Below are 288,358 nucleotides of genomic sequence, written 5' to 3'. Positions count from 1 at the left end.
TTGATATCAATAGCCTGCTATTGAGCCTTTACAGCAAAATAGAGTATTTTCAAGTTTAACCCCTATGATTATTTCCTCAGGTGCCTTACTATGTCTCAAATAAAGAACAGTACCCAGCATAGATACAAGCAGGAAAGGATATGCTTAAGCAGCCACCTGATGCTCTCTGAAGAGGTCACTGGATGGATGGATAGATATGGATATGGATGGATACAGAAAATCCATTGTTTGTTTTTTTTTGACAGTTAATAAGTTTTTGGCAGTCAATAGTTTTCACATTGAAGATGAACTTCTAAGAGCCACTGATGGGCATAATAAAACTTGAGGTGTTAGCCTGCTTATGTGCAGGGGCCAAAGGCTAATAGCTTCATGGTAGGAAGGACTTTGCTGTAGGAATAGACTGAATTCTGCCTGAAGACCATGTTTGGTTTCAAAACCTGCAAGAGCTCCTGTTCCACTTCATGTCTGTTGGGTGAGTCAAGTCACACAGCTGCCACAATGAATAAGTTAGAGAAGTACTTGCAGTGATCTGTGAGGGAGAAAATGATTGCAAGACACACTGAGATGCACAGGAGGATCTATGTGTTTCTGGTCCTTCTGCAGAGTAGGGACTTTCATCCCCCTCTAAATGGGCTCCAGGAGTCTGCACTGAGCACCTGGGTGACCCTATGCTGAGGAGGCAAAGTTATCTCACCAAAGAAGTACTCACATTTCCCTGAGACCCCAGGCCTCAGCATTCACTGCCATGGGCAGCAGTCTTGTCTGACATCCTGCTCTGCCTGAGTGGGATGAATTCACCTCTAGAGCATTTGGCTCTTGCTGGGTTTCAGCTGACCTGCTGGTCAGTTGGCTAAGGAAAGTACACCCACGCACCAGGGCATGTGACCCATCACCCTTTGTGGGGAATGCTGGCTGAGCTGTGAGAACTTTTCTACAGAGAGGGAGCCCACATCCCAGCCCTGCTCCTGCACAAAGGGAACTTAAACTGAGGAACTATGAGAAAACATCTCAAACCCCAGGAAAGAGTGACATGCCAGGTTCAATTCTCCTGCCCAAGCTTTCTTTGTGGACAACTTTAGGTCCCATCCTCAGGAACATCAACCTCATTGAGCATCCCAGTGCTCTTGTGTAGCACTCCAGGGGCTACTGGCCATACATCGCTTTCAGCTGAGCAGCCTGCTTGCTGCTATTCAAGAGGTTGCTCAAGCGACAAGCCAAATATGACAGGCCAAATAATCTTCTACTTAGATTTACTCAACAGAAGATTTAAAATCTGCACATTCAGAGTCCATCTCATCTGTTTCAGTGATCCACATGGCTGTAAAGGGAATTAGAAAGCCATCTTTTTTGGCCTAGGATTACCTGACTCATCCACAGCTGGGGTATGTCAAAACATGGATTCTTTGAGGAAAGAAAGATGTTTGCGGCTGGTTCAACAGGAATTTTCCATCAGCAGCATTTCCCTGTCAGAGTGAGCCCTGAGGTCACATTTCAGATGCATTCTTGACACTGAGAATCTCCTAAACTTCTGGGGACACTAGGTTTATCCTCCAGCTGTACTCATTGTTTCACTGCTGGTGTCAGAGAAACAGGTAGCAGCCAAGATGTACCTTTTTTCTCCCAGCTCATGAAACGCAGATATGGAGATGTGAAGTACAAGCCCACAAAAAGGGCCAACCATGCTTTGGAGGGTGATGGAGCTGATAAAAATGTTGCCTGTGCCAACAGAAGCATCCCTGAAGCACCCTTCATTCTCAGTTTTAATAAGTATAGTGATATTAATATTGCTTTCTTATAAAAAGCACTGAGGCCATAATCTAGAGTATAAAATATTAGCAAATTCTCTTTATAAGAAAAATATCTATGCTAGTTCTCTGAATAATATCTTGGGAGTTATTTTTTAAATGACCTTTGGATTTTTCTATCAGCTTTAGTTACATTGTACTCAGAATTATTTCTAGAATTCAAAAAGGCAGTGAAAATCCCTCATTTTCTAACACCAGTAAAAGAAACATTAATTTTGTGTACTAACAGTCACAAAGAATGTATGTATGGATATTCAAATGTGTAGATAAGTATATATATGTACAGATCATATATGTTTTAGAGCATAAAATTCTTTGCAATACACAGCCAAGATTGTTGCTAACTGTGAATAAAAGCTTAGAGGATAAGATTTGCTCTCCAGCAGCAGCAGATTTATGAAGGGCAGGGTGGTGCAGCTCTGTAGAAGAGTCTCCTCACAAGTGGATAGTGCTGAAAGATGCAGAGCCCAGGAAAGAAAGATTTAAATGCACAGAGTCTGTGTTTAAAGCCTTCTGTTGTAATCATGAAAGATGATAATCAAAGAACTACTATTATAAACTTCCTGCTGAACAAGTAAATGTATCCTTAGTAAAGGATCAATACAAAACATACAAGAATGTTTGCCATATCAAGTGAATAAATATTCAGAAGTCTCCAGCCTTCACTCTAATAAAAATTTTTAATTTGATGCTGCACACAACACTCTCAATGGGTTAAAAGCCTGGGCTTCATAGATGCCCTACCCCCCTGAGATTTGTCTAGACAAACCAACCACTTCCTTTCCTAAAGGATGTTCGTACCATGACAGGAAAAGCCATAAGGCCTTGGTCATCTCCTCTTGTGTAAAATCACACAGCAGGAGAGGGGTTGGGGGTTGGGGAACAGCCCCTGCACTTTTCCCCACCACCAGGTAAATACTGATGCTGGAGCTAGCCTCTGTAGAACCAGCTATAGAGTCCTACTCCATGTACGGCAACTAGCTAAACCCATCATTACAAGTCTTCATCAGCAGTGGTCCTTTCAAGATACCAAGTCAAAAAACTCCACAAGCTGCATTAAACCAATATTTCCCATAGCATAGGTCCCAGGTAAATCTTAACAAAGCTCCAGTTTTTGTAATGTTTTCTCCATAGAAGGCAATAATGGGTTTAAGGCTTCTTTCACATTTTTCACTTTCCAGCTTCTCTTTTGTGTGTTGTGCACCGTTTTTTATAGAATATAAGAAATTAATATCCCTTGTTCTGAGTGTTGCTACTACCCTCAATTAGCTATATCATCTTATAGTCAATGGGGACCAATATATGAGCTGAAGAAGTAGGTAAATCAAAAAAGATACAAAGTACATCCTGTAACAAGGGTTGAGTATGACAGTGAATAAGTAGTTATTGCTGTGAAAGGCAATGTCATGAAACAGCATCATTGTTATGAGTGCTGTTACGAGTGGTTTTGCACTTATTGCCTCTCATAGAAAAAACCTTTTCCTCTTTGGGACTCAAGAAAATCCCATTTCACACTCAGTGCCTCTGTAGAGGCTCTCAGCACTGCAGGCACTGAGGGGAACCCTCTCTACTACTGCAGCACCACCTCCAAGGATGCAGAGGCTGCAGAGCCTGTTACTGCTTCATCTGCTCATCTGCCTTTCCTCAGCTGCAGCATCCCTCATACCCACAAAAATCACTGATGAAGGAAAGGCACTGGTCTTTATAAATAGGAGTGAAAGAATTAGCTGGAAATCACTTGGAAGCACAGATTCAAAACTGAGATTACAAATGAGTTTAGTGATTCCTAATGACCAGGAAACATATAGCTGAATGAAGAAAAGACAGAACACCAAAGCCTCAGGTAATCTGCTAAAATCAAACAGGAAACAAAAGGCAGCACCCTTATCAACATAGCCCAAATAGAACAAGTCCGCCTTCAGGCAAGACTTCTACTTACACATTCTTCTCCTCTAAAAAGTATTCTGACTTCTCCTCTAATAAGTACTTCTGACTGATTAGAAGTAACTATGGCCTCAGCAGATCTAAGGTATCAGCTCTTATTCTGCTTGATGCTTCCTCAACACTTTTAGAGCAAAGGCTTTGCTTCCTTGTTCCCTTCCTCTGCCACACTGACCCTCAGTAGACTGCAGAACAATTCACATTTCTTTAAAATTAAATCAACAAGGGATTAAAAGTCCATGAGTGAGCAGTTCAGCTTCCTGGTGCCACTTTAGATGTTGCAGTACAAAATTCTGTTATCACTTAACTTCATTGATAAGCAATTTAACATGGCAGGAAAATCATTTGGTAACAAACCCAAAGAAATGGGCTTCCCTACCATGAATAAGTGAGCGGCTGAAGGTATCTGTCTCACCAAACCGGTGGCTTCGCTGTTCATTCTGATTAACTTTTGTGCCTGTGCCAAGGCTGAGTTGCTGGTTATGCTGTATGCTTGTTCTGTGAACAGTTTTAAGAGCCAAAGAGAGAGAGTTCAAAGACAGCCCAGCTGTTGCATGAATACACAACTCTGAGCATGGCACAGACCTAAGGACAACACATCCTATGAGTCTCCTTCCAAAATATTAGCTGCTCACAGAGCTGATTCTGCTTTCAGAAGTGTAGATGTGAATGCAAAACCACATGAGTATGCCAGGTCCTGCTGGTCACCAAGCAAGAGAGGGAAACTTTTTGCAGCAACCCTGAGTTCTCTCAATGGTTATAAAGGGGTTTCTTGCTGATGCAGTACTGGTTGCGTTCAAGCTTGTCCCTTATCTGAGCGATAATCTGTAATTATTCGAGAGTTTGGGGGCTGACTGAATCTTTTGGGGTCAGTGAAGGAAGGGTTTTCTGCAGCTTCTTCAGCATTAGTGAGCTGTGTAAACATCAGCACTTGATGTCTACCTAGGAGTGAAAGGTGGGAGGAAAGACCTTTTGCAGAGTCTAGATGGACATCCTTTTCAGACTCACAGGCAGGGATGAACAGGTCTGATTTGTTGCCCTTTCTTCTGTGTAGCTGCTTATAACCAAAACTACTCATGGAGAGAATAAATATTATGATTATATTTTCTTCTATTAATTAAAAATGAGAAACAGCAGTGAGTCATCCTCAGTCATGGGGACTAAAAAATGAATTGTTATTAAACCCAAAACCACTGTTTGTCACACAAACACCATTTGCATTCATCTCCTGCCTTCTCTCCAAAATACTTTGCAGGTTTTGTTGAAGACTTCTTTGCAACTAATAAGGATTTCACTCTTGCAGGATTATAACTTCATTGGAAGCCAAGGAAGCAGCAAGAAGTGAGGAACCTCTAAACAGAAAAGATTATGTTTTCATGAAAGAGAGACAAAGCAATTTCCAAGCTGGGAGATGCTGGTGAGCCAAGTATGTGCTGAGCACACAAATACTGCCAGCTTTCCAAGCTGGAGTTGCTCTTCATGGGTGAGAGCTAGGTCTTTGTTGAACACAAAAGTGTGTTGGGAAAGGCTGCATGGGCTCACCCTGTCCTTTGCCTGGGTACCAGGTTGCCACTCTGCACCCTATTGGTGCTTCTGGTGATAGTATGTGGTCAATGTCAAGCAAAGAACATCACCTATCAATTGACAACCAACACTTCAAGGCAGCCAGAGCTTGGGCTGAACAGACAGAGCTACAGAAGTCCTATCATCCTGCAACTCCAAGTCCGGCAGCAGCTCAGAGAGGGCAAAGAACTGGTTGTCTCCTGCCTTACTCAACACTGGAGCAAGGGACCTTTCAAGCAAGACATAATTCACATGGCTGGAAATGTGCTTAATGCTTTTAAACGACCAGCATTCACTGTTCCAAGGTATTAGTCTATACAAAATTAAACAATTCAAACTGAAACTGAAAACCTAGAAGCCATTGGATTTTTTTTTTTTTTGGGTTGCATTCAACTTTGGAGTTTTTGGTTGCATTAAACTTTGAAAACTTTGGAAATGAGCATGTGATTGTAGGGGACGGTGAAGGAGCTGGGTAAATATTTGTGGGCAGATGATGTGATCATTATGGACATGAAGGTTTTTGTGTTTCCCCTCAGAAAGTAGCTAGTCCTCTACAAGAACAAGATATGAACATACACTGAATACTAAATTGTTCCAGTAGGTCAATTTTCTTGCTCTTAAGCATCCCAAATACTATGAAGGAAAGGATAATACCAAAATTGAAATCTAGCAACAAATTCTCCCTCAAATCATCTCAGTTTTCCACTTGGGTTTTTAACGCCTCTTTGATGCCTAAAATTACCCTGGAAAGTGGATTGTAAAAATAGTTTTCTGGATGCTGTATCTCCACCAGTTTTTCATATTAGGACAAAGTAGTTCAAAAGCAAAATGCTTACTTGCCTACCTGTCACTTGGGGTTTTAGGTGTTTCTTTTCCTTTTTCCCCATTTGTTTATTCTTTTTTTTTTGTTTTTTGTTTCGTTTTGTTTTCTTAAGCATGCTGGTGTCTTCATGTTCTGTACTCCACCCAGGGTAATAAAAATTCTTATGGTGAGTTTTTACCTCAGAGCTATTTCTATAAATTGATTGCTCTCATGATCATTTGAACACCTCTACAGTCTCCTCAGCAGGCAATCAGAAGCTGCTGTCCTAAACATCAAGAAGTCATAAGCACCTCTAGTTATCATTGATTTTCACTGACCACTTCTTGCATGACAGTGATAATATTTTCTCTCTGAGCTGACTATGTCCAAAATCAGATTTAGTTTTAGTTACATGAACTTCAACATCTGCATTATAAGAGTGGAATTCAGACTGGCTTTATTATGTGTATGTGTCAGACATGATCACTTTGAGGTATTGTGGTTATTTTTTTCCATATCTCTCCCTAAAGTAACAGTATAAAACACCAACTACCATTCCAAATCATTTTGCACAATGGCATGTGTGTGGGCTTGAAGGCTAGTCATCAAAGCAGAGTGGGCTCAGGAGGCTCCATTTTAACAGTACCATATTAAGTCTATCAGAGGACACCATCAGCACATGGTGGGATAAGAAAATAAAATGTTGGGGGGTTACTGTATAAAAATAATAATAACAGCAACAACAGCAGTAATAATTAGTTATATATGATATAAAATTGCTATTATTTATTATTATTATTAATAATATATAATGTAAAAATAGCAATAGTTGTTGCTGTTATAGAAATGGTGGTATAAGCTATTTTTCCTCATCAGTCTCAAAGTACTTCTACAAGAGCAGGTGAGATGCTTCAACTCCAGGAAAATGTAAAGAGAAGGAAATGCATAATTGACAATAGAGTATCTGCTTTCCCAGCCTAGTATCTCTCTCATTGTGTCCACAACATGTGTAGCATTAAAAAATAAAAAGGAGGTAGAGATACTATATAGAACTTGCAGCTGCTTAAACCACAAAGTCATGGGAGGGAACGCCTTGCAGCAGAGCTGAACTGTATTAACAATTTAGCAATTATAATGTTGAGAGTGCACTAGAGGTAAGAGGTGCTAGGTGTGCGTATCATAACTGAAGGCAGTACTGGAGACATTTGGCCTACAGCATCTCATTAGGATTTAATGGCTGGTTTATGTATCACACTCTGCTCTAATGAGGTTACCATTAAGCGCTCTTACTGACACTGCTGAGAAGACAAACTTACAGCAAGCTGATGGAAATAACTTTTTCTTTTCTGTCAGATAGTAAGTTCAATGGAACCCAGCAGTTTTAGAGAAATAGGAATAGGTCCAAAGAGAAGCCGTATTTTGGGCAAAATTCCAGATACACTCGTCTAAAAGGGACATGTATGTGCCAGGTGTCTGGTCAAGACATTAATGACCTGAAACATAGGTTGCAAGTCCTGGGAAAGGCAGACCCTCCTGTTGCCCCAGTACAGATAGGTGGAGCTGGTCATGCTGGGGTGGGGTACGGCACTGGTGAGACATGAGCCTTGTATTGTCAGAGCCACAAACAGTCTAAACTGTGGCATTTCTGTCCATCTTTTTCAGAGGAACCATGGACATCAGGGAGTCTTGATACCGATTTAATATCCGGAAAAATAGCTGTAGCAGCTTTTGTTATTATTGGTGTTACAGCAGCACCTAGAGACCCATACTGGGACTGGGAATACTTTGCCCTGACAATGGGCAAAGAGGAACTGAATGAAGATCCCTGCAGCAAAGAGTTAGATAAAAACTGGGGGGGGGGGGGGGGGGGGGGGAGAAGGAGTTGAGGAGCAAACTAGAGAGCTTGTACCATAAGAAGTTTTTAATTTCTACGCACCAAAACAACAAGTTTCTTGTTCTTTGAGAGAATTCCATCATTAAAAGAGCTACAGATGAGGCTTTATGGAAAATAAATGTTATGATATACTAGTGTCTGTCAAAATCAGCTGGATTTTTGGAGTGTTGTTGCAAGGAGCTGGTAGCATGTTGTTCTGGATTATATCCAAGCTACTGTAAGAATAAATCACTTTTTTTGCCCATTACCTGAAATAAACAAACATTCACCAGAATATTTCACTTTTGCATAATTCAGGAAATGGATAGGAAACCCAAACAATGCTCATTTTCTAATACTGAGGTGTTTTTATTCATTATAAAGGCACATACCATGTTTTGTTTAATGGATTTTCAATGTTGGGACCGTAAAGTCTCATGTCCATAAAAGTAAACACAAAATTAGAAGATTATTTACAGACATCCATGAAAATATTTGTCTTATTTCTTGAAAATTAATCTGTGTATCCCACCTCTAGCAATAAAGCTTTCTGAGTGTTTATAGAAAAGAGAGAAAGAGCATTTTGCAGAGTGTTGATCAATTTTCATTAGAAAGAATATTTTTCCAATTGTCACAGTATGGCTTTATATGAGTCAGGAACCTAGCAGGACTTACTCAAAAGTGAATATATCTGCCTTTTGGTTTTTCTTTGCTGAAGAGTTTTCAAATGTAAGCCTTTCTGTTTTTATTGGCTATTTGCTGTGATACTTTACACATTTAGAGAGCTGCTCAGATGAGCTCTCAAAGACGTCACACAGCATCTCTTCCCATGCCATCCCACTGTCAAGACACAAAATGAGACAGGTGAGAGAGCATGCCTGTCTTTCTGCATGCTGGTGGGAGCTGTGGAGGAATCAGCAGGACCACTCAGCAGTGGTCAAAGACCACATGCTCATAGGTACAGATAAATGACTCCCCTCTGCCATGGTCCACTGAACTTCCTTTGGAGGCTTCTACTGAAGCCCCACTCTGTGCAAATGTGCAGGATACTTTCTCAGATCATCGCTCTGTTAGTACTAAACATAATTTTTTATAAACTCAGTGTAGAAACTTCCACTAACTTCAAGATATTTAAGATCTAGGTTCAGCTTCCTAGGTGGGCATAGTTTTTTCAGTTAGTGTGAGTTAGTCATGGAGGTACCTTGTACTCTTTACAATGCCTGACTTTGAACATGGTCCCAAATGCTAAAGTTTCAATTAAATTTTGTTTTTGTATATATAATAAGTGTGAGTTTTTCTTATTATTCGCTTTAAATTTGCTTGCCCTTTGTCTTTCAGCTTAGTTTTTTCCCTATTTACATTTTGCTGACTTATGTTTAGAATTTTAGCACATTACACTGCAGACTGAATGAGCTCTTCAGTTAGTAAATAGCACAAAGTATTGTGCAGAAGCATGTGCTAGCCTGTGTTTGAAATAGTCCTTAGAATTTTGGTTACCAATACCTCCTCCCTATTCTTTGTATTGCAGCAGGTATGCCAGACATGTAGAAGAATAATTATTAGCCTAAGGAAATCACTCCTGCAAACTGGCTGTTGTGCACATTGTTGGTCCCCTCACCAGTAAAAGCTGAAACTGGAAAAAAAATGAAAGCTTCACATGTCCACATTATCTTTTGTACTGAATAACCTGAGCCGTGGAAATAATACTGGGGAATGGGGACTTCTAGAATTTTGACTTCACACAAACCAGGAACCTCTTAATTGTTTGATTATCACAGTCATGGAATGACTAGGAGGACTAGGAAACAAATCCAGAATATTGCTTGGAGTCTTCAAAAGAATTTTGTGTTGTTTATGAGAAAACTGATACCAGGTGGGACAGCTGGAGAGAGATGGTAAAAAAAGCGTTAAAACAGATTATAGGAACAAATCTGAAAACAGCAGAAAAAGAATGGTTTGATAAAGACTGCATAAAAGCAACTGAGACTGACGTATAGCAAGGCTGTAGCCTTCAGAATCAGAAGTGAACTCTGTATGAGAAACAGTCTAAAGCCACAGGGACAGTCATGAGGCCAGCAGAATAAGGAGAAAGGCAATACTTTTTTGGATTAGGGAAAGAGATGCAACAGGATAGCAAGATTAGTAAAATAAACACATTTTATAAGGTTATCTATGCATGGAAGGGAGGATGTTAACCACATCTATGTCTGATAAAAAAGAAATAAGGAAACCTTTTCATTGTAAAAAACTCAATTATGGAAGAGTAAGGAGGAGTACTTTTATGTGTCCACTACAGGGAGATGGTTAACAGCGAATAAAAAGCTGTCCCCCAGACACATGGGCTATTTGCAGAAGGATTAAATTCTGAAGTGATTTAAGAGGCAATCAGGAGCTCAGGAACAACAAAACACCAGGTGCTGATAATGTTGCCACTGAATTATTAGGAATGGGAAAGAATATGACAATTCTTTTTCATGATTTGGAGGTTCAGTAAAGGATTTCAAGAGAATGAAAGCAGGCAGTCAGATTGCTATTTGCAAAACAGGAAACAAATCGGAAATAGCATCATCCTCATTTTCTCACTTACTACAGCAAATGGTACTTTGCCGCTGGTGTTTTTTCATCATTACATTGCTTTTACTGAGGATATGTATGAAACACATGTTCTGGGAAAGTATATCATCTATGAATCATCTGGTTTTATTTTGTTATTTCTGGAGATGAAAGCATGTTAAGATTATTAGAATGCCTGTATCATTTTCTTGTATTTTTAAGATCTTGTGTGAGCTGAAAAGGAAGCGTGTAGAAAACATGGTACAGTTAGCAGAATGGTGTAACTATGTGTTTGGAGTGCCAAATGTAGCATTGGCACATTTGGCAAAACACGGAATTACAACTGTCCATTTTGGAGACTTAGTGCAATACGCTGACATTGCTGCTAGTTTATGTCTTTCTGGAAGGGGTAGCACAGCTGCAGCAGAACTCCCAAAATATCCAGTTTTTGCAAACGTAAGTGCTGCTTTCGTATTCCTGTGATGGGGAATTTAAGACTTGAAGAACATTATAAGAATATTGAGACCAAAGTGAAATGAAGTTGAAATCAAATGCACAGTTGCATTTGGGTCAAATAAACAGGACAGGGAGAAATATGCCCTCAACAGAAAAGAAAGTACAAAATCTGTGCGAGATGCAAAGCAGCCCTACAGCCTTTAATACTATGATTTTACAGTAAGAGTTTTTTAAAACTTACATCATGATACAACTTTAAATCATGCCATTCACTGGACAGGATTATATATCACCTGTGTAAACCAAAAGAGGTTTTCTTCAGACATAATTTCATTTAAATATATTAAAATGCTACAAACCATCTATTTGTATGGAATTACACTGTATTTTCAACTATGTTTTATACCATGAATAAACAACGTTTTGAACCATTACTCCTTGGTCTTGCATTCAGTTTTAAGTCAATGCAGAGATATCCTTGTATAATGTTCAAGTAGCATTTGAAAGCGTCAGTTACTTAAAACTCACCCTGCAACCAGCCTTACAGCTAACTTTAAGGATTTGATATTTCTCTTTTCTGCTCATATTCCTGGTAGTAATCCAGAGTCCAAGTGCAATGGTGCAGTACAAGGTTGGCAGCTCTGGCTTAATGGAATAACCAGATCAGTATTATAAGGAGTGCAAATACATTTATTTTTTTCAGACTATAGGACTGATACCACAAACTGCACTGAAGATTGTTATCCTGCCTTTCTCAAGTGATTACAGCACATCCAGCATAAAACTATTAGCAAACACTGTGTACTGGAGCACTGAGCTCCCACCTGCCCCTACATTTGGATGGACTTAATATTCTCAGCTTGGCTGAGAGTTCAGAGAAGCTTTCCATTAGCGGAAACAAGGTAAGACAACAACAGACACAAAAGAGACTCTTTGATGAGTAACTGCCTAGAAAAAAAGCCCAGAAAGATGGAAAATATAATGAGTACCTACTTTTTCTAAAAGACAAAAACAAAAGCAAAAACTAACTCAATTTCTCAAAAATATTGTGAAATTGGTTATCACATGCCTTATTCCATCCTGAGGAAGCAGCTGCTTTATTCTCACAATATGTACCCAGTTCTATGGGGAGGCAGTCTGGTTTCTGAGTCCACTCCCACACCCCTGCAAGACCTGGCTCTACCTGATGCTGACCAGCCAAAGAAGGGAGAAGCAACTACCAGCCCCAGCCATTGCCTGTTATGCCATCTCCTGCTCTCCAGAAGCCTTAAGGCACTACAGAGATATCCCACTGTGTCCTTTCTAATACCTGCCCTGGTGGGGAGTAGCTTTGTGGGCAGGAGATGAAAATGGGAAGGGACCCTAACTACCAGTGAAAGTTACCCAGCACAAGTTGCAGAACATAGTTTTGATTACATGGGAGTCCTCGAGGCTGGAGTGAATTTACATCATTGCCTCCAGAGAAAGTGTTCCCGTGGAAGGACGAGACCAAGATTTCTCCCAGGGCTGGTGCTGGCACAAATTGCACCTAAAGGAAAGCCTGGACAAAGCATATAATCTGCCTTTGCTGAACCAGAAAGTTAATTTCTAGGGTCTCACTTGGTGCTCACGCTGGGCAGTTCCTGCAGGACCATCCTTTCCATCAAAGGGATGTTTGTCAGTGTATTTTTCTTGTGCAACATTTGTGGCATTTTTCATTAATACAGTGGATTTTAATTTCTTTTTAATCCTCTCCAGAATGCTGTATCAGAGGCAGCATGGGGTTTGCCGACTCCTGCTTTCACTGCTGCATTTCTGTTTTCTCAGGTGCTATAATAAACAAAATTCAGAACACACAGAGAACGGTATCACACTGCTCTACAGCCCCCAGACAGGAATCCAGAGAAGATAAGTCTCTTCAGTTAGAAAGGCCTGTTTCTGCTTACTATTTTCCCAAAGGCAATTCCAGGTTGGGATCAGAGAGGCATCTTTTGTAAACTGAGGCTGCTAGACAGTAGGATTTTAAGATTCTTTTGGGCAGCAAGCTGGGGAACATTTAGCTGTGGTGTGCTAGAGGAGGATCCTAGGATTTCATTTAAGACTGGAAGGATTAATCTGGTTTGTCCTTTCCTCTGAATCAGGTTTGCACATGCATTTCACAGGCTGGCTGTGCAGGAGCAACATTTCTGCCCTGTTGTTGTAGATGTTACATTTCAGTCTGATTTCCTATGTGGAAAAATGGGAGCTTTTATTGTGTTTTTCCTTTGGTGACATTAGGAGTTTGCTGCTGCCCAGAGCCCTCTGTGGTGAGGGAAGGGAGAGAAAAATTTACGCAGGCATTAGGAGGTAAGTGTGGGTGGGAAAACAGCTATCGAAGAATGCATCATGGGGCAGTGATGAAGTGATGAAAATGTAGCAAGTATGGAAAAAGTGGGTGAAATGCTTCTAAGGTATGGAAGATACGATCTCAGCCGGTGTCCCCATAGCTGTATTGGTGAAGATCAAAACTGCTGCGGCACTCCCAGAGTGCACTAAGCCTTGACAACCCAAAGGCAAGGGCCTGGCCAGCAACATCTGTACACTTTGCTGTACATGGAAATTCACTCCTGCTTTGTGGATAAAGAACTTCAAGGCTCCTGGGTCTCCTGATAGCAAAAAAGTCACATACTTTAAAATAATGTATATGGTGAGAGAAAGCGGACCAGACCCTGACGGATTCATTTTCTATATATGGAAAAGCCTACTGGCAGAAAACTGCAGCTAAGTAATTTTGTGAAGAAAATACATAATACAGTTGCCTAGAGGTTAAGAGAAAACACCAAGTGTATTATGGAGAAAAGAGGTCCAAGCATTTAGTGGTAACATGGTGGCTGGCAGTGTCATTTCATTTAATAGAATCTAAGAATGAGCTTTTTCTTGCAGAATTATTGTCTTATTTTTAAGTAAGGTAAATTATTTCTCCTGTTTCACATTGGTTTTCAGTCTGCTTATATGCAGCCTGAAACGCAAAAAACAAAGTAAAAAAAAAAAGTTAGCAGATGTGTCTTTTTTGGTCATTTTTTGGAGGGTGTGGTTTTTTGGTTTTTTTTTGGTCCCTAGCGGAAAATTCATTTTTTCAGTGAAAAAAAAACAAAAAAACAACAAACAAAAAACACACAACAAAACAGAAAGTTAGATTCTAGGCATATTTTTGGCTGAAAGCAGAAATATCTAAGTGTTTCTTTTGGGGAATAAAGAAATCAAAGCTGCAGGCAGTATTAAAAAAAACCCCAAAATACCCAAGCAAACAGAAAAACCCCAAACAAAACTAGAACCTGTCCTGCTGAAAGCTTGTTTTCACATCAAAATCAGTTTCAGAAGAAAGCTTTTGATCATCCTAAGTGCCGTTTGATAGCCCAGTCAGATGCTGCAGTGTCCCCATTACTGCTCCTGCTTGAGAGTAATTTGCCAGTGCTGGGGCTGCCCCATTGCCCTCCAAAACTTGTCAAATGCTCCACAGATCTGCAGATCCATGGCCAAGCTGTGGAGATCAGCTCTGCCTTTTTTACCATCTTGGGAAAGATGTTCCTAGATGTTAAGTCTTCTGAAGGCAGCTGTGGATCCACAGGATAAATCATACCCTCAGTCCTCCCCTGTACGAGGATTGCAGTTGGTTGAGCATCTCACATTCCTCAATAGGTCTCCACCATTTTTTCAGCTGAACAGTTTTGTTTAAGCATCAACTGAAAACCCAGTGAGTCTCAGCTGTTCAGCACTTCTTTCATCACCGGACGTTATGAGGAACCAGTCCTGGAACTTTTTTTCTCCATCCTTCAGTCATTTCACTCTATTTTGGTCTTTGGGCTTCTGTATGCTCTAGACAAAGGTCAATATAATGGTTTAAAAGATGCTTTATAAATGTGAAAAATGATTAGGCAATATATCTTAGACTGGATAAGTGATGGAGTTTGACATGGGATAGTCATGCTGTACAACCATAATAGCGATGGAAAGGTTTGCTGGCAGGTAAGGTGGCTCATGTTGCTCTGACAGTAGAGGAGACAGTTGAGTAAAGTCAGGTCTATTCCTCTGTCCACATCTGACTTCACCTTTCTCATCTCCTTGTTGACACAGAGATTTTTACTACAGGATTATCAGCAGGCATTTGTCACCCTCGTGAGAAAATAGAAGAGAAACCAAAAGAACCCCCCCAAAACACAAACAAAAGGCCAGGTCCATTTTTTCCTCTCAGGAAGAATGGATTCTCTATAGTAATTTACAGTACAGAACAAAGGTATCCCAAATTGATATCTATACATTGGCTTGAAAAATCCTTTGCAAGTTTATGGCAGTGTCTTTGGAAAATGTTACGTCACAGCTTTTCAGACATTACCTCTGAATGGCAGATCTGTCTACATTCCCCACCACTCGGTCAGGATATTCAGGGCTTCTGAGGAGGTTCTTTTATCTGACACTGTCTGCTTTCTTTCCAGGTCTCAGTGTTGGACAACAACCACCTTTGTGTGGTTTTACAGCTGAGAGAAAAGATTGCTTGGGTCATGATGCAATGACTTTTGAATAAACAACCACAAAACCAAATCAGACCACTGCAGTCTGTTCCTCAGGCTCAGCTCCATGAATAAGGAAGGTTTAATTCTGCTCTTTGGTGATGGTTTGTGGCTCAACAAGCGCGTTGCGGAATTACTTCATAAATGTGGGACTGCACCTTGACAGGAAAAAATGTTTTGGTAAAGGCCCAGTGATTCTCAAAAACTACCTCTGACACCATCTTTATCAAGAACCAATATAAAAATATTATTTTTAAGTTGGTTTTAATGTTAGAAATGACAGTGTACATGGAATATACAGAGTACAGACAAGTACACTGAAAGTTAGGCAAACCTTTTAAAAATTTATTATCAGATGGTTAATAGAATATGGAAAAACTTCTGTAATTCCCTTTTGCCTTGACTTGTCTCCCACTAGTGTACCATACAACTATGCATTTATCTCATCGAGTTATTGAAGAAGATCAGTCCTGAAAAGTCTTCTTACTGATGTCTGATTACCAGAAAATTCCTGCAGCTTTTGTAACAAGAAGAAAACCTTTTGGGGCTCAGCTGTAATAAAGGGAAGGAATGTAGCGCTGAAAAAGTTCAAGCAAAACACAGTCAAATGCACCTGCAGCTTAACCAACAGTTTGAGAGTATATTCTTGGGAGTATGTTGGAAAGTCAGTTGTCAGCAAACTTCAGAAAAAAGAAGAAAGAAATAACTTCATCAGAAATAAGAAAGAAATAAAGTTGCCAGGCAATGCTGAGTATTTAAAGGTTGTCAAAAGAAGTGGTAAATGCTCCATCCTCATCAGTGTTCAAGGCCAGGTTAGACAGCCTTGGGAGACATTGGTCTAGGGTGAGGTGTCCCTGCCAATGGCAGGGGGGGTGGAACTAGGTGATTTTAAAGTCCTTTTCAACCCTAGCTATTCTACGATTCTATGAATCAGCGACTTCTCCAAGTCCTCTGCTTTGCTACTTTGCTGTTATACCGTATACCTTAATTAAAAAAAAATGATGGCTGAGCTGCTTTGGAAAGCGGAGCTGGAGTCTCCTTCCAGCTTCAGTTATTTCTCAGAGCAATTGGTGCTTTATTAGACCATAGGCTATTTGTGCTAGATGGTTTCTCTACCTACTGTAAAGTTTGAAATTAAAGGAAAAAAAACGAAGGTGTGATCAACAAAATCTGCAGTCCTGTTGGCAGCACAGATAAGCAATGCTGAAGAAGGGACACACTGAATTCTGAGATTCAGATCTGAGGTTCCCCCAGAAAATTATACCCAGGGTGGTAAAAAATTTCAGAATGCCGATGACTGAAAAGCAGAGCCCAATACTATAATGAAAAGCCCATGATCTCACCTGAGGGACAGTATACTCATGTGGTTCCCTCTTGATCAACACACACACACCTGCCGCTTCGACATCACCCATGCACTGGGCAGGCTAAGTACTGCCTATGTACCTCAAACTGCAGGACCAGGACATGAAGGACTTATTTTGTGCAGTGTAACACTACTACTGAGCTCAAAAAATACATTCACACTGAGGTAAATTTATCTTTTTGCTTCATAAAAAGTACTGAATTAGCTTCTCTTCTCATAGTTATTCAGAGCAGCTCCTCAGGCTTTGCATAGCATTACAGCAATTTCAGAATAGGCTCATCTGCCTGCGGGAAACGTGATTTAATTGCCATGCTGAGTGCCATAGAAAGGGATATGAATTAGAAAGACTGCCTTCAGAGAACACGTGCTGCTTGGCCACCCTTGTTAGACCAGTTATGGCAATGGATTAAAAATGTAGTCCTCAAAATAATTAAAAAAAAAAAGTAAAAGCCACCCATAAACCTGTGGCATACCAAGAGGCTGATTTACTGGCTCTGGTACCTGTTTCTGAACAAAAGCTAGATTTAACAAGAAGACTCTCAGTTTCCATGCATTTATTCAAGTTTGTGAAGCCTTCAGGCAGTAATCTTTCTGATGTTGTGTACGTAGAAACATGGAAGAAGCCTCTGCTCCTGGATGGTTTGAATTTGTAAGCTTTTCCTAAATGAAGAACAAAGAAGACATGTTACCAGTGATGTGGCTGTATGGGCTTTTTTATTCATAAATCTGCATATATAATTCAAAGTAAGTTCCCATGGCAGATCTTTGTAACCTACTTATCATGAGGCCTGGAGGGAGCATCATGCTGTGTGTGAGGTTTGAGAGCAGTGAGGGGCTACACAGCACCTATTACTGGCTTGAAAGTGGTGTTTTAAGAGGTTAGAGGCTCCAAGAAAAGACTTTTGCATGTTCTAAAACAGATGGGAAAAGTTAGAGGAATGGAGTTTGAAAACTCCTCCTTGTGATCATGCTCTGCAAATACCACACATAGCTGTGAGCTGAGCTAAGGAGTTAAGGTCACTAGACAATGTAAGGCATTTTTCAACTAATTTAGTCATTCCCTTTGCTTCAAATTAACCTGAATTTTTAGAGGGAAGTACAGAGAAAGTAAAGAGAAATGTTTCTTATAGTGCTCACCATAAGGAATTCAAATATTTGCCTTCATTCTGGGTGGGTAAATGTGCCTTGGCAATAGATGCTATTATTGATCTTCGCTGCATAAATATAGCTAAACAGGAACCATGGGATCTGTGTGTAACAATCAGAACAAGCAAACAGACAAGAAATATAACAGGGTTTGCTTTTTTATAATTGATTTCTTAATAATCTATTTGGGCTGGGGAAGGAGGGAGTAGGTCTATATTTAAAAGTACCCAGATGTTGTAATTTGACTCATTTAAAAAAATAATAATAAGATTTTAAGAAGAAATAACAAGTTATGACCAAAAACTGTGTCTGTAAATTTATCCCCACCTCTGAGTTTCACCCCTTCTTCTGGTACAGCACTGCTGTGGGCTCTTCACTTATTTTTTGGGCAGGTCAGTCAAGATGAATGAGGAAGCCAGTGGGATAAGCTACTGCTCAGCCCAAGTAAGGATAGCCACACGTGGTCAATAGTCTTTTCCTCATACAGGCAATTTCTGATGGAAGGTGAAATGAGGCTGCATAAATAAATCAAAACTGCTTTCAGTCCATACAAAAAGTTAACGTTTGTATTTAAAAAATACAAGACCTCTGTTGGATATAGCTGAACTTTTCAAGCCTGTTGAGCAGTTCTTTGTGCTGGTTTTGGCTGGGGTAGATTTAATTTTCTTCATAGTGGCTAAGTTGAGGCTATGTTTTGGATTTGTGCTGGAAACAGTGTTGATAATTAAGGGATGTTTTTGTTATTGCTGAGCAGTGCTTACACAGAGCAAAGGCCTTTTCTGCTCCTCATACTGCCCTGGCAGTAAGTAGCCTATGGATGCACAAGACGCTGGAAGGAGACAGCCAGGACAGCTGATCCCAACTGACCAAAGGGTTATTCCATACCATATGACATCATGCTCAACAATAAAACTAGAGGGAATCTTGGCTGGGGGGCTGCTTCTCAGGGATTGGCTGGGCATCTGTTGCTTGGTGGTGAGCAATTGCATCACTTGTCTTTCATGGGGTTTATTTCTCTTTCTTTGTTATTTTTCTTTTAATTTGCATCACTTATCTTTCTTGGGTTTTATTTCTCTGTCTTTTTTATTTTTCTTTTAATTATACATTTTTATTCCTCTCCTCCTTCTTGTTGTTATTATTTTTATTATTGTTATTATTATTATGTTATTATCTTAGCCCATTAGTTTTCTGCTTTTTTCCGTTCCAGTTTTCTTTCCCTATCCTGCTGCGGGGATCAGGGAGGGGTGTGAGTGAGCAGCTGTGTAGTTGCTTAGTTGCCATCTGGGGTAAAATCACAACATTCTTTCATGCTAAATACATTGCTGAATGGTTATTACTGCAGTCTTCAACTGGTTCTGAAGCTTGCGTAATTCTTGCCAGACTGCTGGCTCTATAGGATATTCTGGTAATGTGTCTTGTTACAGGTGTAGTATGACAATGAAGTTAGGACAGAGGATGAAGATACATATCTCAATTACTAAAAGTAGTTGTATTTTCTGAGTCCCCTGTGCCAGAAATCTGTCCCAGATTAGATTTTGTGGAATACTAAGAAAAATGAGATGTGAGATGTAAGTACATTCTTCTGTATTATCTTGGCTACGCTTAAGCCTAATGGGCAACTATCAAGTTTACTATCTTGGAACACATACAACACATCTTTAAGTTTTCTGGTTTATATTTATGGATATTCTTATTCTGTTAATGACTCTTTTTTTCTAAATAAACTCATATTTCATTTGAGTGAAGCTCATACCTGTGTAGCAGATGCTTGGCTGTCTGAAACACTATATGAAGAAGTAATAACACAAATTCAGCTCCCTATTCAGAGACATTAACCTTTCATTATAAGCTGTAAATCCTGCCGAGAAGTCAGTGCATACTTAAAAGGAACTTCTTATATGAAACTGTCAATTTAGCTGGCCTCATAGGTGAAGATCTTTGTGCAAAACCAGCAGAAGTTATGACTGAAGTAATCACCAGCTTAAGTACCCTCATTTATTAAAGGATAGTGGAAAAGGTCCAAGAACTGCTCCAGCTGAAGTACCAAATTCCCTTGCTAACCACAGCATATGACTGAAATTGCACCTGTTAAACAGCCTTGCCTTTATGTTATAGAAAAATAGGCTGTGGTTTTACATTCAGGAGCCTCTAACAGTATGCAAAAAGCAACTGTGGCATGCCAGAACAGGATGGGGAGAAGAGTGAGATGACTTGGAGATTCCATATCCATCACAGGTGACCACTGCTCGGGGGGCCTGAAGCATGTGGATGACATGTTTGCCTTTGGAGAGGATGCCCTGGGGATGATGGGGATCCCTTGGTTCTGGGATTGTGTGTCATAACTAAATAGAGTAACACATGTAAGTATGACCTTTCCAGAAGTTGTAATTATGGACTACTTTTCAACCACAAGTACACCTGTCCACCTCCTCTCTTTTGAAGATATGGTGCTCAAGAAATGACAGCTCCAGCAGTATCATTACTTCTCTGGGAGTGGGGGATTGTATATTCGAAAAGCCTCAGAAAGGTAAGGGCTGCTTCCTCAAACATGATGTGTAAACTGAGCTGTTTCCACTGAGATCTTCCTTCAGAGTGTTCAGAGAAGCATAAGACATCCTTAATCTGCAAGAGAGGGCTGAGGAAAATAGAATTCTTGTAGGCAGCCAGGATGACTGTGCATAGCTCTTACTGTAGCCTGCAAAACCATCACCAACAGTTACCAGTTTTGAGAACCAGCATGCAAGTGAAGATAATAAGCAAAAATAAAATCAATGGCATTTCACTTATTCATTAGTAAAAGTTATGCACATAAGGTGACTAGCATGGCACACAGTTCATTTGCAGCTTAGTAGTGTCAGGATTTTTAAGACAAGATTTCTGAATCCTGATTTTCTAAAGGATTCAAATGGATTTGAATGAAAGCAGAAAGAGTGAAGCAAGCTGAAAACTATGCATTGACTTCACTTAGCACTATGATATATGTCTGTGATAATTAGTGATAAGTTCTGTGCCTACCCATATGGAAAATGAGAAAAAAAATAGCATTAATCATAATATAGTGGTGACTGTTTTCTGGAGAGTTTAAACTTAGGTATGCAATAAGTTTTCAAATTTTACAGTCTAATGCAAATATTTTTTTTTGCTAAGTGTATATTAAATCGGTATTAATATTTTGTGAAAAGATATTAGAGTAGGTCTGAAGGTAACATCAGCATTATTTCGTCTCCTTGCACACAAGAAAAAGAAAAAAATATATAAACTGATACCGTGAAATAAATAGACGTCAAAATAAGAATACAAGAGCTTTGCCACCAGTGTCACACTGAAGGTGGTTTTGCACAACTTTTAGGTCACCATTAGCGAGCAGCAATGGCAGCTTACAGACAAGATGTATAGATGCATGTTCAGCCAGCAGATTATAAGTTTTTAAGTTGGACGTAGAATGTGAGCTATTGTGTTTAGTAAGTGTCAAAGGACCCATATATTAGCAATTTCAGCCACTGAAATATCATGCAAAAATAAGTCCCATAACTTAATTGTATGTTTTACACGAAAGCAATTCCTTCTGGTTGGCTTTAAATCTGATGTTACATCACTGAATACTGAACTGTTGTATTGAAATAAATCATGGGCAAGCATTGCTTAATGATCTTCCCTTTACTACTCATGATCTTGCAGCTTGGTATTGTATCTTTCACTACCTTCTGTTCTCTAAACTGAAGAACTGCAACCTATTTAATCTTTATAGAAAAAGCAAAAGGAAAAGAAAAATACAAAGTGAGTACTTCATGAAGCCTCTGAATTTATCTCTGGTAAAACCACTTTAGAAGATTATGTCAGTTGAAGTGAGAAATTTAACAACCCAACCCAATGAATAATTCCAAATTTTCATTTGTAGCATTTTTAATTGCAAACAGAACTTATGAATACTGGCAGGACAGGAAAAACATTTCAAGCATCCACACGTTTTTCAAGATTGCCTTTCCTTCTGACTTTGAGGAACTTGAAGAATTTATTCACAATCATGCTGTCGTCAAGGTCATGAGATCTCAAACAACATTACGCATTAGAGACAGAGGCCAAATAAGACCCTTGCCCCCTCAGCATTTATGCAACAACTGAGAAGTGTAATGCTTCCTTATGAACGTCAATAGATATTAAAACTGAAAGTGATTGTCTGAACCAGCAAACTAACCCATCACTAAACTTTGTTAATAAAACTGACATGACTTTAAAATGCAGCAATGGATGAAAAAGGAAAAGGAGAAAAAAGAATACTCTAAGGTATTTGTTTCGATTTTATGCCAGGTATGTCTTTCTGGAGGAAGAACAGGCTTTAGAGCTTAATGGCTGTAACCCTCTCAAGTGCAAGAATCCAAGAGAAAGGGTCTTTACAAGGCAGTGAGTTGTCAGAGAGGGATAATGTTGCTCAGATACTGGAGGGTACCATAGGTTTTCCCTCAGACGCCTTTTAGGCTATGGATTGCATTAGGAGACAATTAGAGTCTTTTAAACAGAAAGATGAAATAAAGTTTCTTGTTTCAAGAAAAAAACGTTACCTAAAATTCTTCAAAGTTTAAATTAATCGTAGAAAGCTGAATGGCATTTGCTATTCCTAATACAAATCCTTTATTTCAAATAGATGTATTTAATATTAAGCTGAATTGAAAAGTTATTTTGATGACAAGTTATCTCATTTTGCAGAAAAAAATGAAAGCATTTGCTTGTTATTTTTCCTCCATTAGAAAGTCCTATTCAAATATAAAGACAAATATGAAGCTACAAGCTTTGCTCTTAAAAGTGCTGCTCTGTCACTACCTTTTTGATGCATGAACATGATAAAAGTCTTTGATGTAGCCTTGATGAGCTACAAATGTTCTTGGACTCATGCATGCAAAATGGATATATCTTCAAAGCAGAAACTCTTCCAGCTCCTTTTGTCTATAACAGATGAGAATCACTTAAAAAGAAAGAAAACAGCAGAATTTTTACTTGGGGGAAAGGAAAAATGTATAGAGTTGGAAAATTTATTTCACTATGTTTACTAGTCTGAGAAGCAGGTTCTACAATGATCTATTTGTAAGAAGCAAACCTCTTCTATTCCAGTGGTATTTGATTTCAAAGATATTTTTGTATGAAACTTACATACATTTTAAAAATGAAATATATTTTTTTATTGTTTCATGGAAGTCCCCAGTTGGGGAGCATGCTTCTATCTTTGCAGGAAGAGAAACATCCAGTAATTTGTACATGAAAGTGTAAATCAGGATCTGCAGTTATATTATTTGCTACTGATTTACTCTTGAACTATTTTGTAAATGAGTTCACACTTGTAAATACAAACATCAAGAAAATGTGTGGCTGGACTTTCCATCTGCGTTAACACCCAGCAAGGCTATTGACATCTACAGTGGACAACCTCAGCTAATGTATTATTAATAAAATACATCTCTCAATTGAAACAGCTGTAATTTTAGATTGTTTCTATAGCTGAAGCACTCAATCAACCATATAACTTCTGAAAACCTAACAGACCAGGGATTCTGGCATCACAGCTTCTGTGGAAAAAGGGTACAACAAGGAGATACAATTTTTCTTGATAAATTGCTTGAACACATTTGATGGAAATTTGACAACTGTCAAGACAGAGCAGATTTTGAGTCAACAGCTAAGATGAAACAATCTGCATTATGCAATGAGATGCTTAATAATGGTCATCCTTCAGTTAGGACAATCTAATCAGTGGAAGGAGACTGGGGTATAGAAGAAAGTCTTCTCAACCTCCCATGACTTAACTATTCACTAGAAATAAAACAACCCAAACGTGCTATGTAACACACCAAGAGATGCCAAAGGAACTGAGGGCAATGGACAACATTTTCAATAGATGAATGTCTAAGAATATCCTCACAGCAAGGCAACACAGACCTCCTTGTCAACAACCATTGAGATGATCTCTGGAGCCCAGCAGTGCGCTAAATCCATTACTCCCACTAAAGGGCATGCAATCATAATCAGTCCTGCAAGAACTTTCTCAAAATTTAAATGATCCACACGTTTCAGTTTCTGCTAAGCACTGCTGGCATCATGCTCCATGCTGAACAAATAACACTGTAAAGAGGACCTGCCAGTGTCCTTCTAAAACTAAGATAATTCAGTGTTTGTTCTGAGGTTTATAGAGAGGTTCTAACTTTTTCTCAGTAGGGCACATGGGGCCAATTTCAGATGATGGAAATGAATATGGCAATTAAATAGTTAAAAAAATATTGTGTAAGCCATTACAAAGTGAGCTGTGCTGTTTTTACAGCTGTCACTAGCTGGAGACAAATGCTTCACTTCCTTAAATGTGAGAGTAATTCCAGGATGCTGGAAGCTGATTTGCAATTCACCTGTCATTGCCACAGTGTGATTCAGATGAGGAAGCTGGGGTTCACTCTCAGAGCTGTACACAGTGTTCCAGAGCTGCTGATCTTGCAAATTTTCTGCCTGTCTGTGGATGCTTGTAAAGCTACTCTCAGCCTGCAAGAGCTCAGCCTGGAGCCATAAAAGAGTAATGTTTTGCTCCTGCACGAGTAAAGAGATATTCTAGGCACTTGAAAAGGTGCTGGTGGGCTACAACCTGGAGAAAAATGGAGCCCTTTTCTACCCTATTTTTTAGGAAAAAATATTTGGTGTCCTCTTAAAACGTGTAATTTTTTTTCAGCCTTTCTCTTTTTTTTTTTTCTTCTCTCCACTGCTTAGATGACATTCTCAGCCTTGCTGGTGAGCTTTCTCTTCTGGGCTGATCTAGAAAGCCATAGGAAAGATGCCAGTTGCCTGGTTTGAAACAGAGGCAGGTTGTTCTGGCTAGTCTTGCCAGAAGCGTCAGTGTACATATAATTAACTGTTTTTTTCATAGCTGGCAAAGAAAGCTGGAGGCTGATAAATGATTACTCTCTCACCTGCTGGCTGCATTTGAATGAGCAGAGTTGCAAGCACATGTTGCAACAGCCTTAACAAAAGAAGTGCTCTTACTCACCACTAAAGACTTTTCCAAATAACACAGTAAAAATGTGTGAATGTCTTTTCACTCAGCATCATGCTGGAGAACTGCTACATTTCCCCATATTCCACCAATGATGGTAATTCTTGCAGCTTAGTGGAGAACAGACACTAGCTGAAGTCTTTCAGCTACATTGGTTTCTGGTTACTGTTCCCATGTTTGTACAGGGTTTCTCTGTGCCTTTCTGGGCTGGGAGCACAGGAGCTCAACAGTCTGCCACTGCTTTCCTAGGAAAATGAGGTTTTTTAGTACTTCCCACCTGCAGAACCTTGCCTCCTGGACTCTGCATCCACAGGCAGTGGCCAAAGGCTATTACTATTATTTCCTGTATTGTTACAATGCCTAAAAATTCAAGGCAAGAATCAGGCCTGATTGTGGTGGGAGTTGAATAAGCACAGCTGGAAAGTCCTGCTCTGGAGGATTTATGGGCTCTTGTAGCAGTAATCCTGATTATAATAATTTACAGACTTACAGTATCAGAGCCTGTGGCAATTTAGCCTGTGGAAAATATAAGCATGGTGTGGAGCAACGCAAGAAAATGGCACAAAGGGATATTCAGATGGATCACTTGATTTATGTGCCAGAGTTTAGGAGACTAGTCTCACTTTATAGGCACCGGATAGTGGGGAAGATCCAAGAAGCAATTCATTGTACTTAAATTAGGGTCATGCACTGAATCACAACATGAAAAACTGTTGCCCTATCTCACCTGAAAAAAGAGCACTTCCAAGTTGGGTACAAATGGTTGGTGCCAAGTTTAGGCAGTTTTAACACCTCCACAAACACAATTCCACAAAAGGTGAACCGTGATGATAAGTTTGATCCCAAGCACATCAACGCTGCGTCATTCTGATGAAATGTGCAGTTTTATCAAAATTTAAATGTGTCGTGCAAGTAAGTCAGTTGTAATGAAAGGGCTTAAAAAGACTTACAAGTTTTAATTTTCGTTTTGTTATGTTGATCTTTTTCTTTACCTTATTGCTATATTAAATTCTCATTTTAAATTCATACTTAATGTTAAGGGCATACAATCAATTGCATTTGAATACAAGTAAGTTAAATTCATGAAAGTTCCTTAAAACTAACATGATAAAATGCTTCTGTGTTACTACAGCATTTTTAGAAATTATTATTCAACTATATAGATGCTGTTTGCCTACAAAAGATAGCCTAACCTATATACGATATACAGAGACCTTTATATAAAAAAAGATTTCTCTGTATGAGATATGATATATTACTTTAGCTTACTGTAAATTTTGCAGTGTCAGCATTTTCACCACGATTTAGAATTATTAAAAGGACAAGAAGAAAGAAAGGCCACAGCAAATCAGACTGAAGGTCTGGTCTGAACAGCTCAGTATCCTCTCTCTGACTGTCCCAGAGCAAGCGACTGAAGGAAAATACAGACATAGGTGAGCATGTGAGTATGCTGAATATGTTGACCACATTCAGGGGTCTCAGGACTTACAAACCCAATGTGATGCCTCTGTATTCAGTAGACCCTTAATTAGCTGCATTTTTCCTAGGCTTGTCCGGTCTCCCATGAGTCCATGCAAACTTTTAGCATCAAAACACTCTGCAGCCAGACCATCCACATCCCAAGCTCTGAGAAGTGTGTTTGGAATCTGCATCCTTTTGATTTTCTTTGATGCTCTTTGTTCTTTTACTGGGAGAAACAGCAAATAAACAGTCCCTGATTCACTTTCTCCTATGCTTTCGTGATTTTATGGATTTTGCAATTTTTGGGACACTGGAATTTTATCCTACAGAAATTTCTGTGAAGCAGACATCAACTTCTCAGTCATTTAGAGAGAAGATTGTAATTAGCAATAATGTCAGCCCCTTCAATAGATCATTCTTTAGTGGCTTTGGACACAGTCATACGGGTAGCCTATGAAGAAATATTTTTTCCTAGGTTCTCGGATTTTAAGATCAAGTGTTGCTTAGTGAACAACAGTAAAGCACAAAATAAGCAAATAAATAAATAAATTAGTAAAGGAGACTGTTATTTGATTTTCTTTTAAAATCAGCATAGGAAAATCCCATGCTTGCCAGTTTCGTATTGTTCACATAGTTCCTAAACATGATGGAGGGCTATGAAAATTCCCACTTTCTGCAGACAGAAGAAGTCTTACATTTGACTTGTGTTTATCAAGACTACGTTGTACCATGAAAGACAGAAGACTTGCAGCTTCTGAGGGTATTTTGGAGTCCAGACACTCCTTATTATAAAAAACAGAATAAGGGCTTTCCAGTGTAAAAAAAAATGAATACTTTCAGCTGGAGAAAGTGATGCATGTTCTAATAACACACAGACCATCTTCCATCAAAACACCTTTCTGTCATCTCTGATGGTTACTATTATGAATCCCACAATGTCTGAATATACTTTGAAAATATTTTCAAATGTTGTTCTCCAAATCCCACAAAATGATGGCAACTCCAAAGGTTTGCTGGTATTTTTGAAGCTGCACTGAGTAACACTCTGGTATTCCTCGTAAAGCAGGTGGGGAGACTGAAGACAAAAATGTTTTATTGGACTGTTGCTCCTCAGAAATACGATGCAGAAACGGAAAGAATTATGATCATGAACAGGGCAAGACAATTGGGGAAAATTTTGTGATTTATAATGAACAGAATCACTACCGAAAATTCAGTCTTCCATACTTCTTAGGAATATCATCTGTTATTGGCAAGGCTTCAAACAGGTATTGCATCACTATTTTCTGTTGACCAGTTTTATGTGTATCATCTACCATGATTTTGCATTTCCTTTTTGTTAATCAGCAAATCTGAAATTCTATGGATAATCAGCAAATGTCAGCTGAGGAGTGCTGGAAGAGCTTCACTGGTTAAAGATGCTCAGGTTTTGAGATAGGTAACCTACCAGGTAACAACAGCTGGGTTGCTGCAGGCTGTGATTGGATGTGGAAGGCAGTGGATGAACCTAGAGCTGAAGTGTTTGTATGAGAGGGGCTGCTGACTTTCTTCAGCTCCCAAGAAGCCTCACACTGCTCTGTGAGAGCCTCAAGGGAGCAAAAAATATGTGATGTGTTAGCTGGAGTAGCTTTGTCTCATTCTTTCAGAAGCCTGTGATGTACTATGTTGTTATTATAAATAGCAATGTGTGCTGCATCCAGCACGCTTATTATGCTTATTATTAATAACGGATGCTGCAGGATGATAATTCTAATGTGAAAGGAGAAATAAAGCAACAAGTTAAACAGCTGTGGAAATGTTCAGTACTTCTTCAGTGCTCCATTAATCCCAAAGCTCACTGCTGGATACTGGCTGTGAACCAGTGTGGCAGACGGTGAACAAAAGTGTCATTTAAAACCCACACACAGCAATATATTTCGCATCTACATTTTAAGCCTGCAATGTATCTCTGTGAATAACTACAACGAAAGGAGGTCACAATGATATTTAAAATAAAATGTGTGGACAGGGACTATAGTGATAGGACAAGGGGTAACGGGTTAAAACTTAAACGGGAAGTTTAGATTGGATACAAGAAGGAAATTCTTTACTGTGAGGGTGGTGAGGCGCTGGAATGGGTTGCCCAGGGAGGTTGTGAATGCTCAGTCCCTGGCAGTGTTCAAGACCAGGTTGGACGAGGCCTTGGGGGATATGATTTAGTGTGAGGTGTCCCTGCCCCTGGCAGGGGGGTTGGAACTGGATGATCTTAAGGTCCTTTCCAACTATAACTATTCTATGACTCTATGACATTGTTTAGAAATAAGTAAACTCTTTTTGGAATTTATTTTCCAAGCATTATGGAATTTATGTTACCTGATAGGACTAATATGAAATTTAACTGATCGTGTACTGAAAGTTCAAATGGAAATAAAGTATTGTCATTTGAGACTGATCTTGATGTGACCCAAAAAATCATACTTGTCTTACAGAAGGTGTAGTGCAAGGGAATGTTGTTCTAATGATTGTATAAAGGAAGAAAAAGGCACCAAAGACTAATTCTCCTACTCTGCACCCACTCTTTGCTACCATACTTGTTCTGCAGTCCTTGTGTTACTGATGCTTTCACTGTCAATCCCACTGCAGACATAGCAGTAAACTGGATTATTCTTCTCTTCCAGTAATTTTTAACATTTTCTAATTTTGTAGCATTATAAAATGTTCCATAGTAGAGGTGTGGATAACATTAGAATTTTCATGTACTTAGGTGAGTTTGTTTTCAAAATAGTAGAATTAAAATAATTGTTCTAGCTTCAACTAAAACTATACAGGAATCCAAAAAGAATGCAGTTGAATATTTTTGTATAAAAAGTAAACTAATGTCGAAACTTCAAATATTCTGTTTACACACATTTCTTAAAACAGGTTCTGATTTCATATTTCTAGGCTACACAAAGAAGCTGTCCCATGCCGTGTTGTCAGGTGCAGGCAGCAGCAAAGAAGTGCCAATGGAAAAATTCCCACTCTCTGACGAAACAGCCACCTGCTGATTTACACATAGTTTGCTCCTTTCAATTTTTTTATTTAACTCTGTGATATCTGAGACCTTTGCTTTTAACTGCTAAACTCCTTAAGCATGTCCCTTATCTACTTCTCAGAGCATTTGTCTCTTTTGAAAGATATACTTATCTAATATGCCATTTGTGACACCTGTTTATGTATCTTTAGGTTAAATATGGAATGCGAGTGCAGTGATTTATAACAAAGAAAAACCTTTTGCTGGAAAAATTATGGCCCTGGATTCCACCAGGATGAAAAATGATGAATGCAGGATTCCATGTCTCTCCTTTTACAACCATCTGGGCAGAAAACGAATAACCACTGTCAGCTCTTCAGATGGCTTACATGGAATACATGTGCTGGCTGAAGCAGAAGGTATGCAGATGGCCATAAAACATGGCATTATAGCCTGAATGATGAAGCAACAGACCAGGAGGCAGGAGGAAGCTCATTCAAGATGCTTGTCCCAGCTGCATAGCTTTAGTTGCCCTTGGAGATGACTCCCCCAAGCACGGTATAGGGTCGGGGCAGGCAGGTCTGTGCTGCTCTCACACATGCCATGTGCTGGGTGGATGAAGAACAGCACAGCATCAGAACAGTGATGGCAGCCCTGAACAGTTTAAAAGCGCCAGCATCATGTGGAGAACTACAAAAGGTCAAATCAAGATGTTTGGTCTTTTATTTTTTCTTTAACGGCTAGATATATTAACAAGACAAAACCCTGATGTCAGGTTTGATTGGCTGAGTGTACTTAAGGGCACATAGCCCACTCTGCTCTGCCAATCTAAGTTTTAGGTCCAGCTTTGTCCGTTGCTTCTGGCACTACTGCAGGATTTTCTTTTTGCCAGATACTTTACAGCTAATGGGTTATTTTAGATTTCATTGTTGCTGTGGTGTTGTTGTTTCTTTTTCCTACACAACTTAGCAGTATTCCTAAAAGAATAAGTTAGTATTAATAATAGCAGCACTGATGAATCTTCTAGTATGCAAAGCATCCACAATTAAAGCTCATTATTTCAGAGTGCTTTACAAGATAATACATTTAAAAAAAATCCTATTACAAGTTAAGCACCAAAATGCTAATTAAAAACAAATTAAACATCTTTACATGTTTAAAAGCTGTAAGAACTTTATATTTTGACTGAACTGTCAACAATAACCTTTTATTAGCAGCTCTGTGCACTACAAAACTGCCACTCACATAGGAAAGGGAGCAGACGCAGTATATCTCAAGCATATGGAAAACAATGTCACGAGTTGTAAAAGCAGAAAATCTGAATATGTTTTCATCAAATGTTTTGATAGCCATGAATTGATTGTAAACAAAGCATCAAACATCAGGATAAAATCTATACCCCAAGCACAATTAAATATCCCAAGCACAGTTTGTTCCAAATAGGACTGTGAAACAAGGACCCACATCACGGTGTTGAAGACTGTACTTTAAAAAAATTGCAGCATAAACCAGGTGTTTTACTAACAGAAAACACAGGTGGCCCCAGTGCAAAAGAGCGGATCCAAGCATATCTGGTCCAAAAGCTAACATCAACAGTGTGATTATTTACAGTGGGTAGCATGAGCACAGCCAAGTGAAACTTCTGCATTTTGCAAATCCTTTGCAGATGTTGCAAATCTGAGCTTTTTGTAGTTGAGTTTTTAAATGCATCCAACTACTTTGATCAAAGTGATCAAACCTGAGGATGAATGGCTCTAAACTTGCATCACTGCAATTATTTCTTGGGAAAACAAGATGCCATAGAAGAATGACCTGCTACAGCTGAAGCCTTCTACTTCTCTATGTCTATTTATGCCAGAAAAGAACTTTGTGTAAGTAAGTCACCACCTGGAAGATACAAGGCAGCATCCCGCTCTCCGTCTCTCTTCCTGTCCTCTGAAGTCCTGCTCCTGCAGACCTGCATTTAGTCATACCAGGAGGTTTACACCAGCATGTTCTCCCACCGCAGCAGGGGCAGTCCCTGGAGAAGACACTGAAGCACTGCCAGCGGGGCTCTGTGCAAGAAAGGCCATAATGGAGTGAGCAGAGATACCAGGACCCCACCAGAGACCTGAAGAACAAGGAGTAAGCAACTAAAACAACACCATCCATACTGCATGCAAAGACAACACTGTAGTGTGTATTTTTTTTGTGCTCAAGTACCCTTAGCAAAGGAAGCTCTTGAGGTCAAAACAGACATAAAATGAAGACGGAAGTACAAAATCAGAGACATGTGAATATAGGTGTACAGATACACCTGCATGTCTCTTATTTGTACACCTAAATGTCTCTTATTTGTCAAACACCACTTATTCAATGTGCCAGAGCATTATGATTCCCTTATCACAAATAGACACATAGTAGAGGGATGGTAAACCTAAGGTATATATATGAATCCTTTCTGGATTATGTAGTTCAGGTAAAAACTGAACCAAGTAAATCTGATCTTACAAAACTTTTTGTTTATTAGAGTTAAGACAAAAATGTAGTGTTTTGAGCAGACAGAATTATACAAACTTTTATAACAAAGCTAAAGTGATCCATTATTATTTGTGTTATGCAAAAAACCTACAAGGCTTTGCAAAATCTTTTTGGAGTTAAACCTAATACACAGAGTCAACCATTCTGCTTCAGAGGAAGAGAAAGGTCTCTTTTCTATTCCTGATGCAGGAGCCTGTAATGAAACAGAGCACATGTTTTTCTCCCTTTTGCTTCCAGCTATATCTGTAGTTCTTTCTTCTCTTATTTTGGTGGTTGGCAACAAAAGAATTTCTTTTCCCTTCTGTGCTTACTGAAGGTTCCTTCCTTACTTGCCCTCAACAGTGCTTGAACACTACTGTATGTTAGCAGAGCATAAGACAAACCATTAGGTATTAACTTCACAGAGTAAATCAGTGGCTAATTTACAAAGTAGAAACATGGGACAAATGAAGATGAATAACAAGCTCCCTGACCTGAAAGTCATCTAAAGCAGGGAGTCATCATGAAATGAAGCAGGCAACTTCTGTAAAATTTAAATCCTCTTTACTAGCTTCAACTTTCTGAAGGCACATGTTGCTCATCATGTGGCTGTTACTCAAAAGCCTGTTCTATAGATTACCCAGTGATTTTGACCTCCAGTGTAGTTGATAAAGCATTTCAAACCCATGTATATAAAGTACATTCATTAAACAAAACGGACACACAATAATTCTCTTCTGAACCATGCAAAGCATTGCTCTAGAGTCTTAGTTAGTGCCCTTTTTTATTCTGAAAATAATTAGATCTTCAGAGTGCAGTGCCACAAGACTTTGGTAAGGACAGCAGAATTACTCCTTTTCTGCTTTGTTACAGGACTACTGCGGCAGTACGTGGGTTCATAACAGAAGGCAATGAAATGAGGCATTACAGCAAGTGTTCTCCAGAGGCAGCTTAAAAAGCCTTCTCCTTGCATGAGCTAGACCATTCACAATCAATCGTTTGATTAAAAAAGTGTACCCAACATGAACCCATTGACCCATGTCAGTAAAAAAGAACTGAGAAGCCTTAGAAACTTCCCTTCTCTGAATCCAGGTCTATTGAAGTCAATAGGATTACACTGATTTCAACTGTCAGGTGCTCACATCCAGAACCTGCCAGGAGAATCCCATCCTACAGCCTGAAGAACTGAACTTTTCTTCAACTTCTCCAAATTTCTTATCTTGGATAACAATTGCAAACTTTTTAGACAGGGAGGACCAGGAGCTCCTTTGAACATTTTTATGAACATGAATATGTTTTACATTTTTCAGATGCAATTTGAGCCCTGTTCTCACAACAAGATAATTCCTTTCCTTTTGTTTGCATCTTGGCAGGGATGATAGGGACAGATGCTGTTATTCCTAATATAAAAAGGGGGGTTCAGGCACAGAGAGATTAAAGATAAATATTTATTAATTTGAATGTCCTGTTTGAAGCAGTAGGGTCTGAATTTCCAGAGAGCTTTGTGTTATTTAGAATTGTGTCCAAAATACTACAAATTGCAGGGGCTCCAGCTGCAGCTGTGATTTCTCTGTGCATTTATAAACTAGAGTTCCTAAGTCAAACAGCTGGAAAATGGGTAACAGAGAGACTGCCTGTGAAAACTGCGTTTTACCTGATCTGTTCAAGGACACACTAGACCTCAGTGGGCAAATCAGAAACAGGCTACAGTTTCTGGGGCAGTGTTCACTCTTGTATGGTGACACTTCTTCGTTTAGTACCCTGCCTGATCCTCTGCTCAGTGCCCATGACCTGGAACAAATTAATCAGGATTAATTCAAACAGAACCTAATTCATTCCTAAACCAGCCCCACACCAGGCAGCAGGTGAGGGTGTCTTGAGATTTAAAGCTACAATGATCAAGCACACTGCAGTTTCTAAAACTTGGTTTTTTTCTCCACATTTAGAATAGAATCACAGAATTTCTCTATGCTTTTTCAAAATGCTCACTATTAAAAAAAAAAGACAGAAAAAAAAACAAAAACCCAAACCAAAACAAATTAAAAACAAAACAAAACAAAAACACCAAAACCAAACAAACAAAAAACCAAATCACAATATCTGTTTAATATTAAGGAGTCGCAAGATGTGGGCGTGTCACCTTTTGCTTGTTTGTTGGAGCAAACTGAAGAAAATCCCCACATTTCATCATATTGATAAATGCTGGTCCCAGCAGGAACTTTCTGATTCACTGCTGCTTGAGCTAGCAAACCCTCAGTAATGCATCATCATCCTCCCTGAGGACCAGCTGTAGAGAGGGAAAGACATTCTGTGAGCATGTTACATAGAAATTTGCTAGGAGGAAGAAATTATGAGCCTGGGAAACTCTGGGCTTTATCCCAAGGAAAGGCAAACTTACTGGCACTACAGAGCCACATCTCATCCCTCTATCCACCCCTTCCCAGCTCTGGTTCTTGCCTCTTCTTCATTAGGCAGTTCTTCTGCACTAGCTGAGCTTTGGATGCTGAGATTGATGAATGAATGGGGGTAGAAAAGCCCCTCTTCTTAATTCTGCATCCGAAAGAAGCACAGTTGGCTGTGTGCTCCCCAGGAAAGGTTTTACATGGCTTCATTTACTTACTTATCTTCAGGTAAATGTATCTGGCAAGGTTTAGTCTGTACAAAACATGGGAGCAGGTATATCCCTATGTCTTCTTTTCCATATTTCAATTCTTTGCTCCAAGCAAGCAAAATAAACAAATTCCAAACCTAAAACACAATGCCAACATTTTTTAGGTAACCAGCATACTACATTTTATAACAACCTGCATCTTAAAAAATGAGTAGATTATGTTAGAAATTAAATTAAAATATTCAGTCAATGGTAGATGCTTAAAAAGAGAATTTCATTTAAAGTACTTAAATTCTAACAAAGTTATATAACTGAAAAAGGGACTTGTAGTGAGAAATACAGAGTAAGTTTAAAAATAAAGCTGGATTTGTAAGTAAAAGTTGTATTCAACTACTTTTTTCCATAAATAATGCAAATCCAGGTTTATGAAAATGATTCATAAATTCATGCTATATTTTGATTTCTGTTAACAAGAAAAACAGCTTTACAAAGAAATTCAGGAGCATTTTTTAACACTTTTAATGAAATTTTTTGTTCTTCTCTCCTGATGTGACATTTTGACAAGCAATTTGACTAACTTTGAAAGCTAAAAAAAAAGAAGCACAAATATGTAGGAGAAAGTTTACCTTTCCATTTCAGGAGTAAAAGTTTAGAAGCTGATTTTCAGGTCAGACCTTCAGGAATTATTCTTTTGCCTGGGTACCAAATCAGAAAAAATATATCTCTAAATAAGTGTCATGCCTGAAAAAATTCTTTACAATAAGGGTGGTAAAATACTGGAACAGGTTGCACAGAGCCGCGGTAGATGCACCATCCCTGGAGACATCAAGGCCAGACTGGATGTGGTTCTGTGCAACCTAATCTAGTTGAAGGTGTCCCTGCTCATTTCAGGGAAGTTGGACTGGATGACCTTTGAAGGTCCCTTCCAACCCAAGCTGTTCTATGACTATCATTCCCCGATCATTCCCTCAATTCTGTACCTTCATTTACCTTCATCCAATGAATACTTAAACATGTATAATTATACCTTTACTCACAAAGTACCTACATGTTTTTATCACATGACTAGGTCTTCTTGATATTTGATGTGAATGTTGATAAGGTTGATAAATTGCATCAGAATATTGTCTTGAAGCAGGGACCTCCCATTGCTATCCTAAAGAAAAGCCCCACTTCCTAAGACAGAAAATGAGCACGTAGTCAGAGGCAGCATTTATTTCTGGGGTAGTTGACAAACCTGTGACAATTTTGAATGGCACTGATTTCATTTGTACTAAGTCAAAAAGAAAGAGGCTGAACCCATATTGTTATATGGCATGGAACACTGTTCTGGGAAAGGTTTCTGTCCCCTTGGAGCCTGACTTACAGGAGTGGCTTCATGTCATTTTATCCTTCTGGAGAGCGAAAGAGGCTCAACAAAAAAATATAAAAATGCACTTTTATTAATAGGTGAATTTTGTACCTTTGGAAGGTCTTTTGCTACAGGGTAGAGATCAGCCTGAAATATTTGTCTGGCTGCCACCGGCACCATTTGTTTGATGAGACTAAATAATCAAAATGATAACACCAAAACAAATCAGATCAAAACCTTTTCTTTCACCAAAATTCTGACTTCCTCAGCAGCAAACTACTTGAGTGGATTAGAACAGCAACATCAGGGGTTAATAATATGTAGGGAGGCATCTGTATCCTTAACACAGTCTAGGCTGTGTTAGAGGTAGAAGGTACAAAACCCCACATGCGAAGAGGCAATTGACCTGTTGTGTCAATGTATTCATTAGACCAGCAGTCCCTGGAAAAGCTCCTTTCCCAAAGCACTGGCTTCAGCTGCTGCTTGCTGCTTCGGGGAATGCTGGCAGCCTATTTCATTTTTATCAATTAGCAATTAATTAGCAGTTTCTTACAGAAAACATCTGATAAACAAACATAAAGTAAGCTCATACAGAATTCCCTGAGGATGACATCCTGTGGAAAACACACTAGGAAAGAAAAGCTAGTGTAAAATCACCAAAAAATTGCACCTTTGTCAGCTGTTGGTTTCTATCTGACAAACACAATGATCTTTGAAAAGACAAAGGCAGCAATAGAATGGACCACATCCCTTCCTTGCACATGTTTGTAAAAATCCTTTCAAAGAACAGGAAGAACACCAGAGCTAGGTGCAGAGCAGAGCAGAGGAAAACTGACTATGTTAAGGGAAGCTTAAAAGACGCTTTTGCGTAAACTGCTTTAATGGCTGCTTGAAAGGTAAGTAAAATGCTTATTTAGGTTACTTATTAATCATGTCTCGTCCATTTACACCTCTGGGTCTGGCCTGAGCTTTAGTGGTAATTACGTTCCTTGAGGTATAAGAAAAAGCACAATACTGCTGATTTCATAACCCCATAATATCTTGCCTTGCCAAATAATACATGAGCAATGAGAAACATAAATCTTGCGCCAGAAATACAAAGATATAAGGATTATCTCTTCTAAGTAAAGGAGACTGTCCACAACCTTAGCTGCATGATCCTTCATTTCTGATGCAGTGATAAAGTTTCAGAATGCCAAATTCATTTGAAAGTTAAAGAAGAGATGATGGGACCAAGGACAATATTTTACTGCATGTAAGTGGATCTATAAGGGGAGCTGTGAGAACTGTGGCCAGTTGTCATCATTCTATTTTCTGAGCAAACACGGAAGTTTGGATAACACATTTTTCCTGTTGAAAACTCCCTTTTCACTAAGAGGGGATGGAGAGTATCTAATTAGGTCATATTTTTGTTGTTGTCGGTGCCCAACTGAAGCAAGAGCTGGGAGACGAGCTCCTGCTGTACATCCAGAAGTGGAGAGCTGGAACGCCACACCAGTGGCTTTGGGGTTTGATTTTGGAAAGCCCCTCAGAGGGTCCTGTGTTGTGTGAGGTGTGTACATCATCCCGTATACTTTGTCTGGATACAGCAGGTGTTGCACTTGTGGATGCAGGCTGAGTTACATAAGTCACCGTCAACACTAATGTTAGTGGCCTTGTACAGATTCAGCAGTTTCTTGGTATTGTGAGCTTAGTGGTTCCTGCAGACTCAACAGCCTCTGAAGCTTAGCACTTTGGGGAGATTTTCACATAGCACATTCTCAGCATGCACTTTTTCCCTCCTTGGCCTGCTGTTTTCTGGTGTCTCTTTCTTCACTCAGACTTACAGTCATGCATAGCAAAAGGGACTTCTAGGACATCCCCTTGTAGTAGTTTGTGCTTGCTGGAGATGGCTTTAGCCTTCCACAGAGTTTGCTTTTTTATAAACACAATAGTACAGTATCTGCAGGACTTGGTGGTGCTGTTTGAGGACAGCATGGTGTGCTGCAGGTGTGCTCTTGCACATCTGGGAGCAAATCCCAGCAAAGCACTTGGCTGCTGCTGGAGGCAGTGGGAGCTCCCTGCAAAGACAATGGCAATCCCTCTCTGAGAGAGGAGGGCAGGATCCTGCCAGCCCTAGAAAAACATGATTTCTGTTATATGATGTAGATGTTTCTGAAGTGCTCCTTTTACTGAAAGCTGCATGTCCCAGCTTTAGCAGTATTGCTGGCCTGCAGCTGACAGAGCAGGCCAAACCCCTAACAATTAGAAACCTCATGCAGCCAAGCCACTGGGCTTTATAATCATGAATCGTAAGTCAGCTGCTGCTTTGAAGAATCGTTTTGGACTGTCATTTGTGCCTGTGTGTTTTATCAGATTAATCTGCTGTTGCTGAATTCATCATTTCTCTCTTTTTAAAGGAATGGCTGTTAAAAGGCAGCACAGCTGTGAGTGCTCTGAAGGATCTAGCCATGCCAGTACCAAGGGGGAGTTTCAGAATAGTAAGTTAAAAATCCTTCTGCCACAGCAGAGTGAGGAATGATCCAATTTAACCAGGTGGATGATCAGGCAGTACATACAAAAGTCATTATCTGCATTCCAGGTGTCTGGGGAGATTAGTAATTCACTCAAGTGTGTCTCTGGTGGCTGAAGAGCACATCCAAATCCCCTGCTACTCTCATGACTGCACAGCTGGGAATGCATTCAGCAATATTAAGCAAAAGCTTCTGGATGATAGTAACAGGCACTTGTCAGTCTTGACTTGCATGGTTTGATGCTGAAACTCCAAGACACGCAAGTTTCAGGTTTATATTCCATACCGGTGCCTGGAACAGGATAGAAGAGGAATATAAAGCTCCTAAAAAATAAACTGTCATTCCAAACAGACACCGTGCAGTTAAGAAATTAGCTACCCAGATACCTCTCTGATGAAGGCTCTCCATGCACCCACAGCATCCCCAGTCAGACAGTCAATGGCTCAATGTCCAGCTGGAGACCAGTAACGAGTGGTGTCCCTCAGGGATCGGTGTTGGGACCGGTCTTGTTTAACATCTTCATCACTGACATGGACAGTGGGATTGAGTGCACCCTCAGCAAGTTTGCCGATGACACCAAGCTGTGTGGTTCGGTTGATACGCTGGAGGGAAGGAATGCCATCCAGAGGGACCTCGACATGCTTGTGAGGTGGGCTGATGACAACCTCATGAAGTTTAACCATGCCAAGTGCAAGGTCCTACACCTGGGTCGGAGCAATCCCAGGCACAGATACAGGTTGGGCAGAGAAGAGATTCAGAGCAGCCCTGCAGAGAAGGACTTGGAGGTGCTGGCTGATGAGAAAATGAACATGAGCCGGCCTCAGTGTGCGCTCGCAGCCCAGAAAGCCAACCGTATCCTGGGCTGCATCAAAAGGAGCGTGACCAGCAGGTTGAAGGAGGTGATCCTGCCCCTCTACTCTGCTCTTGTGAGACGTCACTTGGAGTATTGTGTGCAGTTCTGGTGTCCTCAACATAAGAAGAGCATGGAAGTGTTGGAACAAGTCCAGAGAAGGGCCACAAGGATGATCAGGGGACTGGAGCAACTCCCATATGAAGACAGGCTGAGAAAGTTGGGTCTGTTCAGCCTGGAGAAGAGAAGGTTGGATGGAGACCTCATAGCAGCCTTCCAGTATGTGAAGGGGGCCTATAGGGATGCTGGGGGGGGAGGGACTCTTCATTAGGGACTGTAGTGATAGGACAAGGGGTAACGGGTTAAAACTTAAACAGAGGAAGTTTATATTGGATATAAGGAGGAAATTCTTTCCCGTTAGGGTGGTGAGGCACTGGAATGGGTTGCCCAGGGAAGTTGTGAATGCTCCATCCCTGGCAGTGTTCAAGACCAGGTTGGACAAGGCCTTGGGTGATATGGTTTAGTGTGGGGTGTCCCTGCCCATGTCAGGGGGGTTGGAACTATATGATCTTAAGGTCCTTCCCAACCCTAACTGTTCTGTGATTCTATGATTCTATGATCTTGCAGCCAGTTCTAAGCACAGCTAATGTTATATCATTTAAGCCCCCTGTGGAATCAGATCTAGAAGGCACTGCCAGATGGCACCTCATACCCAGCCATCAGATCAGGCTCCTCTGAACCTGAACATACTTACTGTAAGATAGTGCGGCTCAGTAGCTAGAAAATTGACTTGTGTAGAGGGGCAAATGCAGTTCCTTCCTCTCAAAGAGTTTATATTATGTAAGCACATATCTTACACATTTTAATGAATAGCACTCTTGATCTCCAGTCCCAAGTTCCCTCTTATATGCTCTCACATTGACCCAATGGACCTTATATTTTCTGCACTGCAGGTAAGACCCAGTGGAAAGAGAAATAGTGCCCCACAGGGCACAGTCTGACCCAGACACTACTGTGCAGGGTGGAAAAAATGGGTCTGAACTGCCTCAGGCTGAAGTATAAATGACTGGCTGTTGTGCAGCAGAGGCAACAGTGGCATAAGATTTGTTAATGTTTATGATCAGCTCATTCAGTGGGGGATGGATGCTCTGCTGCCATCCTAGGCCGTCTGTCTTTTCCTGTGTATTTTACAGAGAACAAGTGCTTCTTCCAGTACTCTGGATGTCATCTAAATCCTGCAGTGAATCTTGCCTCCGTTTGTGTTTGTCTGCAAAGAACAACCATAGGTCTGAAATACACTGAATGAAATGGTGGGTAAATGTCCTCCTTTGAAAAGGTCATCCTGTTAGCAAAATTGCGCTCTGTGAATAAAAGATGCCTGAAGACAAAGTGATCTTCAGTCACTTTCTGGTAAGGAGAAGTACAAGTTAGCTGGGCTTTTTGATAGCAGTAGCTGAATTTTGCTCTCAGATCTGTATGATATTTCTGAGAATGGTGATCTACACAGCTGAGGATCAGCATCCCTCCTCATGGCCCATATTGGCGTCAATATATGTAAATCTTTTCAAGATTCAAGCTTTAATTTCACAATCACTTCAGAAAGAAAGCAAAGTCAGTATCCACTTCATACAGGAATCCCTAGCAGCAGTTACATTGATTATGATCTCCTGGATTTGAAAACCCACTCCATGCAATGAGATGACATTGTAAAGAAATAAACAGTGAGTTCCTTTATAAGCTGCTCTCGCTTCCTTGCCTGAATGAATGCTTCTAGCACACCTGGAGCCTTTGAGTTTACCTGATTATTATATGATGCTCTTAAACATTTCTAGTTGACTGTTCTAACTACTAGTAATTTGCTTTTAGAGAGTAAGTTCACCAGTTCAGGTGACCTTGAATCAGTCTTTTTCCTTCCAAACTCCAATCTTAGCATCTGAAGCAGTGATCATGCTACTATCACTGCTTTGGCTGTAGAGCTTAACTATATGCACTTGTATCACAGTTCTTTCACCTCTGGACCCAGTCCTGTCACAAATTCTGTGTGAACTGATGCTCCCATCTCTCTTGAGTCTTGCTGAAATCACGATAGTTGCTGAGGATGAGCAATAACCAAATTTCTTCATTGGAATATTTAATTGATAAAATTGTTAGTGGATGAATATCACTGGCTTTCCATACCCATCATTGAATATTAATGAATAAGGGAATATTAATTTTTTTATTTTAAACTAGGGCTAATAAAAAATTTTCTTTTTTTTTTTTTTTTTTTTTGTCATGGAGGGGAAAAAGACAATCTATGAGGATGTTCCACTTCAGAGAGCATCCAAAGGTACCTGGAAAGATTAGTGTTAAAAAGAGAAACTTCCTCTTGCTTTGGTTCTTTTACAAGCAAATCCTTAAATCTGTACTCAGAAAACTGTGACTGTTTTCACAAATCCCTTTGCAGAATAAGCTCCTGTGAGAAAGCTGTGCTGCACGATTGAATACCTGAGTAGCTGTACACATATACCTAAACCATATTTACTTACCTTTTCCTAATTTAGGTAGGAGCAAACAAAAGGGTCTCAATGGTTCTTAGCTTCAGTGTATTTTAGACTGGATTTGTAAAAAAATGCAATTTGGTAAAGAATTACAAACAGTGCCCACTCATTATCAACTTTTTCCCATCTATAACTGTTTGTGGATCTCAGTTTCAATTTTCTTTCATTATGGGAAACTCCGTTTCTTCCACCCATCCCTTTTTGGTATTACTTTTGTGAAATTATCATTTTAAAATACAATGTTCCTTCCCAGTTCCTATCATGAAAGTAACAAAAGAAATACGTATCCTTCTGCTGCCTGGAAAGTCCAGATTTGTCTTTTTATCGAGGACCTCTTTCAGATTTGTTAAGATTTTCAGGAAAAAGTGCATCAGCTTGTTTAACAGACCATTCTCATGGAACTCTTCTTTACTCTCATCCCACTGTTTCTGACTGATGTGACTATACAAATCTTCTCTTACTCAGAGCTCCAGAGCAGCTCTTTATATTGCAGTATTTTCTTATCCTGTTATGCTATATCAGCCTCCAGGCATTTGAAGTAATTAAAGGAAAAGATGTTTTGGAATAGCTGTTTTGGGGTATAGTGACTGTAAGCAGCTTGGCAAACATGCTGCTGCATCTTTATCACGGTCTAAACAGTCACAGTCACAGAAGTCACACTTTTCCTACTGTGACAAAGGAAGGCACCATGGAAAGAAAACTTCATCAAGGGGGCTGTGAAGATTAAAACAGCAAGAAATCAGTTTGTACTTATAAAAATGAACAATAATGAGAATAAAGGGAACTCTGAGCATGGTTACCTATGACATAAGCTTCTTACTTGGTATCACAAGAAGCAATAAGCATCATAAGCAAGGGGACCCATGAGTAAACACTCAGTCCTTCCCTCTCATAAGATATTTGAGTTCTGGTATCTTACTGCCATTTGGAGTCTTTCTGGAAGATTTCTTGTAGTAAAACCCATGTCTGGGAAATGGACAATTTTTGAAGGTGGGTAATAATTGTGTATTAATAGCAATTTACAGTAATGTAGAACAGTTACTTATTAACTATCTTGTTTGTTTTGTTTTGTTTTCCTGGAAGGATTTAGATTTCTCCATAGAGTAGAAAGACATCCCCAAGTTACAGATAAACGGGTACAAGAGGTAGTATTGGTAGTATCTAAAAAACTTTTATATATTCTTAAAAACTCTGAAACATATTCAAAAACGTATGATTAAAGATGGTCAGAAGGTAGGATCTTTTTTCCCTGTAAACTTTTGTCAAAAATCAGAAATCCAAAAATGTTTCCCTTTTCATTAACCCTGGAGTTAGAAACTAAGTGTGCTTCTCACCCAAAGGGAGATCAGGAAGCTGCAAACAGTTGCATATGATGGAGACTACGGCATTATCAAAGCCTACCAGTAAAGCTAGTCAAGGAGGGTGACTTCTAGTAAATAAAAAAAAAGCAGATGAGCCTTCAGAAAGTCTTCTAATACCACACAGTATCACAGTATGCTAGAGATTGGAAGGGACCTCGAAAGATCATCTAGTCCAATCCCCCTGCCGGAGCAGGAACACCTAGATAAGGTTACACAGGAATGTGTCCAGGCGGGTTTTGAATGTCTCCAGGGAAAGAGACTCCACAACCTCCCTGGGCAGCCTGTTCCAGTGTTCCGTCACCCTCACTGAGAAGAAGTTTCTTCTCATGTTTAAGTGGAACCTCTTGTGTTCCAGTTTGTACCCATTACCCCTTGTCCTATCATTGTTTGCCACTGAGTAGAGCCTGGCTCCATCCTCATGACACTACCCCTTTATATATTTATATACACTAATAAGGTCACCCCTCAGTGTCCTCCAAACTATAGAAACCGAGCTCCCTCAGTCTTTCCTCATAAGGGAGATGTTCCACTCCCCTAATCATCTTCGTTGCCCTTTGCTGGACTCCCTCCAGCAGCTCCCTGTCCTTCTTGAACTGAGGGGCCCAGAACTGGACACAATATTCCAGATGGGGTCTCACCAGGACAGAGTAGAGGGGAAGGAGGACCTCTCTCGACCTACTAACCACCGCCCTTCTAATACACCCCAGGATGCCATTGGCCTTCTTGGCCACAAGGGCACAGTGTTGGCTCATGGTCATCCTGTTGTCCACTAGGACCCCCAGGTCCCTCTCCCCTACACTGTTCTCTAACAGGTCGTTTCCCAACCTATACTGGAACCTGGGGAATATAGTATATATCAAGGAAAAATGATTAAATTGATCTGAATGAACTTCACATGTTGGTTAATGAAACTATCCATTTATACATGTTAGATCAGCTCAGCTGTAGCTTCAGAGACTGAAGATCCACAAAATACATCAGTGCTAATGTTCATACAATCATCACGGAACATTTTGCGTTTGAAGGGACCTTAAAGGGACACTGCCATAGGTAGGGACACCTTCCACTAGACCATATTAGCAGGTTTTTTTGCAGAAACATGCTTTATACTTGCAATATGTATTTTTCACTTGGAATTATCTATGTATCTACCTGCACAAAAGTGTAGCTAGTTTGCACACTAGCCTATCTGTGCAGAATTTAGGCATTAGTATTTGAAAACTGATCCTGTATCCTGCTCAAATCAGGAAATGGATTTTATATATTTACAAATATGCTGCTGAAAAGACTTCATTTGTCACAGCTAAGGAAAGAATATTTCTATCAGTAACAGTGGGAGGTCCAGCTACACTAAACTGCTGCCAGCAGGGTTCAGTGTTTTTTAAGTCCAAAATTGGGTATCCAAGCCTTGTAGTGATTTGAATCTGTTCCTAAGATATTGACTGGAGTCTTTTAACTACAGTACTTGTCAAAGTATTCTCTTATATTTTCTGCCAGTTTTACAGCTACCAACTCATTAAATGACCTGATAAAAAAGGCATTGATTTTTTTCTTGCAGACATTTAAATGGAGCAGAATCTTTTCATGCTTTGGTTCATGACATCCTGAATGGCGGAAAAAAGTTGTCATCCTATTACATTTCCCAGTAATTTCTTAGAATCTGGCTATCACTTGACCACCCTTATCAGAAAAAACAAGAGATGATTGCGGGCTTCTTTGATAAATGGGATCAATTTTCATGGTAAATCTGTAAAGTTCCTTTGGTTGCCAAACCTAATAAAAGCTCAAAAAGAAAAATATTTCTTCTAACTGTGGCCAACCAGCCATAAACACCTGAGATGAAGATGAAACATGTCCAGATAAAAAATGTTTTATGTACTTCCAGAGAGCTCAGTCTCAACTTGATCATTGTTAATCAAATTTTTACCCAGGAATATAACTTCTTGCTTCATAAGCAGGTACAGCAAAAGGTCAACCAATTAACACTACACTGAGTTTTGTTTCTTAGTCAAAAGTCATAGAGCATATAGGTGGGATTTTTGTATTTATCTTCCATATTTTCAATCACATTCTAGACACTGGATATGAAACTCCTGACTGTAAATAGAACAAGTAATGATCAGCAAGAACATGACCAGTGAGAAGTGCAGTGTTTGCAGGTTAAGGATCTCTAAAAGACAATGAAACTGATGGTAAATTCTGCTAATAACAATATGATGTAAATTGTTAAATCATCTCAAGCACACTTTTATAACCCTAAAGCTCTACTAATGCTTTTATACATTACAATAACGTATAGATATGGATATATAACAGGCATCAAAATACAAGGATTAGAAAACCCAAACTGAGTTCCCTGCCAACAGATCCTAAAGTAAGAAGAATAAGAATGATATTTGGAAAAGAACTTACAGTGCATAAAAGGGCAATACAGTTTTAAGATGCTGAAGCTGGCAGCAAAAGTCTTAAAATATTGTCCTTGCTAGTAGCCTTGTGCACAGATGATGGTCTTGCTCAGGATCTTCTTTAATTCACATAGATAGACATGAAATAGATCACAAGGCACAAAGTGGGATCTGCTGAACTGCTAAAGCTAAATTAACCCCTTCCTTGCAATGAATTTTTTTACAGTATGCCTGAAAATGGTAAGCAGAGGTATGAGGATTCAAAATGGAGCAATTCTTTCACTCCATTTCAGGAATAGTGTTAATCTAACAAAAAAAACCTGTATAAACTCATTAACTGTAAGAAAAGCATCTGACTCACTAGATGTTCACACAGAGAAATGTCTCTGATCAACTATTTACAACTTGCAAGCAGAAGTGGGCAGAAATGCTTATCTGTAATCTCTTTTTTTACTGAATTTCTATATTGACTGTAATGTGTATATACATCCCCATAACTCATTGAAATGAAGGCTCAGACCTCATGACTTACTTTCATGACAGTATAATCAGCAAGTGGCATGGAGGAGCACACAAAAGCATGATAAACTAGAACACAAAGAACACACTAGCATCTCCTTATCACAAACAAAATTCTTTAGGATTGTCTTAGGGACAAACTGTAACTTTTCCAGACACACTTCAACTACAGCAGGAACCATTAGCTGCATTTTTATCCTCTGTTGTACATGTATAAGACTGGAGCACCTGCTGAAATACTAAAATCCTTAACTTGTAACAAAAGGTCATGCAACGCATCCTCCCCTATTATATGAAAGAGTAGAAATATAAAAATCTCTTTCTGGCCCAGTCTATTACAAACTACATAAACCAGAACCAAGGCTGCACCATGCTAAAATAAGAGCTATAGTAGAGAACATCATTATAAATCTCAGCATTGCATTCTGCATTGCACATAGATCCTATTTGATTCAATGACATATAACCCCTCCTCCTTCTCTTAATTAGGATACGAGTTATTGCAGAACAGAAACACAAAACATGGGAAATAAAGACACCAGAAATATATGATTCAAAGACCATATATTTCCAGAATGTATTAATTATTTTCATTGTATTCCTGTCTTAGTTCTCCACAAATCTCTAGATTGTTTCTTTGAATACAGATAGCTACCTGACATAACAAGTTCAGTTAGCACAGGAAAGCACAAACTTTCACTCTCCTCTTTTTTCTTACTTTTCATGCCTTTCCTTCACACTTAGGTAGCTACCATTGTGAAATTGTTGAGGCAGCTCTGGGTATAAAATACATTATCTTGCTTTAACATACGCTTAGAAGTTCAGGTCTCTCACATTTGAACAACGCCTTTCCCTGTGGCAATTTGAATTAATTACTTCGTTCATTAGTCAGAACTAGAGGCTGCATTTCTGCCATATCCATTTCCTCCTACGGGACCTGTTTGCAAGGTCATATTGCCAAGGGAGGCTCTTCTGACTCTGACCGAGTCATTGCCTTGCAGTTTGCAGTGTGTTACACAGCAAATCTTTTTGTAAGACGCCTTTCCCCAGTAATTTCAGTGACTCTACATTAATTTTCCGTATCACTTAATTTCTTTTAACTCTGCAACCCGCAGTAGAACTGACAGTACTACTACCAGTAGCCCTGTCAGGTAGTAGCACTGCCACTAGGTAGCTGCCATTCTTAAAAATCTGTAATTGTTTGCAGAAGATGCTGGATTTGTAATTTCAGAGGCTGTGTTTGATTTCTCCACCTAACACATACACGATAGTAAGTATCTGACTAATATAGTAGTAATACTACAGTTTAGTATATAGCCTGAGATATTTTAACCTCAGTTGTGTACCCAGATACCACAGTTTTTCTGCACTTACAGAATATACATGCTCATAATAAACCTACATAATTGTGCTTATGCAATAGCATGCATGTCTGCAGTTTGAGAACAAAATGCACAACAAGTGAAATATATGGGCACCCTGTCTTTTGCGATAGAATTCAAGCAATGATTTAGACTGGTTTTGAAAGTCTAGAGGAAAATGTGAACAAAATCCATCCTACCTGAGTAAAAAGCCTTCTCTTACAGATACTAAAGAATTACACTGGAGCCTGTTAAAAGTGGGTACAAATGCATCCAGAATCAATGGTATTGAATCTAATTCAACATAGCAAGACTTAGGCAGTGTCTTGCTATACCTAATTTCTTCTTCTTGCACTATTTCCTCAGTGGTAACAATCTCTTTTAAAAATTGCAGTATGAATGGAGCAGAAGCTGTGTTATATCAGATCCTTCTTCGTAGCATTTCTGACAGCACATACAATGTTTCTAACAGAAATTACCACTGCTGCTCTAAGATCTACTTGATGTTTTGCAGTGTATCTTGATTATACAAGTACAGTCTAAGCATGCTTATATTTCTGAGGGTTTGATCTCCATGTGTCTAATCATAGCCTATGCTTCTTGCATTCTTGATTGGTAATCAACTTCGTTAAAGCAAAATTTGAGAAATTACAGGAAGCCTAGTTGTTGGATCAAGGAGAAGAGATAAAGAACTACTGTGAATATCTGATGAATGGAACAGCCTGTGGAACATGACAGACACATGAAGAAACAATTCACCCTCAGAAGGAAATCATAAGGAGGATAGTAATTCTGAGTCCAGAAATGAGATCAGAAAACCAGAAAGGCGAATATTTTGTCAGACATCAAAGCAGGAGTTAAAATATCCATGGTTCCTTAATAAGTTTAGAGTGTAATGTTTTTTGAAAGGTAAAACAAAATCTTTGGTTAAAATGTCTAATTACTGCAGACTCTTTGGAGGCAGAGACCTTACATTAGTCTGTGATATATGGCCCTTTTTACAGCTGGTTTATAATCTGGTCAGCCTCAAGTCTGAGCAGCAACAGTCATGTTAGATAATAATGACAATGCTATATTTAGTTTACAGTGAGGTGTCCCTGCCCATGGCAGGGGGGGTGGAACTAGATGATCTTAAGGTCCTTTCCAGCCCTAACTATTCTATGATTCTATGATTCTATATATCAGTCAATTTAAGGTCAGCTTGTGCTATGCTAAAGAGAGGCCAAGGGACAGTAAGCACGTCTTTTTGAAGACTGCAAACACTGTGGCAGGTAACATGTTAATTTTTTTTTAGGAGTGATGCGCATTTAGATGAACTGTGATGAAAAATACTGATTTTGAAAGTATCTCACACCCTTTCCATAAGATATGCATTTCATTCTAACAACTAGAGGAAAAGTAAAAGCAAATTAAATTACACGGAAAGACAATCAGCAAATTCATCCATATTAAACCCACCCTAAGTATGTCTGGGACTTTAAAATCAGCAAGCATTGGTCCTGCAGCATTGTGGGTGGACTGATGGTTCAAACCGACACCATCAATCCATCCCACAGCCCGACAGGCTCAACCTGCCTCCCCTCAGCAGCAGGACAGAGATGTGCTGGATGAGCTTCCAGAGCTTAGAGAGGCTCACACTTCACAGGTATTAGTGTCAGCTTGTGGCACCTGAAGACTCCCTCATGGCAATGCAGTCAAAATCTGAGCAAGAGACACCATGGCAGCATCCTACAGAAATATTGATGTTTGCATGGAACTTCCCTGTGACAATGTCAGCGGTCACCCAGCAGGATTTTAGAGCTGTGGAGAGGTCAAATCTGAACCAAAGCACGCTGAATTGTTAAGTAGCAATTTTAAAAAGAATGCATGGCAGAGTGACATTCTTCTGTGTGTATCAGCCAGTGAGTCACAGCCTTTATTTTCATCTCGTTTTATTGATTTTTCCAAAGATAGAACAGAGTAATTTGATATGTGAAAATTGCTCCACTGTAACTTTTATATTAAAACAAATAAAATACCCTGAGATATAAAATCAATTAAAAATGAATAAACTAACATGTAACAAACCAACATATAAAAAAGTATTTGCTCCTAGTTAATGTATATCAGGGGACTGGAGCACCTCCTGTATGAAGATAGGCTGAGAAAGTTGGGGCTGTTCAGCCTGGAGAAGTGAAGGCTCCATGGAGATCTCATAGCAGCCTTCCAGTATCTGAAGGGGGCCTATAGGGATGCTGGGGGGGGACGGACTCTTTGCTAGGGACTGTAGTGATAGGACAAGGGGTAACAGGTTAAAACTTAAACAGGGAAAGTTTAGATTGGATATAAGAAAAAAGTTCTTTACTGTAAGGGTGGTGAAGCACTGGAATGGATTGCCCAAAGAAGCTGTGAATGCTCCATCCCTGGCAGTGTTCAAGGCCAGGCTGTACATCGCCTTGGGTGGTATGGTTTAGTGTGAGGTGTCCCTGCCCATGGCAGGGGGATTGAAACTAGATGCTCTTAAGGTCCTTTCCAACCCCAACGATTCTATGGTTCTATGATTCTTTATATAAACTTGCAAATCAACAAAATAAATAAAATTTCCTGAGTGCTGAAAAAAATACTTCATCCTCTGAAATAAATGTTCAGGTATTTGCATATCATTAAAGAAGCCATTTACTTAGAAAACTCTTTCTAGAGTATTTTTTCTAGAAAACTAATTTCTAAGGAAGGAAGAAAAACATGGTCTAGATGCACCTGTACCTCAGAAGAGGACTACCAGTCAATCCGCTTTCAGATAACATTACTATCCAACACAGTATCTGGTATTGGAAGACGTGGAAGCAACAAAACCTGCTTAGTAAAAAGAAGCAAATCACTGTTAGCATCAGTTCAGGGTTGATATACTTTTTAATTTCTATAATTTAGGATTTGCTCATTTATGATCAATGTTATTGTTTGCATTAGGGAGTGAGTTTTGTCCTTTCACTGATTAAAGTATGTCAAGGAAAAAAGCAGAAGTCAGTAGCCCAGAAAAGTTGTGTCCTTCTTTTATGATTTAAACAGAAGCTTGAGAAATCAATCTGTTTTCCATTGCAATTGATGAGGCTGTTCTGATTTACAGCTCTTTGATGATCTGATCCTGAAAGCCAAAAAGAAATAGTTGAATACTGAGAAGTGGAAGAATGTAAGTAATTTTTGATGTGCTTTGCAGCAGTTTCATCCTCTTCAACCTGTTGATAAAATGTGACCAGATCTGCAGAAACAGAACCTGCATGTGGTGCTCCGGTCAACACCATCAAGTGTGTGCCAAGTTAATAGGGTCAGTTGTCAGGTGAATGCCTACACGAGCGAGACATGAGAGAAGTGACACACTGTAACTACATACAGCAAATGGAAGCTGAAAATGTTTAGTTTAAAATTAATGTAATATGAGAAATAAGGTATTTCAAAGACAAGCCTTTTTTTTTTTTTTTTTGGCTTGCCTGCTTTTTTCCTTCATCAAATCGATCACAATGAGCAGGACGATGCCATCATGGCACTGAGTTTCCCAACAAAGTGAAATGTAGTGAAGCTAAATTGTACATAAATATAAATACTATGTGCTTTTTCTAAATTAAGTTAGAAAACTTTTTCTTTGAGGAGCAACATCAATGTTCAAGTTGCACTTAAGTCTGAGATTTTACAACTGCCAAGGTACTGTTGTCAGAAATGTCAAAATTAATTAAACTGAAAGAGGGTACGCTGCAAAGTTACTCCAAAAGCAAAAGAGTCATTATTCTGGTGTTCCTTCTCAAAGTGTTCAGCTGCTTCCTGCCCTGTGCTGAGTGGAAATCCATTCTAGAAGCTGTAGACTAGTTTGCAAACCTGGGATAGCACATTAAATTAATATATTGAATATGTGACAAAAGGTATGCATCAGCAATGTGTCATTAATTGTCAATGCATCAGCAATGTCCGTGTCAATCGTCAGGTGTCAGTGTATCAGCAATGTCAATCAGCTAGATCCTCATCATCTATGATTAGTGAGACAAATGGAAGTGTCAGGAGAGGTCTGTACAGGTTTATTTCTCATATTATTGTGTTTACAGAATGCTTCAGTGATAAAAAGACAAGGACCAAATAAAGCATTACTAATTGTCTAGTAATTTTAAGTTTTATAAACATGTAATGAAAATGGCTTTCAGAAAATTTAGTTTTGAAGCAAAAATTACTAATCATTATTAAACAGACAAGCCTTGCAAGACAACTTTTGTAAACTGTAATTTATAGCAGACCAGATGATAACCAGTTAGAAAAAGGAGGAATGTTTTTCTACAGTCAGAGAAAATCGCGTGCCTTCAATAACAGAAGAAACACGTTTTGTCAAAGCACAAATTGTTCTGAGTTGGAGGAATGATGTTAACCAAATGAAAACGTCTTGAGAGAGAAGAGTAACTAGCATTTGTAGAGATGGAGTACATATGGCTTAAAGAAAAAATCAAAATGGCAGACACAATCTGTAGCTTTTACATAGTGAGCTGTGTGGGACCACAGGATGTAGTAATGTACATAAAATATTTAACCAGAGCTCTACTCCCAAACTGTACATCTCACAAACAAAGACACTTCTGCATAATTCTATTATGGTACTTTCCATAAAAGTGCATGACAACAATATTATATCCCAAAAGAATAAATTCATTGAGCAAGATTATATGACTGAACTTATCTGAAGGTTGTGAAGTCAGCTTTAGCCTGAAGTAAAATCAAAGAGGGATTCCCATCTAAGGTTTTACTAGTGGGGCAACATTCACAAACTACTTATTGAAAAGAAATTATAGGGTCCAGTTTCATTGAGTTGTATAAAAGCAAAACTTTGAACTACAACTCTAAATTCATCTTAGGGGAAAAAAGTGGGGGTTTCCCTCTTTATTTTCTTTTTTCTTTGTTGAATGGATTCTGAAAACAATTACAAAACTAAACTACTACATGTAGCATTTTTGCTGCATAGAAGTGGGTGTTACATAAACCTATGGCAGATTAGATAAATTCATACCACAAGAACTATGCTACAAATTATCAAATCCCTTTCTGCTCTACTCTATGTATTTAAAAATATGGGTGGATGGGAAAAGTTTCCAGTCCTTCAAAAGTGTATCCTACTATATACATTGCAGATTGAGCAGAACAGAGCCTATCATGACACATTTATTACAAAACTTTGAATACTTAATACTATCAAAATCTACAGATATGTTTAACCCGTATAGCTGAATAGGATTTGATTCCACATTAACATCCAGATGGGCAGAATTCAGTGCCACTAGCTGACTTCCAGATCTCAATCTCAAAGGTATTTGAAAAACCACAGAGAAGATTGTTTGGAGTTACCGCAATAAAAATTTTGGTAACAAGAAGATTAAAGGCAACATTATATTTCCTGTATTTCTCCTTTAAAGGATTTCTCTTTTAAAGTATTTTTCCTTAAATGTTTCAGGACTGAAGAATCAGAAATACAACACCAGTTCTCCACCGACAATGGTAGCAACAGATCCCCAGCTCCTACTGAGTCCATGTCCTATCTTCTGAGTGTCTCCATCCCCACACAATGCTACTTTTCTGTCTCCTACCCCCAAATCCTCAAGCTGTATTACATGCTCCACACCTACTGAGTAAGTGGCAGCATAGTTAGGATTAGTTCAAAGCTAGAGCTGCTCAATGGTCTGCTTCTCTTTGGTGTGTATACTGGACAGAACTTAAACATCCTTATCTTCAGTGGTATGACTACTTTAGATCTTGTCTGGCAGCCACTGATCTCCACCATTGTCGTTAGAATTTAACATTCTGGAATATTCTTCTCAGTGTCAATTTTGGTTGAAATGTTATATAAGATGAATAAACAGACTAACAAAGTGAGAGTACAATCAGTGAAACCTTGATCTTGGGGGAAACCAGGCAGAGAAGCTATACAAAACATGCCAGGGCATCTTGCTCTCTTTCCTGCTTCAAGTCACTTCCTCTGCTTGTAACTGCAGCTCACCATCAGAAGCCCTCTAACAAGCTAGAAGCACCTTTTGCTGTCCACCTGACTGGCTTATGCATCAGTAGTTTCCACATATTTATCCCATATGCAATACTTAGCCTTCAAATTAATACTTGGTTGATAAGGCAAGGACAGAGGCTGAGAGCTGGATAGCATTAGTTGTTATTTATAGATTGCTGATTGTGCAAAGCACTTCATCATCAACTGAATATCTAAGAGACATGATAAATCCCAAAGTTGGCTGAGGGCTGAACTCTTAAATGCTTTCTAGGATCAAAGTTCAGATGTCCAAGATGATTTACTGACGCCGCTCAGACGGGTCCTGGCCTCGCAGGGCGCTCTGTAATGGAGATAAAGAAAAGAGAGCGCCATCTGGAGGTAAAATTTCCAAAGCAAAAGAAAATAGAGTGACATTTACAGGTTGGTATAGGTGGGGCTTCTCCTTAATATTTTCTTGATTATGTTTTTTTTTTATTATTATTAACCTGAGATAGCAGTGTGTCCTGAATGTGAAAAATAAGTGGTAAATGAAGTTTGATGACAGCCTTTTGAAGGATAAAACGGAAACTGTAGTGGCAGGGGGCTCATTAGAAGACAGTAGCATGGAGAAAAGATCAGGAGTACTTGCGGAGAAGAAAGGGTGACATGTGAAATGAAATTATAAAAAAACAAACTAAAGGAAACTGAAAGTACCTAGATAGAACCAGGGCCATGAAAAGATCTCCGACCACAAAGCTACGTGCTCTGAATGTCTCCTTTGGTACCACAAGTCAGACTGCATGCCTTGTGCTAATGATGACAGTAAGAAGTAATAGGATTCTATGTAGCACATTACCACCAGATGGGTATTTAACTGCTTAACCTCAGGTACAAATTCCTATCAGGCACTAAAGAGAATTCTTTCTGTTAGGAGAAAGGGACTTTTGCTGCCAGAGCAGTTACATCCCTATTGATATATCAAAGCATTTTAGTGAAAAGCCAGTCTGTAAAAACATGACTCTGGGCCATGTCGTGCAATTCTACAGTGCCTTCAGGATCATGCTCAACTTCTGTTACTTCCTTTCTGAAATCACACAAAGCTGAAATCAATCAAAATCCTTGAGTTAAGCCTTTTAGTCTGCTGTTCAGCCTGTAAATGCTAGGAGGTGAATCAGCGCATAAAGCTGAGAAGAGAGAGAACACATACACCAAAGCAAAGAACGCTGAGCAACAACTTGATCTTAAACAAGCTCTAAAGAAAAAAAGACCATAAACTTACATGAGCCTGTTGTCAAAGGGTCTCTACACTTCAGCAAAGTTTATGCAAATGATACTGACTACCTACATCTTAGTTAATCAGAGGGGGTCCTATTTATCATGAATCAACAGCTTGTCAGGGGCTTCTTTATTATTTCATCAAAAAGTAGGTCTAAAATGGGTCAAATCATAGCTTAAACATATATGTATTTCCCTTTGAAAGTTGGAAGAGAAACTATACTAATTTTCTAGGATGCTTGTTAGGAACAAGCATTTAAAAGCAGATGAGAGGTGTCCCATCCATGATGTTTTGACTTGAGTAATCACTGTCAAATCCATTTGTTTGGAAAAATGCCTTATATACGTACATATATTTCAGTCTGACAGGTCTGAGTCATAGAATTCTTATGAGAAACACGATCCAGACATCATGAATTAACCTGAATAATACCCAAAATAATCAATGTAATCCCTGGTTTTATCCTCAGCTTGTCTGTGTTGAGGGTTGAAATATAAAACCAGCAGAAAACATTACCTCCATACGTCTGCTGCATGCTGTTGTTTGCTTTTCCATGCAGGCCCAAGTATTTCCCAGAGCAGCTTTAGAGCACAATTCTGCTGCAAAGGGCAACCAGCCCTCAGAAAAGCCATGCAGGAGCCTCTGTAGCCCTTACAAACAGAAATACCCTCAACAGTGCGTAGGGAACGTAAGGAAAGATGTGTACCACAGTCCTGTTCCCTTTAAGCACCTCATCTACCTTTCGTGGAATGTAATAGGTTGCAACCCAATTGCCTGATAGTCAAACACAGAAACAAACGCAGGCCAGTTTTCTGGTCACTTCACATCCTGGCTGTAAGCTAAGGGCAGATGATTCTGTCCATAAACCAGAATCTATTTATTTGGTTTCTCTCTGAAGTATAGAAATGTTACCCCAAAAAGGATATTTTTCACTGTTTGTAAGATACACTTGCATTTTCATCATTTCAAAAAGTGTCAGTTTTGTTTGTATATAGTCTTGGTACACTTTTAAAAGTTAGGTTCAACCTGTGAGTGTCCATGAAAACTATTCCAAGAAATGTAAGATCTAGATATGAAGCAGCCTTAGAAAAAATATTTTAGTAGTTTATACAGCAGGCAAAGGTAAAACCTGGATTTAGACTTACCAGTTCCCCACATTACCAGTGCTGTGCTAGCACTTCACAGTGCTGTCCTCTCTGAACACAGGTTATCCCCCCTAATTCACAGGTTATCCCCTTTGAACTGTGAAAAATACACCTGTGAAAAGTGAGTTTAACCTCAAAATCTTGCATGGTACACAGGATTTTACAGTGGATAATACTCAAAATGCTGAGACTGTCACAGCTATGTTTGTTAGAACAAAATATCAACCACCTGATTTTTACTGGAAACTGACAACAACCTGATTCTGCCATTCCTAATACAAGTATTTTATACGGTAGAATGATACTACTGAATTTAGGCATGCAAGTGGGCTCCTGGAAAGACGAGGCTAGATCTTCTGCAAAAACAGTGTTGTTTCAGTGACTGGGGCAAATAAAAAATCTTTCAGCCACAGTCACTAACAGTAGAGATGAGACTTGTAAGAAAGGAAGAGATTACAGACATATATCTGACGACATATATCTGATGATCTGATGTATCTTGGTGTTTAAAGAAGATGCACACTTCATATACTCTCCTAATTTCTGTACAGTGTTATTTTCTGTTCAGCATCATTTCTGTATTTTTTAGGAAGGCATTTCAACATACGTGCTGCATATGAGACTCCGGAGACCACTGAGCTGACGGTATGTGCCTGCTACTGAGGGCAAAGGAACAAATTACATGTTTCAAATATAATGATAAAAATAAAAGTCATTCTTACAGAGAAAGAGATTGATCAGAATTAGTTTTAACATAAACAGGAAAATAAAGTGAGCAAGAAGATGGGAAATGAATTCAAAATTAGCTAAAAGTCAGAGTTTATGAAAGATTGGTTGGAGATTGTTATGCTCCTGGGAATGTAACAAAATTAGATACTACAATGCTACTTACGGCAAATACAAGCCTGTAATACTTAAGATTCAGGTTCTATGGGTGGCTTTTTCAGAAGTGTGTGCTTTTTGGGTTCATCCTAAATGACAAGATCTAACAATCTTCAGGCAAAACACCAATGGATTTATGGTAATTAGCTTCCTAGAATCAGGTTTAATATATTTAATATATATTCTTAACTCTCTCACAATAATAGTGATAGGAAATTCCAGCCACGAAATCATCTCATATGTTCTGCAGCCATACCTTTTTTTATCATTAATATTGTAAAACTTTAATACAGGGGCTGCCAAAGGTGTTTGAAATACATATCCATTCTCTATCAAGAAATATGCTTTTAACCCCTGCTTTAGGTTATGCAATACTATGACCCAAAATGCTTAACTATTTCTATTTCCTTCAGCTCAGCTGTAAGAAATACAGTGTATTTCTGACTGCTAACAATTGTCACAGCATTGAAATGTAAAGGTTATAAATACTTCAAGAAGCTGATTTAGTCAAGTCAAAACACTCAGTTGCTTGGAATAGGTTTTTCATTTATTTGGGAAGCACTGCAGTAGATTGGGAGATAGTAGAGTCTCCATCGTAAAGAAACTTTAAAAACTGACTAGACAAATACCACAGAATCATCAATTGTGGGAATGAATTGGTAGGAATGTCATCTAGGTCAAGACCCTCTTCACAGGAAGTGTAATTTCCACTTTAGACCTGATTGTATAGGGTTTGATTTTGAAGATCTGCAAGGCTAGAAACTTCACAACCTCTTTGGCAACATGTTTGGGCATTTGAACACTTCTACAATGGAAAATTCTTCCTTACAGCCAGTGAGAACTTGTCTTACTGCAACTTGTGACAGTAGCCCTTTGTCTTTTTGTTGTGCCGATCTCAGAAAAGCCTAGTTTTGTCATCTCTGCAACTCACCTTTAGGTAGTTGAAGACAGATACTAGGTCCATCCATATTCTTCTCTTCTCCAGACTGAGCAAAAACAGGTCCCTCAGCTTATCCTCATAAATCATGTGCTCCACTCCCCAGACCATTTTAGATGTCCTCTGCTTGACTCTCCAATTTGTAACTCCCCTTCTCGTCAGTCCCACCTTACAGGAGGCAGATCTGGACGCAGCACTCTCGATGTGGCCTCAGAAGTACCTCCTAGCAATCAGCCTGTTCTTTGACCTGCTGGCTACAATCTTGCCGATGCAGCTCAGTAGGTGGTTTCATTTCTTGCAAGGGAACATTGCTGATTGGTGTTAAACTTGGTGTCCACCAAAGCACCTATTCCTGGCTGCTTTCTGTGTAGTTTGCACCCATCTGCATTATTCTGACTAGTATGGCATAATCTTTATATATATATAGTCATTAATTTATATGTGTGCATGCTTACATATATATATGAATAGTCTTTATATATATATAAATATAATATTTTACATATTTTTTAACATGCACACACACACACACACACATACACAGATTTTGACCCTATCCTTTTTTCTGGAGTTTATCACTTAGTTCACATTCTTGCTTTAATCTTTGGTGTAATACTGAACATAAAAGCAGATAAAATCTCCTTCTTTGTATACAGAAGTGGATAAACCTATTACAGCCTCAAGTGAATAAACTCTTTTCACCTGTTTTTACCCTTGAGTGTTGCTTTTGCTTTACAGCAGAATAACATTTAAAATGGGCCATTTATTACGTACATAGACCCCAGCCTCTTTAATTATATTTTAACTTTTATCAATATTTCCTTGAAAAACACTTTGTCCAGTAATAGATCCCTTTCTTAGCATTCGCTCCTTAACAGTTCTCACACCTTTGGAATACCTCAGAGGGTTTCAAATTCGGTAATCAACAGTAAGTAGCAAAATGACTTGCTCTCACGCAAAGCCTAGCTGAGTCACATCAAGTTTTTATCACTGGCAGCTTTCTCGGTGTTGAATGTCTTAAAAGTCATCAGCTTTTCTAAATTGTGCTGGCAGACTACTTTTTTCTTTTGTCTAACATGCAGTTCACCATTCTCAGGGAGCTGGATTTGAAAGGATAGCGAGGGAATGAGAAAATGATTCCAAGTCTTCTGAGTGTTTCTTCAGTCAGTGGTTTAGGAGATGTCTGTAACAGCAAATAGTGATAGCAGTTCTGAAGACAGCATTTTACTGCTGGGGCACAGTTTTGTTGGTTTTTTTTTTTAATTTAGTTTCACAAGAATTTGCTAGGTTTGGAGACAATTGAAATAAGGAGGATGATGAAAGATAAAGTTCTGGGAGGCATTTCCAAGGACCCTAGGGGATTGAGACCATTGCTGAAGTGTCCAAATACCTTATTGTCCAGCCGGTAACCCAGAACCATGCAGCCACTCGCTCACACCCCCTCTTCCTCCTCCCCATCACTGCGGGAACGGGGGAAGGAAAGAGGGGGAGTGAGGGAGCGGCTGCATGGTTCTGGGTTGCTGGCTGGGCTTAAACCATGACAGTTCTTTGACATGACAGTTCTTAAACATCTGCCCAGCTGAACTGGTGGACAGGCATGAGTCTACCAAGGGGAAGAAAGGGAGCGGACAAGAAAAGGTTAAGCAGCTCAGTGCATATCTTCCCATCTCCACTGGAACTGTCAAAATGAATTAATTTCACACTCGAGAGGCAGAACTGTGACATGAGAATCTGAAACATTTTTTACTCGGTGTCTCCTACTCTAGCAAGCACCTGCAAAAGTTCAAAAAATTACTGGCTTTCTCTTCCTGTCACAGCCTCACGTATTTGGACTGGTGAGTCAGAATGACGTGCTGTCCACTTAGCACCAGGTCTCTAATCCTACAGCTGACAGTAGGCTGTCACCTCCAGTTACATTATAGGATACGAATGTTTTGCTGGGATGTAGGGTTTTCCACTCTTAGTCTCCACGGAAGATTGTGACTAGATGACCGTCAGTTTCACTGCCAGCTTTCTGATTATTTTCTGCAGCAAAAAATAATACTGAAAGGAATCTGGAGAGAAGTCAGACAGCTCATCTCTCTGCCTAATCCATGATGGACACTGTCAAATAGCAGTAATTCATGATGAAAGTTGACAGTCATACACCACATATCAGCCACATCAGAGATCCTCTGGAAGCCATTTTATCTCTTTTGTGGCCTATGTGATTCATTTAATTTTGCCTGAAAAAAGGGGCAGGGAAAAGGAAGGAGATTATTATTTTGTCTGAAATTGTTGGGACACATCAGAGTACCACCCAGACCTATGAAGTCTGTGTCCTGCAGAGAAAAACATTTTGGACAGTGCTTTAGATCTTCCAGTAAGAAAGATTTGACACTTCCACAGGTAATCTATTCCTCTGCTTCATCCTGCTTAAAAAATTCTTCCTCATATCCATCCTTAAATCTTGGTTACTTAAAGTTAAGTCTGTGAGATCTTACTTCTTACTTACAGCAAGTAAGTGATCATAATCTGCTTTCTTTTTTGATGGTCTCTTTGGTCTTCCCTCAGTATCATTTAGACTTAACAGATTTCCTTAAGTCTTCTTAGCCCATGCTAGTTTGGCTGCTAATCACTCACAGTCTTTGCTGATCTGTTTGTATCCAACTGTTGTTTGATGGTTGAATACAGTTCTTCAGAAAGCAGAATCTGGCTCATTAAAGGTCCTCCTTGCTTTCTTTCTGGGAATGACATTTAAAAGCTAAGTGAACATGGAAACAAGGTAATTCCTTGCTATACTTAGCTTCCTAAAAAGGGCTAAGCAGTCTCTTATTGTTACAGAAAGGTTTGAATAATGTTTTCTTTAATGAATCTTACTGTAAGTTAAAACAGATCCTACAGATTTTAGGGGTCTCATTCAAAAGTTCAATACCTTCACCCAAATCCATTCACCAAGAATAAAAAAGCTACTTTAAAACATAGATCACCAACCAAAACTGCAAGCCAGGAACCCCTTTTACATATTCTCAGTAAAATGAAAAATGGCCATACACCTCTGAATATTTTAATGGAAAATTTTAGAAATCTAGGACTTTTCTGGCCACAAAACAAATTTCAAATTTAATTCTTTAAAACATTCAATACATACATTACATAATAATAATATATTATTTCAAAGACTTCTCATATGAATTATGCCTGGGAATTCATTTTCTTCATAGTACATTGCACCCTATGAAAAACCCTATTGCCTCCAAATCTCTGATAATTTTGCTCTGAATCAGAACTGATATTTAGAAACAGCATTTTCTCTAGACATCAGACATTAGCTGGGCTATAACAGCACTACTGTATGTTCGAGACACTGCATGCTCCTGCTTGCCTCCGGTTTTTCACAAAAAACTTTTTCTGTGAAGGTTGTTGCCCTAGCTAACTGCTCTTTAAGTTTACTCTTCCCCATTTTTTTTTTGCTGTATGCCTCAGGGTCTGCTTGGTTTAAACAAGGCTGGCCATTTTAACCTTTTATATTCAGTGTTTAATATTCCAGTGAGTGGAAAACATTCTTTCCTAGGGGCAAGGTGCATGAGACATGCTAGCTGCTGACAGGTTGCTGGCTGCAAGCCCGACCTGCTCCCATTCCTCTGGGCAGGACTGACAGCATCCTGCTGGTGCGGGAGGAAGCAATCCAAACCAAGCAGCTCCGCAGCACCTGCAGGAAGCACCTGATTGCCTCTATCTTGTGCCTGAGAGGCAGCATCTCTTGCTGAGCTCCTGCTGGCATTCCAAATGCAGACACTTTCCCCTCCCCCGGAGTGGGAATATAAGTCTAAATTCACAGCAAAAGGGGTGGTGTAGTATGCCACCTTGTTCCGCTTCAACCTGCATTTGGATCATGCTAGCACGAAAGTGTTACACTGTATTGATTCAGTGAGTGAATCTATCTTTTCACTATACTGATGGAAATTAGACAAAATCGCTTTGCAGTCATGACACCTAAATAAAACCACCATATGAAGCAGGCTGACTAACCCCAGAGAAATAACTCCCAAATCTCATCTGCAACAGTGAGGGACCCATCAGCACTGAGGAAGGAAGAAAGCAAGCTGGCAGAGATGCTTTGAAGAAGGAAAGCTGGCAAAGATGGTTTTCCAGCTGACCCATTCAGAGATGCTACGAGGAGCAAGATCATTATACAAATGTTTGTGGGGATTCCATTTTTCTGCAGACAAGTAGTGCAAAGACAGTTCAAATTCATTTGGTTTTGCAAATGCTTTGCTTGGAAACATGCTTATGGAGCAAATCAATTAAATGTTCATTTCCAGTCACCAGATTTACCCATTATGTCACAAACTGTCTGCATTACCCAGTGTTCTTCCCCAGTATAGTTCCTATAAGTGTAATAGAAAATCTTCCTAAATGGGCTGTACTGAAGTCATCTGGCAGGTTACAATAATTTAAATAGTGACAAGAAAGTATAGTATTTGTGAACCATAAAACACAAATGCTACATAGCTAATTTTGAGAGTCAGGGCATGAAGAGAGAGCCAGGAAGGGAGACAGCACATGCTGAAGACAGCTGACAGAGGTGCCAATTGCGTACATTTGGGTTTTCGAATGTAAGAGTTGGGAGATCTCTAAAGGCAAATACAGGCTGATTGAAGCATCCCTTGGTTCTCCTTAATTTAGGTGCACTCTCTCTAGTGGTTTCCATGCTAACTGCCAATAGCAGGACACAGAGTAGTTGTGCATCTGGAATCACAAATCATCTTCATGTAGAAAAATATATAGACTTGAGTCATGAACAAATAAACATCTCTCCCTTAATCTCTAACTTTCCCAAGAGTCTCTTGCATTGCTAACACAGTTTCTGTCTACTGCAAGTAGCTCCAAAACACATTAAGGGAAAAGAAGTACATAAGGAAAATTCAGAACAAGAGAATTCAAATGCAATGCCAAAGAGATGCTAGAGGCACCTTACAAAAAATGAAAGGTTTCCAATCTATGAGTGCCAAATTGAAAAAGAAAAAAATTTAAAAACCTCACCAAAATCTACAACATAGGAGCTGAAAGTAGAATCAGTGAAGGACCTTTAGGGTCCTGGAGCTAAACTCATCCAGGATCCTTACTGCATGTCCAGATTAGGAACTTCAGAATGGTGAGCCAAAGCAGATGAGAAGATAAACAGGGAGCCACCATATTCACTTTCTTCAGTGTGAAATAGCCTTTAACTCTCTAGTGGGAAAATACAGACAACCGGGATGATTTCTAAACCATTGACTGTCAGGAACCTTTTTAAGAGTTGCAGGGAAATGCACCCATGTACTCAAATTCCACACCCCAGCCTTTTGCTCTATGGAGTGGCCTTTGCTTCCAAGAGCATAAAACCTGGAGGAAGAAGGAGGTCCATGATGTCAGATTCCTAGGTAAGGTTCATGCATCTTTGTGAGAATTTTAAAACCCATGTCTGGCATCACTTTTATTCTCTGCTCAATCACTGCATCAGGAAGCAACTGAATTCCTAGAACACTAGGCACTGGATGGGAAAATCTGCATACTTGACAACGCTCTAAGTAATACATGATATTTTTAAATGTAGAAGTTATTTAACCAGTTTCAAAGCAATAATGAATACAGGAAGCAGAACCTAGAAAGAATCTGATATTTCAAGCAATTTGGTTTTTAGAGCTCTTGATGCATTCATCATCCAGCTACAGTCTGCTATAACTGCAGACAGCACTGCAATTAATGCTCAGACTTTGTGCTATTCAGATCCCAGATGTTTCATGAAAACATGGAATAGACCATTAGCAGCCAATGTGCAAAATGCTGTTTAAACAGATTGCTAAGCATTATCTAGAAGCTCCCTGGGAACAGCAAGGAGAATATGTCATTCTCCAGAGGCAGCAGAAAGCATCTTTAATAGCAATTTATGTGATGCAAAAATTGGCAGCACGGAGTAAGCGAGACTGCTTTTATAATCAGAAAAAGGATGTTCTCCCAAATTTGACAACAAATGAGGGAACAGGAAGGGGAAAAAGATAAATAATTGCAAGAAATTAATTTAGTTGTAAAAAGTAAGTGGCCTAGAGCTGAAGTTGTGTGCAGAACTACAGGCATTTCAAAACTTGTGCGTACATGCCCATTTGCAATAATGTCACAATGTTAGACTCCAATTTGTCGTATAAATACTCTACTTTTATGTCCTGCTAGAAAGGCAGTAACAATGAGAAGCAGTGAGGAAGATTTACTGAGCCCAGCAAAAACCCCTTGGAGAGTAGAGGAGTTCTCAGAAGTGACTGAGCAGGCTAAGACTGGGCAGCCTTCTGGATTGAGGCAGAAAGGGAGTAGGAAAGACTGGAAGCAGAAGGCCTGTAGAGAATCTGCACAAAAGTGCCAAAGTGACACAAAGAAAAAGATTTCCTCTGCGCTCAGCAAAGGCTGGGTGCAGCTTGCTGAACCTGTGACCTGTGAAGGACGCAACTTTCAGTGAGGAGATTTGTTTTCAAACTTTCTGTTTAATGTCTCACCCAGCACATCAGTATCTGCCTTACCTGAAGAGGAAGCTTTCCCTACTTACTCTACTCAAGGCTTTTGTGACCAGCAAAACACAGCTGTAGGGATTGGAAGCCTGTGGGATTATTTGGGCATTCATGATGCAAGAAAAAGTAGGACAGTTTCATCCCAATGTGTTGAAAAAGTCGTGTTGTGCCACATGTCAGATACAGCTGAAAGTCATCTGCTATTGAAAAATCAAGTCAGCAAAAAAGAAACAGCATTAACTGGGACTTTACAGAACTGCTGGGTAAGAAAACAAGCAACACAGGAGGCAGACTGTTCTTAATTTCAGCATCACCCTGGCCATGAGCATTGATAGACAAGGAGTGAGGGAGCAGCACAAAAAAAGGGAGAGCAGAGAGAGTTTATGTCTATCCAAGATGGAGCACACACATGTCCTGTTTGGTCAGCACGTAGGCAGGGAGAGCAGGTAGAAGTGACAGGAGTTTGCATCAATGAAACAGTCGCAATATCTGAACATTACCAAATCGATGTGCTCTTTCCAGGCACAAAATTTTGAGTGAAATTCTTTCAGAACCACCTGGAACAGTTGGCCTAAGGCATGGGTGAATAATGACCTAGCAAAGATAGTTTCAACACAAATATTTAAGGAAGAGCAATGGAATTGGGATATAAAATCATGGTTTGGATACAGAGTGAGCTATTAGCTCTATCTACAAAATCTTTCAGGTGCCATTAATGTGAAAAGCAAAATTGCACTGTTACTTGGGAGAGTACTAATACAATATGAGATTTCATAAATGGGCTTTTAAAAATCTATCAGGTAACTTGGCTTGCAGAATGTGTTAAAAGAATGCCAGAGGTATTGTTCAGAATTTGACCTTGCTGTTCAAGAGGGAATTTAGAAGTATAACATCTGCCATCAAAGTGGAGGCAAAGCAAAAGAAAGAAAGACTCAACAGAAGGGGGGAAAGGCTATAAATAAGCAAAGAATGACAATCCATAGCTAGAGAACTACTATGAAAAACAAGGAAAAAAAACTGAAATGGATTATTTATTCTGAAGTTGCTCTAACTTGAACAGCTTTTATATAAGCATAGATGATAGTAATAGAATAGAAATGACATGCCCTGTCACTGAAGCTAACAGAATGCCTACAAAGAGAAACTAGAGAAGACAGGAAGCTCAGGCAAAATTTACCACACAATCACTCCTATAAGCTAGTCTTAGTGATACTTTCAGTGTGTGTAACCAGCAAGAGAGAACTGTTTTGCCTTTAGCATGATCTAAATGTGTCTTGGAGAAAATAATTCTGTCTGAAGCAAGAAGTAAATATTGAGCACAATAGCCACTTCAGATGGACTTCCCTGCATGACAGGCCCCAGAAGTAAAATTCCAGGCAGCATCGTACATCATATCTATTAGAAATGATGAAAAAAGTGTTTTGATTTTAGCCTGAAGTCATGAAGAAATGGTGACTGATGAATTATGGTGTCTTCATTAGGGACTGTAGTGATAGGACAAGGGGTAACAGGTTAAAACTTAAACAGGGGAAGTTTATATTAGATATAAGGAGGAAGTCCTTTACTGTAAGGGTGGTGAGGCACTGGAATGGGTTGCCCAAGGAAGCTGTGAATGCTCCATCCCTGGCAGTGCTCAAGACCAGGTTGGAAGGAGCCTTGGGTGACATGGTGAAGTGTGAGGTGTTCCTGCCCTTGGCAGGGGGCTTGGAACTTGATGATCTTAAGTTCCTTTCCAACCCTAACTATTCTATGATTCTATATGCATAACATAGCAGAGCTTTCTGTTGTATTCTGTTCAGTTCCATTCCACTCTCTTCTTCTGTTCTATTCCATTCCATTTTATTGCGTTCCCTTCCCTGCACTCACAAGTTGTACAGAGGAGATCCTTATTTACCTGAAATGCCAAGGGAATGCCAAGGGAAAATCACTTTCAAAGACACAACTCAAAATGGTTATGGGTAGAAAGAGTATTTTATTTATTTCTAGGTAAAGTTATTTGATTTAGTTTAGCTGAGTTAATTTTAGTCTGGTTTAGTTTAGAGCCTTCAGTTTAGGTGGCAAATGCCTCCCTTGCAGCCTGAGAAAGGAAAGGCAGGGCAGGAGCGGTGCCGTGGTGGTGCGATAGCAGTGCAAGAACCCAACCAGAAAGGGCCAGGGAAGACCTGTCGAGGGGTGGTGCTCATCCTCCAGAGGACAGCAGCGAGTCCCGGGGCCACGCTGGGGCCGCCCTGGCAGAGCAGAAGGCTGCCTCCCCCCAGATGCGGGGCACGAAGGCCACCTGCGTGGAGCACTGGCAGCTGCCTTTGGGCTACCAATAACCCAAAGGAGCCCCATGGAGGAGCTGTGCTCGGCTGTGGAGGAGGCAAAAAACCCCGGGGACACTTGCTAGTCCACCTGGGGGCAAAAAAGCCTTCCCCCCCCCCAGCTGCAGGACACGAGGGACCACCTTCGTGGAGCATGAGCGCCAGGCGATAACAGAGCACCAGGACCAGAGGAGCCCTGACAAGTGGTCTTGCTCAGTGCTCAGAGGAAGGCAAAAATCCCCCGGGGACCAGTGCCAATCTGCCCTGGGGGAAAATTCCTTCCTGACCCCAGTGCTGGCGATCGGCTGCTCCCTGAGCACGTGAGCAAGACCTGCTCCCGGTCCACGGGCTGGTTATGCCTCTGAGGGGACAAGGGAACGCTGGCACTGCCTCTTCTGCCTCCACCTGGAGCCATCTCAGGGGCTTCCAACAACAGCAAAATGCCGCTGGCCTGATGAATCCTCGGAGCACGAATCCTTCCTGTGCTTGGCAGTGGGGGAGGGCACTGAGCCGCCTGTGCATCCTTTTTCTTCTGGCTGCTGCCACTCTCTCCCCAGGAGGTGAGGACGTCGAGCTCCCTGACAACCAAAGCACGATCCCTCGATGATGCTTTGAGCGTGCCCCCTCCAGAAGCTGGAACTGCAGCACAGAACCTCCTGCAGCTTCGCAGCTTCAAGTGTTCCTTCCGTTAGTCCCCCCCTCACCTAATTCCCTGGTGCCCAGGAGATGAGGATGGTGAGCTCCCCAGTGAATGAGGCAGGATTTCCATCCATCCATCCATGCATCCATCCATCCATGCGATGAGCTTTGAGCGTGGCCCCTCCAGGAGCTGGAACTGCAGCAGAGAACCTCCTGCAGCTTCGTGCAGCTTCAAGGGTTGCCCCCATCGACCCCCTCTCCCCTGCCAGGAATTCCCCCGGTGCCCCAGGGACTGCCTCTCAGATGCCCTCAGGCTGCCAGCTCTGTCCCGGTGGCAGCACCGGGCACTCTGGCAGCGGGACAGGGGAGGGCGCTGGACTCATACTGCCCCGGAGCATCGTGATGCTGCATGGCCGGGTGCTGGCACTATGACACAAGGGTGACGGGGCCCCTGCAGCCCTGCCCACCGCAGCCCTGCTGCTGCTGCTGCCCCTTCGCCCAGCATCCCTTGGAGAAAGGCCTTTGGGGTGCTGGCCCTGAGGAAGTGCCTGTGCCCAGGAGGCCCAGGGGATGTCCCTGCCCATGGTGGCCACACACTGGGCATCGCTGCGGGGTGTCCCTGTAAATAAATCTGTATGTTCATACCGTGTCCGTAAAGGCTTTTACACCACATACAGTCATTGGAGTGTAGCCATCCTAAAGGTGAAAGGAAAGGGGTTTGGGTTCCATCTGTATGAACTTTGCAGAAACGTAGAGAGCACGCAGCATTTCCTCACCATTCCTTCTCAAGACACCGATTGGCATTTGCTATTACACTGCCTATGGTGAGGTCTTGGAAAGTAATCTCTCATGCATTTGTTACACAGGGTAATGTTTGTAGCAGAGGGTGTTTAGATATTTGCTTGTGTTTGTTAACATTCATGTGTCTAGTTTGGGGGTTTACCTCTTGTCCTGCTGCTGGAATGCAACACCTCACTGACTGCTGCTTAATTCCATGTGCAAGGTCCTACAGCTGGGTCGGAGCAATCCCAGGCACAGCTACAGGCTGGGCAGAGAAGAGATTCAGAGCAGCCCTGCGGAGAAGGACTTGGGGTGCTGGTCAGTGAGAAAAGGAACATGAACTGGCTTCAGTGTGCGCTCCCAGCCCAGAAAGCCAACCGTATCCTGGGCTGCATCAAAAAGAGCGTGACCAGCAGGTTGAAGGAGGTGATCCTGCCCCTCTCCTGTGCTCTTGTGAGACCTCACCTGGAGTATTGTGTGCAGTTCTGGTGTCCTCAACATAAAAAGGACATGGAACTGTTGGAACAAGTCCAGAGGAGGGCCATGAGGATGATCAGGGGACTGGAGCACCTCCCCTATGAAGACAGGCTGAGAAAGTTGGGGCTGTTCAGCCTGGAGAAGAGAAGGCTGCATGAAGACCTCATAGCATCCTTCCAGTATCTGAAGGGGGCCTATAGGGATGCTGGGGAGGGACTCTTCATTAGGGACTGTAGTGATAGGACAAGGGGTGATGGGTTCAAACTTAAACAGGGGAAGTTTATATTAGATATAAGGAGGAAGTCCTTTACTGTAAGTAAGGGTGGTGAGGCACTGGAATGGGTTGCCCAAGGAAGTTGTGAATGCTCCATCCCTGGCAGTGCTCAAGACCAGGTTGGAGGAGGCCTTGGGTGACATGGTGAAGTGTGAGGTGTTCCTGCCCTTGGCAGGGGGTTGGAACTTGATGATCTTAAGTTCCTTTCCAACCCTATTCTATAATTCTATGAATATATTCTATTCCCAGTGAACTTGGTGTTACACTGGGCATAGGCTTCAGGAGAATCAGGACTGGAGGGACTGGGTGTAGAACCTTAGTTTGAGAACTGCAGTAAGTTGCAAGAATCATTACTGATACCATCCTCAATCCTATTCTTTTAATACATTAAAAAAAAAAAAAAGCATCATCACTTAATTCAACTAAATGAATTTTCATCCTGCATTAGCTCTCTATGAAGCTTCAAAAAGTTAATTTATTCTGGAGTATACACTTCTAAAGCAATACTGTATTGCAAAAATTGTAAGATTTCCGTGTCCTGGAAAAAATCTTTAAAGTAGGCTGACTGAAGCACTGGGAACTGTGCTTTTCTTGTGTTTTGGAGTTGTTTTTTTCAGTTTGGTTGGTTGGTTTGGCTTTTCTTCCCAAATACATACACATGAAATATTCCATAAATTCTGAAAATTTGAAAAGAAAAGAAGTCCTAGTGGAATATGTGCTACAGAACAACACCTACAAAATTGCTAAATTTTCTCAACCTAGTGTGAAGCAGGGTGAGGAGAACAGGATTTCCCTCCTCCCCAGTCTTCCTTCTCTATGTGTTATTTTGTCCAGTTCCTCATTTACTAGTCATATTCCTCACAATTTATGAAATGAGCAACTTCAATATGTTTGTTATCTTCTTCCAGTTACATAGCTAACTAGTTAGCTAGTAAAGCACATAGGCAGTTAGCGTGAACACTCACCAACAAGTAGGAAGATCTATCCACTTTCATATAAAAGACTTCAAATTTATTTGTCATCTGTTCCCATAAATAAGCAATATCAGTGCTCAAAAGTATAGCAAACCTCTGCTCAGCATTTCTGTATTCCTCTCTCCATTCTTCCCTACAGTAAAGGAACCTCAGAAGCTCTGCTCTTGAGCAAACATTCTCTGTAGAGTACACAAATCTATTTTTAGGTGATTAAATAAGCCCTGTTTTTCAGAGGTTATCTAGCCTTGATGTCAGTGAAAGTTTCACTTTCACCTTTTACTAAGGTATCCCAGCTAGACATTTTTCATTTTGCTCCACTAGGCTGATGGCTATATCCTTCTGGGGCACCTTGTATTTGAAGAACACCCTTCTTGTAACAGTTGCTGAATCATAAGATAATCTCCTGCCCTGAGTGTTGTGAACTCAGAGAAAAAATTCCATCCAAAAGAACATAGATATGGTCCCATTCCACAAACCTCCAATATTTGGATTTCTTTATTGTCTGAACTAAACACATTCTTACAGTGAAAGAATACATCTTGATATAATGGCCTTCCTCTGGGCAGATCTTGAGCAGCGTCATAATAGGTACAAAAAAGAAAAACAGAAATCAAATAAAATGTGTAGTCTACTCTCCTAAACATTACTGCATTCTCAACCTTGTCCTGAAAAAAATCAAAATATAGAGCAACAGCAGAAAAAAGAAGAGAGTCCCTCACCTTACACGAAAAGCTTTATTGAATCCTGAACAGCTGAAAGAATATCTCATGAACAATTTATAGGCTATACTAGAAAGTAAAATGAACTTACAGCAAAAAGTTCATCCCACTGAATGTCATGTGCATATTGTTGTTAAATGACATATAAGATACTGGTGATGTGTGACTGAAGTTATTTTGGGAAGAAGTCCTGTCTGACTTTCCCTTGGAAGGGATTTGAAACACCTTTAAATTAATTTGCTAGACCTTTAATAAGAATTTTGTCATCTGAAACATATTTCACACAACATCTGATACTCTTGCAGGGCACTTTAAATAGCAACACTGTTAAAAGAATGAAAATCACAAATGCTTTGGTTTTCATTATGGTTTAATAAATATGGAAATAATATTAGTGTTAAACACTTTGAATATTAAAAGTTACTGACCCTCAGTTTCCAAACCAGCTTCTAAAGACCAGATCTTGTTGAGACATGTGGTGAGCCAGTTTCCATGCATCAACAAAATTCATTAATCATCACCCAATACTGAAATCTGGCTGAGTAAATCACTAAGACAAATAATCTTCATGCCTGCAACCAGGTAGAAGCAAAGAAAGTTCACTGATATTGCATTCAGGTAGATAATGCTAACCTGCACAAAGATCAGGGTTGGCACTGGATTGCCATGTACTCAAACTCATCCCACCACATCCCAAATGTTGCCCTTGGAGTTCACCCTCATTAGAGTATGGAAATTTTAACTACTGAATTCGTACTACGTGCTCAAACCAGGACCAGCAGCTTTAACCAGATGTCTCTCAAATTTTCTTCTGTGATTTGCAGCTTCCTTTGAGTACCCAGCAATCACTGATCACATTTAACTTGTGTTCACAGTACAGCTGGTGAGACTTAACTAGATCAATAATATTGCTAGAATAATTATGTAGTTGTGTACATTGTATGCCTGAGTGGTGTGGACAGAGATGAGTCCCTGCTCTACTTGCTGCCTGCATTTGAATGATTTTCACATTCCTTTGTGAAACTTATTTACCCCTATGAGGTAAAGCACAACCCAGAACATAAGAGGACTGAAAATCAAGCCATATATTTATTTTTAGCACATGACAGCAAAAAATAACAGGTTTAAAAAGATTTCAGTTTTAATGCATTAAAACCACATCACACAGGAAGTTATGGCAGAAGATTTATTTTCCAATCGTAACTTATTGGCAGAGACATTTGTTACCTATGTACAGATTTCAGATTTTTCACTTACTGGTATCTGAAAAAAAAACTTGAAACTTTTTCCAAATTTCTTCCACAGCCAAGGTCCAGAACAGAAATAGAAAAGCTGTTGTGGGCCAAGACTAAACTGTACTGGCAGCCCTCTGATTGAAAACTTCCAATATTCTTGCTTCTCAATATACAGCAATAACTTAAAAGACTTTTTGGACTCCCAAAGGTGACAACTCCTGCATCTCTTCCCTTTCCAACTTTCTCCTCCCCACCCCCCCCACCCCCTCACCCCCCCCTGCTTTGGAATAACAGCATGTTCAAAAACCAGAACACCAGGGAGTATTTTAGACATGACCATCTGCAAAGGCTTCACGATGATACAAAGAACTAAGGAGAAGTTTGTACCTCAAAGCCATAAAATGTAACTAGAATGGGAACAGAAAAAGTTCCAGAGAAAATGAGGTTCCTCTAGGAGATCCTGTCACATTTTAATGCCTGGAAGCTGTAGAGCCAGACACCTCTCTGCACTGTCTCTATATCTGTTTCAATTGGCTGAAGAAGGACCAGCCTTACAGTTGTTTTTCAGAAATACAGGACCCATCTAGGATCTCTGCATCTGATTTCACTTATGTATCAAGAGAAAAGGAGATGCAATTAAGGTAGACCTCACAGGCACAGCTAGGACTGCCATACAAAGTGAATCATCAGGTTCAGATAAAGGTGAGCAGCATTTTTAAGCTCAGACATTTCCCTCATGACTTGTGTTCTGTGATTTGCAGCTCTGAGCGTCTGACCCTCAGTGACTACATTTAGTTTCTGTTAAAAGTTTGACTGGTGAGATTTAAAAGAGCAGCTGTTACAGGAAAACCAGTGTCAAAGACAGTCAATCAATAGCATTGCTGGAATAAATACATATTTGCCTTTGTGTGCATGTGTGAGGAGAATAACACTGAAAATTAGACAAAATTTTGTTATGTGAATCAACATGATAAGCATACATCTTGTCAGTAGCACTTTCCTACTAATTCCCTTTTCCAGGCCAGCATTTCTCCACAATGCATGCAATCTCCTACTTGTTCTGTCATCAGAACCCAAATTTAAGTCCTTTGAGATGCAAACAGTCTCATCCTACTGTCTTCAATATATGCTGTATATTTACAGATCTACTCATAATTATGCTCCACATTCCTTACAGAAAGGTTAGCTATAAAAGTAGTAGCTGATTTGCTCATGCTAATCAAACCCTCTAGAATAACATTAAGATGTTTTAATGGAACAGCTTGAAACTGAAAGAGATCTAGATTAGATATTAATAATAAATTCTTTACTATGAGGGTGATGTGGCCCTAGCACAGGGTGCCCAAAGAAGTTGTGGCTGCCTCATCCCTGGCAGGGTTCAAGGTTAGGTTGGATGGGGCTTTGAAGCAACCTGGTCTAGTGGAAGGTATCCCTGCCTATGGCAGTGGGGTTGGAACTGGATGGGCTTTAAGGTCCATTCCAGCCCAAATCATTCTGTGCTTCTATGATTCTATGCTGGATGAAATACTGAAAATCAGTCCCTATTTCACAGATTCCTTACGGACAGCGGTGTCAAGAAGAAGAAAAGACTACCAGAGAATACAGACATTCTCTGCACAAAACTATCTGAACTTTTCCTCTTCAGTGCAGCTGCACTGTCTCTTAGTATTGAATAAAGGTGGCTACCAATCTGAAATGAATTCTGCCATTCTCACCTTTATTTAAAGAGCTAAGAAAAAATCCATTAGATTTCTTCTCTAACATGTCCTTGTAATACTGATAATTAACTGTAAAGGCAGCTGAAACATTTCCCAGCTTTCCTATACTGCATGATATTGTGGTAAACTGTATAAAGCATCTCTCCCCACATTGCTCAAGTATAGGCATGTATATATAGTACTAAGACTCTGGCAGGCATTTTATTGATCAGATACGGTTCTGTCTCCCCCCAAAGTTTACGATGAATGCCTCCATCCTGCAAACATTTATGTACCCAAGTAACTCTACGTCAGTCACACCTCCTGTTGCTGTGGGAGAACTTTCACATCCAACATAAGGATATTCCTATACACCACTTGTTTGGAGGGGCAGAACTTCATTTTAGATACGTTGCACTGAGTGACAAACAAATGGTGATAACGAGAATGATTAAGACTGCACTTACTGTCGAGAGCTGGGGTTTAGTCTGTAACCCGTTAGAGTTACATTTTCCAGGCAATGTGACTTTTTAAAATAACATGCTGGTCAGACTTAGAGACATAATAAAAATTTCTGTATAGCAGAATAAAGATTTGAGGTAAAAGTCAACTTTTTTCACAGAACCAATATGAGTTTATAGTATTGCTTTAGTTTTACTCAAAACATATTTTGAGGGGATATGTAAATCCTGAATGATACATAGGCCCTGGACTATTCTTACAAAGATATGAAATTTTATCTGTATAAAAGTACACAGATGAGTATTGAGTATTAATGGACTTTTTACAAGGACACGTAGGGATAGGACAAGAGGTCATGGTTTTAAACTGAAAGAGGGGAGATTTAGATTAGATATTAGTAATAAATTCTTTACTGTGAGGGTGGTGAGACACTGGAACAGGATGCCCCATCCCTGGCAGTGTTCAAGGCCAATTGGATGGGGCTTTGAAGCAACCTGATGTAGCAGAAGGTGCCCCTGCCTGTGGCAGGGGGGTTGGAATTATGTGATCTTTAAGGTCCCTTTCAACCCAAACCATTCTGTGATTCTGCGATTCTGTGAAATGTATCTTTAAAGGTATCTTGTGTTATATCATGCAGTAGCTCTTTTTAATACTACTGCAACCTGTTAGAACTGAGGATCTAAGTAGTGCAGTATATCAGAGCCTGAGATTCCTGAATAGGTCACACATCGTGCCTCATTTTGAATATGTCTGTTCTGCTTTTCTGGTTTTACGCTTCCCCGTTCATCCAATATACTCACGCACCTTCCTGTAACAGCTTCCCTAATTTACATGTGTCTCTAATGGCACAGCATTGTTCTCTTCCACTTGGAATCCTTATTTATATTGTTCATATGCTTTCCAGCTGCTTGAGCATTTCTATACTTGTCCTGATGTTGCCTATCATGTTTGGAATGCACTTCTTCAACTGGCAATAGCTACATAAAGCTGTTTAGTTCCCATTCTTCAAACCCCTAATTCCAGAGTGACCTCTTCTTCTGAAAATTAGAAGTTACCCAGTTACAGATGCATGGCCTGAACAGCAGCTATACCCACTCCATGAATTTCCTTCTCACGGAGCTGGCATGTTTACAGGCAGGCAGGGCTAGGAAGCCTGCACTGCTGCTGATAGTGCTGTAACTATTCTCAGAGTTTTCAATCAAGTCGCTTCTAAGAGTGCAAAGTCATGATTACAAAGTTGTAGGCAAAAGAATTAAATATTCCCATGGAAGCCTTAAAGGGGCTGATCCAACTTGTGCTAAAGCTAATGGCAAGTTCCCATTCTTTTCACCCTGCACAGGGTTAAGCCAAATATATTACCATTTTTTAATGGTAACATATTACCATTAAAAATGTTGTCTTTTACTCCTTCCATTTTGTAATCCAATGAAGAATAAAGCCCTTACTCAAAAGCATTATTTATAATCCATTTACCAACAGGTACAGCATGCCTACATGGCTACAGCATGCCACGTAGTCTCTATGGGGTGCACCACTCCATGTAGGAAAGATACACAAACTGTGATAAGAAATAGTTTACTTCCAAGCAGCTCACAATTCAGGCATCTGCAAAAGACTGTGGAAATACCTCTGCTCAGTTCATGGAAAATTTATAGGTCCAGCTGGGAACTTGGATTTTTATTTCGAATTCTACACCTGATGAAAAAATGAGGACAGTGCCTGTTTCACAAGCATCATCCTTACGTGTAGTAACATTAAAAGTAGACAAAATATGTTTAGGAAAAAAAAGAAAAGATGGTGGAAATGAGACAAACTACACAAATGCACAACTTTCCATACAACATGGAAAAATGTTTTCCTTCATAACAGGATGAAATCACTGAAATCTTGGAACCAGGTTTTGACTTACTTTTCATGTACAAAGCATGACTATAATCTCACAATATAAAACAGTAACTCAACCACCTCTCTTGTGTGGAAGTCAGAGTGTTTTAATGACTCCTGAGCACAAACAGAAATAAAACCACCAAGGTATGGTTAATAATAATTTTCCAGTGGTTATTTATGGACCTGATCAGCATTTCAGACACATGCCAAAGAGTAACTACTCAGGCTTGCAGTCCCATGGGGCACAATGAAATTGCTCACAGCAGAACAAAGCAGAAAGTGTTGCTTCTGTGTGCAAGGTAATGGTTAACAAAACGGGAGTTTATAAAAAAACCACCCAAACCTTAGAAAAGCTATTTCCAGATCATGGGATGGCAGATTTACACTTCAGCAGCTGAACACTACTCAGTAAGAAAACAGAGCAACATAAAATCTGTTTTGAAATAAGTATAAAAACAGTCATTGAGAATGTGATGCTTTCCAATCATAGAATGAACAGTATTAGCCAGACAACACACAAAACCCTAAATGAGTGGACTATGGAAGGCACCACTGGCCTATCACCTGCCTTCACATAGTTCAGCTTCTTTCTGTATCTTTTAAAGCAATCTGTACTTGTTAGGTGACCCACTTACCCTCCACCACCTCCCTCCCCAGACCTCTGGAAAAGAAAATACTCCAGGCTATCAGATATGAAAAAAGCTCTCTGTTTTTCGTCTTTCAACTTACTGCTGCAGTGACGGGAAAGGTGATTTTCCTACTCTCATTAGGCTTCAGCTTAGGGTTTTGCTTCTCAGCAGTTCCCCTTTCACAAACATCTCAAGCACTTAGAACCAAGACTCATTTGAGCCCACCTAAGGGCAGCTGGAGTATGAGAGGGACAAGTCTGCAGCTGGTCCATAGGGGTACTGCTCTGTGCAGCTAATGAAAACCTTCTCTAAACCTTCCTGCCAGAGAAAGCTGTGAACAGTGAAGCAATTGTGGCATTATGAGAGCTCATAAAAGCAACTCCCACTGATCCTCCTTGCTGTCCTCACAAGAGTAAAGGGTGAAATCTGTAGTGAAAATTTAAATCTTAAGGAGATGATGATTTACATTAGCATTCATCATAAAGATGAGTGTCTCATCTTTAAGTTTCCCTCTCCCCCTGCCCCCAATATATCCTAAGGAGGACAAATTTCTTCGATGGTGCTATCTAGAGGCACTCTTTCAAAAAGCTGCTGGAAAAAGTGGCAAAGAGGTTCCTTCTTCTTGGTTACATGCCCAGCCCAGCGCTTCTTTCTCAGCACTAAGCTCCCTTGCTCCTCTCCTCTCTCCCTCCCTCTTCAGCATAGCCCGAGCTCTGTGAAAGCAGGAAGAAATGCAGACCACTGTGTTTGAATGCAGGTTCCTATGAAAAGGGCAAGCTGTAAAATTTGACTGTAGTCTATAAAAGAAAGCAGCAGGTAGAAGAAAAACACTTGAGAAACACTTCAATAAGAGCTAACTTCATTCAGAAGCAAGCCAGGCAACTTAAAAGCCAGTATCGAAGTTCCTTTTATTTGACGGCAGCGACGTCCTTCGCGCAGGAAGACAAAAGAAGCAAGCTATTCTTAGCCTGGTGGTGGTACCTTGTGAGCAAGTTTGTTTTGTTTGCCTCCTGACTCCATCTGCTGGGAAGACACCCTCCTACCTGCTGTCCGCGCTGCCTCGTTTGGCAGGAGCGCGGAGGTGAATCACCGTGCGTTCGCTCACTATTCCTACCTTACTGTGGCTCTCCGGGTGTTTAAATATTGGGCAGCTTGGAGCACTCACAGCAGAGAAGTCCTCCCCTGCAGCACTTCACACAGAATCACTCGACGCGCTCTTGCAGCGTGGGGGTGTTGGCTCAGTTGCTTCTGGATGCCCGCGTAGCAGGTATAGCAGGGGGCTGTTCTTCTGAGGAGACCACAGGTGATCGGAACAGGGTCTTCCTCGGCCTCTCCTTTTGTTTGAAACGCTTTTGGAGCAGAAACGGGAATTTAGATGACTTTGCCGTCCGGTAAATTCTGCGGCCATCCCTTGTTCGGCTCAGTGGACGGTAGGTAAATGGTTCACGCAAGCTGGGAGAGCAGCAGAGGAGACGGGGCAGAAGGGAGGATGCGGGGTGCATCCCCGGGGCGGGCAGGGCTCCCCGAGGTCCGGGGTCTCAGCTCCGCGCCCTCCACTCCTCCGGCTTTCTCCTTCGGAAAGGTGCCCGTCATGGGACCGCAACGCAGCCTCGGGTCAGAAAACTTCCCCGAGACTAGGGGGAGGAAGGTGACGGGAGGAAGAGGGTAAAGCGGAGCAGGACCCGGGACCACCGGCCCTCACCGGGGGACACCCGGGGCAGGGCTGTCAGCCGCCGCCCAGGGCTGTCAGCCGCCGCCCACGGGCTCCCCGGCGGGGGACGTGGTGCCGGCCCTGACGTCCCCTCTCCTCGGTGCGGCGGGAGCGGCACCCCCCTCGTCACTTCATCACCCGCGCCCCGCCCGCCGGAGCAGCGCCGGCTCCTGCGCGGCCGCCCCGCCGGTAGCAGGCGGCCGGGAGCCGCGGGAAAGGCGGAGGCGGGGGAGGCGCTGCCGCTGCCGCCGGGCGCTCTCCGTCCGCCCCGCACCGACGTCGGCGCGAAGCCCCGCCGGCGGCTGGGGGGAGCGGGGGGGCGTGCTCGTCGCGGATGAAAGGAGGCAGATGCTTCCCGAGGCGCAGCCCCGCCGGAGGGGCTCGGCCCTGGCCAGTGCCTGTCCGTGTGCCGGCTGAAGCGCTCGGCCACCCCGCCCCCTCCGGGACGCGGGCACCCACCGGCCGGGTGTTGCGGAGCGGACGGAGCCGTGCGCTCCTCCGGGGAGTGACCGGCCGTCCGCGCTGCGCCGCTTTGGGCCCCGAACCACCGCGGAGGTGGCCCGAGGTGACGGGAGGCCGGGAGAGCTGCCTCCCCAGCGCCGGGAGCGCTGCCACCGTAAGTCCCGGCAACTTCACCTCTTGTCCTTCCCAACCAGCTGCCCCGGGGAGGAAACCGACTGCGGGGGTCCGATCACCGGCGGGGAGAGGGGGGCAGACCCTGGCTGTCACTGCAGCCAAAAAAAGGGGGGGGGGGGGGGGGAGGCCTGGGGGAGAGGGTGTAGGAGCTCTGACTCGCAGCAGCGGCGTGTGTGCGGTGGCACCGGGGGAAGGGGCGGGGGCGCGGGAGGGAACGCAGCCTCCGCGGGGCTCCGCGGGAGCCGAGGGGGCTCCAGGTAACGGTGAATCCCGGAGTTCCCACCCCGGCTGGTGCGCTGCCGAGCGGGTCGCTGCCTGTACGGTTTAGATCAGAGACAGTGGCCGCTCTCCATCCTGGAAGTACGGGGCATTTAAACGACACCTGAGTCACTACTCCGTGCTTCTCATTCGTGTCAGATACTATTCCCGTGTTGTTTTTCCGTCTGCTGAAGCGATATCTGTACTTGTCATTTCACACTGCAAACATAAAACATTGGTAGGCATTGCCAGTGATGACGGTAGATTGATGTATGAGACTGTTTAGTGGATGTGTCCAAGTACAATATAAACACCTGCCAATTTTGTCTTTATATTGCTATATTAATTTCATTCTTGTGGGTTTTTTGACAATGTTAACGAAGTCGACAATTTGTAAAGAAAAGGAAAAAAATTCTTCTGGTTTTAGTTTCAGAATGTCAGTTGTAACCAAAATGATGAATGGAAAAATCATTCAGAAAAATAGTAAATAGAAAGATGTTTAAGACCTCTTGAAGTCAATATTGTCAATATCTAACAGATGCCTTCCAGCTACACTTTTATATACACTGGCTATCTCTTCATCTTCTTAAGAGTAATGCAGCGTGTAATATTCTTCCCAGGACTGTGCACTCTTCTTGTAGTAAGAGTTAAGTCGTCTGGCTAAAGGGAGTTTGGAATGAATTAATCAAGCCATTGTATTAAAATGCCTGTGTCTTTTTGTAGGCACTGAATGAAATAAAGCTCTTGCTTCTGCTTTTTTCCTCTTCAGTGTTTGTGGGATGGTATTCAGGTGGGGAACTTTGCATTTGGTCAGTGGGAAAGTCTCTACACTGCTCTGGGGCTGAACATACCAGGGCTGGTCAGGGTAACATTTCTCTGCTATCAACAGCTCAAACTGCAGGTGGTGTCGAGCTGAAGAGGGAATTTATTTCACTGTTCAGGATTCTAAACGTAATTGTCAAGTAGGTGAAATAAATACAGGAGAGCTAGTATTTCCTTTTAATTTCTTCATATGCCTTTGCTAAAGTTATTGCTCTGGTGCTTACCATAGTTATCATGAAATTATTCTGAATGAACCAAACCACTGTGTTTCAGTACCTACCAGCATGTAGTAAAGTATGCTAACTTTATAAATCTTGAGTAAATGTTGGCCCTCTTAAGATCAATGGCAAATTCCCAATTAACACCTCCAAGGACTGGGCTTCACCATAGGTCTTCATTATCATTTATGACAAGTGTCGGCCAACTTTGTTTAGAAAGTGACAATGTTTAAATTCAGTTAGTGATGGGGGGAGGGGAGGAATATTATCAGATTATGTTGCTTATGTCAAAGATGTTCACAAATAAACTGATAAATAGTTGCCTTATTGTGAAAATATCAGCAAACACTTGAGCTATGTTACAGATTAGTTCTCTGCAGCTCGTAAACTTTGATGGGAGGTGAAGGTACAGAAGTATCTTTTCTAAAAACCTTGTTGAAATATTACCAAATAATATATTCAGAAGAATTACCTTAACAAGCTGACTGAACCCAGCTTAGAAAACTTTTTTTTCTTCATGTCTACAGCAGAATGGGTTTGGAAACCATTTGAAGAAGTTGAGAATTTTCATTAAAGATGAAAACAGCATTCTACAGAGTGTTTGCTGAATTGTTTTTCTTCCAAATCAAAGTAGAACGGAACATTGCTTTAAAGCTAGCCAGTTAGTATTATACGTTAACTTTAAATCTGTATCGATGAGCCTATAAGAAGCTAAATGGGCACTTGCAAGTCTTGTTATCTGGTAACTGGGTAAACTCTTCTGTATTTTTTTTAAAAAGCATGCATAACAATACGGTTTTTGGAGAAAATTATTGAATCAATAATTGAGCTACACTTGCCCTGGGCTAGCAAGTACCATGAAATTCAGTTCTGAAAATGGCCATTGGTTCTATACATACTAAGCTGGTAAGCTCAGTTTTGTTTTGTTTCTGGTAATTGACATTTGAGTCCTAACTGTTGCCATTTAAGTCAGTATTGGAAGCCATATTAGTGCTAACATAGACCTTACCTGGGCCTTTCAGGGGCGATCCTGTCATGTGCTGAGCACTTTGAACTGCTGTATGTGTTAGAGTGGCATCCAGTCAGCCCCCTGAGTAGAACTACTCAACAGAGTAAAATTCACTGTGTTGAAAAATTTGCAATGTCAAGAGAGACTGAAGACACCTTGCCAAAGGCCACCAGATGATCTGGGTCTGAAACTTGAGTACTCTGTACTTAACAAGGGTACACCAGGCACCTTTTAATAGGTTTGAATGTTATTTCATAAAGGTACCCAGAAATGACTGACCAGCTCCTTAAGGTTGTATGTTATTTCTCTCGGATCTTGCTTACTTCTTTATGAATCTCAGTGTTTACTGGCAGTAGCCTGCCAAAGAACTGCACATAATTACATGTTTTTGTTCTGTGCTGGTTTTTGGTCTTACACCCACTTTGCATTTGACATTGCTTTTAGTTACTTCCCTACTTCGGAAGGAGTGGGTCTGGCTGCTAGAAGCCTCTGGTACATGAGTGCAACACCAATGGCAGTGGCCAGACATGACCCTGTGGCCCAGTCCTGAGAAGCAAAGAGCAGGTCTCTGTTGGCTGCCATGCCGTATGACAGACTTGCTGCGAGTACCTGAAATGACTACTTCAGGATGAGCCCTGGGATCTCTGCATGGCACTGTGCTTACAGGGGTGGTGTTCTGTATGGGAATTTGCTCCAGTGCGGATGCTGTAACAAGTGGTTCTAATGCAGAGAAAGCCTAGATGTAAACCTCCTAAAAGGTAGTTCTCATGCTTCTGAAGCAGGGGGAAACAACTATGAAAGACCACATACCTAAACAACACTGCTAATTTAAAAGTAGAATTTTGCTTGAAGGTCAGTAATACAGATATTAGAAATAGATACTTTGTGCTGAAGCTTTAGTTATTTTTGTAATAGTTTTTTCCATGCATAGCATTTGATAGTGGGATTTGGCAAGTGGAAAGAATCGAAAATCTATATGCAAGACTGTTTTGAAAACTGTCCTTCATATTGGATGAAATTTGAACTATGAAAGGGAGAGACACACTGAATTGCTCGTTTGGAGGAACTTATGATGATGGCAGAGATATTGGCCACATCTCAGTTAATAAGAGGTACTGCTATGAATTCTGGGCTTGCTGGGCTTAGCCCAAAAGTTACAACTGGAAAAGCCATGCCTCATGCTAAAGGTTGTATTTATAGGCATGTTTTAGCTGGACACCTTTTTAATCAAGATAATATCCACAAATGTTGGAGGAGTCTTAACTTCAGGTGATCAGTGAACAAACCAAAGACATGGTTGTGCCTCGCCAGTGAACCTGTGAGCCTTTCAGCTGGCTACATGTTTTTGAGGTGACCCTTGGTTAAGCATATGGATGCCCAGGATGGGGAGGACCTGGGGGTGGAAGTTACCCTCTGGTAGAGAGTTCCATTTGACTGCCTTTGCTGCTTTGTATGGATGTATGCAAAGACTTACCGTTAAACCAAGGAAGAACAAGAAATTTTGGTATTCAGCCATAAGGAGAAAGTGGAGTCATTGACTGTAGTTGATGGGGAATAGCACTGGGAATGAGAGTAGATTTATAGCACATCAGAGGTATGCTGCCATGTATTTTCCCATGGTTCTCAAAATGCCTTCTGAATTAGGATCATATGGTAGACAGATGAACTAGTACTGCTTTTAGTAAGTTGCATACTGAAGTGCTGTAGTCCCAAAAGGTGGGTTACTGCAAGGATCAGCTTAACCTCTGCACCAGAGACTCTGGGAACCTGCAGAGAGGAGCTTTCCTGCCTCCAGAGGGAGATGGATTAGTGATGCAGTATTGGTGTTCTTACTTTTACATACTGTACACAAACTGAAAAATGCAGTTCATGTAAATGCTTCTTATTTACTGCACCTCAACATGATTGCAGTGCTCCTGTTTTGTTTTTCATGGTAATCCTATGTGTTCAGTAAAGGTGATACAGAATGGCATCTAGTTTAAAACAGGCTTCTGGACCTTGACTTTTTTTGTCATTTACTTCAGTTATACTTATTAAAAAATCTGGCACAGATTTGGCAGAATTGGCTGTTCACACAGCAATTCTAGTAGTGTTTTTGGAAATAAGCATGTATTTCAGTTTCATGGGGCACCGTCTAGCAAATGATTTCCTGCTTGGTCATATCCAGCAGTGTATGTAAGAACCATATCACTTTGTCTGTGGTTATTGATGAATATTATTAACTATTAGCAAGAGTTAGATGAATAATACATTTGTTACATTTTGCAGTATTTTTGAATCTGTGGTTTCACTATATTTTACTCATGATAGGTCTAGCAGTATGTACTTTCAAGGAGTAGAAAGACATGCTGTGAGCTCGTTGCTGGCTTTGATACGTTAGCTGTAGTTTGTGACGTCTTCATTAGCTTAGGGTAAAGCACAGGTTAGAAAATCGCTACTATTCAAAAGCAGGTGTTTGAAAATGCCTTTCTCTTCCTGTATGTGAACAGAAAGGCATCAAAGTGCTACAGAGCGCTGAACTACCCCTCCACAGGTAGAAAAGCAGATTTTTGTTCTGTTAGCTTGTCACAGAAATTGGGCAGTTTTGCAGGCAAAGCGAGCAAGTGAGTTCACAGGCATATTTGGAGGTTGCCTGAGTCAAGATGAATTGTGTCTTGTCTTCAGAGTTGTCTTCTCAGAACTAAGCTGACAAAAATACCTCTTTCAAATACGGGAAATGTTTCTGAAAATACAGTGTTGCTATTATAAAGATGTCAGGGCTCCATGGTTAAGATTGTGCTGAGATATAAAAGAAAAAGAAACTAAACTTCTGTTTTACTTTTTTATTACTGACTAGAATGAGACTCCACATTTGGCACAGTGTCCCTTTAAAGGTCAACTGCATTTTCTGTGTGTGGGTTTTTTATGGGGAAATATTTACTTAAGTCTCAGTGCTCATATAAAAAAAGAAAAGCTGTAATCCGTGCCACTGTTTAGAGCTTGATGGAAGAGTGAGAAAGGTAATCAAAGACTGAATAAATTCACAGAGTGAATTAGCCACTTCTGTTTCTCTCAGGCAGTACTGAGGCATGTTCTAACATGAGAAGGCTCATGTGACTGTAACATTTCAGTGTGATGAATGCAGATAGATGACTCCATTTCTGTTAGTTGTAATTTCCCTCCAGCTGATACCAGTCATGAGTATTAACTGCTTAGAAAAATCACAGGTAGCTCTGCAGTTGTATTTCATTCATATTGTTTGTATCTGGACCTTCCCTGCAAGTAGTGTTTGCCGGAGCATTTATCTGTAGCAAATCATGCTGGTTTCATTTAAGTGATCTGTGGAGAAGTAATGTGAACCCCACAAGTGATTTTTCCTTTTAAGTTTACCCCCATTACGATGCAGTGCTATACTGATGATGCCCTACATTGCTTTCAGTACAGAATCAGTTTGTGTCTCACTTTCTGTTGCACAAAGCAACATTCTTCTGTGCAGAGTTGTCACCACATGATTTACTCCGACTTGTTTGTCTCTATCCATGTAGTCTTGGTTACCTGTAGCCTTAGTCTGTAGCCTGTGTTCTGTAGTCTTTGTTACCTGTAGTTGTGCAGCTGCTTCATCACCAGGCCCTTCTATTACACTGAGCTCCCTTTTCTTTGTTGATGGTGTATCTTTGCACGGACAAGTATGATTCCTCACAGAAGAGAATGAATGCTGTCCCATAAAGTTACAGCTCTTTATGTATTAAGGATTGTCATCTCTTATGCATTGGAGTACAGTGAACAACAAAAAATATTTGACCTTTAGAATTCGCCCTCTCCAAACTGTGCTAGCCACCTGAAACACCCTGTGGGCATGAACATTTCATAGTGTTAAACATGCTATATGCAATTTCCTCCAGCTTTAAATATTGAAGGACCGGAGAGGGAGGACACTTACATCTTCACTACTTTGATTTCTTAGAGAAACTTCCTAAATTTTTATTGGCTTTGGTAAAGAAAGGTATCTAGGACTGCTGAGTTTCCTCATGTGACTAGAAGTTGTTTTTTTTCCTGGTAAGAACTCTTCTTGTTCTCAACAGTCAGTCCAGCTCCTAATGGAATCCCTATTTTCTTTTGCCTCCACATGCCTATTCTCCAAACAGTACAGGAGAGGAATGGTAGTTTTGCTGCTGTTATTAGTATTTAGTAGTAGAGATGACCTTCTGGAAAGTTACTTTACAAAATGCCTAACTAACTAATAGACAGCACTGTCTTCCATTTGCATGTATTGTAGTAGGGAAAATTTCATTTATCGTCCAGTATTTAATTTTGCATACAGAAAGTATTGGTAGGACCAATCACTGATACTGGGTTTTAGTCAGTTTTACAGGTGTTTGAGCAGATTATTGAATCTTAACATTTTATATTGCAACTCTTCCAGAAACTCTGTTTCTGACGAAGATGGCAAACAGGATTAGTGTGATTCAAAAGCTGGTTTGGCTTGACCAGTTTAGAGCATCTCTGGGAAGTTTTTGGCTTGCTTCAGGCTGTTCAAGAACATCCATTGGTAAACTGAAAAGGTAACCCATAGACAGCTGATTATCTCCTGCTGACCATGCACAGTTATAGTGCTTGGAGTTTAACAAATCTTTTAAGCCATGTCCTTGAGAAAGACTTAGTGATGGGGAGCAACTGGGTATGAGGAGACTTCCTTTAACTTTCTGAGGGCCATTTCCCCTCCTACAGACTGCTCAAGGGCTTAAAAGAGTCAAGCCCTGCTCGCGTTATAGTATTTTCCTCTGTGTTCAAATGTTGCCAAGTACATTTTGGGTTGAAGCAGGATCGAATAATAAGTAATAATCATTGTTACCATATGTTCTCACAGAAAGCAGACCAAATATTTTCTACTCTGCTGATTTTTATTGCATTTTTTGTTTTTATTGCCTCATGGTGTTTGGTAGTATATGCTTCCTAAAGACTGGAGTAATTTCATCACTGAAAAGAAAATGTGTGTATGTCTGGCTTTTTAAGTGTTCAGACACCTGCTGACTTTATTGACAATCAATCAGATCTGCAGTGTTTTAAAGGAAATGTTTTTATCCCATGAAATGCCTAATGTAATCAGAAGTCATCACTGGAAAAACCTGTAGGTAGTCGCCGTATAGCTGTATTACATCTTTTCCACCTACTGTCCAAAATAATTTGCATTTGAGATGTACATGCAAACTAAAAATCCAAGCCCACTCCAGCATTTTGTCACTGCAAAGAGCTGTTTGGGTTTTCTGTGCAGTGATAGAAATGACACAAATCTTTGTATTTAAACTAATCCGTGGTGAAAACTGTAGCAGCCTCTCCTTTAATAAGAGGAAAAGAAGTGGGGCTTAATGGCCTGCGGAGTGTGAGAAATAAGTATGGTTAAGCCAGGAGGAGGTATGTGTGCACTGTACACAGAAAGGGACCTGTGGAGCATCCATTATTAACTGAAAGGATCTTCATACCCCTGCAAAATACTGGGACAGTGTTTTATTAGTATCAAAGCCTGTAATTTCTCTAATTAGCTAAACAACTTGCAACATATGATCAGAATATTACTTACTATAATGCAGGTCATCAAATATGTTACAGCCATGTACCACATCAAAGAATATGTTTGATAAGAGGTTTCTTGAAGTTTTAAATTATGATTTTCAACTCGTATGTAATTCCACATGGAGAATACATATGGGTATAACATTTAAAGATAGTTTTGCCAATTACTTCAGTGTAGAATTTTAAGTAAAGTATTTCAGAACTAATTTAGTGTTGAAAATGTTTCCTTTTTTTAGTGAAAAAGAAAACAATTGCAAGATTTATTTTTTTTAATTATAATTAAAATACTTTTGCAGCTCAAGAGCAGGATTTCAGTTTTATTGAAATTTTATTTTATGGATAGCAAAATACTATGTTAGTTCAAACAAATGCACCAGAGTATAGTAAGTTTCACCACAATGCACTTTTTCAAAAAGGAGCCCTTTCTCTGTAGTAAATATAATATAGAGACATGGCTGTACATATAAAAAAAAGAAAACTGTCACAATCTTCAGTCTGTTCAATTTATTCGGAAAATTTTAGCCAGATATTTTTTATGGTCAGTGAAAATCTCCTCTAGTGCAGAATATATTGTTTTGCTAATATCCTCAAGTTCTAGTTGTTCTTTTTCTTTGAGAGGTTCTTGCACTACCATACAGTGGAAAATGGACTTGATAGTAGATGGTTCCTAAGTCAGGACTGAACCTTCTACTATTTGTGTAAGAGCACACCCACACGTGTAACAGCCCTGACCTTCCTGAATCTTTGGTCTGCAATCACAGTTCTAAGGTAGTGCAAGCCAGTTAATGCTGCCTAACTGAGAGCAGATAGAACAAGACTAAAGCACAAAGGATGAGCAGGAAGAGGTATAAAAAGTGTGGGAAAATGGGAATGTGTTCAGATGTGGAAGGGAGATACTGAAACTGGAATTGTGAGTTAGTATTGAGAGCCAGTGGAGCTTGAAACAGGAAGCATTTGAGAAAGACAGGCTTGTTTGAGAAGGACAAGCTTGTTTGACATGTTAGATGCTGAGGCACAAACTGATATCTGAAAAGCAGTGATTTGTGCAAAGAGGCACTTGGGGCAGAATTTAGGGGCAGTAGGGGTGGGAGCTGGCAGGACACCAGGACAGTAGGAGGAAGATGTATTGGAAGAGACAGAATTTCCTCTCCCCTTTTTTCCCTTTTGTTCCTCATACAGAGAAAGACAAGAGGTGAGCAGCCGATGAACTTCTAGAAAGCTTAATTTATGCACAGGTATAGTTGATGGAACAATTTTTCTGCTGGACTGCAGGCAAAAATGGAGAAAGATTCTGTGTTTCTCATATTATTTTGTACAGACAGATGAGAACATTTATGGATATTAGTAAGAGAAAAGCTCTGAAGCTGACAGAAGAAAGGTGAATGGACAGTGGCAGTGATTTGAAGTATCTGGTTTCAGAAAGAGGAATTCTTGGTTCAGGGAAGAAATCTTGGAAAAGTTGAGGACTTACTGAGTCCTTTGGTGTGAGTGAATCAGTCAGCTGTAACTGATTATAAAAAGAATGCTCCTGCACAGGAGAGTGGGATGCTGGGAAACTCCTAATAGGAGGAGGTAAAAATGAAATAAAAGTATGTATGTTACTGAAGGACACTTGCACATTCTAGAATATCACTAGAATGGCTCAAAGCATAAGAGATAGAGAGCAGATGAGACGACACCTCAGAACTACTGTGAATGATAAAATGTGGGAGGTCAGCAGTCACTCATATACACAGCCCCAGAGAGAAGCATCAACCACAGTTCATGTTAGAAGAGAAGCATACTGCAGAGGCACAAACCAGCAAATTGTAGTATCATACAAGATATTTCATGCAATGAAAAATGAAAAGCAGGTGTTTGAGAAGATGAATGTTAAAGCAGACCGAGGACATCAAAGTCTTCAATGTGTACAGCTGAAGAATGTCTCTGGGGAAAGCAGCCAGCAGCAATGTTGCTATTGAAAGGAGATTTATAATGGTGAGACATGCAACTTTTGAGATAAATAAAGAAGAAATAGCCACAGAAATGAGCATCAGTATTGGGGTGCAATTTCTGGGACTGACTACACGAAAAAGTGGACCTGTGGCACAAAACAAGCCTAGTAGGATGCAAGACCATGTATTCTATGTGGATAAAAGTCAAAGGATATAATTAAGCAGCCAGCTAACTCTATAATAGTCACTCCTGTAGAGTTAATTTTGGATATAAAGTTTATTTATTATTTAAAATTGGGAAATATATTAATAGCAGTGAAAACTGGAAAAGGAGGTACCCTGGCAGGACAGTGTAAGGATAACCTTCTCTGTGTGTGTGAAGACAGAAGATGTCAACTGCTTGCTGCAAAATCCATCTGTAAGGCAGTACCAGAAATGCATACTGCACAGTGACAGCTATTTCCAGTTCAAGCCTCTTGGCAATGAAGACATGAATTCCAAAAGTGAAAAAGCCATGGGAAAGGGTGCAATTGATGATGGCAACAGAAAAAATAAAAATAGGGTATTCCATGTATGCCTAGACATTACAGATCTTTAAGGCAATGAATCAGGAACAAATCAACACAAGAACAATCATGCAGTGATACAGGAACAAAACAGCCCACTCATGCTAAATGACATCCCTTCTAAACCCTCTCTAACAAGCATATTCATTATGTTAGATGCACAATTTGGTACTGAAAAGTCAGATAGGACAAGGAGGCCAGCTAATTAATGCCTCCAAGACTTTATCCAGAAGGCAGCATTTCAAAAATGCCTGCTGCTAAATGATCTGCATAAGGTATATCTAACAAGAGAGGAATATCTCACCCTCTTACCGGAGTGAAAGCCACTGAAAACCAGCCAGTGTTAATCACATGATACTGGGGACATTTCTAAGTCACAGTCAGATCCAAATCGTTAGCAAGCAGATGAACGAGAACAGTTGAGCACTGGAACAGATTGCCCAGAGAGGCTGTGGTATTTCCATCCTTGCAGAAACTCAAAGCTAGTCTGGATATGACCTTGAATAACCAGATCTAGCTTTAAAGTTGGCCCTTCTTTGAGGAGAGGGTTGCTATCTCCAGAGGTCCATTCCAGCCCATTTTTTTAATATGATTCAAGGAAATGCTGTGGTCTGGAAAGGAGGCATCCAAGCATATGCAAAAATGGAAGAAAGGAAAAAGGGCTAAAACCACGAATTTCTCCGAAGGTGCTGAAAATCAGAGTAGGGATAGCAGCTTACCTGCTAAATAGTTTAAATTATGTCATTTCTGTAAGACCTTGAAGGAGGAAGAGATTCTATTGTACAGTCCAAGAATGGCCCAAGAATTTTAGATAATACGGACACGGTTTACCTTGAAATAAAATGAAATGTTCCTTGGGGAAATACCTCTACAGGATGTGCTGTACGAGGTAGGGATGCTGCACTAGTGGTGAACATGGTGACATTTATGAAAACACAACAATACACTGCATGCAGTCTTTTAAACATTTTTCCTTCCATGTCTTAGATTTTGCTTCCTCATCCTTCATATGTATGACACAGTGAGCTACTGAGAGCAGGTCGTGGGTTTTAGGAGTCTTTCTTTGTTTAATGAAAAAATTGCCAAGCCGTGAAAAGGAAATGCATTGGATCTCATCTGTGGAAACACAATAATTCTATCTCTCACCAAACAGCAGTAGTTTGAAGGTGAGTTAGTGGTCAGTGAAGCATTTGTATTGCAGTAATGAGCACTAAGGAAAAAGGAATGTAAAGAAATGAATAAATCTTGTCTGCCATGAAAGGTTTAATCTATGTGCAATAGTTGAAATCCTATAAATACCAGTGAGGAAATGAGGTATTGAATCCTTTTTTATTCAGTGAGCAAACCCTAACCCTAACCCTATCCCTCAAAAACCCGTGAAGAAGGATTCCAATGGAAAAAGAAGTCTGAGAACAAGTAAGTAAAAATTGCAGTACTTAACCCCAAGAAGGCTAAAGAAAGGTTACCCAAGTGGCTTCTAACTTCAGTCACCTTTATAATCTGGAGAGTCTTTAATCATCTGACTATATTACATGAGTTTGGTTTTATTAATGCAATTCCAAGAGACTCAATATGAGATAAGTGTACCAGTGATTTAAAACCACAGGAAAGTACCATATGTTTTTGCTTAAAAGGTCTTTTAACTTCATTGAAGACAGATGTTATGCTAAAAATTTCATCCATTAGTAAAATCAAAGGTGGAAAGTGAAAACAGTGCAGAAATTTAAGAGCCTGAGGCTGCAAATAAAAATTTCAGAAGGCTAAAGCTGATATACTTAAGATACTATTGAGAGTTAATATAAAAGTGATCTTGATCCTGCTGAATAATTAAAGCTCATCAATCCTAAAGGAGGTGGTGGTATGACAGCCAGGCTGTTAGCTTTCACGTTTAATGCTAGTCCATGAAGAACTCTCATTTTTCTCTGTGGTTCATTAGCATTTGCTGATAAAGAAGGTGCACCTCTGTTCTTCATCCTCTGCTTCCTTTTAAGGTTTGGTTTATTTTTTTTTTATAAGTAGATTGCACACACTGCAAGAGAAATGACATGGTGCTGGGGCAAGAGTTAGCTCCTGTAACTGGGAGCATTGACATCCTGTCAGTGAGACTGGAGTGTCAGGAGTGAGGTTTTCTGTGACAGGAACTAACGCAAGATGCAATCTGCTATTCAAAGTACTTAGAATATGGGATACTGTAAAATAGCAAAGATACTTGTTAAGCATGCTTATGAAACCTCTAGCATTACTCATAGGTTTTCATACCTGTTGTAAGGTGTGCGTAACACAAAATAATATGATACTGGTGAAATCCTGTTTGGTACTGTGACTTCCTCAAATTCTGCTGAATCCCAGAGCAATGTGATTATGTATGACAGAACTGCCAGTTAATAGTAAAAACAAGAGAGGAATGCACGTTTGGAAAGAGAGGAAAGCAGTTATTCATGCCTTTGTTTGAGAGAGAGATCTAGTAGAAAACTCTAACCCCTTTCTCCTCCTTGTTTAATTTGCACACTTATTCCTGAGCAGTTTCATCTTTCTTAATTCAGTTTGACATTCCAGCAAGGTATTATGTGAAATCCCTGAGTGAAAATGTGAAATCACCCTGAGTGAGGGTGGAAAGGGTGAGAAGGTGGCTTTGGTGTTCTTAAAAATTCGTGATTTAGGTTTTTTTGTTTAATTTTATTAAAGCAGTATTTCACAAACTCTTTTCCACAGTATCCTCATCCTAAATGAACTTAACTCTTTAGGCAAACATAGCAAGTAAGAAGCACTGCCACACAGACAGGAGGAATGTGGTACTTCTCAAAGTACTGTACAAGCTAACATGTGCCATGTGACTTTTCCCAAGAGGAGGAAGAAGAAAATCTATCGCATGGAGGTAGAATTAGGGTTTTCTGTAGCTATGAGATACATGTTTAAAACTATCTGTGTGCATGATGCAAATTCCTGTCTCTGGAACAAGGTCCATATCCCATCTGCTTATAGATCTTGTTTTTCCATCTTGCTTACAACACATCTGATTGGTTAATAATACAGAACTCTTCTCTTCTGAATTTTTCTTCTGATAATTTCTGCCTTTCTTGGGAAGAACTGTATTTCAGGGATTGGGAAACAGTGTCTAATGGGTATTTCCATAAACAAGTCGTAACAACTTAAAATCACTAGCCTGAGTTCAAACCTTTAACCAGTGGTTATGCAGACTGGAATCAGATCATCTGTCCTTTTACACCTGGAAGTAAAATGCTAAAATAGAATGAAAACGCATGACGTAAAATTTCTCTCTTCAGTATCTGATGAGGAGATCTTGGGTGCTCCCAGTACTGAGGCTGTGTGTGCTCCCTGTAATCCAGGGAAGTTAGATGCCAGCAACCTTTAAAGCTTTTTTCTGGCCAGCAGATGTGGGACAGGGATGTGCCTGTTGCAGTGATGCTTCTCTGAGACATGCCGGCTCTGGTACCTGTGGGGGGCCAGAAACGTGTTGTCAGGTGGATGCACCACTGAATGCAAACTACTGCATGCATCTTTGCTCTCCACTTGCTGCCTTAGGCTGCCTCAGTGCCACCTTCAGACAGGCATACATGTGCCCACTCTCAAGCCTGGCACAAATGTGATGCCTTGTCCCTCACTGTGCAGGCATGCTCTGAGATTTTTGTAACGGAAGTGTTCTTTAGGAGAGTCACAGGCATGAAAAGTCTGTGAGCATGGATGTAAAGACTGGGCTTGACTCGCTGGCACCCAAGTCTTGGTTGAGTAGAAGTTACTGTGCTGTGCTAATACAAGTGGAATGGTAAAAAATAACAGTTCCCACGGAGTGTGTAGTAGGCTCATTCCGGTATGGGTCAGTGGAAGAAACTGATGGATAAAAACCATTTCTGCACTGCTGCCACATCTGTTACTGCACCAAGTACTTTTTCCAGTTACAAAAAGGAGGATGCCCTTAGTAGGTTTTACAGCTACATAAACAAATTCTTGCTTGAAAACCATTGATTCGTATGAAATTGTCATTGTATTGTCAATGTAGTGAAGAGTGACCACAGGGAAAATGAAGATAGGCTCTAACGCAAAGAATTGCAGTCTGCTTATAAAGTCCCTTTGGTTTTTTTTTTGTCCATTAGTGAAAAAGAATTTATATAAATGTATAAATATAATCCAGGTTTGTTTCAAAGTCTTTTGACTGCTGGAATAGTATAATTGGTCCCAATGGTAAATGAAAATGTACCCATCTGCTTTGTTAGTCCTCTGACTAACAAACTGCACAAGAATTACGCGCTTTTCTGAAGGTTTGTGTTTAATCTTGGGGACTTTATCCTCTCATACCAATTCTTCGTTTTCTTCTCCTGATATTTTTCACTCTGCAATTGCAAGGTATGTTAGATATAACAAAAGTAGTTCCCTATGTGCTTGACAGTTTTCTACTAAAAAGCAGTATTTTAAATAAAAAGAACACCCAATTGCTGAAGCAGAATGTAGTGGCAGAACAATCTAGTAACAGGGCTCAGGTAATCTCACAAAACCAGGAAATATAAACTCAAAGCTGAAACCTCTTTTTTTTTTTTTTTTTTTTTTTCTGACCACATACCAAGCAGAGCCTAAATCACACTGATTTTCCTCTAAAGCATGATATTAATTCCATCACGTTTGCATTTGTGTATCTCTGCATTCATATGGATATATTGCAACTTTAAATTATTTCAGTAGGAAGCCTGGACAGTGAACAGATTGTTAAGATATGACCTTCTCTGCAGGAATATAGGCACCAGAAGGGGAAGAGTTAAGAGGAAAACACAAAGAACAAATGCTTATGAAACATGGCTACTGCTGCTGCTACTACTCTGAGAGAAAGAAGGATGCATAAGAAGGCTGGCAGAAAAGAAAAAAGACCCTGAGCTTTTGGGAAACCTTGAATTTAAAGAGCAAGAGAGCTGCTGGTGGTTGGGGTTTTTGGTTGGGTTGGTTGGTTAGCGGGTTTTCTTTTTTGTTTGTTTGTTTTTTTTTGGTTACCAGTTTGAGGGCGCTTTCCCGCAAAGCAGACTTTCATTTTCCCCTGTCTACTTATTTACCTCTTCAGGTCTTTTACCGGAGGATGAGGAGATGCCCAGTAGGTGGCATTCTTTTAACACAGTGCTAAACCAGCTGCTTTTTTTTTTTTTTTTTTTTTTTTTTTTTTTTTTTTTTATAAAAAGCATTTTTCTGCAGAATTAAAACTGTTTAGCACAGAATTGGCACATGCAGAAGTTACATCATTGCGAGGACTTTAATTAAAAGCTCTCAAATTTGGAAGCCCCAAGCTTCAAAAAGATCTGCATTTAGGAGTCTAAGAGAAAGGGAGAAAGTGTTTTTTCTCACTGGTTCAGAACAATTTTCTGATGGAGTTTACAACCAGCTCCAGCTTCACAGCACCTGCTGTGTCTCTAACAGCACCTGTTAGAGACCACCGATTCTGTGGTCTCTAACTTAAGGACTCTGGTCTAACTTGAGGACTCATTTTTGGACCACAGTGATTAGGACATCATGTTTACATTTGAGCAATACAGATTGTGACATCTTAGTGTCTGCATATAATTTGTCTCTGTTACATCTTGTTCATGCTTGAAATGTGCTCATTTTTTTCTTCATAAGAAATAATCCTGATGATATCTGGGGAAGTGGGTCTTTCTACAAACCCAGATGGTGCTTGCATGTAATTCATCTGTGAATGATGTCATTGGATGTAGTTTGAATAGGTACTTGCTTCAAGCTATTTGTGTTGAGCACAGGATACCAGCTTTCCATTCACTTAAACCAGTGCCCCATCTGGATGCACATAGGTAATTCACAGACTCACTGTAGGTGGAAAACAAATATGCTTGAAGTATTTGGTGGATCATCTGTTCTTCAGATTGAACAGCCGCCTCCTGGTCTGCCTGCAGGTTCACCTTCCTTGGAGGAGAAAAGTGGCAGAAGTCTGCTCCAGTTCACTGTGGCTGGAAACAGCCCCCAAAAAATCACAGCCGCTGTCTAATCATACAAGATCTGAAATAAACATACTTGGTAGCTGAGCAAGTCACACTAGTTCTAAAGCCCTCTTTGCACCAGCATAGGAGTAGCAGATATGCATCAAGTGGAACAGAGGCTGTGAGTTTTCAAAGCATTTTATGCAGTTGACTGCTCTGAAGTTTCTGAATTACTGTGGGGATAAAGATACCATACTATCCTTCATTTATCTGCAATGGATCATATTATATCTCCAAGTCCTAGTACCATAACAAGTCAATTATCCAGTTAATTTGCATCAGATTGTCAGCTCACTCTGGGAAGTAAAGTTTAAAAAAGTGAGAGTGAGGTTGAGATACTGACCTCTTTTCATTCCTTCTGTTATTCAAGTGAAAATATATTCTGAATGCATATTTCATCCCAAATTGTGTTGAGGATGTTGTTTTAAGGGCATACAGCTTTTTTAATACTCTCTATGCATGCTTGCTCAGTGTTATGCTTCTCACATACAGACCGATCAAAGAGTCCATCTGTATAACTTCTTCTGTTCTTGCCTACTCTGTCTGAGAGAATCTGCAATTACAGAGACAGAATTCCCCCAAATTGAAAGAATATTTCCAGGGCTATGAAAATCCCTTTTACAGCAAGACTATGTGGAAACTCTTCCTGGTGGTAATGTCAGAAGCAGTACCAAATTAAATGAATGTCTGAGGATTACAAGAATAGTCTTCTAGCCAAATGTGAGCTGCAAAGTCATCTTCCTGAGTCTGCAGGCAGATCATCTCAGTTTATCTTCTGCCAACCATAACTTTCCCAGGTTGTACCAGACTGAAATCTGTACGAGAGTCTTCTACCTACCCTTCAGAGTGTGAGTGGCAGTGTATAAATCATGCCAAGTTATAAAACTGCTGCTGCTGTTTGGAAAAAGCTCAGAGGAGCTGTATTACTGGCATCAGAGGAAAGACCCCAACAAACAAAGTTTCAGACTTGGATAGAAAGCTAAAGTCTTCTAAAATAAGCAAGATACTGGAGGAAATTGAAAGGGCAAAATTCCTTCTTTCAGTTTTACAGCAGGGGTGGAGTGTCAATATTTGAGATACGCATTTTGGGGGAAAGAGAGAATAATGCAAAGAACACCCTGGGGCAGTGCTCTCTTACGTGTCACGGCATACACCATCACAGCAGACAGACATATTTGTCTCAGCACTTGCTCACTGATGCTCTGAAGTTGCTTTACTGACTCATCTTCATTGTTGATGTTAAAGCAGTAGGTGTCTGGTAACAAGGATTGTCTGTAATGCTAACTCCAGCTCTGTGGCAATTGCTTAAAAGATGAGCAGCCTAGTCAGCTCATCTGTCACAGGTTAATGTGCAAGCATGGAGAGCTGTGCTGGCACAGGAACCCCCAGGGATGTTTCAAGCCTTTGTGTGGTGCAGCTGTCTCTGAGATTTAGTTAAGAGGTCGGCAGGACCAAACACTGCCAAGCAGATACCTGAAGGGGGGCATGGAGGGGAGTTTTTTTTACTTTCCAGTAAAAGGTACACTTCATTGCTGTGCTAGTAAGTGGTCTGTAGGACTGAGACCACACATATTTAGTCAAACTAAGGTCCAGTTTGAAGAAAGGAACAGTTTTTGAAGCGCCTCAGTGCATTATTAATATTGTCAAATGCTACAGGAAACCTTTATCCTTATCTATTATTACAGTCTCTTTAAGTTATACTATGGTCAGTCTCAGAGTAGTTGGAGACTACTCTTCAGGGCTCTTCAAACACAAAACCAAAACATTGTTCTAGTCCCAGGGGATTTACCAGCTAGTCCAAGCGAAAGATATAGTCAGTGTTGATAGATACGGAGCTAGTTTAGGATGATAGGCTGTAGCTAATAGCGACCTGTTCTATAATACTACAGGTTTATTTGGAGTGCTTCTTTCCTGCCAGATGTTTCAGAAAATGTGACAAAGTTTAATTATATAGTTACAGATTAATTAAGAAATTATGTCAGGCACTGAATGAAATTAGGAACTGTAATCAGGAAGGAAAAGGTTTTTATAGATGAACTTTGAAAACAGAAATGTGAGTAAAGCCAAAAGATGAGAGAGGAGGAAAAGAGACAGTAGGATGAACCAAGTAGGCTTTTGACACAGTATGTGTCAGAGTATCAGCCAGTATGAATAAAGACGACATAGCAGAGATCTTATTACTAGATACTAGCAAAAGCGAGTTGAAAAGAAGTCCTAATATTAAGAGAAGAAATACAGAAGAGATCCAGAAGACAGACTGGGGCAAGTACATGGCAAGTTTGAAGCAAGAAAGTAATTCTTAAAAGGATCCAGAAAAAATAATTATAAGGTGATGAATTTAAGGGAGGATGGGCTGAATAGGTATGGGTCTTTAAGATGTGTCATGGCAAAAAGTCTCTCTAGACAGCTAAATTCTGGAGAGTGAGTCCTGAAAGCAGTTGCAGTAAATAACTGCACTGGATAAGCTGACAGGAAGAAAGAACTGTGTTCCTCACTGACTGGTTTTTCCTTTTATCCTTTCTGCTTGATGATAATGTTTCTTTAGAAACACATCTGTATTTGGTGATCCCCTAGATAGGTTTGTGGTTGGATTATTGGATTTGTGCTTGGGTAAATGGTACCTTATTGGGTTTGTTTCTATTTTGCCTGTTTGTCAATGTCCCCTAGATTTGTCTCCTGCTTTATATCCCTTAAAATGCAAACCTTGTAAAAGAAAGCAAACTTCATGAGTGTAGTAGCATCTGCTTTATAATCAATATTTTATCCTTCATTTTGCTTTTGAACCTAGCAATTTGAAGCATCCTTTAGCTGCTTTGCCTTGTTACAGACAACAGTGTGGTCTTGGCTTGTGAAGGAGAGCTATTGATGGTGCACTTGCAGAGCAATGCATCATTTGAAGAACAAATATTTACTTGAGCTAGTGCATGTTTGTTTTCATAATGTGAAGCAGTCTGGGTAACAATTTGCTAGCTAGACCAAATTAGGTATGTCATGATCTTTGTTTTAGGCATGCTTTATGTGATTCCTACTTATATACCTGACTTGATATTTGTGTGTGCCCTCTGGATCTAGTTGTCCTTCAGCTGAAATCACTGCTAATGCTAGCAGTTGTAGCTGGTCAGGCAAGTGCTTAATAACTCACTACCATACCCAAAATGGGTAATTCTGAAAGGAAATTATTGGTTTTATTATTGATTTATCAACCAGGAATTACAGAATGTCTAAATTAATAAAAGAACTGAGCAGTTTAAAATGCAACCTCCCGTACTTTGTGCCATGTGCATCTGTTTATTACATTTTCTAAAACTGTATCTACCAGATTGGCAACACATATGCTAAACCCACTTAAAACTATTTAACCACAAACAGACAGAGGTAAATGAGGTCATTTCTGTGGCAGTATTTCAACATTGTTATCGTTGCCTGCCTTCTAAATGATTTGTAAAAATATTTGTCCAAGTTTAATAGCACCTAATTTATCAAGAAAGATTAAAATAATAATAGTATAAAAAACACATACGGATAATTGATTCTCAAACAGGGCTGGCTTTCTGTGAGATAATTGATCTGATCTTTGATTAAATCAGTGCTAGTAGGTAGCACATGTAAGGGAGAGATGTAGCAGCTCTAAGACCAATAATTATGTCTTGTGTGTTGCAATATTTCATCAATGCAAATCTGTTAATCCTTCTGAAGGTGATCCTGCTCACATTTGATAATGTAATGCAAAATAGCTTTGTCTTGAATATGATTATCTGCTTGGAAAAAAATACAAAGAAAAACCAAACAAAACCCGCCAGCAGTAAATATATTTCAATTCAAACTTTGCATGAGCTGTCATTGTTTCTGAGGCTAAAGGTATGCATCAGAAAATTTGTCTGGAAAATTAGAGCGGCAGTCAAGCTCTAGACGCTTGAAACACACAGATGTGGGGACTTATCCCAGTGCAGTAAGTGATAGGTATACACTGTTCCCTTTTTGCTTTGGGCACTGTAGTGCTCCAAGCTTCTTCAGCCTTTCACTTTTTACAAGCAGAATTACCACTGCCATTAATGAAAGTTATGCCTCAGGTCAAGCCTGAAAAGGTAAAGCGCTGAGCTGATTTGACGCCTGATGTGTCAAATGATGATTTCATCAGATTTCAACACTCTGTTGGCTTCAGGATCCTTGAAATCATTCTGGAAAGTCTGCAAAGGATGAAGGAGTGTAATGGGTGGTTCCTTAGATGGTAGTCTTTACGCAGAATCAGTAATGAAAGAGTACTGCAGGGGTGTTTGATGACTAAATACAGAGAGCCATTAAAAGTAAGATTCTGATCATTAGTCAATGGTAATTAAGGACACTGCTTGGTTATTCTGTTTATTTCTTTATGAGGTTACTGGTGGCAACTATGTTGTCTAAAAATAATTCCCAGCAAGGGAACACACAACAAAAACTTGCAAGATGTTTGATTCCTCCCCTGATATCCTCTGTTCCATTCAGTAGAGAGCAGGAAGTTTTTGAGACTATCAGAAAAGACTTTATGAGAAATTATAAAAGCCATCTCTTGTAATTACATCCTACCTCTATATATGCTCTCTCTATGCAGTGTCACTAAAATGTGAATTGCAGTCTGAATTTCTTTCTCTTCTCTCCTAGATCCTGGCCCAGTGAAATATGTCCTGTATTTGAGTGCTCCCAGTTGATTCACGCACAAAAAATATTTGCAAGACTAGTCCTAAATTATCATGTGGTACTGCTGTGAAGTGTAAAATATACCCTGATGCAACTCAGAAACAGTAGATAGAAATTAAGATAATTTGGTATTTAAAGGTGTAAAGTACCTTATAGCCCTTTGAAATCTAAAAGGCCTTATAGGCTGGTATTATATCTCATACAAACAACTGAGGAAGAAACTTGCTCTATGTAACTGCCATAGTGCTTGCTATATTTTGTCATGTGTTCATAATACAGTGCTAGTTTCAATACACAGAATTAGAATATCAATTGCCTGTTTTTATTAGAGCACATTAAAGTGTTTAACCAAAGCGAAATTGATTGCATTGAATTGCAAATTTCAAATGGGGAAAAGCAGTTGAAAATAAAATTAGGGTCACCAGAGAGAAGTTAATATGCTCTTTAGCTTTACTGTGCAGTAATACAAGCTTGAAATATGACTGCATATTCTGCTAAAATTGGGTTATATGGTTAGCTTTGTTTGCTCAGCTTCACACAGAGGAGTTTCCTGAAACTTCTCTGGGACTTATTGTCACCAGAATTAGAACATGCATGTCTGCCAAGGGGCAGAAACAGTTCATAATGCCAGTCTTTCCCTAATCTCTGGTTTCAGTTTAGTTGCATGGCAGTTAAATCACAAAGTTCACCAATGAACTTTACTGTATTTCTAATCCTAGAATGGTTTGGTTTGGAAGGGACCTTAAAGATCATCTAGTTTTAACCCCTCCTGCCATGGGCAGGGACACCTTCCACTAGACCTGGCTGCTCCAAGCCACATCCAGCCTGGCCTTGAGCGCTGCTAGGGCATCCACAGCTTCTCTGGGCACCCTGTGCCAGTGCCTCACCACCCTCATAGTAAAGAATTTTTTCGTAATGTCTAATCTAAATCTCCCCTCTGTCAGATTAAAGCTACTCCCTGCACTTAAGTGTAAATGGCTACATCTCAGATGTACAGAGTGCTTTGCACTCCCATGATGTTGAAGGTACCCCAATCAGCTGGGGAACGGAGTCTGCTTATATGATGGAACGACAAATCTCACTAAAGTTAGTGTTGGGCTTAATGTAGACTTTCTCCAGGGTATGGAAAATTGGCGGGCACTGACCTGTATTAGAAGGAAAATGAATGATTTCAAAATAGTAATCAAACAAGATGACTTTCTATTGTGTGCATTTCTAGCAGTCAGCAAGTAGTTTTAAACTTGCACAGGTAAGTTTGCTGAACAGCAGAAAACATGGATAGTAAATGTCAGCATTTTTAGGGCTTGTAACTGAAGGACTTGCCATGTTCACACTATGACTAATGTGAGAAGTTTTCTAAATGTTTGAAATAAATAAAATAATAGAAACACCAAAGAAACAGAAATGATCCTTCCAGCACATTTTTTTTTTATGATGCTTTGGCTTTTTGTACTTCTCAGCTTAGCATTGGGAGTCATCTGCAAAGACATCTTTGAATGTCCTAGCTAGCTTGACTGGTTAAGAGTAATTTACATGTTGTATGTATGCATATTACATTGCAAAAGTCGTTGTGTGAGTTTATAACTGCTTTTGTGTTTGCTAAATTATTTGACGCCTACAGTCCACTGTTTATCAGGCAACTTGTTGTCTCTGAGACTGTAGAGGTGATGTGTGAAAAAAAACAGCAAACCCTATACCAGAGTCCCACACACACAAAGCAAACCAATTGGGAAATGCCTAAATGTGCAAAAATTCCAGCTGATTTTCACAGAAGTGAAAAGTATTTTTTCCCACATGACCTACACTAATTTTTTTCGAAAGAGTAAGGACGTCCCTTGTTTAACATAGGTTGAGAAATGCAGCTATAAACCCCCTGACCCCATGAAAAAAGCCCTCTGCGTTGTTTCTCAGATTAAGTGAAAAGGAGCTTAAAGTTTGGACACTTTAAAGTTATCATTAAGACAACTGCACACTGAAAATATTGGATGTGCCTTTTATTGTGAATAACTGTGAACAGATTATTTTTATTCTTTTTAGTAAATAGTTAAGTGCATGACTCTTGTTAAGTTTTCTTGTTTCCTGCATCTCCTTGCATCACCACGGATGGATGGCCTGCAATACCTCCTACTGCTCACTCTGGCTGGGGATGGCTCCGCCTCGGATGTGGGAGCTCCTTCTTAACATCTGAGTGTGAGGGAGCTGTTACAACTAAAACTACATGGCATGTTGTCATGGTTTAAGCCCAGCGAGCAACCCAGAACCACACAGCCACTCACTCACTCCATCCCCTTCCTCCCCATGCTCCCGGATGGTTGGGGAGGAGAATCGAAAGAATGTAACTCCACGGGTTGAGATAAGAGCAGTCCAGTAACTAAGGTATAACACAAACCACTGCTGCTACAACCAATAATAGTAATGATAAGGGAAATAACAAGGGAAGAGAATACAACCACTCACCACCTGCTGACCAATACCTGGCCTGACCCTAGCAGAGATCTAACCCTTCCAGGTAACTGCCCCCAGTTTATATAGCGGGCATGACATGCTGTGGTATGGAATACCTCTTTGGATAGTTTGGGTCAGGTGTCCTGTCTCTACTTCCTCCCGGCTTCCCCTCCTCCCTGGCAGAGCATGAGACTCAGAAAGTCCTTGGTCAGAGTAAACATTACTGAGCAATAGCTAAAACCATTGGTGTTATCAGCACTGTTCTCAGGCTGAAAGTCAAAACCACAGCACTGCACCAGCTACTAAGAAGGAGAAAAATGACTGCTACTGCTGAACCCAGGACACATGTGGAGCCTGATTGGAGCTCTGGAGATGGCAAAACTTCCTGGACTGCATGTCTGGATGTAGAAAGTTATTTAAAGCTGTACCAATACTTTCCTATCTGGTGTCCATGATGGAGTACTGGGTAGCATTATGGAACAAGCTGCCCTTGTTTCCAGCTGCAAAGTCACATTAAAGTCAGCTAAAATTGCATTATTTCCTCGTATTAGCTCTTTCCATGTGAACAAGTGATGTAGGGTAAAACAGAATTCTGAGGAGGAGCAGGTTTTTGATATTGCAACCATGGTAGGAAGGTGGATCTCAGATTTCAGAAATGAGGTCTGTGAAGTTGTGAAGGGGAAGGAAGTTGTTATTTCAGGTTAGACATGGAAAGGGATGATCTGTGCAAACTCATTTTGTTAAAATTGCTGAGGGGGGGGGGGGGAAATAAAATTATTAGGGTTTAATAGCCTGAAATCAAAAGTGCCTCTTTAAATTGTGTGCTGAAAAAAGGCCTTTTTCAATCTCCAGGCAGTGGCTGTTGTGGCTGCAATGGGGGAAGGGTAGTGGTTCCCCTGCTTTGCTTTGGTTTTGAGTTATGTCAAGACATCTATTCCTTTACCACCATATTACTGCTTGTACTTCTTGATCATTCAGCCACTGCAGCAGTAAGAGACAATCTGGTCCCTGATCAGAAGGAAGTTCTGATGTATTTCTGGCACCTGTTTTGATGAGTTCTAATCTAGTCTTAATGACAAGCTGTTCACATCAAAATTTCAATTAGAAACGACATGGACACTACTAGATCACTTCACAGTTGTGTTCAAATGATACACAGCTGTACAAAAAGTACTTTTTGAGTTTCATGTTAGTAAAACTTGTAGAAGTCATAATTAGTCTCTCCTAGTCAGCTTTTCTGACACCATCTTTCAGTGTAAGTTTGGAGCGCTCTGCTTACATACAAAGGGCTAAATTTTGTTATCTACCAGAGAAAACTGTCTCTTGTGACAAAGATGTCCTCAAATTGATCTGGCTGTAAAGTCTTGAGCCTTAGTGATCCTTTGCTGGCCAAGAGAGCAAGCCAGTTCAGGTCTTGCACCAAATCTTGACTAGGGACTCTGATGCAGCTCTAACATAGCTGTCTTTTTTTTTATTTATGAAATACTTTTATTATTAAGAAATTAAGGGATGTGTATGATGAGGTTGCCTTCCATATGACCAGATGATCTCTAATTTGAGTGTATTTCTGTATAACATGGTACCTCTTTCTATGTTGTCATGCCTGCCGGTATGTTATATTCAGTGTATGCCTATGTCATAGAATCATAGAATGGTTTGGGTTGGAAGGGACCTTAGAGATCATCTAGTTCCAACTATTTCCTCTTCATTCCATGCATTCCTCATCTCCCTGTGTAGTACGTATTTTCTTGACTCCAGTCACTCTCCTAGTCTCTTTTCCCTTTATTCTCTTGTTAGCTCTTTTCTAAAGCATTGTATTGCATCTATCCTGCTTTATACTCTTCTTGCATGAATCATGACAAACTCACAGTATTTGCTGGTTACTACAGTCTAATTACAGAACAAATTCATAGCGGTCTCTTAAGGATCAGTTTTAATCAAAATAACAAAAATAGAAGATTTCATTGGCTTTTGTAAACTTCTTATAACCTGTGCCCTCACATTTGTAAGGGCATAACTCTGATGATAATTCTTACCACAAAAAAAAGTAATCTTAAGAGAATAATGTTGTTGTGACTTTTGTCATATCTGGATTTTGAGTGAATTCTTTTTTTGGAAATGTTCCTACAAAGTTATTTCATTAATCATGTTTCTGTACTATTTAAATGTGACAGCATTTGAAACAAAAAACTTTCTATTCAGAAGTGGAAGCTTGAACATATCTCAGCTTAGAATCAGTAAAATTTGAATGAAACCATGTAATATTATCCATAACTTCCTTTTGATTGTGTATAAAAACACAGTCTTAAAACAACTTATTAACTTCCTAATAGGTGAATATTATGTGATAGAATAATTAAGGGGTAAGTAGTTTAGGATTTCAGATCAGGACTATGTAAGAATGTTTAATGTTGGGATATAATACTGGCTACTAGTGTAATGGATATATTAAAAAAAATACTGTGTTTTGCCCAGAAATGATGACTTACAGAGGAGCAATGGTCTAGGCTATGCAGTTCTGTACACAACTGTCTGAAGAAGCAGTCATCATGTTTAGGATTACAGTTACACTTGGTGCTAGTTTGACTGAATTCTTCATTTTCAGTTTGATAATAAGAACTATTTTCTCCTGTCATTAAACTCTGCATGTTAAAGTTATTTTGATTACGATGATAGAGATTTCTCTGTAGTAGCATTTACATTCAGGTTGGACTGGGTGATTAATTACAAACTAATTTTTTGAAATGGCATTAGCAAAATGTGGCAATAGTTTTCTAAAACCCCATTGTAGGGTATGTAGTGAGAGTGTAAAAACAGTAAGAGAGTCTAAAAAACAGGAAGGCAAAATTAATAGTTTCAGAATATCTAACACACTGGTTTTAAGAAGATTCTTTAGGGAACAGGTTATAAAAATCTTTAACATTTTGTACTGACTGTAGTATTCTTGGAGTAAAAGGAGGGCCTGTGGCTTAAACTTCTCTAAAGAGTATTCCTAGTGTAAAGCTTGCGTCTGTCATCATCTTCATGATTTTTATTATGTAATTATATATGTTGCTCTGACAAGAATACTGAAAGGGTCTGCAGGTATTGTAAAATTTGCACTGTACATATTGGTCCCAGTGAAATGAACGTATCTTAATAAGAGAAATTTGCTGAATTTACCATGGTGAAAGATTTTTTTTCCATCTTTTTTATATATGAATTACAGACAGAACAGACAAAAAGGCTTCTGAGCAGGTTTGTGCTTGTGGCCTTGTAAAACTGCATAGGAAAAAACAGAATTTGATGAATTGCATGTGTCCTAGGGTCCAATAAAAGCCTAAAAGTTGTCATTAAGGAGTAGCTAAGTGTGCAGAGCTGGTTAATTTATCTTCCATAAGACCTCTTTGTGCTTAAATAGACGTAAATGAGTATACTGGATGACAGTTTATCAGATTGGGATTAAGAGTAACATGATTTAGATTTTCCTCTTGACTTGCTTTAGCACTTCCCATAAATCATTTCACAGTATGCTAGAGATTGGAAGGGACCTCAAAAGATCATCTAGTCCAATCCCCCTGCCGGAGCAGGAACACCTAGATAAGGTTACACAGGAATGTGTCCAGGCGGGTTTTGAATGTCTCCAGGGAAGGAGACTCCACAACCTCCCTGGGCAGCCTGTTCCAGTGTTCCGTCACCCTCACTGAGAAGAAGTTTCTTCTCAAGTTTAAGTGGAACCTCTTGTGTTCCAGTTTTTACCCATTACCCCTTGACCTATCATTGTTTGCCACTGAGTAGAGCCTGGCTCCATCCTCGTGACACTCCCCCTTTATATATTTATATACACTAATAAGGTCACCCCTCAGTCTCCTCTAAACTATAGAGACCCAGCTCCCTCAGTCTTTCCTCATAAGGGAGATGCTCCACTCCCTTAATCATCTTAGTTGCCCTGCGCTGGACTCTCTCCAGCAGCTCCCTGTCCTTCTTGAACTGAGGGGCCCAGAACTGGACACAATATTCCAGATGCGGTCTCACCAGGGCAGAGTAGAGGGGAAGGATGACCTCTCTCGACCTACTAACCACCCCCCTTCTAAGACACCCCAGGATGCCATTGGCCTTCTTGGCCACAAGGGCACAGTGTTGGCTCACGGTCATCCTGTCGTCCACTAGGACCCCCAGGTTCCTCTCCCCTACACTGCTCTCTAACAGGTCGCTTCCCAACCTATACTGGAACCTGGGGTTGTTCCTGCCCGGATGCAGGACTCTACACTTTCCCTTGTTATATTTCATCAAGTTACTCCCCGCCCAACTCTCCAGCCTGTCCAGGTCTCGCTGGATGGCAGCACAGCCTTCTGGCGTGTCAGCCACTCCTCCCAGCTTAGTGTCATCAGCAAACTTGCTGATAGTACACTCAATTCCCTCATCTAAATCGTTGATGAATATATTAAATAATACCGGTCCCAGTACTGACCCTTGAGGCACTCCACTAGTTACAGGCCTCCAACTAGACTCTGCCCCACAGACTACAACTCTCTGGCTTCTCTCCTTCAGCCAGTTCACAGTCCGCCTCACTACCTGATCATCCAGACCACACTTCCTCAATTTAGCTGCGAGGATGCTGTGGGAGACTGTGTCAAATGCTTTGCTGAAGTCAAGGTAGACCACATCCACCGCTCTGCCATCATCCATCCACCGTGTTATTTCCTCATAAAAGGCTAAGAGATTGGTCAAACATGATTTCCCCTTGGTGAAGCCATGTTGACTGCCCTTCATAACCCTCTTATCCTTGATATGCCTTAAGATGGCACCAAGGATAAGGTGTTCCATCACTTTCCCAGGGATGGAGGTGAGGCTGACCGGTCTATAGTTACCCGGGTCCTCCTTCTTGCCCTTTTTGAAGACTGGAGTGACATTTGCTTTCCTCCAGTCCTCAGGCACCTCTCCCATTTCCCAAGACTTGGTAAAGATGATGGAGAGTGGTCTAGCAATGACTTCCGCCAGTTCCCTCAGCACCCGCGGGTGCATCCCATCTGGACCCATGGATTTATGGATGTCCAGATTGCAGATTTCTTTATATCAAGTCTGTCAGTTATATCTTATGGTAAAAAGAGACTTGTTACCATGTGCTTAAAAGATTGTTTACTTTCTGTGAATAAAATTTGATGACCTTTGTCCATTCTGATGCCTTCTTGCCTTCCTCCTAATGATATGTGCATTATAGGGGAAAATTTTGCAGAAGCTTCTGTACTATTTATAGGTGATATAACAGTATTGATGTTATCAAAAGAGAAAAATCACTTGTGCTGAAAACATGAACTGTATCATCGACTTTTCTGAAGTGCCATAGGTGTAACAGAAATCATAATTTCAAGCAATGTACAGTGTCATAATAGAATCAATAGATTTGAGAAGTCTTAATTTCCTTTTTTTGTTTCATCAGAGAAAGAAGAAAAATGGGGTGAGAAGGCTGTTGAACAGTCAGTTTCTGTAGTGGAAAATGTTAGTTTAGAATACAACCAGAAGTTTATATGGAACAAAAAGTTCGAAAGGATCCCAAATCAGGAATGTCAGCAATAGGCAGATGTAAAATATTTTCATTTTCCCAGCTAAATTTTTCAAGGATTTTTTGAATGGTATTAGTTCATAGAGGAAAATATGGAGAGGGAAATGTGAACTCAGCTCACATGAGACTAGAACAGCTCAGGCAGCTACAGGAAATTGTCAAAGGAATCAGACAAAAATATGTCCTCTTAGTTTAACAGCAGAAATAATATGATACTTCTTTCCCCTACGTCTGCCACAAAAAAAAAAGAAAGAAAAAAAAAAAAGTGTTCAGATTTTCGTAATGGAATTGTGGTATTTCCCAATGGAAAATGAAAACATTCCAGTAAAATAACTATTTTGCCTTGGAAAAATCTTGAAGACACATTCATGGCCCACTGTCATTCTAATGTCTATCTAGTATTTTGTGTGTAATTGCCCTTAGAGGGCAGAAAAATCTTGAAAGGCTAAAATGCAAGCTCGTAGTCAACATGCCATATCTAACTAATGCTCCCATTTGGCTCATCCTCATCAGTAAATCACACAGATTATCAATACCACACTCCAGTGGTTTTCTGATATGATAAAGAGACTGTATACTTGATTTATTTGTACAGTAATTGTGTTTTAAACAGTTCTGACAGTTAAGTAACTGAGAGCTTCTAAGTGTGGATACATCTCAGACTAAGTTCCTGATCACTGCAATATCTTTATGCTTCAAAATTGTTGGAACTGCCTCTGGCACACTCTTGTCCTCCACCAATTTAGAGCTCTCCCAAGGACCTCTGTGTGCAGTCTGGGAACTAGCATTGGCCAGGGATGTGCACAATAGGCAGATGGGATGTGGATACCCTGTTTTCAAAGAGTTCAATAGTATGTATGCTGGCTATTTTATGCCTTAGAGCTAGAAAACTCTTTTGGACACATTCAGACTAGTAGCATAAATGTAATCTCAGTACCTTGAATGTTTTACATTGTGCTCATTCAGAAGTTTCGTTAATAATTTTCTATTTTGTAGGATTTACTTTAGAAAATAATAATTGTAGTATTGTTTTACATTGGCATATGTAAATCCAGGTTTTTTAAGTGCATCTTGCTAATATTAATCTGAACTCAGTATTAAATACCCGATGAAATACACCACTCTGTGATTCTAAATCAAGGACTGTACTGATAGGATTTTTGTCACTAACTTATGAAAGCCGATTTTTTCATGCTGGAATAAATCGTGTCCTGGAATCCTGCACAGAAAATCTATTGCCTTTAGTGGAGGTCTGCATCACTGCTAAGGTGACAATAATGAGAAGGACCCGTTTCTGCTCCTCATGACCATATAGATACCTGCCTTCGGGGAAAATGAGACCATGATGAAACTGAGAGGGTACGAGACAGAGTGTGCCACTATGGTTTCTCTTACTTTATATTCTTAGTGGGAGCAACCTGTGTATGTGAGAGACCTGGGAACTAATGCTTTTTCACTGGATAGGAAATGTTTCTCTGCAAACACGTTAAATAAATGTTCAGTGAGATGTACTGGAGCACCTGACCCAGCAGAGGTGGACCAGGGCTCCCAAAAGCTGAGGCCCTGAGGCAGCCACGTGCCCCAGGGCTCCCCATCTTTCTCCCCTAGAGCTGAGAACCGAAAGGCACAGCAGGGGCAGTCTCCATGGAGTGGAGCTTGAAAGCCCTGGGCGCGCTTGTGGGAAACGGGGGTATGGGACCAGCTGCTGTGTGCTGGGGGATCTGGGCTGTCGCTGCTGGGGCAGGAGCAGGGAGGCAGAGCTGTGGAGTGGCAAGCCCTGGCAGCCTTGGTGGATGATTAAGAAGCGTGAAAGTACCAAGAATGTTGATTTCACCCAGCAGCTGCTGGGTGCAGCGAAGTTATTTCCTGGAGGAAGTTTCACGTGCTGGGGCTGTCTGAATGAAATACTCTCTCAGTTTCCAGCTCATGGGAAATCGAAAAAATGAAAAATAAAAATAACATTTTTGGTCTGATTCAGAGTAAAACCAAATATCATTCCCTGCTTCCCCAAAAAACTTCTTCACAAATCAGAAATCCTGCTGTTCCGCCAGCTTCACTCAACAATCAGACTAGAGTCTTCTGGGAGAACACGCTTTATTCGTGCTTGGACTGAGATCTAATTTTGCAGGCCAACACAAGGTTGAAAATGGAAATCTGTTCTTAGGCAACTTATTCACTGTAATACTGACCTTCTAAATCAGCTGGTAGTTTCTACATTTGATCAACTCTTTCATCTTCACATATGGTATTAAAACTCAGCTCAGAAGCTAATGCAGAAGTGCTGATAAGAATTCATCCTGGTGCTCTTCAGAAAACCAAATTAACATTTGGATTACACAGACTCATACCTATTCCCTCAATGTTTGGAATATTAAAACACAACTCACACTGTAGATTTTAAATGTCAGTACTCAGAATAATATCTAAATCACATGGAACCTAAGCAAAGGAGACATCTAGCTAATGGAGGCCTGCTTTCACCTTGTGACAGAAAGCACAATAATGTTTCTTTGGGGAGAAACTGTGGGTGTGAAACAAGCTTCCTCAATCTGTATGACTTCTAAGTAGGACCATCTTCAGAGTTTCTTAAATGCTTTTCTGGCAAGGGTGTTTGTAGAGGTCACCCTGTGCCAGGCGGTAATTTTTACACCATTTCCTACTCAGGATGCATTTTCAACTTGTGTTTATATTCTTGGCCTTGACTGTCCCTGGTTCAATACCTGATGTGTTGGACCTGACGTGTTGGCCAAGAAAACAGCTATTCCTCTCAGTAAGGGTTTGTCTGGGAATTCATCAGTGTGACATAGATACTTCGGACAAGTGTTTTTTTAATGGGAAGATGTGTCACCATCTGGTGAATTTGTGGTCTAGTTTAGAGAGTGTGAATCATTACAGTGCCCTCTAGCAGATTTTGCATCTGATTCCCAAGGTCTCAGCTCAGTCCCGTGTCACAGACAGGGAAGCGTTATCACACTTGCAAGACAAGCAGCTTGGGGCAAGTGACATTTGCCAGCTACAGTGGACTGTGCAACTTTATGTTCGTGTGGAGAAACCAGCCAGCAAAGTCCTGTCACTGTCACAAACTGGATGGTAGATGAAGTTCAGCTATGTGAATCTTCAGCTGCAGTGAGATAGCAGGCTCACCACTAGAACTCCTTATTCAGTCCAAGTTAGTGATGGGAGATCTCAGCATATGTAGGAAAGGTCAACTCTGGTGTTCTCAGTGCTGTGGTTCACTCTGCCTTTACTCTTTGGTGGCATGGTTGGAGGCTGGGGAGCTGTGGTTAATGCAGGCACGCGAGGTCGAGCCTGCAGAACTCACGCTTTTTCTAGACCACTTACTGAGCAGTGGCCATATGTGCAAGTGCCACTGGCTTCAAACAGAAGATGATGCTGCTAATTTAACATGGAAAACTAGTAAAATCTGGCTTGAAGCAGTTGCTTTAGCCGGCCTTTCCTCCTTGATGACCTGTTTTATTTGGGGATAGTCTCTGATCTGTTAGGGAAAAGAGCATAAAAATAAATTTATTTCTTCCACAAGCAAAGAGACAAAAGATTTTTCTATGTGTGTGCATCGCTTGCTGCAAGGCAGCAATCAGTCAGCATCATCCAGAGGGATGCAATAAAGGATTCTGACATATCTTCAGAGATGCTTCAAAAAGGAGGAGAGCAACATAATAAAACTGAGTCTTTTGTGGACACATCTTTGCAGATTCTGATATATTGTAGAGGGTTTTCCAGATTATATTTTTGATCAGATTCTATTTATCACAGAGTATAAAATCATTTCTTTTCAATATGCTACTGGTTTTGAGACTGTAACATCATAATAAAATGATTACCTTAGCAGTGGTTGCACATCTGTTTAGTATGTGATGTGTATTTCTGTAGAAATAAACAGTAATGACTGTATTTTTCCAAAAATAATGGAGAAATACTTGGCTACACAATGACCACGAGGAATAATGTTCATTCTTTGTAGATGCTTCTAGAAGATGCTTGATTTTACACAAAGTACTGACAGTTCAGGAAATCAGTCTTTTCCAGCTTCAGGTGCTTTCCCACTTCAGCTGAGTAGGCAGATACCTCCGTATCCTATTTTTGTTTTCAACATTACTGTTGAAGTAATTGCTTTTTGCAGAGAATTAGTAGATATTCCATTTTTTTCCTAAAACTCCTTGAGATAACTTTATGAAATGTCAGTGCAAATACTGTTTCTTTCCCTGCAAAATACTATGAAAGCTGAAATCTCTTAAAGCTTTGAGACTGAAACCAAAGTTGTGTTCAGTCATCAGGGGTCATTCTTAGTATGCTGAACGGCAGCTCTCACAGGACTGATGCTGCATGGTTGATTCAACACCTGCTGATGCCAATGGAGGAAAGTACATTCAAATACTTACATAGCGACCTCATGACATCAGAAGATGACAGGTGCTATAACTCATGTGCAGATTTAATACAACAGCTGGTTCAAAAAAATGAAGATGCGCTAATAGCTGATGAATGGCCTTTTAAGGTTGTTCTCAAATTGGAGTGTTAAAAGTACAGCCAATTCTTTTTAGGAGCTTTTTTATCAAAAATGCTTGCCAGATTGCTGTGAAAAGCGCTGTGGAATTATCTCAGCAAAATTGTTCTAAAACTTGTTCATTTCTGAGAGACTTGCTTCTTGCAAAGTCTATAAAAAAGAGGACCTTGAAAGGCCAATTCCTTAATTAAATTAAAAAAAAAAAAAAGAAAAAGAAAAAGTCACAAAATACATAATTGCAAGAAGAAAACTGAAGTTTTTAAAATTCTGTTGTTGGAAAAAGTAGCAATTTTCCATTTGCTCTAGGTAAAAACAAATAGCTTTATTTAATAATGGGAAGAAATTAGTTAAGAAAACACCAGTACACTGCATTGGTGTGACTTTGAATCCCTTCCTAGACTTGTAAAGGCAGTCAGCTGCTTAATCTTGATTGTGAGAGCTCACCAAGAGATAGAAGAAAAAGATTAAGAGGAACAGGTATTATGGAGATAAATGAATTGCATCTGCATTGAGTATCCACAGGTGATATGGTGAAGACTTTAGGAGTATTCTGCCCACATATTTCCAACTAAAGTTTCCTGTGTTTATTTTGCTAGTAAAATACTGTATTCATGGGAAGATATAAAATTCTTGGGAAAACTACATGTACACATTACTCAGAAATTCTGCTGTAGTTCTTAGCAGAATGTATTTTTAGGATTACAGCTCTGGAGTGTTTGTAATTGTAGTCCTAAGAGTGGCTTAAAAGGTATCACTAGTTATACCTTCTAAGTCTTAAGGGCAGATCTTTCAATGCTTATTGAGGAAAATTGCTCTTCGTTTTCAGTGGGAATTTAGCCTCATCAGTAAGCACTGCGAAGTCAGGCCCCTAGAGAGTGCCACTTCATAAATCAATTATAATTAATTCATAAAAAAACCCCAACACCCTCATTCTGATTCAGTTTAGAAAACCCAATCTCATTTCAAGTCATTAGTTACCTAATCATGAAGGAAATTAAAATATTGTTAGAATTAATCATGTGTGACTCAGCAGTCCAAAAGACCTTCAGCTATCAGATTGAGTTAAAACTTTCCTCTAATGCAATATGCTAAACAAATTTGACTGGGAATTGTGTTAGATCAGATCATTGTTTGTGCATGAGCTGTTCTGAGGTAAGTCTAATGTAACCTTATTGATAAGGCATGATGAAGAGAGAACGTTTCAGATAAAGAGTGTGGTTATCTGAGGAAAAGAAATGCTACTTGAGATTAAAATCTTGCTTTTCCACTTGGGAGCTCTGTTGACAACAGAAGTGATGACAGCAATATCTGTCATACCAAAGACATTGTAAAAATGATGGAAGCTGCCTCTGCTTTGCAAATGAGCCTTGCTTTTCATTGTGTTTTTTTTTTTAAGTACTAGATGATGTTTAATTAATTAACAGCTATATTCATCTGGTAGTGGGGATCAGTCATGCTGCTTTGGGAATGGCCATATTACTGTGGGCCTATAAAGCCATGAGATGGGAACCTGTTGGGCTTCTTCTTGTTATAAAACTTTGCTCCCTTTCCAGAGAAAGTAGTTGTGGTCCTGTCTGTAAACATGGCCAGAGGTCAAACACATGGGAACTTGCATCTGCTTTGCTTTTTCTGTCCTCTGCAGAAATTCTCCATGACTTTCAGAAAGTCAGAATCGACTTGTTTATAAAACGCATCACAGCTGTGTAAATAAAGTATCTTCCGCTAGCAATTACATGGGCATCAGGACAAAATGCAGTGCTGCTGAATTCTGATTGTACTACTGCAGAATTTTCTTGTTTGCAGCCTAACTGTAATGTTTTGCTGTAAGTTTGACTGTAAACAAGAAAATAAAATACCTGATGGGCAATGAAGCTGAACAAGATCTGGAAGGGTAATTTTTGCATTCCCTGTCTATTCCTATTTCAAGTGTGCAGCCATTCTACTGCACAGGGAGAGGTTCTTGTGTCTAATGAATTGCTTTTCTTTCGAATGAATTCAGCAGGTAATACTTCAATTACATTTTGATATTCACATCTCACTGAAGAGAACAGGATTTGTTCTTTCCTTTTACACTGATACTGAATTGGATAGTTTTCTATTAAAGAGAAGCAAGAATGTGACATCATGCCTAAAACCCAAATTTACTGCACAGTAGTTTGTATATTCAAAAATAATGAGAAAGAAATGGGCCTCAAATTTGTAATTACTGAAACTGCTGCACTCGTGGGTTGCTCTATTTTCTTTTAGCGCTCATGGAATGACAGCATTGTGGTTACAGTTCCATTGAATACACATAATTTTCTAGGATGAATAAGATAATAAAGTCGTCCTATGAGTGTATGCTTTCTTAATTAATTACAGTTGCTTCAACTAGTTTGCTTTAGTTTCTTTGGTATCAGTAACAACAGAACCTCAGCAAGTGTTTGTGCAGTTGAGGTGCTGTGGATTTCTGTATGTGCATTGCTAATGGGGTTTCATGGGTAATATCAGAAGCCTCTGATCTTTTGAAAATAAACTGTAGGATATAGTAAACCGCAGTGAACAATGTGCCAAAAAGATTCACATTCTTCAGTATTTCTATCTGTGTTAAAAAGTTAGATGAGGTTTCGAAATTATGTTTGATACATACTCTGCACAATATCTGGACTGTTATTTGTGCCTTGTATTATATCAAACAGGTCTCAATTCAGATCTTCATTTTAATGAATTGCTTGCTTTCCCATCAGAAGCAGCTTAACTTTGAATCTGAAGCAGCCCTACTCAGAGGGGCAGAGATACCAACAGCTGGTGTCTGTACATGCCAATAGCAGGGACATGAGACGAGCACTTTCATTAGGGCTTTTCATCCCAAAATTCTGTTCCTGGAAGACAGATTGTATATTATTAGATTATTGTTAGTGTTATTATATTCAGAGATAATCTTCCCTGGAATCTCAGGCCATTTACAAACCCTTTTTCAACTCTGAAATTCTTATATGTATGATACAGGAGATACGCTACCTAGAATATACATAATGCAGGAGATACGCTACCTAGAATCAACTGTTTCTCTGCCAGGGTGAAAGTGGACCTATAGATCACTGGATCCTACTGCTTGACAGCATTTGTTGGACTCCAAAGCCTTGTCCTGCAGAAAAACTGCCTGAGCTACTTAGCATAGGTCAAAACAAATTGGAAAACAAAGAAGAACTTGATACAGACTCTTCTTTTGGAAATAGTAGAGAAGGACCTTCTACTGTCTTCTCACATGGAAAATAAACTACCTTACTGAAGGATGGATTATTGTACTACAGGGGAACAGGACACATTCCTTATCCAACTGTGTCTTAGAGAGTATTTGGCAGTTGAGAAACTAAATAGCCAGATACAGTTCTATTTCTGAGGAGCTGTTATTTTGCCAGTTTCTGTGGAAGCAAAAGAAGTTTGACCAGACTTGCCTACTGCTGAGGAGAAAGGGAACTTGAATTCCTTTGTGCTTCCCTATTCATTTTCTGAGTGCATCATTCTGAGATTGTACTTTTCATTGTACCTTTCTTTCGAAAAAAAATAGTTTTTAAATAATAAAACTCTACAAATTTTAAGGTTGCAACTGACTGAAAGGCACATACAGGTCTAACTAAAGAATCAAGACAGTAACCAGGGATCAGCAGCCAAACTTTCCACCATACTTGGGAAATGCCAGTCAGCTGAAGTCCCTTTCTGATGGCTGTGGTGGCTTTTGTTAGGAGAATTTCATCTCTGTCCAGAGCTATGGACTTCATCCCACAATTGGTGAAGTCAGCAAGAGTTTTCCCATTGTTTGGGGGGGTTGATTGGTCCCATTATTCCTGTAGAAATGGTGGCTGGTTCAGATCCATTCTAGGAGTAATCTGAAAGCTACTGAAGTCAGAGAAAAGATTCTTGTTGATATCAGTGGGCTTCAGATCAGGTTTGAGTACTTCCAACATAAGTAACAACTTTCACTTATGTCAGGAAAACTGCTTACAAAATATAAAAACACATCTGACAATAGTTAAAACCATATTTGAACAAACAAACACCCCTGTTTTAGTGAACTTTTGTTGTTGATGAATTGGAAGCTGGCTATTTAGTTTAAAAGGATGCTTTCTAGTTTTCCTGAACCATGAATTACTCATGGACTCTTAAAGTCACTGAAATAAGTAATTTCTCTATGATTACTTTAGTGAAAAGTGGTGAATTTATCCCCAAAAACTGTGTGCTTGGAGAAATAGCTTGATTCTCTGTCACAGCTTGTCTTTCTAAACAGAAAAAATTATCATGAAACTTGAATTCCTCTAATACTTCCATTACACTCCAGTAAATGCTGTGGGCCTTCTTGTGTGAACAGATATTATTTCTGTGAGTAATGACTGCGAAGACTGAGCCATCTGGCAGCAAGTGACTTCTTTTTGCTTCTTACTGCTTCAGCTGCCTTCCTGTGGTAGCTAAATGAGATATTATAATTAGCGACCCACCAACACTGTATTCAGTTTTAGAGGTCAAGTTCCAAACACACTTTCCTGACATATCTTCCAGTGCTGTCTGTGGGAATGTTATTTATGTCAGGAGTAAGGCCCATATTTAACTATTAATTTCATGGCACTGTTGCACAGCCTGATAATAGGGAAGCTCAGAGAATAAAGATGCACTTAGCTCTGTGACTAAACTCTGAAATGCATGTGAAAATTGTTTTTTCTTTTTATAATTACAGCTGGCATTTCAGTGCTCCTTGCCAGCCCTCACTTTGCTTTGTCCACACACTTGTTATTTCTTCCTGATATTGACACAAAAATTGATTTGATCACTTTCCAACATGTTTGTAGGAAAGAATTCCCATAATTTATAGCCGATCCTGACAGGATTACTGAAATGATGGATATAAATGAAATGTATGTATATCCATATAACTGCATTCATTCTGGTTTATATTTGCAGAGGATACAGATAGATCTGTGTTTTCTTTCTGTCTAAACAAGCAGTTAAGTATAGTCTCTGTGATGCGTGATGAAGAACGGCCGTTACAGCTGGTTTTCCTACCAGCTACAGTTTGCAGCTATAGGAGTGATTCATCTCTTGAAAGCCCTCATTTTTTAATCTTTGCTTCTGACACACAGCAAACCTACCCATCCCCATTTCCTGCATCCGCTGCAGGAGACCTGTCAGCATATAAAGCTATCTGTGTCTATCTTAGCAAATTATTTGATACAACTGGAGAATATTAGTATATCAGAGCAGCTGATTCTTACCTTTGTCACATCTTCACTATGCACATTTTGGGATTTTACTCCAGCCTAGGGTTATTCTGGTCCACTGATCAAAACTGACCTCTCTGCTCCTGCACTTGGTCACCAAGAACAGTGGCAAGTGGGGAACAGCAGGGTGGAGAGCTGGTGTTAAGCAGTAAGAGTGGAAGGAGGCTCCTAGAGGGAAATCACTCCCTCATGTTGATTTTTAGTGTACACTGAATAGAGATTGATCCCGAGACTCCTGCGGCTCCAGGAGCTCCTGGGGTAGCAGATGAGGCCTTACCACAGCGCAGATGTCCGTGCAGATGTTTGCTGTGACACTGCTCCCACCATTATTGGAGTGACCTGTCCAAACTTAGCAACTACTGTGTTTGTGTGCTATAAGGAGTCTGTGCAACACTCTGGGCTGGCTCTCCATGGCAACTACACAACCAGCTATCTGCTGTTTCTGCGTGCGTGCTGAAAAGTATGTTATTCTCTGTGTTAGGGCCCCATCAGACTGTACAGCATGTCAGCTAAAGTGACAGAGAATGGCTCTCTCCTCTCTCTTACAGGACCCACCACCCATTCCTGCTTACTTATCTGCAGTTGTGCTGGTTTTGGCTGGGACAGAGTTAATTTTCCTCGCAGTTGCTGATATGGGGCTATGTTTTTGAGTTGTGCTGTAAACAGTGCTGATAACACAGGGATGTTTTAGCTGTTGCTGAGCAGCGCTTGCAACGAGTAGGCTGGGTGTGCACAAGAAGTCGGGAGCAGACATAGCCAGGACAGCAAATCCCCACTGACCCAAGGGATATTCCATACCATATGGCATCATGCTCAGCATATAAAACTGGGGGAAGAAGAAAGAAGGAGGGGAACATTCGAGTGATAGTAAACTGTTACACATGACAGAGCCCTGCTTTCTTGGACGTGTCTGAACACCTGCCTGCTGATGGGAAGTGGTGAATGAATTCCTTGTTTTGCTTGGCTCATGTGGGCAGCTTTTAATTTACTTATTTAACTGTCTTTATCTCAGCCCATAAGTTATCTCATTTTTACCCTTCTGATTGTCTTCCTTGTCCCATTGTGAGGAGAGTGAGCGAGTGGCTGTGTGGCGCTTAGTTGCCATCTGGGGTTAAACCATGACAACAGGCTACCCATCAAAGTCAGGAATTAAAGCAGTTCTGCACTTTACATCCTTACCACAAATTTCTGTCCATCCCCCCCCCCCCCAACCTCTCTGTAGCAACTAAACGATGTGCACCATGGGCTAGGAGACCTCAGAAACAGAACCGTAGAACAGTGCTCCCCTTCTGCACTGTTCATTGTAGTTTTCATTGCAATGAGATGTAGAGGTTTAGGGAGTCACACAGGGGAAATATGTCACCTTACCACAGCTCCTGTATAACTTGTATAACGTATGAAAGAAGAACATCTCTGTTTATCTGATTGATTGGTTGGGCAGGGATGAGATCCACACAGTTACTGTGTGTATTGACACTATCCCTATACCATCAAGCATAAAGCCCCATGTTGAAGGAGAGGAAGATGGTATGAAGCACAAGTCTCTGTATGGGACTCCAGCAGGGGTGTATTATGGCATGTTGCCTCCACAGCTGGACAGTCACTGGCACATAGCTAGACACTTGTACAGTCTGGGACTAGGAGGTGAGCTTCTGATATAGCTAAGTGTCCACAGAAGAGTTCACCCACAGCTTATAACCACAGGCTGTTTTTAAAGGCGAAACAGCCTTGTAACATGCATCATCTCTTCTCAACCATGACCCAAGTGCCAGAAACCTCATGTAATTCCCATTCCACTATAATGACCTGCACAGAAAAATGGTATACTGACCCAGATTAGACTTTTAGACACTGACACAGGCATTTGCTGAGGCAAAAGCACTGAAAGCAAGACAGAGAGGTCCTCCTTTTTATACTTTTGTAGTGATCTTACATGGGATCCATGGACAGGGTCCCAGAGTGGCACTGGGGATCGTGTTCACAGCTATGATGTCCTGTATCACAGAGGCACAGAAGTCCAATTGGGCAGCATCATCAACAATAGATCTCAACAGGTGACCTATGCAAGCTGTCCAGAAGAGGGACACTCATGTCATGCTGCCTCGGAAAACCGGCTGTTGCCGTTACTCTTCAAGAACTTTTTAGATCCTTTGACATTTAAGGTTGTTCAGCATATCAGTCCTCTTCATGCAGCAGTTATGACATAACCCGCTGAGACTGCCAGTGCTTAGCCTGCTAGTGAATAAACTTTCAGCTCTTTCATGGCACAGGTTAGTTTCAGCTGTCTGGATCTTCTGGAATTTTGCACCTCTGCATTGCAACAGAGATAAAGCCCAATAGAAAAAGATGGAAAAACCCCAAGGTTTTCCATGAAGGGATCATAAAGGGTGGATGGACAGCAACTGATGTAGGGAAGTTAAATAAGAATTCCAGTCTAGGACTAGAGAAGATAGAGGAGGAAAGGGTGCTAGAGATTCAAAGAGTCTGATAGTTGATGATAAATATAGCAGCAGGTATGCAGCATTTGGTTCATTTTATGACAGCCTCAGGTGTGGCAGAAACACTTGATGGTTTAACAACTTTTTGATGTTCATGTGTGTGGGGTAGAACTTTTTGACAGTGAAGCCGACTATTTGGATTGGACCTTTAGATACTCCTCATGGGCAGGCACACTTTTCATTTGCACTTAGAGCACAACTTCTGGCATACTTTTCTCCTGAAGGAGAAAACCAAACAGCTCCGCCAACAAAACTGACATGTAATAAGTGGAAATATTAAGTGGATTTGTTTCTTAAAATGTTTACTGCTTTAAACTAAAACATAAATGCCAATTTGGCCAGTGGGTCCCTAGACTGCCTTTTTGTGCTGTTGCTGGGGATCTCTGCTCTTCTCTCTCCCCCCGCCCTTCTTTTTTCTTTTTATCTCAATTTTCCTGCACAGTCTTCAATTTATTATCCTTATCCCAACTGTTGTTCTAGTCTCCCAGTATCCTTGTCTGCTTTTCTTGGCACACTAGCTCTTCCTCCCCCTTGTCATCCATCTTATGATTCTTCTTTTTTCTTATCTTTGTCTTCTGGAGCAACAAACCCACTTTGGAAGTGTTTTTTTTTTATTTTTCATTCTTTCCTCAATGCCTGCCTCTTCTTCCTCATGATGGTGTTTAGCCATGCTCATCAGGTGCTCTTCTTTGCTGAACCATCTTCCTCCCTTTATTCCATCCTCAGGTCTTGCCTGAATTCCATCATGATTTCCAGCTGCATCTCCAGTGATCAGGCTTTTTTTTTTTTTATCCTGTGGGTTCTCTCAGGCAACACTTCATACATAAATAGCTCCTATCAAGTACCCACTTGATGGTAAAGTACATCCTGCAGCTTCTGCATTCAACCATCTGCAATTATTTGGTCTCATCTGTTGCTACCTTAGCTGACATTATCTTTTCTTCCCTCTATCTTGTAAAGAGAAGAACAAATATCAGACACGTCTCTTTGCTGCCCTCTGCTTAAAGGGTTCCTATGTTCAGTGTCTGCTTGTTGTTTTAAACATTTAGTGTAGGACAGCCTGGCTCCCTTGTTTAGACCTGGCAATTAACTACTTGCTTGCTGTGTTCAAGCAGTGTGATTTGGGTTTTTTTTTATTCTCTGACCTGTAAGGTCTCGTTTCTGCTTGCAACACACAACTCAGAGCTCTGCAGACTACAGCCACAGCATGCATGCTGCAATCTGCAGCTGAACAAGTCGTGAGAACAGGTTTTTTTTTCACCACAGACAAGTCCAGTGCAGACCCTGCTGTTGCTGTTGACACTTTTGCATTTGATATTTTTATTGGACACTTGTGTGGTTGTAATAATAGCTGGGTGACCTGCCTCATTGCAAAGCTATGGAGAAGCTATTTTGTACTGCTTGACCTGCTTCTTGTCTCATAAGTAAATAATGTAAGTAACATTGCAGTTAAGAAATAGATCACCTTGGACACAGTTCTGTTCACATGGCTAACAATGGATGTTTTCACGTTGCATTCAGAAACTAAACAAATAATTTCAAAAACAATAATAAGAAAATAATTTAAAATATTAATTTATTGCCTAGAGGCCATGATGTCGGTCAGATTTTCATTGGGAAAGGACTTTTTATTCTGCAGTTGATGATTTTTATGTGATGTAAATTTTCTGCATAAATATATCTGCTAATACTAGCAGGTTTTGCTACCTTAAAAATATGCCAAAACTTCTAAGATCACGTTCTTAAGTTCTTTCAATCCACACTTTAAGTATTTAAGTTTGATAAATTGGGTTAGTGGTTTAAAACTCATGTTTTGTGATATGGGAATACAGCTCATTTTCTTCAGGAAAATAAGAAAATTAAGTCTTCTCTTTGGAGATTCCCTTAGTTATAACATGGCTATGATGATATTCACCGTTTAATAATGCATATAATTTATTTCAACATGACTGTGAAGGCTGAGATATCCAAACTGACAATTCATAACGCATCAACATAATTAGCACTTCCAGTCCTCTTTGTGAAAATGAACAATTCAGCTGAGTTTTGGAAGAATAAGGTGATTCTAATTCAAACTGCATGACCCAAAAGAAGTCAGAAGAATGCTGAATTATTTCACTAAAGCCCACAAAATTATATTGTAAAACTTTAGCTTTAAAGCAATTAGGAGCCATAGAACTACAGAATCACATCTTAGTTGAGGTTGGAGACATCAGGAGGTGTCCAGTCCAACATCTTATAGTGTCAGGTAGGAGCTCAAACCATGTTTCTCAGGGCTTTCTTCAGTTGAGTCTTGAAAATCTGCAAGGACAGAGACTGTACAACCTCTGTGGGCAACCTGCTCCAATGTTTGACATTCCTCACACTGAAAAAGCTTTTTGTATATCCTGTCAGAAACTCTCTTTTCAAATTATGTTCAGTGTCTCTTGTCCTCCTGCCACCTTGGTGTCTCTCTGCTGAAATCACTTCAGTCCATTAACAACATTTTTCGGTTGCAAACCTGAAACTGCACGCAGTATTCCACGTGTGATCTAGCAAGTGCCAATTAGAGAGTGATAATCACTTTCCTGGATCTTCTGTTTGTGCTTAGTACAGCCCAGGATACTGTTGGCTGTCTTGGCTGCCAGAGTATGCTGCTGGCTCATGTTCAGCTTGCTGTTTGTCAAGATCCCCAGGTGCAAGACTTTGCATAGATTATCATCAAATTTCATAATGTTCCTGTCAACCTGTTCCTCCAACCTGTCTAGGTACCTCTGAATGACAGATCGGCCCTTGAGTCTGTTCCTCACAGTTTTGCATCATCTGCAAGTTTGATGGGTGTGCACTCCATCACCTCCTCCAAGTACTTGACAGACATGTTGAACAGGACAACACATTGCGGTGTTCAAGGCCAGGTTGGACAGAGCCTTGGGTGACATGGTTTAGTGCGATGTGTCCCTGCCCATGGCAGGGGGGTTGGAACTAGATGATCTTAAGGTCCTTTCCAACCCTCACTATTCTATGATTCTGTGATTCTATGACAGATCCTGGTATGGAGTCATGCAACAGTGTAGGTGTTACAGGCATCCATGTAGCTTATGGCCCATTAACTGCTAACCTCTGAGCCTGACCATCCAAGCATTTTTTTTGTCCATCTAACTGCCCTCCCATCCAGGCTATAAAGTTCTAACTTGATTACTAGACACATTGTGGAAAACCTTGATAATGAAAAGTTACGCTTACAATAATGTCATAGAATGAACAGTCAGCCTTCTTGTCACTATACCTTAGGGCTAGCTTCAGTCAGCACACTGAATGTGAGAATGTGCAGGCAGGCATTGCTTCCCAGTGAGAATCTGCAGTTGGGATGCTTTCTTTAGACACAGACACCAGTTTGCGCTTTTTTTCCCCTCCTGCATCCAAGAACTGATCAGGGCTAACACCCTTTAAAATGCTGAGAACTCCTCTGTCTGTCATTATGACACTGTATAGAATCCAGGCTTCTTTTTGTAAAGATTTGTGGCTGCAGTATTTCAATACAGTGTCATATCACCTATTTGGAGGTGATGATAGTGATAAAGGTGCACTGGTGTGATGCTAAGGCTGGATTTCCGTGCAAAGAACACGAGAACCAAAGGTGGGTCTTCATGTATGCAACTTGGGAACAATAAAGATGAGCCCTGGATTTTAGTCTGCACACATTTTCTGTGTTACTCTTTTGGACAGTCCATACAAACTGTAGGAATTGCCCAGGATTCTGAAATAGCTAAGTAGGTGACCTCACTACTCCATCTAGCATACAGTGGCATATTCCTGTAGGAAGAATGTACAGTATTCCAGTCCAGAACAGACTACAAACAAAGAAAGTATAAGTTTTGATTTCCACAGGAAAAAGAAATTCCCCAGGAAATTCAATGCGGTTTTCCTGTTTCTCTTCCCCATAAAACTACTTAGTGAACTGCCTACTGAAAACAGCTTTGGCTTCAAACTGTCCCCTGTGATCTGCACCAAGAGAGTCTCAAAGCATTAACTGATGTAGGTGAAAACTGTAAAAGGGTATGTTCAAACAGAAAAGAGGAAGGATGGTTTCAAGCCCGTGCTTGGAACATACCCTGATGCTATTTTAATTACAAGTACAGGTATAATCGCAGTGTTGATCAGGCTTAAACCTGAGATAGGTACCTAGTTCATAGAATTATAGACTCATAGAATGGTTAGGGTTGGAAAGGACCTTAAGATCATCTAGTTCCAACCCCCCTACATGGGCAGGGACACCTCACACTAAACCATCTCACCCAAGGCTTTGTCCAACCTGGTCTTGAACACTGCCAGGGACGGAGCATTCACAACCTCCCTGGGCAACCCATTCCAGTGCCTCACCACCATTACTTACAGTAAAGGACTTCCTCCTTATATCTAATATAAACTTCCCCTGTTTAAGTTTGAACCCATCACCCCTTGTCCTATCACTACAGTCTCCAATGAAGAGTCCCTCCCCAGCATCCCTATAGGCCCCCTTCAGACACTGGAAGGCTGCTATGAGGTCTTCATGCAGCCTTCTCTTCTCCAGGCTGAACAGCCCCAACTTTCTCAGCCTGTCTTCATATAGGAGGTGCTCCAGTCCCCTGATCATCCTCATGGCCCTTCTCTGGACTTGTTCCAACAAGTTGCTTAGGCATGTCAAGAATTAGATAGTAAGGGCCTACAGTTCTAGGTATGTGGGAACTTGTAAAACACAGAAGAATGTGAAGTTTAGATACTTCTAGGAAATGCATTTTTATAGGTCTGCAGTTCTGCCAAAAAAAATAAATTCCTAAGTTCCAGCTTGGTCCTGATGTGGGTATCTAAATCTTTTCCTGACACTTGCCTTATTGTCCAGTTCTTTTTCCCCAATATGAGGAGCAGTGAAGACAGAGACAGGCAGTGTGTGCTTGTAAACATGAGTCATAATCAGTTTTCCAGCAGACCTGGATGAAGTTTCGATAAGGACTCTGCTTGTGTTTTACTTTTCCTACTGCTTCAGTTTTGTGGTTGGCTTTTGTTTTTCCTTTTAGTGCATCTTTATGAACTTCAGTATGGAAATGCATTTAAAAGTCTCAGCAAATGACCTGTAGGTATATTTGGGTATATTTCTAAATTGCCAGTTTTCACTGATGAAACAGAAGATGACAAGACTCTTTGTATATGACAACCCTTACTGGGTAAGAGATTATTAGATCAGGAAAATATTTAGACCAACTTCCACAGAATAAAAGCCTCTGCCAGACAGGACTCTGAAAATATTGAAATCTGACAAATGTTCACCAATCTTTGTAAATGTAGCATGTTTGCTTATTATTTGGTATTTGCTTTACAACTATGTGTCTTTTCCATCAGTGTTATAGGTACACAAAACTCAAAAGAAATGCATAGTGGCTAAAATGAAAGATGTGGCTTGATGAAAGATGTGATGTGCTAAGTCTTAAGCTAAACCAAAAATTGTTTTGTAATAGTTTTTTGTGCTTGCAAAGCCAAACATCTTATTGTTGCAAAATACCATAAAACATTGTCAGTGAAAATAATGCACACAGAGCATTAGGACAGCGGGACAGCAGATTGTCATTCTGTATTTCATCTTTTTGTGGACACAACTGGCAATTTAGTGTTGCTGCAATTAATGACTTTTAAGCTTAGAGCTGTGATGCTTTTGAAACTTTGCGGTTGCTGTGCAGCATCATAACCGGGCTTCCTTCCACCTGCCTGCCTCTCACCTTTTAAAAAATCAAGATTAAGTACCTTATGCCCGGAAGAACAATATTTTTATTTCTTTAAAGAAGAAGAATTTTAGAAGATTAAGTAAAATCCATGTGTGTATACTAGCTTGTTGCAAACATTGCGTTATTCACCTGGTTTATTTTAGCCTAGATACTGTTCATAACCTCTGGTCTTCTAACGCATTCACAGAACTAAACAACTTAGTAACTGTCTGCCACCTCTGAAGACAGAATATTACTACCCATTTATTTTTAAACTGTGTAAGGCTTCATGGTTTAATCTTTGTCAGTCCATTTGAGTCCTTTGCTTGCTCACTCATCTTCACAGTTGTAGGTGAAGGGATGTATTCAGATGCTTTTAACCATTAGAACTGACACAAAATCACTGAATACAATGACACACTAGTGTCATTGAAAATTTTCTTTAAAAATTATTTCAAATACTTTTAAGAGGCTTTTCCCTCATGCAACGGGTATGCATTAGATTACCCTAAGCATGATGGAGTTAGTTAATTGCATTCATTTTAGTGATTTTTGAGAGGTGGAAACTTGATATTCTGGTAAACTTTTAATGTCATTTATAAGCTGCTAATGCTGATAAGGGGAAATCTCATTGTCTGTTGTATTCATCTGTCATAGGACAGCAAAGATAAACAAAAGATGCCGCCATGATTGTGCATTCAGGCATCACAAAGCTGCTCTGCTACAGTTGTCATCACAACACGGGATAGAAATAAAATATATGCCAGCTTGTAGGCTAAACACCCGCTCCTGACAAGTCTTGTACAACAGTGCAGTCTCCTCCCCCAGCATGTGAGTGGAGCTGACCATGATGCTGATCTGGGGAAGCCAGATTCCTGTCAGTCATCTGAACCACCTGTCCCTATAGACCCATGCTTTTATGGAATGCTCCATAACTGTAGTGATACAGACACATCCGCTTATTATTTACCTTTTTCTTAGAAACTTTTAGAACTGACACTTAAAACATCTAGGCTCATTTCTTCATAAGGGTGATCAACTTTATCCCGGTACATTATTGTAAGGATATATCTTTTCACTTTCAACATCAAGAACTTTGTATAGCAGAGTGAATATTTCCATAATTTTCTGAGATGTTTTTTATTGCAGTTGATTATTCTTCTCCTAGTGCTTTTGTTTCATATCAGATACTGGGACCTGCTTTCATTAAGCAAGAAGTGTCCTAAGTTGTAAGATGAGCGTATGCTGGTGTCTCATCCCCTAGTGTACCAAGTCAGTCACCACATAAAGGCACTTTTCATGTAATACTGCAGCTGCTTACCAAAGCACTCGAAATATGTAGTGTACGAAGCTGAATATAAAACTACAATGAAAGCAGAAGCTGTGAACAGAACCACATTAAACATTCAGGGAATGCAGAAGAAGAGTTGGCTATATTTCATGTGGCTCCTTTCCCTGTCTGAATTAAAAACGTTGATGGGAGAGGGCTGTTGTGTTACCCTGTTAGCTTCACTGGTGTTGTCCATGCGTAATTTTGCATCTGGTTGTAATACTGCAATGACATCTCCTGTCATGTCTTAGTCAAGGGACATAAATGGCAATTTGTTCTTTAGGAAAAAGGTGGAACTTGCAAACATAAGGCCAAGAGCAAATGAATTTCAGCACTCAGCCACAGTGGTGACGGTGTTGAAATGGATTATATGAAGTGTTCATCTGACATGCAGTTATTAGGCAATAACACAGTTAAACAGAACCAGCAGACAGGTTTGCATTCATTGGCATTATGGATGTGGCTTTGGCACCATTTTTGTTTATCAGACTTTACCTGAAGTACAGAATTACATGGAAAATGTGAAACCTGGAATGGTAGGCTGTGTTCCCATCCTGCCTGTCATTCAAATCTATTACCCAGCAGAATGTAGTGTAAGATCTAAATGAGTGAAGTAGCTACCTTTTGTAGAGAAGCATAAGTGGCCAGAAGTCTTCAGTTTGAAGAGGAGAAAGCTGTGAGGATGCGTTCATTGTCTGCAAAGTCATGAAGGTGGTTAATAAGATGAATGCCTGCCAAATTCATTCACCAGCTCCCACAAGACTGGAAATAGGCAGCAGTAGTTTAAAACAGATAAAATCAAGTAATCGACTAGTGGAAATTCACTGTTACCACAGGAGGCCCTGAAGAGCAGACAGTATTGGCAGGTTTTCAAAAAGGGATTTGACTAATGGACAGTATATTGATAAACAGACAGTATAGGCAATAGACAGATAGGGATGAAGAGATCTGCTCTAAATTTCCTTACTGCAATGACTGGACACTGGAAGGAAGGGAGAAACAAATGAGGAACCATTTGTTGGTTCCTCACAGATGGACCATCATTGTGACCCCATATGCCATCATTTCCTGTGGTCTAATGTCTACTTCCAACAAGATGTCACTTTTAGGTTTTTGCCTAGGTCATGAAGAGTCTTTCTTCATGGCATCTGTGAGTAATGAACTTTCCTATACAGCCGTGAAGCAGCACCACTTACACATAGTCTGTCACCAGTTTACTTCTCAGATACTAAGTCATCATCGATTCTGTCATGCGTGAATGCACCTCTCTTTCTATTGCTGTGGAATAGTTAATGTTTTTTTGCAAAGGCACCAGGGTACCTATGCTAGTGCTCTCTAAATGTACAGCTGGAGTGTGTTTTCTGTTGTGCAATCAGATCTTCCCCATGGAATGCTCGGCAGTCATGTTGAAAGCAAACCTATGTCACACCAACAGCAGTCTCAACTACTAGATAACCTGGGATGAAATTAGGCTGGCTGGATACAATTTCTCCTTGACATACTCACATGGATTATTTTTTGTCAGTGTATTATTTTCTAGGTAGTTATAAATTGTTTGTCCACTATTGCATTCCAGTATTATTTTAATATTGAAGTTGGGTTGAGTCGTTTAATTTTTCCCATGTCATCTCATTTCCTTTCCACCAATTTCAAGGGCATCGACCTTGGCCCTGTATCCCTCTGGGAGTTCAGCTTTGTTGGGCTCACAGGTATTTTTCCTTCACTTTTGGGGCTCTTCCAGCCTGCACTGTGTGAAGACTCTCATGACAGTCATCTTTCAGGCTTCTGAAATAGTCCCAGTGTATTTCGTTAATGCACCAACCATTCGTTAAGTAGTGGGGAAGAAAACATTCTGTTTCCTGGACCGTCTCACACCCTTGGAAGTAGCCCCATGTGAATACCCATTTTGCTGTTCCAAATCCACTTTTTCTGTGATTTTTTTTTTTATTTTAACGTCAGTAGTGGTCAGGCTGTTGAGACTGCTGCCTGTTACACTGGAGATCATCCTTTTAGTCCATGGTCCCTTTATGCTGGCCTGTTTCTCTTGTCACATACTTAAATTTCATGGACATATTTTCCTTTGCATGATTTTACATTGCTAAACACAAGGGGTTACTGATCTGTAATAAGGTGTCCTGTAATAGCACAAATAATAGTTAATAGTAGAGTAGGAGTTGAGGACCAGTCTACAAGGTAAACCCAAAACATGACTGTGATAACTTCTTTAGTATACCAAATCTCATAATTTCATAGTACAAGAAAGACCAAAACAAAAATAAAATGTGAATTGAAAACCAAAGGTGTTGTTTAATTACTTTAGGGTGTGATGAAAGTACACTGCTAGCCATAATACATCTTTCTTGAAAAAATACAATTTAGGTCTTTCATTATTCTTCTAGATTCCAATTATATGGACTTGATAAAATCAGACTGTTCTCCTAGCATCAAACTTTGACATGACATTTCAAAGCTTTTATATAACTTTTGAAAGATCAGCTCCTGGCAATATTTAAATATCTAACTAAAATACACTAACAATATTCCTGGGGAAAAAAAAAATAAATTTTTCTTACAGTTTGTCCATCTTCTGGCATTTCTGTTAATCTCATTCCCTATCTGTACTTTTGCTTTTGAGGATTATTGTGGCAATCATTAAAGTAAACACTCCTTCTAAAAATCTATCAATCACTGTAGAATTTGCTAAATGCTACAGATGGCATAAAAATACTGTGCTCCATTCAAAGCAAATTAGTTTTTTCAGTTTTTAATAAAACCATAAATCCATTTCCCAGAAAAAGGGAAAATAAATGATAGTTCTGTATCATTTAAAGTGTTATAAACATCAGAATAGCATATTAATAAGACATGTTTGCAAAATATCTGTCTCCTCTGTCAGTTGGCTATAGAATGAAGTTTCAGTTATTCAAGTATGATTACTATTGCAGGTTACTCTAAATTCATTTATTTTGAGTTGAAAGAACAGCAAACAGAACTGAAACTATAATGGTATCTTGAGCAATTTCCATTCTTCTTGGTACAGCATTTTCTCTTCTGTTTCCCTTCTGCTGTTTTTCAAAGCTAATGTTCCATTATAAAGTCAAGCTGCTCATCTATTCTTCAAGATTTTTTTTAATTCTCTAATAAGTTCTTTTAAGATTTAAAACCCTATAATAAAGCTATTCTGGTGTGGCTTAAAAAAGATTATTATTCATGTGATCCTAAGAAACATTTCAATGAAATGTCTTCATAGGACTGTCTTAAACATTTTTGATGAAGCACTTTCCTGTTAAGAAAATTTGACTTCATTGGTAACAAAATATTCATGGAAATGTATTCTCTTGATAGACTTAATTGAGAATTGCCAAACATGCCCAAGGTTTCAATCACTCTCATTCTATAATGTGGGTGTGTGGACAATGGCTAATTTGGATTGGCCAATCTGCAACAAATTTCTTGATTATCCTTTGTGAAATATGACCTCTCTCTTTACGGAAACTGCGAAGAGCATTATTTAATGTAATTAAAAAATACTCAGCAGGAAAAATCCTTGAACACTCAAATTTACTACCCGTCCCAGAGATTTACATTTCAAAAGCAAATGTATTCCAGAAGTTTTTGCTTTGCTTGTTTTGGTTTTATCTGAAAAATACATTCTTTATTTCCTGGGAATAGAGAAGCATGGATTAGAGTTTAAAAATTACTATGTGTGCAGCAACTACAAATAGCATGCAAATTTGCTTCAGAATGAAAGTCGCATTGTTGACAACCAATTGGAATGCACCGTCATAGCAGTACTAAGAAGGCTTCTTTCAATCTCCACAACAAATTAAAGAGGAAAAAAATAGACTGCCTGTGACTCAGTAGTGGAGAGAATATTTCAAAATTACTTGAATTCATTGCTGGTTTTAGGACACTGCTTTAGTCAGCACTTTTCAGCAGTTTTCAAGCAAGTATGTGATTGAGTTCTGCATACATGACTGATGCTAGCCAGCTGCCTATATTTGTTGCCCAAAGACTGAGTCACTCCGAGTCAGAAGGAACATTTTAAAAACCCTGATCTAATTTTTAATTCTTTGCATGAAAGACTCTGGGATTTTTGCTTCTGCTTCCCCAGGGGTGCCTGCCAGAAGGTAGAACATCTCATTCCTGGTCAGTGCTCCATGGAAGGCATCAAGAATGGCTGAAATGAGTGTGACTATCAGCAGTGATGAAACTGTTAGGAAATAAGAGCTACATCTCCAGGCTAGCTGAAAAGGACACCAGACACAGGATTCAAAGGTAGATCTTCATCCAGGTTCTTTTCATTACCTGTTATAGAGGGATGAAATCTGGGGTCTAGTTTGTAGAACATTTCAACTAGACAGTGATATCTAGTATCCTTCACCCATCACCCAAAATACAGGTCAGTCTTTTCCGAATATTTTCCTTTTGTCAGTGTACTAAAATCTGTGTTATGTGCAGCCGTATGCGATTTTATCATAAATACTGGCACACAAAAAATCAAAGTATGTAATTCACACTCCTTAGAAAACACAGCTTAAAGAATGTTTGATGTTGACCAGAGAATAAAGAAGAAATCATCACAACAGCTCTGGCAACAGTGTTGTAGAATCATGAAAGGTTTTTTTTTTAATTCAGGGAGAGGGCGTGGCTTATTACCATCATCTTTAAGCAAATGGTGAAGAAAAAGTAGCATTTTAAAAAAAAGGTCAAAATCTTGGATTCACCCATTTTTTTCAGCCCAAACTAGACAACATGGTTAACTCAGTTTTACATGTAGTTTCCTCTTTTCCCACCCCAGGATGGCAGGTGAACTGACATACATGGAGGTGCAAGTCTTGCAAGCACAGCATGTCAATGAAGCAGGCTGAGAAGGTAATTTGCCTAAAAGAGTGGAGTATTACAGTGGGGTAATCATCTGTGCTCCTCCTAGTTCTCCACCTGATGAAAATTAAAGCTTTTTCCTCAAGAATTTCCTCACCCGTCTGATTTGTAAGGTGACAACAAGTAGAAGATACTAATTCCATTTCATTCACCTTTGTCCCTTCTTCCACACGGACTCTCACTAGTGCCATTTAGTATCAATATTTGCTTCAGATTAAGTCAGTTTGAAGTTTTTAGCAGACTTCACAGCTCTCCTTGCATTTTGAGTGCTCTCAGCTATGACAGAATCATGCAAATTTGTGCAAGTGCTTTGTCAACAAGCATTCATTCAGCCTCCTGAAATCTTTTAGCGGTTTCTAAATTTATCATTTATTACAGCCCTATGGGCACTGAGTATATCAAACTTTTAAGCAAACTGGTATCAGGAATCTAGTTAAAAGGAAGTTTTCTTTATCAGTTAGCTTTAGCACTAATCGAAGGAAATACTTGTTTCTAGGCATATCCAAGCTAAAGTGACCTGAAATATATCTATTGCCTTTCTAATATGTATTCCTTTTCCTAGAAATACATATTGCAAATACAAGCCCCTATTGGCATTCGCTGAACAGCGTTCCAAGTCTGTCTCAGTAAACAACTCTCCATCAGCTCTTGAGGAAACACATAAAGTGGAGTATAGATGACCAAAATATTGCTTTTAGTAGGCTGGTAAAAGGAATACATCTGAAAATGTGTGGGTTATTTTATTGGAAAGAGGAGAACTAGATACTACTGTACAATTGAATTGCTCTACAAACTGAAACCCACATCTTACATCTCTGTAATATGGGAATATGAAAAACCTGGACTGAGATCTAAACTCAAATCCTGTGTCTAGAGCTTGCTTTTTTTTGCCTTTTTTTTTTTTTTTTTTTTAATGATACCACATGTTGAAAATGCAAATATTTATTTTGGGACTTAACATATGGAAAAGTGGAATGCCCATCTGATGTCATGATTCATACTTGAAAGTAAATTAGAACTTAAATGACTTGGCTGTAATTTCAGCAGAAACATGCTACACTTTGAGCACATCAAATTCTGACCTTTTCTTAATACTCATCTGCTAGTTTTGAAAACAACTCCTTTTATCTCAGGTCATTTAGCCGTTTTCCACAAATGTCATGTTGTAAACTGTTTGTAAGGACTGGAGAGAGGCATTTGGAGAACTGTTCTCTACCTGAGCACACCTTGATTTTCAGAGCTCCAGTTAGCATCTTCACATTACTTTCTACACAGAGTACTTCTATCTAGCAAATAAGGGTTTGTGGTGACATGAAACTGTGGCAATGAAATGGTTGCAAATATCCTTCTGAGGAAGAGATCAAGGATCGATGTGAAAGGACTGTCTTGAAGCTCTGCTTGCTGCCACTTCTAAATACTAGTTGATCTTGAGTTACTACCTAACACAAAGAAATCCTGCCGTGAACTGTAAAGCTCTGACAGGAGTTCAGAACCCTTATGTGAGACAGCACAGAAATCCAGTTCATAATTAGCTTCCTGAGTTACCACTGGTTTAAAAGTTGGCTTAGGTTAAGCAGATATGAACAACATGCGTATCTCCTAGTTAAGAAAAACAGGTATGTGTAATTATGAGATGTAGCATGCATGCAGAAAACAGTGATGAAGAGTGACAGCTGAACAGAACCTGAGTGCTGCTGTATGTGAATGTGAAATGTTTCCTATTAATTTATTTCTAAATTAAGCCATCTGTCATCTCCTCTACTTATCTATTAATTGGTGCTTATAAACTCTCATGCTGCATGTTCGAGGAAAGATCTCCACAGTAAATGTGATAAGAACCTGAAGATAAGCAGGCAACGCTGAGTTCAGAAATACAGAGTAGTGGCCCAGTTCATGGTCAATGGTCCTACTGAATTCAGCTCCTGTTGGTTTCAATTTAGGAAAGCATGAAAATGCATGCCTAAATCTGTCTCCTTTAAATTATCTCTGTCTTTGCTGATTGCAGTGTGACTTCAACTCATACTTAGATTTACATATGCATTTATATCTTCTTCTGAATAAGGTTTTCCTGCAAGTGACTGTTACTCAGAGTATGCAGAAACTGTTTTTATGATACTAGAATCCATAATCCTCATCCATTCTTTCCTGTAATTACACAAATCTATAAAAGACTTAATATTAGGGTGAGTTATGTCTGCATGTGGATTTCATTGTAGCCAGTTGCTATGAATTAGCAAGATTAAGGAGAAGAGCTGAGCTACGTTTGTTCTGTAAGGGTGGTTTGGCTGCTGGAACATGCAAATAACTTTCTAGATCTGCTTTTAGCTGTGTTTAGTCAACAAGTAGCTATATCTCTCCTCATGCCTGTTGTCACACTGTGAAGACATGTTTACTTCCCCAAACTAGTATTCCGTCAGTAGCACAGGTGCTTTGAATCAGTTACGCATGGGTAGATGCTAGCCTCAGAAGGAGTATTCTTAATGAGTGTAAAACCTGGGGCCTTCTGCCATTAATTGCAGGCTTTCATTGACTTCACTCGATATTGGAAAATCACCATACATGCAAAAAGTTTAAGCTCTAAGTCTTTAGGACAGTCTGTCTTTCCACAGCCTACATAGGTTTTTGTTCTGATAAATAAATGTGGGGAGATTGATGATGCATATTTTCTTCTGCTCCACATAGAAGGAAGATTGGTGGGGCTGTACCTTCACTGGTGATATCATTTGAACAGTCAGTTTTAAATCAGCTTGTGTCCCTCACTGCTTGTGCCCTGCCTTCTTCTCTGGTTTAGTTCTGAAATGTAGTTTTTGCATACATGAACAACGCATCCTACACACTGGAGCTGAGGGAACATAAGGACCTGAACTCATAAGCCTGCACACCCACAGGGTCCCCAGGGGCATACCTAGTGGGCATGTGTCCACAAACAGTTCTTGACCAAGAGCTCCTAAGACATCCTGGCACACTTTTTGTCCTCCATAACAGGGTAACACAACCTTCCTGATAGCCTGAGTCCTTTGAGTTTGCTGTGCTTCTGGTTTGAAATCCTCACCCTTGCACTGGTGATGCCAATGGCCCCTCCAGGGTCTCAGAAAACCGAGACTGTGTAACCCAGGTCCTCAGGCAAGTGACAGATTTCATAGATTTGTGCAGTGAGAAACAGTAGAATTCTCTGATAATATCAGGAGGTCGCTCCTTCTGAGCACCAGGAGATAAAATAGGACTGGTGAGCAGTGCAGCATTACAGTTAAGAAAACGAAGGCTGCATTCTGGAATATGCAACTTTGCACCATTCTTTTGGGCTGACAGAGCAGACATGCCTGTTACGGAGACACTGAAGATACCTTTGGATAGGAGCACACAGCACAAAGCCTCCCACTCATCTGTATGTCTGGGTGCCAGGACCACCATGCAGGGCAGTCTGGAGGGGACCATGCTCTCCAGTGCCTCTTCAGCATGCCTGCTCTTCCTGGCTCTGTCTGAGAACCTTTATGGGGTACATCTAGGGGTACCTCTTTGGCCTGCTGCCACCACAGCCACGTTCAGCAATCTCATGGACCAGAGTCCAAACCAGGTGAATTACTGTTCTATGCACATCTTTGGATTTGAATGACAGGAAGTGCATGAGGCTTCTAGTGGAGTCTGGGGTTTGGGCTCAAAGCTGTAGTGAAAAAGCTGTTTGCAATTTGCATAACAAGGTTGCTGTGATTTTTACAGCATAAAAATACACACTTAGAACCATAAAATTACCCTAGGGCTGCAAACTGAGAGAGAAATCTTAATGCAACTGTGTTAGAAACTGCCTGCTCGTGACAGCTGCCCAGCTCAGCCCTGGAACCTGCAGTATCTTTTGAGAATGTAACTCCTTCACCTTTCCAGATGAAGATCCTGCCTTGTGGCTCCTTCTCTCTGTTAGCACAGCAGCTTAAGGGCTGGTGACATGACTCCACATACAGTAAAACTGCAGATGCTTTCCTGTGCCACAATACCTGGAGAAACAATCAGTTGCAGTGTTTTCTCCTGTTTCAGAGTGCTGAGCAGACGGATGGGCACAACCAGCACTGTGTTGTAATATACTTTCCTCTCCCCATATGCACATACCATTGAAAAGTACCAGGATCATCTGGCTTTAGGCTGTGGCTGAGTGTGGGCAGAGAAGTCCTGGTTCTCAGCTTCCTGCCATACCTCCTCCTGTACAACGTGGGTTTGGGGCTCAGGTCCCTGTAGGACCGGATGCCATGGAGCCTGCTCACCTGCCACAGTTCCTTTCTCTGGCAGCTCAGCAGCTCAAGTAGGGCTTACCACCCACTGCTGAGGCCGCCGTTCGTCCAGCCTGGGCTCTGCCTGCAGCTGGAGATGTGGACGGGTGCACCTGCTTTGAGCAGCACAATCCCGCCCTTGGAGTCTGACTTGCCAGAGACATCACATCTGCTGCTTCCAGCTCTTTAAATGGTACACACTTCATAGCTTATGATTATACTATGTCAATAATGTGTACATAACTGATGGAAAAAGAGATTCAGAGGGTTATGTCTTATTATTCCTCGAGTTTGTTTATAGTAAATACCTCTCTCATTCCTAGAATTATTGCTGTCATATTTAGTACTAAAATTACATACTAAATGCTGGAGCAATGTATTTTTACAACAGTCAAAAATAACAGGATACCAGACTTACAAGATACCAATCTAAATATACTGAGCTGCAATATAGTCCAATGATTCAGTTCTTTAAATGTTCAGTAGGACTGAATTCAGGCTGTGATGGACTTAGGAAAAGGATGAAGGTTGTTATCAGTGGATGGTGAAAGATAGGCTTGTAGCTGAGGGGTTGATTTGACCTGTGAAGATGAAGACATATTTCCCTGCTGTGCTAGAGATTGCCAGTCCAAACTGAGACCAATCAATGTAAAATACCATTGACTTCAATGGGCAACGTTAGAAGGGCTAGCTCTGGAAAAAGGATTTAAGCATTTTAAGAATGAGGAGCCAGATACATTGCTCCCATTTCACTTATTCGTACCTATTTAAGGGCTCTCATCCATCCCTTTCCCCTTGAAACCTCACCTTAACCTGCTGCTGAGACACTTTCTGTTCCTTTTTGCAAGGGTGTTTATGTGTTGGGGAAAAGGCCATAAGAATCAGGATGTTTTAAAAATAGAAACCTTAGTGACTCTGAGGCACAGATCAATAGCTGTCAAAAACTTAGCTTACTGCCATATTTTGCTACTACTATCCCTTTCCACAGGTTCTCACAAAGTTCCCAAAAGTATCAAAAGGATAAAGTACTAAGCAAATCTCATTTTACCTCTTTTACCTCATTCCTTTCACTTCTGCGATGCTTTTCTGGGGAGTAGCCTAAGTGATAGTACATTGGACATTATGGATAACCAACCTCAAGGAAAAGGATTGCAGGTCAGGCAAAAGGAAATGTTTTTAATGCAGTTAGTGATTACTTCTTATGAGATTGTTCCCAGGAACAGGTGACTCACACCTTGCGTTGGCTGTGGTTTTGGGAAAAGACATGAATTCTAATTTCCTGTGAGGTAACCTGAATTCACAAAATGTAAGACTCTTTGAAAGGGCAATACTTGTTCTCGCACGCTCAGAGTCTGGTCTTCCATAGGTCCGCAGGTCCCTTTAACTGTCTTCACACAGGTTTTGTGTCCCACAAAGCCCATCAGGGAAGATCTTTGTAAACCATTCTGCCTTTCTCTGAGGTTTTGAAAGGAGCTACTCTTTCTGTGTTGGATGCAGTGAATGTATGTGTGCGAACTAAACTTATTTTGGTAACTGTCTTGGTATGAAATCCTCTGTGAAGGCTACAATTTCTTTTTTCAAGTGAGATCTGCCATACTTCCCCTTTCTGTGTACCTTTTGATTACAAATTAGGGGATGTTCAGGAAAATAATCTAAGCAACCTTGGCAGATTTGTAGCTTGCAGGAACTTTATACATATCCAGATATTTAAAAGTTTTAACTAAGCATTTCATTTAATTCTATGTAGCCTCTCCATCCTCTGAGGCAGCATGTGGGTACTTTTTGGATCCAAAGGCACTGTGGGTAACACTATTTGTTTCAACCAGCTGTGAAATGAGTCCACTGTGTATAATACCAAGCAATGCAAACAACCAGAACTGAATATTAGTGTTAAATAAGTTGTGTAGATGCAATCATCTGGTGGGCTGTGAGCTCTGATTGTTTTATCATGCTCTTTTCTTCTTTCATTTTTCCCACTTGTCTTATTGTATAACCTGAGTCCTGTGTGTGTGTGATGTGGCACTCTGTTGAACAAGATGGTGTACCAGTTTGCATTGTTGTTATCGTGGTGCGGCTGTGGCCCTAATTTTGAGACCCCATGTGATTACAGTAGTGAAAATGAATAGCCCCATAGTACTCGTATCTTGATTCCATTGTTTTCCTCCCTGAAGCAGAACAGTCATGAGCTAAATGTCTTTATCATTTGGACAGATAACAAATTGGCAATTTAATAGAATGATAAGCTATTTCCAGAAATAAAGCAATTAATGTAATTTATGCTGTTTGATTATTTTTTCTGGTCTATGAGTAGGTCTATTGGGCTGGTGACATCAGAAAGTGATACTGGAGTGTGGAGTCTGTCTTTGGGGATAAGGCAGACTCTGTTTCATTTTGCTTAATTTTCAAATATTCAGGGGTTCCCTGGGAATTATTAGTTTGTATTATTATTCTGCATCTCTCTGAGGGTGCAATAAGGGCATTGTGAGAAAAGTGAGCCTTTGAGGCAGCTAAATGCTTGAATGTCTCCTTCCCTTCACTGATCTATCTTATCCTGATGGGCAAGTCCATTATCCAGCTCTCCCCCAAGGAGGAAATGCTCCACAGTCACTGGGAAAGCCCAAGGCAAAGATAATGGATGCAGGCAGGCCTAATGGTCATAGGCTAGTAGGGAAAGACTGAGGCAAAGAGCTGTTTGACTGGAGAAGGGTTCATACAAAATGACCTTCTACATAATGGGATACAAATATTTCACTAGCTGGTTTTATCCTCTAGGATGTACCTCTGCAAATTAAACAACTGCATTTTTTAGAGATGGTTATACACATGGACACATCATGCACAAGTCCAGCATTTTCCTAAGTATATTATTAGTAGCCAAGAGTGTGTGCAACATGCAGTTGTGTGTTTATGCACCAAAATGATGTGTCCTAGTACTCATCAGCCCCACATGATTTGTTCAACAACAGAGTAATTATTCCTGCCAAAGCAACAAAATACTACATTGGTATTCTTAGCGACATTCTGGACATCAGTGTGCAAAAGCTTGTACTTCTTTTAGACCCCTTATTTCTCATGTTTTCCATTTTTAGATTTTGCTTATGGATTTCATTATTGAAATTGGATCCAAAAAACTATCAGGAAATCAGCTGCGTATTTGAATGGCTTTGTTCAGTGAAGATTAATTTACTATTTCTTTAATTAATTTTCTTTAGTGCTTCCAACCAGTTAGAGAGGGTCCCTCATCACTAATGATTTAATAAGAGTACTATATTAAAAATGCCATATTTAATTAGCAAAGTAGCATTAGTATTGATATCAGGTAAACTGTTATAATATTTCATTATAGTATTAAATCCACACATAGTTATAAAAAAACTAGGAAGCTGGTAATCAGTACAACAGTGCAGCAATCTGTGCTGTGTTTCTGTTCCTGTAAAAGATGTAATTTGGTTAAATGATAATTTGATTAATTTATGGTTTCAAGTTCTCAGATGGCATAAATTAGTGAGAAACTGCAGGAGTTTGCACCAACAGAAAATTCTGCTGATGATATGTCAAGGATGAAAATAATTCTGTATTGAAAATATTGTGAAAAGAGAAAGGAAAAGATGCTTCTTTTAAATTACATTCACCAATAGTAATTAAAAAAGACCGTATCATAGTAACAAAGATTTAAACTAAACAATAGTGCTAACTATAGATCAGAAATAGTTGTTACTTGTATTAGGCAATGCATTAGATTTAGTAAATTAAAAAGAAAGACCACTTGCCATGCCTTTTGGTCAAATTAAAGTCAACCAGTGCTTTCACAAAGAAAAGAAAAAAAGTCCAAGTTATGCTAAACACCTACTGCAGGACCAGTCTACTTAACTATCTCTGCAATCACTAATATTATCTCTTTCAGAGAAATGCAAGTTAATTCCATTAAATTGATTTTTGTCTTAGAACTATATGTGGAATCATTTCAATGAGTCAGAAAACACAGCTGAAATACTATAATGTTTGTAAGAATAAAATTATTGTCTGAATATAGGCTATGTTTAACCACTCAGATGAACTTATAAAAATCTTTGTAGGATCTGAGCTGTGCTTTAGGAATAATAGGCAAAATAGTTTTTTTTCTACTGTGTGGAATGTGTAGAATATTAGACTTTTGAAAGCACTTCGTTCTTCTGTAACTAAGAATTCACATTTCTGAATACTTTCTGTAAAAAGGGAACATGGTCCATGTATCATGTTAGAACAATCATCAAACAAAGCTGCTTCTGGCTTGTTCTGAGTTCTGATAATCAGACTCATCATCATTCTATTTTTCTGTCCTCTTAGCAGCTCAAGGCTTTTTCAGTTAAAATAGGCAGGTTAAATTTATAAGCAAAGAAAAAAATTTAAAAAACTTAAAAAAAAAACCACTGCAACTGACTTTTGCAATCTCCACGGCTATTCATGTTCATAATATTAAATAGAAAAGTGTTCTCAGATTTGAGGCCTAAAAATGCTCTTGGCTAAATTCTATTCGGCCTTTACAGATTTCAGTGAGCTCCTGCTGAGATTTGCTTCTGTACTGAGTAAAGACATTAGGATTTGGCCCTTGTCATGCAATCCTTTTTGTCAGAATACAAAGTGTCATTATGAATAACTACTTGCACATAATCAGAATGCGAAAGCTAGAATAGGACTTCATTATAGCATTTGTTCTCTTAAAAGGAGAAGCCCAGTGTATTCCTACAGAACTGGTAAGATTGGAGGCTTTACCTTCCAGGCTCTCAGTTCAGGCACAGGTTACTCTATGATTTCAAAGACTCAACATAAAGATAGTGTTAATGAATGAAACTCATTTTGGCATTATCAACAAGAAATTCTTTATGCAATATTTTTATATTTTTTTGGACTCACTATTGTTTGGTCAAACCATAATGAAAATGAACTGACTTTTATTTCTGATTTCTTATTTTTCCTGGTAACAGAACAAAGACCTGATGCCAAGTGTTCTTGGTCTAAGCCAAGCACTCTGTCCATGTAAGTCCAAGGCAGCCTGTTCTTGCAGCATCCTGAGCAGAGACTGCAGGCTTCATACCATAGCTCAGTCCCATGTGCAAGTACATGTAAAGTACACGAGTTTTCTGTTACAGTCTGTTCAACCAGGAAGTGCTGCTATTTGGTATCATAACATATGTTCTCTTGTTTACTTCAAAATAAATACACCCAAAGCCAGACTGAACCAGTGGCTCCTAGGAAAACGGCTGACTGATTCATGAAATGCAGCGCCTGACTCCAGAATGGATGTTGCTGTTCTCTGGAGTACAGCTGTCACTTAGCAGTGTTTGCCTTTCACTCTTCACAACTTCTTGACATAAAGTAAATTTCTAAAAGGCAGAGGTTGGACTTGAAGAGAAAAATAAAGAATAAGAAAGGTGAAAGAAGGGTAGAGGTGGCTTACAAATTCTTGGCATGGTAGCTCAGCTTTATGCACGCTTATTAGCAGGCAAGAAAAGAATTGATTTATCTTCTTGGGCTCCTGTAATTCTCCTGAGATGGAGCCAATTACAGATGAAACTGTATTGCTGAGTTTATATGCTAGAGGATTCTAATCTAGTGTTTCACCTAATTAAATTCTAGCAGGAGAAAAGAAAAGCACTGCTCTCTAGAGATAAGGGTGGGTGCATATTTCTATTATCCATGTATACTATGCACCGCTGACTCTGAGACAAGGCTTGAAGCAAGTGGGTAGAAGTTCTGATAAAGCTGTCTTCTCCCTGGGTAGTTAAGAAGCATTTCCTATCTCTATGATCAAATAATGATCTCACCTCTCTTGTCATAACCTTCACCATCCCAGTCTTAGCAAAGAAGAGACTGATCGAAGGAATGAGATTATTTATTGAAATTAAGTCAATAATCTGTGCACAGCAAATGTCCCATAGATATTCTCCAGATGACGCTAATTCAAATGAGCAAGAAAGGCATTAATTGTAATCCAGATTTTGGGTAGTCTTTCTCAAGACATCAGAAATTTAAAGAGAATTTTAAAGTCGATACCCTAAAGGATATTGTGTCGTCCTGTGTTCTGCATGGCCCCCCATGCATCTGTGGGGAGAACTAGCAATGCAGAACCAGGTTTCTCTGGAGAATAATGAGGTGAGTTGTATGTCTAGAGGGTAAGTGCCAAGTACTGGGGCCTAGCTGTGTGGCAGAACTAACACTGTCAATGGCTCCAAAGTCATGGTCTTGTGTGGAGACAGTGTTCTCACAGGAGAATGCATAATTGGTACATAAACTCTGAATAATCCTGAAAGATACAGCAAGGCCATGAGAGGCCCGAGGAAGCTCAAGCAAGCAAGATAAGAAGAAGCTGGAATTCACTGAGTTAATGAGAACTGTGGACTGCTGGCAAGCTTTTGAGGTCGAGTTCTCACACCTGTGCATAACCAATTATATGTTAGTCACTAAGGGTCTTCAGGACATGTATCCAATCATAATATGCCAAATCACTGTAAGTGCATGTAAGAAATAGTATATAAGGGGTTAAGGCTTTGTAATAAATGGCTTTTGTCTGATCATATTGATCTCTGACTGGGTCCATATATTTTCTGCGGCAGTCTTGAATTCTCCCCTATCAGCAGGGGCTCATACCAGCTCTGCCTTGCAAAATCCTTCTCCCAAGCCTTACACTGTGGTGCATTCACCCACAGATGTCTTCAGATAACAAGCAACTCTGCCACTCGGATTATGAGTAATATCTGTGCAAAGATGACAGCCTTGCAACTGTATTGAAGTTAGAGCAATCCAAACCTTTGTTCATAGATGTTTGGAAGTGAGGACAAACATCAGTTATAAATATGCAAACCCAAAATATAAGGCTTCCCTTGCATTTGTGGTAGTTTGTGACACACTGCTTAAATGCATATAGCTCTATAGAGTCCTATCTGTGACTCAAATTTTATAGGTACATCCATACAGAGATAAGCAGCATGCCACAAAACAATGCATATACATGGGCAACAACAGTTAAATACTACAGTTTTATTATGGTTCTATTTTACCACAAGTTAGCAGCACAGTCTTTACCTCTGCTCCTGATCTGATCTGACAGAGTGAAAAGAGCTGTTCACAAACCATTCAGATATTCAGTTATGCCTCCCAAGTGCACTTGAAAGAATGTGCTGTACTCAATGCCATGCACTTGCACCTGTCAGCCAAGAGACAAAAGCAAACCTGAAGGCTGCCAATATTGTTATGTACAGCTGTTTGCCCAGCCACTGTAAGTTGTTGTTATGCCGTCTTGTATCTCCTCCATCTACAAAAAATAGAGCTTGAAACCACTATTTTCATAAAAAAAAAAAAGAGAACCCAGAAAAGTATGCTTACTTATGCAGGCTAACTGAAGCACGAGTTTGCTGGCCACAGCTTATTGTGGAACAGAGAGGGGCCACTTGAATCTCAAGTAAAAATAGCAGTATTAAAAGGTGATTTATGTCTTAGAATATTCTTCTTTGCTGTTTTGGTTTCCAAATTCCATGAAATAGGAACAGCTCACTTGTTTTTTTAATGCTTCATCAAGTGAAATCTCAGTTAACTGAGTGAAGTGAAGCTGGAAATCAACAGGAACCAATGCCAGTTTATTTGTTCAGGTGTTTTCAGATGGTCTATTTAAGTGCAGCTTTATTGCTAACAATTTTCATAGGATCCATTCTGACAAGGCACTACTTGTGCAAGGAAGAAACAACAGAAAGGAAGTTTCATAAGAAAGGACAAATATATTTATTTCTTGTAAGAGAATGCTGTCTGTCAAACTTGCTTTTCAGTCCTTGAAAATCCAGACGCCGGCATTTTTCTGGTATTCAAGTGCCACATTCCAGAAATCTTATTGCATCCAAAGCCCATATTTCCATAAGCAGAGCTCTCTGTACTAAAGTGTTCCCTCTAAAATTGCTAACAAACTTTTCCAAACTAAAGCTGCTACAATAAAGAGTGTCATGAGAAAGACACATATGTATGAGAAGCAAACACCAGTCCTGGAGTCAGTCTTGCCAGCAGTTCTGTCTTGGACTCAATGCTAGTTTAGTGCATAACATTGCTGTTTTGTCAAACCTCAACTTCCACACCTGAAAAATGAATGTACTAAGTTTTGCTGCATTTTCCATAGTGTTCAATGAGATCAGTGAACTAAAATATGATCCAGTCTAGAGAGGTAGGACTAAACTTTCTTGCTGGAGTTACAGTACGCACCTTAGCCTCACGTTAATGTAGCAGCTTCAGTGTGCTGTGGGAAAGCTAGTGGCCATGGAGCCCATGCTGGAACTCCTTCAGCTGCCATTTCCATCCTAGGAATGACTGTGAAGACTGTAAAATCCAGCCAAATGGCCCCAGAAGTTCCTTGTAAATGGAGATTTGCAAATCATTCCCTGTACCAATGCAATATCCAACTATATTTATTCTAGAGGAATGCAGAGATGCTTTTGAAGTCATCTTTGATCCTGTCTTTTCACACCCTTGCCCATTTTGGCCTTCCTGAGAAGCTTAGTGCCATCATTGCCACTGCGTTTCTTTTCAGTGCTGCACGTTCTACTATATACACTAACGCATTGTAGCTGAAAATAGACATACTTGTGAAACAGAAATGTAACTTATGTCACAATGCATACAATATATAATTGCAATGCAATGACTTTATCACCATTAAATGGCAGAGAATAAATAACAACATTGCCAAGTCATGCATTTCTTTGTATTTATTTGAATTATCTGTAAAATAGTGAAATAACTGAAATTGTGAATTAATACTGAGAAATTTGGACTGCTGTTTGTTTATTAGAGCTCCCTCCCGGCATCACTCCTAAAAATCTAATTGTAATGCAAATTGTTTTCACTTGGAGCATAATGGGCCAGGTGAAAGGAATGAATAAAAGCTCAGTTCAAAATAGGTCGAAAGGGTATTGGAAATCTTTGACAGAAATCCAGCTTCTGTGGTGCAGAATTTGTTTAAAAAATGAAAGGGGTATTTTTACTGTAACCAACAAACAAATTATTGCTGGACTCTTTGACAATGGAGTCTGACAACCCAATGCAATAATTTCTTTCAGTGTGATCTACAGGTAATGCGTCTGGGGGATTTAATGTCATAAAACTGCATTATAGTAAATTGCTATAGTTCATTTTGTTCATCCTAAATAACGGTGTATACATGAGAATGTAAATGTATTTCTAGTCTGAATCAGACATATCTGATAATGAGCCATTCTGTTATTTCTCATGTTGCTTGGTTTGTTTGTACCAAAATGTGTTTTTTTTCCTGTCTCATTATTTTGGTGGAAAATGCCACTTTGTTGAAATAAAAACCCTGCAGGAACATAGACATTTCAAGCACTTTTTTAAATGGAAAACTTTAGCAGATACAGGGTGGACCATTAGCAAACAAACAAAAACAGGCAGAAAGACTGCATGACTTTGCTAAGGCTAGGATGCAGGAGAGTGAAAGGGTCTAATCTGAGTCAGACAGGGCAAAACGGAAAAAAAGTCACCCACGCTCCATCGAGCATGTGCTAAACGCATAGGTCTTCAGCAGTCATAGCTAGTCCTCATTGCTGAAGCTCTCACTGTTCGTATGAGTTTTGAAATATTAATTGAATCGATTGAGAGAGATTGATTCTCATGACTGCAGGAAGCAATGATGCAGAACTATAGCGTAGCAAAGCCCAGTGTGAGCTCCTCAAGTGAGGAAAAGGTGGTTTTGTTTTCAAACAAAATCAGTTCTACTTAGTCACACTCTTGTACCACATCTTCACAAGCTGAAAGATGTGTGTGCCTGAGTCATCTGTTCAGCATGCAGATACCACATTTTACCCAGGTGGTCTGACCAGGCTTTCTTGCAGTTGCTTCCAGTACGAGGGATGGAAGCTGTTGCATCCCTTTCCCTTCTCCTGGGTGCTTCTTAGCTGGGAAGCCCTTGCCAATATTGGGTTTGATTGATTCTACCTATTAGAACGGGACAGTGATTGTGATTTTTCATCTCTGTCCTGGCCCACCACTGTGAATCATCAGGATTTGCACGCTGCTTTTTGACTGCTTAGATGTGTCTCTTATGGCTCCTACTCTGTTCGCTGTCTTTCCACCATTATATCTAAATGCACTGAGCCTTTGCTTTAGTCTGCTTGTAAAGTGCCTTTGTTTTAGGATGTCACTTCTTTCGGTCTGTCTTGTGTTGTCTTGGTGCTGGATGCCCTGAGAAGTTGTATATAAATGAGCTGGTGTCTTGATGACCTGCTAAGTGCCATCAGCACATGCCATTCCCATAACCCTTCTCCTAGGAGATGTTCCTTCCAGTGCTTCCAAACCCAGATATTCCTAATCATTATCTATTCCAGTGATCTTAACATTTCTATGACACGTGATCCTTCTGTCCAGCATGAAAGGTACTGGGGCTGCACTGCTCTGCAGTGGAAAGCAATGGACTATAGCCAGGATGCTCTCTCCAGAGCTCATACTCATAGCTATCAGCTGCAGCTTTCAAATTTGAAAGAATGATACATATTTCAGATTAAGTGAAAGAAAAATACAGTAGTCAGATGCCTTGCCTTCCCCCATTGCCTGTCTTAAGGATTTCCTCTGATTCAGCTAATGATTTCACAATCAAGCGGGTTAGCAGTTTTTGATAGCAGGTAGCAGGAATCACAACACTGTAGTGATGTGCTAAACTGCTCTTTGTTGCCCTAGTAGGCGAATTGTATACAACTTCATGTGACTGTATCTCTAACTGCACAGCTGACAGAGTTTTTTGTGCTGTTCTCTTGGTCTGTGTTTTTAACTTGGACAAATTGTAGTCTGCTTGTCTAGTTTGTCGTCAGGATTACTTGATTGCAAATAATTGGTTAGGAATGTACTAAAGCACTGTAAAACATCAAGATAGGTCAAGACTTGCAGTGCTTATTCCTCTTGCTCCCCGGTACATGCTCTTTCGCCGTTTCATCAAAACCATGAGATGGTGTTCATGTGACTAGTGGAGGAATTCACAGATTATGTAGAAACAGACATTTAAAAGTACTCATTTGTATCACCCTGAAATAAATATTTAAACCAGAATGTGAATGAATCATGTCCTACAGGTGCCTGTTTGTCTCATCTCAGTATGGTATAAAAGATGGATGTATAGCTCGGATATAACCATCTTAATAGGAGCTGACTTTCACCTGGATGAGGTAATGCTTCTAGTATTCCTCTTTTTAAAAGAACATTAACATGAAAGGACCAGATTTTGCAAGTAGCATTCAGAGAGGGGCATTTAGTATTCCTGGATCCATCTCTTACCTTCAGGCATCCTTTGAGAAAGTCTGCAGAGAGAAGGGAAGGCAAGATGCCAAGGAGGACAGAACATGCTCTTATAATATTCATAAGAGATCAGGCACAGGCTTATTAGCATAATCATTCGAACATACTTGCTTTGTGCTCTAAATGTTAAATTGCTCAGAAGCATAACATACTAGAAAATAACAGATACGAATTTTACAAAAGCATCGTTTCTTTATTCTACTTTTCCTCAGAGGGAAATGGACATTTTCTTACTTGCACTTTCAGTAAAGTATAAGGCAGCAGCTTGCTTTATTACTTACTACTATAATTTGCATCACTAGCAATGTCAGGGCAGCTCTGGGAATGGTTTTGTGGAAGGGAATTGTGCTTCTTTTAGTATCTGATTACTCTGTATGTGTCTGAAGTACCATAACAAAAGAAATGCTTGCGAGATCCCACAACTTTTGCTCATGCTGAAATGATCTTTATCCCTTGAATGGTGACATTGAAATCAATATGTCTGCTTGGAAAGTGAAAGGCCCTTTAGCATGAGTCAGAGTGTCACAATTCAGACTGAGGGTCAGGTTTATTATGTTGATTCATCATCTTCAATAAGCATTAGATTAAACCTGCACTTATCTCTGGATAAGCACACTGTCACAATTGTCTCGCGATAGGACCTTTGGGATGCAATAGTGATTCATGCTCACTGTATCTGCCAGCCTCTTGTTTGCTCTTGAGAAGGAATTTGTTGCAACCATGCATATGAGTTTTTTTTAACCCCACATCTTGGTAAGGACACTGTTTCTGGTCCACTCAAATGCTGAAACCAAGTCTCCAAGTTCTGCCTTCAGCTTCTTTCACAAGGAAAGGTTTTAGATGTATATTTTCTGCTCACATCTGAGCACGATGTACCAGCACTACTACCATTACAAAAGGTAGAGGTGTAGAATTTCAGAGGTAGCATTAAAAATTAAAGAAAATGAAAATGCATTTCAGAAAGCAAGGGATATGAAATCTTAGTAGTATCAGACCCTCATATATCTGCCAAAATCAATTGCTGCCACAGAGGTTTTCCTACTGTGAAGATAATGGACCCTACTGAGATAGCCAAGTTTTGACAGTAATTTGCATTTCATTGCTGTTATACATTGCCAGGCTATTCCGTTTGCCAAGTTTTTGCTTGCTATGAAACCAATGCACTGACTTCCTATGCCTTCCTGACTTATCTGTCTCCTGTGCAACATAACAGTAAGGGATGGATAACTTAAAGTCACTGTTATTTTATGGGTAGGTGAATTCCCAGGCATTTGGCATGAAAATGATTTAGAATCACAGAATCATAGAATAGTTAGTGTTGGAAAGGACCTTAAGATCATCTAGTTCCAACCCCTCTGCCATGGGCAGGGACACCTCACACTAAACCATCTCACCCAAGGCTTTGTCCAACCTGGCCTTGAACACTGCCAGGGATGGAGCATTCACAGCTTCCCTGGGCAATCCATTCCAGTGCCTCACCACCCTAACGGGAAAGAATTTCCTCCTTACATCCAATCTAAACTTCCCCTGTTTAAGTTTTAACCCATCACCCCTTGTCCTGTCACTACAGTCCCTAATGAAGAGTCCAACCCCAGCATCCCTGTAGGCCCCCTTCAGATACTGGAAGGCTGCTATGAGGTCTCCACGCAGCCTTTTCTTCTCCAGGCTGAACAGCCCCAACTTTCTCAGCCTATCTTCATACAGGAGGTGCTCCAGTCCCCTGATCATCCTCGTGGCCCTCCTCTGGACTTGTTCCAACAGCTCCATGTCCTTTTTATGTTGAGGACACCAGAACTGCACACAATACTCCAGGTGAGGTCTCACAAGAGCAGAGTAGAGGGGCAGGATCACCTCCCTCGACCTGCTGGTCACGCTCCTTTTGATGCAGCCCAGGATACGGTTGGCTTTCTGGGCTGCAAGCGCACACTGAAGCCAGCTCATGTTCATTTTCTCATCAACCAACACCCCCAAGTCCTTCTCCACAGGCTGCTCTGAATCTCTTTTCTGCCCAACCTGTAGCTGTGCCTAGGATTGCTCTGACCCAGGTGTAGGACCTTGCACTTGGCATGGTTAAACTTCATAAGGTTGGCATCAGCCCACCTTAAATTAGGATAGGATACATACCATAGTCATGATACAGTAACCAAGATGATCTGTTAGCAGAGTTTACATTTTTATTCTGGAAAAAAAACAAAACAAAACAAAAACGCACACACACACAAAAAAAAAACAAAAAACAACCAACCCTTATGCCATTTTCCTTTTTTTTTTTTTCACCAGGAAAATTCTCCAGTGCATATTGAATGGATTAAACATGCTTAACATTTCAGGGGGAAATGCAGAAACTAGGCTGTGAAACAGCAGTCTTCATGTAGAACTCCATTTCAGAGTTTGTAATTAAACCCCAAGGAAGACTTTTGATGACTGCTCATCAAACTTTCATTGATCTGGGCATACATATTCTTAGATATAGTTAGGGTTTAATTAAGGGACCGAGCACTCTATGTATGTATTAGCCTAGCTTTGTCTTGAGATTAAAAAGTAGATCTCTACATGCAGTGGTAGTACTGTGATGCATGGGATTAACTCCCACCTATGATCTGTCCCATGATATTTCAAATTGTTCATATCCTGTGTCTCCAAGGCAAAGATTCTATGTGGGACTGCCAGACTGGTACTTTATTAAAGGTTGTAGCATTGATTTGTTTATAAAGGATTTAGCATTGAACTGTGATAGCTTCTGAACACTGCAATTTGGTGGGATAGATATACCGGCAGGAAATTGCATAAAGCACGTCAGTGGTTTCATAAACCCACTGAAACAAGGTTTCTGTGCTGGTGATTCACTTTGGTCTGGATGTACAGAAAATACAGTTATCCAATTTATAACTGCATAACTGCATTTATAAACAAACTGATCTTGAGGGCTCTGACAGATGAATTAGAAAGAAATGTAAGCATGAAAGAGTGTAAATTTGTTTAACCTAATAAGAAATTAATGATTTGAGGAACTTTTTTCAAGTCATTTTGATATGCTGCCAGAAGAAAATCCTCTCTTTCTTGCTCTGGACCTCTTTTGTGTGAGAGGATCTCCATTCCGCTCCGTGTGGTAGGCAGCAGATGGTGACCTCACTGTTTGCATCCCCTTACATGGCACAGGCAGTGCACCTTTTCTGTCCTTACACATCTGTACTCTAGGAGTAATCGGTATGGGAAGAACCACCAATCAGCTGGTTCCATATGGGCATGAATTTATACATACACAGCTGCACAGTCCTGAGATGTTTGCCTCAGTCTTCTCCATCTCATCATGCAGGAAGGAAACAGATCAGGAGGCAAATTTTCCAGATAAGGAAAAGGAGAATTTAGTCAGTTGGTCCCCAGAAGAACTGGAACTTGTCTGTGAGGACACTCATGATGTGCATCCTATTCTCCTCCATGTGTAAAATGAAGCAGATGATCTGAGCTGTTACTTCTCTTGCCAACAGAAGGCATGACTGCGCATCAGAAATTGAGTCATTCGCCTATAATCCACCCAAAGGATACAAAACAATTTGTAGTCAATATTAGTAATTCAAAATTTATTATGCTAGCTCAGATCCGTGTTTCCTCTACCCCTGGTGGCTTGTCTGAAGCTTTTACCAGCAGTAAATGTTTCTTAGGAAGCAATGGTTGCTGTCCTCCAGAAAAACAGTTAAATGTAGACCAGGGACATAGATAAACTTGTGCTGTTTTTGTTCATACTGTTTCCAAAAGGTCTGGAGTCTTGCTAACATCCATGCCTTGCCTGCAACTTGTACCACAACTTCTGCATGCAGAATGTAAACTGTACCCTTCCTCTCAGGTTAACTCCAAACCAATCTCTTTTCACAGCCTTTCCCTGGGCCTCACCAAACAAAAATAAGGTAATGTGAGAAGATTAAATCAAATGAGACCAGGAGATACATCAGTCACCTAGCCTAAAACCCATTTGCAGGAAGAAGTTTTTATTAACCTTCTAATAGTGTTCCCATTACTTGCAAGCACATTTGTGAATGTACCTCAATACATCTGTTAGTTCCATGTTACATGCTAAGTGCTATCTGAAAGCATGGATTGCTGTATGTGTAACACTGTATACATCCAATAGTTCACGAATGAAAGTATATCCACTTTTGACTGTATTTTTATACATCAGTTGGAAAAATTCTCTAAAAAGTAAAAAGGAATCTGTGTATAAAATGAGAGTAATAGAGAAAGTAGTGTTTTATTTATTGGGAACTAAAGGCTCCTTTGATGATAGTCTGGGTGTACATGTATGTGCCTCCCTGTCCTCTCTTGATAACTTCTGAATCCATTTGTCCATTAGTCCATTTTTCGCAAACTGGACGTATCTCAAGGTTCAGTAGATTTTTTTACAAATAGATGGAAAAACATGTAGATGATGGGAACTCAGTATGGGTGTCCTTGGAGTCTCTTGACTAAGAAGAAAACTGTGAGGGTGAGTTATTTGTTCAGATGATGGACTACCTGTATAGGGCACAATAAATGTCTCTGCATCCAAAATATCTGTGTTCATACTCTCAGATCAATCCTAGGACATGAAGTCCTTAAGAAGAAAAACTTCATTAATTCTAGCTCTTCATGAACATATTGTTTGCAGTTTTCTCCTTCTGGTTATACTTTCAAGTGGCAGAACCAGGATTGATTTCCTAGGAAATTTAAAATGCTTTAGTTAATTTGGCTAAATTAGCTAAATTAAAATTTGCTTGTCAGGTGCACTGTAAAAAATGGCTACATTTCACTGTTAAAAAAATGGGTTTGTTCCACTTAGAGAAAACAAAAGGAGCCTTCTCTGTCTCTCACTTGTTTTATGCTTATTTGACCATTTAACTTTTTTCTCTCAGCTGTCTTTCTAGTATATTTGTCAGTGAAATAAATAGTTTCTAAAGAGTATGCTGGAATAGAAACCAGATTTTACAAGAATTTCTAGCATTGCATTAAATATAGCAATGCTGTTTGTAACAGATGTTTAATTAAATAAAAGGTGATTATTTAATGATAATTTCAACATACTTCAGTCTTAAATTTTAGCTTTGTTGTTAAAATTCACAAGTCTTTGTATACTGCCTTCTGTTTTTCCTATTCTGAACAGGTGTGTTTGTAAATGTATAAAAACAGGATCAGAAAAATATCACCTTTCACTTCATCTTTCCTTCCTCAATCAAAACCTCTAGCTAGCACCATGCCCCAGTATCACTCCTATTCTGAAGTACCCTATTGCTTGCCTTTTGTAAAGAGAACTGTGAAAACTCTAAGGCTGTTGGAGTATGAAGGTAAAACATAACTTGCATCCTTAGACCCAACCCTGCAAATTCCAGTCTTCTTTCCTTGTGGCTCCAAGTAATCAAGGAAATACTGTTCTTGTTTTTATATGAAAAGTGCATTAACACCTCTCCACAGAGTGCAGAAAGCTGCAGTTCAGGTCTTCAGTTTTCAAAGTTTTGCCTTGGTCCAGTTCCCTGTGCACTTACTTAAAAAAGGGTTATGCTTGTCTTGACATTAATTTCTAAATTTGTACATGTCAGAGACACTGTAGACCTGAACTGTTTCCCCTCTTTCTGACATAAAGTAAATGGGGATTAAATGTTTGCCTGGTAATTTTGTGGCAGTACTTGTCAAGGACATTTGCTGTGCTTGAAGAGGCATAAAATTATCCCACATAACTCTGTCATGAGTACAGAAAACAGTGCACCCAGCTAGACAGTGGCCCGTTATTCATCCCTCTTTAACTGCATCAAGGATGGTAGGATATACAGATTTTATATGACACAGGCAGCAAGAGTGGTGGGAAAACAATGTAGAGTAACATGAAATTGAAAAGGAAGTTCACAGCTGCCATTACAACTTGTGTTATTACTATTTACCTTCCTTGGATGTACCTGTTTGTGATACCAGTGAGGCATACTACTGGAGCAGCCTATTTTAAAATCTTGCAAGAAAAAAAAGTACATGTGGCTTGAAACATAGAATCATAGAATAGTTTAGGCTGGAAGGGACCTTCAAAGGTCATCTGGTTTATTCCTTTGTTGTGAAGTATCTATCTGTCACCATAGGTGGGGAAAGCATTCTCCTGTCAGGATTCATAATTTCAAAGAACATATCGTGTACTTGAGTCCCATGTATGTTCTTCAAGAACACATTTTTTTTCTAGTAATTACACAAGCTGCCAGACATATTTTCATGCATCCCATGGGCTCTCTGGAAGACCCTAAATATTGTTACAATGATGCTAATTCCAGTGATATTATTCCTCAAATTAATTTAGGAACCAGAATCTCTAGGCAGCATGCTGTACCTAAGCAAGAAACATATCTCTGTCTGACCATCTTTGCCAGGTTGTTTTTTAAATGTGCAGTTGTTAGGATTACTTCAGATTTTAAAATCATCCTTTTAGCATAGTTTCATTTAAAAAAAAAAGCTTGAAGGCAGAAATGACAGTCCCTACACACAAATTTAGAAAGTAGTTATATGAGCTCAAATCAGTTTCCTTTAACTGTTAGTACCGACAGAGTGTGTTTAACGTTACTACCTGATGGAACTGTATCAGCAAAAACTTGCATTATTTTTCACAGTACTACCTCATTGCCTTTTTAGAATTTAAAATCTCGAGGCTGGTTGGGAAGTTTTTCACTTTTTTTTACTAACTTACCATGGTGCAATGTCCTGCTCAACTCATAGATAGCAAAGTGAAAAACACAGTCCTTAATTTGTATACAGGAAAGCAAGAAGAAAGAGCTTAACGGGTTAAAACGTAAACAGGGGAAGTTTAGGTTGGATATAAGAAGGAAATTCTTTCCTGTTAGGGTGGTGAGGCACTGGAATGGGTTGCCCAGGGAGGTTGTGAATGCTCCAACCCTGGCAGTGTTCAAGGCCAGGTTGGACGAGGCCTTGGGTGATATGGTTTAGTGTGAGGTGTCCCTGCCCATGGCAGGGGGGTTGGAACTAGATGATCTTAAGGTCCTTTCCAACCCTAATGATTCTATGATTCTGTGCTGGCATTAGAAAACATAGTTGTTCTTTTTGATATTACACTGTCACAATCCACAGGGTTTTCATTCTGTCTCTTCAGAATAAAAAAACGTTATTTCCATGTCTGACAGCAAATTTCGCTGAGCTGCCAATACAGGAGTTTGGCTTTTGAAACAAAATTTGAAGAAGTGGCCCAGTACAAGGATTCACATAGACTCTGCTGTCTGTATGAGAATGTTGCCTCCGTGATGACAGCTTATCCTATGATTTTAGCAAACTGCGGGAACTCTGTTTTGGCTTTGGAACCTCTGCTGGGTTGGAACTTCAGCTTGTGCAACCTGTGGAAGGAGTTGGGAGGGGGAAAAAGCCCTCTGGCTGAGAGCAGTGGTAACAGGTTTTACAGAGGCTTTTTTAAAGTGTGTAAGACTTTCTAATTAAATAGGGTAGTTAGCTTTCTCTCAAGCCCTCATTACAAAACCAAGCAAGGCATGGTTGTGTGGACAATGTTGTGTGCCCTAGATTGGACTTGCAATTATCAGGGAGGATGTTTTAGTAAGAAATCCGTGATGGGTAAAAGTGTTTGTCTTTTTGTCAGCTTTGCTCACTGCAGGAGCCTTGCCTTCTCTTTGCAGCAGCATTCTTTTTCTCTCTCTGCTCCAAACTTCTTTTTATCAAAATCAATACCAAATGTTTACTTTGTTTGAATGGCACCATTGGCTCAAAGTAAGGCCAAAGTTAAATCAGAAAAAAATATTTCTTACAACTTCAAAATTGATAGTTATTAAACAGTTGTTACATTTCATTGACAATTGATGGGCCAGATGTTTATTCCTATTTAATCACCACTATTCAATATTATTAATTACTGAAAACTGGAATTAAGTCCTGAAACAGCACTTAGAAATTAATCTGTTTCAAAATATTTTTCAGTTATAAATCAGTTAAATTAAGTGCATACGTTGATACATATGGAAATAAAGAGAATAATAATTTCTCAAAAAAAATTGTCCATGTGTCAGATATTTTACATGTCACACAGTCTTTTTTCCACCTTCACAAATGCAGACTAAGAAGTTCACCAGCCAGCAGTATTGTACATCTGCTACGAATACTGATGTACAACGTTCAAAATCCTGAACTGAGATCAGCTTGAAGAACCTGGCATTAAAAATGAAGTTGCCAAACAATCTTGCCCAAAACTGTTACTTCTATAATTAAAATGTCATATGAGATATTTACTTAGCTGTAAATGTCTGCTTGAACCATTGACCTGTATGCTGGCACAAGAACTCCCTGTGAGACCCTACTGTACTCAGTGCTGACAGTATCACTTATCTTGCAACGGCTGATAACTCCTTTTCAAACAGAAGGATATGGACTTGAAAGATAGCAGTCCTGCTCTTCCAAAAAATGAGTCCTACCAAATAAGCATTTTTCCAAAGATCTGTCACTGCAACTGTCTGAAAAGGGACTCAGTGTTTAATGAAAGTGTAGCTCTAGGGAGCTCTGCTAAGAAGGAACTCTGCATTGCTCCAGCATCCAGCTCAGCTCCAAAATGATGTCATCACTTCATTGTCTTGTTTGAAAAATAAAAGCTGAAATGCAAGTGCAGTGCAACGAGAGTTAAAATTACAACAGTAAACTTACATCATAGATTTTCAACACAACCAAGCAGCAGGTTCCTAAAAAATTTCAACATCCCTTAATAGGCAGATAGTCACTTTTGTGTATCTGCTGGTAATTCCTTAAATATCTCACCAGAGGAGAGAAATTTGGTGGCTTTCTGATTAAAACTAAAGAAAGAAATCAAAATAAGATGCAATGTGTGGAAAGGTACAATAAGCACACCCTTTAAGTAGCTATTCACAAAAGAAAGGAAAAGACTGATCAAATATGCATCTTAAAATAGGAAAAGATAATAGAGATTATCTTCTAGTACTAACCTGTTTTAACCTGTTTAAACCTGTGTTTAATAGCCTATTATGTCATTAAGATACCAGTAACAATGAGATTGCTGAAAGGAAAATAACACCTATTAGAATTAATTATTTATCTGGAAATACTACAACAGCCACGTCTTGTAACTGTAGGTGCTGCAGGACTACAGGAATTAAGAGCTCTCAGTTTACCAGTACAGCAGTATGCAGACAGGACAAATGTGCCACAAGTTTACACCCTTTCATATGCAACCTGAGCACCTTTAATGTCATAAATTTCAGAGGAATTACCCTAAATAAAGAAAGAAATACATGAAGTCCAAATAAAACTAGTAACATTTAACTGAAGCATTCAGTGTTTGGTTGGATCAACACAAACATTTAAACAAGTCCATTAATGAAATATCTTGCTCACATTGTCTCTACTCAAGCATTTCATGCAGGACTGCTTGATCACATTTAGGCTAATATTATATGCAGTCATAACTACTTGACTAAAAAAAAACAAGTCTTGGTTATGCAGGAATACTATTCTGTAAGGTGTAAAACTTGTACTTACTGAAATCAAAGGGAAATGTATTTGTCTGATTTCAAGAGGAATAAATTCAGCTACTTTTATCTGAAAAATAAATAGGTTCATTCATATATTACTTAAAAATTATTGAACATTGCACAAGTTACAGTAAAGGTACAATAAAACATTTAGAAGTTAGTCTTTAATGGAAGCCTTTAACTATCTCCAAATCTTGTTTCAAATTTTTGTACTTAACATTTATTTAGGAATTTAATATTTTTGTGATGGATATATCTGAAAGATTTCACACAGTCATTTTCATCAGCAGTGCCTAAAAGTTCAGTGTAGTAATCTCAGCAGAACCAAGCTAAGTGTTTGTCTTTCCCTGTACTTCACAGAAAAGTCAAATAAAAAATAGAATCATTAATCTGTTTCAAGAGATGTGAAAAAGTTCTAATTCTCCAAGATGAATATTTATTTACATCTCAGCTTTGCTTTGTGTCTTTTGTTTTAATCAACAGTATTTGATTGCATAGAAAGAAGCATTTTCTAGCCTTTAAGAGGTGTTAGTCAATATTTACTCAGTATATACAGTGTTTGTAGCTTAAACAATAGCCTACATGTTATAAAATGAAAAAGAAAATGTAAAAATAGTTAATTATTTAATGAAATCAAACCGTTAATTTTGTTATGATACCCAGTTGAGGACTAATACCCTACTCACAACTCAGGGACTGAAATATGATTAGATAGGGTTAATGTTCAGAGCTTTGACACCACTCTAATGTATTTGGGACTTTCACTAGGAGCTCTTTTGAGAAGGCAAACCATTGACAGCACCGTCTTGCTTTCTATACCAAGACAAAATACAGAGGATTTATTTCATATGCAACAAAGCGCCTTTAATTAAATGTCCTGGCTGAATCATCATCTTAAAGATTTGGTTCAGTATCTGTTACCAAAAGCCCCGGTGGTGGCTGGGACCTAGTGTCAAGAGCTCCAAGCATGTCTTCTTACCATCTCCCATGATTTATGCATCTGTGATTTTTACCCTGTGGAAGTCTGGTGTATTGTTATTTGGCTTTAACTCAATCTTTCTGATTAAATAAAAGCATCTCTTGCCAAGCATTCTCATTTAGGTGTGAAAATCCTCCCCTGACTTTTGCAGCTTGTCAGCCGGAATGCACTGCCAATCAGTGTAGAGTACAAAGGTGATAGAGGTGTCTAGTTCAGCCTCACCCCATCAGATGTTTATAGAGGGAAAAAAAAAAACCATCCTACAACTTCCATTGACATGCATGTAATGGAGCGAGCCCAGCGGAGGGCCATGAAGATGATTAAAAGAGACTGAGCATCTCTCCTGTGAGGAGAGGGTGAGAAAGCTGGAACTGTTCAGCCTGGAGAAGAGAAAGCCTGAGGGGATTTTTCAGTATGTGCAAATACCTGAGGGATAGATTAAAAAGATGGAGTCAGGCTCTTCGTGGTGCCCAGTGAGACAAGAAGCCTTAAAGTGAAACAGGAAATTCTATCTTTTACTTCAACTTGGGGGTATTTTGATTTGTTGTGAAGCTTACAGAGCTTGTTCTACATGCTTTTTATCAGATTCAACGAAAAGTCCAATTGGGATATCCCCTGCAGTTTTCCTGAGTGATCAAATTTCATCCCTCATTTCTACCAAAAGAACTATGGAAAAATTTCATTCAATTTAATAAAGCTAATCTTGATTATATCGGAAAAGGAAGCAGACATGGTTCATCAGTCTCTGAAAAAATACTGCCTGAAGACAGATTGCAAGTTTGAGCCACTGCAGTAGCTACTTGTGCTATTTTGTATATAACCACGAGCTCTAGTACACAGTAATTTGGGTTGCGGGCCATGCACTTTGCCTCACCAGATCATACGTGAACTTTTGGAGGTTTTTTTTTTTTAAACAATGCATTTTTATTCTATTTACACATTTAGTCACCCAAGATAGTTCTTAAAAAAATGTGAGTAAGGTCTCACAGCATGCAAATTTTACCTTACTTCACCAAGGTAGAAATGACTGGGCAGTTTCACTGGGACTTGATAAAATTAAAGGAAATTGGATTGTCATATCTCTTCCTTCTCTGAAAAGTTAGAGAATTGCCAATCAAATGTTAGACTAGAAGCATTGCTATCTGCCTGACGTCTTCCTGGCATTCCCCACTGAAATCACCAAAATTCCCAGCTGGAAAGGATCCCGTTCTGGAGTGCATCCTGTTAAATACAGTGTCCATCAAACACACCTGTACCACTGCTTGCATGGTTATCAACACAACCTCCAATGAAACAGCTCACTGAATAATCTAAATAACTTCATCATCTGGACACCAGAGCCTTACTTCAGCAATTCAGTTACCTAGCATTTAAAAATTTTATTTAAAGCTAGGCTTATACTTAGATGCTGTGCTAAACCGGGATTGAGTGTGGTGCATGCCAGAGAGATGTATTTCAGACCTCTATTGAATCATGTTCAAAGCACAGAGTATGAGGGTAGATTCTCCCTTGTGGTATTGCAGAAATGGCCTGCAGACATTTTCAGCAGTATTTCTGCTCTGTTTTATGGTCAAGGAGGGAGTGTAGCTTCAATGGAAAGTAACTTTGCTAGGGTAAAACCCAGTGAGACAAAGGAAGGGTCTTCCCTGCAAACAAGTCCTGAGTACAGCACAAGGGGGAACAATGTGTGTTCTCACTACCTGGAATCTGTATTGGTGGAAAACAATCTGAAATACTTCCAGCAGAGATTTTCTAGTACTCTGTGAGGGTTTTTTTTTGGTTTTGTTTTGTTTTTTTTTCTGTGGCATGAGATAAATAAAAAGGCTCTGTTAAGTCTTTTCACTGTGATGGCCTTCTTTCATGCAATGATATTATGCTCATTGCCCTGAACGGAAGCTAATGAACTAACCTAAATATGTCATAGGCACTTGATTTTTATAGTTCTCATTAGCTGGGTTTGAAAGTAGGTCACAACGAACAAGTGTCACAGTGGACAGTCTGTCATTGTAATTTTTACCAAAGATCAACCCTCTAAAATCTGTACTATTAAGATAAACTATATTAAGGGAACAAATGTATTGTCTTAATGTGTTTTATGCTGCGTTCAATGTCAAAAGTAATATGTGTAGTTCATTTCATGTATGTATTTTTTTCCCATGTATCTTCTACTTTTCCTGTCAGAATTAATGAAACTGAAGCCAGGTTTGTGCTGCTAATGATGCAGTTGATGGTCCAGTTAATGACCAAGTTAATGATTCAGTCATAGGTGTGAAAACTTCTGAGCCAGCATCTGGTTTCCACTGGCCAAAGTAACGAGAAAAGAGCAGGATTTGAAATCTGTCCATTAGCTAGAGTGCTGTACAAAAAGACGGTTTTACTGGACATAGATCAGATCACACAAGAAGGGAATGGTATCAAACCATGTTATACTAGTTAGAAAATTAGTTAATTATTTGATTTTTGACCATTATTTTAACTCAAATCCTAAATAAGCATGCTAATCTAATGTAATTACTCAATGTAGGTGAATGGCTGGGCAAGAGTTCTACTTGAAAATTCAAGGTACAACTGTTCTTTCATCATAGGAGCAGCACGATTTTTAGGGTTCTAGGATTGCTCATTGATTGCAACTGAACCTGGATTACTGACTCTATTCACAAAGCGGGGAAGTAAAATTGAATGCTTTAGGCATAATGTGATCCCTGGAGTAGAAATGTACAACCAGAGCTCAATAAGCCTAGCCTAATTCTATAGCAAAGGGCTTTGAATTTTGCAGACATAAAATGTCAAGCTAGATGTGCTGTAAACCTTTGAGATAAATTCCACATTGGTATTTTGCCAAATCAGTATAGAAAGCAAGTAGCACAATATTCAATGACAGTAAATTAAATTAATGTTTCACCAGATTTTCCATTCTCATATGCTTTGAAGCTCTGTGCTCAGTACAGGACTGCATTATGTATATTTAAAGAAGGTGGGAATAGTATTTTCTGAAAAAAATGCCAATGGAAAATCAGATAAAGGATAGTGAAAGTGCTAAATGTAGGGAAGGGAACTATGACTACAAGGTCTGGAAGAAGAAGTTTTAGGACATGCAGCCATGGAAAAGCAAGTTCTGCTACTTGCATCTTTGCTGTGAGCTGTACTCTTCAATAGGAATAGTCAACTTATTTTTCCACAGCTGAAATATCAGTTTATTCATCAATATTCATTCTACAAAAAGGTTGCTTTTGTAGACCCCTCCAGTCCTTCCATCACAAAAAGACCACCCATTCACTATAAGATCCAGGCTACAGAACTATGCAAACTTGAACTTTATTTTCCAGCACCAGTCCTGCTCCTGAGCTTATTTGTTGCTTAAAAATAATGTCTTCTTGTATTGAAGCATTGAGGTTTTTTGCCTTGTAGCTCTGTGAAGCACCTGCTCAAACAGGATCTAATCCATGAATGCGGCTACAAAAGTGGTATTATCTTGCATGTTCTGATAACAAATGAATTAATAGAAAAAACCACCAATCAAAATATGAAGGATATTTTCTCTGAATAAAGAAAAAATGTTCAGCTGCTGTTTGCAGTCCAAAAATAAAATGTTGCTTTTACACTGCATTTCACTTGTGCAATGTGTAAACTATATGATATGCAAAACTGGATCTTCTTCCAAGAAACCAGAGCTGAGCCTCTCACTACCCTGGTGAAGGCAGCTTTATAAGTGTAGTGCAGGAGATCCAAAATGCATCCATAATTAGAAATAGTTAGATAGTTTGAGAAAATGTTCTTTAGGTGCTTTTTAATTTGGTGGTGCCTGAAAAATCATACTCATAGGTCAAGTGCTTCATCAGGATGAATACTTGGCAGGCTTTAGGCAAAAGCTGCAAGTTGCTTATAAGCAAATAAAAGCCTGAATACTTTGCATCACCAGAAGGCCAAATCAACACCAGAAGAAGAGCAAAAAGCCTCAGGACACAATTTTTACAGCTTCTCATAAGAGCTAGGCTATGTTAAATTTCCTGTATCTTGAGATTTTACATAGCTGTACAGAAGCTTACAAATGCACACATACACAAGCTTGGATTCAGCGAGACAGGGTGTCAAGCAAGGTCAGCCCTAGCTGCTGTTGAATAGACTATGCTGACTTCTTTCCAAATCTATTAGAAATCTTTTCTGAGTCTCAGTGATTATCCAACTAGGCTTCCCGTTTGTCCTCTATCTGCTATATAAAGTACTTTCCATATGAAGGCACTTTGTCTGGCAATGTAATTTATGGAAGACACCATCTATTAATTTTCCACATGAAGCTTTTGATCATGGATGGATATTTGAAGTCTTTAACAGCACAAAGAGGCTAAAGTTTCAGGTCTTTTTACTCACTGCCAGTGAAATAAATACTAAAGTTGGCAACCTATAGTGTAACAGGAAAAATCTTGCTGAAAATTGCAGGCTACTTCCAGGTTTTTATTTTGAAAAGGCTTACAAATAGGCTGCTATATTGGAGGCATTCCTTTTCCTGTTAAACTTTATCATTTGTGGTCCAGATTACCCTTTGATTCTGCAGCTGGATTTGGTAGGAAGATTTGGGGCAACCCTAAGCCTAGCTGTTACATAAGCGTGCAAGTTTTAGCTGTATAGGCTGAATTGAAGAACAGCCCCACGGCACCTGCATGGGTCTGGACTATATTCAGAAAAGCAAAATGGATTCTGTGTTTTCAGCTGACTCAAAACTTAGAGGTTTGTCCTCATTAGTGACTTCAGCTGTCATTTTGGGGTTGGTTCTGAGTTCCTTGGGTAATGGAGCCAGAAATTCAGCTCAGTGGCCCCAGCAAAATAAAACCCTGCTAAAGACAGGCTTTAGCCAATGTATATCAAGATTTTACCAAAAGCAAACCTTGGCATAAGGAAGCATTCAGAGTTAGTTTTGGCATCCTTACGAAATACATTATAAGCGTTCATAAATGAGCTTTGACAGACTTGTTTGAGAACTGCAATAGCTCCAGAGGCTTTCATTCCTAACAATGGAGCCAGTGGGAGCCAGACCACATGATGCTTTTACCCACAGCATGTCTCACCAGCCCTGGCTAACAACATGCTTCAGAGCAGGCCCTGCTCCCACCAGTGCCCTGTCCAGCACAAAATTAGGCCGTGCATTAGCTGTCTGACTAGAATCTCACATACAGAATAACTTGTGAAAGGAGAGCAAAATCAGATAAATGAATCTGAAATTATCACAGTAATAGCAAGTGGGACAGTGACAATGCCAAGAGGCCAATAAAAAGATCTGTATTGTATTTAACAGGTTCTGAGGGGCCAACATTTCCAAGTTATGCCATTTTCCTTTTCAGCGTGTATAGATTAGCTACCCACTGCTGTCTCAGAGCTCCACTTAACATTTGTGATAGAAGAATTAAAACCCAGGACTCCAGCTGGAAGATCTAGCACTGAGATTACCCACAGCATAGTCGAAACCAAGAGCATAGTGTAAGTCTATTACCTGTGAGACACAGCCCAGACTCTTATTGTTGGCCTCAGATTACAGAATACGAAGAGATCTTCAGTCTGTGCAGTTTAATATAAGCAGGGCTTCACTAACTCCTCAAGAATTTATTTGTAGTAACTCATACAGTCAAAGACCTACAGGTCCAAAGCCTGTGGTCTGCTCTTCCTGGCTGGTAAGATTGTGTGAAAAGCCTTACTTCTGTGTTGTACTGGGTTCCTCCTGCTTCACAATTTTTCTGATTTGGGGCAACATTACATCGCCCTCTGATATGCCAGAAGATAAAAGTTTTCTTCCATGGACCTGAGGATTTGGGTGCCAATAAAACTTGCGATAGGTGGTTGGCCATTGATAGTCACATGTACTTAGGATCTGTGCAAGGTTTTTGCTGAGACTCTGAACTCCACAAGTGGTTATGATAATTCTGCTTATTAATATTTATAAAAAGAGAAAGAGATCTCCAGAGCTGCTTTTTGCATGACGTGGGCTGGCAGCTGTTTTCCCTGAGTGGTCAAAGCTGACGTTGGTAGAAAGTAATGACAGACCTTTCAGTTCAAAAGGCATATGGATGCATTTCAGACACCAACTGATTTAGCCATTTCCCGTCCTTGTTTTCTTGCAAATACCTTGTGTCTCACCTGGACGCAGCTATCGCCCGGGACACCTGGATGAACCCTGGCCTCCAGACTGCAAGGCTGGAAGGACAAAGAACCAAGGGCTTTTATTAAATATTCTAGGAATATGTGAGTGAGTTACACCAGTAATGTTTTGTCTCCATGTTCAGGTGATTCGCGTTCCCTCATCTGCATTCCTTGCTAATCTACTCTAATTTACAGAAGAAAATAAGAACCATAAAGAAAACACTGACCTTACCTCTACAGGTCTCTGCAAAGACCCATTCTCCCCTTTATTCTAATCTAAGCATGTGTGTGTCCACTAAGAACCTCATCTGTCTAGTTATTATTGAAAGTAAATCTTTTCATGTTTTTTAGTCTGGAAGTCTTCCACAGAATTTTAATTTAAGTGGCTAATAGCTACCTCTTGGTAAAATGTCAGTTCATAGTAATTTACTCTATGTAAATTGCCCTGTTGAACTTCTGTAATGAATGCGTAATGCTATAGTGAGAAATGTGTGGATTTTGCCCTAATTGAACGTGGAAATTTAGACTGTAGCATTCAATCTAACCTTTTATAGTAACGGTGCCATAATTCCTGACAGGGACAAAACAGTATCCAAGCACTACAGCTGTAATATTTAATTAATCTGTAATAACTGATGGAGGCAATCTTGGTTTTACTGACTTACTCATGTTTCATTGTACCCTATTGTTACATCTCCATTCATCATTACATAAGTTGTAGAAATAGTCTAAAATGCAGTGAGAGCTTTGGGTCACTTTTCTGTTAATTTAGTGTAGGTGGGATAACAGAAATATCAGTGTTACAGTCGGTGTAGTTGAAGAGCATAGGTAAAGCAAGATTTACCAGCAGAGGTAATAGTTCTTTAAGTGGACCAGCTGGTGTATCTGTAAATGTTAGCCAAAACCTCAGATGCACAAAGCCCTCTGCAGCGACTGTCACAAGAAGGCTTTCATGCCCCAAAGTTTGTCTCTGTTAGGGTATTTTAAATACTCTGTTAGATAAAACCCTTCCAGCTCAAAGGTGATGTATTTGGACTTCAAATCATAATCAGGATTTCTATTCATTATTAGCACAGCTGCTATAAAATTAGGAAGAGACTGAAGAAAAAAATACTGGTGTTTCAACACAGGCTCATTTTTGTCAGGGCAGAAATAAAGCCTACATCCAGATGTAGCATGGGCTGCTGCCAAATGGGAACAAAGTGCTTTAAATGTGTGTCATATGCAGTCGATTTATAACAATCCACTCACAGGATTTTTCACACTTTATATGATTTATATAAAAACAGTGACATAATAAGAAAGTATAATATTTTTATTGGGTTTTTGCCCACTCCATAAAATATTCACTTGCTTCAAATAATCTATAGGAATGTATGGTTACAAAAAAAAGGACCAGTGGGAGTTTGCTGGGGAGAGGATCAAGTGGAAAACAGAGGGAATTGGCCACAAATAAATATTAAATAACTATTTTTCATTCCAGTATGTGCTGCAGCTGAAGGAAAAAATTTAACAAAAAATCTCAGTGTATGGAATCAGAAAAGTATTAGTCCAGGAGGGAAGAATGTCGGAGATGATGTTGCATTTATCCAATTAGATGAAGATTCTTCCAATGTGACACAGAAAGAGTTTGGGAATTGTAAACAGGAATGACCTTATATTCAGCCTGTATCCTGCAGTTTTTCTTGCTTCTCCCTAATTCTTCTTGCGTGCTTCCTAAGTCCATCCAGATTTGCCTTGTCATTATATTCTAATCCACTGAACAAAAATACCTGTTAGACTATTTTTAAATACATTGATGAGCATGTACTGTCCATAAGACCTAGGTTGTATGTACAGTCCAGTCATGATGCTGGTCCAGATAAAGTCGTAAGGCAACCATGGAGGTGGCTTTTCCCTTAACTCACATAGGGAGCTGTGAGTTAGGGGAAGCTGTGCAATACATTCCAGTTTATTTAGCATTAGCAGTGTTTATATAGCACTACCTTTCCCAATCCTCATTGTAAATTATACTAATTTTATTAATGTTAGCCACAAAGATTATTTGGCAGGTGATGACTGTGAAAACTTTTTTGTCTGAAAAAAAGGAGAATTACAGATACTAATTCATGCCAAATGTCTGCTTTAATTTTTCAGGCTATGCAGAAGATTATAATCTGACATAAATGTATGCAACTCCTTTGAAATTTTTTCTCTACAGCAGGGTAGTATTCATCCCAAGCTTCTGGATGTGTTCACGCTGCAGTGTCATCAAGATTAGATAATTGCATACTTGCTCATTTTACAAGCACTGCTGCAAAACCCTCCAAAAATTGGAAGCACTTTCATAAAGACCTTTTACAGCTGTGCCTAAAAGGCTAAAATTATACTGTGCTACTATGTGAGATGCTAAACCATAGATTCATGGTGTAGTAAAATGGCAAGGAAGTGTCCTGCTTTGAGGAATGTTCAGTGATGAGCTTGGCATTCCTGCAGTGTGGTTGCTTTCATCTATCTCATGGTAGATCACTATCTAAAGTTGCTTAATTCAAGCACTCTTTAGAATAGCAGGAATGCTGTGCTATAGATTTTACTCCTCTGCTTTATTACACAGCTTTCTGCTTCTTTGTTGTATAGCTTGAAAATATTTGACTTTAACATGAAAACAGTTGCTGGCATTTACTAAGCTTTTTTTAAAATATTGCTGGTTTTATCTTGTAATCTGTTACTGAAAGCAGAGCTAGAAAAAAAACTTGAGTGATACTTCAGAAATGTAAGGTTTATATTTAACATTAGCATTACAAATCTGATTGTAAAAACAAAAATAAAGCTGTTGGCATCAGATATGTACAACGTGATATGCCAATCATATCCTGGGCTGCATGAAATGAAACGTGCCCAGCAAGTCAAGGGAGGTGATTCTGCCCCTCTAATCCAGCATCCAGCTCTGGAGTCCATAGTTCAAGAAAGACATGGGCCTGTTACATTGGGCCGCAAAGATGATGAGAGGGATGTAGTGCCTCTGCTATGAAGAAAGGCTGAGAGAGTTGGGGTTGTTCACCCTGGAGATGAGAAAGCTCCAAGGAGACCTTATTGTAGACTTTCAATACTTAGAAGGGGGGTTTAAGAAAGACGGAAAAAGGCTTTGTATCAGGGCCTGTAGTGACAGGACAAGGATAAACAGTTTTAAACTGAAAGAGGACAGATTTAGATTTAATATAAGTAAAATTTTTTTATGATTAGGGAAGTGAGACACTGGAACAGGCTTCCCAGAAACTGTAGATGCCCCATCCCTGGCAGTGTTCAAGGCCAGGCTGGATGAGGCTTTGAGCAACCTGGTCTGGTGGAAAGTGCCCCTGCCCCTGGCAGGGGGGTTGGAACTAGGTGATCTTTAAAGGCCTCTTTCAACCCAAACCATTCTGTGATCTTTGAAGTGTGCTGAGAGCCTGACTTAATTCTTATGTGGGCCGTCATTGTTTTGTTACAGTGAGATCATTTTAAGAGTATGTCCTTTGAATAGTGTTTGAAGAGGATGAACTCATTTTCCAGAGATGAAGTGTGATACATTCTCTGTACTGCATTATGTCTCAAGTACAAGTGTAATTGCATGTGGAGTTGCTTCTTTTACCGCAAAAGCGCCGAATTCAATCCTCTTTTAATTTCAATTCCACAACAGCATAAACTGATCTGTATCAGGGCAGATTTGCTGTTGTTACTTGCTGTCTCCTCTGAATTAAGTATTTCTACCAGCTTCCTTTACCACTGCTTGTATCACCAGAGCCTGCAGTAAGTCCAGAGGGTTGCAGAGGCCAAAAACCTCGATCTGTTTCTGCTGGAGTGGCTGGCTGGGCCACAACAGGAGCACAAGGGAGGGCTGGAAAAACTTGTGGCTGAGTACACCAGAAAACAATAGGCATGTTACCCATTGCAGCTGTAAATACTGATAATTTATATTTAAAGATGACTTGTACAATATTCTTTCTCTCTATTTAAACAAAGATGGTTCCTTCTGGAGTAACTTCATGTCCAGCTTAAACCAGACACTAAGATTCCAAAATAGGGTCATATACATTTTTGAGACAACTATTCCTGGGTGAAACGGAATAATTTTACCAGTGTTAGAGAAGTGTAGCAAGGTAGAGGCTAAACTCCAGAAGTACTTGGAACACCATTCTTCAAATACTCCTGTTAATACTTTGGGCTCAAATACTTTGTGGTTTACACCTTCCTTTGAAAAAGGTAAAAATTAAAGCTTTTGGAAGAAATGACACAATCCAGTCTTTGTAAGTATTTCAAACCTGGGCTACCAATAAAATCCCTGAAATACTTTGCTAGTCCCTTCCTGAAATTTTCTTACTTTTCCTTGCTTTTAAATCTCGTAAAACCCCTTGTCCAACAGGCAAGAGTGGGATTAGGGATGACTTCTGAAGTACTGAAAAAGTAGCAATTTTATTGGCTTCTAATACATGGTAGGAATCACTTCTCAGTAACAGCCATTAGAGGATGCAGATATATCATACCCAGATATGTACAATACAAATGGGATTAATTTAACTTCAGGGACCGAGAATTTATGTGCCAGTGCGCAGCTCCCCTCCTAGTAATGGAGACCTCCCAAGTGCCCTTCAACCCAGGTATCCCTCGCAGGTGGAAGAAGTCAGCTCCTCCAATTCCCTTAATGCTTTTTTAGCCTTTTCTGAAAACCTTGTGGATAATTTGATTTGTCTGTTAACAAAAGTCACAGGTAAATCTCATTCAAAGCACATTTCTTGTATTTTTTGTTCTTTCAAAGTATACATTATCTCACTCTGAGTCAGCATCTTCAGTTTTCTTTGTAGTGTCTATGATCACATTGGCTGCTTGGTATGTAGTGTGAGGCCCTTTCAAAACTTTGTGATTACCTTAAAAGTAAACACAGACAAGTTTGTAGCTAGTTTCTTTCTATTTTTGTCCAGTTTATTGGCAAGGATTTGGTTAAAGGAAAGCCTAAGGTAAAATAACCCCTCCTTGTTGACTAGTTTTCAATGGGAAAATGAAGCATTAAACATTGCATCTTCCATGTAATCCAAATGGATCAATAAGTAGATTTATTTTGTCCCTTGATCTGTGTAGCTCTGAAATTGCTTATTTGCCCTGGCTAATAGTTTCAGTTTGTTAACATAGCACACACTCAGGTCTACAAAGTGCAGTTCACTGCCTCCACCAGGCAAACTAATGGAAATTAATGGTGATCTGCTTGAGTAACAGCTGAGTAGTCATCGCACAATACAGCATTTGGCTCCCTGATAGTAAAATTATCTCCAAGACTGCCAAAAGGGATGAGATAAGATACAGCAAGTGACGTAGAGGCCTGCAAATTTCATGTAGCAGTCTTTAGTTGTCTGACACCTGAAATTAAGAATTTGGAACCTGTATTTCTAAGATTTTCATATGAAAACTTCTGGAGGGTTAAGCAAAAGATCAAGGAACTGTGTAAAGCTAACCAATAGGGATCACAGGAGTAGAAGCCACTAAATGCGTCTTCTGCCTTGCCTCATCTTTCTGGGCACTTGACGCAGCTGGAGGAGCCACATTTCTCTACCTGGGATTGACAATAACCAGCTTTACAGTAGGAAGAACTGAGCAGACCTCACCATTTCCCTCAGAAATACGGTTGTGAAGAGACACATGGAATTAAACCATTTGCAGATCATTGCAGACTAATGGCTAGAGCATGTGCTTGGGAATAAGGAAGGGCTAGCTCTATTCCCTTATCACTCATGGGGATCATACTCTCTGCCTGGCATTCAGGCATTCCCTCTGCCTGAAGGGACTGTAGCTACAGTGCTGGTCTGCACAGAATTTGGGATTATAGAAGTGTGATGTACAGTTCACTCCTGACCCAAAGGCAGGAAATTAGGAACCTGGGGTAAAATGTCCATCTGGGAATGAGGGGACAATTTTAATACTTTCCCCTAGACTATCTGCATATTTGTCAATGCAGACAGGCCTGCAACCTCCTCCTTGTATCCAAATTCCCTAATTGCTCAGCAGCAAGGTCTGCTGGCTTGCCCATGTCTTGCCTGGTGCCTGTGCCCTGTTTCCCACTCCAGTGTTAATGCAGGCAGAGCAGGTTGGTGCTCTTCTGTACTGAGTGGCAAGCCCTTCCACCAGTTAAAAAAATCCTAGATACCCTGGGATGAGAGGTGGGTACACAGCTGCACAAGGTAGAAAAGAAGCCTTCTAAGGACCTTGCAACCAAACAAGGAGGTACAAAGTGAATTTTCAAAGTTTCTGGGGGGAATATAGTGACTGAGAAAGAGATTCTTTTGCGTCACACTTCTGTGCTTAGCCACAACCCCCACAAGTCATGTTTTGCAATGTTAAAGCCATTTCTTTCTCCAAAGATATGTCAGCACTATTGTGAAAGACTGCATTGCAGAATTATCAGAGCAGAATAATTAAATGTGAAGTTTTTTTCCAGTTCTTCCTCCAAAAAAAAAGCCTTTCTTTCTTATAGATTCTTTAGACCTCAGGGAAGAAATGTTGCTATACTGCTCTCTTTTGAATCTTCCTCTTATACCCTTCTTTCTGGCTAAATTTTACTCTCCTTGTTGGCCTTGAGCAAATGGCTGTTCAGGGAGAGCTGTCTCATGTTCTGGGTAGCCCAGTGGTAACTGTAATTGAAGTCCTGTTCAGTTTAAGACTACAGCCATAGAAATAGAGGCAGGGCCAAAAGAGATGTCATTACTAAATGGGATGCCATGCTCATCCTCAGATGAGTTTCAGGACTAATCCCCAGGTGTCAGTGATATTACTGTAATAGCTCAAGCAGGAGGAATATCTTAGCACATAATGAGCTATGCTACATTTATGAAGAAAGAAAGAACAATATTCTAGTTTTAAAAAACAGACAGTGATGTAATACGGAACTATTATAAGCAACAGAGGGTGAAGAATTAATACAATCATGGAAAAGTACTGGGCTTTAGCAGTGTGCTTATGATTACTCACTAAATAAGGATGTTTTAAAATTTAAATGTGTGAAGCACGTATCTTAATATCAAGCAAGGCCATTATTGGACTTAGGGAAAAAGGATAAATAGCATAGAAGCAGGAATCAGGACAGCACCTAAAACCTGCTCGGCAACTTCAATAAGTGAAACAAGTTTTGGGGTAGTTGTAAACTGTATTAAATGCCCATAATAATAATTCTTATGTTAGCTCCAGTGACCCCAAGAACTGTCAGTACATTATTTATAATTCCTTATTTATTGTAATAAGCATCATCTCAGGAAAAACTCATGCATACCTTGAAACATCTTCAATGAAGATTCATCTAAAATACCTATGCATAAAACAGCTTTCAAAGATTATAATTTATTGTCCTTCCATCTGTAATGGTAAAATGCATTCTACTTTAAAAGTGTGTAGCTGAAAACTTATTTCACAATAAGTGAAAAAGACCCAAAACCCAGAGCACTTGACTGTACTAGTTTGTACATCCCAGCTTGCCTGTCATATCAAACCTGAACATAGATTGCTGGAGATAAGGGCAGAGCCATGAAGATGCTGGTCTGTTCCTCCATCCAGAGGTTGACAAGGTCCATCTCTTGGGATTCCCTTTTATGAGATTCTTTCTGCCTTCATGTTTCTGCCTTGACCATTGACCAACACTTCATACCTGCGTGTACCTTTTCATTTCAATTCAGTCATCATCCTTGATCCAATACTGGTGCTAACTCAAGTGTGCTGTAGCATTACGGGCCATCCTTATGGTTAAAGCAGAGAAAAGCCACTTCTTAGTCTGGGGCTTTATATGTGGATTGTTAGTACATTGTTGTTCAACAATTGTTGTCACTGGAAAAGACTTCCGTGAGAGAGGAAGGAAAAAGAGGTGCTGAATTTTATGTAGCATGTCAGCCATTCCTGTGGCTAGACCTGGTGAGGAAAAGAAAGACTAGAAATATCAAGACTATGTAAGATTTAGCACGGGAAATACTTCTTACTCATTTACTTGTATGTAGGATCATACATACATTATGTGGCACTGTCATTACAGTTAATAGAGGGGAAAATAATGTATTAAATATTTTTATTTAAGTTTTCTTTTACTTTTAATTAGGAGCAATGGAACAGGAAACATTTTGAATAGCTCTTTCAGTATATAGTATATTCAGTATATAGTATATATTCAGTATATAGTAACAAAATTCACAAAATTTCACAAGGGTAAGATTTACCTCCAGCTATAGCTGTAACCCAACAGAGTGCTGCAAACACTCCCATCACAAAGTACAGGAAAACTAGACGTATCACAGGTAACTTGAATTTCATATTGATTTGCTTATGCTTTCTAGGTCACAGTATTGTGTGGATCTCTGTGCCATTTGTGGAAAGTGCTGTAGATTTTAAAACTGCAAAGTCCTTCCTTTGCCTGCTTTTTACTAAATCACTGTAGGTGGGGCAGAAATAATGTGTCCAGCAAGCATAATAGAGGCACCCACCAGACAGGCTTTACACCACACTACAGAACACTTTACAGTACAGTTGTATCTGTAGGAACATCATATGTGTGCTTCTATGTCTGCTCATTCCACAGCTGACCAAGACCCATTGTTTATATCTTCATGAATCTTTTTGACAGTTTGGAACCAACGCACACTGCAGTGAATAGTCTGGAGAAGATGCAGATAATTCCATGCATTTTGCTCTGATCTAGCTGTCCTATTTTGCTTCAATCTAGTTGTTTGCCATTGGTGATCAAATGCAAATATGTGGCCGATAGCATAATTACATATTATTTCTGTGTCATTTGCCTGTCCCATTACCTCTGGCAAGGCTCAGACTGTAATAAGACTACTTATTATTAGATGCAAATCCTCCAAGCCCTCTTTTCCATTACTTTGCGTTTTATGTAATCTCAATGGCACATGGCTTCAATGCTTTTATTTGGATCTGGTAGGAGATTACATCCACTTGGGTGACAATGAAGTACCACACCTTTATTACATTTTAAGATTATGTGTATCTGCTTTGACCATTTCAAGACGAGAAAAAGTGTTACAGTGCTGTAGCACAAGCGACTGTGTTGCTCACTACATATCAAGTAGATTAAGAGTCCAGGTCCGTGTGCCTTTTTCCCATTAAATTTCTGGGTTTCAGATATGCAAGGTGTTCACTGGGTTGTTTGGCCAAGTAGGAAACACCTCACTCTTTGTTTTTAGACTGTCTGAAAAATAAAGCTGTGTGACTGCTCACTGTCTTGTTGTGGTTGAAGGTGATCGGCAGGCATGTTGTGCAGACCATGCACCACTAGTTGTCCATGAGACATCAGAAGACACTGTTGTCTTGACAAAAGCTGTGTTTCTTACTCTAATGCAGAAGTTACATATTTTTATTAAACTAAAGATGATGTGTTGGTGCAAAGAACTTTCTTTGCTTGTACTCCCCAAACTGTGAAGCAGGATGGTGGTACATAGCAGCCCCTGGATATTTTTCCTAGAAAGGCCACATGGGTGTTGATTTAATTAAAAAATGGAAAACCAAAAAGCTGCTGATCCAGTTATTTCCAAGCCTGTGGAGTCATGGCCATGCTCTGCCTCTCTGCACAGCACTTTGTGCAGCTGAAGCTGTCATTCTTGACAGCCTGAGGGGTTACACTGCCCTGTGTCCATCCACAGCCCATACGAGCTAATCCCACAGTGTTGATCCCAGTTTCTCTTTTCCTGGCACACTTGCTTATTCACCTAGCTAGTGATTACCAAACCTGGCTTTCTCTAGTCCCATAAATAAGCCTTTTGAGCTGTCACTTATGCTTATCTGTGAACTGGATCTGTCTGGAGTTTTAGCTCATTTTAAAAATATGCAGATTCTTCAGAGGTCTGCAGCTGTATGTGTAGTTTAGAAGCAACTGAATCAGGACAACCAAGGTAGCCTCCGCTGGCAAAGACACGGAGTTTAACACAGATCTGCTGCTGGCGCCATGGTAACATGGGGCTGTACCGCACATCAGCTGAACTCACCACCAGAGATCCATGGAGGAGACCAAATCATAAGCATACAGGCCTCCAGTGAAATCAAGTATGAGTACACTCAAGGCTGGTGGTGAACACACACAGAGTCTACTTAAAGTGTAAGAAAATGCTTATATGTAAAGGCAAGGAATTTATCCTAACAGATAAAATCTAACACTGCTTTTTATTTTTGGTGTTTAATTCCCAGAAAGGTCAGCTACAGCGTGTCTCTCCAGGAGAACTCCACAATGAAAAAAACAACCCACAGTTGCTTTTTAGTGATCATCCTTCTACTTGTAAGTATGAGAAAACTGAACTGCTTATGATAAGTGACAAATTGTGGTGATGTTCAGAAAAATGATTACCAAGTTATATTTGTGATACTGCACTGCTGAAGGAATGAGTTCCCTTACTGATAAATTTCAAAATAAGGTTAATAATGTTTCTAAATAAGATATAACATTTTGGACTTGAAATCGTTTCTTTGTGAGACAGAACTGCAATCTGAAGAAGATAATGCATGTGATTTTTAATTTCTGTGTTGTATAGGCTGCAACATATCAGTCACATGGAAACTCATATGCTTGAAATCTTAACGTTGTTGTGTGGGACTTAGAGTGGCTTAAGTAATTGTGGAATTTCATTGTAGTTACCTTGCTATTAGGAAAGCAACTGAAATGGAAAATAACAGTATAAAGTTTAGTTAGTTCAAATGTTATTTTCAGCTGTTTAATACCAATATTACAGTTGTAATATTGCTATAATAATGTTGTAATAAGTTGTAATATTTCAATGTATGCAACATGGCTGAGTAACTTGTTCTAAATATACAGTAAATTCATTTTTACCTGGCTATTTCTTACGTAAGTTGAATGCTTTCTCTGGTGTCTACTTGTGAAACCTCAAGTTATTAGCAATCATTACAGGATTATAATTTCCTAATATTATATAAAAATATTTTATAAATAATTATATATAACTGAGGCCCAGAGCCCCAGTTATAGTATGGTCAGAATACGTATGAATGATGCTACTGGGAACAACCACCTCTTTATCTTGGTAAAGTGTGAGTAACTTGCATGCTGGATGCCACCTCATTGCCCCACTGCTTATCTCTGTGTTCCTGAAGATAACTTTGATTCTTATTCTTTTTGTGTTTTATTGGTTAGCTGCTCATGCCCCTCTGCTTCCCATCTTCTTTTCCAACACCTGAATGTGGAACATTTGTGTGTGTCTCCCCATCAACTCCTATCCTTTCTGGCTATAAGTTGTAGAAACAGGGCTAGAAGACACACTGGGGAACATTACAGACTGCTCTCCCTGATTTATTTGTTAGGCTGTTTCCTTTCTCTTGTCTCAGCCTAGCATAACTTGCCCACAATTCTGTTTGCCATATAAATTTATATGGATAAAAATGAGGGAAGGAAAGTAGAGAACACTAAGAGAATGATGGATATAAGAAGGTAAAAAGAAAAAGAATTTAATGAGGTTGTGGAGAAGAGAGAAGAACTGCAAAGAACACCCCACTTTGGTGAGATACTGAATTAATAGTTCAGGAATTGGACCCTCAACCAAAGAACAGCTGGAGAGCAGGATCAAAACCAGAGGAGAGTTCATGCATTTCTGCTAACTTGGTCTCAGAGGAATTTGTCCTGAATTAGTTAATGATTTGAGGAATCATCCCTGTGCTTGGCAGAAATCTTCTGCCTTGAGATATACTGAAATATTCTGGTATTTTTGACCTTGTGTGGCTGTTCCACATACCCCTGCAAGGGATGCACGTAACAATGCACTGGCTGGGAAATCACCCATTGTCAGAGATCTCTCTAATAAAACAGCCTAACAGAGACCAACTTCCTTCTGGGATTGAATACCAGCACAGCCTGTTATCAGCACAGGCTGACAGGGGCCTTGGCAAAGAACAGCGATTCTTCCTTTAACAAGCCAATAATGACTGAAGGAACAGTTCCAGATTCTTCCCCAGTCAAGTGTCAGGACTGTAAATATTCTCATAACTAAAATTTTCAACAGCATTTCTGAGTGTCTGAGGTGCTCTAACCTACAGCATGAATTTGTAGGTCAACCCTGAAGGACTGGGCTCATCCTTGCTCTGTTGACTGTAGATCTTTTAAACCTCTCACCCATGATAGCGTATGTTCAACGTTAGTTCTGTGCTCATTCCTGCAGTATTCCAGGACTAGGATTTCTTTAAGAAAATACAGAGATCTGCTTCCTTTCCTTTTAGATATATTTCCACCAGAGGGTTCTCCAACTTCTGACCTCAGTGGATGACTTACGTGTGGATTTCCTTACATTTTCACTGTTCTATTCTCTATATTCGTTCCTTCCCCACTGCAGTGGCCATATGGTGATCTACACCTAGATTAATTTATCTTCTGGTAAGGGAGAAGCAAGGGTCATAGAAGTAACCCATGAAGCAGTGCTGTTTCCTTGGTGACACTTACCAGCAGGCTGCTGTTAGATCAAATATGAAAAATACTTGGCATCAGTAATTTTTCCAGAAATTTCCCCACCTGTAGCTGGTAGAAATCGTTCATTTTTTACATTTTATTTGTGATCTGCAATGAGGAATGGGTGTCTTTCTTTCTCTTCCAAAAAGACTTTTTCCACTCTGTTGATTCTTCTAATCAGTCCTTGGTTCCCAGAGCTATGAGCTCCTAGGACTTACATGTCAGTCACTGTCTGAGGTTGAGGAAGATACAGTAATTAAAGTCATTTGTGACACAGGGGTGATCTCCCATTCCTGTTTTCTATCCACCCACAAAGATCCTCCAGATCTTTCTTCTTTGATGGCTTTGATGATCTACTGTCATCGTCTCATCTGTGTCCTCCACTCCCAGCTGGTGACTGCAAGCCGTTGCAAAGTAACACAACTTCCTGGTCCTTGCTTTCTCCTCTGGGCTCCATAGACACCTCCTTCCCCACAGTCTCTTTTAGACTTGTCACCAAGGGGTTTTGGTGCCTTCTGATAGAAACTCTCTCTCTCTTACGTATGCCATTTTTTACATAGAACAAATAGCACTTTACTCTTCTGTCTCTAGGTCCATAATGACTTGCCTTTGCTGAACAAAAACTAAAGCACCAATTGCTCCAAAACCTAATTTAGAAATAAAACTAACTCCTTGTCTTCCTTTTTGATGGCCTCCCTTGCTTTTAGATGCACAATAATGCATCGCCAGATAGTCCTCTACAATTCAAAGTTAATTCCAAAAATGTAACTTAATTATTTCTCAGTTCAATTTATTCCTGATGCTTTCTAGCTTTTTGTACTTATGAAGAGCCACAGAATGTATCTGAGATTTGTTTCCTCAAGTATGTGAGCCCCTGTGAGCTGGAGCAATTAGTTCATCTCCTCAGTGCACATTTGTCTCTACAAGAAAGATGGAGTGTCAGCACAGTGTACCCAGAGGCATCAAACTGCAGAGAGTGAAGAGGAAAGAAGCTTGGGTCTCTTTCCTGTGTGGCTGATCAATTTTGAAGGACATTAAGAAAAGACAGTTCTATTCTCTGCACGACTTTGTCAAGTAAGGATTGACATGTAGTGCCTACAAATGGTAGCTCAGTCTTCTGTAAATGAGGATTGATGCATGTAGGTTTTTTGTACAGATTACAATTTTGTTGTCCTGAGCCAACCACAAAGTGAACAGTAAGGACAAAATGGATGATACAGTTAAAGACTACACTATTAATCAATTCGGTCCGTTAGACCAAGATTGCATTTAAAATAAATTAATTTTGAGTAAAAAAACATTTTTTACGAGTTCATGAAGTCCAAGTCTATCAAATTTTTACCAAGCCTCAGTCACTAAGCTATGCAGAGTCTGGTACACTGTGTCAGCTCCTGAAAGGCTTGTGAATAAGTTTCATTCACAAAACATGAAAAATTAATTATGTGAAAGCCTAAATTTAATTTTCCATAACTGCACAAACTGGCAATGTTTGGAACACTGCTGTGGAAGGTTCAAGTCTCCAGGAGTCAGTTAGTAGAACACTTGCCACCATGATGAGGGTACCACTTAAGGTGTACCCATTTGATCCTCACAGCTGGGAGTGTGATGCGTATGGTTGGCCATGTGGTCCTCTGGGCTTCTGCCACCTGCCCAGTGTAGTGCTTCTCACCATGAGTCTCAAAACTCATGTTTGTGCAAGCAATGTAAGTGCAAGCCTTTCCCTGCTTAGACAGCAGCTCTTCCAGCATCTGGTCCTGAGCAGATCCCACCCTTTGTGGGCCAGAAGAGCTGCTGAAGATCTGTCAAAGCCTCCTTTGGCATGTTTCATCAGAACCTTACTTGCTGCTTGGCGTGGCTAGCAGAGCCCAGGGGCTTCCCTAGACTTGGATGATGAAATCCCCCAGGTCTCATCACCTGAGAACATGCCTTTGAAAACTTGTTCTGAAGCCCCTTTGGATTATGGGTTGCCTCAAGCAGTAAGGAAGTGGACTTGCAAGTTCTGGAGCTCTTCTCACACAAGGAAAACTCAGAAAGCAATCTGCTGATGTTTTTAAGTTGTTAGAATTAATGTGAGAATTTGAGCCTCAAGCTGCCCATGATTTCCCAAATTGTGTTGCATTCACCCAGTTTAAGGGGTGATCAGGACGTCTTGTCTCCACTTTTGCTTTTTAAAAATGAGTGTTTCTATGCAGCTGATTGCCCTAAAGAGGCCCCACGCAAGACGATAATCAGAGCTGCAGGCAAAAATCCATGAAGCATTCTGTAGCCTTCCTTTAAGCTCTCAGTTTGCATCAGGCTACTCTGGGAGTAAAGGTTCCTCATGTGAGCAAATACTGCAGCAGTGGAAAAGAACCATAAGATTTGTGAGTTGCTTTTCATTACAAGTGCCTTGTCTTCATCTGCTGTGGCTCATAATCTCATGCTTGTTTAAACAGCTGCCAGAATCTACAATTTAAGCTGCATGGCATATCACTGTGGGATAATTTCCATCCTGCCTCAACAGCAGTTGAGTATGGGACAATTTCAACATTCAGTGGTTAAGTAAAACATGTCATGTTGAGGTATTTCCCCAAAGAAATTGCCTGCTGTTTTCCTAGCACATTTGTGATGAATAAGAAATATTGTTACGTTTACTGAGTATCATGCACTAATAACCTTCCTAAGGCATCACAGTCATTTTCTTCTCTGTCTTAACACTAGCAGCTGTGAAAAGTACTTCAAATGTAACTGAAGTATGAGAGGGTCTCTGCACCCAGTCTAAATGATGCTGAGCTCTCACTCAAAGATGTGATGTATTGAAGGGCAGGGGTTTAGTGACCCACAAAGTGACTATACATAGCAGTTTTAAAAGAATTGTAATAAATGAATGTTTGAGCTGTCAAAATCAGTAACAAACAGTTAGAGCATCCAGAATTTAAAGCATGTTTTGACTGATCTCAACAATAAATGTTGCAGAATTACTGTATTCAGTGGAAGGAGTGAAAAAAAAGGCAAAGAAAGCTACAAATACCTTTTTTCTTAAGTGTCATGTCTATATATGTATAGTCAACAGTTTATATACTTAAACTCCTTGAGGGTGGAAGAAAAATATTTGGGGGTGCTTGTTCATCATGTCCAATATTTTGTGGGGGGAAAAAGGGGGCATTTTATACTTGCTTTGTCTGGATTATCTTTTGCAGAAATGGCCAGAGTCTTGCACAGGTTAAAATCAGGTGTCTGTTTTACAAGAAGTGGGGTGCTATTTGTTCATTTCAATATAGTGCAATAATGAAGCCAAATTGCTTTCTCTAGATTCCTTTCTTAATTCTACGTATAAAGTGAACTTCAGTTTCCCAACAGCCTGATTTTTTCTCTTTGTAATGATAATTCATTTTCTTATAACAGTCATTTGTCACGTGGTGGCTTGGTGGTCGTATGTATGACGTCATTTACTTGGACTTTTAGGAGTGACATCATATGTACGGCTGCTAAACTGCTGCATGGGACATCACTTAAACAGTTTTCTTCTGAAGAAATCATACCAATCATTTTCAGGCTATGAACACATCCTGATTATTAAGTTGTGAATTATTTATTTTTTTTAATAAAGAATATTTATAAACGAATGAGTCATTCCTTTGTTGTATCAACATCATTTATATTTCCATCTGAAGTTACTGATGGATGGGAAGGCTTTTTAGCATGCAGCAGTGGACTCTGAACATTCAAATTCTGTTCAATAACATAGGTAAATGAAAATTATTTAATCTTGGCTTTTTATGGTGAAAAAGTGTTTTAAAACTTAATTCCTAAAATACCTAGATATAATTATTAAAACATAGCAGCAGAGGCGTTTCCTTATCATTAGATCCATGAGATTACACACATACAGACACAGAGACTTGTAAGACAGCCTCTTCTATTAGGATGATATACACTAAGCTTTCTCTCCCATGTTGCCATTCCCAAGCTCCTGCTACTTCTGATAAAAAAAAATAATGACACAAAGATTTCTTTCTGCCCTATTTGCCCTTTCCTGACCCCTCCAATCAGGAGCATAAGAAGACCAAAACAAATAATATCTGACATCACAAATTGTACCAAGATTTTTGTCAGAGTGAGCTCCAGGAATACAAGGCTGGATCATTAGCCCACTGAATTGACTTCAGAGAGGTCAGGGTTTAGGCTCGGACCCCTGAAGTGGTGGAGGACATGTGATTATCCTATGCACGATAGAATACACCAGCATTGCAAACAGAGGTCTGATGGCTCAACCTCTTGCAAGCCACCAGATTATTTTTTTCATTAATCTGCTGAAAGAGTCATCTGATTTTAAGGTAGAAGAAAATATTGTTCAAACTACCATGGCCAGATTTTCAAATCTAGGCAAACAGAAATGAGTAACAGCAATCAAAGAGAAGAATGCATGAAAAGGGTGTATCACAGATGAACAATATCAGTAACACACTTACATATAACCCCTTATTTTTATTTCACACATAAGCTATGCAAGTACATCAGAAATGCAAAGAACTTTAAAAGTCTGAGCCTTTGCGTTTAGTGAAAAGAAAAAAAAAAAAAGAAAATTTAAGAGACATCACAAATCTAGTATTATCCAAGTTTTTATCCAAACTTGCTTTAGAATTACTGTATGCCATTAATTTCCACTGATGAAGTAATTTCCATTGAGTATTAGCAACACAGTCTTATTTTATTTTTAATCTCTCTGAGTGAATTCCTGGCCCAAATGTAGGCAATACATATTTTGCTGGCAATTTTGACTGGGCAAATATATAATATATGCCTGCTGAAAGGCAGCAGAATCGGCAGTCCTCCTGGCTACATGGTTAAGCACTTTAAATAAATTTGTGCACAATCCAAGACAACTATCCTATTCACCATCACATGTACTCTCTGTCTCAAAGTATTAAATTATTCTCATTAACCTGTATCCAAGAGCCTTCTTCAGGAGGCTCACAAGAGCCTTCTTCAGGAATTGGATTAGCCCTTTACACACAGCAAGTTATTACAGAATCATACAATCAGAATATTTCGGGTTGGAAGGGACCTTCAAATATCATCTAGTCCAACCCCCATGCAATGGGCAGGGACATCTTCATAAAATCACACAATCATAGAATAGTTAGAGTTGGAAAGGACCTTAAGATCATCTAGTTCCAAGCCCCCGGTCATGGGCAGGGACACCTCACACTATACCATGTCACACAAGACTTTGTCCAACCTGGCCTTGAACGCTGCCAGGGATGGAGCTTCATAACTTCTTTGGGCAACCTGTTCCAGTGCCTCACCACCCTCACAGTAAAGAACTTCTTCCTTATGTCTAACCTGAACTTCCTCTGTTTAAGTTTTAAGCCATTACCCCTTGTCCTATCACTACAGTCCGTAATGAATAGTCCATCCCCAGCATCCCTATAGGCCCCCTTCAGATACTGCAAGGCTGCTATGAGGTCTCCATGCATCCATCTCTTCTCCAGGCTGAACAGCCCCAACTTTCTCAGCCTATCTTCATACAGGAGGTGCTCCAGTCCCCTGATCATCCTCGTGGCCCTCCTCTGGACTTGTTCCAACAGCTCCACATCCTTTTTATGTTGAGAACACCAGAGCTGCACACAATACTCCAGGTGAGGTCTCAGGAGAGCAGAGTAGAGGGGCAGGATCACTTCCTTTGGCCTGCTGGTCACGCTCCTTTAGATGCAGCCTAGGACACGGTTGGCTTTCTGGGCTGTGAGCGCATACTGAAGCTGGATCATGTTTAATTTCTTGTCCACCAAAAACCCCACATCCTCCTCTGCAGGGCTGCTCTGAATCACTTCTCCTCCCAACCTGTAGCTGTGCCTGGGATTGCCTGGACCCAGGCATAGGACCTTGCACTTGAATTGGTTGAATTTCATGAGGCTGGCATTGGCCCACGTCTCAAGCGTGTCAAGGTCCCTCTCAATAGCATCCAGAAAAGCGCTGGGGTGATTTGTTGCCAATCTCTCTGTCTCTGCCCTCTGTCCTCTAGTACCCTTACACGATACTTACCTGAGGTTTCTAAAACTGTTCTACACAACTGAGTCAGTTCCTTTTTTTTCTTGAGTGTTGCAGTAAAAAGCTGCTCAGGCCATGCAGTTTAAACCAAATTGGGATTAAAACACTTTAATGAGCTATCAAGAACAGGGAATTGGGCAGCAGTTGGTGAAGTGTTGCATTCAAGTAGTAATACAAGAGATAAGACCCAAAATTAGAACATGAATGCTAATAAACACAAGCAAATACGTAAACATCCTGTGTAACAAATGCAGATTTCTGTAGTAATTCTTCTTTCCAAGAAGAAGACCTCACCATAAGCAGTGTTGTAGTAACTGCCGCTTGGTGTATGGGTAAGGAATGGTGAGAAAATCCTGTGTGCTCTCTATGTTTCTGCAATGTTCATGCAAAGGGAACCAAACCCTCTTTCTTTCTTTCTTTCACCTCTGGGATCGCCACACTCAAATGACTGTACATGGTTTAAAAGCCTTTATTGACCCAGTCTGGACAGAGGGACTAATTTAGAGGGACACACTACAGTGGTGCCCAGTGTGTGGCCGCCATGGGCAGGGACATCTCCCTAGGCCTCCTGGGCACAGGCACCCCAAAGGCCTTTCTCCAAGGCACACTGGGCAAAGGGGCAGTAGCAGGAGCAACACTGCAGTGGGCAGGGCTGCAGGGGCCCTGTCACCCCCATGTCATAGTGCCAGCACCCAGCAACACAGCATCACAGTGCTCTGGGGCACTATAAAGCCCAGTGCCCTCCACCAGCACTTTGGAGTTCCAGCACCAGGCAATGGAAGGGTTCTTGCTCCCAGGCTGGATCAGGCCAGCGGCATTTTGCTGTTGTTGGAAGCCCCTGAGATGGCTCCAGGTGGAGGCAGAAGAGGCAGTGCCAGCGTCCCCTTGTCCCCTCAGAGGCATAACCAGCCCGTGGACGGGGAGCAGGTCTTGCTCACATGCTCAGGGAGAAGCCGACTGCCAGCACGGGGGTTAGGAAGGAATTTTCCCCCGAGGCAGATTGGCACTGGTCCCCGGGGGATTTTTGCTTTCCTCTGAGCACTGAGCAAGACCACTTGTCAGGGCTCCTCTGGTCCTGGTGCTCTGCGTTATCGCCTGGTGCTCATGAACCACGAAGGTGGCCCCTCGTGTCCTGCAGCTGGGGGGGGAAGGCTTTTTTCCCCGCAGGTGGACTAGCAAGTGTCCCCGGGGTTTTTTGCCTCCTCCACAGCCGAGCACAGCCCCTCCATGGGGCTCCTTTGGGTTACTGGTAGCCCAAAGGCAGCTGCCAGTGCTCCACGCAGGTGGCCCTCGTGCCCCGCGTCTGGGGGGAGGAAGCCTTCTGCACTGCCAGGGTGGCCCCAGCATGGCCCCGGGACTTGCTGCTTCTCTCTGTTGCATTGAGCACCCCCCTTTGTCAGGCCTTCCTCAGCCCATTCTGGCTGGGTTCTTTCTTGCACTGCTCTTGCCCCACCACGGCACTGCTCCTGTCCTGGCTTTGTTCCTTTGTCAGGCTGCAAGGGAGGTTTTGTCAAGTTAGACTGAAGGATGCGTCAGCCTGCTGCTGGCTACACATGGGCATCAGGTTAATGCTTGCTAGCAACAGCTCTGAAAGGTTTAGAAAAAGAAGCTAGAATCTAAACTAAAGTAGACTAAAATTAACTAAACTGAGATAAATAAAATAACTTTATTTATTAATAAATAAAATAATCTTTCTCTGTTTAACCTGATTTGTGTTCTGATTTGCATCTTTGAAAGTGGTTTTGGTGCTGAAAATCCCTTGGCATTTCAAGCAGATAATGGTCACATCATTACACAACTCATCCTGAGTGCAGGGAATGGAATGGAATGGAATGGAATGGAATGGAATGGAATGGAATGGAACCGAACAGCTATGATATGCTATGCATATAGTTCTGCATGACAAGTTCTGATGTAGGTCTGAGGGGCCATCTGCAGTGCAGCTCCCAAAGGGGGCAGGTCCCAAGCATTGAGGCCTATGAACACCCTCTGGACCCTGACAGCAGTAGGCCTGCACCCCTCATATGCTCTCCTTTAGACATGTATGGGGTGCCACTGGAGAGAGAATCAGTCCAGATGGACTCCTGATGGAGTGCTGTTCTCAGGCTCTCGTGTTTGGTTCTGTTTCTCCAAAAGAAACAACTCAGGCATTTTAAAAAACTAGTATTTGGGGGAGGGCTGGGAATGGAAGTGGGGGGAAATCACAAGGAAATGAGCAGGTATTGCCCACGTACAAAAGATCTGCAGCCATCGAGTTCAGGAGCACATCCTGCTTCAGGCTGAGGGCTTGATCTTTGAGCCTCACTGCTGTCAGAGATGTGCTCTTTTGCTACCCTGTGAAACCCAAATGAACGAGATGAACACAGAAGAGTTTCAAAAACCAGTTCACACGTGTTTTTTGCAACTCTGTTCTGATGCTCAAATTACCCAGAGACAATCGACATCTCTCACCCCCCTCAGAAGTCACGGGCCTCCTTCCCACAAAGTGACAGAGCCAGTGCCTGTGATAGGACAAGGTTACCCATTCAATCCCTTCTGTTAGTACAGGGCTGGGAAGAAAGGTCATCTAGTATTTCCTCAGCAGGTACTGATAGGGAAAGAAGGAAGTAGGGAAAAAAAATTCGAAAGTTGGAAGAGACCTACAGTGATCATCAAGTCCAACTGCTCGACCACGTCGGGGCTGGCCAAAAGATAAAGCATGTTATTAAGGGTGTTGTCCAAATGCGTCTGAAACACTGATAGGCATAGGGCATTGGTCACCTCTCTAGGAAGCCTGTTCCAGTTTCTGGACACCCTCTAGGTAAAGAAATGCTTCCTAATGTCGACTCTAAACCTCCCCTGGAGCAGCTCTGAAGCGTTCCCACACGTCCTATCCATGGATCCCAGAGAGAAGAGATCAGCACCTCCCTCTCCATTTCCCCTCCTTGGGAAGAGCTGGAGAAAGCAGTGAGGTCACCCCTCAGCCTCCTTTTCTCTGAACACGACAAACGCAGTGCCCTCAGCCACTCCTCACAGGACATGCCTTCCAACCCTGTCCCCAGCATTGTTGCCTTCCTCTGGACGCATCCAAGGACCTCCCTGTTCTTAAATGAGGGGGCCCAGAAGTGCACCCAGTAGTCAGTGTGAGCCTGCCCCAGCGCTTATTATTACAGCAAGACAATCACCTCTTCCTCCTTTTTTTTTTTTTTTTTTATGTTGCTGCTGTTTGTAGCTCTCAGCTCCCTGGATTAATGTCCTCCTCCTTTTCTGTATGCGCTGCGGTGGACGCCCATAGCCCCTGCTCAGTGTGGGCCTGGAGCAAGCAGCCCAGTTCCCTCAGCTCCCCTGACACCTTTCAGCTACTGACAGCGCCCCCCAGCTCAGCCCCTGCTGCAGCAGGACCTCCACCAGGGAGCACCGAGTGCAGCCCTGCCCGTTGCGCCTCACGAGACCGGTGCAGGCACTTTCTGCACCCCGAGCTCCGCCCTGCAGCCTCCTCTCTCATCGGCTCTGTCTGGTGCCGACGGTACCACCGCCGGGGCAGCCAGAGCAGAGCTCCCAGATCGGACCCTGGTCCTGAGGCGAGAGCTCCCCATCCTGCTCTCGTTTCCAGCCCCACCCGTTCCGCCTTTCGCCCCGCCGCGCACCTGCTCCGCTCAGGGCGGGGCCTCCCTGCTGGCACCGCCCCCTGTGAGTCCCTGCTCTCCTCAGCGGAGCTGCCGGCTCCTGGGCAAGGGCTGGCGGGGGCTCGAGGTTCCCACGGTGGCTCTCGCCGCTCGGAAGTGAGGCGCCTGCACGCGGTGTTTCCTCTCGCTCCGAGGTTGAAGGCTGCTCTCTGGAGACACTCACCTAGGCAAAAATCGGCTTCAGCTAGGTCAGGTTCCTCAGAAACACATCCAGCCTGGCCTTCAGCGTCTCCAGGAGTGAAACTGACCCCTAAGAATAGAGTGGTTTCGCTCTCAGTTATGTGTTACCCCACCAAAATCTGTTACATCTTCACCAGTTAAAAGATGTAAATAGAGCCTTCTTTTTATGATGGCATATGTTACTTCTGATTCCAGTTTATATGTTTCCATACTGTGCAATCTCCTGAGAATGGTCTGTTCTTTTAAAAACTATGTGTAAACGAGGCCAAAAAAAAAAAAAGGGGGGAAAAAGGAATAGGGGAAAAATGTTCTGAAGCACTGAATCATTTCTACAGTTTCTATCTGCGTAGCTGGCACTTTCCAATTGTTTCATGTCTGTGTTGTGCTTTATTCTGCACAAAGCAAATGAAACTGCAATGGTACTTATGGCCAACATTACCATCTTTCTGGTCTCTGTCAGTACAAAGTGATTTTGATCTTGTTCGGTCAAACAGATGTGAAGAACAGATATCTCCTTCCTAGAAGAAAACAAAAAATAAATAGTGTTTCAAGGCAAGGAAAACTAGATGTTTTCCAAGCATAATCAGATGGTTATGCTTTCAAAATAGAGGTGTGTTCCCAAGCTGGCCCAGAGTATCAAAGGAATCATCGAGAACAGAGGCAATGCCATGGAAGTCTCTCTAGCTTTCTTTGTCGATACTGTTATTCCTCTCCTGAATGCAAATAGCTTTGAACTGAGCTATTATGCAAAATAAGAATGGAAAAAATAAGCATGAAGTATCTATGAATCACTTCAGAAAAGTGCTAATGCCTGTGGGAATACATGGACACAGAGACCTGAGGATGTCTAAGAACCTCATCCACACTTCCCTACACTACATGCTGGATTTAGGATATTGCTTGGTTGGTTTTTAAATGATCCTCATGTACTCCAGCAACTCCCTTTAGTTTTTTTCATAAGTGAGTGATCTGTGATGTTTGGCGTTGCTTCTGTATTTCCTGTTCTGGCTTTCTAGATGCTTATTTTTTCACTTGGATGGCCAGATGAAATGTTCCAAGTGGCTTCACTGGCCAAGTATATCTTTGTGAGTGTGTATATATGCGCATAACTTTTATATAAAATTGTTTCTGCCAGAAAATATCTTCCTTCTTATTCCTCCTTTCCATTTCAAGCGCCTGTTTAAGTGCAAGAAGCCTTCACTTGTCCTGTCCTCCAGTCTTCAGATAGTAGCTGTATATAGTTGAAAATGTTTGTATCAAGAGATTAGATAAAATTAAGAAAAAACAATTGATTAGGTGTAATTATAAAACTTAAACAGGGGAAATTTAGATTGAATATAAAGGAAGAAGTTCTTTACTGTAAGGGTGGTGAGGCACTGGAATGGATTGCCCAGGGAAGCTGTGAATGCTCTGGCCCTGGCAGTGTTCAAGGCCAGGTTGGACAGAGCCTTGGGTGGCATGGTTTAGTGTGAGGTGTCCCTGGCCATGGCAGGGGGGTTGGAACTAGATGATCTTAAGGTCCTTTCCAACCATAACTATTCTGGGATTCTGTTATTCTATAAGAAGATTAAACTGTGATGGTTTGGTGCAAAAGATTCAGGATAAAGTAATGGCATTTTTTAAATAAGTCAAACAACTGGGTTTGCTGTGTATTTTATCAAGGTATTTTAGTTGTGCAAATGGGAAAAAGATGAGATGCAATTGCTTTTGATGTGAAGTAAGCTGATAGTTGAATTTTCAAGCTTGTCATGTTTTCAGTCTGAACCACTACAGATGCTTGCTTAAAGACCTGTGTACTAATTTTTCCTGCAAAAAAAATGTCAAGTTTGTATGTTTATGAGAATCCTAAATTTTGAAGCAGCCTTTAAATGACTCTATATGTTTTTGTGGTGGCTCTAGTATGGTTTAGTATAGGGAAAAATAGGAAAGTGCCACATCAGCATTGTTTTTGCTTGGGGAAGCAGAGGAGCTAATTCTTTCATATCGCCCACATGCAAAGTGTCTTGATACAGGATTAAAAAAGCAGAACAGAATTAACTAAGGCTCTATACTCTCATTTCCACTCAGGCTCACAGACCTGGGCTGTGCAACAGAGGGATGGCTGAATGTATGGAAATAAAGATAACCAACCTCTTTACCTCACATTTTTGCCTTCCAGAGGCAATGATCCTTCCTTTTGCTCTACAGGCAGATCAAATTGGGAGAAGTCAGAAGATGCCACTTGATAAAGAGGACCTTGCTATTCAGACTCTCAAATTTAGGGACACTTTGATTAAAGGTACTGAAGTAGAAGCTAAGACCAGGTAGTGAGGTTAAAACTCTCTGCCCTGTGTTTCTATGACCACACTTGAAGAAGCTCAAAGCAGGTGACATAAACCATGAAATAATCTGTTTTGAGGCTGTGGCATTGAGTTATTTTGTCTGGGCAGTCTGGAGGAAAATCAACACGAGCAGAAGTACATGGGTGTAACTCTGGGAAGATAGAAATTTTTTTTTGCAGATCACTAAACTAAATTAAAAAAAATTGAAGACTTTATCAAGTATTTAATGGTGCTCTCTTTTGTCAAGAAAAAGGGCTTGGTTAAAATCCTGTCTTTATAATGAGGTAAACTACTAAAAAATCAACATTTACTTTCCAAACAGTATAAAGCCCATCATAATGCTAAACATATGTGCAAATAAAAGGCCTTTGAAGAATGCCTGATAGAGATTTGTGATTTTTATTTTATTTCATCCTTCTGGTTTATTCACTTGTACTAACAGTTTTTCCTTTCTGTACAGAGAATGGTTCCAAGTCTTTCTTCTACTGTAAATTATACTGATCCTACATTAGAGCCTGTTGTAACTGAAAATTCAGTCATACGACAGAAGATAATAGATTCGCAGTTTAAATGCTATGAGAGGATGAACAGAGCTCCTCCGTATAAGAAAAAAGGTAAAAAAAATCTAAAGGAATCTGTTTGTATATTGCCGTGCTCCATTACATAGCTATAAAAAAACATTTTCTTCTGTATACTAACCATAGTCTTCCTTGCTGTGCAGTTTCCTTCCTGTAAACAGTAGTCAAATTCACACTTACTTAGCATCCTCTTAAGTGCAAAGAAAGAAAAAAGCCTGGAATGAGCCCAGGGAATGAACAGCTCTTCCTTCCTTCCCATGCAGACAGTACCTTCGTCATCTATGTTTCTGGCTCAGTGCTTTGCTGCTTGAATATCTCCTGTTCTTGCTTTGGGAATAGCATTCTCCAGAACCTTTCAAAAAGCTCACACAGAGATCAGACTGTGAATGGTGATCTCTTAAATAGAAATGTTGTTCTGTTTGCCTTTGTCATTGTTTCGTTTTTCTGTTATTTGTGATTTGACTGATAGCCGTCATGCTCAGTACCAATACAGGTGTTTCAGGTATTCTCTATTCAGCAGTAACATTAGCAAGAAGAGGTTCATAATGCACTGAGCAGGCATCTTCACTGTATACGAGCCATATATTAAGATTAATAAAAAGGGAAATGACAAATAATAGTGGTGCTACAGAGGCACAGTATAAATGAAGCAGCATTTCCAGAACTAAGAGTTCTGGTTGCTTTTTCTCACAGAAAATCCATAAGAAGTTATGAGCGAGCTATAAAAAAAAAAATATTGAATCCATTGTAGGGATTTGTGCAAATAAAGAACAGAGATGATGATGACATAGTTTAACAAAAAAATGTATTAAAAAATCATGATTAAAAAACCACAACCTAATAGAAGGGGTGGAGATAATATGTGATTTTTTGTAATGCACAAACAAAGACATTTCTACAGCTTTTTACCACAACGATTTTACTGGGCTCTGTAAGACTCAAGGAAGAATTAGATGTTAAGATATTCAGGTCTTGGTGAAGAAATGTTTGGGGATGAATATGGAGATTTCACTTGCTTTAAATAGGTCTTTGTTCAGGCAAAAAATGGGGAAAACCCACAAGTGTTTAAACAGGCTTACAGGATAAAAAGCATCATGTTTCAGACATAAACAAGCCTTTAGTTGCTGGACTTGAGGAGGAAAACACTGTCTGCCCAGATTACTCTTTTACGCTTCAGCTCTATAAATTTGGTATCCATTGATAGCTCTGCTGGATTCACCTTTCTTTTGCACCTTGCTCATGTTATTAGCTGCAAAGAGATGAAGTGTTTTCCCAATATGAGCTTGGAATTTATACATCTCATGACATGTGAATTCCTGGTAGTGTTCTCAAGGGCTGCATTTTTGCAGGAAGACAGCAGTGGCACACCTGCAGCCATCCAACACAGCACAGCAGTTTCTGCAGTCTTTCAAGTGGCAGCTAGATTTAAGTGATGCCACTGGGGACTGTTATGTTCATAGCAACATGCACTTAATTCATTTATAACCCAGAATGAAGATAATGGGTGACTACAGAATCATACCAACACTACTGAAGTTGCGGTTTCAACTAAATTGCAGGATCTTCATCAGCCCTCCATATGCACACTTCATAGAGGATTGGAAATGGACAAGGGTCTAAGTCTCTTAGCTGCAAATTTGAAAGACTGGATAGGATGAGATGGGAAATTCCCTTCATGCAAAGGACAGCAGTAGGAGTACCTCCTAGGAGGAAAAGCCCAACATATGAGCTGAAGGAGTATACTGGGCATGCATTTTCAGCACAAACAGTAGTGGAGTCTAGCACTAAGGTTCGCCGGAAAGCCCAATGTCTGGTACAGCTTCACAGAGCTAGCTGAGATGTGTCTGATTTGTCACTGGTATCTTTGCAGTACCTGATGTAACTTACTTGTACACTAGAGCAAAGATAGTTTAAATCCTTCAGAATCAATGAGGGCTCAAAGCTGATGGCACTGAACTGCAGAGAACTGCATAGTATCTCGCACTCGGGAGCCGGAGAGATGGTATAATACAAATGCCCATTTCAAGGTAGAATTGATTACTTTAAATCCCACACAAATAGCATAATGAACTGCTCAGGCACATGGAAGCACCTGAACATCCCTCTAGGACAGTGCAGTACTTCCACACTAAAACTGTGTCCATCTAAAATGTGGTGCTTTTAGCTGGTGATTTGTATAACAATATGGTGTTCAACTCTTCTTTTTCTGTTTTTATTACTTATACTGTTCTATTTCCTGCAGTGCTTAAAAGAGAAATACATGTTTGTGTGTGTGGATATCTATATATGTATGTGTATATATATATATTTATGGGTGTATGTGTGTATATATATCCTGTTAATTACCTTGAAAGACAAATTCCACAATGTATAGATCAACATCAGTGGTTTTATTTTCTTTATCAGGCAAGGAAAAGGATTTAGTACTAGAAATCCCTAGCAAACTCATTCTGCAGTGTCTTTCAGATACAAGCTCAAGTTGCAAACATTCTCTGCTCTTCTTTTTCTTTGATATTGCAAAACGGTTCCTAAAAGTCTTTCAGATACATCTCAAAGCTAGAGAAGAGCATGAGAATGCCTGAAGGATAGACAACAAAACTGCTGATATGATGATTGGTTAATTAAGTGAACAAGTAACATTAGCACATTTATCTTGACAATGGAAAAATAGATACGCGTAAAATTCTAGCTAATGAAGAAAAAGTGTTCATAAAAAATATCTTTTTTTGCTGGACAGCTAATCTGGGGGAAAAGAATTGAGAAAGTTTTATGTTTCATTTTTTAATCCACAACTATTTTGACTTAAAAACAGCTATTGGTGCATCTTGAGATGTCTTTTTACAGCTTTTTTGCTTTAGTAAGAAAGCTTTATCTGTGGATAATTTCAAAAGCACCAGAAGCAATTACCTGCCCATATTTTATTAACTTCATATGGTTGATAGATGCCTTCCATATGATTCTTTCAAAAACAACCTACATGGTCATAGAAGCAATTCTGAACAAAAGCAAAAAAGAAACCAAAAGCAAAAAAGGAACCAAAAGCACAAAAGGCAAGATATATCTTCTCACTATATAACCTTTTAATATGATGGTCATGATGATAAATAGCTTTTCCCCAGCACAAACTGATTTTAAATGGAAAATAAGTAGGAAGTATACAGTTGGATTTTTATGTTTTGCTTTAATAAATCCAGTGAGTCAGAAAAATATGTTACAGCAAGCAGTCTCACAGCACAATTTTTGTGGACCATAGTATATAACATCTCTGTAACAGGAACCAAGAATGAGCTGTGTTCTGTCTCCCTAAGACGGCCGTTGTTTCTGGGGCTAGGAACAGTCCTTGGGACAGAGCCTGGATAGTGCTGCCTTCCCAGAAGGGGCATGAATCACAGCATGCCTGGCCAGACAACATCAGCAGACAGTCTGCCTGTTACAGGCTGGTCTTGTACCCACTTCATCGGAATTGTAGTTATGTCACTGACCTCTAGTGTTGAATAATGCAGCACCTTTACAGAAACCTGTCCCTGCAAATACTGCTTTTAGCTGGGACATCCCCACAAGCACTTCCTACCTTTACATTTCAAAGACTTGATTTTCAGACCTGCTGAACAGCAGAAGGTGAAATGAAATGTGAGTGTAGGTGTCTGTAAGGTGCCACGTGTGTTATAGCTAAGGACAGAAGGTGGTTCAAAAAGAGAAGTTTATAGGATCAGACCCTACATTCAAAGTTCAGTTCAACAGGCTTTAAAACATTACTTTCCAGTAGAATGAACATGATACTCAGGTCAGCAAGACCAAGCACTCAAATACCACTCAAAGTGTAGCAGTAACAACAGGTTTTATTGCAAAAAGAAAACTTTATTGTCTGCAGACAGCTATAGTCCTTGAGAAGGTAGAAGAGAGCAGATTCAGGAGTGACTGTGTTGAATTAACTACTGCATTCCTCTTAAATGGCCAGGACTGTTCTGCAACCGAACGTGGGATGGCTGGTTGTGCTGGGATGACACACCTGCTGGCAGGATCACTGCTCAGAATTGTCCAGATTATTTTCCAGACTTTGATCCAACTGGTACAGTATTGCTTTTTATTATCTTACTTTTCAAACAAGGTCTTCAGAACATTCATGCCATCAAATGGAAGCATTTTCCCAGTGGCATTTTTAGAGCATTGTGAAATCTTAGAGGGTTTGGCTGAAATTAAAATATATCAAGCTAATGGGTTGCCTAATTTATATATTTGCATTTGTAAAATATTTTACATTTATTTATATTTGTGTAAATGTAATCCATAATCCATAGCCAGGATTATGAAATGTAGTTTATAAAAAAAACTAGCAACTTAGTTATAATGCCAAAACATTTTTAGCATCTCATTCTGAGGTTTTGTAATGAAAATACTTATGTGCATGAAACATGTATCAGCATGGGTTTTGTCCAGTTTTTGTTGGAAAATACCATTTTATGGAAGATGAGCAGAAATAACGTTCTTTCAGTCTCCAAGTTTCAGTTGTTCATTGAATTCTTCATACAAATACTAGCAGCCCTGCAGTCTAGGAGAAGTAATTCAAGAACATTTAAAAGGACAAATGCAATGAAAAATCAAGGACAGAAATATTGCTAAATAGATATAAGGAAATACTACACACAAGTATAAAAGCGCAATGTTATTGTTTGAAGAAAGAAGCAGTTGTGTGTTCCATCCTCAGGACATGTTGCTTATAGGCGGTGCTTGATGCCACAGTGAGCTAAATCCAGCATAGACACAGGGTGCCAATTGCAGTTAAAAACTGTGAAACTAAACATTTGGAGGGGCAGGGTATATAAAGCTAAACATTTTAGGTAAGGTTAAACCAAAATGTATGTTCCCAACTGGAAAGTAAAGAAATAGAGTAGTGGATAGATGTGAATTAATTACCCAGTATCCTTAGCTTATCCTTAGCTAAACTGTTGATTTTACTGAGCTTGTTGCCTATTTAGAAACAGAGAAGTTTCCAGCTTGGATCAGACCTATTCTGCATTTTTCTGAATCCCATTTGCAGTAGATGAATAGGAAAATTTACAACAAGGTTTCTGCTTTCCCTGCTTCCATGGTTTTCATAGAAAAATAATTGTGGCACTAACAGTCCTAGTTTATGCACATTTCATGTGCTCCTCAGCTTATACCTGCAAAAGTGGGTGCTGGACAGCCCTGTGATTACAGAATTCTCCCAGCAACTCAAGATCCTTATCCCACAGTGTGTGTTTACTGAGCTACTCTCCTGCTTGCTCCCAAGCCACCTATTCCCAGCTTTTCCACTTGCCTACTTGTCTCCAGTGACTTGTTCTGAACTAATTGCTCCCCTACAACAGCAGTCTTCAAAGTAACACTTGAAGTCCTCCATGGAGAAGGACTTATTAATGCTTATTAACACCAAGGCCTGCGGCTTGTATAGCTGATTGTAAATCACTGCCCGATGTACAAATGTGTCCTGTAGGGTCTGGTCCGCAGTGTGTGCATATTGGAGTTATTCTTTCTGCCACAATTTAGAAGTATTCCTGTTCTCTCTCCGCAGCCACAGGAGGAAAAGCCTCCAGTTATTCAGCTGCTACTGTCCTATCTGCTGTCCTGTTTAGGAATAATACCTGTGTTCTTCTGGACTCAGTATTTTCCCCTGGCACGTCTCTGTTATCCTTGTCAGAAACTCTGTCAGCCTCTTTGCCTGCATCCTGATCAGTCAACACTGTTTCCCTGGCTTGGCAGCAGCTCAGCATCTCCTGGGTGAGCCAGAGCCACTTTCCTAGAGTAGCTGTTGAGTAACCCAGCATGTATTACAGCTACAGTGTCAAACCAGCGTGTAGCCAGCCTTTACTTTACGGGTGGCTGATCATCACACAGGGGCTTAATAAAGTAGGAGGGAGACAAGAAATCGTGAGGGCGACTAAAAATCTTTCAACTGCTAATGGAAGTGGCTGCCACTTATAGGTAGCCAAAAGCTCAGGTTCAGCTCTTGTGAGAAGTCTGTCAGGTTTTGTGTCACAAGTCATTATTTTCTCTGGTAATTTATGCCTGATAAACAAAATACAGCTAGATTTTCTGCTGAAAAACAGGAAATTCATCATGAAGAACAATGATTTCACATGATGAAAACTGCAATGCCTGTCAGATTTGCTTCACATTAAGTCTTTATATATGAAACCACCTTGCATATATTTTAGGCATTCAAGTAACTCCATAGACTTCTGAAACAAGTGTTTCATGCTGTGCAGCATTGGGCTGCACAGAGATCTGCCGAGCCGATGTGTATCAGCTCACTGATGACTAAGTTACTTTTGTCTGAGGCCTGGTATAGCTTTGAGTTCTGGAATAAAATGATGTTGTTCAGCTGTCTTTTGCGCTTTCATATTTACACAATTCCTAACTGGAAAAGTGAAACATTATCCAGTAGCATGATTGGATTCTTCTCCGATCTGCACCTGTGCTAGAAAGTTATGTTGGAAAGTAAACAAGGTGAAATTGTATTCTGGAGAAAAAGACCCAGAAGCAAAATGATAGAGAACACAATCAGTGCTTTGTTCATTTTGTCTGACAACTTCAAAACTAACTACCAGCTGTAGTCCCACTTATTTCACTGAAATTAGGAACAGTTCTTACTAGATAGGCATCGTGTTCTGAAAGAAGGAAGGAGCACTCTGATAATCCAGTCTGTTTAGTTAGCTAGGGCTTCCCACACTTCCTTCTTCACCTGAAGAAGCTCTTTCCTGTGAAAGGAAATTAGTACCTGAAAGCTAACAGACAAACAGAAACTCCTCTCTACAAACTGTGACAGCTTTTTCCTTTTCAAGAAACAACTGCTTCCTCTTGTAGCAATCTCTTTCTCACAATGGCCATCATGTGCAATGTGATAATGCATATAACCAAATTGATTTGTCTGGAAAACATACCAAGACCTACTGCTTTACTGCTAGTGACAGCAGGAAATTCATTGTCTCATCCAGTCCTGGCTGTGAACCTCTGAGCAGGGCTGCTTTATACTCCCCTATTCAGGCAACTTGTACAGTTTCTCTTGAATTGTATTTTATATTCATATTTTATACAGGTTAATCTTTGGTGTAATCACTTTGAAAATGTTTCCAGGTCATGCTGAAATTGCTGGGAATTGAATTCGATAGGAATTTAATATGTAATTCATGCTGGTAATATTCTTGTTAATGGAAAAAAAATATATTGTGGATGCAATGGCCTTTTAGGGAGGCAGATTTATTGGCGGCAGCAGGAGGAGCAGAGCATTGACCTCTGCCATCCATAGGCTGCTGGGTTTGTGGTAGGGGAATGTTGGATTACCCACCTCACCCTGCCTGCACAGTGTCTTTGTTCGGGATTTATTAGGTGCAGTCACATAGCAATGAAGCTGAATGTGTAAGTTGCACTGTGGCAGCCATACCTTTTCATTTCACTTTTGCTCCCTTTCCCTTAGTCAAGGAGCAGTGAGTGGCTAACAGCAGTAACCAGCCCAGCCAGCAGGGAGCAACCCCGGCTCAACTTTATGATCCAAGACTGAATTTAACAAAACTCAGTTGTCCACTTTGTTAGGTTTCTATCTTTGGTCCCACTTTGTAGGCCAGTTACTCATAACTCTCCATGTGGCTCTATGATCCAGGTTTCTAGAGGTGCAGTTTGGAAACAGATCCATATGTATTCATAAGCAGTTACCTCAGATGACGATGAATGTGTTGTTACGTCTCATAACCAAGGAACATGGAAATACAGCCCTACACTTGCTGGAGTGTGGATCTCAGCAGCAGAAGGGAGAGAGGCACTGTGGTAGTTGTGTTCTATGCAGCTCTCTCCTGTGCCATACTGCAGTCTCTCAATTGCTTTCTCTTTCTGCAAAGTACCTTTAAAGAATTAAGGATAAATGCTCCATGGAGGAGAAGTGAGGACAGATGCAATAGCTCTTGCAGACCCTTTTGGACTTAACCAGCTGTGATGCCTGTGACCACAAGGGACTGTATTTGAGGGACACACGCACACTCTTCTCAACTGGCCAAATGCACAAAGCGTTCAGCTGAGTTCGGTTGCCAAGCTGACAAGAGCAGCCACCGCAGATGAGAAATCATGGCCTTCCACAAACCACAGAGAGAGACTTTGGGTGGCAGCAGCAGTTGCAGCCCCTTCTACCTACCTGGCTCCTAGCAAGCAGGGAGACCAAGTACCTTCCCAACTGTGATGTTCCTTCCTGCATACCCCGTCCATCATGTGCTCCTTCCCACTCAGCAGTGTGCCTCGGCAGGGCGACATGCCTGCGCTCACAGCAGGCTGCAGGCAATAAACTGTGTCCTTGCTGTGCAGGAGCCCCAGACACCTGCTGAAGCACCCCGAGCAACACAGGGAGGAATGGGCTTGGGAAAGCCCTTCTGTTGCTGCCACACAATGCAGATTTCCTGACTCTGGCTAAAAAAAAAAGCCAGCTCTGGATTCCTGCTGGTCCTGTTTTCCTGTCTGAAAGTGACATCATTTAGACAGTGATAAATAAACCAGGTCTGAACTCTTTGTCCAGCTTCTTCTTTTCCCCCTACCCTTCTGTGCATTTCTGTCCTGCTTCTTAGCAATCTTGACAGCTGAACTTTAAAAATCAGTTCTTATCCCCTCAGTGCACAGTATGACTGTATTATACAGATTCCATTTCTGCTGACTGAGGCACTCTAACAATAGTGATAATGCTTCACTTAGTAGGACACTGGAAGTTTTCTAGGGTTTCCATTGTATTATATAAGATGCTTTTTTCATTTTTGAAAAGTTTTCTTCTAGAATATTTTACTGAGGACATAAGTATATCAGATGTGCTCCATCAGCTATTCCCTCATCTGCAAAACTAAGTACTACACAGGTCTATCCAAACAATGGCAAAGAATCCACTGTCTGGTATGTGCTGAGTATGTACTGCAACAGAGGAAAACTTACTTCAACTTCCAGCTTATAACTTGACAATAAGTAAAAACATTGGTGTTGACTCTTTTAACTTGTGCTAGCTATAGAGTTGGTCTAATTGTAAAAATGCTGATTGATAGAGTTGTCATGCTTGTTTGGGTTAAGATATTTGTTAAATATAAATGGCTGAGGTGTTTTTTATGAAAACATGATTCATAAAAGCACTGTTGGTAGCACAGACAATACTACATGCAAAACTATTACTACTAGTTAATCTTCTTAGACACTTGCACTACTCCCATGAAAATACCGCTGCGGGTGAGATTTCTCCTTTTTTTTTTTCAGACAGTTCTTGCAGTGTCTGTCTTTCTAAGCTACCCACAGAGAGCCAGTACAACTGGCTATAAATTGCATAACTTAAGGTTTCTAAAATCAGGTGAGACAAATCGCAGGCAATGCCACTGTTCCTTCACTTTGGATAATGTGATGTCCAAGTGGTGGGCTATCCAAGCTGATAGGGTGAGGCAGAGCCTAAAAAATTAGAGTTTGCATTGTATTTTAATAATCTTAAAGCCCACTTTTCCATTTTGCATTACCCATCCTTACACATTTTCCGTTTCTTTAGAGTTTACTAGGTTCTTCTGGTTAACATTAAAACCACCTCATGCCCAGGTTCATAATACTACACCTTGTACTAGGCCACTGTAGAATCATAGAATCATAGAATAGTTAGGGTTAGAAAGGACCTTAAGATCATCAAGTTCCAAGCCCCCGGTCATGGGCAGGGACACCTCACACTAAACCATACCACCCAAGGCTTCATCCATCCTGATCTTGAACACTGCCAAGGATGGAGCATTCACAACTTCCCTGGGCAACCCATTCCAGTGCCTCACCAACCTCACAGGAAAGAATTTCCTCCTTATATCCAATCTAAACTTCCCCCATTTAAGTTTAAACCCATTACCCCTTCTCCTGTCACTACAGTCCCTAGTGAAGAGTCCATCCCCAGCATCCCTATAGGCCCCCTTCAGATACTGGAAGGCTGCTGTGAGGTCTCCATGCAACCTTCTCTTCTCCGGGCTGAACAGCCCCAACTTTCTCAGCCTATGTTCATACAGGAGATGCTCCAGTCCCCTGATCATCCTCGTGGCCCTCCTCTGGACTTGTTCCAACAGTTCCATGTCCTTCTTATGTTGAGGGCACCAGAACTGCACACAGTACTCCAAGTGAGATCTCAGGAGAGCAGAGGGGCAGGATCACCTCCTTTGACCTGCTGGTCACACTCCTTTTGATGCAGCCCAGGATACGGTTGGCTTTCTGAGCTGCGAGCGCTCACTGAAGCCGGCTCATGTTCATTTTCTCATCAGCCAACACCCACAAGTCCTTCTCCGCAGGGCTGCTCTGAATCTCTTCTTTACCCAACCTGTAGCTGTGCCTGGGATTGCTCTGACCCAGGCATAGGACCTTGCACTTGTCACGGTTAAATAACTTTTGTAGAACAGTGGTTGGGTTACAGACTCACAGCTATATTTCTGCATAAAATCGTAGATTTAGAAGAGATGTTGGACAAGTTTGAGTCACTTAGATTGACAGTAGGGAAGCTTATCTCCCAGTCCCTTATTCTGACAACATTACAGCAAGAAATCCATGAGCCATGGCTGCTTCCAAACTAGGAGCAGTTGTGTTTGTCTCGCTTCAAGGTAAAGTATGAGGCCACATGTTTTTTTCTAACTTACTGAGGCCACACTAAGCTTCAGCAGAGTGCCTACACAGATACTGAAGTACAGAGATGATGGTATTACCATTATACTCTATGTCATATTAATAAAAGCCGTGTTCTTTGCAGAGTGCAAGGGATAGGAGGTACAATGTTTGTACGCTGTGTTCCATGGTAGTATAACCATTAATCTTTTATCTATGACTGAAGACTTTTTCCAGCTTTAGATAATATCTGGCAATGAGTACGTTGGGAACATTTCTACACAGGCAGCCTGAGATTATCTCCAAGCTGCAGCGATGGAAGGCTGAGATAACATGTACTGTTCTCTTGGTGTTGTTGATGCACGTATTGATTTTCAACAAGTCCCCCAAAACAGTGATTTGAAACTCGAAGTAATATCAAAAGTATGCTGTGTTCTGGAGGATTTTCTTCTTTTTTCTCTTCTTTTTTTGCAATGACACTATTTCTAGTCAGAGGAAGATAGCTCAATCTATGATCAATATTATCAACTGCTTGCCAATATGATCAGTTGTTTCTTTAGAGTGTATAAAGGGAATACAAGTCTTCCAAATTAATGGAATCATTGATCATCAGAGCTGATTAAGAAAAATAAATGCAAATACTGACCACAGAAAATGAAAATGTGTATATTCAAATGCTAATTGGCTCTGTAGAAGTGTGTTGACTGGAAATGCTTGTAATCTGTATATGAAGCCAATAAATTTATAAAGTTACAAAGGGGAGTCAAAGTAGACTTTTGAGACTTTAAAGTCAGATTTGAAAAACTATTTTTCATAAATAAATGGCTGTGTCATTGTTTAAGAAAGCATAAAATAATTTAAGTTTATGATTTTATCCTGCCTTTGTTACTCAGGCAAACTTTCCAGTGACTCCCATGTGGGTAATACTTAAAGAGAAGGCCAAGGAACTAGTCCAAAACTTGACAGGTGTTTAGGAGTAACTGTCTGTGCCTCAGCATCCAGGGTGTCCCAGGCAGAAATGTGAGCATGGCCAGGAGGACACAGGCACAGCACACATCTGTGGCTCCAGGCATCCTTCAGAGCTGTACAGTGCTGAAACCCCGATCATCCCCCTGCCACAGTAAAAGAGGGCAAGCCAGAGAGCACAAGCCTGGATAGCTATCCGTATAACAGGGCTTTTGGAAGGAATGCCAGAACCACCTGCAGTGCAAGAACAAGTATCAGAGACACATACAGAGGCCAAACACACATCAGATTTAACAGAGAACTTTTCAGCCACTTTAAATTAAACCGGACACTTAGAACATGTGCCAGAATGTTTGTGATGCTTCTTCTCTCTGTGCCTACATGCTTTGTAGCCTTAGAGAAAAGTGAGCACTGCTCCTACTCATCCTAGCAGGACTTGGCAGGCACTGGGGCTGTCAACATCTCCAGCATCCAGGCTCCACTCTATACACTGCTTGCTGCCCTTTCTCTACACAGTATTTTTAACTAATTATTTCCTTTGATACCTGAAACACTGCACATTGCCTTCAGGTCAGGGCCTGAGGTTACTTTCTCTTCCATAAACAGCTTTAAATGGGTAGTTATCGTATAAATAATTGCATGTGAATAATCCGTTAGAATTTCAGTTTTGCTTTCTGTAACAAGTGTCTTCCAAGCTGTTGATGTCTTCTCTGCAAGGCTAGAAACATTTACATAAGTTAAAATTATTTGTCATAAGCAAAGAATATCACACTCCCTTTGAAAAGAAATATTTATGAAGGTACCATTAATCCAGAAAATCCTACAAACCTCTTTGAATGGATTATTATCACATAAATAATTGCACCTGAACAAAAGCTAGTTGTATATACTCTTCTGCATTCATGCAAGGCTAAAGGAGACAGATAGATAACAAGTATACTACCAGATAAACATGAGGAAAAGAACCAAATAACAAAATGTATAATAATTGCACAAGTTGAAAATTCTTTGGATTTTGTTATACAGACATTTTCTTTCCAAACACAGAAATTCTTTTTTTTTAATGGATTTTTAAATGTGTCATATGCAATGCTGAATAAATTGTTATTGCAATTTATCATTAGAAAGAGCTTCAAAATATTGTGATGAAACTGGAAACTGGTTCCGCCATCCTGAGAGCAACCGAACGTGGTCCAACTATACCCTGTGCAACTCTTTCACTTCTGAAAAATTAAAGGTATGCTATTAAAATGACAGTGATTGTTTGGGAAGGGCTTTGGGCTTTGCTAGCAGAAAGACACATGTGAGAGAGATCAGAGCAGTCCTCATCTTTCAGCTTTATTTGTTGCACAAGAGTTTAATAGCATTGTCCTTGTGGTTTTAGCTTATTAAAATTATTTGATGAGTGCTCAAACCTACATATAGGTTTGCTGTGGGGTGGATAATCCAGTAGCAACTCATATGACAAGTTTTTCAGTGTTTTTCAAATGCATTTTTTAATTCCTATGATTTTTCCCTGATTGTTCAACAGTTACAAAATAATCCGTTAAAATTTCAATTTCACTTTCTCTAACAAGTATCTTCCAGTGGTTTATGTCTTCTGTGTAGGGCTAGAAATATTAATGTAAATTTAAATTATTTTTCTTAAGCGAAGAATATCACCCTGTATTCACTCCTTTTGAAAAGAAGTATTTATGAAGGTACCATTAATCCAGGAAATCCTACAAGCCTGAACACGTTTAACAGTTCAGCTGAAGTCATTGAGACTTTTTACAATCATAAATTAAGCATTTGCATCAGTATTTCCAAAATCAAGTTGCTAAGCTGAAAGAGGAGAACTAAATATAAAAGCATGAAAAGAAACAAGGAGAGAGTAATCTGAGAAAAGCTTTGAAAAAAATTAAATTGGGACGATCATGAAAATAAACATATTTCTCAAATGTGAGTGGAGCTCCAGGAAAATCTGATTACAGATTTGTGACAGAATAATTTGTGACTTTTTGGAATTGTGAAAGGAAAAGAGTCAAAAAGTTATTTGATTTGGGGTTTGTGTTGGAGGATCTTGTTTTTTGCAGCCAAAAACCAGTATGTGGTTATATTTAGTAATGATCCAGCTCAAAGGGCCTTGGAAAAGGCTACTGCACTAGGCTGGAGGTGAATTCTAAAAGTTTTTGCAGCATGAGGAGCTATCATGGTAAAATGGGGCTCATCTATATGACAAAGAAAGAATAAAAGTAACAGTCTTAGCTCACAGAGCCATTAAATGGAAGTGCCATAAAAATTTTTCCAGATGTTGGCCCATGTAGAGAGGCAAAAAATGCAGTTCTGTTACCTATTATCCATGCCTTCCAGAAGAACAATTTTGAACATCATTCAAGCAAAGTGCAGATAGAACACAAAGGAAAATTTTTCGTGTGTCGAGATTCTTCTGAAACAAAAAGCAATGGAAAGTGCAGAAAGAATCTTTCTTTACAGAAATGCCAAGTTAAATTATGACTTTTAATCCCAGTCTTCAAAACCAGGAGTGTGCTTCATTTGTAGTCTATTTCTATGTACATATGGTTAATATAATTAAGTAGGAGGTATTCATATTAGAGAGTTCTCTTTCCTCATGTGAATAATTTTAGGGGGACAAAAAAAGAACCATTAAATGTCTCTTTTAGACTTTTTTTAAACCCAGGATGACAAAATCTGTACAAACCAAAAACTAGGTGAGTCAGCGTGTTATGTCAGAAGGGACATGACAGATTGACAATTCAAGGAGTGCAGAAATTAATAAAATAGTTGATTATTTGTTTGAAGTTAACTGAAAATGCCAACATGCTACACTTTTGAAACTGGCTTACAGCCAGTTCTTAAAAATGCAGTGACAGACCATATGCTTTGTTAGCTGACAGTTCAGTCCATTCTAACCTGTCTTCATTGCTATATTTGGAAAGTTTTTTTGAGCAGTTGGCGTACTTGTAGGTTTACATGGAATAATTAAAAATGCCACTGCTGACTCCCAGATACACAACTGTATGCTGAAAGTGTGTAGATTGATTAACTAGGAATCCTCCAGGGTTCACATAGATTTGCATCCAGGTATCTGAAAGCCTTTCCTACTTCTCGCTGTTTCAGGCTTAGGGTTGTATACAGGTTAGGTGCCAAAACAATGCATTTTTGAAAAATTCATCTGTAAATTAAATTCAATTATATCAATCTAATATCATATAACCCCACAGCAACCACTTAGTATGGAATGGAAGACATGTCACATGCATGCAGATATAAACTTCTCCCACTAGTCTGTATTCAGAAAGTTGACTTCTCTTCACTCTGGTCTGTCCGCTCTGGGGTTGCAGGTGCACTCAGAACAAGTTGACAAGCATTGGCACTCACTAGTGATGTAGTAGTTAGTCTTTTTGAAGGAGACCTAAGGTATTTGCTGTTAATATGCAGAGATTTCCATACCTTGGTGAATTATATTTACACTCAGATCATGTCTGTTCTATGTGGTCAGGATAGTGTAAATGTGACTTTGAATTGGCCCACCACCACCTATGTTAATGAAAGAAGGAGCTGATTTCAAACTCGTAAAATGACTGAAGAGCAAACTAGATAAGTAGATGTGCACCTTGGCTAAGAGGAATGGATTTGTTTTCTGAATTTTGTTCATATTTATTTTCACATGAAAGTTTAAAATTACTTGGACACACCAGAAGATGTGACTGACAAAAGTTAGGGCTACAAAGGCAATTCATATAATTATGAAAAAAAAAGAAAATAACTCATGCATAATAAAAGAAAAATTAATGAAGTAAAGCTGAAAAGAAACACAACAGGGGAACTGAGACCTCCTATCTAAGTCTTTGTTTTTTAAGACAGGCTTATACCACATTAGTACTTTCAGAAAAGAAGACAGTGGTGAAAGGCTGGCATGCCATTTAACCTCCTGCAGCCTTCTGACAACTGGGTGATGCTTAAGAGCACAACATGACACACCTTAGACCACAACATGACATTTAAATACTGCAGCATTCTGAAGCCCAGGTCCTGTCCTACAATTTTGTTTTACTATTGGCATAAAAAATATGGATAGATCTATCTTAGATTTCACTGATACTAGTCAAAGTGAAAGCCTGGCTACCTGTTAGTGCATCTTGGCTTCACAGCATTGTAAGACCATCTAGCAAGGTTCACACCAGTGTGAACCAGAATTTGTGTCAGGGTGTGCTGTTCCTCTGTGATAGGAGTTGAGGATAACCTTTATCTCATCTGCTGCTTTCATGACTCTGTGGGCCTTAATCATAAACCCCTCTTGACTTCTCCTCTCCAAAGGGGAGAATCCTGGCCTGTGGACGTGCTTGTAACACAGCTGCTATACCTTAGTTATTTTAGTTACCTTCTTTGCACCTTTCCTATCTCTGCCATGTCCATGAGGTGGGGAGACTAGAAACACACATGCATTTAAGATGTGCAATGTAAATTTTAAACAGAGGCACAATGATATTCTACCCTCAGTGCCTTTCCTGATCACATCCCGCATTTTGTCGACTTTTTGGCGGTCATTACGTGGTAAGCCAGTGACTCAGAGAACTGGCAGGATGCCTCCAAGCTCTCCTTTCCTGAGTTCAGTGTTGTGTAAGCAGGGTTTAGATGGTTTGTCCCTAGCTTTATCACCCCACTTTTTTCTGTATTAAAGCTCATATGGCATCTTCTTGTCCCCTCAGTTATCTAAGGTCCTTCTGGAGTCCCTCACTATTATCTGGAAGACCTTAGTAGCACCTGGAAACTTAAGAGATTTCCTGCATCAGGTGACTGATGAATATGTTGAACAAAAAGCCAGCCCCACCATGAGTCCTGAGGGCACCTAACCACTGACTCATCTCAAAAAGTGGCCATTAAGTTTTTGCTCTCTGTGGCTTAAGCTGTTCTAAAACCATAAAATCTTTCTACCAATCCTGCAGCAACCTGTTTTCTTCAATACTTTTTTTTTCATGGAAGCTTGTCATAGGCTTTTTGAAAATCTGAGTGTGTTATGTCTGCTGTGCTTTCCTAGAGCTTGGAAAGCTAGTGATGCATAGTGTGAGCAGGGATCTTGCCAGTTACTTCAGTGCAGCAGAAATGGATCAACTCATGTAAGAAACACTTATCTCATCTTTCGACCATGAGTTATGCTGTTTAATAGATTGCTGATGTTAAAAGTATATTGAGAAAGAACCTTTGAAAGAAAAGAAAAAAAAAAATGGGAGGTTGATTTTATAGGTTTTTCTTTAATGAGGAAAAAACCTGACTGCCTGCAAATTGTTCTTGTTTGCCTTTTCTTTTTGTTAAATTGCAGATGGCGTTCATACTTTATTATATGGCGATCGTTGGCCATGCTTTGTCTATAACATCGCTGTTGATTTCCTTGGCAATTTTCTTCTATTTCAAGTAAGTGTTTCTTACAGACACTCTCTTTTCTTTCCCTGAAGGATCTCAAGTGGTAACAAAAGAAAAGCTTGGAAGAAGACATGGCTGTCACGAGTGCCTTTTTCTATAATCCTGGTGAAAAAGTCTCAGCACAGGGTCCTGTCACCAATGGGACATCTCCCAGTGGTGTGTAGCTAAGATCATGCTGTTATATTTGTCAAGACTGGTGTAAAAGTGTGGCCCATAGGGAGATGGTGTAACTAGGGGTGTGGTAAGGCCCTTAATTTTCCAGTTGCCTGGTGTTCCTCGAAGGGCACATCCAGCTCCTGGCAGGTGCAGTGACTGCACAGAACAATGGCTTGGAGCTCCCAGCTCCTGAAGAGCAGGAATACCTTTATCTAATGCTGAAGACTGCGCTATTGACTTGAGTAGGTGCTTACCAGACCCAGCACTAAGAGTGAATCTGACATTAATATGTAGTATGTCATCATCATTAAAAGGAAAAATAGTAATGTGCTCTACTTTAAAGAAGACTAAACTGATACTCACTGAAAGCACTGCAGCTACCATATGGCAACTTAACTAGAGCATTTAAATCTTGTCCTTTGGTGAACCTGTCTTTATGCTATGTATTATAATGTGTCTGCAGTGAAGTAGCAGAGGGAGCTCAGATTTGCCATCAAAAGTAGTCACAACTTCAGTCACAATCAGTATTGAAGGTCTGTTTGGGAACAGCCTTCGGTTTTCAGCTCAGGGAAATGGTTAAATGCTAGAAGACATCAAAGGCACTGGGGAAAATATTAAAGAATAAACAATAGACAAGATCCTGAGCTGTTGTACATCCAGAGCTATGAACACTTGCATAAGTTATGTTTTTCTAGCTCTTATGCAATCTTTTTAAGATATTTAATTTTTTTAACATTACTATAAACTGCAAATTTACTAGACTGATAGCACACTCAGAAATCAGGGTTGTAATGTCCATGCACAGATAGTTTGAGGAAACAGAATGATGCGTCCAGTATAATGACCCAAATGGGATGTTGTCTTACAGGTTTCAGTAAATGTGCATCAGTTACTTACAATCATATAGCCAAGTCATCAGTTCATGATCAGAGATAGGAAAATGCGCACCATCAGTAGAGTATATCTGGAGATAACGGCAAGGTAATCTAAAAGGCCAGCTAACTTTACCTGGATAAAGGTTTCCAAGAATATAAAGGAGTATTCCTCACACTGCACACTGGGAAACAAGAGTAATGTAAGGAACAATTAGAACTGCTTCTGAATAAATAATACACACAGTTGTATCCAGACAGACTTTTATTGCCAAAAAGACATAGTTAAGTATGCACAAACCCCCTAAACTCTTCAGAGAATGCAGTGTTCTTTGACCCATCAAGAATTCAAGGAAAAGAAAAAAAAAACAAAAAAACCAAACAAACCACCCACAATCTTTTTTTTTTTTTTCATGATCTTCTTTACAGAGTGTAAGAAAGAATAGTTGCACAATAACGGCAGCCTATAGTAACATAAGTCCTTCCTGGTGTCATTGTAACAATATACTGTTTCAAGATTGTAATTTAGCCAGCAAGAAATTATTTCAAGCTAAAATTATGCCAGAACACAAATACGCCTGTGTGACAAACTGGGTTGTGAGATATCATCAACTTCATTATCTGAGTTTCTGAAATGTCATTTTTTCAACCACAAATACACATTTGAAGATCTATAGAATCAATCAGCACATAGCAAACATGAAATTCCAACTTACACATGCATAGTAATTGCATAGATTTGGGGATTAAAAGAATCCCTTCCTGAAGCCCCATCTCTAGTGCACAAGGGATGGTTGCCTTGCTCTAAAAATCTTTAGTGAAAGGTGCTCCACAAAATTCCAGATACTTGATGCCAGTGCTTAAATCAGTTTAAGCCTCAGAGTCTCTGTATTATTTAATCTAAATCTTACATGAGGCATCTTAGCCTGTTTCTGGACCCAGTTTTGATCTATATGTACTACATATCCATGGATATGTCCAGGTGGTATGCCTTCTAATAGTAATTTTCTCAGTAACATTATGTGAAGCTTCTTCCTAGTTACTTCATCTGCTGTTGATCCCTGGAAAGGTACACCATGGACGAGGGTGTCCATATAGGCTGGAAAAGGGTATGCTTAGTAAATTGAGAGGCCAGAAGAAGCTGGCGTAAATCTTAAAGCTATACAATTTGATGTCTGTGCCTCAACTGCCAGACAGGAAGGGTAGTAAAAGAACAAGCCCTCAGCATCACCACCATTAAGAGCAAGTCTAGGAAACATAGGAAAATGAAACAGTTGGATTTTGCATAGACTAAAAGAGTCTGTAGGATTACAGATTCAAAACAGGTGGATCCAAAATACAGGTTGTGAATTCTGCTAATTTCCAGAGGCAGTTTGATGAGTGACTGTGATAACATGCAATAATCAGATACAGAGATATCTAGAAACTCTACCCAATGAACTGATGAATTCCTTTCCCATCTAATTATAAAAAGCACAAAACCATAGCCAAAGTAATGCTTTAAGAAGGCTGAGAAGAGCACAGTTTAATTTGATTTCAAGCCCTATACCTAGGCTTCAGAGTTCTTTGGGACAGTAAAGACAGGATCTAGTTAAATTAGCTACCCAGAATGGACCAGGAAGGTGATTCTTTGCCATGAGCAAGGAGGTTCAGGCTGTCTGACTCACTGTTAGATCTGAGTCACAGACAGCACACAACCCTGACCAGTCCCAGGCCACACTGAAAGACTCATCTCTGCAGCAGCTTTCCAGACAGTAACACACCTCTTCCTCCTGTCTTTCCTCCTCCACTTCTTCCCCTTCCATGACTAATCCATGACACAAAGGTTATAGGAAGAAGTAGAGAAAACAATTAAAGCAAAGTGCTGCAAAATGGGAGGACAAAAATGAAACCAAACTATGATCATAAGAAAGTGAGACTAAAGTTGTAGGGGAGCAGGGTTCATGTTGCCTTCACTGGGTTTCTGTCAACTGGCTATGACAGTAATAGATTATTTGACTTTCAGTAGAAGGCAAGTTGTCCATCAGACAGGCAATCAGATAGCAAGAGATGGTCTGGGGACTCTATAATAGCCTCTGACTGTAGAGGCAGCAATAAACAGCTTGCAGAGGTTGCTGTTTCCCACATGTACGTCTTTCCTGGAAGAGATTTATTTTCCTTTCAGTTTTGGGTATCAAGATTAGTAATGATCTGGCATCACAGATGTTGCAGTACTTTCGGAAGGGAATTCTGAATCAGTAGTGATGAGCATCACTAAGCAATACTAACTCATAACAGGAGACAGAGTATTCATTAAATAAAGTGTTACATGCACCATCAGATTTTTGCAGTATTTTTATAATTGCAGACAGAGACCCCACTATCTTATATGATAAAACACAAAAGGAAAAAGGGACTCCTAGCTCAAAATCACTTCTAATTGAATTATTAAACCAAAGACATTTGTTTAAAGACAGGTGGGGAGTACAATAAGTCTAGATTTGCAAGAATAATATATGATTGTGTTCTGAAAGCACCTGCAATCTAATTGTTGCCAAGGCTTTTAAAGCTGAAGAAGGATAATGTGTGGAAAGATAATTTGTAGAAGTTCATTGGGAGTTTTTCCCCAGGGGTAAGGGAGAGAAAGGTAGAAAACATGAAAATAGTTTGAAAACTAAACAAGTGTGCAGGAGATGGAAAATAACTGTCAGGGAGTAAAAATGGGTATTCGCAGTAATTGGTATTCATGAGTGGGAACAAATGACAGAGTCACAGCGCAGATCTATGAAGAAAATAGTGCTAAAATCTCCTTGGAAGTCAAAACTTCCCAGATGGAATAGGGAACTGGAGATAGGAACTCAAAAGTAAGGGTGACTCTGTGAGTAGATAGGAGAACCCGTCTCTGTCAAAGGAAATGTAGGAGACATAGAATAAATGTGAAACAGAAGGGAACCACGAGAAACACAGGAGGCTCTGAAACTCTGAGATACAATTGATAGAAGCCCAGTGACACAAAAAACTCAGAAGATCTAGGCACGGATAAATGGCTTAATGATGCCTTCTTGCATTATGATTAATGACACAGAGTAGGAAGCATACAGAAAGATGGGGGGAAGGTGAAAAGGAGCCTGTAAAAATACCATGAAGGAATTATTAGGATATCAGGAAGAGGGACAGGAAGAGGGCTATGATAGGTCAGAGAAGGAGAAGATTACAGATTTTCAAAACCAGAAGAGAGGGTGAATCAAATAAGGGGCTTGGTTTTGATAAAATGTTCTCTCAGTGCAGACTGAATCAGGCAGGTCCTGATGCCACTGTGATGGCAAACACTGAAGGTCAAATTAAAAAGTGAGGGTATGGAAATATATGCTTAATGATCCAGATGGGTCTTTAGCATGAAAGCTGGAGTCAAGAAAGAAAGGTGGGGAATGCTGAGAAGAAAGGAGGAGAGCAATGCAGGAGTAAAAGTAAGGGAGGAAGGCAGGCAGGAAAAGGAGCTTGGGCAGCAGACTAAGGCAACATGCAGTGAAGGACAATCAAATTTAATAGAGGAGTAAAACTGTCAAAAGTCAAGTGGAGCAGTGAGGAAGGACGGGAATGAGAGTGGAAGCACATGTACCTGGCAGAGATTATCACAAAATACAGCCTCTCTGTACCAGTAGCCCTGTAGAGAGGAAGCTGGAGAGACAAGGGTCTGCATTTCTGTGGCCAGGAGCTGAAGAGACTGCTCTAAGTTAAAGGGAAATTTTAATTTGTTTGGAACAGGCTTGATATCACACCAGTCTCTTTTCCGTATCTGGCCCTCAACAGCTGCCTGTAACTGATGCTAAAGGAGCAATACAAAATCAGTATAGGGATGATCTCATTCCTAACCCACTAGCATCTCATGGACGTCCTGAACCAAATAAGGTGCATTGGTAAGTAAGGAGGTGAATAAAAGTGATGAGCATTACAGGATGATGATGATCATAACCAGAAAGGTGACCTCAAGCTAAAGGAAGAATTCCATCCAATGACTGAGAAAATAGGTGTAAGGAAAAGAAAGAATAAGTGGCAGCTGACCAAGGAGCTAAGGAAATGGAAAGCAAATAAATAAACAAGCAAAATAATTATAAAGAGTTCAGTTGGTTAGATTAGCTCTCTGTTTTGAAAGAAAGTGCATTCTGCATTGACCTCCACTTGCAGAGCATCAAAAAGTTGCTGTTTGTGCTCCGTTCCAGACTGCAAAAGACTCCTAGTGCTGAGATGGAAGCTTATTTCAGCAAGACAGCAACACTTGCTCGTATTTTTTTTAGCTACTGTTTCTGCCTGCTTGCTTTCAGTGATCACTGAATACAGACATCACAGCATTATCTAACAACTCAATGATTGCCTTTCTGTAATCACCTCCTGCCAGCCCCAGGCTGTGCTCTGGGGCATGGAGTACTGTGGAGGCAGTTTTCTCTGGATCAGGGGTAGCCAATGAGGTGGCATGAGGATTTGGGCATGAATTAGAAAGGGGAGATGGTTCAGGTCTGAAATTGCAGTCATGACTTGGTTTCAGAAGGATCCTGTGAACTTCTCTTGTGGAATTCTGCTACCTACAAATAGCAGAAATCCTACCATCCCCAAAGTCGGTATTCAGGAAAGATTGCTGCTCCTTCTGAGCAGCAAAACAATCTCTTCTGATTTGGGAGCTTAGCTGGAGTTAAAAACATTCAGGATACTAATACAAATCCCCCTGTAATTTAGGGAGATTCCTGGCCAAAGTTCCCATCCTGTCATGCCACTAATTCTGAAAGTAGCAAATAATTTTCATCTATTTGAGAAATTGAGTCTCCAGGGAACAGTTACTTATAAAGCAGTATTCCTGATGTTCATTACTTGTATCATGCACATCTAATAATTCTCAGGGTTCTGCTTCACCACATAATATCTAGATTACCATGAAATAAAGAAAGGCATCAAGGGCTGAGAATGTAGCTGGATGGCTGTCTACAACGTGGTCTAAAAAGCATGTGGTGCTAAACAGGTGTAAAAACAAAACAGAAAAATTGACAGAGGTTATGGCTGCGATGCAAGGAATGTATTTTCCAATTATGTCTTGCCAAAAGGCATTCTTGAGAGACTGTTGCCAGAAAGAGATTGTTAAAGTGATATCAGAAGAAAAATACTAATTTACAACGTGTGCTACATATTTTTCAGGAGCCTCAGCTGTCAAAGGATAACACTGCATAAGAATTTGTTTTCTTCTTATGTGCTGAACTCCGTGTTTACAATTGCTCACCTCATTGCTGTTGTGCCTAACCCAGGCCTTGTAAAAAGGGATCCTGTAAGTACCGCATGACTCCTCTCCATCTTAAGACCCGGGTGAAATGACTACAGCCACAACAAAACCAAGCATTCCTATTCATCTGTTAATGATAGCCATCTGCTAAAGCGCACATGGAGGGTGCAGATTCTGAGAATTTCACTCAGCCTTGCTCAGATCTTTCACCAAGCAATAAAAATCTTTGAATCGGGTACAAGAAGGAGAAGCCTCAGACATGCTCCTACTAGCCCATCCATTCAGACGTGTGAGATCCCCACTGCTCTCAGCACTAACTACCTGATATTTCCCAACAAAGCCCTGAAGGGGCAGATACCCTCGGCAGCCCCCAGTCCTTTCTCACAAGCACACATGCTGGGAAGAAGCAGGAATGGGGAGAGATACCACTTTTTCAAAAAATACCCTGCCAAAAGATCCGTTTGATGCATTTTTTTGTTTCCTTGGGTGGTATTAAATCAAAGCAATATCATGCCTCACTGCTCTCAGGTAGTGACAGAAGTTGTACCAGCCGCGCAGCTGATAAATATGTATTGTATATCTTGGCCACCCAGCTCTGGTCTTTGTCTCTAACAGAGCAGTGGTGGTGTGTTCACTGCCATTACTGCAGCCCCGGATGATGTGAAATCAGTGCAAGGCTGGTAAGCTCTCAAGTTACGTCACACCACCAATCAGCTTGACTTCTAATAAGATCTTTCAGTTATGCTTCAGCCATTTATCCGCTTTAAATTTTGTGAAAGTGATTAAACATTAGCACCTGGTATAACCTGATCATGTGCGTTTCAAATGTGCTGGTTAAGTAAGCTGGTTGAAGGTTGCTGGTTAAGTAAGCTAATTAAAGTAGGAACTATATGGGCTAAAGAAAACATCACCAGTTCCAGGGACCATCTGGAGACTAAAAAAAAAAAAAAAAGAAGAGCAGAAGAATAATTTAAAAATCACACATTTTTTTCTCCTTCCCGCGTGGCTTCATATGTCCATAGCCTGTGCAAGAGATGCAATGAAAATACACTTGATTTTTGAAGATAAAAAGCTGGCAGATGATATCAGGCACCTAAATTGAAGTAAGATCCTTACCTCAGGGTTAAGAATGATACATCCTGACAGCCGAAGTAAATTATCTAAAGTGCTTTAAAGTAAAAGTTGAGGCTGTGGTGAGGACTCTTATGCTCTAAGATTTCATTTTAAAACTGTATCTAGTGCCTTTGGGCTGGATCTTTATTTGGATCTCTGTTATTTTATTTTGAGTATCTTGACCCCAGTGAATTCAATGACAAAGCTCTCAGAGGCTTCGGTAGAGCCACGTAGCCAACAAGACAGGTACTGGCACACTGAGCATCACCTAATGAAAACCCTGACCTCCACTGCAGTGGCAATGGATAGTATAGAAATGACGTGATTACTTTTGGAGACTGTGGAGTCCCAGGACAGTGCAGAGGTTCACGTATGTGGTCAGCTTTCAGGTCTCCAGTGGGAATATGAAGAGCACCCTTAAGTGCTCAGTACAGTCAAGGAAATGGCCCAAGCATGTCCTTGCACTGATCTGACCAACTATAGCTGTGTTAGTAAATCTGGCTGCAGCTAGTCAGCTAAGCACACATTATATATATTACATATATATTACAGAATATATTACATATAGTCTCCATATGAATATAGGAAGACTTAAAGGATTTATGTTAAAAATTTAATTATTCCACAAAATAGATTCCCATACTAATTTTAATGCCAATTAACAGACCTAATGAAAGCTTTATAGCTTTATCGTTTTCTTCTATTGCTACTGCACGCTCTGTTTTATTAAGTCCATTTTAAGACAACTGCTTCTGAATTCCTGAAGTTTTCTTCATGTATCCACTTTCCACCTGTGCGTTTTCTGAGCCTGACAGGCTTATGTGTGTGTGGCTCCTACCTCCATTATATACAGAAAATCTGAAGTGTGTAGAAGGAATTTCAAACAGTTACAGGGACCCTTATGTAATGGCCATATACAGAGATAAAGTTGGTGGTATTTATTCTGCAAAATAATAAATGTGTTTCCACCCCAATAGCTCCTGCCTCTTTTTTCCCTGCCTAAAGTTTCCCACTATATTTTAAATATGCAATGCCATGGGAAAATACTTTCTGTGTACATATTTATGAGGATATGAACAAATACATATAGTTTTGAAAGAAAAAAAGAATGTTCTGTTTAATAACAAAGAGAAAAGACAGGAGGAGCAAGAGAGGAAATTCATCCCTAACACCAAGACATGCACATTCTGCCTGTGGTCCAGACGCAAAGATGTGAGACAATCTAAAGCATTTACATCAGGAGAGGTCGTACTGGATCCTTATTCACATAAAGTTTGCTGCACAGAGTTAAACCCTTTGAAGATCATCTTGCTCATGTAAAATGGTAAGTCAAGCCACTTTTTTGATATATCTTCATCTGCTTTTTTACCTTGTTTTTTTTTCCTGCTTTCTGGTTATGTAATTTTCTTCTCTCTCTTTCTCTTTCTCTTGTTTTTATCTGGATCTAAAGTGATGGAAGAAAAAGACCTGAGCCTAGGTGGCCACTCAAGAAGCGAAGAGCAATGAAAAAGATTCAGAAACACTCAGTACAAAAATAAATAGGATGCATGTATGAACAGTCATTTACATATACTAAACTATATTTTGTGAGATAATTTTTTTATGTTTTAACATAGCACATGCTTTAATTACATTATTACTGGAACAGATCTTATAGGAAGGCGTATCTTCTATCACCTTAAATGAGACTGACCCACAGAAGAAGGGTGATCTGTAAACGGCGCATTATGTTCTCCATTAAAAAACCTGAAAATATAAATAAAACTCTTGCTGCCTACTCTCTTAATGTAGTCTTGCACATGAGATTTGTATTTTTCATTTTTTGTATTCAACAAGATTAGTAATTTTAATAATACTGATGGGGGTAAGGGAGATAGAGCTCATGACTGGAGAGATAGCTCTGCTAATAAGAAACTGAATAATTTAACAACTTCATGTTCACCAATATACATATGTTTGTAAATGGCACTAAGTTTGGCCACAAGGCAGTAATAGCTCAGTAACTGGAACCTCTTAAACCAGAAAAGGTTTAAGAGATCTTACTGTATTTTTATGACTTTCCTGTTGTAGTGGAGATATCTGTTCTTTCTCCAGGCTCCTCTGTAGCCTCTTCACATTTCATGTAACAGTTTCACCCTTGCTTCTGTCAGTTCCAAGTTTCTCAGCTCATCTTCATAAGGGAGGTGCTCCAGTCCTCCAGCCCCTTTATCATTTTCATGGCCCTTCTCTGGACTTGCTCGAACAGCTCCATTTCACTTGTTGCTATCATTGTGGGCATGAGGTGGTATGACAAGGGCACTCGGTTTATCTGTACTGGCCAAACCCCATCTCCTGGTAAGAATCACACCTTCAGGAGTAACTACTAAGCTACTTCCCACTCAGCATTGTTAGTGAGACCATGAGAAAGTGAGGAGGGCACAAAAGCTGGAGTCTACTAGCATTACAGTCTTTAAAGCAAGGCCACAGTTGTAGTAATATTAAAAAATCTAGTATCCTCACGGACACTAGAACACTGTAAATAATCTCACCATTTATAAGCTCAAGTGGAAACCACGACTGCCCAAGTGTCTTAGGTTTTCCTCCCTATCACAGTAAGACAGCAGAAATAAAATGTTGAGCTCCGTAGGCAGACAAGGAGTGTATAAAGGGTAGTTACTGTGATTCATGGGGTTGTGATACTGGTGACCTCCGCTATTCTGAAAGGCATAGCAATGAAATGAGAGCCAAGAAAACAAAGGAGATCCACAGCATTTCAAGAATAGTGTCCGTTTTAGGACTTTTTACCATATAAATGTTATTTTCTCATCTCTTGTTGCGTTCAGTTCCTTCTGATGTAGCCTGGCAGAGCCTGTGGGGTTTTAAAACATTTTCTTCTGAAATAAGAGGCTCATAGATGATAGCAGTGAAGATAAATGGAAAAACTGCTGCCCCATGTGACTTGTGTTTGCCTTAGTAGTCCCAGCAGCCTCTTTGGTGCAGCCCCCTTTGGAAGCAACAAAGGTGGAGCTCCACAAAGAAGAAGGGCACTTTGATCATCTGAGTTGTTTCATGTATTATGCTCAGGGTAGCACTTCAGGAGGCTCCATTCTTGTTAAATAATCTGATTCTTTATTAATGTAACTATTTCCAGAGCTTTCCTGTCACTCTCAAAGCATCTCCAAGGTCTTTCATCTTAGTACATCTGTTCCTCCATCCTGCTCCCACTGGATCACTTACAGGGCCTGTGCAGCCAGTTAATCCCCAAAGATATGATTCAAAGCTATTCTAGAGTATCATCTAGATGCAGAAGTAATCAGAGACCAAACTTCTAACACAGAATTACTGGCCAATACCTAGAAGTCATGTCTCCTGAGTCTTCTATAGTGTACCATCTTTTACACTAGAAAAGGGTCAGTGTTCTTGTGAAAGCTGTTGTCTTCCCTATGAGCCCTTCATCTAATGAAGAGTCCAACTGACTATCTAAAACGCTGCCTTTCTGCCTATACCTGCCTCTGGTATAGGAGCAAGGTTTGGTGAGATGGTCCCAATGTGTATTTGTGAATTTACAAATTGTGCAAATTTTGTGCGTTTGAGGTTTATATTTGTGCATAGGCTTCACTAGGACAAGCTAGCTCAGCAAGGTTGGCCTGGAGAGCATAAAATACATTGCTTGCTTTTCTGTATTGCTTGCTTTTTCTGAGGGCCAAAGTTAGTCTCCAGCCAAAGGTTTTCCACCAGTTTCATGTCTCTCCATGCTATGTTCAGTGATGAAATTCTGGCATTTTTTATTCAGCTCCAAAGTAAAACAAGAAGCAAAAGTGCCTGTTATGGATGAGTGGACTTAACTTTTAATTGATCATTTTCAAGCTAAGGACTGAGGCTGTGCTTCAGACTTTTCAGATGCCCCAGAGTAATTTTTGACATCTACAAATACATACACAAATTCCATTAGTTTTCCTGAGCAGGTGCATAAAGACAAGCTTGCATCTCCTATCCCTCCCATTTCCTCTCTGAGAACTACCTGTCTTGTCATTAGATGTCACCAGTAAAGCAGAGAAGAGCAGGTGTTTCCGTAGCACAAGTTCTTTTGTGACATAGCAAACGCTATAACAGGACAGGGGATTCACAAACTGTCTTCTGAAACACGAACCCATGTAGTCACTAGCATCCTTCCATTGAAAAAGAGGGAGAACAGGAAGGCTTGGTTCTAATGCTCAGATTTAGAAAGAAGCTTTCCCAACAAAGAAACATTTCTGAACTGAACTAAAAAACACCGTATCACATCTTGAGGTTCATTGCTGTGACAGCTGAGCCTGAGAGGTGTAGGCAAGAACAGTACCTGATGTGCATGTGTCTACAGAGGGTCATCTCAGAAGGTGACAGGGAAGGGAAATTCATGCTCTATCTGCCTATGCCTTCATCCACAAATCAACTGACACATTGCATTTTTCTAGTATCAGCAGAATTGCATTTCTCAGGCCATGATCCTTTGCTTCCTAACAGCATTTGCTGTCTAGACTCCCTCTCACCAGTTCTGTCCAGCAGTAAACCGCAGGGACAAGGAAAGTAGCATGGTATTGTGCAGGATGCACAGGGACAGGATCTTCTGCTCCCCAGCTCTGGCACCCTGTCACCAGTTTTACCCTCATTGAAATCACTGGGTTGCACTGGCATAACACTTCAGTAATTCAGATGTAAACCAAAATCTCTTTTTACATCCTAGTCCTAGATCAAGTCCTTCCCCTCCCATTAGGTTCAAAGAGATTAATGCAGACTAAGGGACATTGTGAATTCAGAACCAGACACATTCAAAGAATTCTCACAAATTTTCAGGCTGGAATAATATCTGCATTCATTTTAAGACAAACCTTTCAGAGTCTAAATGGCATGAAACAAAGCAGTAATTCCCATCATTTTTCCCAAGGACTTTATATACTTGTTTATTTTCTCAAAACTTGGAGTAATGGAGGAAACAAAGCACCATGTAATCCTGGTGGTGTCAAATTCGCTGATCTGATGTGGTGTGCCACAGCCAGAAAATGAAGTATGGATGATTAAAGAAAATTCACAGCATTCATAAATGGCACTTCTGAGAAGAGTATTTGTGGTTTCTGTGGAGCAACTGAATCTGGGCTGCAAAGAAGTCAGTCAATCACCATCTCTGAAAAAGGTCTGAGCTTTCTCAACAATAGTATTATGGTTGCTTTTTCAATGGGAAGGCACCATCAAATTAACAGCTGCCATCGGGAGGGGAAAACAGAGGTTTAAGAGTCTAAGAATAAGTATTTATTTTGGGACAGATTTCCTCATCGCTTTTCCCAGGGAAAAAAAAAATGTATGTTTCAGTTGCTTGTTCTTCTCTTAAAGCAGTAACTAATAGTAGGCTCAGGTTTCTCAAAACTGTTGCAGCATCACGAAGGGATGATAGCTTTCATGTAGCCCTGTCCCAAGGTATTTCATGTCAGAATAAGACAGCTTCTATCAGATCCTGTGGATGGTGTTTTGGCAGTGTGATCCCCACATACAGCCTTTTATTTAGGAGGCGAGGTGCTGTTTCTTCCAGAAATGTGATTCTAGAAAAGACTCTGTACACTGTTTTCCCAAAGTTGAAGGCATCAGGTCCTACCGGTTGTTCCCAGGTTTTCAGGCTGCATCTTTTCTGCTCAGGTGAGGAAGACCAGCAGGGATGGAGGCTGAATACCTAATAAATGTCTCTGTGAAAAGGCTGATTTAACCTCTCTTTTTGCATAATCACTGAGCACCTGTGCCATCTCTGGATCCCGAAGCTCTGCCACTGTAGCAGTGAGAAGTCAGTATTCCCAGGACAGTTTTCAGAATCAGCAAAACCTCAGCATCCCTGGTCTTGCTGTCATTGACTGCAATTTTGCTCTTTGGCACAGTGGCCATTTGCAGCCACTAGGGTTTTATATGAGGTTGTCATAGCAAACACACACAGACTGTGTCTGCAAAATGACAGAATTCACTCCAGAGTTGCTGAAATTCATGACATGCCCTCAGACTGCTGTTCAAGAAAGGTATATTCATCTGACCCTCAGAACTGAGCTCTAATGATCCCTGGAAGGCTGTTAGTCTTTTTCGGTGTGGAGCTGTGCTTGACTGAGTTCTGACACTAATTAAGTTCTCCATGCTTTACTGAGGCTTTTTAGCATGTTTCCTGTTGGTTTTCCTCAAATGATGGGAAAGGTTTGTAATTACAAAGTGAAGATAACCTAAATATGCAGGGTGGGACCTGGGTGACCATAAATTTCTACTGGCTGCACTGTCTCCTAGCATCTGAGAGATTGAAAAGTAAACAGATTATATGTCATTAGCCACTAAAAACACAGGTGTGGAAAAAATGTCAAGTAGCAACTTCTTCTTAAATGCCAGATCAATGAGTGCAGATGCTAGCAGTTGCCTTTTTGGTGGATGCTGTGCTACGCTGTACGGACATGGTATCTTCTAATGAACTCCTGCTCTTCTGTTTTCTACGCAAGGCCTCCCACATTTAAGTAGCTTAGGTTTTGATATTTCTCTGGGAATATAAAGTAGTTGTGTTTGGAAACCTGCCTTGTAGTTTTAGAAGCAACTAATAATTCAAGATAATCCAAATGGAACTTGAGGTTCCTCTCCAAGTTTTCCTTACCATGTGCCTTTAAAAGTGTCTACCTAAAATGTGAGAAATTTGAATCTGAATTGGACAGAAAGTAGATTTTTCAAAATCCCTCAAAAGATGGACATTTTCCAAAATGTTCCCTTCAGGACAGTACTATCATGTTTCCAGAACATGATACTGTCGTTGATATTGTGCGGCCACAGCTATTTTTGTCAGTGGGATGTATTCGATTAAATGGCATGGCTGCAAGTGCAGGCAGCTGTGTCTTGAGTCCAAGAGGTCATTTGCCTTGCTCTAATTCAGGTGGCTAAAACAGGTCAGGTGTGCTAAAAGCAGAGGGCTCATTCCTCACCAGGGATTACTTCAATCCACACATCTGTACCATGAAGTCAGACATCCAGGTTAGGTGGGAAGAATGTCAACTATGCTATTTTATTGCCCTTTGGTGACTGCTGTGCAGACTTATATTATAACCCATTTTTAGTCATGACTCAGCCACCCTACTCCTCTTGAAAGTATTTAAGGCCAAACAGAAGTAGCCTGAAACAGCAGAGAAATAAATGAAAGAGCATCAAAATGTCCTTACAGATGACAGCTAAACACATGGGGTAAGAGTATGTGAGAAGAAACAGTAATGGCTGTCAGCAGAAATTAAAAATTAAGAGGCTTTGGCTAATTACATACATGGTCTTTAGCTTTAGTTGTCAGAATGAGTTATCAACCAATAACAGGTCATCTGTTTGGATAATTAAGCTCCTTTCCTCACCATTTCACCTCTAAATGGTTTATGTTGCATACACCCAACTGAATGTTTTCTGGATTTCCTAGAGTCCCCTTGGCCCAACAACCTTCAAATGACTGGTGCCCCCCCCGTCAGCAGATTGCCTCAAGAAAGGCACTGGAGCAAATTTTGAGTGCTTCTAGAGAGTTAAAACACCCACAGGAATTTAAGGTCAGGTACATCTTACATTTGGACACCTGTTTTGTAGATACAGCTAAGCTAGTGGCCCCATGCTCTTTTCATAGCTAAAGTTAGACAAAGGCACATTCAGGGCGCTATCCATCTGACTTATTTTAGATACCTCCTTAGGATGCAGTAAGTTTTGCTTTAATCTCTATCACCTCTATTGACTCATTATCTTTTGACTACACGAGGGACAATTTAGGAGTCTATATTTAATCTCACAAATCACAGTCATACATTACAGAGCATTTAAATGAATAACGGAGTGGTTATATCCATGTTAGCAAAACTATATGTGTAGCAAGTCCATAGGAAACACCTTTGCAGGTCTAGATCTTATATCCCAGATGTACACTCCATGTTGGCTTAAACTAGTCTGGCTCAGGGTGCAACAACATGCCCAGTGCTCAGGTATGACTGTAAAATCAGCCCAGGCCCTGGATGAATCTATGTTTGAGTAACCTCTGTCTTGTCCCATCCTAGTGTGCCCAGTGACTCTTGCTCAGGTGTGATAGTGGAGGAGAGGTGCCTGGAATAACTGATGTTCTTACCCCTTTTTATTGTGGATTACCTCCCACCACTGGGAGAAGATGGCAGCAGATCTTCTTAGCACTCTGACTCCATTTTGAGTCCAAATGAACAGCAGGTCAAATAGTTCCTGTACTATTTTCTTAGACTACCCAGGTTGCCCCCATTTTCTCCTCCTCTGGGTCCCTCTCTGATAGCCTCTCTGTCCTGCTCCATCAGTCCAGCTCATACTTATGATCCTTCCTGAGAAGCTTTGTCCCTCAGAAACCAAGCTAACAAAATGCATTGGGCATAATGAGGCAGTGTGAAGCTTGCTTGCCATGATGCACGCCACGGGCAAGGAGCCATGCTGACAGTGCTGGCACATCCTCCCTGGATGTGCCAGGGAGCACAGCCCAGCACAGCACCCTGCAGAGTGCAAAGCTACAGCCCAGGGAAAGCAATTGCTACAGCAGCTGGGACCCAACAATGTGTGGATATAGTCATATTAATTCCTGTCCAGAATGCCTAATTCTGGGTTGGCTGCTTTGCTGTAGTACAGACATGAACACAGATGCTGTTAAAAATATCCCCCATTGTTAAATTTCATATTTTGCTTTCTTGTAACACAAAACCTAGGATCCCTCTGAGCAACTGTGTACATTTTGTTCTGTAAATGGTTTAAAAGTATATTAAAACATTAATCATAGCCCAAGCCCCTGTGTGCCAGGTTTCTGACTGGAACACAATTTAATGGATGACTCATAGTAGATATATTGTATAATGGTATGACGTTCTGGTAGCCAGTGATTTACAGCTACAATACTTAGCAATGTCTTGCTTTGGAAAATCCTTTTATTGCTTATTTGTGCAACATGTGGATACTTTGAATTTAAGACTATTTTCATAGAATAATGCTCTAATAGCCAGAAAAACAAACAAACAAGCATGTAAGATAGATCCATAATCAAACTTTATGCTATTCCTTAAAAATGCTAGGTTAAGAATATCTGAGACTATATTGTATTGCCTTCAAACTGAATTTGAATAAATCATGTCTGCCTTCTGTGGCAAGCAGAGGGGGGGACCTTCACTGCTGTGCACTGGGAAGGTTCACAAAAGTGAAGATGAACCAGGCTAATAAGGTCAAATATGTTTATTTCCTTTTAAACAAACAAGTGAACAGCTGAAGAGGTGGCCCATATAGCTGGCTTGGTTTAAAATCAGTAACACTGTTTGGTCTACTCTTTAGTAATTTATTTGAAATGCCAGTCAGGGGGCATTTTAATGGGTACCAAGCATTTGAAAAGAGAGGTTGTGTTACACACACCAGGGGGCTAGCCCATCCTTGCTTTCCATAGGGCAGGCTGGTGTAAAACACAGACCCCCTAACTTCCCAGCCTGCGTCCCTTCAGCCAAAGCATCACAGGAATGAGACACAGGAATCTGTACACTTACCTATGTCAAAACACAGTTAGTTCTGTTACTCTGACTGAATTACTAGGAAGACCTGCTCAAAAACAATTAGCAGTTTATTTCACATTAGATTTTGTTATTATGGTTGAAGATTGTATTCTGGGTTTTATGTAGTCAGAGTGTTTTGGTTTGATTTGCCCTAGAGGGTAGTGATGGTAATTAATGCTGCAGCTTCCTGTCCATAACCTATTAACTGATAACCAAGGAGAGAGGGAAATGACAACTACATCTGATGAGAGGCTGCTGAGTTAGCCAAGCATGCCAATTCCATTACTACACAATTGCAGGGTTCTGCGTAGGCAGATAGACCTTTGGGAGTCCTTTGATAGGACTGGAACATTAACAGTGTTTGTAATATGCCAAAATATCCTGCAAAACATCATAGACACCTGTTCTAGCTCCTTCTTGTAAAAGGAGAATAAATTATTTTATTTCTTCTCTGTGAAATGGTTCCAGCATCCTTTTGAAGTGCTCTCATTACATACTGCAGTTGAGGTGTTTGCAAGAGTTACGTGACTCCTAGCAAGATTTGCAGGAAGAGTATGACTGTCCGTATTCCTATTTACTCCTTTTGCCCCTGAGCAGTTAGACAGAATTTAGGGCCATTGCATGTTCTTTCATGAGGAAGGAAAGTTGTCAAAAAGTTATTAATAAAGGAGATTTTTTTTTCTTGGGTGCTGTTCTGCAGATCTGTAAAGAACTTCCCTCAGCTTTTGTGTTCATCAGTGCAGTGAGAACACGTAGCAGGAGGCAGCCTCTTTGCGCACGGATTGTGTTTCTTGCCAAGCTGCATTCTGCCAAAAAAGGGTTCATTTTTGGCCATCCTCCTGCAACCACAAAAGAGCTTCTCCCTTAGGTGGTTACCTAGATTTTGGGGCTTTCCTTGTAATTGTATCTTTGCTGCATATCCACCAACCTGTGCAGTGAATGATGTCCGTCTCCAGTCTCTCAAAAAGAGGAGCATTTGATTATTCCTATGTTTGGGAGACAGGGGCACACCAGCCTAAGTTACAGTTACTGGGCTAACTAGAAAGGACAAGCTATTTCCTCTCAGTCTGCCTTGCTTAGGAGTGAAAACTCACTAGCTTCAGTCATCTGCACAGCTATAGACTGAGAGCTCTTCACATTTTACTCTGTAGTGTGAAAATGCTGTGATAATCCTTTGAGTCCAGGATTTGACTCTGCTGCATATCATACAAGACACAACAAGGACAGAGCCTCTTACTCAAACAACTTGCAACAAAATATATTTGACTTCAGCAAAAGACAAAACCTGGGCATGTTTTTTAACCCAAAGTTAACAGTCAGTTGTCAAGCATGGAAGCGGTAGAAAATTTGCTTCTGTATAATTTTGCAGTTTTATTTCACTTGTTTCCCTAAGAATAAGCATTTTGTAAAATTCACTGGTCCTCAGTTTTCCCAGCAAAGACTAATGTACGCAGAGATGTTGGTTACATTTTTCATGTTTTATTTATACAGTGCATGAATCCAGTTCTCAGTAGAAACAGATTCTTCTCTTTTACCTGCTCTGAACACTCTCTTTTTATTGTAGTAAAATATTTCCACTGCGTCACTTTTAGCCACAAATGGAATGTGCTGCATTTGTTAGCTCATAAGACTTATTTTTGCTGTAGTTCGATTAATATGAATTTAACATAATTCATCTCAGTGCATCAAAACGTCTAAATTGTGCTTAAATTCTTTATGCTAATTTTATCAGATTCATTCTCAAATTAATGTGATTATGGATGTAAGTACTAATCACTCCCATCCTTCATGCTTTGCCAATGGTATTCTTACTTCTTTAACTTACTGCATAGGAAGTGATTAAATTCATCAGAACAGTCATAAGCTGTCTGCATGGCTATTACTCTAAAAGACAGGTATATGATTTAATTTTTAAAGCCACAAGTAACAGTTCACATGGAGGGTACAGGAAAGGAAGAAATGTTGGGAAATAAAGCAAATGAATTTAGGTATGTAGTTCTCAGGCAGTGTGCTTTCTATGTGTGCCTTTGTTTGAGCTGCAAATAAAAGTTGCAGCAAAGACTGGCTTAGTTCAAATGGAAGGTATGTTTGGTCAGTCTCTGCTCAGAGAGTCAGTGAACAGTGCAAACAGCTGTCAGGCAAGTAAGGATACTCTGTAGTCATCTCTCTTTCAGTTCAGCAATGTGAAATGGTGAAAGCATTAAGTTGAAATGACAGGTATTGACAACATACCACGGATTGGTGTGCCCTGGGGGGACACCAGTTGAGGGGTGGAACTAGATGATCTTTAAGGTCTCTTCCAACCAAAACCATTCTATGATGCCATGATTTTGTTGCAGAACTTAATGGCTGTGCTCTGCTCCCCTCCAGCTGCCTGGCTGTAGTACAAGACCATGCCCAGAGCCCCAGTGGCTGGATGAAAAGCTGGGTAACTTTGGCACTGGCCAAAGCACCCCACATCATTCCCACAGGAAATGAAGCCTTAAGCTTTCAGGTCAGCCCACTGACCTGCAGCTCCTCCTTGCAGATCCTCATAGTAGGATCATGGGGCTGGCCCAGCCCAAACCAGGGACTTGGTGGATTTTATCAAACCTGTCTGGAAAACTGCTGTGATGGCTCAGAATTTTTGCTGACTTTTAGTCTGGGGTAGCTGGCTGATGTCAGGGATGGTGCCACCTGAATGTGTGTGCAGCCTTTTGGAAGTGCCTTTGGGTCAAAGCAGCCCTTGTGGGGATGGGTGATTAATAAGGGAAGAAGGGAGAAAGGCCAACCACCAGCTGAGAGGCTACATTGAGTACGGGCAAGAGAACCAGGCAAAAAACACATTGACCCAGACCCGTGAAAAACAGTCCAGGGATAATTTAAGAACCTTAGTGAACACACCTGACAGCAGAAGAAAGAGTGAATACTTCTTCCTTTTTTTGTTTAACCTTCTCAAACCACTCTACAACCCTTCTTGGGCATAGTTTATAAGAACTGTTCAGACACCGTGGAAAAAAGATGCAAATGTCTGCTCTGCCATGTGTGGTGAGGAGAAAAAATGAATCACCAAAAATAAAAATCAGTCTTTCAAGTGAATCCTGTCAGAATCCAATATCATAACCTATCAATAAGCCTATATTTTCGTGAGCACCAAGCTGCACCACAAATACTGAAACAGAATAAATGCACATTTGGGCAGTTGCTTTGGGAATGCTTTTCAGCAACAGAAGGTGTTGCACTGGATGTCTAATAAGCTTTTCTGGTTCAGGGAACAGTCCAGACAGTCCTCTACTTGCTGACCTGCCAAAATGATATTTTAAAGAGACAAATAAATCCTAAAGTGATCTCAGTACAGCCCAGTTGGTCATCTGGAAATACCTGCAGAAGTTCAGGGGAAAGCATATTTTCCTGTGGCCACAAATGATGATTGTCACTTTGCCGTTACTTCTGTGACTTCAGATTCCCATGTAGCATGTGGTGCTTCCCCAGGAACAGTGGGTCAGTGCTGGCACAGCAAAGCCGTTCCATTCCTTCTGGCCTTACTTGATGCTGATGGCTTAGAAGCCCATGTGGAGGACCTCATTGCTCTCTCTGAGGAGGCAGATGGACATGAGATCCTCTCAGAAGAAAAATGGCATTGCCCCCCACTTACTCACTAGTAGTGGACACAGCACACTTCCCTCCACCATCTGCTCACCGCTTCCCAGCATTTTGAAGCCAGTCTCTTTCAAGGTGCGTGTCTGCAACTTCACCTGAACTGCAGGTGGGAGCCACTTCCCGACTTCACCAGCTCCATTTAGCTGTGTTGCTTTGCTATTTGGATAAGATAAAGCTGTCGTCTCATGAAGAGGCAAAGCCACTATCCCTGGTATCCTACCAAAGAAAAATCTCCATTGCCAGCAGCATTTGCCTTTCACAAAGGAGTATGTTCAGAGCTGGGTACAATTTACAGAGTAAGTAACTCTGGCTGAGATGGGATAGCTGAACAAACCTTAGAAAAGTTCAATCAAAAATAAAAGAAATCACCCAAACTGGAATTCTAAGTTACTATCTTCTTCACAGCCTTTCTTTCACATCGAGAACAGCTTGCTTGTTTTGGTTTCTAAAAACCATCGGTTTACTGACATCTGAGGGGGATTTTCTGTTATGTGGTACTTTTTGGAGTGCTGTTAGCATATTTTTTTTTCTATCTTAACTTGTGAGAGCTGTTTGTTCCATCTACCTCATTTATAAAAGTTTAAAGTCCCTGTCACTGATAGGTACTGAACAAACCTAGCAAGAGCTGGGGATTTTTGTTCCACTTAGCTTCCTATCAGTAACATTTGTCTTTGCCTGCTTAAATGCAAAATGCTGGCAGGTGTGTGACATTATCTCATTTGTCTGACAGGTAAGCTGCAAAGTCCTGCAATTCTTTCATCAGTACATGTTGGGCTGCAACTACTTCTGGATGCTCTGCGAAGGCATTTATCTTCACACACTGATTGTGGTGGCAGTGTTTGCTGAGGAGCAGCGTTTGCACTGGTATTACCTCCTGGGCTGGGGTATGTATGATATAATTCATAGCAAGATGGTTAATTATTTCACATGTTTGAATTCTTCTAGTACTTAACACACCTGAATTGTTGTATGTACACCACTAGTTCATAGTTTAAGATTGAGTTCTTGGGTCCTACATTTGAGTTCATTTATTTGGGTGGGCCTAGAGACTTAGAAAAATCAGCAGGAGTTGGTATGTATTATTTGAACTGTCTTGGGATTGGCTGAAAGAAATGTTTAAGTTCTGTTAAACAAAGCTTTGGGAGAAAAATAGATTTCTATCCAAACATATCTCTTTTCTGAACAGAAGTTGTGTATTTTTGTCACTTTATGTGGAGAAATATTAATCTGGTACCTATCCGCAGCACTTCAGATAGTTCACTATTATTCATCTCTTGCAATTGCAGCCTGAAACAGATAGAATTCACTCTTTATTTTCCATCCTCTTTGGAGGTGTTATACTTGCTCAACATTATTTCATTAACAGCGGGAAAATAAGTAGCCCTACTGCTTAAACAGAGAAAAATTAGGAATTAATTCAATCAGAGAAAAATGACCCAGTTCTGAGTGTTCTGAAGAACTTCAAAACTCTGACTTCAACCACTAATTGGGCATCCAATATCAGGTCCTAAGTAAGTGGTTGTTCTTCCCCTCTTTGAATTTTCATATAAGAGCCTGGTAACTTACTTGCCTCTTACGGTTCAAGACTTAGTGCTTTCTGGATACCTACATTAGATACCTAGAAAACTGGCATGATTTTCTAGTTTATATGATTGTTCTAAGGCATGTAAGAACTATTTTTTTTTAATCAGAATGCCATTATCACTCTTTTTTCTTATAAGAATGCCATCTTTTCTGAGAAGAACCTGTTGTGCTTTTGAAATTAGAAGTACATGGAGCATCATCGACTCTTAAATGAAGATAACATTCCTGAAGAACCCTAAATTGACTCAAAGTTTTTGGACTTTGTCAATCTAAATAGCTGAGCCCTCTTGGAGCAAGCAACTGTGCTGTCATAAGGTTTTCATAGTTCAGAATATTTGGATATACAAAGTCAGATGGGGCTCTGCTTTTGAAATGGCAGCCGTACGTCAGGAGTCATTTTAAATGTTTCTTTCCAGATAAAGCTTTTCCCATTTTCATGTCTTGCAACATAAGCCTTCCCAAAATAGTGTCTTTCTATATCCAATTATGCAAGAGGAAAATGGTCATAAACATATTTTTCTCAGGTGACATTCAATTTAGGCAGTGCAATTTAATGCAACTGGGACAGCTAGGCTGCCGTGAAAGCTCATGAGCTAGCTATAATGTTGCTGAGAATGGCACTAGCATCATGGTGGGTAATTCAGTGAAGTTATGTCATAAGAAACTCATCAGTATCTGAAGCACTGCCCAGAAAATAAATAGGATGGTGGCAGTGGTAATAGGATGATGATATCTTGAGAAGGAAAAAGTTAATAAAAATAGACACAACTCTTGGCTATGAAGCCAGCAGCCTTTTTCATTAGATTAGATGAGTACTACCCGAAAAAGGTAATCATTAGCATGTCATAACTAAAGTAGGAATCATTAATAGTAAAATGATCTAGCCAAGACTATCTGGCCACCCGTTAAGCTTTATAAATCAGTGTAATTCCACTGATTCCAGAAGCAGTCATCACACAGTCTGACTTTCAACATCCAGCTATGTTAATCAATGGAGAGAGATACATTGCTCCAAAGAAAAGTGCAGAGAAACCAGAGCAGGCTGTGCTCTGAATTACAATTTGAAAGATCAACGTAAATGTACAACGCAAGATGAAGTTACTCATTATTCGTTGTTATAACTAATCCCTATGCAAGAACATCTAGATTATTTTATTTGAAAAAATAACTAATGACATTTGTAAAATATCTTTATAAGGAAAATAGAAGTCTGAGCAAGTGTAAAAGATTTCTACAAAAGGTTTGAGATGATTGAATAGAATCTGACATGGGCAGATGTATATCAATGCTGATGCCTTCAGGTGACCCCTTTGCTGGGAAGTGCTGCTGAGGATGTCATTTCTCATTTGTTATTGTTTCACTGAGTCAGGAAATCACCCTTTTGCAGAGCAAGAAAGCAGTATCAAATGTATGCATCCAGCTACAGTCCACTCTTGCTGCTTCAGGCAGCCTCATCCATACAAAGTGAAAAGGAAGTTATTTACTTGGACAGTGCTGAAACAAAATGCCTTCCAAATTCAACTGGAAATACAAGTAAACATAATTGCCAGTTTGCGTCATAAAGGACCTGGCGTTTACCTAAAGGGATAGATACGCCATAACTTTCCTGGGATGACTGGGATAAGACCTTTTCTAGGTTACTCTCTGCTCACCATGTGTTGGTGGGACCCCCGGAGCAGTACACATTATGCCACCAAAACCCAACAAACCTTGGTGCTCCACTTCTCATTAACTCTCTGCCTTTTGGCCCTTTACAAGAGCAGAGCACATCTAGCCCTACAAGTGCCCATCCAGCCTGCAGCTGGAAATATCAGCTGTAGACAGCCATGAGCTTCTTACCCCATAACTGACTAATGAAAAGTTTCTGTTGCATCTTAAGATTTCCTTGTGAGTTTGTTGAGCCAAATATTCTAGGCTAATGCATTTAGCAGAAGAGAAAAGGTCCCTTGGCATCATGTGGGGCATACTACTTGTGATACTCCAGGCCAGAGCTTTCAGATGAAGAATTTTTGCTGTTACAGAAAGGCCCCTTTAAAATTGCACTTCAATCTGTCTGTCAACAAAACTGGCCCAGGCTTGCTCCATTTCCAAATGAAAAGGATTTTCTCAAACTGTCAATCCCATAAGCTCACCCTGAGCCTGGAAGCTCCTTTCATTCTGTTCTGAGCTTTTAGTTCTGCCGTGCATCATCACCCCCATAAAAAGGCGTTCTGCAGCCAGAGGCCAAGCAATCATTTTCTAACAATATATAAAGGAGAAGGCAGTCCAGTTTGTTCTCCTACAGCTGCATTGTCCTCATGAGTTTCACTGCAGTAAGAACCTTTTTTGGCAGTAAAGTAGCTGCTGCTCAAAGATACCTGGAGACATCAGTGTCCTATTTACATACTTTTTTGACTGTATTCTCATTCCTGCATTAGCTGGCCTGTGCTCTGATATGAGACTTCCCCAGATTTTGGCTAAGGGTTCTCTGTCTCTTCTAAAAGTGTTTATGAAATCACGTAACAGCTGAAGAAACAAGCAGCCGTGTTCTTCACTGTGACTAATAAAGGTATCAGAAGGACTTTTCCACACATTTATATTTATAGTTGTAGAATGCCCAAAGCTCAGGGAAAATGTTCATGGTTCATAGGGAAAGGCAGCAGTATCACCAAAGATGTCCACAAAGCTCTCTTCCAGAACAGACAAGGCAGTAGATTATCTCCCCACTGGTCAGCTGTCTGTATGTGCAGGGTTGCACAAACTTCATGCAGAATCATGCAGACTCCCCAGTTCCAGGTTTATACCCTGTTGGAGAGGGACACAACATACAAGCAAGCTGAAGGAAGATGGACAGCAGTGGACCAGATTATCACTATTAATGTCAGGCTGGAAATAATAATTTGAGGCTTTCAGTTTGTTAACATAGCACATTCCCAAGCCTCTGGCACAGTGCAAATTTGCTCCTATCAACTGCCTGTCAGATCAGTGGCCTCCCCTGAGGCTTCACAGATAATTCAGGGGATCTCGATTTACGGTATCCACAGCTCTTCTCCCTGCTGAGATAAAGCTGCTTGGGGTGGGCTTGGCTGTACAGAGGCTAAGAAGCTAGAGAATATATCACAAATCCCCATCCCCAGAAAACCTGGTTCCGAACATTTTGTCTTGCCTTAGGCTCCAAAAGAGCTGATCCTCACTCTGTTGGTTATTGCTCCATAATCTGGCATGTGAGGTAGTGTGCCTCTCTCTTGCTCAATAGTAATTTGCGTGCTTCTAACTAGTGTCTCTGGTTTCCCAAGGGGATACTCTGCTGAGAACTGAATGATCCCTGCATCCTTCCCACACTGGCTGCTCACACCTCTCTCTGCTGCACTAGCTGCAGCAGTGTGGGGGAGCCTGGCAGCAGCTTTGTGACACCCCAGGAGAACACAGCCTGTGGGCTTTGCTTCTCCTTTTGGCCTGCCTTAAACTTCCTTCCCTTTTGCATCTTACTGTTGAAGTAATACTAGGGAACTCAGAATGATAGGACTGCGGTTCTTTCCTGAAAGCTGTGATTTCACATGCTTGTGTTCTGTGGCCAAGAGCCTCATTAGTGTGTGTGGCACATGAAATTCACACTAAAAATATACCAAGACTGATCTTAAACTTTAATCATTTCAGGGTTCCCTTTAGTGCCAGCATCTATTCACGCTGTTGCAAGAGCCAGATACTTCAATGACAAGTGAGTAGTATGCCTGGTTTTGAAGGAACTTAGCATTATTTGTGTAATGAATTTGATTTGAGTTAAAAATAAATTTTAATGGTGTATTTTCCCTCCAGCTGCTGGATGAGTGTTGACACGCACTTGCTCTATATTGTCCATGGACCTGTAATGGCAGCTTTATTGGTAAGAATATTATTTTCCGTCAATAGTTTAATAATTATTTTAGGAATGCTGCTAACCTGTACAGAAGCTAAGATCCTGTACTTCAAGTGTTTTGATCAAAGCCTGAAAGTAGCTAGAGATTTTCTGTACTCAGTATTACAAAGGCACAATACCTTTCAAAACCAACTCCTATAAGGAGACCTCACAGTAAAGAATCAGATTTTAAGGCAAACAGAATCAATAACTGATTTTGAAAATAAGGGAGGTCACTTAAGCATAACTTGTGATAAATGTACTGCCTTTATATGACATCAGTGAGACATTTAGGTATGCCTTAGCTGGGGTGAACTGAGCGCAGGCTGGTTGCTCAGCACAAGTTTTACTGGTCACTGAACTGGTATGGCCTAAAGGTAGGGAGATTCACTAGTCCAGAGAAGGGACTGGACTGGACTATCTCGGTAGAAGGACAAGATGCAAAGTGCAGCTCAGCAATGTGTATGTATATAGCACCTTGTGCCAGTGGTGCTATTTTACACAGTAACCCTGACTTTCCTGAAACGTGCAGAAAGGGTTTTATTTCACCCAAGCCATCCTCAGTATGTCATACAAGATACACTTTCAGCTTTTGAGCTGTCTCTTGCTTGCAAACATCTGCATGGATGTACCTGCAGTAATTACCTTGGAGATCAAATAGTAGGGTGATGAATGATCTAATAGCTGAAAAACCTGAATATGTTTCTACCCTTTCTTGAGAAGCAGTCTTGCACATCAGCGGTGTGAAGAATCCCATTCCTCCCTGCTACATAGATAGTCTGCTGCTCCCATTGACCTATATCTATTGTGGGCTTACTGGTTCAATCTTGATTTCTTTTGCTGTTATAATGCCTACAAACTTCTAGGAGAGGCCATTCAACCTTTATTTTTACCACCACGCTCCAAGTCTGTAAAACTTAGCCACAAAGAAAAAAGAAGGGACTGGTTTTATGGAAAAAAAGCACTCTTTAACTGTTCTAAAAATAAGGTATTATAATTTCTGGCCTGTGCTTATGCCATTTCCAGTATTATTTTTCTTGTGAAGATGTCAATGTCTACAGAATGTTGTCAGTGATTTGCTACTAAAAACCCCATAGTGACAGACTGACTCAGAAAAGCTGAGGATTTTTACCTTTTTAAAGTCTCTTTTCTACTTTTCAGTTATCTCCATAAATTCTAAAAGTGAAGGTGAAGACAAAGTAGGATTGAGAATAAGGTTTAGATTTAATGCTGAATGGGACCCCAGAAGTCATTTATTATTCTTTTTTTTCCAGTAGGGCACGAATGTAAAACAGTTGAAGATCTCTCAGTAGTTAAGTGATGAAATGCTTTACCAAAGCTTCATGATTTATGTTTTATTATTCTGACAGATTCAACTGAAATTTCTCATATATCTATGAAATTTGGGCATTGACATTCTTCAGAGAAACTGTGTGTCCCCATAGGTCCCATACCCCCAAAGTCATGCTGGGGTTTGTCTCACCTGGCTGCAGACATCTTCAGTGTGGACTGAAGTAAGATACCCGAGTTGACTTTCAGACTCAGAAGAGAGACATGGTTACTCCTAGGAGAAAGTTCATCCATTCATTTAAACTTTAGACTTAAAAATGAGATTAATTTTTCCCTGGAAATCCTGAATTTGCCCACATCAGTGTTAAAACAGTCGATGCTTCCTAGAACTGAACACTTTAGGCTTCTTAAGGGAAGCATACAGCGCAGCTTAACACCTCCTTTCTGAAAGCATTCAAAGTACTTCCCAAGGCCTGACTCCCAAGGAGCTGCCCATTATGAGCTTCAATAAAACTAGAAAGTTACGTTTTACTGTCTTTTATATGCTCTGCATTTTTATTTTGAATGTCTGTTTAATTTTAATGCTTTCATCTATAATGGCTTTGCTTTTGCAGGTCAATTTTTTCTTTTTGCTTAACATTGTCCGAGTTTTGGTGACAAAGCTAAGAGATACCCACCGTGCTGAGTCCAACATGTATATGAAAGCTGTCAGAGCCACTTTAATCTTGGTGCCCTTGCTAGGAATTCAGTTTGTTATCATTCCCTGGAGACCTGAAAACCGACTCGCTGGAGAAATATATGATTACATCATGCATATATTAATGCATTACCAGGTATGTTATACAGTAGTAACTTCAGCTTAGGTTAGGTGCTTGCTTTAGCCAAAAATGTTGTTGTCAGTTGTTTTGCCCTGAAACTGAGCATGACTGTGGTTTTGAGGTTCTTTACCAACCACTTTCACATTATTGCATTATCTGCCTTTGCAGGTCTAGCATCACTGCATAAAGCACAATGATAGGGGAAACAATGAAAAAAGTAGTAAAATTATCAGGTGACACTATCTGTAAACTGATGAGAGAAAACTGAGATCAGAGGGCTTTTATGTTCCAATGCGATTTCTGTTCAAGTGCTCAAAGTGACTGAAACTGGTGCTGTGAGGTTAATACTAAAATTAGCTGTGTATACAGACTGTTGTACAGAGGGAATGCCAACACACAGAAGAGAAGACAGACAATGAAGCTTCATTTAGGAGTTAAAATTACATTATTAGGCAGTTTAAATTAAAATATAAGCCTGGCATTTTGATTTCATAAGTCTGTTGAAAATACAGCATCATTCATTGTTATTATCTGGTTCACTGACTCTAATATATCCAGTCCTATATTGACTAGGAAAAGCAGATTTCTAATGCATTTGTGAATAGTGGTCAACATGGATGAGAACAGTGACCCATTTCTTGTTTCCTTTCATACTTAAGCTAAATGCACAAATTATTCTAATGTTGTAGTAGGAAAACAGCTTAAAAAAAATTAGTTCTGCTTTTTCTTTAAGCGAAGTGGTAAATAATGCTACCAACATCTGTCCATCCTGTCATCTTAGATGGGTTTATCACCCTTATCCATTCAAAACTGTGTGTGCATAGAATAACTAAAGTTATAGGTCTATTTTTACAGTGCATGCCATCTTGTACCTCAGTTCTGCATAAAAAGAATGAATTTGTTTCTTCTGTTGTTACCTGCATCATCACTTCTTTGGTCTCAAGAGCTATAAAGGAATATCTCCAAATAACTTTTCTGTTGACAACTTGCTTAGAGTTTTAGTGAGTTAGGGTAAGATCAAGTGTTACAGTAATTATTTTAGTCTTAAAACATCTTTCAAATCATGTGAGGTTGTCAGATAATTACAAAAAGAATGTTAATTATCTTAATTAACAATCCTAATTATGATCATTATGCAATAGAAAGTCACCAAGCAAGGTTAAAATAGAACCATAAACAAAGCCAAAGTATTGTGTAATTGTCGTACTGATGGATGGGATCACGTGAGGGATCAAAGGAGGCAATTGCATCTCCAGTTGATTCCTTCAGCCCTTGTTTCAGTCATCAGGAGTGGTTGTCTTTCCATGCCTTGTTGACCCCAGTTGCCCCTTGCTAATACATTTTGTTTCATTTCAGCAGCAGTGATGGTGCTGGGGGCACTGTTATGGGCACATGGTAGGGGCTGCCCATGCCCCACTGCCACTGTGCCTAAAGAGGCCACTAGGCATGCCAAGGGAGACAGACCACCCAGGGCTATCCCCAGACCAGGACAGCAATGCAGACCTCATAGAAGAGCTCTTGACACTCTGCAATATAATCTCAGTGTGCTTCCCGACAGCATGTGCAATTTGACCTTTCAGGAGGGCTATTGAGTTGTCCTGATAACTGCAGCCAAATATGACTCTCCCTTTTCTCCTTAGAGCAGGTTTTAAATTGTATTCTAAACCAGACTTCCTTAATCCTTTCCCACACATTTCTTGTATGCATATTTAAGATAGCCAGCTACCTAATAACTCCTCTGGTGCTCATTTTCTTCTAAGACTGATTATGTAATTAGCAGATACTGTATTAGCTTGTGTAACGGCTGTATTTCCCTGCTAGCTATTGCTCTCATAAACAGCAGCACAGCCTGCTTCTCCATCAGCTAGCAGCAGTCTGTCAGTTTTTGCATCCCGTGGCATGTCAATCATATACAAGTAGGCTTCGTGGGTGCAATTATCATGTGTTTTGGTGGAAAATAGAATACATTCTCCGCTTCTTGTACTGGTTAAACGATTAATATTTTATGACTTTTCTAAAACAGAGAGACAGTTTTTCACCAGCACGTCGCTGCTTTAAGTGAACATGATGGTTGATATATCAGTTACATTGTCCATGTATACAGAAATGGTGCAAACAAGCACTGCAGTTTATCGTAAAAATCAGAGGATAGAAAATGATGAATGAGAGAATTTGTTCCCACAAGAAACTGTGTAATGATACAGTTTTCACAGTTGAAAAACAACATGTTGAGATGTTATGTGCTAGGTTTCCTCTGCTAAAGTCACTTCTGAATAACAGAAGCCAGTCTGGATTGGAATTGTCCTGCTCTTTTTGCAATTGTATCAATCAATGCACACCATTTTAAGCAGCATGTTTTTTTTTTAATATGGCTGTATGTCTGCATCCCTTGTTCTGTTTCCTTTTGGAAAAGGCCCACATTACTCCTAGTCTGTCTTTTGTTTGCTACATACCTATAGAAGCCCTTCCTGTTATCTTTGACATCCCTGGCTGGACTCAATTCTAACTGGGCCTTAGCTTTCCTGACCCGGTCCTTAGCTTCCTGGACAATGTCCCTGTTTTTTCCCAGGCCACCTGTCCTCACTTCCACCTTTAATAGGCTTCCATTTTCCTTCTGAGTTTTCTCAGCAGCTCCTTATCCATCCGTGGAGGTTTCCTGGCCCTCCTGTTGCATTTCCTTCTAGTCAGGACACGACACTCCTTTGACCCTGACCCACAAGCTCTCTTTTGGCTCATCATCTGTCCCCAGACAGAGTTCCATACTCTCTAGCATATAATTGACATTAAATAGCTGTACCCCCTCCCCATCTGCCTGTCCTGTCTTCCCTAAAAAGCCTATAACATTCCATTCCAACACTCTAGTCATAAAAAATAAATGTGTCCTCTGTGATGTCAAACCAAACAGAAACACTTTCTCCTTCTGTGCAAAGCTGAAATCACAGGACTGCTTTTGAAAACATAAGTGTTTGGTTTCTTGGTGTGTTTTTTTTACTTACTGTTCTTTTTCTTTGCGTTATTACTAATTTCAGAACTCTCTAATATCTTGAGCCAATAAAAATTGGGGAAAATGTTTTTCTGAAAGATAGTTATTATAAAGTGTCATTTTTGTATGCAAAATTCATGTACAAAATTACAGTAATGAAATCTCCAGCAGAGAGTAAGAGAAGCAGCAAAGTGTGAGCTCTGGTTCGTGGGATGTCTCCATCATTTTGCAGCAGGTAGGCTCCCATCTTCAGCCCTCTCATGACAATCTCCCCATCTCAGTAGCAGCAGAAACTGCAGACATGTTCTTTGCTTTGCTTATTTTATTTAACCTAATATAAATGAACACTTTATAACACAGTCCTTTGCCTCAGACACCATATGAATGTGCTGTGAAATAAGAGGATGAGGAACACAGTACTGTTTCTCTCAAAGCTCTTTATCTCTGCTTAAATGAGAGAGATGGGAATGGGAAGTACTTCTATGAAAAATCTTGGCCACACTTTTTTCCTTTTTTTTTTTTTTGCTGTCCATTCAGATCCAGAGGTGAGAAGAGAATGGACATGGACCAAAGCCCACACAGAGAATCACAAACTGATTTTTTTATAGCATAGCCACCTGTATAATTACATGTACCATCATCTTCTACCATTAGTAATGGATATATCATCCAACTAAAGCCTAAACAGCAGCACAGCGTGTAATTAGGGCAGAACCTAATGCCATGGACATACTCGGGAGTAACAGGAATAAGCATGTCTATATATAACTTCTTGTTTTACGGAGACATAAGCTAGAAGAAAAACAAGTGAGGTATCAAAAACCTGTATAATTTTGCAGTGTCTGCAGAAGTGTTTGCTTGTTAAGTTGTTTTCTTTTCTTTTTAACCTGAGTAAATTACCATAACTTCTCTTCAAGATGCATGTCTTCTAGGAGAGTGAGATAGAAATTAAATACCTGTTAAGCAAAGAATGTCCTTGGACCAGTATAGGCACTTTGACATAGGGAAGAACTCACTATGGCGCCAGTAAGGTACATGAAGGTCTCAGAGACGCTGACTCTGGACGATCCCTAAGGCATGATTTGGATGAAAGCCACATTCATCTGGTCTTCACATAGTTCCAGAAATAAAGATTTTTCAGACGAAGGCATTGAAGGCCTTAATATTACAATAAATGTATTCTTCATTTCTGGCTTCAGTACCACAGCCAAAGTTATCCTGCTGGCAGCAGACAACGTGTCACAGGTCAGTTTGACAACTCCACACAGTGGCAGAAAGAGATAATTGACCTAGAGATCCCATCCTCAATAGGAATTGCACCCTGAGCAAAAAAACAACAGCAGTTACAGATAACATGGAAGATGTATGTCAAAGAGGTACGAGAAATAACCTGTAAGCCTTACATGAAATAACCTACATCCAGTCTTTCACATGTTTTAATAGATGCATTGTAAAATTATCATCATCCTAAGCCTTCCTGACTCTGAAAAGACAAAGTTGTGTCTGTTACTGATAGGTCTATAGCTTTACAGCTGAAGATACCAGTAGTACTGAGCCATGGGCAAAACTTCATGATAAAATGGAAATAGAAATAGCGCTGGAAGAGCCCAGAGGGCTGTTGCTAGTGCAAGAAGAGCAATGAGACATAATATAAGACAAACTGGAGAAAATAATTTCTTCAGCCCAAGATGTACCATCTACATGGTCTCAAAATAACAAGGAGCCAGATGTGCTCTCAACTCACTCCAGACCAGAAGAGCAATTAGCAGGGATACGAGGCATCACCGCAGCTTCCTCTTTAGCTTTGCTGTCTGAAGTTGGCTCGAAAAAATGCTAGTTAAGGGAGCAGCACTCTACAACAGAAGACAAGTAGAGCAATTGCAGGGTGTAGAAGAGGAATTCAAGTATTATACAGGAACTGAAATGGAAAATGCTTTCACTTCAATAGTTCAGGTTCAGTTTCTGCCTTTAGGTGAACTGCAGTTTCCGAATTCCCCCTGAGCACCTTTGCTGAAGAACAGACTTAAAAAATTTCTCTGCTTCTTCCTCTCCTCCTGCTGTCTTTCATGTCTGCCTCATGTGGACTGTCCACTGAGCGTCCCTACTCCCAGAGGAGATCAAGATAGATACATTTCATTTGCTAGCTGACTGCTGTTAATAAAAACATACTTTGGCAAACTAGCAAAAAGACCCCTGCTGCAGCCATGTACCATGCAGTTCAAAACAGCAGATGTTTTGCAAGACTCTGCAAATTACTGCAGTGTGTGCAGCACAAGAGAAAAATCAATATAGGCCCCTGGGAAGTGACGCATTTGCTCTCCTTGCATAAATTTTCCATTTAGGAGTCTGTGGTCTGACAAAGTCCTGCTTTAAAGGTGTAAGGTTTTGGTTGACTTCTCTGTGGCGTTTCTCGAACCAGAGCTAATGGACGATCTGTTGTGCATTGTATATTGTATACTGGGATTTGAGGGTTTTGAGAATACTCACTGTTTTACCAAAGCATGAAAAGAAACGTTTTTTTTTCTCACTATGTCTACCCTTCCTCCTCCTCACACGTGCTTTTCTGTGTTGATATTTGAAGTCATGTCACGTTACAAGTTCTCTGGTAGAAAAAAATTTTTGGAGTAAAATAATTGCCAAAATTGCAGTGGTTAGCACCTCTTCAAACCAGCCTGTGTATCTCTAATACGTATTTTGTTAAAACAGTTATTTCTTACCCTTCTTTTGTCATCCAAAATACGCAGTTGTGAGTCCAAGACGTTTTAACAAAGCATTAGCTACAATTTAACTGGCAATGAGTTAAATGAGGGTTTATAAAAAAGATACAGCTGTAAAGCCCTTCAGAGCAGCTCTTGGGAACACAAGCTATTGTACTGCAGTTTTCCCCTCCATTTCACAAACTGCTGTACATTTAGTTTATAATAACTGCTCTAAGTAATTTAAAATGAAGGAATTTGGCTCCCAGCGATGCTATGTAACACTATTTTAATAAGAGCAAGTGTGGTTAGTATGTGGACCAGTGTAACTAAATGATTCTGAGCGGCAGGCTCTATGTGCAAGAATTTTCTCTTACTAATTACACACTTTCCCACCTTATGTTTCTACCTTCACCCTGTTTAATCTTGTAGCAGTAGTGAAATGTTATCTGAACCACCGTGGCAATAATTAAATTAATTTTAAGCCATTTAGGACTCAGCTCTGATCTACAATTTCTCTTCTCTATTTTCTGCGCCACCCTCAACCACCACCTTCTAACTCAACTGTTGTGTTTTGGTTCTTTTTTTTCCTTTTTCTAACCACTTATACCTCTTTTCACATCCTCTCCATCCATCATGATGCCACACATACAAATTCATTTATCCTGACATGCAGTTCAATTTAAAGCCTTCCTGGTGCAGAAGGATTCTTCTTGGCCAAGAGCTTTTAACTGGGGTAACTGCACTCTGGCAACATATAGGACACAAGTCCTCTGCCAGCTTTTCAGCAAGGTCAGTGCAGTGTGGTACTCCACTCTAAGCAAAATATAGACCTACATTACAAACAGTTTAATTTTCCTTTTCCAGGCCTCTTGTACAAAAATAACTTCATAGCCAAACTAGATAATCTATAAATGCTAGTGTCCTGTTTTAAGCCCAGCTGGTAACTCAGCACCATGCAGCCACTCTGGGATGGGGAAGAGAATGAAAAGACTGTAAGTCCCACAGGCTGAGATAAGAACAGTCCAGTAACTAAAGTATAATATAAAAACTCTACTACTACTACTACTAATAATAATAATGGAAATAACAAGGGGAGAAAATATAAAACTCAAAGGGAAAAGGGAAAAAAGAAGACAATAAACACAAGTGATGCACAATGCAATTGCTCACCACCCACCGACTGATACCCAGCTCAGCCCAAGCAACAATCCTTTCTGGGACTCACCCCAGTTTATATGCTGGGCATGACGTGCTGTGGTATGGAATACCCCTTTGGCTAGTTTGGGTCAGGTGTCTGTTTCTGCTCCCTCCCAGCTTCTTGTGCCTATCCTCACTGGCAGATCATGAGAGACTAAAGAGTCCTTGATCAGGGTAGGTGCTACTTGGCAACAACTAAAACATCTGTGTGTTATCATCATTGTTTTGAGACTAAAGCCAAATGCAGCACTGCACCAGCTACTATGAAGGAGAAAAAAATCACTGTTACAGCTGAAACCAGGACAGCTAGTGATATAGAAAAATGTTAAAATATGTTGAAAGACAAAAAATGAATGTAATAAGATAACTGTGAAAGAGGGGGAGGTTAAGTGAAGGTTCTGCGATGCAGAGGAAGTGGACTAATGATTTTTGTCTTGTACCCATGAAGTCCAAATTTCCAAACACCAAAAAAGTTTTGCATATTCTGATCTCTAAACTTTTCTTTTACTTTCTCTTAGGGCTTACTTGTGGCAACTATATTCTGCTTCTTCAATGGTGAGGTAAGCATGTGAAATATAGCAAATGAATGGAACCTGAAAAATAGTCACAGTAGTGTTCATTAATCATGCCACACTGTAAACTTTGAAACCACATGTCACTTTTTACTCTCTATAAACAGGCAGCAGCATGCATTTTTGAAAGATCTCTGCAGAGCGAGACTTGAGCCTCTCTGAGCAGATGAATCAGGAGTGCTACCATTACCTAAAAGAGGGACAGGCCTGATATTCTACCCCTACCAGCTGCAATTTTGAGATGGAAGTCTAAGCAAAGAAGAATACTCTGCTTCTGTTTCTGCCCCAGAATAGTGGGAAGGACGAGGGTGCCCCATAAGAAGTAGTGGGGATCTGCAGGGGCATGTCCTGGAGAGCCCTGTGCTGCTTTTAGCGTCAGAGCCATGGCAGATGTTATCCCCTGTAGCACTGTCAGAGTAGAGGAGCCTGAAGGAGTATGATTACTTTCGCTCCTTTGAGGATTAGCCTTTTTAAGGTCAGTGTTTTTCACATAGTAATTGAAAAATAAAAGCACTTGAGGCGAAGATGTCTCCCATTCTCTTACAGCTGGATCAATATTGTATGTACCTGTAGCTGGATTTAGATCCACTTCATTACCTTTTGGTTGTTTTTTCTTAACAAAAAAAAAAAAATAGCAGATTAAAATATGTCAAGAACCATTTAAATTCCTACAGTGAGCCATTTTCCAAAGGCGGTTAGCAGAAAAATATATCAGGAGCATTCAGCTGTAGCAAAATAAAACACCACCTATCTTAGCCAAGCTAGGAAGTTCTTTAAAAAGTTATTTTTGAATCAGAGCAGCTGAATTAGATATGGAACAAACTTTGTGATGTTAACACTCAGTATGTCAACTTAAAGAGATATTTGTACTCCTGTTTATCCCCAAATCCCAAGTAATGATGTGGCCATGCTGATGTTTTGATAGCGACTTGAAGCAAATTATGTTATTGATAAGGTGCTACTGGCTGCTTTGCTAACTTTCAGTATGGCAGAGAGTATTAAATTCTGCCACCACTTGTCAGCATCACTGTCCATTTCCCTCTGGCTGGCTCCCTGCATAAACATACAGAAAAGTGCAACAGTAGAAAAGATTAAAGGCCTCCTGCTGTAATTCTGTAGCATGGCTTCTCAGGAGACATACAAAAGAATGACAAAGCATGAGCAGCTAATGACACCACAACCTAACATCAAATGATAGCTGTAAAGATCATGCTGCAGAAGTTCATGGTTTCATGGACCCAATTAAACAAAGCTGGAGAGATGTACAACTCTTTTCCTATCACTTTTCTGTCCCCAGAATCTGCAGGCTAGTAACACTTTCATCCTTCTTCCTTACTATCATCCCTTTCTGGCACAGTCCAATCTCCATGCCCTGGAAACACAGAAAAACTACCAATTCTCCCTGGTAGGGAGGACCTGGCATGGAGAAAGAAGAGTAGTAGCCAAGTAGTTTCTGAAACAACCTTTCCCCATAGGAATGACTGCATAGATATGTACAGGCAGTGCTCTAGCATGTTCTCACTTGCCTCCAAACAATGTGTTACCCAAAAATCACGGTCTTGAACACTGTCTTCTTCCTTCTTAGTTTTCCCCAGCATCACCTTACTTTTCTTTCAGATTAGATTTTGAAAAACAAATTTGCTTCATATTGGGTAGCTGTAGTGTAAAAAAGGTTGATGACTCCGTAATTCTCCAACTCTAATTAGAACATATAGATTTGTGCCTAGATTAAAGGCTGTAGCAACGCTAAAAGTGAGGAAAGGCTGCAAGAAAATGCACTGAAAACATAATGTATTTTAAAGGCTTTTTGTTTCTTAGATATGTTTCCTCTGATAGCTCTAATTCCGAAGTACTTTTGGCAATGCCAGTGTCAGAAAAACAAATCCACATTTACAACACCAGGAATACAATTTTCAAGTTATGCAATAATGAATATATCTGGAACATCTGTTTGTCAGCATCATTGTAGACCATACATAAAATTTAATTCAAAATTAGATTGCAGGGTATGGATGAATTTACCTGTCGTATGAACTAATCTATAGTATGCAAGGCAGAAAACTAAAAGCCACATTCCATGAATGAAAATTAGTCTAAAACAAATACACAGTTCTTTTTTTGTTCACTAAATGTTGTATTACATTTAATTTAGAATTCAGAATAAATGTATTTGTATTAAGAAAATACACCACATTAATACATGATATTCAGATGTCCAACCTCAGAGACGCACTGCAATCTGTGGACTTCTGCATTGACTGAACTGCTTTCAGGAAGCAACAATAGCAGCCAGTCATTCCTTACATAGACTGAAGCTGCATGGTCTAGATCCAAATCTTAAAAAACAGCAATAGTCACCAAACCCCTAGCTGCTTCTGAAAGCCTTTTAGACACATCTGGCAGCCCACAGTAAAAAGGCCTCTTCCTTGTGAAAGGCTCTTATCTGAATACCCACTTTGAATAGATAAATTGTCAGCGAGACATCACTGAAGGGACACATCTGGAAAGGATGATGCCAAAATGAGATAAAAATTAATGTGATATTGAAATGTTGCTTCCAGTTTTGTACTTTATTGCTTCCATAAGTAATCTCATGGACAGCTTACCTATCTCCAAGTAGCTCTACACTGCATCTAGGATTAATGACTCCTTTTAGGATTAACAGTTGAGCAGCTATCAGAAAACATTCATCAGTGTTGGGCAGTAAGAACAAACGGCCATGGGAATTCAGGTTTCCAGGCATATTGAGAGTGATTTTTGGTGGTGCTTGGGTACTTTTCACCATTACACCCGTTTTCAGAATTATTGTATCTGCTTCAGACTTCCAGACTGACTAACATAGCCAGTGGCAGGGATGCTAAGAAACCCACTCGTTATTTTCTTATAGGTAGACAGAGAGTCAAAGATGACACCTCTCTAATATGGACTGAAGAGAGTCTGGTGCTACTTGCATCAGCACATTACCAGTAAACATCAAGCAAGTTTATGTAACTACACTAGCTGTGCTAGAGTAGCATTTATTCCTGCAATTACACAATATGTAGATATATAAGGCACAAAACCTATAGAAGAACAGCAACAGACTAATGAATGCCAGGATGGTATTAGGTCCTCCCACAAAGGGAGTGCTGGTCTGAGTTTGGTTGCCCAAGAAAACTAAGCTGAGGTAACTTCCCCCAGTCTTGCTGTGTGCAGAAAGACATAGACCAAAGCCACAGTCTGGTCTTCAGTCATGGCAGGAGATTGTTTCCAAGCTGCTGTGTACATCTGCTGCCATAGAGCTCAAAATTGGTGCTCATGAGAAAATTCCTTGTGGGGCAAGGAGATTAATTTTAGTACTACAGGAGCCTGAATACTCTGGGATTTACTTTTTCCTACTGGAATATTTAACTTCAAGGCTGAAATACATGAAGTTTAGCCAGGACAAACAATGCTAAACGCAGTACCACCTGACAGTGTTTTATGTTGCATTCATTGCCTACTACCTCACCTATCTCACTTTAGTGCCATGAGCCCATCTGTAGAAAGAAATGTAAAAATATAAATAGCTGTGCTGATGCCTTCATTCAAGTGGAAGAACACATAAACAACGGGTTTGCATGTGACTTTTAAAATGACTGATTTTCTTGTGCATTTTCATAAATAAATCTCAGTGTCCAGCAACACTGTAGGTTCTCTGTCCAACAACAACAGTTGTTGTACAGATGATACAAGGTCTCTGCAATAGTCTGCTCACCAGACCATATTTCCAGGCCTGAGATTGTTTCTAGACTTCAAGGCTGGCCAGCAAAATGGAAAGTCTGTTTGGAAGAAAAACCCAACCATATATCTTGTGTGCCAGAGAGGCATGAATGGCTAATAGGGAATAGAAAACTCTTTAAAATCCTAAAAGGCAGAGCAAATAAACTCGTGCTTTTAATTTCTTTTGACTTTACTTTCTTTCATCTGCTATCAGAGCAGAAAGCATGGCAGTCATCACTCTGCCCCTCCTGGTCCCCAGGAGCCTCTTTGGTCGTTAATGCATTATAGCCATGCGTGTGATTTTCAGTAATGCTTCTTACACATTTAAAATCTATGCATGGCCAGTTTTAGTTGGCACTGAATTATGATCATCTGAGATCCTTGGAATCGTGGCAGAAATCTAGATTAACACGTTGTTTTGCTCAAGTGCAGCAGCTTGTACTATCCATTATCCATTTGTGGCCAGATTCCTGCATGGGCCAGCAGTTCAACAGAGAATAAAAACACAGCTGCTTTGACCTTGTGCTCTCACTGTTCTGTGGAGCCTTTTAAACCTTTATAATGGCACTCCTAATTGTGGACTGAACTGGAAGGGATGTGCCTGTTCTCTCCTTGACCGTACATACAGTTTAAGTGTCATTCCCTTCTGAGAAGAAAACTATAAGCTCCTCATGGCAGGGTTTTTAAGACTCAGTGACTTTGTTCTTCCCTCCTCAGTTAAACATGTTGTCTCCAGACATGTGATTGCCCTAGTGGTCCAGTTCTAATGAGAGCAGCTTGAGAACTCAGAAGGAGCTCATCACCTTCACAGCAGCTTTTCTTCCTATACAAGAGCCATCAAAGCCTTGAGGTCTATGCAAGGGGCAGGGGAAGGGAGATAGATAGGAGAGGAACAGGAAGGCTATAAGAGCATGTTCTTGCCATCTTCACTAAAGACCCTGAGATAAATCTGAATGGATGAACTGCTGTGAAATGAAAACACTTCGATACTTAGGGACAGAAGGCCAGAGGTTCATGGTGGCTAGAGGTGCTAAAGACCCTGGTGGTGGTGGTGAAGAGATAGCTGCAGGTTTGCAGAGCAGCCCTGCACACCCAAGAATTCTGCTTTATCCTCACTGTGTCCAGCATTAGTTACAGTGTGAGTGCCAGCACACCTGAATATGCAGTCAGAGAAGGGATTCTTATTCCCTGGAAGGACTCAATAGATCAAGTCATCTCCTAGCACCATATATATAACATCACTCTTAATGTAAATGTTGAATAAAATATTTTTATTCCTAGAAGGTTAATGCCCAAAGTTTGAGATTTTCTGTGATGCAGAGGGCTATGACCAATGCTATTTTTTTTGCCAGCACATAACCTGCTCTTAAATTACCTGAACAAAACCTCTGTTTTGCAGTACTAATCCTCCAACTCTTTCTACAAAATTACCCCCGGAAAGCTCTTGAAGTGTACTTGCCATTCATGGCCAGTTGTGCTCAAGGTTAAGTTTCTTCAGGGATCACAATGCATTTGCCGTTCCAGGGGCAAGGATCCAACTGCAGCATCAGATAGGTTTTAATCCACATCCCTCCTTCCTTTTCTCTCTTCTACTGTAGCATTCTGCTGTATTCCCCTGTAGCAGTCTGTTTCACATTTACCTCTTGTGGGAACAGATCACCTATACCCTCTCTTCACAAGCAGCAACTGCAGAAACTGTAATTGCTACCATAGGGTAAGTAGCGAGGGAGTTAAGGCTGAGACCTGAGCAACTGCTACTGCTTCTGGAACTGGGAGCAGTGGTGAGGAGAGGGATAGATTGAACCTAATGGAATTAGACCTAAATCCTTTCCTTTCCTTTCCTTTCCTTTCCTTTCCTTTCCTTTCCTTTCCTTTCCTTTCTTTCCTTCAACATATTTTAGAACGTCTCATATAGGGATTTAGATTATGCCTAGCTATGTGTTTCTTTAACAGGTACAAGGAGCTTTGAAGAGGCAGTGGACACAGTACAAAACTCAGTGGGGCCAAAGGCGCCGAGAACACTGTTCCACGCGATCTACCTCCTACACTGCCACATCTATCACGGAGGTCCCTGTCTACTTGTACCATCATGATTCCAACAATGAACAGTTAAATGGAAGATACATAGAGGACTCTGAACTTGTTGCATTAAAATCTGGGGAGACATCTGCCTAGCTCAGCACCAGCCATTGCAAATACATCATTTCACATTCTACTTGTGAACAAAGTGGGGACAAGGGTGGGAGTGTGCAAATCCAAGCCGCTGTGTCAGAGGTCAAGACCAGGTGAAAACACATACTTGTCAAACCACATCAGCCTCTGACAGCAATGGCGCAGAGGGAGTCTGATGCAGACCTGGGAATAGCATTTCTTCCTGTGCACTTCAGCAGGGAGTGAGCATGGACCTACTATCCGGGCTATGTAATCTTCACATTTCCTGATACCAGTCGTGGGAGTGACATGTAGTAAATAGTAGTAAGTGCCAGGTAGCCCATAATAAATTGGAAAGAAAGAACAGGTACAAGGCAATTGGAACCTTTCAGTACTTTTTGCTTTCAGTACTTTCCTTTAACACTAGATTTTGAGCTATCAACTTTCACAAGATGTAACTAGCTTGGAGTCCTTTGTTTTCCCCCTTCTAATAAGCTCAGTGACTGCTTAAAAGGTTTTGCACATTGCAAGACAAATCAAACATATGAACAGAAAAAGGGTCTCTCCAAAGTATTCAGATCTTGATCTTCAAGGGATGCCCAAATTATTACCATCCCTACAGGATACCCCAAAATATTATCATCCCATTAGCAGGTGCATAAAGCAAAGGAAAGTGAAATAGACATTGCATACCAAGATCTCAAACGCCTTCAGAGAAACAGATCAGTTCTTTAGGCTGCATCAAACAAGTCCTGAAGGCATCTCAAAATAGTTTTTGTTAACAGTACTGATAGATCAAAAATTTTTATTTATAGGAAAAATTTTCAACCTATCACTCTTCCCAGGAACTCATCATTAAGCCACGATTCTTTCACTCTGAATAAGCTGGGAAATTTGTTTGGAAATCATTATTTTCTTTAATAGCCATTCTGAGATGAATGCTAAATGAGTTCTTGTCTCTTATAAAATTATGACCATAGCAGTAAAGGATCGCAGGTAAGAGATGTCAAATTGATGTCTTAGCACAGGAGGTATCTGGTTTTAGAATCTGGTTCAGAGTGCCTAATCTTAAACTAGTCCTGCCATAAACATCGATAATCTATTTGAAATTCTTCTGAAATTAGCAGACAAATCCCCATTGACTTAGATGAGCAGTGAAGAACTCTCTTCAGTGTTCAGGAATGACTTATGCAATACAGTTCAGCGTAGACCTTGAAAACGGGAGACAATTTCATCCCTAGTGATTTGAAACCATCTTTACATATTGTGTTCAGCCAGGCTCAGCTTTTCCTTCGCTGGCACAGCTAGACCCTAAGATTTACTCTTCTTTTGTAAATTTGAAGTAAGTGGAGGTCTTCTGTACATGTCTATCTACACAAGTCACCATCTCACTGGAGAAGTTCCTTCCGGGAATGAGTTTGTGGGGGACAAGCATACACCCAGCACTATGAGAGCACTACGACTGAATCCTCACTGTTTGTACATGAGGCAATGCCTTGCAGGGAAGGGGTTTGCTCCGCTTGTGCCACCAGCACATGCACACAGCCACTGTGCATTACTAAAGCTTCCTCTCAAGTGTGAGGAGTGAGCTGCCAGCACCGTGACTGTAGAGCAAGAGAGGAGCTGGGGAACGGAAACTAACTGACCACTGTCATTGCAGATCATCCCATGATTAATCCAGTGGAACATTTGCAAGAATGTACTATCGTGTGCATTTGTTCAAGCCACATACCTGTTTTTCAGACTTCAAGGAATATGAAGGTAGTTATTTTTTCAGACAACAGTATTTCGCATATTGCTATTTCTACTTTTACCTGTGAACAATGGGAAGTGGAGGATTTAGTCATTAAAGAAAATAAAGTGAATCTGCCATGAATGCTGTATTTCTGAATAGCTTTGAGGCACACTGCACTTCCCAGGACTGCTGCAGAAGACATTCCTAGTTTCTAAAGACACAAATGAGCTGATGGTAAAAGAAGCGTGCATAATATGGAGTTTAATAATGAATAATGAACATGTTGATTTTAGTAATGTACATGTTTACAACATGAAAGTGCAACTTGTTTCACAGTCTGTTATGTTCATATGGATGTACAAAATGGAAATGTTTTGCCATTGTAGTGGTTGTTTTCTTTCTTCACTAATGACATTTCCTTGCTCTGTTCAGTAGAATGCTTTGAAAAGCGAAATTCAGGATCTGGGGTTTAAGAACTCAGTTTGAGCTTCAAGTGTGGAAACACTGTGTGATTACATCAGTCTTTATGGCAGCTTTTGTTTCAGTGGAGGGATGATGATTTGCAGCCATAAAAATTTGGTCTACCTTACATACTGAGTTTAGGGTTGGCATCACCCTCGGGCTTTGCAGGAAAGAATGTGTTTTAGAGGTACTTACTGAGTAATTTCTAATCAGAATATTTTCGGATAGAAATTTTTTCTTCACCTCAAGATGGTTTGAAATATTGTCATTATATGCATAAGGTAAATTTCACTTCTCTGCTTTATAAATAGTACCATACACTAGTGACAGTAATATTAGGAATGTGCATATGACCTCAGTAATTACAATATCTTGACAGTAGGGTGTTTTGTCTCTAACACATTTCACGGGAACAGCAGAAATGCATATTTAAAGCATCAGTGTATCAAAAAGTAAGAAACGATCTGACATTTGAATTGTGGATTCAAGGTGTATTTTAAGAGGAAATTATATGTTTCCTCTCAAACACCACACACAACACATGAAAACCCAGTTTAATGAACATTTGCTCTGGCAGAAGGGTTTGTGTGGTTGCTTTGTCTGAGCAACTAAATCTATGAGGTAGATGCTGGTTGTGATTCTTTCCTACATACAGAAACACAGAACAAATTTAAAGACTTCTTGTGTCATGGGATGCTGAAATTAAGACTTGGGTTTTTATTTGATTTACTTAATAAATATGTTTTAGCTGAAATAAAATAGCAACAAAGGTAGAACAGTCTATTTTCTCTGTATTAAAATTCTTAGCAATAACACTACCTTAGATATTTGCCAGTATTGCCATTACAAGGGGCTCATGTAGCAAAATAATTTTGTTTTGGGATAAAATCAGCCATACAAATGTGATGACTTTTTGTCCTCTTTTCCCAAATCCTCCTCCATACTTTGCCAACCTCAATAGACAAACTCTGAGCCATTTTTCAAAGATGCAAATCCTAAACAGTAACAATGTGGTGGTATCTGCTTTTCAAGTGCTTGGATTTTTAAAAGTCAGATGTATCTGACTGTTTAGCTAAATCTGCAGTTAATTGATTGCTGCTAAAAAATGTGTGCATTTGTAACATAAATGTCATTTGCATCAAAACAGTAGTTGATCCCAAGCCACTGAGACTGCAGGGTGTGAGCATGCCCTCTCTGCCCTTTGGCAGCATAGGAGACCTGAGCTCTACCGGGTGCAATCTGGACCCATTACTAGCTACATGGGAGAAAAAAAAAAACAAAACCGAAAACCGAAAACCAAAACCAAAGAAACAAAAAGAAGAAGAGAGTTTGCAGATAATGGTAGCGGCCAACGGTGAATTTTGAGTTCCTGGGGCAGCTGGGTCATTACAATGTACCATTGTACTTGCTCCAGGACCACTCACTTCAGAGGGACTTGGCAAAATGAAAGCTTGAGTCCTACAGAGCAAATGTCATAGGCCAGCACTAAGGAAAGTCAGACCTCCAGCTTAAACACTACCTCGGGAGGAAGAACATGTCCCTAGTCAACTAACCTAGTGAAACTGAAGTCCCTGGCCAACCATGAGATTTAGGATGGTGCCAGAGTTATGCTGCTTTGACACCTGTAGTTCTGTGGCAGCTGAAGTAATTAAGGTACATGTAAGGTTTAAGTTCAAAGTATCCTTATCATGTCCTGCATATGTTTCTGTGCAGCACCAAATTTTGCAGGTACTTCCAGATGAATCACGAATCTATATTTAAGCACCCCTTTATTAAGTACTCAGAGCATCATTGTGAAAATTAACGGAAGTGTTTCTGTGTCTCAGAAATGTGATCAGCATGTTCCTCTCAACCTAGTAAAGGACAACTGATTTACCCAGTAAAATTAAGGGGTGAGAAGGTTGTCATTACTGAGCATTTCATACTGATGCAGGTAAAGGAAGCATCGCAGTAAGATGACTAACCAGGTTGTTGTATGTGTCTTCATGAAACAAAAATAGGCACAGACAGCAGTAGCAATGATTTAGGCCTTGCTCATTTGTCTTGGCAGAGGGACCATTTAGATGCCTGTCAAAATCCTGTCAAGACTTATTGTCTTATTACTTTATAGCAGCAAGATGGGCACTGTGTTTTGCTGGGGCAGGAAGGTAATTAGCTCTCATTGTAGGCCATTAGACATTTTCTTCATAATCTAATTTCAGGATCTCACAAGTTTATTTAAAACAAACAAAATAAAAACAGAGACAAAAACAAAACCAAAAACCAACAACTGTCTTCAGTCAGTTTTTAAAGGACATCAGATGTCTGCAGTAATTTTTAAGAATCTGGTTCCTTTTCTCTCAGTGCAAGCAAATGCAACTTTGAGAAGCAACAACAGCAGATTACTTCATGTAATGTGTGATGTGCAGTGGTGTGACTAGATGCAACACTTCCAATACCACATGCTGGTGATGTTTGCATCATAGTTTGCATAAATATGGTCAAGTGGATGCAACTCCTTCCCTCTGCTCTGCATTTCTCTCCACCTCAATACCACCACCACAGGAAGTGTAATTCCCCAGTCTGTGCATCCTACATATTTTCAAGAGGAACATTTCTCCTTTACAGTTTGCACCTTACATTGACTTGCTGTTGATCCAAGATGTACTCTTGGACTGCAAAGTGAGCATTTTAATACAAACCAGTTCATAGAATTCAGGTGCTTGGCCCACATTGTTTGTTTTGGGTTTTCTTAAAAACACTGGAATTATGGAAATGGTAAGTGTAGGTTTCAAACTAAATCGGGGGTAAAAGTCTAAACACAGAGACGAAGTATCTCTAGAAGAAGAATAACATTACCTTTTGCTTTGTGACAGAATCTGTCCTGTCATCTAAAAACCTCAACATCTGAAAATCTCATGGGAAGTTGAATGCTAAATAAAAGGCATAAAAATGCTAACATCTGGAAATTCTAGGTAGCATACATATGCATATATATGTAAATATATACATATGTATGCATATATATATATACATATGTATATTTATAAAAATACATTACTACAAGAACTGTGTTAAGGTAGGGACTGACCCGTAGTCCCCCCTAAAATGCACAAAGCATTAGTCATGATTGGGAGACACTGTGGGGCAGAGAAGGTATGTAATGTGCAGTAACTACTTTAATGCTTTCTGGGGAACCCATATGGAGAACAGGCAACCAGGATCACCCATCTGCCCATCTGCACTCTTGCACCAGTTGGGTCCATGATACATCAGCTGTACTGTGCTTGCTAAAACAACGCTGAGCTGATGAAAGGGGCTGATCAGGAGGTGAGCAGAAATAATCCCTATCCCAGCCACATGTCTGCTCTCCAACAGATAGCCTCATTTATGTCACCAGCATAAGACCCTGTGGACCATGTTGTGGAGAAGACTGAACTGAGACAAGACAGCTCCTTTGTATGGAAAACTTTATTTCACTGTACCCTGTGTAACACAGCAGTATGTCTCATTGATTTCAGCAGTGTGGCTAGGGGCATGATTTCTGCTCTTCTGATTTTAGAGCTTATGTAAATATCTAGAAAACATTGAAAACACTTGATGGAATAGAGTCTCACCTTCATATTTAACATGAAACATTCCAATTCATCAGTATTATGCCTCATACAGGCTGCTTAAGGTAACAAGATACTATTTTTATATTTCTCTGGTTTTGTAGAGAGCTCTTTAGTCTCTATTAACCCCAGGTTTATACACAAACTTCACAAGTTACTTAGCCATTGATATTTTTCACTGTTATAGGTAAGGAGATGAGTAGTGGTTTTACATTAAATGCTTAGCATATAACAGCTTCCAGAAGATCAAAATCAAAAGAATTAAAAAGGCCCTTTTAGTCCATGCTGACCACACAGAAAAACCTGAAAGATGGAAACTCCTTTTATCATGCTAGCCTCCTTTATCTCCTAGAAAATGCTTTTTGTTTTGAACAAAGTCAACGTATCTCAGTGCAGAGGGCGGCACAAGGCTTATTACCAGAATGTGGCATGGATAGGTGCTCCTGAGAGATGACTGGTATACAAGGAGACATAGGGCACTTCCCACTAATCATTGCCAGGGGATGAACTTCTCCATGCAAGCACGTTTTTAATGAATAAGCCCTTTATGGATAAATACGATCACAAGTAACATCTCTTCTGAGAAGGGGCTGGGAGAGAGTTCTGTGAAATTTAAACAATCTGTGAAATAAAATCCATGGAGAAAGAAGCCATATGTCTCATTCAGAGAAAGCATTGCCAGTATAGGCTTCCACAGGAAAGAAAGTTTCACAGAATAGTTGCCTAGAATGAGTGTTGCTCTATAAATGGTCAGATCCCATATTCTCCTCACTGCAGATTGTGTGGGTAGGTTTATCAAGTTCAAGCCCACTACAAACGCACAGGAAATAGCTGAAGAAAAATTTTTGCTTATTGAATTATATTATACTACAGGCTTTCTTATTTTATGATCTTTTTTTTTGTCTTTGGGTATATAGCAAATATTTAACTCCCAAGGACTTAGCCGCCATGCTCACAAATGGCTCTCCAGCAGCAGAAGAGACGTGCCGCTCTGGCAAGGGCTGTAGCTTTGAACTGGCAGCGATTCAGAGCCTTCAGAATTATGGTATGGGAATATCCAACATGAAGCAGACACAGCCCATACTGCAGCCTTCACTTTTGAAAGGAGGGAGTGCAAGGATTTTTCATTTAATTCTCTGTGGTAAAATTTCTTCCTTACGGCAGACTTCTCAGGAAGCCAGAATTAGTAAGGATATGAAAGGACAATGGATCACTCCACATGTGACATCACCTCCGCAGGTACTGCCACATACACAATGAACAGTTTGTCATGACATGTTAAGCTAGGGAAATACCAAAAACCCCCACCAGAGCATGTTTCTTTTTTCTAGCTATAGTCCGTGTAGGAGTGACTTGGTATCAATTTTTCTTACACATCAGGATACCATGAACAAAGATCTCTGCTTTACAGATATTTGTATTACATTGCACAAGTACTAACACTCTTGAGTGCAGAACGGTGCATCAGTTACCAACAATGCACTTCAGCAAAGGGAATGAATGTAGTCAAGACAAAGAAAGATAATATTTTATGCCTAGAATATACAATCTTTGTAAATTAGCAACAGACCTTCAGGAATTAAAACATGTACAATAAAATCTGACCATACTTTAAATTATTCCCTGTGTATATAAGAAGTTTTCCTTCTCTTTAATTCATGTCTAGATAATGTATTACTGTATGTTCATGACAGGAAAGCTTTATGCAATCAAGTTTTATTGGATTATGCTAGAAACGCATGGTTCACAAAATTGAAAAATCTTGAAAATGTAGGAAGAATTCCCATGTTGGCAAATCTGAGGGACAGTCATAAGCCACAAATTTATTGCTCTAAGACTGATATGAACGAAAACACAGTTCTAATTGAATTATCCCTTTGTTTTTATATAAACTAGAAAATTCATTGTCTACTACAGCATTTACTGTGTAATGTGTTTTTATGCTGTAAAATACCCTGATGATTTTCTACACCAAAATGTGTGTATTTCTGATTGTAAACCAATTGTACCGTTGTGTTGTGTACTGTACATAAGCTGAACCTTGCTGTAAATAATTTGCCACATGTAGAAAAACTTCTTTCAAAGAAGTACAGACCAAAACCGCGAGTGAAGTCTTGACCTTACTGAAATGAAAAGCATCAGCTGCTTCAGTTCTGTGGGAATCAGGGTTTTGTCCTTTAAAACACCTGCTTTTGACAGTGTTAATGCCTGCAGATGGATTGAGAGGGGATGCTTGGTACTGCCCCTGTGACACCCACTGCCCCCACAGAGGCTGCGGACATGTGCGAGCTGCTGCTGTCTTTTCAGGTCATTGCCCCAAAGAACTGGGGAGATTGCTCAGAGAGCAATTTTGGAGGAAACAAGGCAGAAAATAAGCCTTGCTTTGACATTTCCTAGTGCAGCAGATACAGGAAGATGGAGCCCTGGAGAGGGGTTTCAGATATCCTGGAGAGCTTGGTCTGCTCTAGCGCTTGGATTAGGCGATGTGTAGGATCCATGTTTAGCTGGGTGCCAGTCAGTTGCTCTTTCTTAGGTTATTTTACATGTTGCACAGGAGCGGTTTACATGCAATTTCTTTGGTGTAGAACTCAACATTCAGGAAATTTTGGCTTTGTGAGAGGCTTCTATTTTTGGAACTAAAGAAAAGTTGAACTTTTAGAATATCTCTTCTCATAAAGTAATCAGATATAAATGAATACAAAACCACTGGTTCCTAAACAGCTGAATAACTCTCACTCCATCAAGAACTTTCTGAAATTCTGTGACAAACCCAGCTATGAGCTAGTAGCACAATAGCATTAAAGCTCACAGAAGTATCTACTAAAATCAAGCAAAAACCTGCATCTGAGACACTGGACTCGGTGAACTTGGCAGACATACATTTGGGTTACGTCCCTGCCACAGACTTACTGTGTGGTCCTGAGAAAATGTGCTAGCCTCACTGAATCCATCGAAACTACCATTGACAGATTTAGGCTCCTGCACTCAGAATTTAGACTTTTCCTCCAAGCATATTTTCATTGGTAAAAACTCCCAACCTTTTAGATCATTTTACTGTAGACGCATCTAAAATGTCTCTAAACCCTGACTGAATTTCCCACGGAAGTCAAGGAAAAAATTCTGTCCCTTCCTCTCCCCAAGCCACGTACTCCTACGTGACTGATCTGGCTTTCTGCTCCCCAGTGGGAATTTTGTACCAAAAGCTCCTTCTTCACAACAGTTCTCAGCCATGAGCTAATCACTGGGCTGAGGCACAGGTGATGTGCAGAAAGGACTCACTAAATTGCAAATAGTTTTCATATGCCTCATGTAGTTGAGAGAGCTGAATACTCCTCCATGAATATATACAAACTGTCAAACGCATGCCGTACACACAGTATTATCTGCATGCTTTGCTAGCAACCTTCTGATGTTCATTTTATCAGCTTCTGCTATAAAATTGCCTCTTTCAGTGACTAAGTCATCACTATCAGTGATAAAGTCACCAGGAAAGTTAAAATCTCCTTCATGCCACCATGACCCAGTGAACACACCTCTTTGGCACAAGGCTAAAATAGACATAGTCAAGGCATTCCTACACTGTGTGTCAATTTCAGCAGTGCTCAGAAAGACAAAGCCTGATAGGCCTTTCCCAGATTGGGTCTCTAACATTCAAAAATACCAGCTCTTCAGCAGAATTTTGGCAGAGGTGTTTGTCTATTTGCCAGGAGAGAGGTGCTTCTGAAGCAATGCAGCTGAGCTGAGGGTGACAGCTAACATTGAAAGACATTGGAAGAGAAATACACATCCTGGCCCAGAACAGTTTGTATTATTAAAAAATATCTCACAGTAGATGAAGCATCACCATTGAGCAATAAACACAAATAACATTGGGCAATTAGACACACATGGGACACAGTGGTGTTCATATGTATCCTAAGAATGTTTTCATTCAGCCAAGGGACACCACCTTACAGTGGCACCTCCTGAATCCAGTTGCTGAATACTGTTCTGCTCAGTGAATTACAAAGCTTTTTAGGAGAGGCTAGGGGCATTGCTACTCATCAGTTTCCTTGGGCTGGCTAATGTACCTCACAGATAAATGCTTTTTTGGCACCAAGTATGTTTTGCTCTCATTTAATGAAGCCCTCTGCATCTAAGGAGTATCTGCAAAGAAAAGGGAAAAACCCTTGTTTTCATATTCTTTGGACAAATGACAAGGCTAATGGGCATCAATTGACAGTTACATTATCTGTCTTAGAAATAGAAAGCCTTTCCCCGTCTGTGAGACAGATGGCTCCAGGGGGTCCTGAGTGGCTGCATAAGGAGGTATTTTAGGGACTTTAGACAAACTCAGAACTGATAGAGATGGATCTAACTGTTGTTTTGATAATATTGTGATAATAAATAATTGTTTTTTAGCAACATCCTATTTTCCACGGGGGGACTCCTGTCCAAGCCTCAAACACTTGACTTTTGGATGGTTGCTTGTTGTTTCTCCCAGTAGCAAAGCATTCAGAATACTGCCTATCAAAATAGACTTCATCCCTATTGACATTTTTCCATAATGTTACTACTAGCTCTGATTTGAAATGAAAAATAATTGCATGTGTTGATGCAGTTTAAAAGCAACAGATAAAGATGATTTCTCCATTTCCAAATTGCAAACCACTGCTTCATCAGAATTTGTTTCGTTTCTCTACTGTTTTCAGATACTGCTCTGAATGCAAATGACTCTTGAGCCCGAATAAATTTTGTAATGCCAAAACAAAAGAAAAACACCAAACATTTTTTTCTCATATGGATTTGAAGATCATGGGTAAGGGGTTGTTTGCGTTTAGACTGTGTGACAGGGACACGTAGAATAGGCACAAAGCCTTTTACATGTTTACAGCAACAGAGAAAGCCTAGCTCTGCAGAGGTATTTTGCCACCATGAATTTCCCAAATTCATCTGAGGATGGGTTCAAGCTTAGGAAATTGTCCCAGTGGCTCTGATGGGTCAAATATATGTACTCTTATTCATCCCAGAAAGCATCTCACATTTTCACAGTGCCATGTGGCACAGCATGAAGGAGGTTATCAACATTATGTCAGAGTCATAATCTCTGAAGCAGGACTCTGATCCTGAATGGTGTAGAAGCAAGGCATACGCAAGAATACTTCTGCAAGTCTGAGCTTAAAATAACTCCCCATATAGTTTGCCATAGCAGGATGGATTCATAATAGATCCATACCCCTGTTGTGACTACAGCCATTGCCTACTCCCCCCAAGTATCCACTTTCTTTCTCCTCAAAGCCCAAACTCTTCTTTGTCATGAAAGCCTTGAAAAATTCCCACTGCTTCATGCTGGAAAGCCTCCACCCTCTTGCCTTTCTTGGGCTGATTAAACTAGGGACATTCTAGTTGTGATTAAAAGTGCTGTTTTGTCCTTTGCTGGCAAGAGCAACAGCAGTAAAAGTCCTGGTTAATCTCCATCAACTTTCTCTGGGTTTGGAATCCATCTCCACCACTGGTGGAGTGATCCAGAATAGACAAGAACCAAAAGTAATTTTCCTTCACATTTTTGTTTTCTCAAAACCAGGCTGTGCTGGATGTAATACCTTGGAAAATACATCTGAAATCAACAGAGGTTTGCTATTTTATTGCACTTTAAAACACACAGCTCATTGGATTCTTTGGGAAACATATCTGTTTGAGTAAATAGTAAAGCCAAGTTTCAGTGTGGCCAAATTAAAAGCAGCTGAAATATTAAACCCTAATTTCCAAGATGGAAACGACAATAAACAAAACACAATCGGCATTAAGAAGAAACCAGGATTAAAGAGGAGCTATGGTGGACTATGATGGTAGAATATAGGTGTTCTAGCTGCATTTTTGCACAGAACTCGAAATGCAAAATTCATACTAGAATTAGACTCTGGACATCTTTTCTTACACGATAATTTTTCCTCTTTTCATCTCCACCCTTCAGAAAACTGTCACTGCCTTCCTAATTCTCTGCTACAACTGATGGTCAAAATGCAGTTTGAAAGTGTTTTTTCCTGACGTTGAAAGAAGGCACTGATAGTGGAAGAACTGTGTCTTCCTGTTGACTTGATTCTGGTATCAGGTTCTCACGGCCCTCAGAGGAGGTTTGGATTTTTTGTTGCTATTTCTTACCTGGTAATGGTTCAGGTCTGAGAGTCGTGGGGCAAAATGAGAAAGGCAAAACCGTTCCCTCAAAGCCCAAAATTCACTATGAAAGCAAAAAAACCCAAACAAAAAAACCAACCAAACAACCAACAAGGCCAAACCAAACCAACCAACCAAACAATGAAAAGCCTGGGGATGTATGTTAAATTCCTGCAAGCTACAAGGAGTTTTCTCTGCCACTGGTTAGTGCTGCAGATCCAAGAGTTACATGAGCACACCTTCTTTCTGGAGATGGTGTTCACTCCTTTAATTACAGCAGCACAAAACAAGAAAGAAACTCCATTACAAGCAGCTTTTCTAGAATCTCTAGGTCTAAAATGTGTGCCATGGGGCAGCGTAGTGTATGTGATGAGCTTACTTTCTTTCTCGGGCTTGGCAGGGACTCACAAAAGGAGCACCCATACCACTTTACCATATGGTGCACACCCCATGCAGAAATTATAAGCAATCTGCCCAAAGCTAAGAAAATCTCACTGAGCTAGTCAGATACAGAGGGACTTGGAAGGTCATAATTTTTCTGACAATCCCATTGGAAATGAACATACAGGAGATAACACATTTGAATTTATTTACCTTTAAAAACATGGAGGCTCCAAATGGAGCCTGTTTCCAACTGAAAAATCCAGGCTTGGGAGCTTTCAAATCCCATTAGCACCACTGCAGTCCAGATGGAATTTGACTGCATAAAAATGGTGCTGACAAAGCTTGTGTTGATCTGTTTTTATTTTGTTTGAGTTAGAAATATCTCTAAAGAATCCAGAAAACACATCTCTGCATCCAAATTTCTTTAGCAGAGTTACTCACGTTGCATCTCGACTTAACCTCTTGGTTTCTGGTCTTCCTACTGATGGCCACTAAGAACAGAAAATAATGAAATTTGCTGTACTCATCCCAGGCATGAAGAGCACAGTGCTCTTCACTGCTCATAGTTATCCTTCACCTTCTGTTTAGGCTATTACTGAGACAGTCATAGTCTCTCTTGTGATTATTTCTGACTTAAGTGTTTTCACTGCTGAAAGATCCTACTCAATGGTTGGGAGTGCTGTTACCTGGGTACAGAAAGGCAAAGCCAACAGGAAAGCCTGCTCTGTGAAGCGTTTAGGAGTCTGCCCACAGAGACTGTTTTCACTCACCCGGCTACACAGCAATGCTGAAATTACACAGGGCAGGTGAGTGAAGGGGTGGTGCCTGGGCTCAGAGCACTTCATTCTTTGAGGGAGGAACACTGGGAATTCATCTGCAAAGTGCAGGAGCAATACAAGTCAAAAAATCTGATATATTTTCTTACAAATACGTGTATATTTACATGTAGGTATGTGTGTGCCTCTTAATACCTGGACAAATTTCACTGAGGTCCCATGCATGCTATTCTTACATGCGCCAAGATGGTAAAGGATGTCTGCCTTGTTCAGAGCAGGCAAAGTAACCAGGAGGCAAGTTAGGCTGCTATGCAGCCAAGAGCCCTCTGAATAAACAGAATGGCTTGGATTGATTAAAGCTATATTTTGATGTAATGAAGTTCTTTTCAACTTAAAATAACTCTTTTAGGTGTTTTGGGTTTTTGTAGTTCACTTGGAGCTGTTCTTAACTGTCTTGCACCTCGGCTTCAAGGAGCGATTAGCCCCTGCAATGGAAAGCAGGAGAGCCTTGCTCGCAGCCGCTCCCCACCCTGCTCTGCAGCACGGTGTTTTTTCCACCTGACATGATTTGTTTTGTGAAAGTGCCGGCAGAGGTTAACACTTCATTAGCGAATTCCACTTCTCTTTAAGGAAGTATTTTCTAAGATCTGTCACTTCCTAATTAATTCTACTGTTGGGTTTTTTTCACGGTGCCTCAGCCCAGGGAGCATAGTCTTTAATGAACTAAACGCATCATATTTTTGTCTTAGGGCTCCACGTATATTGGCTATTTATTTCTTAGGTGTGTTAATCTATTCCACCCTCCTCTTAGGCCTGACTTCTTACCTAGGAGGAACAGCCTTTGTTACTAATCAGATTAATGATAATCTATGAAAGTACTTTGTTTCCTGCCTTGCCTCTACTTGCTCAATAGCCATTTTACATGCCCAGGTTGAACTGTAGCGTTTTGGTTCTTTTCTCTTTAAATAAATAACTAAATATATAATCTGCACACTCCAAAAACATTCCGCTTTTTCCCTTCAGCTATTGTAGCCATTTGATAGATTTGGTTGAGGACAGCACAGTGAGGAGATGGTAAACTGCACTCTGGGAAAGGAGGGCAGAAAATAAGAGCCTGACACTGGCTTTCAGAGAAAACACAACACAGATCCACCTGTGTTTAATTTCCTTCATCATGACGGATGTACTGGCTCACATCTCTCTTAAGTTATGACTGGGAATATTAAAGCACACTACACACCAGTAGAGCCAAGGGGAATGACAGCAGGAGAAGATGGCTGAAGATGAGCATGGAGAAACATGCAGGGTAAATTTAAACTTCTGCTGAAGTGTTTTGTTTGGTGTTTAATACTCTAACCCTCAAGCTCATCTTTTGAAGATATTTCGTACCCTAGTCATATGGGTTGCATAGAGAAGTGTTTCACAGGTCTCGGCACTGAAAAACTATACAGCAAAGAGGAAGGGAACCTGTTACGTGATCATCTGGAAGTTATGGTTAGAAATACAATAGTAAAGATGTAAATTTTCTCCATAAAAAAATAAAATGTGATCTTCCTGTCATTTCTCAAAGTCTCTTTATTTTCTTCATCCAGTTGAAGACCCCAACAAACGACTCATTTGCTATTTTCCACTAACTTAAAGTTTGGACGCTGACCTAACGCTGTCTGGGTTGATTTCTAACATAACTGTTCTACAGTTTATTGTAGAAGGCCTCAGTCTCCAGAATTTCATTGCAACATGGAAACTTCAGCAATTGTTCTAATCACAAATTTTTTGGTTATGTCTTCAGATCTATAGTTCCTAACAATTACAACTGCCAGTCTCTGCAGATACGACTCTAAACTGAAAAACTATTGATTTCTGTAACGTTGATGCACAGGAGTTTTATAACACTGCAGCTGGTAATGGAAACAGTCAGGATCTATCAGGACTGAAAGGCCGAGACTCAGTCTGATAGATTGACATTCTTAATCATCCGCTTCATTAACTGGCAGTCTGCATTTGCTACTGTTTCCATTTTCAGGAATTTCAGTATTAAATTCTAGATCTAAAGTTGACTCTGAGGTTAACTGAAACGTATCTCCCTGTAGGAGCAATATTACAAATTCACTGAAGATTTTGAACAGACTGATAGGGCCAAAATTAGTTCATCTTCTAAGCACTGAAGTGAAGGAGATTGCTGGAGTGGCTTTTAACAATCATTATTCCCATGTTTCCTACCCATGTTGCTGCCCCCACAGCTGATACAGCAATGGATTATTTTTCTGATCAACATTAAATCAAAACATTTTCAATTTCAAATCCCTGGCTAAGTACCCTTCAGGTCCCAAAATGATTGTCAATGTTTTAAGTGATACTGAGGATAAAAGAGTATTCTATAAACTTTCTTTCAAATGAGGTTCAAGGAGACTGAAGCTGTGCATAACTTGAGTCATTTTGCCAGATGTACCAACACACAACAAAACAAGTAATTTTAGAAGCAAAAGTCCCTAGTCTTATCTTGGTACACAGTTAGAGAAAATCATATTCAATCTACATTTTGAATCAATTTACCAAACTGAAAAATTCTCAATCCAATGCCAGCAGACAAATACAGTAATTATTTTGATTTTATGCTCCAAATCTCTCCAATTGCAATGGGGGGGTGAATCTCATAATTTCGTGAAAATAAACAGTAGCAACTACTTTTATTCAGAAAACTTGTAAAGGAAGACAGTAAACCGTATTTTATCTCTGGTTACAGAACACACAGTATCCACTAGAAAATTGTGCTTACCAGGAAAATAAACAGCAAATGAAAATTCTTACACAATTGCCCTGTATAAACAAAGAAAGAATATTTGTGTCTGTCTTCTAAAGGAAAAAACAGGAGCAATTTCTTTCCAGAAATTATTAGCGACTTTGGATTACTGCAGCTAGGATTCCAAGACTTGGATTTACCTTAGAGTTACGGTTTTCACAGGTCAAATCCTCAACAGAGTCTGGATTGGGTATTTCTGATCTAAAGGGTGTTTCAAGGAAGCTGTACTATAAGAATGGAATAGAATGGAATAGAATATCAGCATACCATATATTAATATATTGTTATTATATACTACAATAACATAATATACAGTATAACTTGGGAAAAGTGTTTTTCACATGAGTAGGTAAGAATAGGCACTGGCACTTCCACTTGATTGCTGAAACCTGGAGGGCTTTGCTGCCTTATGTAGGGCTTGTGGTTGCTGTCAGGGAAAAGCACTGGTGATGCAAATAAGATCAGGGGAGAAAAAAGCTTTTCAGGTTTTGTGAGGAAACAAAAACACACATAAAAATTAAAGTCTTTTATTTCATGGGCATGGCCTCAAGGCAATGAGTCAGCAGAACAGGAAGCAGACATGTAAAACAATCTGGGATAAATTGCTCATAGGAAAGAAATTCACTTCAAACACATGAAGAAGAGCATTGCATCCAAACTGCCTTCCCTTAGCTACTACCCACCTGGGCCTTTGGAGATTCATTTCCTCATCTAGACCCCTACTGTCTATGAGTAGATCTAGGACATGATAAGCGTATATTCTACATGTGGAAGAGGATTAGATCAGGATCCAAGCTCTACAGCTGTAGAGTACAGTTTAGAGAAGGGTTGGGGGAAGAGGCTTGGATAGCAGCGCTGCACCTGAGGTAAAAGTCACATCTCACAGGAAATCACAGCTTCGTTAAAAGGAATCAGAGTGAGCAGATTCCTGACTCATTTGAACATATATTAGAGCCAGGAGCACCATTAGCTGGAGGACAGCTGGACTGGTGCACACCTAAGCTAGTACAGCACAGACAGCAGGCAGGAGCAGGTTCAGAGCTGGGTGCAAAGCTGGAAACACATCCCATTGGGGGACGTGGCAAAATAGCTTGTGTGCAGTGTGGCACAACCCATCAAAACTGCTTCCAGGTCACAAAGGTAACTCAGATCAGCTTGTAACTTACGTCTTTGAATGACAGCAGCTGTTCCCATCCCTGCTGGCCCATATGTGAGTGTATAGAACCAGCTAGTCCCCGTGGCAAAACAAGGGCCTCTAGCATTTGTTGGAATAGATAGAAAGGGCAGGAAAAGCAAGGTAAGTTATCTTTGCTCAGCCCCAGAGCCCTGACTCCTGTGGTGGAGCTGCACACTGTGCCACATAGGCACATAAAAGTGGTAAACTCAAGCCCTTGGCTCAGCTCACTCACACTCTATGGTGGTTTGGCAGCTGCTGCTGAGATGAGCGGGACGCAGAGCCTCGCACCCTCTCTCTCGGCCCCAGTATCTCCTGCTTTGTAGATGGGGATGACAGGAGAGGAGGAAACTGTGTGATCTTTTACCACATGGGATGCAAAGTTTTCCAGAGCCAGGGCATCCCTGCTGGGGAGTTAGTGAGGTCTAGAAGCCCATTGTATCACCTCAGCAAAGGTGTTTAAATCTAAGCTTTCAAGGAGTGAGTAATGACAGTAACTGTCTCTCTGGATTCACTAAACAATATTTAGTACTCCAAAATTTACCCTGCTGTTACAGCTCTTTGTAGCTTTATTTAAGATAAGAAACACATACCATCTGTTGTCTGATAGCAGATAAGAGACATCTGCGAGGTGTTCCCACAGGATCCCAGTGGTTTCTCTTGAAATCTCCAGAGGTCTCTTGGATACCCCTCAGACAAATATCTCCTCATAAACTTGACAGGGTTTCTGGAACCCCGGACACAGAGGGTGTTCCATACGGCAGTGTGAGAAGAAAACCAGATGGATGAGACAATCCAATTGTCAGAGCAGGTTTCTGTTGCAGACACGGCAAGAGCACCCATGCGTGGATGCTGCCATGGAGCATACACTGCCCTGTCTTGTACAGGTTTCAATCTGCTTTTATAATAATCTGATTTCTTTTTTATCAAAGACAAGCAGCACCTCTGCAGTGGTAAAAACCCAGGGTACTGAACATTGCATCAAGAGCTTGGTTATCCTTAGGAAAATCTTGACGATTTTTCCCCCAACTTTAAGACAAATGAACAAGTAATCCCTTGAGAATGACAGAATAAAAGTGTTTGGCTAGGCAAAGAGAAACACACATTTGGAGGTTTCATTTGGCCAAATACTTGAGGGGACTTAAGAGCCATACAGGGTGTCTACGAAGTAGAATTACCCCTCTCGTTGCAACATCCTTGCCTTCAAAAATCCACTAGGTTGAGCACCAGTTATTAGTGTTAGAAAGAATAACAAGAATGAAAGTTCTCTAACTGGTTTGCTGAAGCTCTTGCTTTGCCATTTCATCCCCAAAGTGAACACTATGACTAAAACACCAGACATCAAGAGGCTCACACAGGCAGCGTGCTCCCTGGTCCAGTTGATTCTGCAGCTGCATCCCCTGTTGTTTTCTTCTGACTTGTGATCTGCTTGTAGGTTATAGGTCCATTTTCACCTCAGCTATTGTCAGGAACACAGGCTTCCCTATAAGCAAAGGGGTGAAGGAGCAGGGGCACCACAGTGGGGTAGGATGAAAGCACCAAGTGGGGAGGATCCCACTGAAAGGGGATAACATTCCTTTTCTCTTCAGCTTCATATTCAATTGCCCATTTAATGCATATTATTTTGTAGCTTGCACCAGAGGATAATATATCTTCTGGTGCCTACGTGAGAAGCACACCACACCAGGACAAACAATCTTTCTTAATAACTGTTCCATAACTAACAGGATACATGAAAACAGAAGGGCACTTTAAGGACAAGTTACAGGTTTCCCTGAAGCTTTGCAAATTTGATATGCTTCACCAAAGTTACCAGGAATAGGGAAAGTTTATACTGTCTTTGGATCATTTATAGATAAACTCAATGACAAGGTGTAGGAAAAATGTTTCATTTCTCTGACTCTGCAGTCAGCCAAGTGGACAGACCCTTAGGACTGAAACACTCTGAAGTGCAGAACTACATTGCTTTTGGCTCCTTAGGCAAAAATCAGCTCTCCATTTTTCCACTGCCTTCAAAGGCCACATTGACAGGCAGAATGTGGCAATTTTAATTAATGGGGCGAGGAGAAAATGCTGTCAATTTTGTCTCTGAGAAATCTTCCCAAATGGCTCTGTTTGTTACTCAATCAGTGAAGAATATGATTTGAGACACTGGTACAAAGGCCCGGTATGTTTGCCACCCCTGATCAAGATTGATGGCTCTAGCAACAAACAGCACAAGTGGGGACCTTCCAGCTTCTCAAGCTGTTAAACCCTGTGAGGCTGTTCCCTTGGTGCAACAAGACTGTAAGGAAAATGACAGAGCTACAATCTTTAAGCTAAACAACACTTATTTTATTTACCTAAAGAAAAGGTAGCTGATGAAAAAGACTCCAATAACCTGAATTCCCCGTTTGAACACCCAACCCCTCGAGTTCTTTATTCAATATGCCCCAAGTCACAGGTTTGAAAACCTGATCCAGCCATTGAAAAGAGGTGCTGATTTCAAAGGAACTGGAATAAAATTGTTATGTTCAAACAATGTAGGGGCCATTTTTTTTTTTCCTGTTTTAGCTAAGCACCATCCCAAGGGTTTCAGTGAAGTGAGTTCCTAATTGTTGTTTTTCAAAATCCAGTTGTTCTGTAAAATCTAGTAGTTTTCTCTGCCCGGAGCCACGTTCATGCAAAATGTTCCCAAAAGTTAACAGGAAAAAGATTTAATAAACAGGCAGAGGAAGAACCTCTGGAATTGTCCAAAGACTCCTCTAGGAAATCTTGAGGGACTCTGCTAAAAATATGGAGGTTTTTTACAGTGATCTTAATAAAATGCTGTGACTTTTTTTCATCATCCTGTCATTGCAAGCTGCTAGGTGAAGTGAGAGACAATTTTGTTTCATCTATCTGATATCTGCAGAGCAGGAACATTATATAACAGGAAGGAAAAATAAATCATGCAGCCATCTTCCAGAACTGCTTACTCTAGCAAATATTTTTCTTATAAAAATAGGTTGAAAAGTTGAAATTTGATATAAAAAGCAATATTTACTAATTTCATTTTCTCACCACATTTTGAAAGGCTTGGAAGAAATAATTGATTTTAAAATGTAGAGGAAAAGAACTCTCAGGTGGTTCTAATTTGTTAGAAGAAATCTTTCCCTGTTCCATCTATCTCAGGGCCAACTAATGCATTTTCTAATTTTCCATTAGATCTGCCTTCCTCTCCTTGCTTCCATTATTTAAACCAGGAACATCCTCAAGATTATAATTATTTGCTTATAACTCTTTCCTCCTGAAGGCTGCCATTTGACAGGCGATCCATTCTAGCTTGGACTTCTCTAGCTCAGTGAGCTCATTTCTGTGCATGCTTGTGGACAGAGGAAAGTAAGAAGGTGAAGCTGTCTATTCTACCCCCTGCCTATCAGGGCTGATAGAGAACACCCTTCTCACATGCCTGCCTCAGCTATGAAACTAGATTTTGTGCCCTTATTCACAATGAGCTGTGCCTGACTCAGCAGCAGTCCTATTTGCAAAGGCAGCAAGAGTTCGGGACCTCATCACTCCAGTGCTTTATCCTCCTTGCCAAAAGCTGCCCTCACTCTCACCTATCTGCGTGCATTAAGCAGCACATCCCAGGGCACAGGTCGACAGATTGCTGAGCATGTAACTAAGACCTGGGAAATGCAGTGGACTGTCTTGTCAGAGATAAATTGTACCAGTTGTGAGTCACTCCTCTGTGCGCAAAAGTGGCTGCTACAGTCTCACAGTAATTATGGCCTTGCATGTGGCCATGTAACTGGGCTTTTTATTAGTATTTTAATGCTTACTCCAATAAAAATGCTGGATTGAAAATTCCCCAGAGCCAGTCCCTGATTTTGCCAATAAGCAATCCAGGAAAGCCTTTCACGGCAGAGAAAGTGACAGCCTGGGCTTACCACTCATCCCACTTGGTCAGTACCCCAAAGCTCCCAGGCAAGCAGAACACTTGCTTTTTTTGTAGCTGAGTTTACCACAGCTGTCAGAGCATTGCAGACAGCACACAGACAGCAGCAAGTCGTCGCACCATTTTGTCACTGTGCAGTACATTTAGTCTGATGGCCACCAGCTCTTTAAAATTCATTTTCCTAAGCGTGTTTTTGCAAATGTTGAGCAGAAACTGCACATTTACCTTCATTACTCATTTTTAACTCATGCTTGCCCTTGAGAAACCAAACGAAGTGTGGCAACCTGCAGAGCAGGCAGTGTTTAGTCTGATAGATCTCTTTATAGGTATTTACATCTCAAGCACAACAGTGAAACTCGAAAAAAACCCAACAAACAGTTAAAGTGAGAGTCCTTTACACAGAACAATAATGCATCAGTCCTAGAAGGAATATCTCAGTCCTAGAAGTAAGATAGCAGAAGGTGTTACTGATTTACGTCACTCTTCTAGATATGTGAGAGGCGTGTCAGATCTTCACCTCATTTTAGCTCCATGTTCATTTAATTTTGTACCTAGTCTAAATTAACTGCCTAAATTCATTCACAGTAAGTAAAGAGAGAGAGTGAAGGGATAAATCTAGAGGTTACTCATGGCTGCTGACTTCAGACAACTAAAGTCAGAGGGCATTGACTTTGCTCTCTTCTTTTTTCCCCCTAAGATTGCATGGCAATCAGTATTCATTCTCTCATTACCTTTAGAAAGCACCAATCTCAGTTTAATTCCATGCTTTAAGAAGAAATTCTACTCAGTCTTGTTATAGTCCACAGGTCTTTACTTTCTCAAACAACTTTATTTAATAAATCAAGACTACTGAGTACGCATGTACCCTCCTTGCCATGGACACAGCAAGGCAGATCCTATCCTCCTAAGCCTATGTCTCCTTCATCTGCTTCCAGGTTGCCATCATTGCCTCTGTTTTGGAAGTCTTCTTGAGATTCTTGCCCTTTCTCTGCTTCTTCTGCCACTTCTGTAAACACACTGATACACACAGAGTGAAATAAAGCAAAATATAAATTACCTTCACATTCATTGTCAGGTTCCTGGAGGAATCTGTTCAATCATCAGCTGCCTGAGCCTCTGCTTAAACCTGAATGAAGCTTCCCATTTTTTACAGCTATCACTAAACAAGAAGGCATTTAATGGTCCCATCATTTGTCCTGGAAGTCATTTGTCACATTCAGCAGCTTCAGTGAAGTGGTTTAAATTATTATCCTACAGTGTAATAGTTTTGGGTTTTTTTCAAGTTTTTGCAAAAAAAAAAAAAAAAAAGAACTATCTAGAGGGATTCAGAAAGCGATATCGTGCATATGTTATTATGGGCATACAAACAGAGGATGCTATGTTTGGTATCATACGCATTTTGTTCAGCTAAAAATCATAACATCCTGAAATTGCATTTTAATGATCAACGCAAGTAAATGTCAGTCCCCAAAGATGACAATAATTTACGGATACTGGTGGACTAAGGACCTCATTGCTAAAACAATTTCACAGAAAAAAAAAAAATCTGTATTTTCTGTAAAACCTTCTGTTTGCTTAAAGCCCAAACCTGAGGTCTAGAAACAGAAAGGAAGTCTACTCTTCATTCCACAAGTCATATTTAGCACTAAGTTAGATGCCCTGGTATACCCTGCCTGGCTGCTGTCGCTCCAGAAAGGTATGGATTTTCTGTAGATTCCATGTCCCCTCCACCAGTCTCAGTCAGACATCTCAGACGTGTTGGACCTCTGGGGTAACACAAATTCCTCTGATGAGACAGCTGGTTCATGCATTGTCAGTCAGACATCTTTTTCTCTTTTCTTTCTTTTCTATGCGCAGTTTCCATTTTACAATACAGGTTGACCTCAGCCTTCTATTGCACTACCTGACATGAAGCTCCTCCGTTTTTCCCCTGTACCCTGCACCTATGTGAATGGACCACAGGGCACAATTCTGCTCATGGTGCACAGGGCTTACGGCAGTGTCTGCTTACAAAACTGCTTGCACAAGGTGCTCAAGTGTGAGACTTCTACTTGGAAATGGTGACTAGGTGGAAGTAAAAGAACTGCATACAAAGGTTGAACTTAGTCAACGAGGCTCCCAATATTTCTAGGAACCTGCCTCCCTCCAGGAAAATCTGGAGGGTACAGGGGTTACCAGGTCTCCCATCAAAGCACATATGTCTAATCTGTGCATCACACAGTCATCCTTACATAGATATTACCCAGTCGTGTTTGATTTCTGCTGTGTGCTGTCCACCCAGCCAAACAGCCAAGCTCTGTCATTTTTAACCCTCAGCTTCCTTAATAGATGTTTTTTATTTTAACTGCTGGTGAATTTTTTTATGGAAGATGTAGTTATTGCTTTTGTGTTACACTACTGTCTAGGTGTCATGAGAAGCCATTGTAGAAGGACAAGCACAGACATCTGAGGACCTCAGAAACCAGCGAGGGAGTGCTGGTCACCACAACAGACGCTAGTCTTGGCACATGAGGATCTTCCTAGTTCCTTATGTTTTAAAAATGTCAAAGCAAAGGAAAGAATTTTAAGGAGTGATTTGCAGAAGAGCAGTGGGGTCAGTAGGAGGGTGTTATTGGTAAGTCATCTTTCCCCAGACATGAGGCATGGAATAGGAGAAAGCACAAAGGTGGTCATTTGGAAATTGGTGTGCTGAGGACAGCTGGCATTCTGGGCAGGGCATAGGCTTCTGTGAACTTGGACTCAAAGTGAAGATAGGCGATTCAGACTTGATGTTATAAAGGGCTGGAGAGCACCAAAGGATGAAGAGATAGAAGTTGCATGCTCACTGCTGCAGGATCTCCATGCTGCCCATGGCATATACAACTGTTGGTACCAAAGGTATTGTCCAGGAGAGCTATATGGGTCTCATTTTGCACATATCCTGTCCCAAGTCACATAGCTACACTGACTGAAGCCTGCAGTAAGGACAAAGCTTACAGAACAGACAAGGCAGGCAGTTTCCTGGAGAGCTCTGTTGAAAGGATAAACAGATTTCATGAAAAAATCCACTGCTGACGTGTTTCCATACAGGTTAGCATGGCTACAGGCTGCATTGGCAGCCCTATTGCAGGCTGCATGTTGTGATAAGTATTCTCTTGGACATATCTACATGCACTAGTTCTCACACGAGGTTGGTGCTCACTGCTGAGACAATTTACTGTCAGATAAACATAGCAATAACCTATAGAAACACTGTGTGAAACCAGAGTGGATCCAGCGCTGCGGTGGGTAAGGTGGGGAGCCACGAGCTAATGCAGCTCCTGAGAGCCAGCAGTCCCTGCCAGCTTTCATACCACAGTGATTTACGTAGAAGTTTGAAGGTTTCTAGAGGTATTTTTCCCCAATATTTAATCATAAAGTAGCCCTGAGGTTTCAGAAGCATTCAAAACTCTTGGAAAAGGCACTTCTCCTCTTTGGACATTTTCACTTAGAGTAGCTCTATACTTACTTATCAGGCTTTTTAATCTCTTAAATCTCCCTCAAGGGCAGTTTTGTGAGAGGTGCATATAATTGGTAGTTCTTAATGCTACTAATAAGCTACTTTAACATTAAACACCTGGATATTTTTTAGCTCACCGTATGACAGCCAACTATAATCACTTCTTCTTTCATCAGTTTATACCAATAAATAGTGAAAATGAATTTGAACTACAAATGATTCCATTTTTGAGCTAGGAGTGATTCATGTTCAACTCAGACTGTCCCTTACCAGTCTCACTTTTCAGCATGCAGTCCTGTAAGTTGAGAGAACAATGTCTTAAAGTACTAAATCACAAATACGAGACCTTCTTCTGAAGTTACAAGTCTGGCATGAAATTTTCATTTAACTGGCAAAGTAGCAAAGGGGAATGCTCCACACTTTCCTGGAGCTCGTTCTTCAAATCCCCTGGTGTGTGCCAAAAACGCCCACTGAAAAAAACATTGAAAAATGGTTTTAGTGTTGGCTGGAGAGAGAGAAAGCAGAAGAGTTTGGTTGGTAATTTCTTAGGAGAAAAGAGTTAATAGGTAGGTAATACGCTCCGTAAGCAACCATGCAAATCACAATGAAACCAGTTAGGAGAATATCCCAAAGTACCATTATAGGAAAATGTTGGTAACTGCTTTTCAGGGGTGCACCAGATAAGGTTTGTGTACTGAACATGAGTGTTGGCGGTATGTTCACAGAACACACCCAGAAATTCCATTTTGGAGTTAAGGACATAACTATGATTTTTTTAAAGAACACTTTCTCCACAACACAGACCAAAGAATTACATTCATTTCTTTGCTTCATCAGGACAACAAACTCTGAGACAAAGCTATAAACTTGGTTTGGGAAAGGCAACCGATCTTCCAGTGCGAAAATGTGGCACATCCATTAATGTGCTGACAGCTCATATGATGAGAGGTCTTGTACTTCTCTGTCAACAAATAGGCATACAAATTCTACTAAAAAGAGCCATGAGTTTTAACAAGCAATATTTTGAAGGGGAATTGGAGAAGCTAAAACAAGCTTTGCAGAAAAAAAAACAGCAAGTATGAACATCAAAGAAATGTGGCAAATTTGCTGGATGTAGAATAACGGAAGAGTCCGTTGGTCTCTGAGGTAATGAGGCATTTCAGGGAATGCTTTTGAGAGGGAAGATGATTTTCTATTAGAAATGTATTCCCACTGGGTCTACTCCTCCTCTTCCGTATATTCCTCAGAGGGATCATACATTGCCAAGACCACTGAAGGAGCCAAAGTATTCAAGAGAGATTTAAAGTGCCCACATTAGCCACTAAATGTAGGTATCATCAGTCTTAAATGAAGGCACATGGTTCTTTCAAAGTGATTCAAACACGACATCCTTGTCTCTAAATTGGAGAGACATCAGTTTGATAGATGGACCACTCGGTGGATAAAGAACTGGCTGGATGGCCACACACAAAGAGTTGTGGTCAATGGCTCAATGTCCGGCTGGAGACCAGTAACAAGTGGTGTCCCTCAGGGATCGGTGTTGGGAACAGTTTTGTTCAACATCTTTGTCGCTGACATGGACAGTGGGATTGAGTGCACCCTCAGCAAGTTTGCCAATGACACCAAGCTGTGTGGTTTGGTTGATACGCTGGAGGGAAGGAATGCCATCCAGAGGGACCTTGACACACTTGTGAGGTGGGCTGATGCCAGCCTCATGAAGTTTAACCATGACAAGTGCACGGTCCTACACCTGGGTCGGAGCAATCCCAGGCACAGCTACAGGTTGGGCAGAGAGGAGATTCAGAGCAGCCTGTGGAGAAGGACTTGGGGGTGTTGATCGATGAGAAAATGAACTGGCTTCAGTGTGCGCTTGCAGCCCAGAAAGCCAACCGTAACCTGGGCTGCATCAAAAGGAGCGTGACCAGCAGGTCGAAGGAGGTGATCCTGCCCCTCTACTCTGCTCTTGTGAGACCTCACCTGGAGTATTGTGTGCAGTTCTGGTGTCCTCAACATAAAAAGGACATGGAACTGTTGGAACAAGTCCAGAGGAGGGCCATGAGGATGATCAGGGGACTGGAGCACCTCCTGTATGAAGACAGCCTGAGAAAGTTGGGGCTGTTTAGCCTTGGAGAAGAGAAGGCTGCATGGACACCTCATAGCAGCCTTCCAGTATCTGAAGGGGGCCTATAGGGATGCTGGGGAGGGACTCATTACTAGGGACTAATGATAGGACAAGGGGTAACGGGTTAAAACTTAAACAGGGGAAGTTTAGATTGGATATAAGGAGGAAATTCTTTCCTGTTACGGTGGTGAGGCACTGGAATGGGTTGCCCAGGGAAGTTGTGAATGCTCCATTCCTGTCAGTGTTCAAGACCAGGTTGGACAAGGCCTTGGGTGACATGGTGAAGTGTGAGGTGTTCCTGCCCATGGCAGGGAGGTTGGAACTTGATGATCTTAAGGTCCTTTCCAACCCTAACTATTCTATGATTCTATGAATAACATCTGCAGAGAAAGGAAAAGCCTCTAAAAGGGTGTATGGGAGAGTAATGGTGGGTACTTGGCAGTGGTTGGCACAGTCCTGTTTGAGTGACCACCGTTTGTACTTCATCCTTTTCCCCACGTGGTGCTGCTCATTTGGGATCTCTTCTGAAGTCAGACCTGACCTGAGCAGGCTGTCTGTCCCAATGTTGAGCCTAGCTTTGCCTTTTGCAAGAAATGCCCTAAAGACGTGAGCTTTCTCACTGGATTTGAGGGAACAAGAATTAATTCCCCCTTCTGAGAAAGAGAGATAGTCTGGAAATGGTTATGTTAGACAGGGGATCACTAAACAGATGTCTGATGAAAATATCTAAGAAGTTGAGCAACAGCAAAACTTAATCAGGACTTTCATTCTTGTCTGAAGCTGTTGAAAGACAGCTTATTCAAACCCATTTAAAAGAATTAATTTAACCAAAACTTTGCAACTCCTTGCAATACTGAGGCAAAAAATCAGCATTAAAATACAAATAATTGTGCATTTACAGAGATAATATCAGAGTTTTGGTGGTTAAGTAATTTTCAAAGACAAACCAAATCTCCATATTCCATATGTGAATATTACTTTACATTCACATATCTTCACAAATACTTCACACTCTCACTCTCTTCCTCCATGCGAGGATGTGACACACAGTCCTCTTAGAAATCTGGGGGGATGTGAATTGTACTGTATGAATCTGCATGAATACCTTTCATTCTGCATCAGGAAAACAACGCCTATATTTCCATTTCGCTTCAGGCATTGTGACATCTTTTCTCATCTGAGGACATTTGCCAGCTCCTGGACATGGAAAGCAACTGATAAGTTTCTCTGGAAGTGTCCCAGAAAACAGCAGACACATCTTTGGTTAGTTTCACCCAGAAGCTTTGTTCATTTTCTCTATCCGTCTCAATAAAGATCCATGTCACTAAAGATCCGACTCTGCCAGTGCTTTCAAGGAGCTTTTGACTGTTGTTTGATTCGTAATTTGGATGAATTGTCAAGGTGTTTCTTCCAGCCCTCACTGGTTCATGTTTCATAATCATAGCACAAATCAACCTTCAAAGACGCACAAATCTGAAAACAGAAACCAAATCTCCATGCAGATTTCATCCAAGAAAATCCTCAGCTCCAACAGCATGAGCCCTTAGATTCCTAACTTTTTTAATCAGTAGCTAATGGCTTCAGGTCTGAGCCAAAACAATTTATGCCCAAAGACAATGGCCCCACAATGACAACAGCAGTGTTTGGAGCAGCAAAGCTACAATATTGCCAATGCCTGACAAAGCATGAGAGAACAGCAGACAAAATCTGTGAATGCTGAAAAGACTGAGTTTATAGTGAATATACAAATTAAGTCCAGCATAAGTTATGACGTCTGCCCACATGCAGTTTCTTCATTCTACTCTTTCATTAACATTTATAATAACTACAAATGTTATGACTAAAAATTGTTGATTATTTTTATTCACCTATTTTAGTAGATCAATGGCAGAAGCATTTCTATTTATAATAGGAATCTCAGTATCTGAAAAACTGTGAGCAAAGTAGTGTTTTCAGTAAAAACAGCTTGTAGTTCTTTAAACGACAATACATCTTCAGGCATAATAAAATATGAAGTAAGTAAGGAATATATTAACATCATTACTACTACGAGTGAGAAAAGGAAGCATCAATTATAAACCATGCTGCAGTTCTTTGAGCTCTGCTTTTAGCAGCTAAGTTCAAAGAGCAGAACTTGAAAACTCATCCGGTCCTGAAGATATGTCATGACTATGTGCTACATTTTTGGCAGTAAATTACTTTAAAAGCTTAAATTTCCTCGAGTAGTTACGTGCACAGTAACCCAGTAGCTTGAACAGCAAACTTTTCCCAGAATTCAGGACTGTGAATAACACAGGACAGAAGGACCTCTGAAAGTTAAAGGTCGTGATCTTACATCCTCCAGTCCATCTAGCTCCAGATATTTATTCTAATTGAAATGACAAGATTTTTGTGTTTAATTCTGAAATAGGACCTCTGCCACTCCGAAAGCATCATTGACGTCAGTAGGGTTTCTATGCCGATTTTATCAGGGGTGGAAGTGAACCAAGAACTCCAGACTCAAAGCCCATCAAAGCCAAAGGAAAAACTCCTGTTGACTTAGCCAAGCTTTGGGCCTGGTTCTTATCCATTGACCTTCACAGATTCCTGAACATGGGTTATGGGCAAACTGTGTCTGACCATTTTGGACAAGTTCACTTTACTTTTGTGCTGAGTCTATAGGTAGTACTTTGGAATTAGATGGTTCTTTTGGCTTTGGATCTACGTTAGGTGTAGTTAATGTCTTTTTGTTTGGCATATAATGTGACAGCCGCTATTTGAGTAAAACTGAGTGAAAAACCTTCAACCTGGTACTAGAGACACCTACAAACCAGAACCCAAAAATCTCCTTCAAAAAAAGTGATGCAATGCACCATGCAGCAAACCAAACTCCAGTTAGATAACAGGAGGTTCATGACTTTTGTTGCTATCCGCATTGCCACAGAAAAGCAGAAAAGCAGGTTTACAGAAGGGACACACAGGTGTTTCATTTGCTGGGCTAATCTCACCTATAATTGTACTCTGAGGCCCCGGGGTCTCATTCATCTTGTTGACTGATAAAATACATGAGGAAAGTTTTTAAGACAACTTCAATTTCCAGACGTGAAATGGAAAGCTTTTAACAGTGTGTGAATGTCAGACTGTGAATGACAATGAGGGGAAGGATACGCTGGATATGCAGAACGGAATGAAAAACAGCCATGTTTTGTAGAAATTATCTCTGTAACTATAACTTTAAATTGAAAAAGGTTACATTTCTGTATCTGGGAAATTACTTTAGAAAATTGTTATCAAAATGCAGCGTGTGAGTCCATTTCCCATGGTAAGCATTTTAATGGAAGCTACTATTAGTGGACTCTGATGCTACTTGATCTCATTGTGGCTTCATAGGATCTATCTCCATTCGGTGTTTACCCATGATGACTTCAGCCAGGTTTTTCCCTGTGTTCTACCTCCTACCTGACAGCCAGGTGCCAACAGCAGCACATACATGTTTGAGTACTTGGTTTGAAGCAGGTTGAATGGGGACTTGCTCTCACCTGACTGGGAAGCTGCTATCTGTTCTGCTACATACATGACTGTATGCTTCTGCGTACAATGTGTGTTTATATCTGAATTCTTTAGTATATGCAATACACTCTTGCACTTGTCCTTCCTGAAGGGGAAAACTGGGATTAGGAGCCTAACACTAGGACAGATCCACAGCAATAAGAGGCAGATAACAGCACTGGCTGGCCCCAGAGTTTACCATTTGGGTCCAGCCCTTCTCCAGGACATTTCCCTCCTGCCTGGCCTAGCGCTCTGGGGCTCTGAGGCATCCTGTATGCACTGTGTGGCATTATACAGATAAAACCCACAATACAGGACTAGGGAAGCCACTCTGCCCAGCAGTGCCTAGGATCGGGCCACTGCCTCTGCGCTTACTCAATTTTGCCTCCTGACTCAGTGCTACTTCATGGGTTTCCCTGTGTTTAACATAGTAGTGCTCTATATTGCCAACATATTTTCAAGTGAAGGGTTCTGAAGATCAAGCCTTAGATAACATTTTCTCACTTAAACTATACCCTGAGTCAGCACAGTACCTGAACAAACACCTAAAGTTAATTGCTTGAATGGTCCCATTTCTTTCAGCACAAAGTCAAAAGATTAAAGGCATACGCTTCAGTGCTTTGCAGTTAAGTGCAAATGAATTTCACAAGTGATGTTTCTCTGCTGGTGGCCATCAGACCTACTGTCTTTTACACTGAACAGGGTTGTGGTTTTTTTTCCTAAAATGAAAACACAGGGAAAATATACCCCTCTAATAATATAATGAGGGAAAATGTATGATATGAAATATTCAAACTTTGTACAAGTGCATGTACTCAGAGCACTTTTGCAAAAAACATCAAAAACCAGTTTGGAACTACTTCCTGCTTTTGAATTTGTGTCGTACAAGGAACCACATTTTTATTTGAGAAATAAGCAGTATGAAGCTATGTTGACCTGAAGACAAGAAAGGTTTCTGGGGGTTTCATATTCCCACGGATCTGCTGCTTTGGGTTTGGTTTTTGTTTGATGCCTTTGCCATGCCTGAACTCCCAGGGTTGTTTTTGCTTCTGGGGGTCCAGGGAGGTTTCTGTATGAAACCCAGCATGAATCACACTGCTTGCAGAAACATAAAATATCCGATGGTCTGTCTGCTCCCAACTTGTTTATTCTCAGTGAACATACACAAAACACCCATACAACTTATCAGGGAAATGGAACCGAAAGGGTAAGCATCCCTTTACATACAGACAATGAATCAATTTGCTTCAAAGCAGTGATTGGGATGGCTGAAAGGGAAATAGAAATCTGTTGTAAGACAGCAGTGTTCACAAGATCTTGATCATTCTTGTATGAACTCTCTGTGTTACTTCCCTTAGTGAAACAGCAGAACCTGACTTCTGCAGTCAAAGACTTTGAATATATAAGGATTTCAGATTTGACTCCAATCTCTCCCTTGACTCAGTATATTTTGGATCAACCACTCAGCAATGATTATCTAAAATACAACAGACACAAAGAATTAATCATATTATGTGCTCATCGGATCGGACCTGTTTAGCTAGTTTGCATACAGATTACACACAGAAATAATAACCTTTGTAAGAAATGTAACATCTAATTATGTAATCTACCATACACATACAAGTTTACCCTCAAATTTCAGACTGACTCGGAATTAAATCACAAGAAGGAATGAATATTGTCAACCTGTGCCTGAAAGAGGGAAAAAAATCTACTTTTGAAATAGGCAAATACCACCTAGGTGCAGAGATCAGACTGAAGATCATCACTCCTAGAAAATTGCTTCATACCAGCCTACTCCAAACCTGAACAGCTCCTGCTGCTAGGAGCAAAATGGAAACCTAATGAGCTTGCCATGGAAATATCCCTATTTCCAGTGGCCCTGGCAACAAATTTTCACATCAAAACATTTTTTCCTTGCCTTAATTCCCAATAATGCTGAGAAATCAACCAAGACATGAAAATTGGGATATTTCAAGACCCCTTTCTTCACCCAGCCCTAGTCACTTGAACATTCATAACCCATTCTTCATGAAAACTTGACATTGCTGTGAGAAGAACAGCCTAAATGTAAAAGTATTGTGATTTCTCTGAGAAAGCACTGGGGAGAGCAAACATGTATTGAGCACATCATTCATCTAAATGTTGCTAAAAGCTAGCAAAACCACAACACCATTTTAATGGTAGAATTTGAAGGTAAAAGGCAAAATCACAAGTATCTGGAATTCATGTGCCTGGAACTGATTGATTTTCTCTGCTAAAAGGGTGGCTTACTATGTCTGACGTGCACACAGGCTCCAGAGCACGCCATTCTTGTCCATCTGATGACTAATTAGCCTTCAATATATCATACACAATTAAAAAACCTTGACATCTATAAAAACTAGTCAGCCTATTTATTGTGGTCTGCCTGAAGGTCCTAGATGCATTTGTCTAAGCCTTTTAACACAGCTTCCAATATAGCCGAAGTCCTACACTAAGACTGAGCAGCAGAGTCCGGATAATATAGACCAGTAAATGTGATTTTGCCATTAGTATTCAAAGGTTTTATACCGACCTGAAATTGCATAACCCTAGGCACTGCCTTGAATGCAGTTGATTCTAACTATGTAACTGCGACAGCAACTGTCTGACATCTGATACTTGTTGCCTAAGCTTGTTTTGGTTGAGTTGCAGTTTATAGTTTAACAAGTAGCTATGCTGTGTGGTTCAAAGTGCCTATGAACTGCCTGGAATGAAATTGGTGTGGAAGATGGCAGATGCAGGATGATACTGGAGGTCACAGATATTAAAACAAATCATGCTGATGGAGTCAGCAGTCCCTATAGGAGCACAAACTTGCATTACTCTGGTAAAACCAGTTCCAGGGGTAACAAAGAGAATAGAAATCTGAATAACTGGGAACCAGTGAGCAAGGCACCTAAACAAGTTCTGTTACAAAAAAACAAACAAAATAAGCCCAAGTGAATCCCAAGACAGTGGAGTGAGAAAGCTTCCACTACATTTCTCCTGGCAAAGAGGAGGGAGATCAAACACCCTTCTCTTTCCAGTGAATGCCACAGGGCACTGGCAGGTCCTCATAAACCCTCCATAGGCGTATACACTGAAACTGTTGGCCTGACACCTGGAGGAGCATTGCAAGGGTGAACATAACAAATATATTAGGAAAGAGATTTTCTTTTGAAACATTTTAAACTCTGTTATCAAGAATTTTCAGTATTAATTTGGATTAAAAATATGGAATATGAACATATAGCATTTGAACTAGACTAATAATCTGGTTTATTATTATTATACTTTAAAAAAATCCATTAAACCAACACAAACTCTTGTTTTCACATATAAAGTTGTTTTCTTCCTTTTGCCTGTAAAAAGGATTTGAGTGTAAGGGTAAATAAAGTCCTCCTAAATGCTCCCCTCCCGGCCACCCAGCTGCTTACCCAGCTGACCTCCCATCCACATCAATTATACGGTACCTCTTATGAATAGTTACTCTGTTATTAAATCAGATCAATTTCGTGTTGTCTCAGGCTCTCAAATGCCACGGTACTGCAGAGAATGATTCATTGAGTTGCATAGCGAATGCCTCGGGAAAAGCCAAAGGCACTTAGTGGCAGTCTTGGGGCAAGTGAAGCTTTTCATACATGCGAATAAAAGTTAAGAATTAGTCATTCTGCACACAGGGCCTGGGTGCAATAGGCGATTTCAAGAGGCTTTTTCCTGGTGAAGAAAGCAGGAGGAGAGGAGTAGGAGAATGCAAGTAGGTTCCAGAAAAGGGTACAGCAGAAAGCAAAATAGAGAAGTAAACTGTGGAACAGCTTGAAGAATTGCTCTGGATAGCATGTTTTGAGTAGACAGCAGTACAATTGACTCATGCTTGTGTTATATATTCTCCTACATTCATTATGGGTATGACAAACATAAGCCTGTCAAGAGTTACCAAGCAAATGGAGACTAAATAATATGAATTAATATTAATAAAAATGCAAAAAACTCTACCATAAAATTTAGGGCGTTGAGTTATAAACAGGAAGCACAGAAATACACATAATTTATTTTCTAAACATAGTTTATTTTGAAGTATTGACAGGCTAATTTTATTCAGAACTGGCTTACCATTTTTTAACAGAGACAACATGCTGCAGCTCCTAGTGAAGTCTGGAACTGTACAAGCCATAATTCCAGGAAATATTGCAAGTAGTAGAAATCCTTCCTGTGCCAGGTAGAAAGATATTACAGGTTCTAAGAAAGATATGTTTCTGAGAAACAACACTGCAAGCTCCTAAATCAAATGGCAGATCCATTCCATGTGTTCTTTGAACTAACATAAACCTATTTAGGAGCAACTCCACATTCTTGGTCATCCAGAGGTTTCACTGATGGTTTCAGAAAACGTGTGCAAGGATGGCAGGTTGACGCCAGTCCTCTTCCACAGTCATGGAAGAGTCGTTGAAGGCTAACAAGTAGTTTAACTCCCAGGGAGTAATTTTGATATACACACGGTTGCAGTGATCCCACGCAGATGTGTATACGTTAGAAATCTTGGGCATACTAAGTTCAGAACCTTCAAGAAACTCAGGACCTCCACCTCATGTTTGGCATAGTCACCTTATACGTGCAAACAAGACTGGCAAGTTGCTGGATCACTGACACGGTAACTGACTTGTGCTTAACACCTCTGTCCCTCTGTCCTTGGGCAGTAAAAGAGACCTCAGCATGCACGCTGTGGCCAGATGCCTCCATGCAGCTGGGAGCCCAAAGCACAGGACTGTTAGGAGCCAGGAACCAAAACAAAGCAGGTATTGCCATTCACTGAGCTGCAGTATTCCCACTGAAAAATACTGTCTGCTCATACTGAATGTCACTTGAAGGGCAGATGAGATGTATCTGGTCAGTTTATGTTACGGATAAGGATGGAGACTCTGACAGAGTTCATATATAGCACCAGCCCTGCGTACATGCGTGCCTCTATGGAATAAAAAGTACATTTGACTTCTCTGGTCGAACATGTTTCCTTATGACCTTCTAATGGCTTTCATCTCAAAGGCTTGTTTCAGAGTCTTTTGTACGCAACGGGAATTCAACCACTGGATTTAGGGTTTGAAGGCATATTTTGATGAAAGGTTGGAAGGAAATATTTAAATCAGGGTTTTTTTTTTCCCCCAAATCCTTCTCTGCACAGTCAGGTTTTTGCTCACTGCCTTTGTGCTGGCTGAAGTCAAGCTCTGTCACCTTCCCACTCCTTCTATGCTCTGTTGGTGTTTTGGAGAAGCAGCTCTGAACTTTTGTTACTTCAGTCCTCTCTATCTCAGTCGTGGTGGTCATCTCTGAATTTTGACTTCTTCATACCTTCAAAGTCATTTGTGAGAAACTCCGAAAGTTTCAGTCATATTCTTTTTTGACCCAACACAGCACAGTGACACTGAAGCTATATCGTACCACAGCAGATGGTTAGTGCTACAAGAAAGCTCTTTAAGAAAACCTGATGACCTTGTTTGCAAGATTGCAGGAAACAGGGACCCTCACTTTTTACCCTGTGGTCTCCTCCCTATTTGTCCCCTTACAATGGGAATTCATCTTCCAAGCTGGCTGACTGGCTTTAGTTCCCAGCCAGCACGGTGCATTTCTGGATTGGATTACACGCCTCAGTGTTCAGATAATGTCCCATTTCCAGACACCTTAGTCCTTGCTCAGGTTTCTTCCTCTCCTCCTCCAGTTAAGGGCACGAGATCAAACCTTGAGGGAGCATTGGTGTGATTGCTGCTGGTTGCAATGACAATGGCACCTGCCAAATCTCGCCTCTTCTCCTGTGTGTGCAGAACCATTAGGAACCTTTACATTTCATAAGGAAAATGAAGATTATGGTGCTGCAGTAAACCCTGAGGCATACGTTTACAAAGATGGCAGGGTGTATACATGTACAATCAAATTGCCAGTTCAGTCAAGTGAAGGTCAGAGGAGGGTGGCTGGGTCAGAAGAGAGAATTATCTGTCTTTTGTCCATGAGTTATTGTAGGAAGCAAAATAAAAGTGATTTTTCAAAGTAGACCCTTTCCTTTTCAGCTTACCTTGCTCTTAGAAACTGCAATGAGAGTAATGAAATCTGAAGTCTTCTTCCACAGCAGACTCACCCTTTTCGTGGCAATTGGTAGCATCTATATACTTCCTCTCCATTACACCTAATTATTTGGACTACCATCATTTTCACAAAATAGGTATTCTAAACAACAGATGATACACATGCACCCATTCTGCAAATCATTTTTCACTGATACCCAGGCGCATATATAATGCTCAGTGAAGAATAACTGCTTATATAAATACAGTGTTTTCTGTACCTTCTAGAAGAAACTGTACAACCTATTCTTAATTTCCATTTATATAGGTTTGAATATGAAATAATGATTTGAGATGAATACCAAAAACTAGGATTAGGCTGATTTAATAGAGTGGAGGAGAGAAACAAGATGGGTTATTGTTCCCTCTCCACTGCAGGTCAGAGAGAGGCCACTTTCCTCAGTTGGCCTCCTCCTCTCCATATGTTAGTGTAGATCATGAAAATCCTATCCAACGTGCAAAACGTTTTCCTTTTCTCCAGTCCTTTTCTGTACTAGTCTTGAGCCTCATCACCACAAAATCAGTAAGTCAATAAAAAGGGTTTATGTTTTGTAGTGGGGTTTTTACCACTTCTTCCCCAGTCCTCTGCCCCTCACCAGCCCAGGAATTTATTGCAGATATTGCCACTGCAAGGTGATGACCCTGTCCAGCCCATGGCCTGGCTACTCTGCCAGTCTGCACCCTAGACCCTGCTGATACCTTTGGCCAGCCTTGCTCCAAGGCTGGTGTGGAAACGCTTCCATAGCCAGAGCACAAGTTCCAGCACATGCTGGAGAACAAGTCTCCATTGACTCCTTGGAACACTTCAGTAGAACCAAGATGAGATGAATCAGATTGGATTAATTTGCTCCTTTGATTCTACTTGCATCTCCTCAACTGTCACTAGCAAAGAGAGGCTGGCACTTCAGAGTGACGGTCTAATTTAAACTCGGCTAATACAAAAGCCAGGCAGCAGAGACTGGCTGGTGATTTCATTAGGAGGGATGTCCTCCCAGGGCACTGTGGCAGAGAGCTTGTGACTGTGAGAGAGTGGCAGCCCTCGGCCTGCTCCCTTGTTCAACAGCATGGGAAAGCAAGTAACCCAAACAGAAAGATGCCTTTCTCTTGGCAGCCAGGTCTCCCCTGGTCAGCAGCCCCCGGGTCCTTGTCACCCAGCCTGTTTCTGTGCCCCTGGCAGGCAGTCCCTGCTGCAGGCAGTCCCTGCTGCTTCCAGCCCTCTCCTTGGAAGCCCACCACAGCCACAGTGGGTGGCACAATCCAGAAGGTTAGAAAAATCCCACGAGGCACAGCCCATCACTTTGGCAGTTGCACAGCTGGATTCTGCTTTCCACTGCAGGTTTCTCCACCCTCACTGACACCGGTGCTAAACCCGACTGCTTCTGCAGACAGTGCTTGCCCCAGGCAGCACAGGCTCAGAGATGAGTCTCTTCAGACTTGTGCAGTAAGTGGGGATCTCTCCCCATATACTGATGTAGCAGGCAACTTGGCATGCTTATATCTGGCTCCTGAGTTGCCTCAGTTAGCTTTACATAAAAGCAGCTAGTGGTTTAATCTCAGTTCTGCTCCACACCGTGCAAGTAAAGCAAGGTGAACATATTAATACAATCTTTAAATAAGCCCAGTCTTAAGCATTATTTTTAATTTACTTTTCCTGAAACAGTAATCCTTGCTAGCAGACCAAGTGTGAACACTAGCCCCCTTTCAGGAAAGCATGCAAGGGTTCAGTGCAGAAGAGTTCAGGGTGAAGACCTTTCACTGACCTCATAAATAGCAAAAGCAGAAAGACTCATCACAAAGTGCAGATAATCCCAGGGAAGACTGCACTTTCAGGCTGTGATCCAGGCACATACTGACCTCCAGAACATTTTACTTAACTTCATTCCTAAGAGCAGGCTTCAAAACTTCCTGCACGCATGTCACTCAGTCCAATTCCCAGCCTTAGTGACCATTCACTAGAGGCTAATAAATGTGGTTGAATTACTCATATACTCTTTTCAAAAAAAACTGAAATCTAATACAGAAATTAGTGTGAACCGAAAGACATGAGATAAAAGCACACAAGTTGGTAGGAAGCAATCACCCATAATCTTAAAAGAGCCTACCAGATTTGAGTCTGAGCACTCAGCCAGGCAACTGAAGCTAATCAAACAGTCTAGTGCCTGCAAAAGAATCAAATCTCTAGAGTTATTATCCCATCCTTTCCCATCATTGAATAGATGGAATTTAAAAAGCATGGATAGGCATTGGGAAGAAACCATCTCTAATCTTTTTACCTGAATCTTTTATTTGGACCATTCTCAGATTTGGACCTTACCAAAAAAAAAAAAAAAAAAAGCCAAACATGTTTTTTGTAAAGTAAATAAATGCTCAAAAATTCCATGTTCGTTTTTGTTGTGAGCAAACAAGATCTGAAGTCTCATCTGTACCATTCTTGTCCGTCCTGGTCTGGCTCCTTTTTGTATTGATTCCGGCAGTTAGGTCATAACTCAGTGCCTTAAGAAAAATAACTTGCACTTCAAGGAGAAGAAAATTAAGGTGTTCCCCGGCGTTTCCCAAGCTTCTTTCCACAATGTGAGAAGCTCTGCTGGCAGAACAGCAAATTTCTGGTTCATAAAGGCAGCAAATACCTACAACTGGCCTACATGTCCCACATGGAGCCTGGTGCCTCAGTGGCAGCCTTGGCTCCTCTCCCAGCAACAGTTTTGCCAGCAGCGCTGCTGTGGGCTCCTTCAGGTAGACTTTCTCTAAGTCACCCTCCTCCAGAAATGGTCGCTGCGTGAATCCAGGGGTCTGTATGTGTAGGGAGGAAAATATGGGCTCCAGGTACACAAGAATGGGAAGGGAGAGGAACTGACACAGTGAAGCCATCTTATGTAGAAAGAGAGGATAAAGACTTGAACCCAAAATAAAAAATGCCTTCATTAGTTCCCCAAAATACATTTCCCTTTACCTAGATATCCTGTTGAATATCACAATAAAGATGAGAGCTAAGGTGAGCGTATTGCCTCCTTACAGTTTGTGTCCCTTTGGAAGTCTGTCTCTCCCAGTAAAGCATCTTTCAGTCATATAGTATTTCCAGGGTACTTATCTGCTTAGTAGCTAACTGCTCCCATGATTCACATGGAGGGCATGAGCTTTTAATAACAGTGTACAGAAGGGCAGCCATCAGGATGCATGTGTATGTATTCTCAATATCCTTTCATATTTTCATTTAAAAATAAAGATAAATCTCCCTTTAATTTTCTCCCCAGTCTTCCCTATCTAATCTGTCTGGTTATTATTTCTGGCAGTAGAAAATCAATGCATAGGTACATCTTAGAAGACTCCCATCCATGTTTTCTGGTCCATAGCAGGGTGTCTGCTACACAGGCAACAGCCCTACAAAACAAACAGCTTGGTGCTATTTGAAGCGTAGCACCAGGAGAAAGAACGTGTGAGACTACTGGGTTCTGCCCTAAGGCAAATGGAACAGCACCTAAAAAGACTGAGACACAGGGAAGGGACCTTCCTAATGTGTTGTTTTCTCCACAGAGAGTTCACATTTCAGCTTCTCTGGGGTTAATTCACTAATGGCCATTAAAATACAGCTCATGACTAAAGAACCATAGCCTGACAGCACTTTATAAAGCATGGTAGGTAACGTCATTTCTTTTTTGGCTAGGGGAGTAAAGTATAGGAAAATAAAACAAACACCAGGCACTGAGACAGAGCAGAACCTAAATCAAAGCTCAAGACATGTCCATGACCTGGCTGTTGAGGTATGCAGCATCTCTAAGTGTTACCAAATGTATCACACATGCAGAGCTCCTTCCCCCCAGAACAGCAGCTAGGGCAGCCACAAACAGCAAGAGCTTTCTTTTTGCATCCTGGCAAAACACACATGCATTGCCCTGCACCTTACTGTAGAGATTCTGAGCAATAAGCAGCAGTAAACATCTGACTAAAAAGAAATATATGTCAGCTTAAAGGCTCAGTAAGCTCAGAGAAGGAAGTGCCTGTGGAACAGCAGAGACACCAGCAAAACTTGCTGGCTTTCTGAACACAAAGGGGAAGGAAGGGCTAACAGCACTACAGCTATGAGGCATTACTATTCACAGCAACGATTTTGTCTAGTTGAAATATAGCACATTATAAACCATCCATGAACCCTCAGCTGGTTGGAGCATTTGGCTGCTTAAATATTCTAACTGCTCTGAAGGAGACAGATGTTGGTAGCTCAGGGCCAGGAAGCAGCCCCTGGTCAAACCCATTTACATCAATGATATTTTCCTACACTTTAAGTAATAAACAGTCCTGAAAATGCAGAGGTGCTTGTATTGTGCTAACCACTGCATCAGGCAATGACAATT

General features: G+C 40.3%; 1 protein-coding gene across 3 annotated transcripts; it reads left to right on the top strand.

Moving 5' to 3' along the window:
* The first annotated feature begins 78,298 nt into the window (after nucleotides 1–78,298).
* Nucleotides 78,299–248,064, top strand: CALCR (calcitonin receptor). Of its 3 annotated transcripts, none has more exons than XM_061468487.1 (13): nucleotides 78,299–78,665; nucleotides 174,265–174,352; nucleotides 189,184–189,337; nucleotides 193,260–193,370; nucleotides 202,003–202,115; nucleotides 206,202–206,293; nucleotides 212,494–212,620; nucleotides 227,588–227,741; nucleotides 232,078–232,138; nucleotides 232,237–232,303; nucleotides 234,220–234,438; nucleotides 241,821–241,862; nucleotides 247,569–248,064. In XM_061468487.1, exons 2-13 carry the CDS (start codon nucleotides 174,305–174,307, stop codon nucleotides 247,788–247,790), a joined length of 1,410 nt encoding a protein of 469 aa, XP_061324471.1. In that variant the 5' UTR covers nucleotides 78,299–78,665; nucleotides 174,265–174,304; the 3' UTR covers nucleotides 247,791–248,064. The 3 variants fall into 3 exon arrangements, with proteins under 3 accessions (XP_061324471.1, XP_061324473.1, XP_061324472.1); XM_061468489.1 differs by lacking the exon at nucleotides 247,569–248,064 and adding an exon at nucleotides 241,986–242,265; XM_061468488.1 differs by lacking the exons at nucleotides 78,299–78,665; nucleotides 174,265–174,352 and adding an exon at nucleotides 188,568–188,680.
* The last annotated feature ends 40,294 nt before the right edge of the window (nucleotides 248,065–288,358 follow it).

This window comes from Pezoporus flaviventris, unplaced genomic scaffold (assembly GCF_033815535.1).
Source record: "Pezoporus flaviventris isolate CSIRO_AGI_PZ_B2104156 unplaced genomic scaffold, CSIRO_AGI_Pfla_v1 ptg000047l, whole genome shotgun sequence".
Classification (NCBI taxonomy): domain Eukaryota; kingdom Metazoa; phylum Chordata; class Aves; order Psittaciformes; family Psittacidae; genus Pezoporus; species Pezoporus flaviventris.
This window is presented reverse-complemented; position numbering and strand designations above follow the sequence as displayed.

What these genes read in the sequence shown, in the direction of transcription:
- CALCR (XM_061468487.1), top strand. Translation starts at nt 174,305, where the DNA reads ATGAAAAAAACAACCCACAGTTGCTTTTTAGTGATCATCCTTCTACTT. An exon ending in TCCTCCGTATAAGAAAAAAG is followed by an intron (nt 189,338 to 193,259) that starts GTAAAAAAAATC and finishes TTAAATGGCCAG; the next exon opens with GACTGTTCTGCAACCGAACG. An exon ending in ATATATTAATGCATTACCAG is followed by an intron (nt 234,439 to 241,820) that starts GTATGTTATACA and finishes ACTTTCTCTTAG; the next exon opens with GGCTTACTTGTGGCAACTAT.